The 288,358-nt window shown below is 42.0% G+C and overlaps 2 protein-coding genes and 1 long non-coding RNA gene across 7 annotated transcripts; all 3 read right to left on the bottom strand.

The window, feature by feature from the left end:
* Positions 1-23,833: 23,833 nt before the first annotated feature.
* On the bottom strand, positions 23,834-71,053 carry HS3ST3B1 (heparan sulfate-glucosamine 3-sulfotransferase 3B1). The gene is made up of 2 exons (XM_073310559.1): positions 70,150-71,053; positions 23,834-28,642 (listed from the first exon to the last, which is right to left on the bottom strand). The coding sequence occupies exons 1-2, from the start codon at positions 70,689-70,691 to the stop codon at positions 28,024-28,026; spliced, it is 1,161 nt and encodes a 386-aa protein (XP_073166660.1). The 5' UTR covers positions 70,692-71,053; the 3' UTR covers positions 23,834-28,023.
* A 22,406-nt stretch (positions 71,054-93,459) lies between these two features.
* On the bottom strand, positions 93,460-249,454 carry COX10 (cytochrome c oxidase assembly factor heme A:farnesyltransferase COX10). 5 transcript variants are annotated; one of them, XM_073312016.1, is made up of 9 exons: positions 249,328-249,409; positions 248,684-248,859; positions 247,447-247,529; positions 245,980-246,104; positions 243,933-244,257; positions 231,241-231,365; positions 145,758-145,828; positions 112,458-112,690; positions 93,460-95,911 (listed from the first exon to the last, which is right to left on the bottom strand). In XM_073312016.1, the coding sequence occupies exons 4-9, from the start codon at positions 246,061-246,063 to the stop codon at positions 95,505-95,507; spliced, it is 1,245 nt and encodes a 414-aa protein (XP_073168117.1). In that variant the 5' UTR covers positions 246,064-246,104; positions 247,447-247,529; positions 248,684-248,859; positions 249,328-249,409; the 3' UTR covers positions 93,460-95,504. The 5 variants fall into 5 exon arrangements, with proteins under 5 accessions (XP_073168117.1, XP_073168120.1, XP_073168116.1 ...); XM_073312019.1 differs by lacking the exon at positions 248,684-248,859 and having other exon boundaries at positions 249,328-249,414; XM_073312015.1 differs by lacking the exon at positions 247,447-247,529.
* Positions 132,043-145,747, bottom strand: LOC140898333 (uncharacterized). The gene is made up of 3 exons (XR_012154967.1): positions 136,928-145,747; positions 134,073-134,159; positions 132,043-132,129 (listed from the first exon to the last, which is right to left on the bottom strand). It is a non-coding gene; the product is annotated as an uncharacterized lncRNA (long non-coding RNA).
* Positions 249,455-288,358: the final 38,904 nt, after the last annotated feature.

Raw genomic sequence — 288,358 nt, 5'->3', positions numbered from 1 at the left:
ACTCATGGGCTGAGCCGGACACACAATCCTGCCTGCTTTTCCTTCACACATCATCTTTCAGGAGAGAGTCAGTGCTCAGAGGAAGTTCTCCACCCTGATTAACAGCCTTTCCAAGGAGGAATGACTCTCCTAGGAATCTCGACAGCTTTAGCATCTAGGGACGTCTTTCTGGGTCAGCGGCTCATGTGAAGCTCTAATTAATGCATTTTATAAGTCAAAAATCAACTCAGGCTGTCCCAGCTCAGTATGAACTCTGATATGAATAGGACTGTGTTGTTTATTGAGCTAAAAGAAAAGGAGGACTTGTGGCACCTTAGGGACTAACAAATTTATTTGAGCATAAGCTTTCGTGAGCTACAGCTCACTTCATCGGATGCAACCGATGAAGTGAGCTGTAGCTCACGAAAGCTTATGCTCAAATAAATTTGTTAGTCTCTAAGGTGCCACGAGTCCTCCTTTTCTTTTTGCAAATACAGACTAACACGGCTGCTACTCCGAAACCTTTATTAAACTAATCACACATGAGTGTGTGCTCTAAGGGAACCACAACTAAGCGACAGAGGGAAGGACACATCAGTTGCAATTCTTGTTGTCTGGCTGACCTGGTTTAGATTTTAAGCTCCTCCCAGGAAGGACCTTGACTTTGTAGGGGCCTGGGAAGCACCAGGCACACATATGGTGCTATAGAAATTGCAGGGTCCCAGTCACGTGGTTGGACCCCAGTACGTGTTTGGAGCCGGGAAAAATGACCCCTCATCAGCCTGATCAGTTTACTAGGAAGAAGAATTACTGTTTCCTGGTGAAGGAAATCCATTTGTCCACACAGTGAGAAGTTTGAGAATCCCCTGGCCTAACAGCTTCCTCCTGGGTGAAATTAAAACAGTGGCACGGCTAGAGAGAGGAGCTGATCTTTCCCCTCTATATATGAACAGGTGATATTCTGCCTCATTTACAGGTGTCTCAGTGAATTCACTAAGTTCTCTTCTTGCTTCCAGGCAGAATTAGGATATGCCTATACTGTGTTTTCAAACCCCAGGCAGAGCTCAGGTCTACAGACTCCAGCTCATGCTACGGTGCTAAAACTACCTATGTTGATGTTCAGGCTCGAGCTGGAGCTCTGGTTTGGAAGCGCACCCTCCTCCCTAGACTTCAGAGCCCAAGGCCAAATGTCTACTCTGCTGTTTTTAGCTCTGCAGTGTGAGCCGAAGTCTGTAGACCCAGGCTTAGACTCGCTGCCACAGGTTTTAAAACGCAGTGTAGGTGCATCCCTAGTGCCTCGTTCGTCCCCTCCATGTTTTGCAACTGACGGGATTAACAGAGTGCAAACTCTTCTCTTTTAGGTACAATTCTGTTGCAAGGAAGAAGGATGAGCGAACACACCTGCATCTCCATCCTCACTTGGTACACACAGTCTATGCATTTGCAGCCCCACGATTTGCTGCAAGAGGCTGAGCTGGGGGAGAGTCGCTCTCCATGGCATCCTCTCTCAGCAAATCAGCAGGAGTTTCCACAGAGGACAATACCAAGCTTGTTCGCTTTATTTTCTACCAACTCACTCCACCCTGCCAGTCCTCTCTCTCGAGAAGTGAGGGGAAAAGGGCTGGCCAAACAAGGCTACAGATCCCATGAGACTCACAATCATGAGAGAAAGGATGGTCCAGTGGTGCTAGTGGGGGACTCATGAGACCCGGGTTCAATTCCCTACTCTCCGATGGCCTTTTCTGGGCTCTTGGGCAAGTCCCTGAGTTCCCACATCTTTCAGACAGGTCTAATAGCACTGCCCCACCTCCTAGTGGTGCTGTGAGGATAAGTGCTTTAACAACTCAGAGGCATTCACCGGCTATGGAAACGGGAGGCATGTCATGACCTTAGATAGGAGGCTGGCAGAGTACTTTTGAGTACTTTGGGTAAACAGGCCACTACATGAATTCTGGGAGCTTTCTCCATGAATCTCAGGACATTGCCAGGGCACCAGAGCCATGCACACCCCTTTTCACTATTCAGAGAAGCCAATCCCCACACTTACAATCAAATGGTACAGTGGAAACTCCAGGATGTAGAGTTTCCCATTGAACTTTGGCGTTTCCATGGGCTTTTATCTGGACTTGGATGTCACGTCAGTGACTCTGATTGGTCTGTCCACATACCCTTCTCTCTCACCAGACTTCTAAGGAACCTACCAACTCAGTAGGTAAGATTGCTTCAGAGAAAGAGAAGCAGGGCAGCCACTGTTGCATATTGAACAAATGGAGCTTTCTGCAAGCATCTGCACCTTCGCTAGCATCACACTGTAAGCAAAACAAAAATAAAAGCACAAGCTTTCTCTTTTGCTTTTTTATTACCCTCCTCAAAAAAAAAAAAAAGCCATAGGATTAGGGTTTTTTTATGAGGCCATCCTGCCATGCTATTGCTCCATAAGGACTTTATTAATGCCATTTACTGCTGAAATAATAACTAAGCTGCATTGTTCGCCACAGGCTGGAGCTTTGGAAGAGTCATTACTTTGGTGATCACAGCAAAACCTAATTCCGACTGGCTACATTCTGGTAAGGCCAGAGTAGCAGTCACCCTACGTTCTGGCAATAAAATTAAATTAAATTAAAGATCCCACTTCACCAAAGGCCTAATACTAATTTGTGTAAAGTTTCCATTAAACAATGCTGTCTGCAGAAAACCTACACTAAAGCTCTCTGCTGGCAACTTAATGGGAAGAAAATTCCAATAGAAACATTATTAGATTTTCCTATTAATGCTGCTCAGATTACACACTCGCTTAACAGGCGTTAATGACATTAGTGGGACTGCATATCCAGTCCTGTTGGAATCTTGTAAGTCATTCACACACCATCAGTCAGAAATGGAATTTCTGGAGTAACAAAAGGCAAAAATTGAGACAGAAAACTAGATCAAAACCTGCATTTTTTACCAATATGTTTTTAGTAGACCCATGTTAGACACAAAAACACTTTTGCAGAATGTCAGGTATTCTGCTTTCACGTTTCTAGACAGACGTTTTTCCACCAGTTTCTCCGCAGCAAATATTTTGCCCAGCCATGGTCTTACTGGTGGAATGTACCTTTGACATACGGAGTAGCAAACAGGAAGAGCTGTTTTTTTTTAATTTGCTTTATTTGTGAAGCCAGCAAAAAAAATCCCATTTTCTCCACATTCAGCAAAGCACATGTTTAAGTTCCATTGACTCCACTGAGAAATCAGGGCCCATTTGCAAAAAGTATTTGGCAAACAATTTCAGACCACAAATAAATGTAAGACAAATGGCAGTCTGCATGCAGACTGTTTGCACCAGAAAGAGGGAAAACTCAAATATTTACTCTGTCCTACTATTTTGTATATACAATTTCTCTTCAATTATATTGTTTTACTCAGGCACAGGGTAAGCTTCCAACCCATGTTCTGGCCCTTCTTCACTACATAAAAGGACCAGAGCTGTGTAAAGAGGCTCTAAAAACTCTCTATCTGGCCAGGGGATGATTCCCATAGTGTAGGCGCTGCAGAAGACAGCCTTAAAGCTGCCTTCTAAGGATCACTCACAAAGAGCTTACAGTCTAAATATGCAAGGCAGACAAAGGGTGGGAGGGAGAGGAAGAGACCGGGGGAAGCAACTTGTCTAAAGTCACACATCAAATCAGTGGCAGGACTAGAACTCAGGTCTCCTAAACCACAGTCCAGCCCGTTTTATATGGGTGTGCATGTATCCGTTATATACTTGGAGCTGGTTCACAGTAGTCCTGCATCCTGTGTAGTCATTTGCACCAGCGCCAAGTGTAGAAAAAATGTTATCGGACCAGCATGGCAGCATTTCATACCCACTTTTGCAGTCGCTTGTAAGTGACCAGTGTAAATGACTGCAAAAGACTCGCAAGGCGAGGGAGGGTCAGGCCCATGAGCTTTGTGTTTATATGTGTGTGCTTGTGCATGTCGAGACGCACTTATATACATAATAGTCCCCAAAGAGTTAATTAGTGCTACTGTATATTAAACTAAGTAGCAAGCTGATGGCTCTGGGCCTTTATACAGCACGTCTGCTACATTAATCCTTTTAGCATTATAAACACGAAGCACCGTGTGTAGTTTAAAATATACCCTAATCCTTCTCCTTCATCTAAACCACCAGTAATTCTACCAGATGTGTTGGATTATTAATTAAGACAAATTTAAGAAAAGATTATGTCTTCAGACTAGTCTCGGGAAAGGGTAGGAGATTAAGTACAGAAGCGTACAAAGAAAAATAATAATCTGACCTTCCTTTATTCTCATCCTTGCTAAAGAATTCATTCTGTTTATTGTCTCTTTAAAATATGGCTGTACAGGTTGTCTACTCAATATCCCACGACTCCCACAGTCCAGCTGGAGGGGAGTGCTACTAGTGTCACCCTAAAGTAGCACAGTAGGTAATCATGCCCAAGATCTCTATTAGCAATAATCTTTACATTTCCCCCTAACTGGGTTCCTTAACACTTGTAGAACCGAGTTCAGGATCATGGCCCTATGTCCTAGGCCCCACTTATTGTTTTTAGACCCTCATGATTCTCTGAGTCTGGAGTCTGAATGGCTGGCACAGAGTGGGAGCTTAGAGCCCTTCCTGCCTCCGAACAGTTTGTGGAGTAAGTTCCGCATCGTCCAGAGGCACAAGCCACCACAGAAGCTCTCCAGCAGCCTGGGGCAGAGCCATTCATTCACCTCAAGAATGGAACTTAGTCTCCAAATGGCCACCCAACCCACCAACAGTGGGGACCCACTTCCTTCCCAACCAACCACCCCACTGCCGCTGGACAACTCACCTGCCAGCCCAGGCCAAGGAGCTACCTGTCTGCCAGCGCTGCTGCCAGGTAAGGGAGCCAGCTCTCAGAACCTCAATAAGGAGCAGGGGAGGGGAAGCAAGAGGTTTAAGGGACACTGGATGGTGGAAAAACTGATTTTGAGGATGGGGTAAGAGGACTTTACTAAGAAGGAAGATTTCTGGGAGAGCCCTTTGTGGAAACTGGGAGCTCACTTGTGCTTAATATCTACTGACCCATGCTGGATTTGAACCAGCAACAATAACCTAATGACGGAAGGCCCCATTTTCCAGTAACAAACCCCTCCAGGCAGGTACATTCTTGTATCTTTAAGAGCTTCCTAAATAGGAATGGCTATTTGCCTTCAGTACACTGGTGGGAAAGCAGCAAGAACCTGCTTGTCTGGAAATAAGATTCCTGTCAGCTTGTAAGCAAATGGACATGAACTGAAAACTCTCATTAGCAGCCTGTCTCCCCAGCAATCACTCAGACCCTGTCATTTTGGCTTCAGAGTCATTTAGACTAATTGGCCTTTCAAGGACTGGACTCCACCTTCTGAGTCCCCTCTCTTAACCAGCTCCTGACCCTCTCCACCAGCAAAGACGGCTGGGTTCAAATCAATCAACTAAACATTATGATAATGCCAACAAAGAGATGCCTGTCCCACTCGAGGGACGCGGGCAGCTTAGGGTATGCCTACACTGCACTTAAACACCTGTGACTGGCCCATGTCAGCTGACTCCGGCTTAGCTTGCCAGGCTATAAAACCGCCATGTAGACGTCTGGGCTCGGGCTGGAGCCTGTGCTCTGGGCCTTCCTGCCTTGCAGGGTCTCAGTTTTATAGCCCCTCAGTCCAAATCAGCTGTCACAGGCCAGCGGCAGGTGTTTAATTGCAGTGTAGACATACCCTTAGACACCTAAGGCGTTTCTTGCAGGACTGAGTTAGGTGCCTGGGTTTTATTCCAATTTAGGCCACAGGCTTGCTGTGTGTGCTTGGGTGAGTCACTTTCTCCCCAGCGGTAAAACGGGGATTGTAATTCATATCTGCTGGTGGAAAGCTTTGAGATCCTCAGATACAAAAGATGCCATGTATACTAACACATAGCTCTTTGCATCAGAAGGTCTCAAAAGGAGGTCAGTAACATTATCCCCATTGTACAGATGGAGAATCTGAGGCACAAAAAAAGGGACATGACTTGCCCAAGATCACCCAGCAAGACAGAGGCAGGAATAGAACCGAGCTTTCCTGAGTCCCAATCCAGTGCTCTCCCCTATATATTATTCTAGGAAGCCCTCTTATTACTATTATAAACAAACATGATACAAAATATGTAAAAGAAAACTCATTTTCATTAGTAATCCAGAGTGTAAAGCAGCATCCTTCAGATCCCTGCACCCACAGAAAGAGACAAGGTTTTCTATCAGACTAGATGTTTCTAATGACACTATCTGCACAGTATCTGGGCACCATATTCCAGGTAAGGTCACTTTCCCACACACAGCATTGTACTGTGTTCTTCTCTTTGCTCGCGGAGGTTTAAGAAGCCTCCTCCAAGACACCAGGAGGTGGCTCTGCCAATAGGCTGCCATTTATAACACCTAAGCAAGATCCAAGGCCAATTATTAAAAAGAAATTACTCAGCACAGGATCTCTGAGTGTCAGTAACTCCCAGGGACCAGCACTCTGGCCACAGCTAACGCTAAATAAATATCTAAACCGCCAGTGCCCACGGAGGAGCCTCATTCCATGCTTGATGTCGCTGCATAAGCCGTGCCCCACTGAGATACCAGGCAATGGCTTGGCTGGACAAGATAAATGCCATTCTCCAAGTGATGACCCCAAGGAGGTTTGACGTACTTAGCAATGCCAGGTGTTTATTCAGATCCCTCACAAATAAGCATTAGGTAGCAAACACGTGGCAGGCGAGTTACAATAATAGTAAGCCAAAGGACTAGGAAGGAGTGATAATAAGATCAGGAGGCAAGAGCAGAATGACAGTGGGCCCCTGTGCTAATCAGCCAGGCAATTTTTCCTGAGCAGCTTTAGATTGGGGAAAAAACTCTTCTCCTGCAGCCCTAACTGAGAGCATAGGGAAAAGATGGCTCTGGAAGTGGAGCGCACACGATCCTGCAAAAAGAAAGAACAGAAGGCCCTTTCAACAACAGCTACGAAGCAGAGGTGGGCCTGAATCAAGCTGCCAGATCCAGACACGCTTAACTTTGGAAAGATTTCGTTCTGGTTCCAACTTTGTCTCTTGGGCCCCACTCTGCTAGGAAGTTTACCTCAGGCATCCTGAAGTGGGAGGTGCAAACGTAAACACAAGGCATGACGTTCTAGTGGGTGAAGATTTTACTGTTTTTGGCAGGCGTACAGAACATCCTGAACTGCAGCGCAAAGCACCCCTCAGAGCTGAGCCTGAAAAGTTAGTTGGGGATTGGTCCTGCTTTGAGCAGGGGGTTGGACGAGAAGACTTCCTGAGGTCTCTTCCGACCCTGATCTTCCATGATTCTATGAAAGTTTTTCCATCCGCTCCCATTTGTGAGCAAAAGCAGGCAGTTTGGGATCCAGAGACCCCCCATCTCAATACCTAAAATGGGACAAGTGCACAACCAAGGGCACCCATACTTCTATGTGTGGGTGTCGAATCAGGGGCTGTGGCTGAAAATTTGCCTCTTTATACCACCGTGGACCTTTAAGTTTCACAGCTTATTAGCTGTGCCATTGTGAAGCTGGGCCAAGGAATCCAGATCTCCCAACAAAGTACCCTCTCCTTCAAGTTTCAGAGTAGCAGCCGTGTTAGTCTGTATCCACAAAAAGAAAAGGAGGACTTATGGAACCTTAAAGACGAACAAATTTATTTGAGCATAAGCTTTCAAGAGCTACAGCTCACTTCATCAAATGCATCCGATGAAGTGAGCTGTAGCTCGCGAAAGCTCATGCTCAAATAAATTTGTTCGTCTCTAAGGTGCCACAAGTCCTCCTTGTCTGACCCTGTGCTCTCTCACTCTCAGGCATGTGAAAAGCTGCAAGCATCGCCCTCGATCTATGCCCCAAACTATCACTGACATCAATTGTCCCTAAGTCCCTGTCTGAATCTTCCCTGTCATTGTGAAAATATTCCTCTGAGTTTATTTTTAGAACCCTTCCAAACACGGAGACACCTTTGCTCTTTCTTCAGGCTAGCACAGATCCGCGTTTGTTTGGGTGTTTATCCTGCTGTACTGCCAAGAAATGGCTCAAGCCCCTCTCTGCAATTCATCACCCCATAAAAGTGTTGAAGTGCGTCATCCAAACTTCCAGGAACATTATCAAGGCAGGAGCTGCTGCTACTAATCCATGTGCAGAGCACACGGTGATTTTTATCAACAGCATTCTAGGGTTTCAGCCAGAGATTAGCCTTTGTGATGTTCATGCCCTGCTTATCATTCCCTTTGTATTTGAATTGGACTGGTACCTTACAGACAGACACCCACACTCTGTGCCAGTGTCCAGCTCCTATCTATATCCATCCAAGAGAGGACCTCGTCTGACCCTGCTTAGCTTATGAGATCACAGTCTCTAGAGGTATGGCTGCAGGCCAGTAAGAAAACAGATGGTGGCTATAGACACCACTCATTGATACTTTATTCCCATTTATTATTTATCTAATACTCACTCTAGGTCAATTGGGGTTATGTTCCTGAGAAACCTTCATTAACGTTTTTATATTAAAGGCTGCCTAAAATAACCATGCAAGAAATTGAGCGGCATATTTGACAATGAAGGGAATAATTCTTTCTAGTATCTTGCACTTACAGGATGTTTCTTTGCTTTTTGATACAGAGTATAACATGGACTTTTCTTTGGAAGTGAAAGCAAAGGAGTGGAAGCCAGGAGATATGGGTTCTAGTCCTGACTCTCTTACAGATAGGTCAATATTTTCCAGATTGGCCATTGAGTTCGAGTCCTTTAGTTTTGGGATGTCCATGCCTCAGTGTGGAAGTACCCTACCAAGTTCACTGAGTTTTGGAAATGTAGATTTTACTGTGTGTCCTTAGCTGAGTCACTTCTGTTATGGTCACAACGCACTTTGTATATCTTAGAATCCAGAATGATACCACACTAATCAAAAACAGAGAGAGGCAAAGCAGGCTGCTCTCTACGGCAGAGCAAAAAACTTGTTCAAGGCTGGCTCTTTCCAGACTGCTGCTATGCCCAGATTTCATGGTTCCTTACAGAGCCCCTTAGCCTGAAAACTGCAGGAACCGGCCCCACCCTGATCCTCCCACACATACACTCCCGAAGTAACAGCCTGCAATTCCAATACAGTCCTCAATGTACCACAACTTCCCAACTCTGCTGTTGGTTCTGTGTGAACATGGACCAGTCCCAGAACTCTGTGTAAAATGGGAATAGTAATAGTTGTCTTTCTGAACACAGTATCATGAACCTTAATTTATATTTATAAAGCACTTTGAGATCTTCTGACAGAAGAAGCTACAGGAAAATGAGAAATCTGATTGGGCTAAATGTTAAGGTACTTGTCCAGTCTTTACCCAGCCTCCCCCAGTCAAAACTGCCTTTGACTTCAGTGAGAGTTTTGCATGAGTAGGGATTTCCGGATTAACAGAAGCTGATGAGTAGATTACCTGCCTCAGTCATTATCCTTCCTTGAACACATCATTTGATTAACCTCCCAGGGAACTGATCAGTGTTTAAGAACTGCTCCCTTTTACAGCAGGGCAACGACTCTTTGCTCATCCAGCTTTGTCACCTTTTAGGGGGAGGAGTCTGTATCATCTCCTTGGCTTTCTCTGCTACCACAACAATCATTATTCCATTTTTATGGTCCCATTAGCTCACAGAGGGAGAATCTAGAAATGTGCCATGTGACTATCGTATCTGGGAAGTGGGCGGGGAGGGGAGGGTGTTATTGTGGGGAAATCTTTTGTTCCCTTCACCTCAGTGGGTGTCAAGGGAAATCAGCACAGTTGAATCAGTGTAGGTTCTGCTGCATGGGAAAGCGCAAGGTGGGGCCTTACTTCCTAGTGTGATATGGAGCCCAATTCTGTCTCAACTCCTCGCTTGCAGCCATGGAGGTGATGATGGGCAGGGGGAGGCTTGGATCAGGGGCTGGGTAGGCAACACACAAGCAGTGTGAACAATGCAGCAAACATTATGTTAGGTACACAGTGGGTTTAGTTAGGAAGGGATCCGCTAAATGGAAAGAAATGGGAAGGGAGAGGGGGACAGGGCAGAGGAGAAGAGAGGAGGAGAGGCAGGTGTAAAGAGTGAAAAGACGGTGAAGGGCAGCAGGGTTGGAGCAAACAGCCAATCAGCAGGGGGCAGATAAAGTCCAGTCAAAACCGCACAAGTTCTCCAAGTGGCCAAAGGTCCCTGCTTAAGCTGCTTGTACCAGCTGGTGTCTCTGGCTAACTCCTGCCAGGCCACACTGGGGAAGGGGAGGCAGCACCTGGATCCTAGTGCCCCTAGAATAGGGGGAGTCTTCCCCACAGAGTTCTGGGGAAGGGATGTCCCCAGCTGGGCCCCCCTTTACCCACTCCCCCGCCCCAGTGCAGCTGTCCATCCTTCAGGCGTCTGAGTGCGGCCTGCAGCAACTGGTGACCTTCCACTGCAGCTACCTGCAGTCGCTGCCTTCCTGCCACAGCTGTCTCTGCAGAGCAGGTTGTCAGCTGCTGCAGGGGACAGCCAAGAGTCCTGCTGGGCATGTGGGTCCCCAGCATCCCTCAGGGAAATGCCCAGAGTCCCAAACTCAGGTTTTGTCCCACGAGTCTCAGCAGAATGTTTGAAAAGCCTCTCTGTACATGGGCGCCAGGTTTGTATCATTTTTGGTGGGGCCCAGAATGGGTCCAAGCAGAGCCGTCCCATCCATAGGATGGATTGGGTCAACTGCCCCGGGCCCCGTGCTTTGGGGGGCCCCGCGCTTCAGGGCAAAGTGGGGTCCAGTGCAGCCTGGAGGGTTAGTGGGGGACCTGGTGCCAGCAGCAGTGAACAACCCGCCCCCAGCCAGCCCCGTTCCACCCTGCCCTGCCAGCTCCCGGTATCACTCGGTGAGGGGGCGGAAGCCTGAAAGAAGTGGGGCGGGGGCGAGGGCTTGGAGGAAGGGGTGGAGTGTGGGCGGGATGGGGCGAAGCAAGGCTGGCTGCAGCCAGCTCATTCGCTGCTGCCGGTGCCAGGCCCCCCGCTAATCCCCCAGGCTGCCCTGGACTCCGTGTTCCCCTGAAGCGCAGGGCCTCCCAAAGCATGGGGGCTGGGGTGGTTGCCCAAGTCCATCCTATGGATGGGACAGCTCTGAAAATAGAACCCCAAACAGGCCCACGTTCCTGAATATTGGTGGAGCACAGGCACCATGGGCCCATTTCACTTGCCACCTATGTCTGTGTATGTTTCAATAATACCTTGTAGCTACAAATATATGCGGAGGGCCAAGTCCTGTATGGGTCCAGAGCAGCTGGGCTGTGCAGTAGAGCATCCCAGGGGTTCTGTGGGAAGAGCTCTCCACGGTTGCTTCTACCCTGAGGCTGCAGCTCTGTGGGGGTAACAGCTGGTCTATCTGTACAGCGACCAAGCCTCTGGCCTTGCTTTGCTACATCAGGGGCATCCCATGCAGGAAGGCGGCAATATTTACCCTTTAATGATCTGGGGCTTTTAAAAGCTTTATTGAAAGGTACCACAATTCACCTTCCAAAATGCAAAACGATGTCCCTGTCCAAGCAACGGCTCGGGTTATCAATCAGCTCCTACAAATAACTAACACCCCGCTGATGCCAAGGGACATGATCAATCATTACATATTATTATGACATGATGAAATTCTAATTATAGAAAGGAAACACAGCATTACATTTTCCAATCCATCATCCCAGTGCTTTGCGCTTAGATGGCACCTTTCAATCAAGGCTCGCCAAGTGCTTACCAAACTGTATTCCCCTCCCTTCCCTGCAGTGCAGGGTGGGCAAATATCGCCCCATCCCCAAGAGGGGGTGGGGGGAAACTGAGGCACTGACTGGGTAAGGGGAAATTAACCCAAAGTGAAGTTATCATAGGAGAAAGACACCCTTCCTTTGAAGTTTGTGTATGGCTGGCTCATCACTGTATTACCTACGCTACCACCCCGAGGGGGCAGTGGACACTCTTGACTCCCAAAGCAGTATGAAACCCCTATGTTTGTCATCTGTCACCAGATAGGAATCAGTGGAACATTTAGGAAGGGAAGAATATGCATTGGCTGATTTTTCCCAGACAACTAGGATCTATTTAGATTAGCAATTTGAGGCAGGGACCATCTGCTACTCTTCCTTTACCATGCCTTGCCCAATGGGGCCCCATTCTGAATTGGCCCTTAAGTACTACTGTAATAAACAAGATTAGTAATAAGTCTTGTGGTTCTAGCAGTGAGCGGAGCTGTGGGAGGCCTGCCTTTCATTCCTGGCTGTGCCACAGGCCTCCTGTGTGAACTGGGTAAATCACCTAAACTCTCTGTGCTTGTCAAAAGGGGACAAGAATATTTCCTTTGTCTCATCTCCTTAAATTGCTAGCTGACTGGGACAGAGACTGCCTCTTACAATGTGATTCTGCCCTTCCTAGCCCAGTGGGGCCTTGATCTTGGTTGGGACCACTAAGCACAGCTGTAATAATAGGAATCACAACCACCACCTCAGGTCAAGGCTGCATCATTTCTTCACCCCATTTTTCACCTTCAGGAATTCATTAATTTCCCCTGCATCCTGTATACAATCACTCGTGTTATGCAGTACATACTCTGCACATTAATAACCACACTGATTTCTTCTGCTGTCTGACAGGCCTACAGAGCCCACGCTCCGCTAACATCTGCCAAAAGGGTCCTCAAGCAAGGAGCTGCCTGTAATTGAGCTCTCCAAAGTACCTGCCCTGAGGCGAGATGCAGAGAAACTTTACAAACCAAGATAATAGATGTGTGTGTCACACACAACTACAGATGGCAAGCCGCAATCACTCACGCCATGAATTCAACTCCAGTAGGAGCTGAAACTGCTTAGTCCAGGGCTGAATTTGCTTCTCTGTGCACTGCTGTCTGATGGCTGTCCATTGCTGTCAGTGCCCATGAACTAGCCTGTGACTCACTTTACCTTTTGCAGTGACTTGAGTTGAGTTGAGTGGCTCATCTAGCTTGTCGAGCTGGTCGTCATGTTCTTTTGCAATAAATTCTCTAACAAATGCACCTCTCTTTTCTGTTCACAAACTGATCTCACTTTTCAGGAATGGATTCATTATTGGTAAGTATTGGTCTGGTAGCTCCTGGACATATAGGGCAAGATCTTCACCTAGGGTTACTTGATCTATCTCCAGTGAAGTCAATGGAACAATGCTGATTTTCTCTAGCTGAGGAAGTAGCCCATATTTTTTTAGCCCCTGGGGAGATGAACCTATTGGTTATTCATGGTGCAACTAAGTCACATGGAATTGTTTACTTTTTAAACAGTAGAATGATGGATGTTGAATAGCAAACACCACACATTTGTGTTTAAACAAGCACCAACCATAGTATCTGAATGTTTCACAAACATTAATGAACCCATATGAGGTAGGTAGGTACCTTTTATCTCCATTTAGAGATTAACATAGGAAGCCCGGGGCACAGTTCAGAATAGAACTCCAATCTCCAGAGTCCCTAGAATGTGTGTTAATCACAAGACCATCCCTCCTCTGATAAGGACGCAGAAGTGTTGACATTCCCCAGGAAAGACTTTTTTCATGCTCTAGCAGTCAGCCCAGAATCATATCCAGATATAGGAACCAAGGCCCAGGTCCTCAAAGGTATTTAGGGTGTCTAACGCCTTGGCTGGGTCATCTATAGGGGCTGAACCCTGGATTGCTGGCTCCATCCACAATCTACTACCACTTGAGCAAAAGGACTAATTCTGTTAGATGGTAGCTATCCACAGAGGATCAGCTACTGATGGGAACACAGACACACTTTGCCAGCATGTTACACACTTTCCACTCCAACCTGGGGAAACTCAACCCAAACTTCTAAGATCCCCAGCAATTCAACCCTATGGGTTTCTAGAGGCCCCAGGGGAGATTTCACCATCCTTTCTTTTCTTTCTTCCCATTTTCAGTCCTACTGCTCAGAACGTACTGAGATTATTGTTCGATGATGTCACATAAATACAGTATATTTTCCATCAGGATACTTAAACAGAGCTTTCAAGACTGCTCTAAAACAAAGCAGTATACAGCAAACATGTACTGTGTAAATGTAATGAGATCCCTGCACTGTTACCCCTCCAGGGCTAAATGTTATCCTGCCACATGGTGTGTGAATTTCCTGTGGCCTGACAGCCAGCTGGATGTCTTGTACAACTGTATCATTTTACACATCTGTAGCCATACCAGCATATATGTCATCTGCATCAAATCCTGACAGTGCTGTATGACTGCTAGGGATGGAGTGGTCGGGAAATAGCCAACCTGCCCTGGTATGCATTAGTATCCCCCCAAAACCTGCATCTAACCAGACATTTACACACAGTACAGATCATGGATCAGATGTTCAGCTGATGTAAATATAGCTCTAATTAAGTTACTTAGACATATCCAATGGAGATATGCTGATTTATATTAGCTGAGGATCTGGTCCCAATGTGTTGGTATTTGACGAAGTTTACCTAAAAAAAAACCCACTGCTTTGTCAGACTGTCTCTCTGTCCTGGAGTTCCCTGTCCCACAACATCCTCTGAATAAGTAACACACACCTCTGCGCATGGCTCATAACTAACCAAGTGCTGGTGCATCTGCTGACTTGAGAGTTAGATTTCGGAAAAGTTCTCAAAGTTTTCGTAACAAGTAAGACAATACAGATTCTTCCTTCCTGGGTGTTCCACTGAACCCAGTCTGATGACAGATTACAAATGTACATCTGAGGACAGATTACAGATCCATCCTTCCGTGGATGCAAATAAGAACTTTGTAGTAGATGACCTAGAGTATTCTGCCAACATGGCAGCAACTGTGGCATTTCAAATTCACTTTTCACCATTCTTTTCTGTAGCAGAAAGACAAATTCTGTATGAGCTGGGACATGTGCTTGAATTCCTGCTACTGATTGGCAGTTGGTATTCTGAGTACCTAGAACAGACAGGTGGTAAATATACCTTACACATCCACCTGTGTGCCTGATCCATGGAGGAAGTGGGCATTACAGCCACCAGCTGGAAAAGCTGGCTTGTTAAACTCATGTTGTAGAGACATGTGCATTCAAGACTGAGATTCCCAGGTTTAGTCCCAGCAAGTTACTTTCTCCCCGAAGCTGAGTCACAATTAGAGCTGGTCAAAAGTTTTCTAGCTAAATCATTTTTTCAATGGAAAGAAAACATTTTCCACAGAACATTTTGACTGTTGAAAAACTGAAATAGTTTTTGGTTTGTCAAAGAAAAGTTCAACTTGACTTTTCCACAGAAAACATAGATGAAAATGAGTTTTTCACTGTAATCTTCCACAGAAAACAAAGACTTTCTGACCAGCTTTACTCAGAATTCATCTACCCTTAACTGAATAAACTATCCAGTTGTCTAAAATGCCATGTTTATTGTATTCTCTACTTTATCAGCCATAAATCATTGATCGGCAAGTTTAAATATGCCAAGCAAGGAAAGCAAATCATGGTGGATGATACAGCCATCATTGTTTGATCTGAGTGCCTCTAGAACTCAGGACATTGGCTTAGGGAGGGAAGGAAAAGGCATACACCAAAGCAAGGCTGCATTTCCCACAGCAGGTTGCCTGCAGCATGGTCTCTTTCAATCTCTTTAGAACACAGGGCACTTGGCAGGGAAGAGCTGGCAGGCTGGACCATTGCTCAGCCCTTGCTTATTGGCCTGTAGCCCGCAAATCAGTATGCCCCCATGTTAATAACTCTGATAATGCAAATGTGACACATCCCTCAGCTTCATTCATGCCATGTTACCCTTCTGAGCAGAGCCCTGGGAAGCTGGCAAATGGCCTGTTTCCAGAACCATGTTTGAAAGAGGAGGAGGGGCATTTCTACACTGCTGCTGTAGAAACAACTTGAAATGGCAAAGTCAGTTTAACAGGGTGCTCTGCCCCTTTAATAGCCTGAGGCAGGAGGGAAAACAGGAAGCTGCTGACCCTGCCCTCAAGAGAAGCCCAGCAGGCGGCTGCTAGAAATCAGCTGATCTGTACTGCATGACCATGACTGGCTCACTTCTCAGCTGGACAATATAAAGGGGGACAACCAGGTGAGAGCTGTCTCTTGTAACCAGAGCAGGAGGCTGCAGGCCAGCTGACCTTTTGGAGACCCACCCCCACCGCAGGGTCAGAGAGGGCCATACCCAGTAGCTACCAGAGGCTGAGAACCCCAGTCTGAACCCCTAACCAGTCCATTTGTTACTTTTTGCACACTTTTCTTTCTTGTTTGTAAAAAACAATAAACAGAGCCCCGAACAAAGGGACAGAAAACTAACCTGGGAGAGGCTGATTGTCTATTCCCAGCTGATGACTAGGGCCACCAGTGTACAATTATTATAGTTTTCTTATTTCAAGCCAGCACAGGAGGACAGTTCACTCTTTCATGACTGCTCTGACAGTTCAGCCACATCTAATTTGAACTAGCCATTCACAGTCATTCTAGTGTTGCTTTGTTGTGTTTCAAAAACATTTTCACCCCGCACAGTGCCTCTAAGCAGGCCCAGTGTGAGGTAAAGCCTTGAGAAGAGGGTATTCTAAGAATCCCAAACTGTCCTGTCATATCTGTTTTCTGTATAAACCTGTGCTTCAGCCATCTGCCTCTTGTCCCTCGTTTTCTTTGCAGCCTTATTCTTCCAGATAAGGGAATAGATACTCAGCAGGTGTGAATCAGTATCGCTCATTGTCTTCAGTTTACACTCATGAAGGATCTATCTGCATGGTGTTTCCCTTCTAAATGGCATTTCCATACTGATGCCTCCAGGTGTGCATGCTTCCTTCTTCCCTCCAGGAGATGGTATTTTACACCAAGGGCCAGTGGCCTGCCGTTTCTTTTCTCGGTCATTTGCTAACAGGACCACCAAACCGCAGATTGCACTGGAGCTGCGCCCTGTGGCAACCCAGGGCTGGTTGGGCTGATGTTCAGCTTCTCTGGGTTTGAAGGGACGGGATCTGTTTTGTTGTTAGTGACGGAGGAAAGTTTCAGGGGCTTGACTGAATGGGCATAAACGTCCATTGGCTGGATGCTTCTCCATGTCAGAACTCCAGGCAGCCGGCTAAGGCAGGAACACACTCAGGATGGAGCAGAAGCAGGAGCAGGGCCCAGCTGGAACATGAGCAGTCTGTCAGAACTCTTACACAATCAGAGTGCTCCTGACCCAGTAGCAAGGCTGAGCAGACTGGAAAGATTGCTTCCCTTAGGCGCCTATATATCTGCCTTGGGATCACCTGGGTGGGTCTTCACCTATAGATTGGCTGAACCCTGGTTGAATGGTGTGAGGCCTATTGCATGACCTGCCTCTGATGACTCATCAGGCTTAAGCAGGTTTAGGCTCAGAGGTAACTCAGGGATGGCTCATCACCCTCTAGGCTGATTTTCTTTGGTCTGCAACAAAGGGACTGGAAACCTCGTGAGATAGGCTCCCTCTAGAGATTCCATGAGCTCTGGGTCCAGTCTTGAGCAGAGATGGGGACCAGATGCAGTAAGAGGGGGACATGGCAGAGTGAGCACCAAGGAGTGTGGACTGAGGAGGACATAGGCCTCTGAATAAAGGGCTCACCGCTCAGCTGCAGCCGAACTCTGCTTCACATAGCAGAAAAGAAAGATTTGCAGCTCTGTGGTCTTGAGGCTGGCTGGGGTCAGACAGGATATATGGCTAGATGAACCCCATGTCTGACAGAAATTCCTCTATTCCTAAGAGGCCAGTCCTCTGACTTGGAAGTGATCAGAGGTACCAGATAGGTGCTGAGGCCTAGAAAACCAGTTTTAAAGACCAAGTTAGGAACTAAAGCTGCAAAGTAGAAGGGCCAAGGTCTACAGTAACCCAAGCTTAACACTTGGAAGGGATCCAGGTGTAGTAGCTAGAGGAACCAAGGTCATCACTGCTGAAGACAAATGGTAGCCTCTGCAGTAGCCTTTTTGGAGTAGAGCAGTTAACCAATTATGAAATGGACAGGATAATATGCCCTCCAATGTATGCCATTTTTCACATAGCACATTTACCCCACTTTCCACCACAACCATGAATGGCAGATGCACTGTAGACTAAATAAAATCTGCAGACCCAGGGGAGATCACATAAGCAAAGCTTCTGTACCAATGGCAAAGGGAGGGCCAAGTCAACTCCAGCTTCAGGAAATTAAAACTAGGATCCAAACTCCATCATTCAGGTTTGCTACTGAATTACCAAGGGGTCATTTCTTTAAACAAGAATTGCATTTCTTTGCTTCAATGCCAGAAAGATATATAAAATATAATTCATGATCAGATTAATGAGAGAGAGAAAGTCATTAGAAATCAAAAATGAGATAATTCTGCTGTGGACATGAGTGATGGCAGTAAATAAATTATATATGGCTGACATTACTTAATTAGTTGGAAACATAGCACTTTTTAAATTTTGCTTAGGTTAAGTTTTTCAGCTTTTGACAAGTAAATTTCAAGATAAGTATACTAGATGCCAAGACACCCAGATATGTCTCATCACTCGTGTCATTTTTTGGCCATATAATTTTGAAATTTGATTTCATCATTTTAGAATTTTGGTTGCCGCCATAACACAGCATATTTTTAAATTGGAGTACAGTATTCAGATTATACAGTGTTCTTGAGATCAACTAGTCAGTGTCCTCTGATGCAGCTCTTAATACAATGGGCAAAAGATCAAGTCGGAGACAAATGGTGTTGTCTTAATTGTTGTAAATGCTTTGATAACCCATAACATTTTGCACTTCTACAGTGCTCCTCACCTGAGCAGCTCAAAGCACTTAACAGGCATGAATTAAGCCACACAAACTAGAGCTGGCAGGGTAATTTGGTTGCAAAGAATATTCTCTAGGCAAATTTTCATCAAACAATTATTCGCAAATGCGTGTTCCTATTATTCTGCTTGCAATCTCCTTCTGCGGTAGGAAAACATTATCCCCATTTCGTATAGACAGACATGCCGAGGCAGAGAGGTTTAGCTGGCTTCTCCAAATCATACAGGGCTTGATCCAGAGTGAGTGGTAAAGGGAGAATTAGAAACCAGTAGTCCTGGATCAAATCCCTTGCTATGTCCATTATTCCACGTAACCATTAACTCTTTTGCTAATGAGTCAGCATCCAGGATCCTCCATTGTTCTGCAACACTTACAGTCATTATAGCTCTAAATAATGGAGAATCCGAATTGGCTGACTGGCTTAGTAGCTTAGTTTTCCTCCAGGTGGAATATTCCATTGGAATGTTGTTTTTTGTTTTATCTTGTTTAAGAAACAGGCCATTTAAGCCTTGTGCAGAGTACTAATTCTACATAGGGATAGTTGATGGTTTTATAATGAATTAGTAAGAATCATTACCTCTTGGGATATGTGCATGAGAAAAAAAATAACTATGGAAGCCTTACCCAGCCAGACAAATTGGAGGATAATAGAGTTAGCTTTAAATAAAGTTACTGATGGACTCACCCCATGGCTAAGTGAGATTTTTCAGGAAAAATAACAAAATGCAGGGGAAAAGTCACATTAATTCAGATTGCTAATGTTTTTGCATTTAGCAATACTGCCAGCTAATGCAGTTACTGGGTTGCACTGACTGCGGGGAAGGAGGGTTAGCAGCACACTACCTCAGTCATTTATATACCGAAGATTTTGCATGGTATAAATCAGCCAAGGGGCAATGATGGTTGGAAAATGACAATAGACTTAATTCAAGACGGTTCAAAGCTGTGAAGTTCAGATCCAGATCCAAAATTTCTCCACCTTCTGGACTGTTTTAAATTCAAGGATTTGATCCTAATCCTAATAACTTTAGGGGCCATCTTCAAAGTTCACAGCTTGGTCCAAACACCAAAGTTTTGGGAGCATTAGAGACAGGCCCAACCCACAGCCCCAGAGTCAAATGTATATGGATATAATTAACCACTTAGGTCTGTGCATTTTGTGCTCTGTGGTGTATCATGGAACCTGTACTGGGACAGGAGAGTCCCTCAAGGAGAGCTGCAGATGAAACTTGTCATTCAGGCATTGGTATTCTTTTCTCTTTGAGTCAGTACTTACCTCACTGGCCCAGCGTAGCGTGGGGAGATGCTGCGCTCATGGCCTACCAGTTATGATAGTAAAGCTTTCATGGTGCTTTCCACGCGAGTATGGGTGATAGTTCTGGGTTCCTGTTTGGGTCATTACAGTCTGCCTCCTAAATCCTGCCAGCTGTTTCTGTTACTGTCCCTCTCGCACACATCCTTAACGTCCCCTCCACTCCCTGTCCCCTCCAAGTCACTGTGAGTAGTACACCTGCTCCTCTACCTTCCTCCTTAGCTAGCCCAAACCCAGATCTTATGTCTAGCTCACATCCTGTGGAACCCTGGCGTGAGCTGAAGAGTCCTGAACCCACTGAGTTCCAGGAAGTGGGCGGGCACAAGCCCACCCATGTATGAAGGCCCCTCCCCCAGCCTAAGAGGAGGAGTGACTAAATCCAAGGCCCACTTGCCTGGCTGCTGCTGCCATAATGAGCTCTGCCACGTTAGGTGTTATCAGGGGAGGAACAAATGAACAGGAAAATTGTGTGGCAATTGTACTGATTTACCAGCAGCATAGTGCTATGTCTTGAGCCCACAGCACTTAACCCGTTCCTGTCTGGTGCAGGGTTTGTACACCCCTCACAGAGCCAGAGGTCATCAGCTTTACCCTGATTTCCCTAATCAGCTTCCTATGCCAAGGTTCACCCATATAATAGCAACCACTACAGTCCTAGCCCCAAATGCTGCAGTATTGCTATGATAAACTACAGCAGTGATACTCAGACCTCAGTGGTTCAGGAGCCAAAATAGGGATCAACGTTACTCAAAAGAGCCTCAGTAGTGTGAATTCATTGTTTCATTTACTATATATATAGTCTTGGTATTCTGACCAAGTATTACTATTTTCTCAACTGCAATTGGTTAATAACATAGTAAAAGCATCCTGGTTGGTTAATAACTTTGATTGGTTAATAATTAAATCACACTGTTTTAATAGTATATGCTGCAAACAGCCACAGGAGCCACCTTGAAGAGCCACTTGTAGCTCCCGAGCCTCAGTCTGAGTATCACTGAACTACAGCGTCTCAGACAATCACTGTATCATACTCACGTACCTCTCCATCAGATCATTCACCTTCTTCAGTTTCAAATGATGTTTCTGAGTTGTGTCTCTTTTATCAGCAATCTCTGGCCACCCTATCTTTTGGAAAATCCCTTCAACCTGCTCCTCTTAAGAGCTTGCCTCTCTTTGCACTTAGCCTTTCCCTTGGTCTCCTTATTCCATTTAATGAAAGGATGCCATGCTAAGCTGCAAAACCTTGAGAGCCCTTTTCAAACAGGGAGAGAGACCTAGATCCTCAAGCTATTTAGGCACCTATTTCCCATTGACATCATTAGGAGAAAGACACTTAAATACCTTTGAGGATCTAGGCAGAGTCTACTTGATCCTTCCATATCAGCTTATTAACCAGCACCTGGCATCCCCGGTTGGTGGCAGGGTTATCGCTAAAGATCATCTGTGTTTAGAGTTGTCTTGTCTAAGTTTAGTTCTCCTTAGCGAGGTGGTTCTGTTTTGCCATCTTTTTCCCCCGGGAGAAAGGAAGACTCAACAAGAGAGCTAGGCTGGGATTGGAAATTGTACTACAGTGGCACCAATGTAACTACGCCGCTGTAGTATGTGTGGTGAAGACATTCTCTGCCGTCTGCATAATAAATAGCAAGAGGTGGGTGTTACATTGGCTGGAGAAGCTCTCCCGCCAACATAGCGCTGTCCACACTGGCATTTAGGCTGGTGTAATTTACGTCACTCAGGGGAGTGGCTTAATCATACACTAAATGACATAAGTTATACCGACATAACCTGTAATGTAGACAAGCCCTGGGGCTCTGTCCAGTTCCTAGCAGACAAGTGCCCATGTCACAAAACTGCTCTCACAACTTCCCTCTACAAAGATGTGAGGGACTAAATGGACATGGGCCCAGAGCCTTACCCCCATTACTTTCAATGGGAGTGAGGATCTGGGCCATGGGGCCTCAGCTGTTTTGTCGGTGCTGTTAGCAGTGGGGCCATGCAGCGGCAGCTTGCATTGACTGAGCCCTTGGTGTTCATGATCCTGGTTAAACAGAACAGTGGTTCCCAAACATTTTATTAAGGTGACCCATCAACTGCATTTTGTTTTTTGTTTTGCAATTCACCCAGAGTGCAGATTCATGGCAGGGGGGTCATAGGCCAGCATCCTTCTCTTCCTCACCCTGCTAGGAGGGCACCAACCTCCCACAGCAGCACCCCCCCCCCGCCCCCAACACTGCAACCCTAATCCTGGCCTGGTGTGAAGGGGAGGCCCTGGCAGGGGTGTTTGGAGAGTTAGCCTTCCCCACACTGACCCTACAGCAGCAGCACTTGTCGGATGGGGCTGGGCTCGGCTCTCTGCTCCAGGCATTGTGACCTAGCACACATGGTCACCGTGGACAGGTGGCCAAGCCAAACTTGAGTGGCACTGCAACCCTGTTGCAATGCCCAGAGTGGGGAGTCAGGCCCAGTCCCACCGGTGGGTCAAGACCCACCATTTGGGAAAACACAAATAGATGGCTTTACTTTCTACTTCCCTTAGAGCAGCAAGTCTACTAGCACTAAGGACTGGGTACTATTCCAGTGCAGTCAAGGGCAAAACTCCCATTAACACAGAACAGTCTCTAAGGAACATCAGCGATGTAACGAATACAGTAGAACCTCAGAATTACAAACACCTCGGGAATGGAGGTTGTTCATAACTGAAATGTTCAGAATGCTGAACAAAACATCATGGTTGTTCTTTCAAAAGTTTACAACTGAACGTTGACTTAAGACAGCTTTGAAACTTTAAAAAAAGAAAAGAAAGAAAAGCAGCATTTTCTTCTGCATAGTAAAGTAGTTTATATTTAACACAGTCCTGTACTGTATTTGGTTGGGGTTGTTTTGGTTGGTTTTTGGCTGTGTGGCTGCCTGATTGCGTATTTCCAGTTCCAAATGAGGTGTGTGGTTGACTGGTCAGTTGGTAACTCTGGTGTTCGTAACTCTGAGGTTCTACTGTGCAGTGAATTTCACATCTGATGCAACTACTATAATGGCAGTAGCATCAGATGCTAAATTCACTCTGTTAATTACATTGTTGATGTTCCTGAGATGCTGTCTCTGCATACTTACTGCGTATTACTGGCCAACGCCTCCTCTATCCCTAGTGAGAGAGAGAGAGAGAGAGAGAGAGAGAGAGTGTATTTCTGTAACTCAAGGTACTCAATCTACTGGTGAGAAGGACAAATTGTCCTCTGATGCTCTCCTGTCAGGTGCTGAGTACCCTCACCTCCCATTGAAGAGCTAAGAGCCCACAACTTCTCCAGGATCAGGCCCTCAATGCCCAATTCTGCATCACTGAAGTCAACACTCAATTGTCTCACTGGTTTCAATGGAAACTGGGTCAGCCCTTGTGGCTGTGATTCAACAAAGCACTTAAACACTTGCTTACCACATGGAAGCCCATCCCTGTTCAATAAGGCCTCCCAGTTCAAGAACGCAGTCCTGTTCAGGAAGGGCACTTAAGCACACACGTCAGTGGTTTGCTGAATTAAGGCCTATATGCACATATGCAGCCTCCACTGATGTTAATGGGAGTTGCTTACAAGTATCGGGTGGCAGAATGCGACCCCAAATGTTACCAAAATAAGCTTGGAACATGATGTCTTTTATTCACCTCCACAGGTTACAATGAAAACAAGCATGTCTATGATTTGGTAAAATATATTTTATTTGTTCATACAAAGAAATAGTATGAATTATCAGAATTTCATTTTCCTAGAAACATCTTTCTCTGTGTAAAATTAATTTGTGTTGTACATACCACAAAATACTTGATTTACAATTTTTTAATTTTTTTTTTTAAAAACAAATTGGCTATTCTATAGTACCATGTTACAGACGACACATCGCTAATATCTGTACTGCACTTCTGAATACAGGGCTGAATGAAACTCAGCCATAAATTAATGTTACAATGTGAAAAAAGAAAAACTAACCACACCTCTGAGTTTAACAGTTTATCATTCTTGAAGAAAACAAAACATGATGATAGCATCGAGTCCATTATTAGCAACCCAGATGCATACTACAGGGAATCCAGTCTTGGTTGCCATATTGCTTAGGTAAGGCCTTTTATATTAATTGGTCTTATATAAATTTTGTTACAAAGGCTGTTCAGCCAGGATTAGCAATTTGCTTAAGATATTCAGAGTATCAAACACCACATATTTCTATAATCCAACATGGTTGCCTCATGAAACCATTCAGTACCAAGGCTTGATTATACCAACTAAGCCAACAGCCTGGTGAATTTTGTACAGTTGAGAAAGGCATCGGGAGATCAAAAATTGTTACAAAGAAAGCAATATACAGAGAGATCAGGGCACCTAAATCCTCCAGTATATATCTATCTATATAAAAAACAACCTAAGGAAACAGAGGTGAAATGAAGAAATGACAAAGTGATAAGTACCTGAAGTTGGCCAAGTACTGGAAGAAATGGGATCACATGGTTGGACAATGTTGTCACTTCACCAGAAAGTGACCCTGGTTTCATGAACGCTGAGTGAACAGCTGGAGAGTTATTCCTTCCTGGCCATGCAGGGCCACCAGAGTACAAGGCTTAATTCAACACACTGCATAAGTTCTTCAGTAGGAAGACACAGGGATTCAAGTTCTGTAATAACTAGTGTCCTAGGATGCTGCTTTACAAGATCTAAAGCTTTTTTCTGCAATCATTCAAGGACCTCAAGCTAGCAGGCCCTTATGGTAAATTGAATATGCTAGTATATTTATCACTCGGTAGTAGAGGGGGGTCCACTCCAAAAGCCTGGACCCAAAACGCACACACATCCAAAACGCCCCTTGAGTCTTCATCTCAATTTTGGAACCCAGGGCTCCCTCTGCACTGCAGTAATGAGGATGCCACACTCTCTACTGTGGCTTTTCACAGTATTAGCTAATGTGTCATTCAGCTGATGGAACTGCCTATGGCAAAACAATACTGTTTCACGGGCGAGATTTTACCTTTCCTTGAAATGGGAAAGGCTCGGAGGAAAAACCAAATCAAAGGTTGCACCATGCTCCAAAACCAACCAAAATTAGACTGTCATTATAGAGCTTGATACCGCAAAGTGCTTAGCATCCCCCGGCCTCACCCTGCTGGGATTTGAGGGTGCTCTCATATACCTGTCTTTCTCCTCTCCCACCAACCTGGGTGTGGTCCCCTTCCCCCAGTGGCATTGATAAATAGGAGAGCTGGGACAGGGGAGCCTTTTGACTCTGTATCTACCTTTACTTGCCATGACATTACACTGCTCTCATAAACAAGTTAAAATTCCCAGTTAGTCATTAGGTTAAACTAAGCACTCCTTGGGTTTAGAATGGGAGCAGATCCATCCACATTTCAAGGGACAGCATTTTACTGCAAATCTCTTTGTTACAGAGACAGAGGGCTGGCTTCTGCTCTCAGGACCATTAGTGTAAGTGAGATCAGAGCTGGACCCAGACAGAGCAACATGGGCCTGTTAATTGAATAGTTCGGAAGGAAAGTTATTGCATCTGCATGTCCATCATTAAGCAGCTGTACTGGACAGCTGTATAGAACAAGCAAGAGTAAGGATGCTGTTAAAGTAAAAGCAACATCTGGGGAATGCTATATGACAAACACCACCACAGCTGGGTATTGTTTAGTAATCTGGTATTACAGTGGAGGGGGTGCTGACGGGGGTGGCCACTGGCATCTTCAGCCTTGTGCTAAGATATATTGGTGACACATATGTAACAAACATATCAACATAATGAAATCATGTATCCTTTACCCATTTGCTGTTGCTGTAGCATTATACATGCAGTTGTCTAACGTTTTATTACATTGCACATATATTATGCAAGTACTTGTTTACTTACACAGTAACATCATAAGGTTTATTTAGCAAATACCTTGCTGCTCCCATGACATAGTATTTATACACATTCCTGCACACTCTATGAGAGGTGCAATTAATAGCTTGTTTAATCTACACTCAAGGTTAAACTGGAGTCAAAAACAGCCACATGTACCCTGTAGTTGCCCTGGAACGATGGTATGGCCCTGCTTTAATTAAATTCAGTGGGAATTAGGATTGGGATTTTCTGCAGTTACCCTAGCCACTAAGAGGTCCATTAGAAATGGGTGAACCTCAGGCAGTGAGGATAGACACCCAAAGTTTGTGGAGATTATCCACACCACCTAAGCCTGCAAAATGTGGCCAGAATTCTTGTGAGAATCAGATTCATTCACTAACCCCTAGCTTCTGTCAGAACTGTAAATTCTGCAAGAATAGCCATTCTGAGGGTGGGTCAACATTTCTGGTTCCACTCCTGGCCTGACACCAGAAACACTCCTCTGAATAGCCCAGCTCCTCAAAAAGCATTTGGTTCAAACTACAAGCAAAATGTTCGGTTCTTATTTTAACTGGTTGTCCCATCCTCGCTTATGTATTTAAAATGATCAACGGTTACACCTCTGAGTAAAGAGCGGTCTTGACGAATATCAGGGCCCTGTGCGATACAGAACAGATGTTTGATTCAGGGTCTTATTTTCCAAATATTTGGGGTGAATGTACTGCATGTGAAATGAAGGACCATTGGCAGTAATTGCAAGCAAGTACAATGCAAGTGTCCCTAAGCAGTTCTATGGATTCGTCTGAATCCTGCCTGGTAACACCCCCTCCCAGTTCCAGATAGAGGCCTGTTCTGGACAGAGACTGTTGATGAAGTATTAGACTAAAACGTAGGGTGGACAAGACAACATCCAATGGAAATAAGGCTGAAGGTGCCCCGCCCCCCAACACATCCCCACACAATCACTGCACTGCTGACCTGCCTCAGATCCCCAGCTGTGGATGGAGTCACTGTGTCCCCTACCCACTCCTCGGGGAACACTAAATCAGTGATAGACTCATACCCTGGTTTGTGCTAATGGCTCCTGTGGTTCTTTTGATTTCTTTGGTGTGTCAAAGCAGATGCTCTGCCTGCATGCTTGACTCTAGTGCGTTTTAAAATGGGTTCCCTACAAGGTAAGTGCATATATGTAGGAGCTGAATTTCATTTACCTCGTCATAGTTCCACCCAGCACAAAGCATTTCACATCTTTAATAAGAATAAAGTTTTTCAAAAAATGCATAAAGTCCCCACCCAGGAAACCCTGTTTGGGCCAGTCGGGGGAGATTCTCCTTGTTAAAAAAAACCAACCAAACAAAAAAACAAAGCCAAGAAGGAAAAAAAGAACAGACTGATAAGACTGCTCCCCCCTTGCAGCAAAATGTCATGCTATTGGTACTCTTTTCCAAAGGAGCACCTTATGCACCAAGCAACACTTGGGGAAACAGAAGCAAGCAGAAGACTCCCAGCAGCAACACAGCTGGGCACTGGGGATCCTGATGGACTTTGCACATTAGAACGCCCCAGTGAAGCAGCTGCTGTGTTAGGCGTAAGTATCTGAGCTCCACAGAGCAGCACAGCCTCTCCCTCCCCTACTGTTATTCAGACGGCAGGAAGGAACGTGATGACGGGCCAACAGATCTCATGAAAAAGGTAGGGGGACAGATACTAGGGAGTGGGAAGATGACAAGTAAATGGTTATAAAGGCCTAATACCCGTAACGAAAATAAAATTGTGCTTTTTTCCCCCCCTTTCCTTTCCAATACTAATTTCCTCTAGGTAATGGAAGCACCGTCAATTACAAACCAAACAAAATAAAAAGACCAATATTAGAATTAAACACCATGGAATGTTAAAAAAAAAAAAAAAAAAGGTTATGGGCTAATATTCTAGACAGTGTGGTTAGGCAGCTTAGTGAATTAATTACTTAAAAATTAAAAATAAATTATTATAAAATAGATTTCTGTACATTTTACATACACACACACACACACACACACATCTTTAGAGAAGCAAGCTGCACCGTGGGGTAATTACAGGGAGACACTGTCGTGTCAGCCTCAGTCCCAGCCGAAGTCGTGCCCAGTCATCTGGTAGAACTTCATGTTGAAAGGCCTGTAGAACTCCCGCAGTCTCTGCACCACCTCTCGGTCTATATTGGGGTGGGTCCTGCCTTTCGTTTTCCCCAGGCAGTGGGGTTTGCTGCTCCCTTCAGCCTTCTTCAGGCAGGGGAAGCCCTTGGTTTTGTTGAAGTAGAAGTGTTTGTCCGTAATGATCCTCTTAAGGCCCAGAAAGTCCTGGACCCTGCCCAGCTCCCCGGCAGGGTCACTGATCAGCCTCTCCCCACTGACAAAGAGGATCTGCCCAATGGGGAAGTAGAGGAGCCAGTTCTCCAGGTGCTTGGCGTAGATGCCGATCTGGATGGCGCTCCATGAGGTGTCGATCAGGCCTGTAGTCCTGTTTTTGAAGGTCAGGCTCTCAAAGGTGGGGATATCGGGCTTCTTTGAGAGAGTCTGCGTGTAATCGGAGATGGCTCGGGTCACGGGGTCCCGCACCACCACGATGAGCTTGGTGCCCTTCGACATGGCGGAGATTCGAGCAGGTGCTTCCTTGGTGACGAAGTAGCTGGGGGTTTTCTCCATGGTGATCTGCCCATCCAGGGTTCTGGGCATCAGGTCTCTGCCAAGAAAACAAATGCACTGGTTAGGACAGCAGGATAACTCATTCCTTGCAATGTAATCTTTATGGGCCCTCCTACCAGCACACGTCCTATTAGCGTGACTTGCAAATACACGAAGTATTCACGCACGAGGTTAGACTCCTGGCAATTATACCACAGTAGTGATTCATGCTCTGTGTTCGGCTTGCTTTAAAGAGGCTAGTCCACCTCCGCAGGGTGTGAATTAGCTGCAGCCTTGAAACTACATCAGTTCAGCAAAATGGAATTGAAATACATTCATCAGAAAAAGCTGGAGCACAAAGAAACGGAATCATTCACCCTCAGGTGCCTATGCAGATTGCCCTGCACAAAGGAAAATCCTATTTCCCTATTACTTTGCTTTTGTAAAGGTTACTGGGCTAAATTTCTAATGGGACACCCATTGCTCTTCTCTTTTGTAACACTACGCTGGGAAGTTTTTCTAATGTGCATCACAAGAGAGACCATCTCCTGCTTGTGAAGCATAAAGCACGTACAAGTGTGTGCAATGCAACAAGTTGAACAAACAACTGCATGGTAACTTGTCAACAGCAGGCCCACCATGTGTACTCAGAGGAAGAGGCCTCTTAAATTCTCTCAATTGGCCTTTCCTCTAGCTCCCCTGAAAGCGCACAACTGTTTCCTAGAATACTTGTACAGCATCTAACACAACAGGATCCAGGTCCACAACTGGGGCTTCTAGGTGCTTCTGTAACACAAATAATAAAAAACAACAACTCCTGTTGAGTTCAATGGGAGCCATGATCATGAACCCAAGGGAAAAACTTGAGCCCTGTGTTTTAATATCATGTAATGTGAATGTATAACAGCAAGACAATCCTTAGTCTAGGACAATAGCTTTCGTGCGCTTTGGCTAGTAATTGTACAAATTTTACCTAATCCAATAATACTTAACTCCTTGATGCAATGTATCAAATCCACTGTAACTTGTATCATACTAATAGAGAATACAAGTGAAAAAAAAAAAAAAAAGATCTCTTCAAAAGGCAGTATCCCACATACCTCTTCTCAGGCATTCCACCCACTAAGCTCGAACATATTGAAACATCATAAGAAAGGAGCATTGGGGCTCCGTAATTTAACATGCCAAATGTTTTCACATCTATATGCTCCTCTTTCATTTCAGGAAAGATTTGCTCAGGCGCAGTCTAGAAAACCCATGCCCACAGTAGGTCTGTGCAAAGTGGCAAGAGGCAAAACCTCTGGGGGAGGGCAGCTAGTCTTTGCACCTACTGCGTGCTGTGGGAAAGATCTCCATGCCAGCTTTCCATAGGTCAGTGTGTAGAGCAATGGTGGGGCAGACCAGTGGAAATGCTGTCAGATCCATGTTTAAATGGATGTAGTGTCCTACCATGCAAGCAGCCAGAGGCAGTGGATTTCACCTCTCCCATGCTGTTGCATTTCACCCACAGTAAGGCCTAACTCCACACGCTTCACACAAATGCAGCGCTTTTTACCCATTGCATGCCATGCCTGAACACTGGTGTCAGATGGAATCTGCACTGCTCTATCAAATTCCCAGGGTGAGTGAGTCTCCAAAAAACACTTTGCCAAGTAAAAGAGTAATTTTCAGGAGAAGCTGCTCTCCAACTTGTGAATCCCATAAAAAGTCTATTTTCCAATCCAATCACAAAACACAGCAGGCCAATAATGGCACAGCAAACAACTACTGAATCTCACCAGAGCGGAGGCTGAATTTGACAGACCACTTGTTCACCAGTGTCTGTTTTTTTGAGGAAACTGAACCTGATCTCCATAGCCTGTGCTGGCTGTCTCCTGGCTTAAGATGTTGGTTTTGACTTAGGTAGCTCCCAAGCCAGCCAGGGCTTCATATCTAGGAGATGGTTCACCCCTGCGACCTACTGCAGCAGCTGTGGTTGGCGGAAGTGCCTATGTTGAAGCCCCTTTGGAAGTAGAAAGAGGAGTCTGTTAGTGTGCTGGACCTTGGGAACTGCCTTTCTCCCAAGGTTCGTGAAAGCCAGAGCTAATTAGCCTTTGAGGCATGGTGGAAGGCCTGCTTTTTTTCCCTGGAGGAGATAGGTAGTCTCCATCTCTTGCTTTCTTCAAGACCAGATGCTTTAGCCAAGCAAGTTATTGGGCTCAACACAGAGTAACTGGGTGAGATTATAAGAAGGTCAGCCTAGATGATCTAATGGTCCCTGCTGGCCTTAAACTCTGCAAATCTAGGAAAGGCTGGGCAGTGGTGGTGTGTAGAACTCTTGGATTGCATAGGAGGGGAAATCAGTAGGAATCAATTAATTTTTATTACATTTATAGTGTTGCTGGGTCAGTTGATCCAATTGGAGAGGAAGTGACAGGGGCGTTTATTTAGTTCGTTTTCTAAAAGAACATCCTGGGCACTAAGAACACTGGACAAATGCTCCATTATGCTTTGTAAAAATCCAAAAACTAATACATCGCCCCTGGCAGGTACAGCAATTAAATCCACAGGTCTTTGGGATGCTGGAAATGTGGGGTTCACTGGGAGAAGAATCGTAAATCTCATGATCTAGTGGCCTCCTACCTTTATAGATGTATATCCACCTCCCAGAACAAGGAGTAATGGTCTCAAGTTGCAGTGGGGGAGATTTAGGTTGGATATTAGGAAAAACTTTTTCACTAGGAGGGTGGTGAAACACTGGAATGTGTTACCTAGGGAGGTGGTGGAATCTCCTTCCTTAGAAGTTTTTAAGGTCAGGCTCGACAAAGCCCTGGCTGGGATGATTAAATTGGGGATTGGTCCTGCTTTGAGCAGGGGGTTGGACTAGATGACCTCCTGAGGTCCCTTCCAACCCTGATATTCTATGATTTTACAATTCTCCCAACAGATTTACAAAATAGCCACAACTGGCCAGAACCAGAATTCATGTGAAATGCTGCCGAGACACCATAACTCCTGTTGGCTTCAGAGTGAGCTGAGGGTGCTCCGTTCCTTACAGGATTAGCTCAAGAGAGTGTTTCAAAGCAAAGTTGCCTGGGCTCCCCCTACTGGATCTGCAGTGGCATTTTGCAGAAAGATGGTGTTTCTAGAGCTATGAACGTCCCTGTTGAAATGCTGGCACAGATACTACAACAGCAGCAGCCAAACAGACTCATATTGTGCCTTCCTCTGCATGTGAAAAACCCAGAGTCTGTTCTTTGCCAGAGAAGAAGAATAAAACTGATAGGGAGAGAAATGTGATCGTCAAGCTTTTCGGAAGGTATTCCAGGCAAAGGAGAGTAAGAATAAAAACCCTCTCAACATGCATTAGAGTTGTTGAAAGTGCCACTAAGATCTAGTTCCAAAGCAAAGCTTTCCCACTATGTGCTGACGCTCTGTAGTATATGGGTAGCGTCCCAAGACCACAATCCCACCAGCAGAAGCACAGAGATTGTCTCACAGGGTCTGCCTTGTTTTAAAAGGCAGTGTACAAAGCAAAAGGACAACAATTGCATTTGATGGACAACGAAGCCTGTTGATACTAAGATGGGTTTGAACATTGGATTAAAACAACCTCATGCTTTAGGAAAATTAAGATCTGTATCTAGGTCCAACTTTGATGTTCTGGCCCATCTCTAGCAGAGATCTGCATATGGGTCTTCCATGCTTTCCTAAACAGGAGAGTAGTTGGCTTGCTTGTGACTAAATAGAGGAAGCATCAAAGTCACAGGACTACAGGTTTACCAGATGGCCTGAGATTTACACAGGTGGAGAAGTAGCTAATGCTTGTTGATACCTACCTTCACTAAGAATAGATCATGATGATTCCTAGGTGAGCCACCATTTGATTCATGGGTGTATACAAAGGGCAAACTGGTCTCATCTTGGCACTAAGGGACCAATCCCTACACACACTGAAGTCCACAGTAAAACTCTTGTTAGCTTCGGTGCAAGAAGGAATAGGCCCAAGTCGTACAACCTAGTCGCTCTGAAAGGGACTGATCCCAGAGCTTCAGGAACAGCAAGAGCAAATTAAATCAGTGGAGACGCATTCATTGGAGAGAAGAAAATTAGAAGAAGAGACAGTGATCAGAAGAACTGCTGTAGTGGACACATTGTCAGGCTGTAACCCATCAGGCTCAAAGGAGGGGAATCTAACTTTGCCCCACTCTTGCTGATCTGCTGTGCATAAAGGCTAAAGAGGCTAATGTGCTACCTGGATGGCTCTGTAATGTATTCTACAACCACTCCTCATTTCTAATACACAGGTGCGGCTCATGGAGACTATAGGATCCAGCCTGCAAGTTTCATCCTGACCTGCGGAAGACCTACATCCAAGTTAAAGGTCTGGATAGCTTCAGTCTGCTCTGTGCAAATGGGTGTGGCTCCTGATAAACTCTTAACACAGGGTGAGACTATGAAAGAGGAGTTAGCCATTGGCAACCTTAATACCCTTTTACATCTCAGACAACCTCTCCCATACTCTTTGGCTGGGCAAGGTTTGGGTGCCTGAAGCTTTCAGAAAGCTAACAACAAACCCCTCTTGGCAGTTCCCAGCACCCCCTCATGCAGACACTGCACCACACTGGGCCAGACCCTCAGCTGGTGGAAGCTTGCATAGGTCCATTGACTTCAGTGGAGCTATGACAACTGACACCAGCTGAGATTTGGCCCTTAAAACTTCCGTGGAAAAGGGTCTCGGCAAAGCCATGAAGTGGCTGTGTGAGCAGAGAGATGCATTTTCCACAGGCAGAGAGCAGACCTCCTAACTTCAAGCTCTTAAGATGTCAGGGAAGACAGAATTAAAAAAGCTTTTCCTTTAATGAATATTTGTTCAGCAAAGCTTCACCCATCGTAGGCGAAGTGATAGGCTTACCCTAAAGATGGATTGGCCTACTTTACCTATTAACCACTTAGACTAATGTAAGAATGAATAAAGAGAGCCTAACCGCTCTAATCCCCAGGCCCTTTGCAGGCCCCAATCTTTATTAATAAAGCAAGTGAACATAAATGTTTAAAACGAAGAAAAAAAACCTGCCCTGAAACTGCAGCATTTTAATACAAACTCTTCCAATCTGAAAGACGGAGAGAGATAAATTTACAAAGTCGCAATGACAGGTGGCCACATGGTAATCCAATCCCCGATGCCTAATTCTCTTTGTGGCAGCTTTTTGTCCGCACAGAGGGACTCTGAACTAATCTGTTGACACGTCTCAATAAAGAATATCGAGAGAGGCTATTGTCAATGGGAAGGGGTGGGTGGATGAGGGAAGGTTTACAAACTGTTGAGCGGTTATTTGTTTGTATCAAGTCGGCAGGTACAACAGACCTACATTTGCGAGAGACAAAAGCTTTCCCCAAGGTGCATGTGACTGACTAGCTATACCGATGGAACAGAAGCATGTCAGGGCTGGTGTAGTGACCCTTCCTGGGAAAAAACCATAAATGCAAGAAAGGTGGGTGTGTTGGGGGAAGAGGAGGATGGGTGGAAAGATAAACCTGACTAGAAAAAACTAAGCGGCATGCAGAGCCCAATTTGCTAAACGTGTGGCATGGATTCTATCCAATACAATTATTGCCCAAGTGCTTCTTATTGTCAGGAATCTGATCTGGAGGCATATCAGCAACATCCACAGCATGGCATATTTTAGCTTTAGGAGTTTCTCCTCCTCTCCTGCATACATCCACAGAGATTGTATTCACCTCTGGCGAAGTCTGAGATGAGCCTTTCATTCTAGCTCGCTATTTCTGACTGATCACAACCTATGTAATATTTACACTACATAAATATTGTTTTCCTGCCTCTGTATTTTTCTATCCACAAAGCCACATTATGCACGAGGCAGGTTCTCTGCAGTATTTGGGAGGTGCTAGGAGAGTGGAAACTGAGTAAGCACCTTTCTGGGGTTGCCAATGGGGTGGAGCAGCCACAGCGGGCGCAGAACTAGAGATGCCTGCTCCTATGTCTCTCTCTCTGAAGCCTCTGGCACAGAGACATATTGGGGCATGTCGGAGAGGGGAAAAGGAGCAGACAAAGTGTGATGTGCTTCTGCAATTGCCAGAGGAGACCTTCCAACTGGAAAGCAGCATAAAACCCAACCCCAGACACTTCCTCTTGAGACAGCTTTGACCATGGGCTTGGGAGTGAAGAACTCCTGTATTCTAATTCTAGCTCGGTTCCAGGTGACCTTGGGTCAATCACCTCCCTGCTCTGTGCCTCAGTTTCCCAAAACTGTATAACAAGGATTATAATGCCTGTCTCATGGACGGAGAGGGATGAGATAAGGCACGGTTGTATTTTGAGTGGTTTGAAGATTAAGAGAACTATTTAAATATTATTTGGATAAGCATCAATGTCCCAGATCCTCAAAAGGAATTTAGGTGCCTAATTACCATTCATTACAATGGGAGTTAGGTGCCTAGCTACCTGTGAGGATCTGGGTCTAAATGCCTGGATGCCTATCTAAACCCCTTGAGCCTATAAAACTTGGCAGGAAATCATGCTGTCTTGTAAAATTTACAGCTCTCCCCTCTTCAGCTCAGGCCACAGACACAATGAGAATGACCTTTTTCTGCTGTATTTCCAGACTTCACCTCCAGCTGTTCCCTGGAAGGAAGAGACAGAGGCAAAAAGCGAAATTAAAAAAAAAAAAAAAAAAAGAGAGAAAGAGAGAGAGAGCGCGAATCAGGCAAATTATTTTGGGCTTCAACAACATTCAGTTCAGGTTCAGGCCTGTAATCCAGATTCATTTGCCTGTCTATACTGCAGGCCAGATTCAGAATACCCAGACTAGTTTTGCTTAACTTTTAGTGATGGAAGACATGACAAATGTTTAAAACAAGAAGAGAAGGGGGCCCTTTTGCAGACGCAATCCACGGTGGCCTGATATTCCCTATGGAAGGTGCTCAAGCACCCTGATGGACTGTTTAAAACCCCAACTAGATTAGATTGAAGGTTCGTGTGCTTAGCAAAAGCCCTTGCAACCACTTCCGATCAAAGGCTTCAGAAGACCAGGTGAGATGCACAAAACAGCTCTGAGCTACTGAACTTCAAATGTCATTTATGACAAGGGAAAGGCTGACCTTGAGGTGGCTAAAATCAGCCTGAACATAACACTTCCTAAAGCTCCAGTGTAAGTCTGTACAGCATCTGTAGCCTTAAATGGTGGGGGAGGGATGCAAAACTTTAGACACCTGACAAACCAAAGCACGCAAAGTTACAGGTTGCTTTTGAAAAGCTGGGCCCTAACCTCCCTATGTGGAGAATACTTCCCTAGCTCCTGGGACATGTTGCCAGGACAAACTGGTTACTGTTTGGTAAGTGCACAGATACTACAGAGATGAATGGAGAGCAGGAAACCCCATAAATCACAGAACTGGAAGGGATTTATGACATTTGTAAATCACGAGAGGTCATCTAGTCCAGACCACTGACTCAAGGCAGGACTAAGTATTATTGAGACCAGGGGTGGGCAAACTTTTTGAGCAGAGGGCCACATCTGGGTGGGGAAATTGTATGCAGGGCCGGGGCAGGGGGTTGAGGTGCAGGAGGGAGTGCGGGAGGGCATGTGGAGTGCGGGAACGGGCTCAGGGCAAAGGATTGGGGCAGAGGAGGGATGCGGGGTGTATGAAAGGGCTCAGGAAAGGGGGTTGGGGTGCGACAGGGACTCAGGGAAGGAGTTGGGGTGCAGACTGCGGGATGGAGCTCAGGGCAGAGGGTTGGGGTGCAGGGTGCAGCAGGGGGCTAAGGGCAGAAAGTTGGGTGCACGGGGGTGCGAGGTGCAGGCAGGGAGCTTAGGGCAGGGATGCAGGAGAGGTTCAGGATCCAGCCCAGCGCCACTTACCTAAAGCGGCTCCAGGGTGGCAGCAGCGCGCACCGGGGCCAGGCAGGCTCCCTGCATGCCTGCCCTGGCCCCACGCAGCGCCACTCCGGGAAGCAGCTGGCATCACAACCCTGCGCGGCCCTGGGGGGGCTCGGCGCGCTGCCCTTGCCACGCCTCCAGGTACCTCCCCCAAAGCTCCCATTGGCCACGGTTCCCTGTTCCTGGCCAATGGGAGCTGCGGGGGGCAGTGCCTGGAGGCAAGGGCAACACACCGAGCTCTCTGCCCCCCCCGCCCCCAGGGACGTGGTGCTGGCCGCTTCTGAGAGCGGGACGGGGCCTGCAGCACCACAGGGGGCAATCCCATGGGCTGGATCCAGCCTGTGGGCCGTAGTTTGCCCACCCTTGATCTAGACCATCCCTGACAGGCGTTTGTCCAACCTGCTCTTAAAAATCCCCAATGATGGAGATTCCACAACCTCCCTAGGCAATTTATTCCAGTGTTTAACCACCCTGACAGTTAGGAATTTTTTCCTAATGTCCAACCGGAACTGCCCTTGCTGCAGTTTAAGCCCATTGCTTCTCGTCCTATCCTCAGAGGTTAAGAAGAACAATTTTTCTCCCTCCTCCTTGTAACAACCTTTTATGCACTTGAAAACTGTGATCATGTCCCCCCTCAGTCTTCTCTGCTCCAGACTAAACAAACCCAGTTTTTTCATCTTCTCCCCATCCTCCTTTGCAGGGCTACAGTGGGGAAAGGTGAGAGTACCCCATGACTCTGTTAGGGATTTATAGAGCACTTTTATAGTCAGTATCATCCGTAGGTGATAACAACAGCAAGGAGGTGTGAGGCAAATAAAAATTGTCTCTGTTCTCAGCTTACTAGGATTTGGTCACTTGTATTTTTTTTTTTTTTTTTGCTTTATTCCTATAGTTTATGACACAATGAACCATCCCACAGGTGCAACAGAGGGGAAAACTCTACAAGGAAACAGAATTCAGCTTCAGGCTTTGAAAGGTTATCTCCAGCAGGGAAGTGAGGGAAAGATTTCAGATATTGACAGCATTCTTTCCTGTGCCTTACACTAATCTGAGGACCGGACCACCATCATCCTCCGCTTGGAAATGGTGGGCAAAGGGAGGGGTGAAACACTGCTGTAAAGCCTCTATCATCTTAATGGAGGCATATTATTTGGAAGCACAAATAAACCCCTTGGATGCTCCAGTTTCACATACCGAGCCATCTTTGCCCATTGGGAAATTAAATGAGCGCCACCCTACCTCCCTTCATTTGCATTATGAATATTTCCTTCGGTGAAAACACACTCTTTAAAGGCTCAGTGGTTTTAGAGGGCCATCAGGAATATAAATTTAGCTGAGAAGAGTATGTCCAACTGGGGGCCCAGGAAGGTTTGGAGACACTGTAGAGGGTGTGTGGGGGGGGGAAGGGAATATCCCCATTTCTGGCACCAAGCTGCTTTACATTTCATGCACTTTGCCAGGGCGATAACCAGTTGTTCCTAGGCTCCAAGATAGCAGGTTGCTGACAGGAAAGTGGGAGAAATTTACAATAGTTATCAACGGAGCCGAGAGCTAGATTAAAAAAAAAAAAAGCTATAATGGGGCCCGATAGACAAGAAAGCGCTGAATAAACCTGAGAAGCTGAAAATACCCAATGCGGCAAGGCAGCTTAATACCAGCCTTTGTCTTTAAAATGCAGTATCAGTCTCTTGTTTGCTGCACACTTTATTGCAAGTAGGTCCTTTGCCAGCTTCCGTGGAGAACTAACCCAGGACTATTCTCATTTAACCCTGGCTGCAGCTTGCAAGCAGAGACCCCCATCCTTCCAACTCACCCTGATTTAAATGACAGCAGACGATACCCAGCACCCTGCAGGAGCCAGACCCCCATCACTAGCTAATGTGGATGCTAAGCGAGAGGGCACAAGCACAAGAGCTTCGAGTCAGACTGAAACATACTCCTGGGTTTCTTTTAGCCCTACTCCACCCTCCTGGAGTTGTGGCTGGGCCTGATCCAGAATGGTGCTGATCTCAGCGGGAGCTGAAGGTGCTCAGCAGCTTGCAGAACTGGGCACAGCTTCACTGGGAAGTCCAGCGTTAGAGGGGGGGTTTTTGAAGGACTTCATGGGAAGAGGCAGGAGATGAATAGTAATGCTGCAATAAAGACTATTTACTGCCTGGTTTAAACTTCTGGCACATGGCTTGAATCATGTGATTGTTTCTGACATCACAAGTAAGTTTTGAAGGAGCTAAGCAGCTTCAAGAAAGACTCCAATGTCAGGGAAAGATGGACTGGTCTGAGCATGCCTTGGGGGGGAAATCAGAGGAGTTTGCAGAGGGAGTTTTGAAAATCCTATGAGAAATGTTACTCCCTCACACCACAAGCTGTGGAAAGGAAGCTACGTAAAATGTAAAGTTATTTCTCTGGCAGCTCCAAATGACGCTTGAAGTTTTAATGGCAGCTCTTTCCTCCGGCTCAATATGAAAATAATCGGATCCCAGAAATCTGGAAGAAATACAGTTCTAAAGCAAGACCCTGACAAGCCCAGTGTAAGAATGTTAAAGTAATAAAGCGTCTTAATTTCATCACGGAGGCTGCCATCCACACCGAGGTCAACTGGCTTTGAAATTACCGCTTGGCTTTTATTCAGCTTTCTCACAGCAGTTGACGGGGCAGGGGGAAGGATATTAATAAAACCCCATTTAAGAACCCGGTTCTCCTTTGGTTGGTTGGGGAGGAGGGGATTTTTTTAAAGAATATTTCATGTGAAAAATACATAAACTGTAGGTTTAAGGAACGCCCCCTCCCAACATTGCACCCAGGGCCCTGACGGTAGCTCTCTCCATCACCTCCGTCCCACAGCACATGCCGCAGGAGCTCCTTCATCTCAAGTGGGAACCTGTTGTTCAGGTTCGCAAATTACACAAGAAAACCCAGAGTGATTGCACCAACCTCAGCTGCTTTGGAAGGGGTGTAAGTCGCCGCCATGCTGTCAAATGCATGCCATGGAATTTACACAAAACAGATTATGGGAATTAATGAACTTCACAGGGTGTGTGGGGGGGAAATAAATAATTGGAGCTGAAACAGACTCACCAACTGCCTCCTGCACCTCTGCCACTTCTCCATCTGTCGGGGGGCTGGGGGGGGGGGAGGGGAGAGAGGAAGAGACAAGGGAAGATTCCTCCTACACAATCCCATTCAGGATTTTGGTACAGCCAAGGAAAAGACCATTCCTGGGTTTCCAAGGCCCTCCTGATTCTGCTATGTAGGTTCCATTATATGAATGGCGAAGTATTTCCAGTCCAATGTTTAGCCAAGGGTAAGGGCCTCACCCAACTCCCACTGAAGTTAGTGGGAGACTTTCCACTGACAGTTGGATCAGGCACTAATTTCTCTGCCAGTTTGTTTTTCTTCTGTAGACTCTTTGCGCTTCTATAGTGCTGTCCAAAAATACTCAAAAACTGTACTGCTTTCACTACCACTAAAGCAGAGCACTGCCTCTAGTGTGGATGCAGCCACATTAAGAATCCACCACAACCTGTGGCAAGTTGTTCCAGTGGTTAATTACCCTCACTGTTAAACATTTATACCTTATTTCCAGACCTTTTCAAAGTATTGAACCAACAAACATCGGGCTTTGCAAAGGCTTGTCTAGGGTTTGAACCCAGGCCTTCTCACACCCAAAGCAACTCACACCTCTAAACTAACAAGTCACTTTCCATTCCCAGCCACTGTGACTCAGCTGGGAGTAGAGCCCAGAAATCCAGTTTCCCAGTCATAGGAACACAGGACAGGAAGGGAGCTCCTGGGTCACTGAGTCCAGTCCCCTGCCATTGCTGATAGCCCATCATATAATCCCATTCAAAAATCCACCAAGCTTCCCTTAAGGGGAGTTGTGACACTGCACCCCATATTCTTCATAGTGATATGATAATGGCATAATTATGATGTATTTTATGCAAGACAGGTCATGTAAGGGGTCACTGGAAAAGTTATGATTTGCTGAATATGATTGTCCCATTTGTATGCATGTATCTTTTTTGTATCTGAAGTTATAAAAACTGACTCTCTCTCTCTCGCTATATATCTGTATTTCAAATGTAGTTACACCTGGGTAATGTCCACTAGACAAGATACTTTCAGTCTAGATAGCTGGTTGGGAAAGGCCTATTCAGGGCAATGAGCCATTAGGGAAAACCATAGGCCTTAGGAGAAGCTTATCTCCCACCTAGTGAGCCTTCCTGAGAACACTCCAGACAGCCTGTAAGTAATGGCTGCTGTGACTCTATAAGGACATGTGACCAGGCCACACGATTCTGGATTCCATCTTGGGACATCAGTATTTTTCCCACAAACCAGTCTGGGAACCAAGTTTTGAAACGAAGGGTTCCCACCCTATCCCAAAGCTATACAAGTCAGGGAGTGACATCATCTAGGGTTCTTCACTCCCCAAACAAGAAGACACCTGGAAACACCTGAGAAACAAAGACTGAACTGGGGAAAGTGCTAGACCCAGGCTAAAGGGATTTCTAGCCTGTGTATGAAACACCTGGGGATTCTAAGCTATAAAGCAAGTGCAGCTTGTCCCATAAGAATCTGCAGCCCACCTGCCTCATCAGCCAGGGTGAGAATTTGCTAGTTCATATCCTTTCTAATATCTTAGACTTAGTTTGTGTTTTGTTCATGTACTATGTAATCTGCTTTGATCTGTTTGCTATCACTTAAGATCTACCTTTTGTAGTTAAACTTATTTTATGTTTCAATCCAAACCAGTGAGCTGTGACTGGAATGCTTGGGGAAAATATCTGCTTGATTACCACACGTGTGCATTGTTCTCTTCATATTGGGGGAGAGGCGGACTGGGTATTAAACTCATATACTGGCCAGATTTGACCAGGACAGGACGGTACTGCTCTGGGGTTCTAGGCTGGGAAGCTGGTGGTTAGAGAACTATTTTTGTCAGGGGTGTGGCTGTTGACTGGAGTAGTTATACCAGTAAAGGCTTAGCGTGGATGCAGTTACATGGGTAGAACTCAGTCTCCTTCCCCTCCTGGAATACGTTATATTAGTATAAGCAAAACCACTTTTACACAAGTATAACTGCATCCACCCTCAAAGGGGAGTTGCCACTTTAATTACAGGAAAGCTAAAACTTTCAAACTCAGACAAGGCCTCAGAGTAGCTCCTGAAGAGCCTGGGTTCCCCCACCCCCACATCACCAACAGGAACTTTTATTTAAAATCCATCCCGGAGGGGTTGAGGGCCTGTTTCTAAAGCCACTGCGTAAATGTGCATCACTGACTTTCCCCAGGCTCTGGTCAGGGGTAGAAATTCAGCTAAAACAGAACCACCTTATCCCCTCCCCCACACCTTCACCTGTTAGCCATGGGCTTCTTTTGAGGTGCTGAGGTGTTTGGATAGCGTTTTGCTCTTCTCCTCCAGTTACCAGCCAAGAATCTGGAAGCACAATGTGCTGGGAACCTCTAGGAAGAAGCCTCTTCCTAGGGGATTTTCAGCCCAGTTTTACACAGTGGGGCGTGTTGGAGAAATACTCCAACACTCGAATGCTCACAGGAGCCCTCTCAAACCCAGTTTCCTGCCCTTCGATCAGTGTGCCATCTTAGGCCCCTGCTGCACAAAGCGTGGCCGTCACCTGTGAGCGCAGAGCAGTTCAGAGACTGCATGTGCCAGTGGAAGAGAAGCACGTCTGGGTGGCTGCAGGGGGGGAGATGTTTCTTGGGGGCCTGATTCTCCACTGCTTTACACCACCCTGTGATTAACAACTGGGCAAGGTGGGCCCAAATCACGACCACTCTGAGCAGGCAGCATTCACAGGGTGTAAGGCACTGAAGAATTAGGACTTCCTTTTGGGGAGGGAGAGACATGGGAGAGCTCCAATCCTTTTCTCCTTCATCCAAGCTGCTTCTTCACTGGAGCCGGCTGAGACATTCACCGGGCCCTGCAGGCTCATTAGATGGAGCCTCCTTTTTACGTAAGCACAGCAGCCGCTTTCTCGTACTGAAAAGCTCTGAACTTCCACTAAATAATTATCTTCCTTTCTTGGGGAGGAGGCAGGGACAGCACTTTGCACATCAAACACCTGCTTTGGAGGGGCTTACTATAATTTTAGATGAAGTGGTAAATATTCTGTTCGCTCCAGTTATAGTTATAATTCCATTAGTGAGGCCCCGAGAAAGCAATGGCATTATCATCTAGTGAGCATATTTGGGGGGGGGGTAGTAGTGAAGGGAGCACGCGGCAGAAGGCAAGTAAAAATAAGATGCATTTGCCCACTCCACCCCCCCCCCCACTCCTCTCCCCAAGAAAGATCTGATCTCCATTGTCCTGATGCTTCAATGGTGCTTTGCTCTGAAAGTAAAAAGCTTTCAAGTGCAGCAAGGGGCAGGGCTGAAATGAGCATCTTATTCCTTTTGGTCAGCTCCAGCTTCCTTTCATTCTTTGCAGGAGCCCCCCCATTCCCCTCCCCCAGGGTGGCAGATCCACCTAACAAAGAGCACCAGTTCCTGTTGGGGTTGGAAGGGGAACAGGGGGTAGCATTTAGATTAAAAACTAATTGCTGTCTATGGAGGAGTTCTTTAGAATATTTCTCACCATTATCAGACTTCACTGCCCACTGTCTGAATCAGACGAAATTAGAGTAATCTATTTCCTTAAAAAAAACTTCATGCTTCTTGCGCTGAAAATGGGGGGTGGGGGTTTTACTGGGAAACATAAGTTAAAGAAACCCTCTAAACCCAGCAGGAAACATAATGGAGCTAAATGGCAAACTAGGATCAGCTGAAAAAGGCTTTAGGTTTAGGGACAGCTGCCTGGATCATGTTGTGTATTTTTTTTTTTTTTTTAATTCTGTAAGTTGCCTGTTAATATATCTCGTTAAAAAAAAGTTTACCTGGTTTTTTGCCCCTTCCATCAATATTCTGTTTACCCCCGTGTACTCCTCCCTCTACAATGGGTACATCTACACAACAGCCAGGAGGTTGGCTTCCCAGCTTGGGTAGACATACACACTAGCTCTGTTTGAGCTGGCGCCTACATATAGGAGGATAGTTACACTGGTACAGCCAGGAGCTTGGGCTGGCGACTTGTGTATGGACCCAGAGCAGTTATGGGGGGGGGGGGGAGAAGAGAATTGGGCTCTCGCAGCTAACCCATTGCAGCCACCCTATTTTTAGCACACTACCTTGAGCTGAATTAGTACACGTACGTCTACCTGAGCTGGGAACTGTGGCTCCAGCTGCTGTGCAGATGTATACGTTACTTTGTTTTCCCTGGCTCCATGGACATTAATATTAATCCCTCTTGACCATCAACATCTTAGATTTCTTTGTACAATATTCCTGACTCCGCCCCCTCCAACAGCGTTTCAGCCGACCGCACAAAACAGGCCCAATTCTGATCGCTGACACTGATCTCAAATTATGTAAACCTACTCATTTCAGCTGATATAAATGGGTATTGTGGTGTATGTTTGGAGTGACTGTTAGGCTCTCACCCCATGTTATCAAAGAGAGTTCTTTATTCTAGTTGCCTCCTGGATTTCTGGTGCAAACACAGGAGTGAAATGTCTTAGTCACATAAAAACAACTGCCAGGCTCTGAATCTCTGTGGAGAAACAACTGTGGATTGTTGCAAAACACTTTTTTGTGTTTGTCTACAGAGATTTAGCATTTGGCCTTAAACATGGTCTCAAAGGGAGTCTTTATCAGGATTTTAATGTTAGGACAACAGCATATGAGCCAAAAGCCAGAAGAGCAAAAACTGCTAGTCAGTTTCCCCTTCCCTCAAAATCCATAACATTAAGTCCATGTTAACAATTTATTGAAGGACTTCGTAGTTCTGTGTCACCATCATTACATCAGTAGCTCTGTTCCTTGAGTTTTGAGGCCATCACAAACACAGATAACGGGAGCCAGTGGTTGGAAGTTTAAGTGGGACAAGTTCAGACTAGAAACGAGGCATTAGCCATTGGAACAACTTACCCTGGGTTGGGAAGATTCCACATCACTGGCAAGGTTTCTATCAACCTTGGATGTTTTTTGTAATCGATACTCTAGTTCAAACAGGAATTCATTGAGGGATGTACTATGGTAGGATTGGCTGAACTTACTGACCCTCCAAGCTGCATACAATAATCTTCAGAAGTTTGAGAGCTGCAAGACATACACAAACTGCCCCATGGAACACCACCTGCCAGGGTGTAGGGCTTCTTCCCCTCTACCCTACCACCCCTCCTCCCCCGCTGGGCTAAAGCCCCTAGTCCCCCTCCCTGCAGGGCAGAAACCCATAGTCCCACCACCCTGCTGCAGGGCAAAAGCCCTGAGTTCCTCCCTGCTCAGTCTTGTGGGTGGAGAATGGGGTGGGACTAGAAGGGCTCCAGAAGCCGCACTTTAACTGTAAAAGAGCCACATGCGGCTCACAAGCCACAGTTTGGCCATGCCTGTACTAGGGCCTGTGCTGTGCAGGGGTCAGACTATGATCACAATGGTCCTTTCTGGCTTTCAGCCAGTTTAACATCCCCTTATGATAGATTTTTTTTTTAAATGCATTGAAATAGCCTTCCTAGGATGAACCCCACTTTGCAGTGTGCATGGAGGGAAACCGGAACTAAAGCCAGCTGAACAAGGACAGATTCAGTTACAAGCAAGCCAACAAAACAAGGCAGGAGTCTGAATCAGTAAAATCTTTGAGTTCTCATCTAGCGGAGATGTGGTAATGAGAGAGATGTGAAAATAAACTCGGCTCTCACAGGCTTTAGCTAGCTCAGAGCAGGCTTAAGGAAGAGGCTTCACTTGGAAGCCATTTAAACAGTTGATTAAGAGGACATCTGAAAAAGTTTGTAGCTGCTGGAAAAAACTAAGACAGCCCCAGCTGCATAGGGGCTGAGAAAGGGCTGTAGAGATAACAGCACCCCTTTGGGACCAGCCCAATGCCGTGAAGTTAAGAGTTGTGCCCCTGGCTTCTATGGGGGTGGGACCAAGCAACTTCATCATAGCTGCACCATTAACAAAAAAACGACACTTTACAATTCTGCTATTGGCATCATTTCTCTCCTGGTTAATTCCTCATGATGAATTTGTTTTCATCCAGTCTTTGCACCAGACGGGGGAAGGGGCATTAGTAGCCTGATAGCGACAACTTTATCACAGGTTTCACAGAGGACTAAGCCAGGAGAGGGCCAGTGCCTCAGCCTGCAATGACAGCAGTTGGAACGGACTCACCTGTGTTGCACTCTGCTATGGCCTGGTCTAAAATAGCCCTTGTACAGGTACAAGTGGTGTAATTCCCAGATCGCTACAGTTCCTAGCGTGGCTGCATTTACCAGTATAAAGACGCCTTAAACTGGTGTAGCTACTCCTGTACAGGCAGGGGAATTAGCTATATGGATACAAAAACACCTTCACAGGACACAACTGCATCCACGCTAGGGGCAGCTGTGCAGATATAATTAAAGCAAGACAAATCTATAGTGCAGACAAGGCCAAAGTCTTTCATGTGACACTTCCCTTTCTGACAGGTTTCAGAGTAGCAGCCATCTTAGTCTGTATCCGCAAAAAGCAAAGGAGGACTTGTGGCACCTTAGAGACTAACAAATTTATTTGAGCATAAGCTTTCGTGAGCTACAGCTATGCATCCGATGAAGTGAGCTGTAGCTCATGAAAGCTTATGCTCAAATAAATTGGTTAGTCTAAGGTGCCACAAGTACTTCCCTTTTTGGAATTCCTTCCCCACATCCCTCTTCACTCCTCACCCCCAAATACTTCTTTACATAACTTGAACCAAGTGAAACTATCATTTGTGGATTTGCTTATATGAAACAATGGCACAGTCATTACAACTCATTTGCACCTCTCCTTGGAGTCTGCAGTGGGAAATGGCTGCAAATGCAGATTACTATCCAAGTTATCCAAAACTGCAGCAAATTCTGCAGGTTCTGGAGGCCCTGGGTTGTAAGTTTTGCATATTCTGCCAATGGTGGCATCTCAAACACCTCTGCAGGGAGTCTGATGAGAGCAGAGAGTGCCTGTCAGAATACATGTCAAAATTTCACAATAAGCATCTTAATGGGGGAAAACAAACTGAGCAAAGAGCCCTAGATCTGCCAAATTGCTCTCACTTGGACTAATTTGCTTCCCTCGAATCAAAGCACAGCACCATGCTGTCGGACAAGGAGTTAAAAACCAGTCACCAACCACTCATCTGTATGGTGTTTAAGTTATTGCCTTCCCATGGTCCCAAGAGAGTCTACTTGTAACAAAAGTATCAAATAGCTACAGGGTTAATAAAATACTTGCTTAGAAGCATTTCTACTTGTAGTCACACACAACAGATCCCCTTAAACATTAGGGATGGTATAATGGTGAGCCAAGTAATAAGTTCACGTTAACACTCTGGGATAACTGTATTGGATGGAGTCAGTTGTCCTAGAACCACTGAGGATCCGCTCTCAGGTCTCATACCACATGGAGTCCACTTGTGGATTTCCATTTGAAGTCAGTGTTTCAGGGAGCTGCATGGGTCCCTTTCTTGCTAAGAAAGCAAACATATTCCATGGAACCTCAGGTTCTCATCCAGCTCTTCACCCTTCTGAAGGGAACTAGTCTGAAAAATTCAATGAAAAACAAGACTGACAAAACACACTTGAAATTAAGGGTCACAAATTTCTTCCCCCTGGTTTTCTGAACAGCTCTAAGGGCTCAGTCACACTGGTACAATGTCACTCACTTTAGCCAAACCCACTGAGTGCCATACTGTTTACCATGTTTGTCCTTTTGGCTCAGATGTTATGGAGCTATGGCCTTGTGCCTCCCACAAGGGCATTAACAATTCGATGGATATTTTAGTTGTAAGTAAGTTTCCCCTCCAAGTATTGAGCAGCATGCTGTAGCTCATGAAAGTATACCTGCCTGTCAGCCTTCACCCCAGAGGTAGCAGTATTTCACTGGCCTTGTATACTGGTCCTTGAAGATAATACCTTGCATTTCTATAACACATTGTAATTGTGAGATGCCCAAGGGGATGACTCATGTAGGAGTCCAATCTGTCAAGCCTGGATGGGTGTTCCACGTGCATCGCGTGGGGAGCAGAATCTACATAGTTTGTAGTATCAAACATTCTGCTGGATTCTTACATTAGTATCTAACCCAGCAGAGTTCACGTCACATCAAAAGGTGAAGCATCCAGAAGAGAAAAGCAACATTTAACATGCCACGAGCAGCTGTATCACAAGCTGAACACTTCACAAAACTATTTAACAGAGGTGGCCTCTTTCAGAGTTAAGAGCGAACTGCTAACACCCTGCACTGGTAGGAAAATGAAAAATCTCTGGTTAAAAAAATGCAATGGTTGTTACTGCATCAACATAAGTAGCAAATATTTTTTCCTAACAACTAAACACAATCAGAGATGGGAAATGGCTCACCTGTTACTGGGGTAGCTTCGTTATAGTAAATTTGTGGTAGACAAGTACAAACAGCTCCAGAAAAGAAAAAAAAAGTTCTTTGAATTTCAGCAAGGGTGGAACTCTTGGAGTTATAAACTCTGGGAAGAGAAGGGGGAATAGAGCTTTGGCTTTAAGTACGAGTGATGTCCTTGCAAGGAAATACTGCATTATTCTTGTGGTCACACAGGTACTATTTGTGCTAAGGACATGGACACAAAACCACCATCTGAACAGGATAAAAGCACCACTGCAATAGGCTCTCATGGACACTGGAGTTGGCAGTCACAGCAGAGTGGCTAGAAGCTGAACGGGCCATGGAAAGTGAGCTCTCCTTTGCCCACATAGTGGTGGCCCCTTCCAAGGAAGAGCTGAGACACAGGGCATGTCCAGACTACGGAACTCATTCCAGTGGTTCACCCTTGAGTTACTACCCCCAAGTCAGCCTAGCACTGAGTGCATGCTGGAGGAGAGCAAAGCAGGAAGGTGTTTATTAACCCTGCCCCTGCTGGACCTGCACTACCTGCATTTAACACTCTACCCCTGAAAAAGAGCAATTCCTGATCACTTGGTTCCAGAGCTATAGCAGGGGGAGCACAGAACTGCCTGTTTCATCTTTCACCAGTGCCAATTTCAGTTTAGAAAGCTCCCTGGCTAGGCACCACACAGGTGAGCAAACACCACAAACAATAGGTTTTGCTCACTGTGTGTGTCTTCGTTTCAGCCTTGTATCCTAATTACCTACATTAATCAAGCCCAAGTCCCTTTGCGAGCCCTTTCTGTGTTTGCCACAAGCACATACATTAATGCACTAATCTGTGTTCCTAGCACTGAGACAATCGGACACCAAGTTGTACAGGTAATGTGGCCCTCTGTTATCCAACTATTAAAGCAGCTCAAAACATTTGCCAGGAAACTGCATTTCTCACCACCTTGCCAAGTTTCCTCTAAAAATGCCCAGTCTCCTGGTGCCTTGCCTTTATCAGGAAGTGCACTTTTAATCAATCCAGAGCTGACATCCGCCCCCAGCCCCCTTTTTCTGTGTATAAAGACATCCCACTTTCCACACTCATGGTTAGTGACTGATCCTGGCAAAGGCAACACTCAGTGGAACGTATTGTTTCCTCTGTCCTCAGGGTGGGTGGGTGTCTTTAAAACTGATGACCATTAGCCGGATCCTGTATTTGATTAGAACAAGTGTCAGACATCCTGATAAATGAAGCTGTACAAGCTCAGACCTGCCAGAGCCAGAAGATAATGGATTTCGTGCCATGCTCAGTGCCTCCTGCGACGTCTCTTGGGGTCCTCTTTCATTCAGTTAACTTCAGGCCTGGGGAAAAAGCAAATCTCCAAACAAGCAACATGCAAAAGGGGCAAGTTCCCCCCAAGGAACAGCGTGAACGGGCAGGAACAATGCTGCATGGTCTGCCATGTGTGGAGCAGCTTTCTGGAAACATGAGTATTTGACATGAAGTTCCTGTTGGGCTGAATTGCTTTTGTTCCCATCTTCAGCAGGAGATTCCTGCCTCCCCCAGGCCAGTTTTTCAATCCTTGTGGGCTGCGTTCAGTCACTGGACTAGCAAAGGCCAGGCCACCCTTAAGAGCCCCAACCCTTCCTCCCTCCACTGTTTCCTCCTCCTCCTCCCACAATTAGTCTCTGTAATTCCAAATGAAAACAATCCCTTCCTCTTCAGACCCCCTTCTCAAGCCTGGATAAAAGGAAGGGGGGGTTTTAACTACAGAAGTAGCCACACTGCTGAGAAGAGGCCACTTAAGGAATTGTGTGAGGTTAATACCCCTGAACGGGACTGGCTACAAGGTGGTAGCCATGTGACAGGCCTGCCACCGACTGGTTTCTTTATGGTGGCTAGGTGCTGAGAGAGGGAGGGTGAGCGTCCCCTCCCTCCCCCTAGCTGATCATACAGAAGAACCAGTTTTTGATTTTTATTTATCAAACAGCACTTCACTCTGCTGGGCTCAGCTGCCCTCCCTGCATCGAGTGCCCTCGGTACTGAACTCCTTCTATTCAGCTGTTGAATGCGAGCCAGTTTACTGATGAATGCTGGGTCTGATTGACTTCATCATGCAGCAATGAAGGGAAATCCATAAGGTTGGGGTGGGAGAGGCTCAATACCAAATTTAAAAGCCAGAGACATTGTCAAAGGTTTTCAAGAGCAACTAGTAATTTTCAGGTGCCCAACCAGATATCTTAAAAGGGCCCCGACTTTCAGAGGGCAAGTGCTCATTATCTTCTCCAAAGCAAATCCCTTGAAAGGAATCAAAGTTAAGCACCATGAATGAGTTGCAGTAAGTCACTTTGCCTTGCTGTGCCTCGTTTTCCCCACCTGTAAAGTAGAGATAATAGGAGCCAAACTTGACCAGATGAAGCTATTCAGTGAATATTGCATGTGGTGACAAATATTTTATTCACTGAATTAGTTGTCCAACAAAGATTTGGTCAGCTGGAGAGCTGGCTGCATAACAAAAATGAATTGCTGAACAACGTTTATGGAATACAATACCTGGTTAATATGCAACCAGCTGTGCTACTTGCCAACTTCCTACAAGTGCTGAAATGCTTACTGAGGTGTGTAGAGTGCTTTGAGATCCTTAGAAGAAAGACAGTAGAGAAGTGGAAATTCTTACTAATCTGGATCTCTCCAGAGCTTTAGCCCCAGATTGCTGGCCATAGGTGTCCTTACAGCAGAGGCTTGGCTGATCGGCTCTATTGCAGGTTTTTCATTATTCTAAAAACCTCAGCCAATAAAGCAGCTCAAGATATTTATACATTAGTGAACTAATTGGATAGGCCAACATGCAATAGTTTCTCCCCCTCCAGGAGGGCCAGATGTTCTGCTCCAAAGAAGGATAGGTCTGTGAGTTTTTTTTGTTTTTTTTTAAACTAGGAGGGTGGGGTTGAAGAGGTCACTGTTTAAATCTACTTTAAACTACAATATGACCTGGACAGCATGTACTTGCACCAGGATGAACTATATTTGCCACACTCTGGAATAAAAGATCTAGCAAATTAATACACTGTTGACCCTCTGTGCTGATCCCTAAAAGCATTTTAATACAAATGGGATTGCCTTCTCCAATCACTCACGATTGGATTTGCGATTACAGTCATAAAGGGAGTAGCCATTGCATTAAATTAGCGTGGCTGTAAACAAAAGAAACCATCAGGTCCAGGGCATGTTTGGAAAGAAGTCTAGTGCGGGATGATCACCTCTACAAAAATCTACTTACCAAGCCAGCCCCCACCTTGCCCCTCCATCCTCAACCCCCCAAAATAGAAAAAATGTAAAAAAAACATAAGTTTCAGAAAAAGAAAAGGAGTACTTGTGGCACCTTAGAGACTAACCAATTAATTGGTTATGCTCAAATAAATTGGTTAGTCTCTAAGGTGCCACAAGTACTCCTTTTCTTTTTGCGAATACAGACTAACACGGCTGTTCCTCTAAAAGTTTCAGAAAGTGTACTGGGACTGCTGCCCAGTACAGTTACAAAAAGTACAGCTTAATGAGACTACAAAGTCAGAAGCTTGCCATCCACAGACAAATCAAAGCTAAAATGTGCTAGATCAAATGAAAACAATTGGCCTATGGAGAGAGTGAAACTCCCAGAAAAGTAGGACAGGTACTAATTAGAAACATTAAGCAGGTGTGTCTGCTGAGCAACCCACATTAGTTACAGGGGTTCATTATCTTGGTGTAAAGAGTAGATCCAAAATAAATGATCAACTCACTACCAAGAGGTCTTTTAAGGAGGACTCAGCCATGAAGATGTCCTCTGCTGTATGTAGGTATGGCTTCTAATTACACTTTAATGAAAGACTTTGCATTTCCATACCAATGATCTGTCAGACTGAGTGAGTCTATTGGACTATCCACACATGCACATGCTCCTGTTCTTCTTGTCATTTACTTCTGGGCTACCCAGATCCTCTCTCTTTATAAGACTAGCTTCTCTTCCTATTCAGGAAGAGAAATCACATCCTGCTGTCTTCGCTGGACACCATCAAATACATGGTTAAGGACCGATGGAGCAAGTTGGATATTTTGAGTCTGTCCCATAACGCTAACACCCACCACATGCCTTCTCAGTTTTTTGCACCCAGAGGTACCTACATGGTGTCAGAACCTCATCCAATTAACAGCAGCTCAGCCACACTGTGGGATGGGTATGTGTGCAAACTCATACCTCTCTTTAATGTATCCTCACCCAGAGCTCGAATTGATTTTTTAAAAATTACGGTACTCATCTCAAAATTACTCCTAAACCCTTCAGCCACAATTTTGTTATTAAGAACCTAGTGGGTTTATATGCAAGAACTTAGTAAAGCCCAAGTTAAATGACTTTTCCCTAACACTGCTCAGTTTGAATGAGAGCCATTGTTATTCAGATTAAAGCAAGTGTCAGATTAACAAATCAATGGGCATATGAGATAAGCCTGGTTACCATTGAAGTCTTTCAAATACCCAAACATATGGATGAACCAAATCTGAATTGTAATTGACTCACCCCTCTTTGATCTCTGTACCCTATAGGCTCCCAAATGAGACAGTGCCATCAGCCTCCATACTAGGGCTGAGGAGTGAAAAGATTCCATTGTGAACTGGCCACATACAATGCCTATTCTCTCAGCTTCCGTCTGCTGGATGTAGATGTGCCGTGGCACTTATAATTGAGACAGATCAGCTCCAAAATCAAACAGTGAGTAACCGAGCAGAAGAGCTCAATTGGGGTCATGGTGTGTTATGCAGAAATCATTTACAAACCCATCTAGTACAGGGTATTTTCCAGAGATCCCACATACCATTTACAAGTGGTCCTTGTACCTGCCCCAGAACTCTAACGGCTTCATCATTTTAAGCTGCACAGAGGGGCATCGTGCAGGAGTTTTAAAGGAGGCTCCATGGCAAGCCAGTACAGGGGTTTGTGGTACTCATGGTGTCTGAAAAGGCTATAAAGCAGCCAGCCCTTGAGTTCATCTTACTGATTGCTCTCAGATTCAGAGGACCCAGTTGCATACAACCGAGCACAGAAACCAAGGACTGAACTTCTAGAGCCATTGTACTTTATCCATTGCTAGCACTGACAATCACCAGGCATTCACATCTCTGTGGCAGGCATAGGACAAGAATCTAGATAAAGCGATAAGCACTGCACTACAGAAACCTGAGTGTCAACCCAAACAAATGCAGGAATCACCCTTTAACCATGTTAAAATGCAGTCTCCTCCTGTCAAGTCCAATTCTGCCACCCTTACTCAAGTGGAAATCAATGGGGACTGTTCGCTGAGTAAGGTACTACTCTATGCAAGTAAGGTCAGCAGAATCAGGCTTGAACAAAACTGTTCACCACCTTACCCAGCAACATCCCATGCCTGGCCTTGCTTATACTTTAAGTACTGCAGTGGTTTTCTTTATTAGATGGAGTTTTGTGGGAATTGGGGGGGGAGGGGTTTGCAGCTGAATTCAGGAGCAACTAAAGCATGGTCCTTCAAGCCATGGAAAATACTTGGTTTTGAGTTTTGCTATGAACAAGATTTTCCTGGGTTTGGGTAGAGGCAGCCAAATAAAGGTTTGAATCATATATTTTCGTTATGTAAAAAAGTAGCAAGATTTCTCAAACAAGCCACATAACAAATATTTGCTAGGCTCAAGTTTCATCACCAACCCAATATTTGGGCTGGGTTTCCCAAAAGGTCTGCAGGAAACTTGCCAAATCCTTCAGCAATCTCCAAATCCTAGAGACATGAAAGGGAGAGGTCTAGGTTTTTTTTTTTTTTTTTTAAACCCTGAACCATCAAGTTTCAATCCCTAGGGTTTTGTGGCATACCCTTGGCTACCTAATAACCTTGGTAATTGGGTCACGTAAAGATCAGAAACGCCTTCTCTCAATTAGCAGTATTTGGCATATGATCCCAAGTTGAGCAGTTTTGATTCCATCCAGTAGAGGGCATACTATTCAGCTCCTTACAGGTATAAGCGTGGGGGGGAGGAGGAAATCACACTAAATAGGTGGTCACAAAACAAATCAAAACGAGCTAGAAAAGTTCACCAAAATTGACAGACTTCACAGAGCTCCATTTATTGTCCAATCATGCAGTCGGCTTAACGCCACCAATGAAGTCTGCTGATGAAATCTAAGAGTTCTCAGTGTGGCAATTATAGGAGCTGGCATACAAGAATTGGGGAAAGATAAGATACCTTTACTTTTTCAAATTAGAAAATTCACAGGCTCTTAATCTGCTTTAAGACCACCTGGGCCTACTGTTTATATACAGCCTAATTATTATGCTACCTTTATCTGTGTGACTTCAGCATGGTCTCTGGAGAGAGCTAACAGCTGTAATGTTAAAGATACAGTTTGCCAGAAGTTAGCAATGTACAACCTGGATATTTTGCACACACACACCCTGCAGAAGCATTAGCAGAAAGAGGGCTCCACCTTCCACAACACAGATCCAGGCAGTACAGCAGAAAAAGAACCTGTAATTAACAAGCTTAAGGACGGACAACTAGAGCTCCCACCCCATATCAGTTTGCAGTGAGACCTGGCTTGAAATGCTAACCCGCTATTCAGTTTTATCTGAGCCTGATCCATTGCACGTCTGACAACTTCCCCCTCCACCCCATTAACTGGATTCTCTCAGCCTTTCAGAAACACCAGACAGACCTGCTGCTCACTAGCTACAAGAGCAGCAATAAATGGAAACAAAATCTGCTATCAGAATTATGTGTGACAAATTCTAACAAACTGATTGCAGGGTGGTGGGGGGGGAGAGAGACATTACAATCCCCTTCCACCCACAGAAAGTGTAAAAGCCAAATCAAAAACTTTACAACACTAATGAGCTCAGCCTGCAATTCTGCCAGTCAGAGCACTTAGCATTCTGGTATAGAGATCTATTATATGAAACATTCTGTTTAAATGCATGGTGAACATAGGTTCACTTCCTATACTAGGATCCATCCATTAATTCCAACAAAGCCAATGAATTAAAATGGACCCCAAAGATATAGCTAGCTCAAGGGTATAATTTCTACAAGCTCCTCTGACTTAAGAGCCTAACTCCCATTTGCAAGAGCAACTTTAACCAGTTAATTGCTGACAGTTTAGTGGCTTGATGTAAAGTTTTCACTGGTGCCTCTATTGAGGAGTGCAAGTCATGAGAATTTGTGGAAAAAATCTTATCCCAAACCACTAAACTGTCAGAGACTAACTGATCTATGAAACCCCACCATCTAGCACATCGCAGTGCTATGGGATCGGTGTTATAAGATCTTTGGATTTATTAAGATAATATAAAAGGAGGGACGAACGGGAGACATTCACCAATGCTGGACTGAAATTTAGTTAGGCCATTCATTCCCATTTTTAGCGCTGACTCACCACTGTTACTCTGGAGTTACACCTGGTATAGCAGCTGCAGCCCCTGAGCACATAATACTGGATTGTGTGAGTAAGTCCAGGTTAAGGCCCATTTCCAGCAATGTTTGCATATCCCGGCAATGAGGCCAGTGTCAGAGTGAGACATTCAGACTCACTTCTGCCGAGAAGAATTTGGTTTCTGATTTTAACTAAGAACAGGAGTAGGCCCATTGTTTGTACAACATCACCAGCATCGTTTTAGAATTACAGTTTATTTGGCAACTAGTTTCCTGGGTATAAAACATAAAATACATTTTTACAAAGACAAATTATGTTGATGTTTAAAGGCTAGGATACTTGGTCTACTTACAGGAGTACCTCACAATTCTTAAATTATTGATTTGAAAATTCATTAGATAGTAAAATAAAAACCCCTCTATTTGGCCTTTGCACATTTCTAAACAAATATTTAATAGCCAAGTGTGGCATGGAAGTCTATTAATAAACACTTCATTTTTTGTTAGCCATTGGCCTACCCTGCACTAAAAACACTGTAATTTTAGTAATTACAGAATTACTGATGTTACTCCAGGTTTATGCCACTGTTACGGAGAGCAGAATTGGCACAAAGTTACAAGGTATTTTAGAAGGCTATGAAATACTCTGTTTAAAAATGGAATGACGCTTGTAAAAATAAGTGATTCCCAAAGATTCATACAATCTTTTTTGAAAGCTTTGTTAACCTAGTCACTAATTTGCATAATCCAGTAATCTACAATTGATCTCCTGGTCACCAGTGCAAATTACTGGTTCCACTGAAGCGCTATACATATACAATACGATTAAAACCATTATTCACCTCCCTGGAGACAGACTGCAGCTTTGCAAAATAGCGGACGTTATTTTTTTACATAATGCAACTGGCATTGAGGGGTTGGGGGTTTTTTTTGTTGGTTATTGCATAATGAGTGTAAAAACATTACAAAAGGCAAGGGTTGCATATCTTTATTGCAAAGTATATGTATATATTCATGCCCACAGAAATAGATGTGAAGGACCCAATCCTGCATTGCTTACTCTATCAAAACTCCCACTGTGACTGAGGACTTTAACCAAGTATTTTGCTATTACCATACATCAGATCCTGAGGTCTACAGCTCCAGTGTTGTCTTTTAAAAAGCGTATCCCCTCATTAGAGTTACATGTTAAAAGTATTTTTTGTAAGTAAAAGGATTTCAAGTGCTGATTCCAGTGATACTTGGCTCTGCTTGTCACAGGGCCAGTCATGCAGCAGTGCAGGATCAGGCCCAGCAGCAAGGATGATCAGAATTTAGTCATCCTCTCCCCTACCTTCACAAACATGCCATTCTCACCTAACTGATAGAACAAGCAAATTGAGTACTGACCAGCTAGGAATCCGCACTAGAGAAGGTAGAACATGCCAATTTAAACAAATAAAATGGAATTTTCCAAAGGGAATAGTGCGCCTAAAAATCATTTACATACTTTTTGAAATCCAACGCAGTGATGCTGAAGTGTTGCATTAGTAGACCAGCCAGATTAGAGCCCTGATCTTTTATGACTCATCCTTAATAGCATAAGACTTACTTATACAAACAGTCCCACTGATTTCATTGTGAGGACTACTTGGGCAAGGGTGACCCTTGCTTTGCAAGAGCCCCATTATACTTAGTTAAGCACAATACTAAGTTAGCCACTGGTCAGTTTGGATGGAAGATTAAATTTAGGGGGGTGAAGAAGGGGGAAATTTAGTACAGTCTGGACCTTGATCCTCAGCTGATGTAAACTGGCACAGCTCCACTGACTTCAACCTGCCAGTTAACACTAAGTGAAGAGCTGGCCCTTGATAGAGGGTCTCTTCCCCTACCACCATTTTTCCTACAAAGAAAAAAAATGGACCTTTAACTGGACGGGTTTGGGGGATTATTTTGGGCTCATGGTTTGATGAAGTTAACTTACAGCAAGACAATGTATATAACCATTTTGTTACAGTCAAAATGTTCATTAAGTAGTAAATTAGAATAGTTTCAGATTTTTTTTCTTAATAGAATTGAAGGCAGCTGGAAATAAGTTTATTTTAATTAAAGAGAGTCTGATCCCATTCAATAAGCTTGAATGGGCACAAGATTAGACCCTGAATTCCATGCCTTGAGATACACAGGGTGTTAAAGGGACAGCATCAAAAGACCACACATTTTTGCCTGAAGTTTCTTTTGCTGTTATTACTACAAGAAACATTTAAGCCCCCAATCCTGCAAATATGTATACTTGTGCTTAATGTTACCCTTGTAACTACTCCCACAGACTCCAACAGGGCTACTTGTGTGTAAAGTCAAGCATGTGCATATATGCTTGCAGGGATCAGGGCCCAAAATTCTTGGGCCTGAGAGACTCAAGAAATAATTACACTCCCCCCCCTCTCCTCCCCCCACTGGCGTTTACGTTGAGCATTTGACAGCACTAGGTAGGATCGGTTTCACTCTAGTCCATTTCCCTTCTTAGCATCGGTCTTTTCCACCAGTTGCAGAGGAGTGAAGAGCACATTTAAAAAGAAATAATTTGTAAAACCAGCAAGTGGCTGAGGAATCTGGGCCAAGTGCAGTACCCAACATGAGTTATTCGAACTGGACTAGAGTTCAGGGTGATTTATGGATAATCCAGGATACCATTGTGCACCAAAGGTTGTAGGAATTTTGTTTTCTCTTACAGCTTTTCCTTACTGTCCCTAGACAAAAAGAAAAGGAGGACTTGTGGCACCTTAGAGACTAACCAATTTATTTGAGCATGAGCTTTCGTGAGCTACAGCTCACTTCATAGCTCACGAAAGCTCATGCTCAAATAAACTGGTTAGTCTCTAAGGTGCCACAAGTACTCTTTCTTTTTGCGAATACAGACTAACACGGCTGTTACTCTGAAACCTGTCCCTAGACAGCCACCCTTGAGGCCTGGGGACAGGGTGTTCTTGGGGGCAGGATTCTGGTTTAGACATTGTTGCCTCCACTGGTCGATCAGAACCCAAGTTTACTGACTTCAGAGCAGGTGGCAAAATACATCATTTTGGGGCAGGCATTTGCCTGGGGAAATTCTTCTAGTGGTAGCACAAGGATCGACGAGGGCACTGTTTGATCAACTTTAATATGTTGCTTGTTTTTAATGTTCCATGTCACAGTAATGGGTGCCTGACAGTCAATAAAATATGGTCATTTACAACAAAAATTGAGATGGGAACCTGCTTAAACAAACATGTTTTGCCCAGCATAAAAGATTTCTTCCCTCCCCATTTATGCTGTGGCTAACAACCATGCTCTGTACAGCTGATCTGCATCAAGTCATGCATGTACTATGGATATAAAAGGAATTTTCATAAGATAGTCATTACTCCTATGCAGTGTGCCCCAGTCAAATCTTCTGCCTCGTGTTTAATATTTAGTTTATCAAGTGACCAATATTGCAGTCTATTGGAGTGCTGCTAGTCATGTGAATCAAATTGCATGATCAGAACCTTAGGAGGTGAAGTTAAAAAAAAAAAATCCCATTTAGATTGGAACACCCGGCTGGGGGGGGAGGGCAGGAGAGGCAAAAAAAAGCAGATTTTGCTATCACTAGTGTCTTGATATTCTTTGCAAGCTTTTTAAAAAAAAATGTGAAGTGTTACGTGTAACATTACAGCCCAATTTGGTTTCTTAGTGAGGTTGCAAGTTTAAATTAAATCATTACAAGTAAAGAGATGTGAAAAATTGTTGGGAGCACGAATGAGAGCAGATAAGTAAACTTCTCTGCACTTTAGATCTCTGGGACTATTTTGAATGTAACATTATTGTGCCTGAAAGTTTAATATACAATCACACAGGCATCACTCCAGTCACTCCTCAAACATCACATGGTGAAAACAGGTAGCAGCTGATCGCTTCCTGACCTTCTCATTAAACTGCTGAAATAACGTGACCTGGTATTTGTTGTCCTTGGAGCCCATATGTCCACTGTCCAACGCAGACCTGGTCTATTAATTATCCCCCAACCCACTGATTACTGGTATTCACACCAACACAAGAGAGGAGTGTTCACATTGAAAGAGGACTATACTTTGTTCTTACTACAAGGAGCCCAAGGTCTGTGCAGTTATTCCATCCTAAATCAATTAAACAATTGAAGCCTGCCTCTTCCTAAGTACTCAACATCCTCAATTTTGTTTTTTTGTCGATGATGGTACTCAACCCTTTGCAGGGCGGGAAAGAACAAACCAGTTTGGCAGTAGAACACATCCAGAAATAAAAAAGTTTGGCACCTACATTTTTCAAATGACAATCAAAGCCTTCTACCTCCCAGAAAGCAGCTGAAGATATTCAGCTGCATAAGTTAAAGAGTTCACCTTGTCCACTTTAATAAAAGATACTAAGCACCAGGGATTCTCTTCCAATTATTTTGATGCCAATTGCTAGCATAATGTTCCATGACATGCCACAGAGTATCGCACTAATCAGATTAGCCAGGCAGATCCACCACCCAAATAAGCCTCATACCCACCCCCCCAAATGCATGGTCAACTTTGAAAAAGTTCAACAACTCAACAGGTGAGGCTATGAAACCTGATCACAGCAGACAATGTAGCTCCTCTCAGCGTCGTGCTGGGAAGAACTCATCACATGCGTCATATCAGGCAATGTGCTTGAAACAGAGTAGCGCACTGAAAGCCCAGCAACACGAATAATCTTTGCCATCTGTTTGAACAACTCAACCCTCCTCAGATCTAAAGGAATGATCCCATGAAACACAAGGGCCTTGCTGACTGATCATAGCAGTCCACCCCTCCTTTCTGGGGCCATTTTCTTCATAACTCCACACAGTCACTAAGACAATGTCATTTGGGTCTGTCAGGATCTGATTGGAGGCAATAAGTGCCTTGGAGAGCATTTTTTTGTTTTTGTTTTTTTTTAAAAAAAAGACACAGAAGTAGTGATAGCCCCATTTAAAATCCTATTGGACTCTTGCCTGCAAATATTAATGAGTGGGTGGGAAAAAATCCCCGTCGACAAATGATTTGGGGGCGATTCATATGCATGAAGTTTTTTTTAATCAAAGGAATCCTGGTCCAGTCCAGGTCACTCTGAAGTTTATTGTAAGAGACCGCTTTGCATCCTTAAAAGCAAGATCTTTCAAGGTTTGAGTGCCCTTGGAAGATGCCGTCAGTGGTAGTGGAGGGCACTCAGCACCTGGCTGCATTGTATCCTTGTTGCTTTATCAATAGTTTGCACAGATCTGCTGCAAGAGGTGTTGGAACCACACACTTGTCACCACTGTAAAGCAGGTATTTATAGTGCTGCAGCGATCATGGGTGAAATCCCAGCCTCAGTGAAGTCAATGAAAGTTCACTGTTAACTTCATTGGGGCCAGGGTTTTACCCCATATCATTAATAAACCACTTGACTCTGAGACTAATTATCCCCCTACCCACTTTCTAGAGCTCTGACTAGATACCAGGGGGCACTATGGGACAATTTGCTCATTATGGCAATTGTGACGTTCCTATGGTAAGGAAGTTCACGGCTCACCAAGTCTCTGCAGAGTCACCATGAAGCAGCACCTAACACAATGGGGCCTGGATCCTGGAGATTCCTTAAGTGCCAAGTAATCTAAGAAGATTTTCATAAATGCAGTTATTACCATGCTTGAAATAGATAAACCACATGTAACCAGACATGCTCACAAGCCTGAATCTGCAGCCACAACTCTCACTAAAATCATAGATTAGGGACTCTGCACTTGCAGGAGGATCAAACCCTAAAATTTGGCTTTCCAAGGCAAGGATTCCATCAGTGTTTTGTTCAGAGCACTGTACATTATGGTGCTATTATTTAGATTACAGCACGAGGGCACTTTCCACACACAGACAAAGCCTACAATCTGGTAGTCTAAATAAACATTCAGTGGGGAACTGGGGATATTCAGCACATTGCAGGAAGTGCTTGGCACTGCAGCAAACCAGCCCTACAGCAGATGGAAAAGTTGTTAAAAATATATATATATATAATAATCCAGCAAGCAATATAGGGTCAGTTATACTTATTGTGAGACAGACTTAAGTTCTTAGTACTATTTAAGAGTATCATTATTGCTGCCCCAAATAAAAATACAGAGAAAATAGTTTCAAAATATCATAGAACTGATATTCTAGGCTTGCAAGAAGGAGTGATTTTTCTGGCAGTCCTGTAAGACAGCAATTGCATTATATACCAGTCCACAAGAGGCTATTCCCTTGCCTCTCCCCACCACAAATGCACAAGGTTGTTAATGCTGCACACTTCAATTTTCTGAGACAATTGCAAAGAGGAAGCTTAAATATCAAAAATTCCACACACTACTTATAATTAGTTTGCAGTAATGGCTGGATCTTATTTCTTTTCTGTCATGGTAAATACTCTCATTTGAAGCAGCTAACATGCTGCATTAATTACCAGAAAAAATGCAACATGCTTACAGAATTTGTTTCCGTTGGATCTCCAGCTATCTCGCTATTGAAAATCCATTCAATTTTTCCCCTCTTATCACTTTGCTGCTTCAGGGACTATATTTCCCCGAACAACATTATCTGATTTTGCTTTATTTTTGCAGCAGAAGAAAATCATGTTTTGTTTCACTTCAACAACCCCTTTACCTTGTAAACAATTAAGCAGAAGAAAAATAAAAACCACCATTTTGCTTCTCCTTCACAAGCCAACATCCTTTATACTTTATAAAGTAACAGTTCAGACAAAAATGATATATTGAACACTATTAGTCACAAATACAATTCCAGAAAGGAAACTTATCTAGATAAGCAAGTTCTATTGGAAGTTGTGCCTTGCAGGAGTCAACTTTTTAAAAAAAAAATATATATATATATTTTTTTAAAGTTGTCTCTCAACTAAAACTAAGTACCAACCCCTCAAAGATCTACCACCACCTCGGGGTTAAATATCCCCATTAACATATTGCTAGGGTGAAATATACCAAAAAAAGATCTAAAGTTTTAAAACTGGACAGTCTGATTTGTGCAACGAAGACTCAATCCTGCAAACACTTATGCATATGAGTAACTTTACGAATGCAAGAGGCCCCATTGACTTCAGTGGGAATACTTGTGAATAGTTTTGAAATGTTCGTAAAGTCAGAATCAGGGGCAGTATGCATATAACTGAACAGCGAGTAATTCATAGCAGTTTATATTTTCTGGTTATGTGAATGACAAAATAAGAAATTTTATTATTCAGCTACAGCTCTTTATCCTGTCTGACATCAATTTAAATTTAAAACATGAGGAGATTATGGAAATATGCAGGACCTTGAAACATGCTGAGGCTCTGTTAAGTCACTGGGAGTTTGGAGACAGAATCTTATTTCTAATTCATATGGTCAAACTCCTTTAGCTTATTTGGATCAGAGAGTTAGAAATTTGCAAAAAGTTATTTTAATGAAAAAGAGTGATGTGCTGTCAGATTTTTAGTTTGTGACATTTATAAACTGTGAAGCTGTTTGGCAATTGAAATGTTCATTTTCCAATTGCAATATTCGTTTTTAAGTGCTAAACTTAGGCCCCAATCCTGCAAACGCTTAGGCACATGAATAACTTTCAGGTATAATTTGCAAATGTGCCTAGTGATTTAGAAGCTTAAATCCCTTTTAAAAAAAGTGACTGTTAAATTCCCAATCTCAAGCCATTTTGGTGACAAAGTTTTACGCTTCATCACATGCTGTTGAAATCAATGGGTCCACTTGCAGAAGCAAAGTTACAAAAGTACATAAGTGTTTACAAGGTAACAGGCTAGAGCTCCAACCCAAACTATTACAAGAATTTCTATTCCAATGAATCGCTTCAGAATGAACATGAATAAATTGAATACTGGCATTTCCAAACGTAAAGCAAAAATATTTCTTTTAAATATTGACAGTCTCCCAACTCATTGCATCTGGGATAACATTTATGATTAAATTACTTTTAGTTATTTTCCCCCCTTCACTTGTAAAAGATTAATCAACCATTTTATGGTCTAATTTAGATGCCTAATTAAAAACAGAGTTCAACACCTTCAACACCATTTTTGCTAATAAATCTTGACAGCTCTTCTCCCTTGTAACATGCAGGTTCTCATTTCAGAATACCGCATTATAAATGCGGTTAGCTTTTTTATTTTACCTTAACTGCTGTAGGGTTGGCAGTACACTGTTGAAGTCCCAGAATTGGTAGTAAGCGATTTCAAAGAGACTTCCGTTTAGCTAGATTGTATTTACTCCTCTCAGTAACCAATGCAGCACACACTGTGACCTTATTTTATGTTTTGCTAACAGAAGTTGGAGGGCGGGAGTCGCGTCTCCCTCAAAATGCATTAAAATTAAAATTTGGAGAGCTTGAAATCTTCACAGCTGCTACCTAAACTCACAGGGTTTCAAATTTAATTCCATTTAGAGTTCTATTTTTAGTATTCCTTTACACTGAAAAAAAAGTTTGTGTTTCTTTAAATGTCAGTATTTTGTTAATCTTGATTTGACAATTTGAAATATTCATACCAATCTTCACCATGCTCCTACAGGCTGCTTATGCACATGCTTAATGCTATGCAACAGTAGTTCCATTGGCTCCAAAAGAGACTACTCACATGTGCAAAGTTAAGCAGGTGCTTGCAGAACTATGGTTTTTATAAAGCCTAGATTACTGCTCTCCAAGCCCCCAATCCTTTAAACCCTATGAGTAGTCCCATTGACTGCATGTGGGTAAACTATTTGTGTTTTTTCGGGATCAGGCCCTAGAACTGTAGATTTTAGAATTGAATAGCTCCTACCCCCAACCATGCAATTCCAACCCCACTGCCATTGAAGATAAGGAGTTCATAAATTTACTATTGCTCTGAAACGCCACCCACATAACACTGAACCTGGTATCTAACCAGTTTTAGCCCCATTAGTGCAACTCCAGTTTAATGAATTAATTATCTTCATTCTGCTTCCCAAAATGACCAATCTGAGCAATTTATCAGTGGTGAAACTGATCCTGTGTGTGAGAGAGAGATACACTATCCTAGTATGAACTACTAATGCAAAAAGTTACAAAATTAATTCTCTCCTAATTCATACAGATCTAACCACCACCACCACATAACAACAAAGAAGTTCCAGTCACAGGGTACACAGCACAGCCTGGAGTGATACCACTATATTTTTCGTATGGTCAAAAGAAAGATCTGGTTCTGCTAACATTTTCATGCTATGTGGTCTTGTTTCACTAGCAGAGGAGAATTTAATCCTAAATACGTCTAAGCAACACACAAAATCTTGAAAGTTAAGTGGAGGGAAAAAAAAGTAGTGTTCACAAACTGAACAGTATTTATGGTTTTGTATAAAATAGTTCAGTTTTAAGTTTACTATTAAAACCTCAGTTTATAATTGGCCTGTGGATAGAATTTTAGCTTGTTAACCTCAGTAGAGGAAAACAAGCTAAAATTATTTGCACGATAGATAACTAAATAAATATTTTCCCTTATTAAATTTGCTATTAGACAAAATATCTAGTGTTCAAACACTTTTTGGCATCGGAGTTTAAATAACTATTAAGTTGCAAACATGTTGTATACTGATTTGGGGGGGGGGGGGGAGGTGGACGGGGAAAGAAAGAATCATTAAAAACCAGAGCTTTTAATTAGTATTTCCACCTCATCTTCAAAAGCATGTAAACTCTGAGGAAGTGATCCGGGACAGTATGAGAGTGAATAAACTAAGTAAAATCTGAAGCACTCCAGTCCTAGTCTAAAGCAAACTTGATTATGGGGGCAGATGACTGTTTCATTTCTTTTCTCACAGCCGTCCTGAATCACAGCAAACAGAAGGGGGGAGGGATGGGAAGAAAAAAAAAACCATCACCCAATCAACATCTTTAATGAGCTTCATCACCCACAAATGTCTTTTGTTTAGGTTAATGGTGCCTTGTTATGCCAAGTGGAACTACTATTAAATTCTGATGCTTAATGCAAATGTCCTCCTCTGCTTTGCCACTGTAGCTCTTGGGATTATCAACCTATAAAATCATTACCTACTTAACCGGTTGTGAGCAGTGCAGTTTGTGCCGAAGAGACACTCTGCAGCATTACAGCCCCTCAAGTCTACCTTATACAAGTCAGGCAATAAGTTCTTTTTGACTATCCCAAACAGACAACATGGGCCATATGGTATATATAGTCTAAACCTTGATCTAGGGTAACAAATGCCTCTTCCATTCCCTCCCATTTTAATAATGTTATGAGCAGAGCACCACCACTGTTTGTGTGATGTATAAATACAAGTCATCCTTATTTATGGGGTAGGTTGTTACATTATTTTTTATAATCCCTGCAATAATTTAAATTACCACTGCTTTCAAGCAAGATGGGGATTCAGGAGTGCATTAATAATGAAGAGTTATAGAAAGACAAACAATCTTTTCATCTATTTTTTAATCCTATGGGGGGCTGGAGGGGGGAAATAGACCCTAGTTTAGAGTTTACAGTTCAAATACTGACACTGAAATTTAAATCAAATTAAAATAAATGTTAACTCCCAAGTTTGAGTAAAGTTTTGGATGAATTCGGTTGATAGGTTTAGATCACTGATCAGACCTTACACCCAGAGCAGATTGCAGGAGAAGCAGAGAAATGAAGGTGCAGGACAGAGCACAGGGGTGGGAGAGAACCCACCATTTTTATAGATAGGTGTTTACATTTTTCCAGGCAATCATCTTGCCCTGGTTGCAGTAGGATCCTAATGCTGCTCTTTCAGCAGAGATTAGTGTAGAAGTTAATGTTTCTTGTCACCCTGACAGTTTTGTTCATTAATTTTGTGTTTAGTTTGGGGAGAATATTAAAAAAACAAAAAACAAAAAACCCCAAACCTGTTTTGACTCCCTTAATGAATCTTCCTTGAAAGCAAGAATAGTGCTAAGATTACCAGTCTCCTCTGAGGCTCTGCTAATGAGCCTGTTTCTGAACTGCTGAATAAAAAAAACAAAAAAACTTGACACATTGGTGCTTTGAATTTTGTTGTTGGAAGATCTTGAAGAAAAAAAAAAAAAAAAAGGGATTCCACCTTTACCCCCCCCCCCCAAGAAAGAGTCCTAAACACATACCTGAAGTGACTAACAGACTTTGAATGGGCCAGATCCCATATAGTCTTAACACAGAACTCCCATTAACTTCAGCATCTGCTTATGAGTTTCAGGACTGAGTTAAAATAGATCTGACTTCTGTACCATGTCCCTGAACGAAAGAGGGAAAGATTGAACCGAAGAGTAATAGCTAGTTTGATTTCTGTTTTATTGCAACAAAATAAAGTATTTTCTTTTGCTGGACTCCACCACCTCTGAAATCAACAAGTACCCATTCACTTTAAAAATCAGCAAAGAATTAAATATACAGTACTAACAGGGTTTTGTAACTAACATCCCTAACGAACACTGTGGGTGCTACTGGATTTTTCACTTGGTTTACAGTTCATTTTTTTCCCCTTTCCCACCAAATGTTTTCCAGCTGACACAGATTATACCTTCACCTTTCTTTGGGGATTAAATTAATTACTCCAATTCAAATGGAAACATTCCTTTATTTAATAGAGTCTGTTCTGGAGTTAGAACATTATATGCCTGAATATGTTTTCAAAAACTAACCAGATTTAAAATAATCATCTTTCTTGAAGGAAAAAAAAAGAAAGTCAACCTACAGCTACAAAGCAGTCAAGTATACAATAAGTGTGACGTTCATGCTTTACATTATTTACTGCAAGACAATCAAATCTGACTATTGTAGAATTAGACAACTGATTTTGTTTAAAATGCACCCAGGCTACTTTATATATAAAAATCATAGGTGTATATATTTAATGACATGATTGTGTGACTGTCTATAGACACACGATATAGATCTACTAATTAGACTTGCACACTCATGCTTTATTATATGCATTTTAATCTATAGCTATTTATTGATCCCCTCCCATCAACTTGAAGTCGGGTCTAGTTCTCAATTCGTCAGATGCCGTTGTCTCCTAGGATTTAGTGTTACCTTAAAGGCTGACCAGATTTATTTGAGCATAAGCTCTCCTGGGTGAAAACCCCACTTCAGATGCATCAGAAGAAGTGGGTTTTTTACCCAGGAGAGCTTATGCTCAAAGCAATCTGTTAGTCTTTAAGGTGCCACCGAACTCCTTGTTGTTTTTGTGGATACAGACTAACACGGCTACCGCCGATACTAGGATTTAGTGGAAGTTATTCACTTTCCATTTGTCAAAAAGCACCACAAACTGGGCTTGCAGGAACTGTGCTCACAGCTTAGCGAAAAGGGACCCAGGCAGATGAAGGCTGCAGGTGAACAGCCTGCCCCTTCCCCCTGAAGTTGGGCTAACTTTTCTCCCCTGGATTTTCTGTACAGATCCGTCACCTGCCGCTCAGTCCTCACCAGCGCCTTGAGTTTACAGGGTTTTGCTGTTCTGTCCCCCTGCCCCAACACCCCTGTAATACAGCCGCAGGGTAAAGCAAGGCAGCTCGCAGCCTGGGACATGGTGCACTAGCTGCCTTTCATCATCCAGCAAACTTCTAGACTTTTGTAACTCTTCAGAATAAAGAAATAATTAGGGAAGGGGAAAAAAAAGGACAATCAAATCACTTCAGTCTCCCCAGAGCTGCATTTTCTCTCCGCAGTCCCTCCCTTACACACACACACAATTTTGTTCTTTTGGGGATTTTATTTTTTGCAGCCCGTATTTGTTCTGAAGACAGAACTTTTTACAACCCTGCTGCCAACACAGTTTTAAACAAAATTCAAACAAGCAAGAGACATCACGCTGGTAAGACAGACAGCCAAAGCAAACCTGTGTTTGGGCACCACAAGGCAAGCAGGGAGAAAGAAGAACAAAGCGTTAATACGAGACTGTTACTCTTCCATTGCTGTTCAGCTCGGCCGAGCCCAGACATGTTGGACCACAGAAGTTAAAGGGAACGCGGTGCAAAAAAAGAGACACGAAGTGGTAGCAATGTTTCAGGAACTCTATCGATGGGATTCTTTCTTTCCAAATCCCTCAAACGAATCCGGCTCAGATTATCCAACACTGCGGGGCAAATCTAGTTTAAACTAATAATTTACTGCAAACTGGAGTTTGCACCCCAGAGCCTCTAAACACCGGCTCACTATAACACAAAAAACTCATAACACTGGAGCAGCTGAGATTGAGCTGTCTCAATCCAGAGACATTTGACAGTTAACACTTTTCTGGCATTTAAAAGGACAGAAAGGATCCCGTGCATGTGAAGTATTTTCCCCTCTAAACTTTTCATGATCAAAATTTATTTTAAGGCAAAAAAAAGGGGGGGGGGGCGTTTTATTTTGTTTTATCGATAAAACCCAAACAACGGGTCTAGCGAACGCTCAAAGAAAATTGGTTCCGTTCGGTTCGCGTTCCTGCGGAACGGTACCGGAGTTCTGGATCGATTCCCTTTTGCAAAGAAGGAGCCGAGAAGGGTCTGATGCGCTGGAAGAGATGCTGCAGTGTCCCTTTCTTCCCAACAGAGATCACTACATCCCTGCTCCATGCTAAAGCTGCCTCCCTCGCAGCGATCAAACCCCGTCTGGCCAAAGCAAACGACGGGCGCCAAAAATACATGCGAGGAATTAAAGTCAAGGGCACGTTTATACGGATACTGGCAAATGCCGAACCTGAAAAAGCAGCTCCTGGTGAAATGGTACACGATGGGAAGGGGCACCTGCATTGCCCCATCGGTCACGAGAGTAAAGAACTGTTTCCATCTTCTAAATTGTGGGGACTTTCCCAGCGGCCTTATCTGGGCTTTTTAATCACTAGCTGAGCTGCATTCAGCAAACAGAACCGGGACACAGCGGCTGACTTTTTGTCAGCTAACAGCCTGACCGAGAACACCAGTCCTAACCATTCGGGGTAATCTTACAAATTATGGGCCGATCCTGGCTCAGTGGCCCAGATGGCTATTGCCGGACATAGCAGCAGAATCTAGGCGCCCGATCCTTCCATAAACCAGGTGCCCCCCGGATTTCTTCGCCGATTTGTCAGAAACAAGGAACGAATCTAACCAAAGGGCTTCCCCTTTGGGGCATTCCCCTCGTGTAGCTCGCCGCCTTATGAGGGGATAGTAGAAAGTAGCTGAATGGTTCTCCAGGATTCAAATTTAATTGGAGGGAGAAGCCACTATTTTTTGCAATTTCTATATCGCGCTGAGAGACAAACAATCCCACCCTCCGCCCCCTCCGATAGCGGAGCAGTACAACCACTGCGGAGCCAACTAGAGAAGAAAAATAAACTTTCTACATTTTTCCCCCTGGAGTCTCTGCGGTAATGGGAATCCCCAGCGGACATATCGATTTTTTTACATATATAAAGTAGAGCTCCCCATCTATTTCCACAGAGGGCAGTTTACAGGAAATCTTGTCCTGCTGCAGAAATTAGAAAGGGAAAAATACACACTGGGTGGGTCTAGGTGGGCCAGGGCAAAAGCCAATCCGGAGCTGCACCTCATTTAGACCTTTTCCTGCTGCAAAAAGCGAAGTTAGGGAAAGCTCCGGGAGCAGCATCTCTTGTATGTTCAGAGTGGGGGAGGAGGGAGGGAGCGATTCCTGCTGCTGATCTGAGGCTATAAATTATGGATCTGTATAAAAGGTGTAAGTGGAACCCCCCCCCCTCCCCTGGAGGGGGAAATGAAGCAGAAATGGCCTGGAGGGTGAGGAAGTTGATTTATGGGTTTGGTCCAAGTGACCCCGCAGGGGTTAAGTTTCAATCACGCACACGCATCAGGAGGCACATGGAGGGGAGGGGGCAGGGGGGTACCTGTACCAGGCGAAGCCCCGCTCGTAGTTGCGGTCGAAGAAGTGGGGCTCGGCCCCCACGGCCCGGATGTCGGGGTGCACCCTCAGGAACTCCAGCAGCGCCCGCGTGCCGCCCTTCTTCACCCCGATGATGATGGCCTGCGGCAGCTTCTTGGTGCCGGAGCCGTTGAAGAAGCTGGAGATGGGGCTGGTGGGGTCGGGGGCCGCGCTCTGCTCCTCCCGCAGCTCCGAGGGGGAAGCCGCGGCGGGACCCGCCAGCCCCTGGGCTCCCCCGGAAGGCGCCCGGCGCAGCAGCTTGGAAAGCACCTGGAGACCCTCTCCGCGCGCTCCAGCGGTGGCGGCAGCCTCCCCGGCCCCGGCAGCGGGCCTCCCCGCGAGGCCGGGCACGGAGGCGCAGGAGCCGGCGCAGGAGTAGAACATGTAGAGCCAGAGGAAGAGCATGATGCAGAGCAGCAGGAGTTTCCGTCTCACCGGGAGGAGCGGCGGCGGCGGCGGCTGCAGGGCGCTGGGCGCATCGAGGCAGCGGATCAGGCGCTGTCCCATATGCCCGCCTGCGCGCCGGGCAGCATGGCTCAGCGCACGGGCACCGCCGCGGGGGTTGCTCCCGGGCCCCGCCAGTCGAGCCCCAGCGCCGCGCGGGGGTGCCCCTCCGCCCAGCCGCTCAGGAGCCGCGCTGGGCAGCGCTCCCGGAGAGAGGCTAGCGCGGGGAGGCTCGGGGTGCCATGCCGCGCTCCCCGGGGCGCACGGCCAGTGCCCCAGGGCAAGTCACTCAGCAGGCTCCGCGCCGCGCGCCCAGCATCGCCGCCTCTGCCCCAGCGCCCCGCGGCTGCTCCCCGGGAGCCTGCCTGCGACCGGCCCCTGACAGAGCCTCCCCCGGACTGCCCGAGCGCCGGCCTCCAGCGGGCAGCCCCTCAGCCCGGCGAGGAGGGGTGGGAAGCGGCCGCCCGTGATAGGCAGCCCCGGTGGCCTATAAGAGCCGGGTTCCCTATGATAATTAGCCCCATTTGTTGATAGGAAGGCAGCCAACGGGAATGCAGGCTGCTCCGGCGGGGCGGGGCCCTGGGGGCGGCTGGAGGTGATTAGCGATTCTAATTGGCTAATGAGCCGTTCAAGGGGCAGGGGCGGCTGTGGAGTCAAGGCTCTTTGGGGGCGTGCGGGGGGGGGAGGGTGGATCAGCAACCTCCTGCCCCGAACTCATTCCTCCTCCGCGCTCAGCCACGCAGCCGGGGAGCCTGGGCTGCGCGCTGGAGACAGCCCCGTTACCCGCCCAGATGTGCAGCGAGACGCAGCCAGATGTGGCGAGCGCGCGCACACAAGGAGGTTATGGAGGGGGGGCGGCGGGGAGGGATACTGGCTCCGGAAGGCAGGGATCGTCCGGGGAAGGTCGTCAACCCCGTGATGAATTTAGTTGGCTGAAGGGACCCGGTTAGTGGATGAAGAGGAAAGGAGACGCCTAGGAGCGGACAGTGCTGCTTCCAGCGCCCACCCTCCAGCTGTGCATAGAGAGAGCCCTGCCACCAGCAATATGGATAGGGGGCCCCACTCCCAAAAGCGCATGGCACTGCTACCCGGCAATCTGCGCAGCTCCCAGACCCCCAGAAGTATATGGCACTGCTCCCCAGCAATATATAATGGTGATATAGGTAGATCCCCTGTCCCAAAAGTACTGTATATAGCCCTGCAATCAGCCATATAGCTAGCTATCTCTCTCTCCAGCAATATATAGGGCTCCCTCCCGCCCACTCCCATACTATACTGCGCTGCTCCCAGCCATGGAGACTTCCTTCTGCACCAGCCTGGCTCCCCGGTGCAGGGCTGGCAAGTTACAGCGCAAGACCTCAGAACTACCCCACGGGAGGCCATTGGTTTCTCCTCCTGGCGAATCGCTGCCCGGAGTTTCCATTTGGGGGCTTCGCTGTCGGAGCCGCTCTACCTTCCCTGGAAACATTTCGTTTTTCTTTCTGTCTCCCCCACTTTTGCCCTAGCCTGGTGCGGTTGCTTACAGGGGGGAGGCGAACTTTAAAGTGTTCTTTAGAGACAGAGACTTTTAACTGTAATAACCGCAGTCAGCAGGCAGACGAAGCCAGGGAGAGAGACAAACGGGTAGCTAATGACCTTAGTACTTAGTGGGGGGTGTTTTGTTTCTTAATGAAGTAACGCGCTTTAGATGCAGGAAGGAAAGGGGGAAATTCGCTGATAAATTCGATACAATTGTGCTTTTTATATTTATATTGAGGGCAGAAGAATGCATATTCCATGGACAAATGCTCCTAAGATTTAGAACGAAAAATATTGTCATGCCATGTTACTCTTTCTTTCTTTCTTTCTTTCTTTTTCTTTCTGCAAAACCCACAAGACCTCCCTACCTCGACTTGCAAAATAGATAAACCCTCTTGCTTTCGCCCCACACTTAACGATTTCATTTTCTTTTCCTGCGGGATGCCAGGTCGGTCTGTTTTAGGTTGTGTTGGTTCATGGCAAAGCAGGATGCCCCCAGCCATAGAGCAGAGAGCTGCTGTATTTATCAGAGCGGGCTGCCTCATTATTTTTGTCTTTCCCTAATAGCGGGATAATCGTTAAAGGCCCTTCAGGACTGCAGTGCAAGTGAGCTGAAGTTTACAGAGAGAAAGAGGCAGCGTGTTTGGGGGTAATAGCGGGGGTTATCTGCCCACCTCACTCTGTGGCTAGCCTGCAGAATGACTTGGAATCTTTCCCCGTGTAGAAAATGGTGCTACCCGGGGGAAAGAGCTGCTTTGTTGCCCCCTGCCTGGGGCAGCAGCTGGGCTGTCCCGCGGCAGTAATTACACGCGTGACCGGGATGGCCAAGGGACACAGGTTTCCCCAGCGATCCGTTTGAAAGTGGCAACATGCAGCCTTCAAATGGCCCTTTTCCCTTCCAGCCGGGCGGCGGGCGGATCGGCAGCCCCTGGAAACTCCGCCGGAGGAACTTTCTGAAACAAGCGGAGGTCCCTCGCCGCAGCCTAGAACAATGGGCAAGGTTGGCGGGCCAATGCGGATCACACCCACACCCAGGGAACAAGATGGTCAATGCTCAGTCCCGGGGGGAGAGACTTCGAGACAAACTAAACTTCGCGACAGGGGACCGGCACATAAGACTCTCATTTTAGATGTAGACGCATGGTTTCCGGACACACAAAATGCAACGCTTCTGGAGTTATTAAGGGGAATCAACATTTTCCTTCTTCCCTGGGGCTTTAAACCAGCCTGGATCGTTCAGTTACATATGTCTTCATTTGCTGTTGTCAAAATAAACAAGCGCTACAAGAAAACACAACACTGGGTTTCCATAGGAGTTAGTGGGGGTGAGAAGAGGGTGTCTGGAAGAAAGAGGGATAATACAAAGTTAACAACATTTCTTCCCAAGGAAAATACAGTTCTGCTTATGGATCATCACTGCTAGTCGCTTCCCTCTGAAGTGTGTAGAGAGATTCAATGGATTCAACAAGAGATGATCGGGCCCTTGAATGAAATAATATTTAAAAGAAAAGAAAAGGGCAATCCGATTTTTTTTTCTGTCGAGTTTAAGTACTTTTTTCTCGGTCTAAATCTGTTGAAGACGTTTCGCAGAATATGATCATGATTAACCCTTAGATCATTTTAAAAAAATAATTCTTACAGCGTACACAAATTCGACTGAAGGGTAGATCAGATTTGAATCCACCTGAATAGAATCTGCGTTATCACTTTTAAGGTTGATTTTTTTAAACCAACATTTCGTATTCTCGACGGGGTGGGGGGACCTCCTAGAGATTAATGTGCTGTTTCACAGATACCTGGTAATGATCCCTTGAAAGAGGAAAGGCCAGAGGAAAAAACAAACAAACACGTGTTTGTATTCCTACTCAAAGAACAAAAGAGAACTACAGATTGTAAACAAGCCGGACTCGGTTAAGATCGCCTTATAGTTGTAGAGACATGTCAATTTCGCAGTGAAAACAACCCAGTGTAAATATCTGTCTCTTTTGGCCATACCAGCTATGGAGCTACTAATCCCCCCCCCCCTTCTGTGGCAAAGACATTTGCAATTTGTTTGTCTTGATTTATAGACAGAGGATTGGTTGATAAGTCCCCAAAACTTGTCAAAGCGACACTCCCAAGTTTTATTGGTAGGAAACCGTGTGCGTAGTTTGTGTGTTTGGCCGATTTGCACGGGAAAAGCTCCGTGCAGCCCAGCTATCGAAAGCTACCTTGGGATCTTCCAGGGGTTTGTGCGGTTATGGTTGTCGCCTCTCGGAAACTGGTCATTGGGATGGAGCAAATGCCTAAGCAATTGCCTGGCCATCCCAAGAGAAGAAATGCAAAGGGAGCTCTTCGACGCCGCGCACAGCCCGGCTGGCTGGAGGAGGGAAGTTTAGTGCGTCCCTCGGCCAGGAAAGGAAGGCGATTGAGTTTCAGTTCGTTGCAAACCTGTCTCGGAAAAGCTTTGAGGCGAGCCGGCAGGTACGCTGAAGCCAGCAGGGGCGAGGGTCTCGAGTTCCCCGGATCAGGGCGCTCCTTATGAGAGCAGTCACCCTCAGCGCACGGCAGCAACACACATCCCCGCTTCCGCCGCCCAGAACATTGGGCCTTTCGCTCCGGGACGGCCCAAAGCGGGCAAGCCTCGTGGGTAGGAATCGGTGCAAATCTGCGCTGCCCCCCAGCCCCCAGCGAGAGCTGGCAAACCACACAACTCCTGTTCTTTTCGCGGCTACAGGCTAACACGGCTGCTACTCTGAAACCACACCGTGTGGTTGCCACTGTGATCAGGCGAGCTACCTCCCTCTAGACTAGTCCTTACCCATTTGAGCCCTCAGCGCTGGGGGGTTTCCGGCCCCCGGTTCTCCTAGCTGCAAGAGTGCAATAAATAAACGAATTAGATCAATCAAATCAAAGCAGCACCTTAACGGAGTCGAGTGCAATTCATTGCTCTCTGATCCGTTACGATGCAGTGACAGATCTTCCCCTATCCAGCTCGGCCCTTTTTGTCTCTTCCCAGGAGGACTGGCAAGCCGGGCAGAGAAAGCCACATGCCCAGCTAGCGAAGTTCACTGGCTGCTCACCAAGTCTGCTTTGATTTCTCTTTATAATCTTGGGGGGAAACCCAGCAACCTCCCGAACCAATTTCCCCACCAGGTCACTAGCAGGCGACTTCCCTTGTTCGCATACAGTCACCCCATGCTTTTCGCAGCTGTCCCGGGCTTTCAAAACTTCATTAACTCCTAGGCTGTGAATTATTTTTACAGCTAAGACAACTGTTTCTTGTACCTGTGGCTGCATCGCGCATAGCCAGCCTCAGTCCAAACCTTCTTAGCGCCTATGTCGCCTCCAGGTTTGTTCCCCTTCCAGATCTTCTTTGTGGGAAAGACAGAAGGTGGATGAGTTCCCCTTAAAAGAAGCGGAGTACCTGGCGGCATACATTTCGGCTGCTCTCCATAATTAAGCGTCCCATTGCTACCAAACTCTGCCGTGGAACCTGACCTCGGATCGAGGGAATCTTTACTGACAGAGAAGTAGTAGGAAAAGTCTCAAATTGCTCCCATGCCTTGACACATGCATGCAAAATAACTTCTAGAGGGTTTAAGAAAAGAGGATCCCTCAGGAGTGTTGTGTTGGCTCTGGGTGCACACACTGAACATTTGCACTGTAGCTGTGGTCTGTGAGGGGCATATTTCACGCCACTAATCCAGCTGGAGTGTGACACACTCAGCAATGCTTTACGCAAGCCTGAAAGGCGAAATTCTGTGGCCAAACACTTCTTTCTTCTCCTCCCAGTTATCTAGTTAGGAACCGAGCTGGGGAAGCTGCAGCGTGAGAGCTGTTTATTCTTCTTAGCATGCCAAAATAATCAAGGTTAACAGGGCTGGGGGGAGTTGAGGCAATAACCAGCGTAATGAACAGAGGGAACCTGGGACGACCGACACTGACTGGTGCCTGTTTTCTAAGGAATAGTCGCATTTCGTATTTATTTATCTAGCTTTTGATGGCTAATGCAAAATTCCAGGACATCGAAAAGAGACAGAGTAGGAATAATACCAAAATAAGGTAGAAAAGGGCCTGATCCTGCCGTATTTACACAGCTAGAACTCTCATTAAAGTCAATGGGGATTTTGCCTGCCCAGTTCCAAGGGGTAAAAGAGGGTTCAAAGATTACCTCTTGTGAGAGTAAGATGTTTTGTCTCAAGACCTGCTCCAAGGATACTACTTTTGTGACATGACTGCCTGGCTGTAGGAGAAGGGAATACACTACTGAGTCTGGAAATTTGCTTAATGCATCAGAAAAAATGTTTAAATATCTTTTTTTAAAAAGACCCTGGCATCAAGAAACATTTCACATTATATTTAACCACTCAGATCTTGTCTATTATTATTACAGAACCGCCCAAGCATAGGCATGTAAAAAATAAATAGCAACATAATGATAGGCATTTTACCATAATACAAAATGTGATGTACAGACTGTTTTGTTTCCACTCATTGTGAAAATATTAATAGATTCACAGATTTTAAGGCTAGAAATGACCACTATGATCATCTAGTCTGACCTCCTGCATAACCCAGGCCATAGAACAGCATCTAATAATTTCTGCATCAAGTCCATAACTTCTGAGTGATCTAGAGCATCTCTTCTGAAATATATAGCTAGTCTTTATTTAAAAAAGTCATGGATTGGAGAATCCACCACATCCCTAGATAAGTATTTCCAAAGGTTAATTGCCCACATTGTTAACATTTTGCACCTTCTTGCTAGTTAGAATTTGTCTAGCTTCAGCTTCCAACCACTGGATCTTGTCACGCCTTTTCCTGCTGGATTTAAGATCTGCCTGCTATCAGAAATCTCTTCCCCCCAAAAGGCCAATTTCCTAACTTTTCACAGAACTCTCATATTAAGAGAGTGAGCAAAGCGTGGGAAACATCCGATTATCATAGAATGAAAAAAGAACATCTCAGCTATGTTGTTTGTTCATGTGTCACACTGGGGTGACTGTGGCAGTGGTGGATTAACGCACAGGCCCACCAGCAGAAACAAAGAAAGCCCACAGCTCCAAACTGAGTGCATAGTAAAGCGCTCGAACCCCAAAGTCTGTCTTTCTTGGAAGGATGGCCCCGTGGCTAGAGTAGTAGCCTAAGCTGTGGGCAAGCTGAGTTCAGTCCCTGCTCCTCCAGAAGTAGCCTGTGTGGCTTGTAGTGTAGATGGGCCCAAAGTCTGACAATTATATTTTAACAGGATAGTATTAGGGAACATTCAGCTTAACAGGGGTGCATTTGGCTGGTGCCCAGAGGGTAAATGGTATTTAACTAGGTTTTAAATAGTGGTGAAATGTAGAGATATTGGGTCAAATTCTGGCCCTATGGAAGTCAATGGCAAAATTCCCATTGGCTTCAATGGGGTCAGACTTTCCCCTCTTTTCATTTCATGCAAATTGCCAAATAGAGATTCAGAGAAGAGGAATAAAGCTGAAGTGTGGTGATGATTATTTCTATTCAATACTATATTTATTTTCAGCATTTGTATTATTTATTTGATGGTAGGCCCCAGTCAGGACCCACACCCCATTATGTAGGCATGGTACCAATGCACAGATAGACACGGTCTCTGCCCCAAAGGGCTTATGTCTCCTCTGTTACTCAGAGCAGACAGGCTGTTGATAGAGATAATGCAGTTAAGAGGATTCTACAGTAGAGTTGGTCACCAAGTTTTCATCAAAACACTTTTCTGTCAGAAAAGGCCCTTTAGATGAACTGGTTACAAAATCATTTCGCCTTAGACACAAATTCATTGAGAAACAGAATCAGAACACAGCTCCGGTTTCAACATAACCAGTTCCAGTTTTTCACTTGCAATGACTTTTGACGTTGACATTTACTGTATGTGATATTTTTAAAAAAATGTAAAGAGGGTCGGACTAGAAAGAAATGATTTCAATTGACTTGGAACTTTGGGGGTGTTTTTTTTGGAATGTCATTTTACAGAACTGTTGAGTGTTGCATGTTTCGTGTTGTCCCAGTTTGGGACAAAATTGTTTTGTGGAACAGAAAATCCATTTTCCGCCCAGCTGCGTTCAGCCGGGCCAGCACCCAGCCATGTGCTTCCTGACAGGAGAGGACTGCATGGTTCTCCCCAGTGGTTTGAAGCCTGGACAGCTGCCTCAGATACTTATGGCAGTGAAGCAGGATGCTGGCCGGACTTTCCCATAAAGGGCCAGAACCTTTTAAGATCAGATATTCAGGGCATTTGTAACCCACAAGGGAGCACCTGGCTTGAGCAAGGCTGGCAGGGGAAGCAGGATATAAGAGTTCCTTGTGGGAGGTTTGGTGAGAGGAGCAGCTGGCTGGGCTTGCTTGACCCCAGGAAGGGAAGGATCCAGAGAAATGAGCCAGAATCTAGTGGGGAAGAACTGCTTGAGTCCCCTGTTCAAAGGGGAGAAGAAGAAGAAGGGCCACAGAGGCCCTGGGAAGGGAGCTGCCTCAGAGGATTAGGTCTGGGGAGGAAGGTCTGGGCTCAGCTATGACACTTGAGTTTTGAAGGACCACGAGCAGAGTCTGGAGAGTGGGCTGCGGAAGCCTGAGGGGTGAATGTGCAGAAACAATAGTATGGGAATAAACCGGGGTCTAAGAAGAGAGGCTCTTTGTTGGTAGCATAGTTCCCTCTCCCACCCCACGTACCTCAGACTTGGAGGGGAACCTGAGATAGGGTGGTCAGGTGTGTCCGCTTCTAACAGGGGTGTAAAAGATCTACACATTATGGCTCCTGCTGGTGACAACCCCATGCCAGGCCCATGCCATCCCTTCCACTCTAGCCTTACAGAGGTATGAACCACTACTGACATAACTGTGTTCTACCTTTCTATGTTATTGCACTGGCCAGTCCAGAAGCATCAATCTGAAAACCCTGCCAGCTTATCCTACCTGTTCTTGGTGTGCTGTGCATTCCCTGCAGCTCACATGGTGGCCTTGGGTGCTCTTGGAGAAAGTGGCACTGTTCAGCAGAGCGCTCATTTTTAGCATTTCTCTGGGACCGTGGTGGTGATAATCCCACAGGGGATTTATACCTGCAGAGATGGAAGCAGGCAAGATTTCCAGAACATCAGGACCAACCGATTGTGTCTGGCCAAGTGGTGTTACGATGAACTGGGGACTGAAGACCCTCACCTTTCAGCAACAAGAAACAGTAAAACTGAAAAGCCAGATTTCCTCTGCCAATAAAAATAAATTTCTTGGTTCAGGGTATCTAAACTGACCTGTTTCCAGTCTTTTTGGGAGGCCTAAATAGCATCCTATATTCTCTCTCCAGGACAATTTTGATCCAATACACTACACACTGAGAGGAGTAGTTTGAAAGAATAAATGGCTTGTTTTCTTGGTTTTCCAAGGAAGGTGAGGTGCTCCCAGCTCTCACAGCTGGGTCCCATGCTCTCCTCTCTAGATTGTTCCCATTCAGGCAAATGTAACATAGCATGAAGGCCAAGACTATAACAGGGTTCAAAAAAGAACTAGGTAAGTTCATGGAGGATAGGTCCATCAATCGCTATTAGCCAGGATGGGCAGGGATGGTGTCCCCAGCCTCTGTTTGCCAGAAGCTGGGAATGGGTGACAGGGGATGGATCACTTGACAATTACCTGTTGTCCATTCCCTCTGGGGCACCTGGGATTGGCCACTGTCGGCAGACTGCATACTGGGCTCGATGGACCATTGGTCTGACCCAGTATGGCCGTTCTTATGTTCTTATTTCTTTTTGTTCTTTTGTTGGAGAAAGAATATGGTGGATTTCACCTCAAAACCTACTGGGGATGGGCGGGAATCTTATAGCTCCTGAGAATCCTCTGCAGCTGGGATTTTCAAAGGAGCCCATGGGAGTTTGGTATCCGGCTCCCTTAGGCTCCTCGGAAAAATCTTATCCTACACTTTTAAGACAACGCTTCTCCAGAAGGCCCCCAAAGACCATGACAAACCATGGGCCAACTGCTGAAGACCTCCTTAACTGGGACAGAAACTCCTATTAGGTTCCAAGTGAGCATGAATTTATGCTTTAGCTTATTGTGAAAAACTGAGACAATCACACATAGCATCCTCGCCAAGAAAAAAATTCTAATAAATTCTAACAGCTCCAACTACCTAGGGCAAGTTGTCAATCACAAATTGTCTAAACCCTGTTGATTAGAAAGCTCTGTAGAGGATCCGTAGGCACCCAAGACAGCAGAGATTTTTAGACCATGTGGATCTCAAAGACATTTAGGAACCACATATAAAACTTATATACTATTGCAGTTCTGTGTTCAACAGCTGCCAGGTTTCATCCCAGAGGTGGCTGCATTTCAGTAATGGCTGAAACAGGATGCAGCTACCTCTGGGGTGGTAACCTGGCAGTTGTTTAACAGTGAACTGTAACATTATGTATCACTGTAAGTAAAGGAGAATCCTATATCTAGCTATCTCAAAGCTATAGGGAGGCACAACGTATCTGCTCAAAAATGGAAGACACATGAAGTATCACCTTGCTCCAGCAAAAAGTGCCTTGGGCTACAAGCACTCAGGACTTTGACAGCTCCTCCAGTAACACAGCACCAGCTAACACCGTGCTAGGGCACTGGACACTACTGTCTCCAAGGGAACCTCTTCAAACATTAGCGCTGCTCTGCACTGCTCCTGGGAGGCTGCTTAAGAAAACCCCTCAATTTACCAACCTGCCCTGGCCTCGCGTAGCTTAGCAGAACTGATAAGATCACAACCCTCACTGGCTGGAGCTACCAAAGCTAGTAGTAGGCCTCAATTTTGTATGGTGGTGAGGATGACGTATCCCAGACAACAAAGCACTTATGCACGTTGTGATTGGGTAGTCGTCCCCTTAAGGGCAGTGGTGCCTAGTGGTCAGCCCACCCCCAGTCATGTGGCATAGCCCTTTAAGATGTTGGAAGTTTTGGGGGTATGCAAAGACCTAGGACATTAGAGGTATTGGAGGAGAGGAAGCGGCCAATAAGTGTTTGGAAGAAAGTCAATTGCTATTTCTTTAAGGGCTTGGGACCAGGAACTTTGCAGAATGGAAGGCTACCTTCTCTCACCCAACCAATGGGGAGCAAGACGGGAGAAGGGGATTAGCATATATTCTGCCTGCTTCCACCTGAGTCAGAGCTGGGCAGGTAGCACTGGGAGAAGGCTATCTGCTGAACCCTCCAATTGGTGGACTAATTGGGAAAGGGTGCCCAGCTCAAGGGAAAGTTGGCTAAAGCCTGGTAGCTGGCCTAAAATCCCAACACCAACACTGAAGAGGAGAGCTTGGGGGGAACAGATATCTGCCACGAGGGGTGAGTGAACTGCCTAAACCACTAGCCCAGCTCTGTGCAGGAGAGTTGGGGCAACTCCTATTTGGAGATGGGTGACAGCCTGAAATCCAGCCCCAGAAACAGGACTGAGGGGGAGACTCCTGTTTGAAGGAGGGAGATACTGACTGCCTCCAGGGGAGAGCCAGAGGGACTGTTCAGAATAGAGCCCTGCTGCTGTGAGAGGGGCTGGGAGCAGCTTCCAGGAAGCACCTCCATGGCTGGCTAAGATGAATCCATGAGGAACCACAGACCCAAGATGGGGATAGCAGAGTCTGCAGAGCTGGTGAAGATGCTGGCCACAGGGCAAAGGTAGGAACAGCTCAGGGAAATGGGTGAGGGCCTGAAAGAACAGTCCTTATCTGCCTAAAACAAGACCCCTGGGCTGTAACCAGAGGAGAGGGTGGGCCTGGGTTTCTCTCCCTCAAATAAAGAGGGAAATTACAGGCATCCAAAGTGAAAGAGGCCAAGAACTCTGAGCCCCAAACAGAGGCAGGCTTAGAGGCTACTAGACTTTAGGTTTTCTTATTTGGGACTTTTCCATTAACCTCAGAAGGGGAATGGACTGGGAGGTGGCCCGGCTGGTGGAGTAGGCCACAGAAGCAACTGACTTGTGGAACCAGGGTGAGATGAGGGGACACTAGAGTGAAAGAACCCCTGCAATACTGCATCCTGCCATGAGGGGCTGCGCTGGCAGAGCTATCTCAGTAAGGAGTGTGGAAAAAATCACACCCTGGCCAACATAGCTAAGTCGACAAACTCCTCTAGTGCAGACTCAGTCATATTGGTAAAAAAGTCGTTTAGCTGGTTATAGCTTATTTTATTGAGGCATAAGCCATGGTGGCAAAAGGACAGTATAAGCAATGTCTCCCTAGGAGGGTTTGCTGGTGTAGCTATAATGGTAAATGCTTTCTAGTGTAGACAAGATGGATATAGGGTAGGAGGGGAAATGGAGGCACTGAGAGACAAAATGACTTGCCCAAGGTCATACAGCAAATCAGTGGCAGAGCCAGAAATGGAACTTAGGCTCCTGAGTCATAGATGAGGGGACCATGCTGCATGCTTCTCCTTTTTGGGGATCCCAGTCACTACACCCTACCTACTAAAGAACTCTTACCCTAGTGTTTACTGTTTCCGCCATTGTGCAAAAATTCAGAGACATTTCCTAAGTCTTTGCAGGCATTTTAGATCTGATTATGTTTCCAAAGCCAGTGATGGCATCAAACAAGCTCTAGTAAAATACAATCCCAGAAGAACAATATTTTCTCTCTTTCTAACATATGTAGCGAAGCTAGAGCTGCAGAGGACAGCTTGTAGCTAGCAGAGGGCTGTACTATATCAGCAGCTTGACTACAGTAATTGTGACAGCAGCTTCAGAGCAAATGAAATTAGATGGGAGACTCCCCACAGTCTGTTTATAAATCAATATTATAGGCAGCATTTGTTCAAGAGATAATGGAAACTGGCCTGTCCGTCTATGATTGTAGTGTATTTAGTTAGGTAACTATTATTCCTTTATTTTATGCACCGCACCTTTTCATTTGTAAAGATTCTGCTGTCTGCGGAGTCAGGCAGCCATTCTGCATTCAGGTCAATGCAGGAGAGACACACACACTGTGCTTTCTCATGGAAACTCAGGTTCTGTTCTTACTCCTAAAGGCCCTTCTGATTGCCAGGGTCTCGTTGCTCCTTGCACATGGCAAAACCTAACCAGGCTAAAATCAACAAAATGGCACAGAATGATGTTTCTGAGCCTATAAAGCATTTACTTATATCTTATAAATTGAGCTCAGCTTTTAAGACAAAATTTATCACCAAGATGCAGTTATAGAGAAATCTGTCTTAAGCAGCTTCTCCAGGGAATGATGAAAACTGGATGCTTTATGGAGATGACTTCCTTGCAAAGGTGCGACAGAATGATCTATTGTTTGCACTGTAGTAGTGCCTACAGGCTCACCTTCATTGTATTTATTATTAGTTAGCTGTATGACCATATTGCCTAGGAGCCCCAATGCTAGGCACTGTACAAACGGAACAAAAAGACAGGTTTGTAGACTGTAAGCTCTTCAGGGCAGGGACTAACAGTCCTTGCCTTGGACACCGTAACAATTGAACGTGGTCAGTTGGAGATACTTTGGGGGCACGCCTCTAATATCTAAGAAGGGTGGACTCTTGTATGGTTTTCACTGCATTTAATTATATTAGTAAATTCAAAGCTGGGGGCAGGGGGAGAGGATGACCCACTCGTCATTCCTTGCAGCTGACATGGCACTGAACTGTCCGCTTAATTCTAGCCAAATGCAGCCTGTACGTCAAATGCAGCCCACAGAGCTCTCCAGTATGGTCTGTAAGCTGTCCTCAGCTGTAGCTGGAAGTGAAGTCCTCTGGGGATTGCAATTCACATCATGGCATGCTCTGACCTGAGAGAGAGAGAGACAGAGCACAGCATCCTGGGACCTGTAGTCTTCATGGGGCTATATGAAAGAGGGCATCTCCAGTTTGCATCATGGTATTCAGGAAAACACTTAAGCACACACTTACTTCCCATTGAATTCAATGCAATTTAATTGCAGACTTAAAGTGAAGCATGTGCTTACGTGCTTTTCTGAGCAGCCCTTGAGCTCTTGCTACGATGCCAGTGTGGTACCCAACTGAGCACCATTTAGATGGAGATGGGCCAACAGTCTAAAAGTCACTGTTGCAACAGGAAAGACCATGGAGAATCCTGTCAACTCTCTGGATGAAATAACTAGAGAATTTCGGACAGAGGCAATGGAAAAGATCTGTCAGCCCCTTTAGGCCACCCCCCCCAGCGTCAGTGCCAGATTGTTCCCTACAGTATATTCTCCAATCCTGTGTGCAGTGTAGCTTTGAGTGATATGACTGCCATCACATCCCTGGAGAGACTATTTCACAATTTATGGTCCTTGCCACTCATTTAGTATTTAGCCTAAACGCACTTTTCCCTCCCTCAATTTCATCTTGCCACTCCTGGAGTTGTGCTACCGAGTAAGAAACTATTTATGGGATTTGGGAGCAGATGCCCCTTTTCTAGCCACAGAACATCTTCATTTCTAAACGATATATTTTTTTGCTGAAATTGTTCTTTGATGCTTGGAAGTGGAAATTGGAATCTCTTTATTATAGATGACAATTTCCTAACTCAAAGTGTTGCATCCAACTGGAAGTGGAACTAAAACATCAATGTAACTTAGGTACTAGTAATCATGACTTGATCACACATATAATGTGCAAACAGAATAAAGACCAGACCAGTGATTATATATATATAAATATAATACATACATACACACACACTTGTTGCTTTAAAAGGGCCAGTTTCACAAAGCTGAAAACAATTGACTCAGATCATGTGGGAGGAAGAATTTAATCAGAAAAATGTGATTGATTGATCCTTGGGAATGGTTTAAGAACACTTTCCTACATATCCCAAAAGCCACAATTGGGGAAGAAGGTCACATTGATTAAAAAACCCAATGTGGTTTCGAGGGTCAGTGAAGGCAGCTATAAAAAACAAACAAAAAACAAATGGAAGAAAGAGGAAGTTAATAGTGATGAATATAAATCATAAGCTAGGAACTGTAGAAAATTGATAAGGGAAGAAAAGGGACACAAGGAGAGGTATATGGCCAGCAGATTTAAGGACAAGAAGAGAGAATTTTGTAGGTATATAAGGAACAAAAAGAAACCTAACAATGGTATTGGTCCATTACTAGATGGACCTGGTAGACTTATCCGTAATAATGCAGAAAAGGCAGAAGTGTTCAATAAATATTTCTGTTCTGTATTTGGGAGAAAAAACAGATGCAGTCCTATCATAACACTCTTTCCATTCCACTAGTATCTCAAAAGGGTGTTAAACAGCAGCTACTAAAGTTAGAAATTTTAAAATCAGCAACTAGGCAGCTTCACAACTCTGTCTCCTCCCTTACAAATAACTTGCTTTGTAGCATGTCCCACGGGTCAGCAGACTGGGGCTAGTGTGAACCAGTGTGAGTGGAGTGGGGAAAAAGAGAGGCAAAGCAGAGGGGCCCTTGTGGAGAACTGCCTAGCAGTCTCCTTGTCTCTTATAGCAAGGGGATTCCAATTCAAGTACCCCGACAATTCCAAGTGCAGTCCCAGGGCCGTGAGAAGAGAGCTGTCTCTTAGGTAGGATATTCCTAGGATTTTGTGGCCCAAAATGAGCCTGTTAAAATTAACCCAGGAACCAGAAGGCATGCAAATGGCAGTTGTTCTGATGATGTAATGTGCCTCCCTTGTGCCTCATTGGTTCTCTCCGAAGCATAGTGGAGATGCCATCAGGCCCTAGGTGTTCTTTTCATCTCACTCAACAGAGTTGAAGTCACTGGGTTTTTTTCTAATTTGCCTATGGAGCTTTAATGCCTATTTCTTTAAATGGCACAGGCCAAATGCACCGCCAGCACAAGACCACCAGCTTAACTGGAGAAGGGTGTTTAAGCTGCTCTGAGGAGGAGGTATAAGTAGAAGTGATGTGACGGAACGGAGTAAAGGAAAAAACAGGCTGGCTGTCAAGAGTTTCTGAACAGTGAAATCTATGGACCATGGAAGCTTCCCATAGGCATGGGTAGAAACCAAATTGCTTGAGTCATTTAAAATGGAACTGGAGAATAGGAGAACAATCCAGGGCTGGCCAAAGGGAAAAGACTAGATGACAGAATACTGTTTTACCTTCTCTAATTTCTCTGGCCTCTATTGCTTTGTCCATGGGTTCATTTCCATGGAACTGATTTTGTTTTTTCTTGTCTTCAGTGCAGTGAGGTGGTTCTTGTTTCTTCTGGACACATTTCAATTCCTAAGCCAAATTCTGTGCTGGATTTCAGTGCCCACTGCAACCTCATTGGTCCCTCTCCCTGCCCCATTGTCTGCATTATCCTCCTTTTGGGTCGTCTCAGCTTCTTTACTGAGTTATTAAAGTTTCCTTCTCTGGTTCCATATTTACATAGCTGTACAAAATTAGTCAGCCTAATTTGGGAACAATTACCTGGCTCCGTCGGGGCTAAATCCATGAGCTCCAAACTCTTGAAGAGATAAGATGCATTTGTAACTCAATGGGGAAAAATAGTTATGAATGGAAATTACCAAGTCTTCCAAAGATTCCTCAGACCCATTCATATAGTGCCTCTGCAGGAATATTATAATGGTAATTAGCACATTATGAAACATGTTTCTCTGATTTTTATTCCCAATTACTATAGCATGCATGTATATAAAAATGTGGCTGTATACACACAAAACACATGTTAAAAGATAATGGCTTTTGCAATCTCTTGTGCATGGAACTTGCTAATTGTTGCTATTAACGATTTAACAATCTCTCATCATTTTCAGCTTTACCATGTTAAAAAGCTTTGCAGCTAACAACCTCCTACCTCGCACATTTCCCTGATAATTACAGATTAGAACAGACTAATTTTTATTTTTGTAAAGCTGTCAGAGATCTATGTTTGTTATTATTGTCTCCTAGGTTGCCAGTTGCATAAATACATGTGTAAACCCCTTTGATCTCTAAGTGTAATGACACAGATTTATCAAATGTTTGCCTTTTTCTGTCTCTTTGAAAAGGCTGATTTATTGAGTGCAGCCCCTGCCTCCCTTCCTCTCTTGAAATATGAAGTGTTTGTGAATAGCCAAGGTAATATTTAATATCCTGCCAAGAACCCTTTGCACTTCCTAACAAATGAACTACAACCTAACCAAATGGTTCACATCTGTTTAGCCTCTTCTCTTTTTAACTAAACAAATTAGCATCAGAATACCTGGGAGACATACAAAGTCCCTTTCTAGATGACAGAACACAGACAATTATTAGCAAGGGGAGTAACTGTACTGAAAGGATCAGGCATGGATCCAGCAGATGTTTTTACATCTCCTGTAGCGTCCATGAATGATCTGCACCGCAGTGGATGTGCTGCCGCAGCCGTTTGAAGTAGGCCGGGGAATCCATTCAGATTCCCCTTCTGAATGAAATAAAAGGCAGTGGCCTAATTTGGTTAAATGTTGCATTTAAGCCCCTTCCAGCAAAGACAGTTTTTCACTAAGTGGTTAAAACAAAGGACCAGCCACCACTTCTCCCCGCACCAGTTGAATATGATTATTCAAAACAAAATCCTCCAAGTTACAGTTCAGTGGGGGGAGTAACTGTGAGAATTTCACGCTCTTGGCGTTTCAAAAGGTCTCCTAAATCCCCATTGTGTGATCTATATCTTGGATCTCAGTGCACCGGGACAGTCTCTTCTACTCCTACTCCTCTGCAATGCATCTCAGAACAGCGTGTGCAAAGTGGTCACTGGGACAATGGATATTTCTTTGGAGATAAGCAGGTTGCTTCAGTTTTCCTACAGATAAGGGAAGGTAACTGCTTCCTGTGGGGTTTCATCTGCCCAACTACAGAGTACAATTACTCATGCTCTGACTGAGTGTGGCTCAGTGCTTGGAACAGGGAGTTCTGGGTCCTACTGCTAGTGCCTTATCTGAAATTGGTTAAATCACTTAATGTCACTGCACTTTAATTCCCCCCTCTGTAAAATGGAGTATAAAATGTTCCAGTTTCCCAGGAGTATTGTGAGTGTAATGAATCTTAGTGCACTGAGTCCACGACTGAAACATAGAAATGCATAACAATCTGTCCACAGGCAAGCCCTAACTTGGTCTCCATCTAACCCATCCAGATATCTATATTGCCCACACTGCTCTTGAATTTAAGTACCTTTCAGGCAATCATTTCAGGCAATCATTCAGACAGCTGTTGCTAACCTACCAGTTAGGGTACTGGAGAAGCATGGGATGATGCTGAGCTAGACTCCTTTGAGCTGAACTCCCATTTGACTTTAAAGGATGCAGCCCAGTGAAGTGTCATTTTTAGCAGGCCCAACACTTAGCTTTTGTTTTAAAAAAAAAAGTTTTTACAAAATTTAAGCCCAGTTGAAATGTTTCCCTTCATCTGTTTAAACAAAGCCCACCTGAAAATTCATTTGAGAAACAAGCCTTTCTCTGCAGCATTTCCAACCCAAGCTTTGCAGCTCTGGGCTAGTGCATGAGACCCAAGTGAAAACTGACTATAAACAAAGGTGAGTGGTCTATTTACTTCTTTAAAAAAATTCTGAGCTGATAGGTAACAGGTAAACAAGCAGAACTAATGCTACAAAGTGATTTAGATTGCTCCTGTTCTTTACTGTATTGAAGTAAGGGGCTGTTATTAAGAGATAACTAGGTTGATTTAAAAACATTGTGTTTCTTACCCCAACGCTTTCCCCTCAAACTGGGGCAAGGGGGGCAATTTCAGGGTAAACTAACTGAAGGAAACATAGGGTAGCTGATGCTGAACGTGGCTAACAGGCCTCAGCAGAGAGCATCTCTAATCCTCTTTCTCCTTAGCTCAAGGCCCTGTCTCCTTAATTTCCCCTATTGTGGGGAAGGCCAGGTGTGGCTACAGTAGATGCTACAGGTACAGTTCCCCAGTGAAGGAGCAAGAGGGGCTTCGGGGCAAGGAACAAAATGGCTTTTGTCAGACTGAACAGATACAATGTAGAAGCACATGGGGTTTGATCCAGGGAAGAGGCTCATTGACTTCAATGGGCACTGGCTCAGACCCACAGAGTGGCACATTGGCAAGGCACAGCATGGGGCTCCCCATCACTTGCCGAGTCCTGGGGCTATGGTACCTTTCAGGGTGATTTTCCCACAGCCATAGGGGAGGGGGCAGGGGGAGCCACAGCTGTGGGGCGGCCCTACTACTGCTCCTGCATCAGATTTATCAATGACCCATAATAGGTGGTCTTTATTCAACCTATTAGTCACCATTTAGCTACCAATCCTTCTGTTTTCCATCATCCAAAAGCAAGCAAAAGAAGGTAAGAAAACCAAATTGCACATTGATTCAGGATTAGAGCTGTGCCGACGGCACTGGCCTTGTGCAGATCCCCTGGGGTGGCTCTTCCATGAGGTAGGGGAGCAAACTCCATCCCCAGTGGGATGATGGGGGGTCGGGGGGATTCTCCACTGGGATTCTCCAGTGGCCATGTGGCTCTGTGAAGTGTGTGGGGGTCAATCTGGCCCATTGTTTCTCCAGTCTCACCATCTACTGCAGTTCCCTCTTGCAGCACTTCTCCAGACGGGGGCTCCTTACTTACCAAGGTGGGCTCTGAATTCTTGGGTCTGCAGAAGGCAGCATGGGCTACTACATCAGTTTTCAAACTGCGGGGCATGCCCTGCCTTCTCCCCATCCTCCCTTCCCTGGGTACTCCCTTCTCACTCTCCCCACTGCTGCCCTGCTCTGGCCCAGACACCCGGTAGATTGCAGCCCTGCATATTTTAAACCCTTCTGAATTGGTGGGTGCAAGAAGCTCTGGGAAGATGGAGGCAGGGCAAGGAGCCCTGGTCTGCTTTGCGCTGTGCTGCCATGGACTCCTTCAGGGAGGGAGTTAGCCAGGTCCTGCATCACCCCGAGCATGAGGTGCCTGCTGCCCTCAGTGTGCCACTATCTGCCCTGGATAGGCAGGAGTTTGGTGGGGGAAGGAGGTAGGTGGGGAGCTGTTATGTGACTTCCATAGAGAAGGGGGAAGCGGTAAATAAAAGATTGAGACTTTCTGGTCTGGTGGATGGGATGCAGCAGGACAAGGGGAGACCCGAGTTCTAGTCACGGCTCTGCCCCTGACCTGCTGTGTGACTCTGAGCAAGTCACTTCCCCTTGCAATGTCTGTTTCCCTCCCACCGTTTTGTCTATTTGGATTGTAAACTCATCAGGGCAAGGCTTGCCTGACAGCACCTAGCACAAGGAGGGCCTGATCTCGGCTGGGGGCTCTAGGCACTGTTGGAATACAGATATGACTAGGATCCTCCAAGTGTTAGTAAATTCGCAGCCTGTTCTTTGCTGTTTAACTAAATTGCACTCCCCTACCACCACCCCCACTTCAAAGAGGTACTGGACTGCATCCAAGGTGGGGAAAGTGTTAATTACCCTTTTTGTATCTCTGTTTCAAGACCTTCCTAGCTCTTCCCGATAATGCGGTATCTCTCACCAACAAAAAAGCCTTAAAAAGCTTTTGCTAACAGCACATGTCTTAAGCTCCCTGGATTCTCAAACACACGCCCCAAACCAAACATTTCTTTGGGCCTGAGCTTTGATTGCTGGGCTGTTTCAAATATTTACTCCCAAACTTAACGCATTTTTTTCAGTCCTTAATCCCTGACAGTCCGTTCCCATTAAGAACAACAGGAGGAAATTTGATGTTGGGTATAGAGACTGTGGTGTCCAGCTGCCCTTTCCCTTTCATTCACCCATGGTCTGTCATGCTCTAGGTTCATTCAGATCTGTAGGACAATGTGCAATTTGGCTTTCTTACCTTCTTTTGCTTGCTTTTGGATAATGGAAAACGGAAGGATTGGTAGCTAAATGGTGACTAATAGGTTGAATAAAGACCAGCTATTATGGGTCTCTTCTAGGTAACTCACAGGGCAGCTCCCTCCGCATTTCTTTGTTTTACTTTAACCTCTGCATTTCTCTTGGCCCAAGGGCCACTCCAGCTGCTTCTCCACCATCCTCCCATACAGAATACTAACCCTGAGCCTGGGGTCGGGCTCGGCGTGGCTGGCATGAAGGGCGATCTATGGGGCTGGGTCATGCTCAGTGCAGATGGAACGTTGAGAGATGGTAGCAGCATACTTCTAATGAGCTCTTGCAAAAGGCATCTGCAGAGGCCAGCGGGGCCTGGTCTGTGGCAGGTGCAATCACAGTACAAAGAAATAATAGATCTAACATGCAGCATAAATAAGTAACTTTGCCCTACAGCTAAGAGTGGCCCCATGGTCCGCTAAATGCTTGACAGGAGAGAGGGGTCTTATGTCTCCAGGGACCAATTGATCTGGGAGTTCTTGTGACGGTGTCTTCAGAGCGGGCCTGAGGTCCATCAGCTCAGGTGTCATATTTTACTCCAAATTAATCATTTGGCGTAGAGGGGGTGTATTTGAACCTGACTTCTCTATAATTTCTCCAAGATAAAATTACTTGTAGGTCTTTTTGATTATTAATATTATCATTAACATACATTAATTATTCCAGTAGCCTTCAAATCAGCTCAGGGCCAAGTTGTGCCTGGCACTGTACACATACAGAACAGAGGCAGGCAGTCTTCCAGTGTAAATAGCCAAGACAGACAAAGGCTAGGAGGGGAAACAGAGGTACAGAAGAAGTGGCTCACCCAAGGTTGCGCAGCAGGTCAGGAGCAGAGCTGGGACTAGAAGCCAGGTTTCATGACTCCTAAGCCAGTGTCTGAGCACCATGCTGCTTCTCAGACTGGCTCTTCGCAAATTTGCACAGTTGTTAAAATCCCATTGGAGACAGGCTGCAACAGCTATTGCTACCAAGAGCAGAACTGCCCCAGTACGAGAGCCTACAACTCAGGAGAACTGGATTATCCGCCACTACTTTGCTGGGCAAGTCACTTCCCTCCCTGTTCCTCAGTTTCCCTATTTGTAAAATGGGGATAGTGACACTGACACTGACCTCCTTTGTAAAGTGCTTTGAGGTCTATGAATGAGAAGCTCTTTATAAGAGCTAGGTGTTATTACTGTGAACATGGTATAAATCTCTAGCTGGATGGATGTAGTTAGGTAGAAAAGCTTTTTAGTGTCCGTTCTCATTTCCATAATGATGTCCTGAGTGTAAACTGGGCATCCTTAGAAGTACATACTCTAATATCTACGTGTAATTGAAACACAAGGTGTGGTAGTATTTTGATATTATAAAGTGCTTTCCAGGCATTTAACACATTAAACACATTACAGTAGATCATGTCTCCCGGCCCTGGAATACAGTTGCTTTTGGAGTGCAGCACAGCAATACCCATCTCTGGGGGTCAGTAAAGGATAGGTTTTAAAAGACACCTAATCTCTATGTCCAAGATCGACTTTCTACAAAATTATGCTAATCTCTTGTGGTTGAGCTAGGTTTTGATGCAGGCATCACTGGATGAAATTCTATGGCCTTTGTTATGCAGGTCAGACTAGATAATCAAAATGGTCCCTTCTGGCCTTAAAATTGATGAAGGCTACAGATATTTTTAGAACAGGCCATGAAGATAACGGCTCTCTCCAACTGGAACCACAAGGGGAGTTTTAGGAAGGCAAACCTCAGCCAGAATGCTAAGGGCACGTCTACACTTACCAGTAGATCGGCACTGCTGCAATCGATGCAGTGAGTGTCGATTTAGCGGGTCTGGTGAAGACACACTAAATCGATGGGAGAGCACTCTCCCATCGATTAGTGTACTCCACCTCCCCGAAAAGCGTCAGGGAAGTCGACGGGAGACGCTCTCCCGTTGACACAGCGCAGTGTAGCCACTGTGGTAAGTGGATATAACTACATCGACTTCAGTGACATTATTCATGTAATTGAAGTTGCATAACTTTGATCAATTTAGCATGATAGTGTAGACCAGCCCTAGGGCTAGCACCACTACTCTTGGGGGAAAAATACCACGGGAGCCTTAATAGCCCTGAAAGGAGCACAGTGCTCCTATGCCATGCTGGGGGGGCCTACTTCTCAACTGGCTCAGTGGGAATGAGGAAAGCCACCTCTTCTTCTTCCCAATCTGCCCTCTCAGCATGCCAGTTCCTCTGACCATGCCACAACTATTCTGAGGTCTGCCAAGCCCACCACCTGCTCTCCAAGTTCCTTGTGTTCTTCTGAGCAAGTGAACCGTTCACAGAATCTTATTTCATTTTGCAAAATGTTGCCAGCTTTCTCCACTCACCGCTGCATTTTCATGTTCAATGGAAGCATTTTGCAACATAAAAAACACACATTTCCCATCCGTTCCCAATTTATGTAAGGCGTGATCATATGACACAAATGTTACTGCTACTAGGGATGCTGCGAAACCAGCATAAGGTGGCTCTTGTATTAGGCTAAACAAAGTGAATCACGTACAAGAAATGATACCCCACACTCCATTGCTCTTGTACAGTATGTTTTACTGCAGAACGAATTCATATATTTTACAAACGGAGAAGTTGTACTGGGTTGTAGACTGCATAGGAATACCTGGAAATAGTGTTCCCACAGTAAACAACCTGAATACAATGGAGTCTGTTTCAGAAAAACAGTAACAGGGACTCAGCACTGTTATCTGCAATCAGTTGAGAGAGGCAAGCATCTTATGTTTGATTGTTTAAATGTCATTTAAAACACCTGATTCTGTTCCCAAAGAGCACTGTTGCCAACAGAGACTGAGGGCAATGGAGTCACTCCTGATTTACACCAGTGTAATTGAGACCAGAATCGTCCTGCAGCATTAAAGGATGCTGTCAAGTTTTTATATCCGGGTGAGAAGGACACTGGCAAACTTGTGAAATTCCTTGAAGGGCTTTCCTGGATATCAGGTTAGCTAAAATATTCCATTTCACCACTGGCAGACCTCGTCATCAGCAAAAGCCTTGGATCTGGTGCACAACAGTATTAGAATGGACCTTGTACACACTGGAAAAAGGTTGGGGATTGTTTACAGTGAGGAAAATCCACAAGTTATTATACTCGTTAACTAACACAATGTAAACTACTCCTTGTCTACACAGCATGCTGTTGCGTTTAACATCATGTTAGTGGGTCATGGCTAAACGTACAGTGCACCCTGGGTGAACCATGACCCACTAACATGACTACAAACAAGTCAATGCTTGTCTACACAGACTGTCTTACATCATGTTAATTAACATTATAACATGACACACTTTTCTTGTGTGGCCATGCCCTTATAGTAAACTTCAGCTATGCTGGTTGCAATTTGAACTTGCTGAACTAGTTTTTAAGTTGAGGCTGTAGCTGGATGAAAACTGGCTTTTCCTCAAGACCGAGAAAACGTGATTCCCGGCCAATAATGCACTTCATAGCGATCTTCTCTTGGAGCCGCAACTGTGCCATGATACATAATAGAGTTGTCGTATTTCTTAATGCGAGCTCAGAACTCAATTAATTACAGGAAATGCCTCACCAACAGACAGGCTCTTACACTGAATACGTTGGCACAATTCATGTTAGCATACAGAAAACCTCAAATAATTAGATTCTGAGGGCCTGATCCTCAGCTGGTATAAATCAGCAAAGCTCCAGTGAAGTTGACTTAGCTGTGTCAGTTTATACCAGTTGAGGATCTGGCCCTGAGCATTCAAGCCCTAAAGATTTCTCACAGAAAGAACTCTAGCCAGGGTGAGAAGTTCCTCTGTGATGGAACACAATAAAAATCGCCCTGAGCATGTGAAAGGTAGAGACTAGGAACTATCTCCATTCAGCCAGAGCCTGTTTAAGTGCTAATGTGCTCTCTGTGTTGTATGATCTTACAGAGTGCTGAAGACCTAATAGAAAATAATCTGGGCTCTCTGAAAATACATCAAAGTGAACTCAACCCTTGTGAAAGGTGCCAGATTGACAGGCCCAGAAATTGAAGCCCTCCATTTAGTCACAGAGCAGGGATGGCATGACTGTGGCAATGCAAGCTTCCCCCTCACTACCCTGCCAATGTGCCTCAAGCCGATTCTCGACAGAATACCTGCTTGCGGGAAGATAGAGTAAAGCTCAATATCCAATGAGTCTCCTTGGCTTCCTCACTAAGAATGTCAAAGATGAGGGCCAATTGTGGGGCTGGTGCTTCTGCAGTGTAGATACCTGCTCATTTCACTCATTCATCAAACTCATTTCATGTAGGCTTGCAGGAAGCCCAGGGAAACACGATTAATTTTTCACCTAGGCTGAATTTTAACTCATGACCTAAGAAGTGAAAGGGGCTTTGATCCCATTGACCAAGCCCATGAGCCATTTAAGTCCCCCAAGTTCCTCCCTTTAAAAAAAAATGAGAAAACAATTATGTAAAGTGGTCACCGAGCACAAGGGATTCTCTTTAAACACACTGCCATAGATTTTCCTGCCCATAATTAGCAAAAGACCCTCTGCTTGACAATAAAAATAGGTGTCATTTGAGCTCTAATTGACAATAAGACAACCCGATTTCAACTGAGAAGCTCACTTTTGTCTTCCTTCTCTAGCAGGGATTTCTTACATGTGAGCATGAGAAGTAGAAGCATTGGTAAATGCCACAGGCTGCAGAAGAAAAGTTTCCTGGAGCTGCTGCGATCTGCATCCCTGTAGAACCGAAAGCCGAGGTAGGAAATGTACAGGTTGATAGGGAGTGAAATGAGCGGAAAATTCCATGTGGTGACATTGAGGATGGGGGCCAATGCTGAGAGTCCAATTAGGGCCAAGCAGTGACGCAGAGCAACCCGCCGGCACATTGCAGGATGAGTGACGGACATCATGCAGTATCCTCCTCGTGAGTAATCCTCCCGGAGGCCCCAGCTCAGGGCATTGAAATGCGGAAACTGCCAGGAATAGAGAATTCCTCCCAACAGCAATGCGCCTGCAAAGGAAAGAAAAGGAAACGTGCATTAGAGTGCTCATCTTAGATCATTGCAAAGGAGCACTGCATACAACATTTCAACACCTTTATGAAGCTTACCCATACCACCAAGTGCTACCACTGCAGAGCTTATGACAACTGCCCCCCACTCCCATGGAACTAATCACTCATAAATAACCTATCACACTCAAATACTGTAAAGAAGTCAAGGGGATATTCTCTGTTTATCAGAAATTATGTGGTTCTCGGAGAATTTTTTTTTTAAACTTGGAAACGGTGTTTCTTCAAATAATTTATTTCTAATGCACCTGTCACCTCAATATCTAGGCACCAGTTCAGTTTCCACCTGGGGGTGATTTGTTGAAACTTAAGAGAAGTTTGGTAGAAGAAGTTTTTTTCACAGCCTCTAGGACACAAACTTATCTCTCCAAAATTCTCTCATGGGAGCACTCAGAGCAGGGAAAACACAGTAGAAGGAAGGAAGTGTGTGACAGGATAAGAAAAAGTTATTGACAAGATGAGTCCTACTCACTGAGATGCAGTGAGAAAAGGAGCCTACGCAGGAAACAGTCACATCCTGAAAACTGTGATACCAGTGATGACAAAATAATTTGGAGGCTCAGCTGGAGTTTCTCCTTCTTCATTTTGTGAAGACTGCAAATTGCTCACAGGTGTAGAGGCTTCTCAACTGCTTAATCATTATATCCTGGGGTGACAAAGTACAAACATGGCAGAGCAAAGCAGAAAGCAGCGGAGAACTGCTTACTTCCCAAGACCAACTCTGAATACCAGCTTTAAATACAAAAGCACTTAACTGATGTACTCTTCAGGGACTCCTAAACATATGTGGGACCTGATCCAAAGCATGTTGAAGTCAATGGGAGTCCAATTGACTCCAGTGGGCTTTGGAATGGGCCCTCAGACTGGGCTATATACATGTGAGTCCCTCATCTACACTAACATCACCTGTGAGAGTTCCCTGTAGACCATCCCTGTTGTTCCCTTCTCTTCTACCTCCCCTCCACTCCAGATGCGATATCCTATTTGCATCTTCTAATCTCCATGTGTTTGTCCTTTCTGGGAATGACCTCCCATGCTACCACCCCTTCCTGCTCATCTAATGGAAGCAGAATCAGGCTTTAACGTCAATGGCAAAATTTGGCTTCAGTCAGAGGAAGATCAGGTCCTTTACTCCTTCCTAAAAGCTCACCTCTTTCCAGAAGGAGTGAGTTCATAATAACTAACACAGACTAAGTCCCACCTCCACAAAGGCACTTGGGTACCTAAGCCCCACATTTAGTTGTCTAAGTCCCAGTTTCAGATGCTGATGTGATCCACAACATCACCAGGGCTCTCTAGGTACCTAAGTTTCTGCCTCCGAGCATGTGCACTGCCACTTTTCTCAAGCGTCCGGATGCTCATCTCCCACCTAAGCTTCAGCACAATCCATGAACTGGGGGAAGACAGGTGGAGGAGTGCCTGTTTTGCCAATAGGGCCTATCCAGTAGGTGTGCTCTGAGCACTCTGCAGAGATCAGACCCCATTCAAAACCCAGCAGGAGGAAAAGCAGCAGCTCACCTTTTAGCTCAGTGGTTAGAGCACACACCCAGGATGCGGGAGACCTAGGTTCAGTTCCCCACTCTGCTCAAGGAGGAGAAAGGATTCGAACAGAGGATTTCCCACCTCTCAGGAGAGCACTCTAACCACATCTATTCTGATGTGGGTCGCTCTAGATCTCTCCCATTTAATCTGTATAAATACAGTCATTAAGCCTGACAGAGAGAGTGAGTGTGAGAATGACTCTATAGCCTGAGTATTAGGTACCCACCTGGGAGGTGGCAGACCCAAGGTCCAGTTCCCCTGCTCCAATGATTCTTTAGTTATTGATCAAAGAGCAATAGATGTGCAGTGCCAAAGTCCCTTTGTGGATTGGGACCTATGTTATTTCCTCAGTGATTCAGGTTTTCTCTGGGTCTGTTTTGGTTGTGAACTCCTTGGGGTTGGGAATGTCGATCTTTCTGTCTTGTAACGCACAGTGTCATTGTTACCCTCCTCCAAATAATAATCCAGGCTGGTACCAAGGCCCATGGCTCATACCACCCCAACCAGCCAGAGGATGTCACTGCTGCATCATCAAAAATCTAAATATAAGGGCAGTTTGCTAGCTGCCTATAAGATGCTGTGAGAGACGAGGTGGATGGGAGAACATCTTTTTTTGGATTGGCGAGAGAAACAAGCTTTCGAGCTTACACAGCGTCCAGACCCGAAGAAGAGTTCTGTGTAAACTCAAAAGCTTGTCTCTAACCCACAGACAGAAGTTGGTCCAATAAAAGATATTACCTCACCCACCTTGTCTCTCTAATATCCTGGGACCAACACGGCTACAACAACATTACATATAAGATGCCTTGGCAGTCTGAGCATTTGTCTCACATCTTTTTAAAAATTATGAATACACTTTTGCTATTTTGTGAGTTCCAAGTCCCTGGAAGCTGCTTACATTAAGTACAGAGACAAGGAAAGGCTACCAGAATAGGAATTCAGATCCTTGGACGATGTAGTTAGCAGGAGAATTAAAGGCAAGCATGGGCTACGATTTTAAAATGTGATTAGTGATATTTGGGTATCCAACCCAAGACTCCTTGAAGGGGCCTGATTTTCAGAAAGACAATGTCCAACACTTTCTGAAAATCGGAACCTTTTAAGATGATGAGTTGGGCACCCAAATATCACTAGTAACTTCTGAAAATCTTGGCCATGGTGCACAAAACACCATTTTCAAAGTCTGGTGAGAATCAGAATTGATGCTTCTTCATTGAAATCAAAGCAAGTTTCTCCACTGACTTTGCAAGGCAGCAGGATTGAGCCTATAAACAGTACATCTCTGTAGTATTTGTTTCTTTAGGTTTTTCCTCTTCAACTGAAATACTTGCTCCCGAAGGCAGGATACCAGACTTGATGAACCAAAGACAGTAATACTCTGCACTTAACGCAGGATTTTTTATCTTCAAAGGGCTTTACAAACATTAGCTCATTATTTCTCACAACACCCAGGGAGATAAGTTACAATTATCCACCATATGGGGAAACTGAGGTAGGGACAGAATCAGAGCAAGAATTAATACATGCAAGTTCTTTCTGGTTCCCCTCTCTTTGATCTGGTATGACAAGCCCTATGTTCCTGTGCCTTTGGTCTGTAACAGAGAGTCTTCACTTATGAAGTTGTTCAATCTTTGGTGTGCAGACAACCCCCAAAAAGCATACAAAACCTCAAACACACTGAAAACTGTAGTAATTCCCCTCACTATAACACTACATTTTCAATTAAAAAAAATCATCTTGAGGCAACTTTTACACACAAACAAACCAGCCAGAACTACTTTGAGACTGAATTCCCATTTGCAAAGATCTGGCTTTAGTGTGAGCGCTTTTGGAGTTTTTAAACTACTTTTATTACATCACTACTTCAGAAATAACGGGTATTTTATAGAGAAGCTAAATAGTAAAACAATTTAACAGGCCATTATGGGGATTTTAATTGATCCAAACCTGGAGCTGCATTTCCCCCCTGATTTCACTGGTGATCCATTTGTTAGTTTTCCATATGCCTTGCTGACTTTGTTGGGTTTCCAAAGACTGCTAAGTGTCATGTACGTGCTGATTTAATTGGAAAACAGGAGAGGACGTACTCCAGTGTCAAATGAGCCCTGGCTAGGGATGTTACAAACTTCCAGTCAATGACAAGAATTAAAAACTCGAATTGCTTGACAAACATTAACTATGTCATAAGTATGTCAATGGTGTTTGTAAGCAATGTTATTACATGAAGGACTATAGCTGAAGAATGGGCCAGTTCACTATTCTAGAGACTGCACTGGTTTCCCTGTGGAGTTCTTGATAGCTGTGAATATAGGTATAACTAGCATAAATGATTTCTCTCTATGGAGTTTAATTATGGTGAGATCAGATTAGTTAGTTCACACCCATGATACATTCTGTTGGCATCTTCTCAGAGTTGGCACAGTATGATCCAAGGCCTAGCTGGTTCATAATTGTAAGAACTGCCTTTTTTTTTTTAAAAAAAAAGAGTTTGCTAAAGCCAGGAGTTTGGAAACACCAGTTTAATACCAGAAATACCCTGGCCTTCATAAGTTCCATTGGTTTCTCTGTGGCACTGGTAATAGCAGCGAATAGAGGTATACCGATTTGTAACCCTTATAAAATCTTTCAGCTTCTCCACAGGCTTTGTTAACTGGGAGCCCACAAATATCAAACTCTTTGGACTTCTTTGCAGTTTATAATAGTTGTGAGTTCAGGAACAGCCATGACCATCGCAAACTCCATCCACTTCTCCAGGGGGAGATAATTACAAATGCCGATGATTTGGCAGAGGAATTTCATTAGATTTCTGAAACTCCATTGCCCTCCCACCTTTGCAGCCATTTTCACCAGTGTAAAATGTGACCATTCTGACTGGGATCATTTCAATTCCCACTTTGCAATGGTTTAAATGATCACACAAGAAATAGGGTAACAGAAAACCAGGTCCAGTCTCCATAAACTTAAAGGCACAGACTGTGATGAACATTAAACTTTAGTGTCTAAGATTTAACTGTTAGCAGTTTTCTTACTGCTTTAATTTTAAATACATTCTAATGGCAATAATACATTTCTTGATAAATATAGCAAATTCAAAAGATGTTTCAGCTTTTTGTTTAATTGAGATGCAGCCAAAATGTTAACTATTAACCAAGTTCCCTCCCCCCGCACCTCCCATGAAGAAAAGGTTACTGTTGCTTGTTAAGGTTTTGAGGTTCCATAAAATGTTTCTTATATAGGGGAAAGTGCAAAATCCCAAAACATTTCACAAAACTTCATGGTAAGAAATTGTCAGGTGCCAGAAACGTCTATGGTCAAAATTTGAGAGTGATGAGTGATTCTGGGCTCCCAAATGGACACACCCCTAAAGGGTCTGATTTCCAGAAAGCACTGAGTGCTCGCCCTCTGAGAACTGGCTCTTTACGTTGTCAAATTGGTCACCCAAAAATCAAGCCAACCAAAATCACTAGTCACTTTTGAAAATCTCTACCTCTATTCTTATAGTGTCTATGGAATGTGTCACAATAACATCTCTGGATTATTAGTAGTTTTATTAATTATTTGTAATACCGCAGCTCCAAGGAGCCCTAGTCATAGACCAGGAGCCCACTGTACTAGGTGCTGTATAAACACAGAACAAAAAGATGGTAAATCCTCCACCACCAAACTTCCCCATCATTGTGCTTCAATGATTATTTGCTGAAGGGCCCAAATTTCGGGTCACTAGAGCAGTTCAGTCTCTGGGCCCACTCAGTCCTTGGACTCTCTGCCATTACAAGTAACAAGGTTTTTTATTATGTGAATACCTGTGGAGTAGGATCTGAACTTTGATAACTGATTCACTTCACACAGGGCACTGGACAACCCTCAGATGTCAACAATGTCTGGTCACTACAAACCTGGGCCTGCATTAGAATCAGTGATCATACATGAAAGGTTCTACTCTCCATTACTAATTCCCTGAACCACTCAGTAAGGATAACATAGTCTGTTCACATTAACTATGGGAATACTGAGTTGCGTGGCTAAGAGGAAAAGTCAGAAAGAGATCGCAACTGCAGCATTATTTTGAACAGACACTCCTTTTTTATAGGACAAAAAAAGAGAAGTCCAGACCCAGCTCCTCACCCACTTACTGCAAAGGATGGCATATTTCAGATATTTTTTGACATTAATATCTTGACGATATTACATCTGTTAAGCAGTCAGTTGAAATTCATAACCTGCATTTCACTGACTTACATACAAACTATACACCGTATAGTGACGATTTCATCCACCATCACAGGCAGCCACCTCTGGGATTAAAAGCAGCAGCTGTTAAACAATGCACATTAGTTTAGGACAGGGAGAGAAGTATACTCTTTGCAGTTATCTTCTCCCACCATGCTCCGAGGGAAATTTCTGAAGGCAGGCTGTTGCAGAGGAGAGATTTGGTCAGGACACCATTTTTAGCCCTCTTGGTCTTACAAAATGTGCATGGACTTTTTAGTGATCACAAGTGATCAGGACCCCCTGCTCTGTCTCATCTTAAAGACGATACCTTCAGCAACATGGTGACCCTGAGTATTGCTTAAATACTGACTCAAAAAAGGGGAGAGGGCCACCTACTGACAGGAAAACGCACTTGCATGAGGTGGTGTTGGTGTGAGAGGTGCCCCATCTAATTATTGACCTGGTCTGGCATCAGTAGTAGCGCTGCAAAACTTTTGATGAAATTGTTTCAAACAGCTTTGTCCTCATTTGGGTGTTTGCTTTATAAACCCCAAATATTTCTTCTAACAATGCCATATTTCTTGTACCGAGATTACACCGAAGAGATATAAGCTCACTAAACACAAATCAGCCTAGAAGGTTCATGTAACATGCAATAATGAACCACACTGACTAAAAGAGAAGGGATTGACATCTTCACTATAATGCATTGGCTCCACAGCAGCACAGGGAAACAAAGTTATTTTAGGAGTACAGAGACCAATACATGCATTACATTCCAGTAAATGCACTAAGAGCATGAATAGCTTATTCTCTACCCCTACCCCACTCACTGCTTTTTTGACTAAGCAGAGAGTCTTCTAGTCCACAAAAGCATGGTGGTTTGCAGAACACTGATTACATTTGTATGCCTAAGTTGGGGCAAACAGGTGTTGTATGTCATCAATACAACAAAAAAGGGGGAAAGTGTGATCTGGAGTTGCAGATCAGTATGGATTTGCTCCCTTTTCTGTCTCTTTTTTGGCCCCCCATATGAATGACTGGGAAGTGGCCAACTAGGCATGTAAAATAAACATAGAATGGTTAAAATATCAGCTCCAAAACAGATGTTGAAATCTTACTGCATTTCCCAAAGCTGGTGTTTACTGCCTTGGCAACCTAAGAATGCTGTTTTGCTTAAAGCACAATTTTAGTAATTCTTCTGCCTTGAATAATGTGAAGGAATTTTAAAATTATTTCCAGACTTTGGTAGCTGACTGACACACTAGGGGAAAGCACCGGCCTTTCGTCTCAAGGAAACTGGGTATGAGTTTGGCTCATGTCAGAAGTGAAAGGTTTGCAAGTCTAAGCTTAGCTTTTAATGGACTGTAGTCAGAAAACAACCACACATAGCTCCCTTTGATATGACACAACTGGCTCTCCTTAGTTAAAAGATGTTGAACAAATTACTCCTCTTTAATCCAGACAAGGAAGATTAGAACTGGGAGACTTGAATTAGTCCAGCTGTAGCCATCTGCCTATGGGTAAACTTGATTTTCCAGCTTTGTATTCCTCACCTTTCTTAATTAATCCTAAACTCTTTGCAGTAGTCCTGCATGATTTTTATAGAAAGTTACTCAACAGAAAAGACATTCGATGCTCCCTGAAAGACATCTTTTATCCCTTGCTTAATCTCAGTTTTGTGTTTGTTTACAGCCAAAATTTAACATGCCCAGGCACTTTCCGTTGAGAATCTGTAAGTGTGCAACCGTTGTAGACCTGGAGAAAGATTTTAGAGTTCAGTTACGGTATCTTGTCTTTCCCCATAACTTATCATTCAAGATTGAGATTCAGTGCAATACCAGCCCCAAAATGTACTCTTCTGAGGACTTGGGGATGAAGAACTATGATTCTTAGGTGGATGTGGAAGCTGATTCCTAAAGTGGCATTATTGTCAGTCTTCAAAGACATTGGCTGTTCTATCAACCTACACAGCCATAGCTAATACACACACACACACACGGGCTGTCAGGCAATTAAAAACATTAATCGTGATTAAGCGCATGCTTAAAAAAATTAATTGTGATTAATAGTGCGATTAATTGCACTGTTAAACAATAATAGAATACCATTTATTTAAATATTTTTGGATGTTTTCTACATTTTCAAATATATTGATTTCAGTTACAACACAGAATTCAAAATGTACAGTGCTCACTTTATATTTACTTTTGATTACAAATATTTGTGCCGTAAAAAACAAAAGAAATAGTATTTTTCAAGTCACCTCATACAAGTATTGGAATATAATCTCTATCATGAAAATTGAACTTACAAATATAGAATTATGTATAAAAATAACTTCGTTCAAAAATAAAACAATGTAAAACTTTAGAGCCTACAAGTCCACTCAGTCCTACTTCTTGTTCAGCCAGTCACTCAGACAAACAAGTTTGTTTACATTTGCAGGAGATAATGCTGCCTGCTTCTTGTTCACGATGTCACCTGAAAGTGAGAACACATGTTTGCATGGCACTGTTGTAGCTGGCATTGCAAGATATTTATGTGCCAGATGCGCTAAAGATTCATATGTCCCTTCATCTTCAACCACCATCCAGAGGACATGCATGAATGCTGAAGATGGGTTCTGCTTGATAACAATCCAAAGCAGTGCAGGCCAATGCACGTTCGCTTTCATCATGTGAGTAAGATGCCACCAGCAGATGGCTGATTTTCTTTTTTGATGGTTCGGGTTCTGCAGTTTGCGTATTGGAGTGTTGCTCTTTTAAGACTTCTGAAAGCATGCGCCAAACCTCGTCCCTCTTAGATTTTGGAAGGCACTTCAGATTCTTAAACCTTGGGTTGAGTGCTGTAGCTATCTTTACAAATATCACATTGGTACCTTCTTTGCGTTTTGTCAAATCTGCAGTGAAAGTGTTCTTAAAACAAACAACATGTGCTGGGTCATCATCCAAGACTGCTATAACATGAAAGATATGGCAGAATGCGGGTAATACAGAGCAGGAGACATACTATTCTCTCCCAAGGAGTTCAGTCAAAATTCACTTAACACATTATTCTGTTAACGAGCGTCATCAGCATGGAAGCATGTCCTCTCGAATGGTGGCCGAAGCATAAAGGGGCATATGAATATTTAGCATACCTGGTATGTAAATACCTTGCAATACTGGCTACAAAAGTGCCATGCGAACTTCTGTTCTCACTTTCAGGTGACATTGTAAATAAGAAGCCGGCAGCATTATCTCCCGTAAATGGAAACAAACTTGTTTATCTTAAAAAGAAAAGGAGTACTTGTGGCATCTTAGAGACTAACCAATTTATTTGAGCATAGTCTCTTAGTCTCTAAGGTGCCACAAGTACTCCTTTTCTTTTTGCGAATACAGACTAACACAGCTGTTACTCTGAAACTTGTTTATCATAGTGACTGGCTGAATAAGAAGTAGGATTGAGTGCACTTGTAGGCTCTAAAATTTTACAGTGTTTTGTTTTTGAATGCAGTTATGTAACAAAAAAAAATCTACATTTGTAAGTTGCACTTTCACAATAAAGAGATTGCATTATGGTACTTGTATGACGTGAATTGAAAAATACTATTTCTCTTGTTTATCATTTTTACATTGTAAATATTTGTAATCAAAATAATAATATAAAGTGAGCACTGTACACTTTGAATTCTGTGTTGTAATTTAAGTCAATATATTTGAAAATGTAGAAAAACATTCAAAAATAGTAAATTTTAATTGGTATTCTATTGCCTAACAGTGCAATTAAAACTGCGATTAATCGCAATTAATTTTTTTAATCGTGCTTAATTTTTTTGAGTTAATCACGTGAGCGTAGTACTGTACAGCAAACGTATCCATACATCTCTGGGCATGATTGTGTCATCTGCATCACAGCTGCACTGCCTTGAAACGCAGATATTTTTCTCCTTTAACCTGATGGCAGAATTTTCTTCTTGGGAGTGAGAGGTGGAGCTTGTGATCCTCTCCCCTCAATTAGTTTCAGGGACAGAAAATAGCTGTTTGGGGTGCGTGAGTTGGCCTGCGTCCTATTATCTATGTACAAAATGTTTCATAGGGATGTTTTTAAAATAACGTCATTTAGGAAAAAATGCAGGCTGCCATTTAACTGTCAATGTCCACTGTTCTTTTCGGGTGTGGGAGTGGGATTACCTCTGTACGATAGAAATCTTCATGTGTGACCATAGAACATTCTCAAGCATCAAGGCATCTCGGAGTTGTACATTCAGTAGTCTTAGCAAGACTAACTGGTGATAGAATTCCACTGTATTTCACAGCTCTAATATTTCTGCAGTGGTGGCATGGTAAGCCTTCAGCCGGCATTTTTTTCTACTACAAACAGAATATACTATTGATTGTGTCAGTTGACATGTGAGTGGCTGAGTAGCCTTGAGGAGAAAAAAAATGTATCCCTTCTAAAGCTTGTTGCATTTATATAAGGTCTCTACACTGCACACAATAGGACTGACTATCAATGTAGCCCTACATGGCTCTATGCTCCAGCCTCCACGTTCACTGATAATTGTGTGCTTTCAAGGTTATATGGTTATGTAAACTAAGGGCAAGGGGGAAAAAATCCCAAACCAAAAAAGCTTCATGGTCATGGGTTTCAATAGCCGTTTCTTTTGAAGGGTGGCACAAAGGACCTGTGGAACAGGACTGCTTCAGTGGAGCAATAGACTTCTGTGCCGGAGTACATAAAAGGAAGGGAATGTTGTATCCGTATATGAACTGCAAGCAGAACAAAAGGAGGATCTTAAATATTCACTGGAAATGGGAAATAAAAGTAGCAATGAGATTTCCATCTTGAGGCCTTCTTTGGGACAACCTCTAAAGGAAACAGTCCTATAGATTTCTTAGGTTGTGTTCGCCATGTGTATATAATATGTGTGTGCGCGTAGGTACACACACACAATTTTTTACATGATACTGTAGACCCACACACATGCTGCTGAAGGCCTCATAGTTGAAATATCTTTCAGTGTGAATGTAAGATGACCCGTTGCTCTTTGTGGAAGACCCAGATTAGAGAGGAAGACATGGGTAGTATGGAAGAGGCAGTTGACATATTGTTTGTGGATTCTCTGGCAGTCTGATTAAGGTGTTAGTCCAAGACTGCTTTTGAAGGACAACAATGACCCGCTCTTTTGATTAATCTTAACGAGCTTTAGTATCACGTCTATTGCCTCAAACGTGACTGTGTGACTGAAATGACTCAGGCGTTTACAGGTGCAAGTATGTTTAGAGAGTATCTGCAGAAGTGTCTCAAAGTAACATTTTCAGCCAAGTACTAAAAACTTCCATAGCCACAGATGGGGTTATACTCAAAGGCACTTCAGCCTTCCTTTGCAGCTACTAGGCTGGCTCATTGAAGTCAGAGTCTTTACTGAATCCTGCTGCTGTTTTGGTGCCCCCTACTGGCACAGACTGGGGCACCGCGACAGCTGCCCCACACAGTTCAATATTGTTCATCTGGAAGATGAAAGCACTGTGCTGGTAACAGCTGTGCATGATGCATAGAATTGGGATAACGGTGAATTTATTTGACTTTGATTTCATCTTTCAGACTGAGTCAGTCCCCCAAGGTGCCTCCATGGTGGAATCACCACTTCTTTTGTGTCTCACATGACGAAAAAAACCACAGAATAATTCACTGACTTTTGTCTTAAATTTAAAACAGCTGCCTACAAGCACTGCCCATCTGCCTCAGTTTTTACCCACACCGAGCACACTTCTGGGCCGCCAGCTTCCTATGCTCATATGTCAATGACATTAATCTCTCTACCTTCCCATGAAACAGAGTAAGAACTCCTTCGTCATCTTGTTTCTGAAGAGAAGTGAAGCCCTAAAAGACTTGATTTTGTTAGCAAAGACCCCAGGAACATTATAATCTAGTCTTGCTCTGGGCACCGAAAGCTCTCACAATAGACCTGCATCCACGTCAATAGGCTTTTAAAAATTCAAACTGTTTAGTCAAAAAGACAGTGTGAAAGAAAGAAAAACGCAAAGGGCTGTAATATTTATTTCAGCCACAATTATGTTTTTGCTTTACCTCTCTCTTCCTGGCAGACAAGGGCTATCCCGGGAAAGGTATCAGAAACGGTCCTTTGTCAGGTCATGAAACAGCCCCCTCTCTCTCCTTCTCTTCTCTTTTTTGTTACTAAAACCATCCATCTGCAAAATGTCACTTGCAGATAAGAACTGTCCATTTTTAAATCCCCATTTGTAAATAGATGTTGGCTGACATAATTAATGTCTACCACACAACACAATTTGAATTACAAAGTAAAGGCAATTTAAAAGTCAGCCTCCACATGATTACCAGTCTATAAATTCCATGGCCCCAGGAATTATTTAAATGTCTGAAAATGAATGAAAATCAGTACAAGATGTCTTTCAGGAAAGAGAGACCAGAAGTGGAGCATCTGAGATAAACTAAATAGTCTCTTGAGATAAACATTCCTGGGTGCAGTAATACCTATGGCTCCAGGCCACCATGGGGCTGCAATGTCTGCTAGGCTGTCAAGACGGTTATCTGCTATGCCACCGCCACCTACTCAGAACAAATCCCTTTAACTGATAAAGCACATTATGCTGAAGACCCCTGCTTGTCACATCTATTGTACTGGGTGGTTTATATGAATGCTGTGGCACTGAACTACTGGGTTCTAAAACCTGAGGAGGTTTCAGTTGGTTGGCATCAAGCCAACATACATCAGCGTATGGAGTTCACTGAAATGAAAAATCTGAAGGCAGCTTGTGGCCCTTTGGAGCTGGGAATATTCACTATAAATTCTATTTTGCTATATTTGCTAATTAGGAAAAAAAATAAGTCAAAACTGACAACGAATACTTCTAGCAACAGGCAAGCAGCAGCACGAGTGTAACTTAAAGCACATATGTGGCTGTTCTCTTTTGTGCTAAAATAAATAGCTCTATGTTATTTCCTACAGACATCTGTACTACTGAACAAACTATAAGTTCAACCGTATCATGGGCAGGAGGAGTGCTTAATGTGGGTCTCGGCCAGAAGGAGAATCTAAAACAAAGAGAGAAAAGCTGTACCGATGCTTTCCTCTGACCTTATCCTAACGCTTATGATTTAAAGCAAATTTGCTGTGATTCTCCCCTTCATCAAAGTGAAACAAGTCACTTCAGAACCTGGCTTTATTAATCAAACAAATAACCTTTTATTTAACTGGAAGGAAATAGCACCACAAAGGAACAGTAGGAGGGGCTTTCAAGGAAGCAAATGCGGCACTGCAAACCACTGTCTGGCAGCTAAGCTATACATAAATAGACCAGATATGTGATGGTGAGAAGCATGTGGTAAGTGGCATTTATCATACATCTTTGATTACCTCACCTGCCTTCTGCTCACCCTTAGGACTTATGTTCACATTCCAAATCTTCCAGCAGTTTCAAATAGACACCATTAAAAAATACCAACTTTCCATAGAAATGTTTCCTTCTTTCTCCTGAAATGTGTATTCTGTCTCAAATTACACTGGCCCAAGTTCCAGGTTAGACGATGTTCATTGACATCTTCAAGTGCTGATCTCTCAAGACCCGTCAGGGCTAGAAATGACAGCAACAGGCCACTGGACGCGTTTTGTAAAGCACTTTGAGATCTACTGATGAAAAGAGGCATATAAGAGTGAAAACAACGAGGAGTGCTTGTGGCACCTTGGAGACTAACAATTTTATCTGGGCATAAGAGCGAGGCATTGTTATTATTGGAAATAAGAGAATCCCAGACTTCCAATGGGAAATGCAACACCTACTTCTTATCTTGGAAGTTGCTGAGACACCGGACTTTAAAGTTGTGGTGTTTTAATGTGCATTTATTTTGGAAAATAAAAACAAATTCCTAAATGGACTTTGGAAATAGAAAAAAGGTTGGTCAAATCTGGGGCTTTTGGAACTAAACCTGACTTATTTTCTTTACCTCTGCTGAAGCCTAGATGTTATAAAGGCTGTTTCAAAACCTGCACCTTCAGCTCCAGAACCACAATCCAGGAAGTGTCTTAAATAACGGCAAAGGAACAACATGATCTTTCAGCAGTAAGCCCTTCCCGGACCCTGTCAGTAACATTTGCTGTCCTCTGATACATGCAAGTAGGGCAGTGATGGCTATACAAGTTTGCCCACCAAAGGGGGAAGTGAAAGAAGTTCTATCCTTAAAGACTACCTTTGCCATAACTAGAAACACGTACAATAATGTGATTGCTCTGAACACGGGTGCTTGAGCAGATTGCAAGGGGAGAAAATCCACAATAAAATGTAAACCCAAGAAATTCCAGTGAAATGGTGAGCGTTTTCCTTAGCGTTCTGACCGCCCTGCTACACATTCTTCATTGTTATTCAGCCGGATATTCAATCCTGTTTTTAACAAGGTGCAAAGGTATTTTCACACCTTTACCTAAAAACAGGTTAGGTCTGCTAGCTAATTACACTTCATTAACAGGTTCCATGACCTTGGTTATGCGGGTTTAAGAGAATGGGTGCATGTGCTCATGTGTGTGTGTGAACACACATACAAACCTCTTACAGAGGTCTAATCCTGCAAGTGCTGAGTTCAGGGTGTTCAACACTGGAGAACTGAGCTTACAGTGAAGTCGTTTTCCACTATTAGTCTATTTTCATTATAAAGACGAATGCACTTTTCATATTGCAATGTACTGAAGCAGTCAACTCTAAGTCACTATTATCCAAAGTTTGCTATACATGAATTCCACTATATAGATTCATATTGACCAGTACCATTTCTGCCGAGCAAGCAGCTCGGCCTCACCCAAACTAACTGTGAGACAAATTTAGGGAGTTCTACCTCCTGGAATTGAGAATGTGGAGTTACTTTAAACACTGTGCAATAGCATACTGATACATAGAAACATAGTGTAACGAAGTGAGGATTTTCCCTTGTTATGTTGTATGTGAGCCTATGAGAGTCTTACTGTTTTCCATGAATGCTGTGCATGCCTCAGTTTCCCTGTGTATTGCACCAATGTCTAGGTGGTGGGAATAAGGGTGTGTGACTTTTATGGAGGCTGCTCCAGCTGCCTGGCCCCTGCCCTGCTCGTTGCTCCTCTTCCGGCCTTTGTCTCGCTTCCCAGGCCAAGAGTCACCTAGTCGCATCCCCATCCTGGGTCACAGGTTATGAAGGGGTGGCTATAGCATCAGTGCAGGCAGCTGGAGCAGCTTCCGCAAAAGTCACACCCCCTTATTCCCACCACTTAGACACTGGTGCAATACACAGGGAAACTGAGGCACGCACATCATTCATGCAAAACAGTAAGACTCACATAGGCTCACATACAACATAACAAGGGAAAATCCTCACTTTGTCACACATAGGAATTGCCAGCCTGGATCAGATCCAAGGTCCATCTAGGCCAGTATCTTGTGTCTGACAGTGGCCAGAACTACATCTACTTTATTACTTTTTAAAATATACACAAATACTTATTTATTTAACATTTTAAAAATAATTCTCTTCTCTTCAGTAACACAGAGCTTCCTAAAAAGATCTCATAGGCATTCCACAACACAAGATTTCATTATCATGTCTCCTAAGAAAAGATGAAGTGAATTAAAACCAACATGCCAAGTAACATGCAGTTAAAAAAACTTTTAACACAGTTCTGAATTAGAGCGACATCAGAATAGATTACATACAGCGGCAATTCAGGCTTATTTCCAAAGGAAGTACTAACGTTTACCACAAAAAATGAATGGTTTGATAAGGACTTTGCATGGATTTTGAGTATTTCTGTTTAGAATTCTGGTTATTGCAGTACAAGAAAAGTCTTAAACATGCCAAGTAGTGAGTTGGGTGCATGCTAAACAATTCCATAATCTATATCATCCTGCTAAACTGGTTATATAAATGATTGTTATATTTCTCAATGGGCCTATTACGTGAACTACATGAGTTTCACTTGAATATAACAAATTAGTGATACTTTTAGGCTGTAAGTTCTTAGCTGGCAGGAAAAACAAGCTCCAATTGTCTCAGAGTTTAGCTTGTGAACAGATCAGTTTTATATGTGATGTAAAAATAATTCACAGTTACTTAAAGGAACCTCCACACCCTCAGGAGGGGAAAAAAAGGAACTTTTAAACTCTCAAAGGAGGCAATTAAGTACTCTACCAATAAATTAACATTCTAGGATAGTTTCTAGAATGTGGTGACATAGTGGTACACCTCACAGGACTTTTCCTGTGAACGCTTTGGCCCCCCCTCACTCCACAACTGAAGTCAGCCCAACTTGATCTGTTTCTATTCTGAATTTCTATAACATTTTGTTCTATTCACAGCCCACATGCTGTGTCAGTGCTCTTCATCCTGATTTTTGTTCCCAGACAGTCTTAACATATATTCTGTGCAACTCATCCTGCAACTGGTCCTTTGTCTCTAAAGGCAGAATGACAAGATCTCTGTTTATTTCTTCAGTCTTAATATGGTACAGTGCCATGCATGTTTGCCAACACAAACAAGTCTTTATTAACTAAATGGAATACAAACCAGTTTTTGTAGCATTGTGCTACAATATGTATTGAATCATCCTACGCTACTACCCGTGCTTAAGAGAAACCAATAGCTTTGTCTCCAGGGTGGTTATTTTCAGCTGTCTCAAATGCAGTAATGGCAACTGCCTGTATCTCCGCCTGTCTCTCCAAATATGAGACTTATATTTTATACTCACCAGCATCAAGGCTGCCGGTAGCTGCAGTCCAGCCCATGATAGGCGGAATGGCACCAACGACAGCTCCCACCCACGTGTTGACGATGCTCATTCTTTTCATCGGTGTGTAACAACACGTGTACAGGAAAATGTTGAAGGCTCCCAGCACCCCAGTGAGAGGATTTACTCCCAGGGTCAGCAGGGCGATTCCTGGAACTGCACAGGAGGCTGCAAAGGACACTGCAAGCAGAGGGCTGTAGGGAAAAAAACAAAAGCAGAGGACACACATGTTAGCAAAAGAGCCTGCGGTCACCTGCTATTCCATTCCCATCCCCATATCTCTTTAGAGCAAAAGCTAAGGTTAAGGTTGCAAAACATTTTCCAATTACACCATTGTTTCCAAGATGCTTGTAGCTTTTTTCAAAAATGTTCTTTTATGGCTGAAATTTCCACACTCAACCTCCGTCCTAAGGTGAGCCTTTCTAGAAAAGTGGAGCCAATTCCACTGAGTGGCTTTAGAGTTATAACTAGAGTTATAACTACAACTAGGACAAGTTCACTAGTTCTGATTCTAGTGACCAGTGCTGGTAACTCAAAAATGCCTGACCTCTGTCAGCTTATCGTACCTTTCATGTAAAATCTCCTCACTGAGAATTAGTATCTTAACAATTTGGTAGTGATCTTAGTAAGTTACAAGCATGTGGAGCGGGCACATCAGGAAAAATGCCTCAAGTTTGTGTGTTTAAAGCTACTGAAGAAATCAATGTTCAGTGTGGCAGAGAAAGTGAATTGTTGTGGCTTTGTCAGAATTTCAGTTGATGACAACTTTTGCAAGGTGCATTTTTTAGAAGGTTTGAGAAGAATCAATTCAATTTTGGAGTTTTCTGAGTAGAATTAAGCAGTTTTTTGGATTTACTAAAACATGGATTTACTAAAACTTTGATAGCTGCTTTCAACTACCTGAAAGAGGGTTCCAAAGAGGATGGCTCTAGACTGTTCTCAATGGTAGCAGATGACAGAACGAGGAGTAATGGTCTCAAGTTGCAGTGGGGGAGGTTTAGATTGGATATTAGGAAAAACTTTTTCACTAAGAGGGTGGTGAAACACTGGAATGCGTTACCTAGGGAGGTGGTAGAATCTCCTTCCTTAGAGGTTTTTAAGGTCAGGCTTGACAAAGCCCTGGCCAGGGTGATTTAGTTGGGGATTGGTCCTGCTTCGAGCAGGGGGTTGGACTAGATGACCTTCTGGGGTCCCTTCCAACCCTGATATTCTATGATTCTATGGCTGAAGTTTCCAAGTTCAAACTTGGCTGGTGTACAGTGCTCACCCGGGGAAATCTGACAAAAGAACTTTACAGTGACAAAATCAAATTAAGAGTTGTTATTTTCTGAGAGCAATAGCAACCAATTGGCTTCCATTAGAAACTCCTGTTTTCCAAGGGTCAAACTCAGAGAGAAGGAAATGGTAGTAATTCTACTCAAGTTCCACTCACAATCCCAGAGTAGCTGGAAATTTCTGGTACAATGATTAGAAAAAGTTAATGCTGACAATTTAAACTGCCATTATTAGGCTTCAGAATAAACACCCAATGAGATGAACAATACTTAGACCAATTATTTCAGTCAGCAAATCCACACTGTCTGGGGACTCAACCCTGGTGCCAGTATAAGAGGCCTGAAATTCTGCTCACCTGGATCAGTGTTATACCATTATCGCTCCTGACTTCAATAGACACGCACCTAGTTTACAATGGTGCAAATGAGAGGAAAATGTGGTGCAAGTGGAAAAGGCTTCCCTCTGCTTGAGTTAGTTGAAAGGGAAAACTGGAGAAAGAATGGGAGAAGCATGAAAGGGAGGAAGATAGTATTAAGTTAGCCACCTTTAATAACCTGTACGCTTTCCAGTACACATTTTACAATAAAATTAATACATTTAGCTAAACGTTTACCAGCGACAGGAATAGAAAATACACATTGACAATATAGCTGAGTTAATAACACTACGAGAACCTTAACTTTACAATTCTAGGCTCAATATTCTATGTGTTTTTAGCAGCATGCTTCTCCCCTCCCACGAAGTCTTTAACCCTGTCGTGTGTACTGTGGCCAGCGTTCCATGCGTAGCTGTGGAAGTCCGGCTAGCAGTGAAGATGAATTTTAATAAGCCATTCTTAATAAAAAAGATAAAGGTTTAGTTCTGATTTTTAAATCCCTGGTCAGGCCATTTGCATCCCAGCATTTTATAAATGCTACAATAGTCAGAACTGTTAAGATGGGCAAACTTCAAGTCAAAATGTTGGGACTAAATAAAAGTCTGTCTTCAATTTAAATTAAATTGACTAAACCAAGAGGTTGATGAAATGCAGGAAGATAATTCCGCCAGCTTTTCAAATCCAGCAACAGATTTTAGATTACACAGTGTGGAGGGAGTGTCATCATTTCCTTCAAGGATAGCAGTAAGCAGTCCCAGTGTTCTTGGTACATTACAAATATAGGCAAGGTACTGTGTTGTCATCCACCGACAATGAGATGTAGATTTGAGAATTCTGATAATGAGTAACACTATAAAAGGACCATACGGTGCCGTGTGTCCTTTAGTTTTACTGTTAGCTGTGTTTTTTTATGGGACTGCAGCAGAATAAGATATGCACAGTAAATTGCCTCAGTACTATGTCTTCATATGCTACAATTTCTCATCATTGCCTCTGCACAGCAAAAGCCTGACTTGGCAAAACAAATATAACTCATTTAGGTCCTGAGTAAGGTAGAGTTGGACTGTAAATTCGCAAATGACACGAGTGATAAAGAAAATGTGTATCTACTACCGTGAAGACAAAGGACCAGCTTCAGCCCTTGCATCCCATGTAACTCTTATTCACTTCAACAGGGTATTAATGAGGGCACAATTTGGCCCAGCATGGTGAACGCTGCTCTTGCTAATAAACAGCAGTGACTCCAGTCTGTCTCTTCATTCCAGACTAATGCTACACTGATCCAGTGGCACAAGAATAGCAGCAGATCCACGCACTTCACCATTCACCGTGTGCAAAGCAAATGGTAGAACTGCCTGCGAACAAGCCTGACACCAGAGGGAAGTCAATAAATCTGTTCCTTCTGCAGAGTTGACATGGATCAGAAACAGCCCTGTAATACCAATGCTGAGTATAATACCCAACCTATCAACCTCCTGATACTAGAGCTGTGAGCTGCTATCATGAGTGGCTATTTTTTGTGTTCTGTCATTGGGTGTGAGAAGGTAAGACCTTGCAGATCAAAATATGGTCACAACAGGTCACAGTTGAGTCTGGATAAGAGAGAAGCCTAATGGTTAGAGCACGAGACTGGAATTCAGGAGTCTTGGGTTCTATGCTGCATGACCTTCGATAAATAATGTAACCTGTAAAATAGTCGTCATGCTAAATGACCTCACAGGAGTGCTGTGAGGCTAATTAATTAATGTTGGCAAAGTGCTTTGAGATGCTCAAATGAGACACTAAGAAATACAAAATTTGTGTATGATCCTCTGGGTTATGAAATAATTTAAGAATTTAACCTTTTAAACTGGGACACAGGATTGACTAATATGCTTGCTGGTATTATACACTGGCACTAACAAATAAGGAGACTGGCTATATGAAGGGATGAGTTTGGTTGTGAGCTCATTCCCTAGCACCTGGACATGGTGGAGACTTGCAGTTCTGCACAGACCTACAATAGCTGGGGATGGCCATTTCATGCTCTCTAGGAACTCCTCTGCTTCACCCAACTCTCCTGGCCAATGCTTAGTTGGGGTGATATCTGGCTCTGGAGGGTAGATCCCCACAGTAGGGGATATTTTTTGTGGGACCGTGTTGTGGGTGGCATTGAAAAGACAGAGTGACAGGAGAAGGAGTTGGAGATTTCTTGGGAAAAATAATAGAAAGGTTTGGACCTCCATGTAGCAGAGTTTTTAAACATCTGCCCCACTTGTTGATGATCTTTTTGCTCAGTGATTCATTGGCACTTCAGTAGTTGCTTACAAAATAAAAAAATAAGTGAATCTGCGATAAATAATTCCCAACCCAACTTAACACCAGACTCAGCTGTTTCTGATCTTTCCACAAAACTAACAGCAAAAACAAGCCCAAAGTACTAATCATTACTATTCAAAAGAGCAATATGTGCTAAGTCATTATGCAAGTATGCATCCGATGAAGTGAGCTGTAGCTCACGAAAGCTTATGCTCAAATAAACTGGTTAGTCTCTAAGGTGCCACAAGTCCTCCTGTTCTTTATGTGCAAACTGCAGTTCCTTCAGGAAAAGGTAAATATTTTGCGTTTGTTATTACAATTTTCAAAAATGTTCACGACTGCCAATTGGTCAGAGTTTTGAGGATGTTACTTCCGAAGGGAAATATACATCTGCTCCGAGAAATTTCCACCAAGAAGCTGAGAGATAGGAGATGACTATTAGAACTGCTCAGGGAAATTTCCATCAGGATGTCCTGAGATCTCTGACCACTAGTACAAGCACTTCCCATAAATCACAAAGTAGTTTGTACTGGTGCTTAAAGGAAATGACCTTGACATAAAGTCTATGGCACCATTTTTTGCCCTGTACAAAACAACTTTTTTGTTTATTTTAAACCTTTCCAATAATGGCAGATAATATACATACCTGTGTTTGTGTGCATGTATATTATATTACATTCATACTTAAATGCACTCATTGTTACAACTAAAGGAATTAATATCCTTAGTCAGTTACTAGTTAACTAATCCCTGTGTAGAAAGTAAAACCCAAGAACAAATCCTCTTAAGGATCCAGTATGCAGGAAAGATACTTTTACATTAAAATAATTATTCAAAAATGCAGACAAAAACTACTCATTTGTGCTCTTGACTAAATACAAAAGTATTTCCCTAGAAAGAAAATGATCAGTTTGAAAAAGGATTTTAAATCTAAATTTAAACAGTATTTATTTGAATGGTATTTTCCAAATGTCAATAACATTCTGAGCAGCTATTGTATGTAAAACTATTGTTTGTGAGACAGTGTATAGATAAGACTTCTAACTTGTCTGTTTAGGCAAAAGAAAAACTGTATTTAATCCCCTCCCCATTGTGACGCTGCATTCTATATGATTTTATAAAAATATGCTAATAAGTGTGAATATAATGTAACTGGAATATGCTTCATGCAAAAGGTCTCTTGTAAGGTATCATTACAAAGCTTATAATCTACTGAGTGTGTTCATCCTATAAATGTATCAATCTTGTATCTGAAACTAGAAATATGAAATATAACTCTGAGGTCCTATTGTAGTTATGCAAAGTGTGGGCCATTAATGGTGGTTTGGAATCTTAATGGCTCCCATTAACCAGGACAATTACCTGTAGATGGCTCTGTTTTACTTGTAAGTTTTCCTGTATACTTGTGGGCTGGCAAGTGGGTAATGAAGTCAAAGTGACATGCGATCATGTCACCTAAACTGGAATCCATCTTTAACATGGTGCTTTTCCATTGAAAAGGAGGGGTGGGAACCCAGAGGGACAAAGGATTCCTGCCTCATGCAAAAGATATATAAGTGGGTGGAACAGAACAAAGGGTGTGGCCATCATGAGGAATCCCCTAGCTACCACCTGAGCTGGAACAAGAGCCGTATCGGGGAAAGGATTGGGCACAGACTAGGAAGGCTGCCAGTCTGTGAAAGAAACTTATTGAAACATCTCTGAGGGTGAGATTTTATCTCTATTCAGTTTTCTTACTGTACTAGACTTAGATTTGTGTGTTTTAGTTTATTTTGCTTGGTAATTCACTTTGTTCTGTCTGTTACTACCTGGAACCACTTAAATCCTACTTTCTGTATTTAGTAAAATCACTTTTTACTTATTAATTAACCCAAAGTATGTATTAATACCGGGGGGGGGGGGGGGAACAGCTGTGCATACCTCTCTATGTTATAGAGGGCGAACAATTTATGAGTTTACCCTGTATAAGCTTTATACAGTGTAAAATGGATTTATTTGGGGTTTGGACCCCATTGGGAGTTGGGCATCTGAGTGTTAAAGACAGGCACACTTCTTAAATTGCTTTCAGTCTGCAGCTTTGGGGCCCATGGTTCAGATCCTGGGTCTGTGCTGGAGCAGACTGGCGTGTCTGGCTCAGCAAGACAAGGTGCTGGAGTCTCAAGCTGGCAGGGAAAGCAGGGGCAGAAGTAGTCTTGGCACTTCTTGGTGCAACCCGTCACACCCATCGCCATATCTAACAACGTATCACAAACAGAACATTCTCTATAGATCACCCTTGACAGCATGTACACTAAATAATCCATCCATCCTCCAGGTATTTATTTCATGCTCATCATGGTGGTATCTGAGTGCCTTACCAAACTAAAGAACAGTGGACTATACAAGATTAGAATCCTCTCTTCTCTGTTTCTGAATTCAGGATAAATCAGTGTTGTCTGAAACTAAATATAACAGAGATCTTTAAATCCACTTGCCTATTCGCAAGCAGCTCCAAGTAGGGAGATTTCACTCACCATTCGCTGCTTGACTCTCAGGCTCCCTTGTTATAGGGTGACCAGATGTCCCGATAAAAACGGGACTGTCCCAATATTGAGCAGTTTGTCCCGCATCCCGACTGAAGTACGCTTGGGACGCCATTTGTCCCGATATTTTGTTTCGGGCGCATTTTTTTTTTCTTAGGCGGCGGCGACAGGCAGGGGGAGCGCTTTTTCAATTGTTACACTCACCTGGCATGCCCGGGTCTTCGGCGGCAGGTATTTCTTTCTTCGCCGGCAAGATTTATTTCCCGCCGCCGAACGTGCTGGGTGAGTGTAACAATTGAAAAGGCGCTCCCCCTACGGCAGTCCTGATATTTTGTATTTAGCATCTGGTCACCCTACCTTGGCTACAGGTGCTAGACAGCCCTATTCACTATAATGCTACCTTTTACCAGACAGCACTGCAGAAAGACACAATGTATGGTCAACGTGCAATGTATACGTGGCACTTGTTGCCCTCCTAATACTTGTGAGATCTGCCCATGCCACCCATGGACAAATCTGGTGCTCACACAGGCTAGTGGAAACTGCTGTACTCCTATCTATGTATTTATACTGTGACCATCCACATAATAAAGCACTGCATTCATATATAGAAATCTTTCACCATGATAGATGCAAGTAATAATGCACAAGTGTCTGCTGTCATACTGTATAGGAGCTTATCTTAGGAGCATAGTGATGGGCCTGAAAAATATCTTCAGGCAACATGGCTCTACCAGAGACTACAGCAATGACAATTCCGGGGTGGAAGGATGGTCTTATGTTGAAGTTACATGACAAAGCCAGGAAGATGTGGGGTCTGTTCCTGGCTTGGTCAAATCACTTAGAAGCTCTGTGCTTCAGTTCCTCATCTGTAAACTAGGGACTACAGTACCTACTTCAGAGGGGTATCATGAGGCTAAATGTATTAATATTTGTGAAGTGCTCTGACATTCACATATGGAAGGCAATATATTAGTAATGACTCTTACTTCTGTTCCCAGGTAGTTGAAATGTATGGATTTATCTGTAATAGAGTCCATCTGAGGCAGACCCTATCCAATCCCACACCATCCACAGGACCCAAGAGGTGGAGGAATAAAGGCTCAGTTTTCTGTTCAGACAATACAAAGCTGCCACTGGCATGATGGGATTCCAGACACCATCAATCAGGCTGGGGAGAATCACTCAGCGATAACTTGGGGAAGGTAGGGAGCAGACAGAAGGGAATCCCACAGGAGTAAAATTCAGGCTTCCATGCCTTACACAATTGCTAGGCATTCTCTTGGAACCCTACATATCATGTGTGGTGGATTGTGACTTCAGAAAATGTAGCAGCCTGCTGTCCCCTAATTCATGTGTGCCTGACAGGTCTTTGCGTGCATGCACACACGTTTAGGGGTCATGATTCCTGGGTTCAATTCTTTACTCTGCTACTGACTCACAGCTGACCTTGGACAAGTCACTTTAATTTCCTTGTGTTTCAGTTTGCCCATCTATACAATTAATATATTTACCTACCTCACAGTAGTGTTGGGAAGCTTAATTAATGTTTATAAAGTTCTTCTATATTCTCAGTTCTCATTTAATACCCATAGGAAATCTTAGGCCAACCACTTTGTGAATATAAGACATATACTGGATGTACAACCTTAGAATATGTTAAAACTTTATTACAATTTAAAAATCAACATTTGAAAATGACAAAAATTCAAAGCTTAAGAAAAATAGTGTTTGAAAATCAGGAAATTAGATTGTTGTTTTTCAAAGAACCTAAATATCGAGAAATAATTAAGGTTCCAACATCAAACGCCTTCTCCCCCTGGAACACCCTCCCCCCATACATACATATCTATAGATACATAGACATACAAACCTGATACAAAGAGCTTAATTTCTGACCTTGCGCTAATGGATAATTGTGCATGTAAAACATGTATTTGCATATAAGAATAAGCTTGAGTGTAAGTGCTCATTTGTGTCCTCTTGCATATTTTGTAGGTGAAACCAAGTGCCTATATTTGAAAATGGGATTCAAAGGAGACCACACAAGTAATAAACTAAAACCCCTTTCCTCCCTGCCTGCCAAAACCATCCCCAACAACCCCTATATGAAGAGCTTAATTTGTGACCTTGCAATAATGGATTACACAAAGACAAACAAAGGGTGGCCGAGGAAAGAGAAGCACGGAGAGGATAAGGGACTTACGCAAGGTCACCCAGCTGCTTAATGGCACAGCACCCCAGGTCTCCCAACGTTTATTCCAGTGCCCTATTCAATAGGCCCCACTACATCTCTATAGAACAGGTAGCTGTTTTTTGCCCTGTTTTTTCCGAGACACTATGGAGAACTGGAAGGATGTATCAGCGATGCCATGGGGGACATGATCATCTTATCCATACTGTTTTGCTTTTGCTACAACCTATTTAACTCAAATTCCTACACAAACAGCTGGGAGTTAAGCGATAGCTTTGTTAAAGATTCAATACCCTGCTTTGTCAATTACAGAAAAAGCTCTCACACCCGATAAGTCCTCCAGCACAGAGAACAACAAGCTTTATATTCCTGATATTTTCTAATGTAAACAAACCTAACATAGTCCCCAGCCCCCTCCCCCTCCTACTTTTATCTTTTTGTGTGTGTGAGTGAGATATACATATATATACACACACACACACTTATCTGTATTGTAACTCTTGTCCTTTGAGATGAGATGCAGACATGTATTCCATGCGGGTGTGCATGCACCCTGCACACCAAAGCTGAAGAACTTTGCCTAGCAGTACCCCTGGGGCGGCGCTCACACCCTTTGCCCCAGCCCCTCCCCTGATATGTAAGAGCGGCAGTGTCCCAACCTCCCAAGGTCCTTCACGCCGAACGTCATTAACACAGACTCCAATGCAGAAGGGAAGGAAGGTGTGTTGTGGAATACACATCTGCATCAGATCTCAAAGGCCAACAGTTACAATACAGGTAAATCACCACTTTTTCTTTTTTGAGTTGATGCAGCTGTTATTCCATGTAGGGGACTCAAAACGGTGCCTGCAAGAGGTGAGGTTCGGAGTCTATTTAGACAAGGACCACAGGATTGCCTCCCCAAAGTTTGCATCTGATCTGGATGCAGTAGCAATGCCATAGCGGTTTGTAAATATATGTACAGAGGACCAAGTGGTAGCGTGCAAATGTCCAATATAGGAACGTCACTGACAAATCTCATCAACATCGTCAGGACCCTCGTGGAATGAGCCTGCACCCTTTGAGGAGGTGCAGTCTGAGCTACTTTGTCTGCTGTCATGATACAAGAAGTTATTCACCTGGAAACTGTCTGTGTAGAGACTGCTCACCCCTTCATTTGGTTCGCATATGAAACAAACATATGAGATGAAGAATAGAAAGGATTAGTTTTATCCAGATGAAAAGCCAAACACTACCTAACATCCAACTTGCCAAAATGCTGCTCATCTGAGGTTCAATGCAGTTTAAAGAATATTGGTAGAAATATAATTTGGTTCCAATGAAACTGAGAAGCTACTTTGGATAAAACATTAGGGTGTAACTGCAAGGTTACTTTGTTTTTGGAAAATTGCATGTAAGGAGGCTCTTCCATCAAAGCCTGCAACTCACACATTCTTCTTGTAGATGTTATTGCCACAAGGAAAGCAGTTGTCTGACACAGATGGGAGAATGAGGAAGTTGACAGAGACTCGAACTGGAGGTCCCATAAGAGCTGCTAAGACAACATCAAGGCCCCACAAAGAAACTGGTACTTTTACAGGCAGGTGGAAATGAGTCATTCCTTTCAAGAAGCTCACTACCATGGAGTTTGAAAATACTGACTTCCCATGGATGGGTAGATGAAACACCGAAATCGCCACCAGGTGCACTCTCAATGAACTAAGTGCAAAACCAGAAGAGTGAAGGCGTAACAGGTACTGCAAGATGTCCTTCATACAAACCATCTTTGATTGAACTCCCGGGGCTAACAACCACAACAAGAACTGCTTCCATTTGGCCAAATATGCTGTGCTTGTGGAAGGCTTTCTACTGTTAAGCAAGATTTGCCACACCACCTACAAACATTATTCCTTCTCATCTAACCAAGCAGTACCCACGCTGTGCAATGCAGGGAGCTGAGTCCTGGATGAAAAATCTGACTGTGATGCTGAGCCAGGAGCCAGGGTGAAGAGGAAGGAATATGGGAGACTGAACCGATAAAGCGAGGAGGTCGAAGAACCAACACTGTCTTGGCTACACTGGAGCAATGCGAATGAGCTTGGCATGATCCAATTTCAGCTTGAGAATGACCTGAAGGATGATTGGAATTGGAGGAAGAGCACCCAAGAGTGCCAAATTCCCAGCTCAGGTGAAAAGGATTACTCAGAGAGCCCAGTCTGAGACCCCCTCAACAGCAAAACAGACAGCATTTCTTGTCTCTTGTGGAGATCAGGTCAACGGTCAGAATGCCCCAAACTGCAAAGACAGCACAGGATGCTGGGACCACATGTGATTCCGGGAGAAATTTCTGCTGAGGTGATCTGCCAGGTGATTCTGGATCCCAGGTAAGTGATCATCCATGGGGGAAATGTTTTCCCTGATGTAAAACTACCAGAGCCTGATCACTTCCTGATAACAGCATGTTGGAGTGTGCTTCCCCATCCCACCCCCGTGACCTGTTCCCATAATACATTGCATGGGTATTGTTGGTAAGGATGTGCACCAGTGAGTCCCTGATATGATCCTGCATGGCCTGACAGGCATTATGGCATGAAGCTCCAGGACACTGATATCCAGAGAAGCTTCCAGTTCTGACCACAGGACTTGAACTTTCAGTGACTCCAGATGAACTCCCCAACCTATTAAGGAGGCACTGTTGACAACAGTCCTGGACGGTGGGGACTGAGCAAAGGGAATGCCCAGGACACATTGCCCTGAACTGTCCACCACTGTATGCAGTTCAAGATTGGCAAAGGAAGTTGGACCAGACTGTCCAAAGTATGATGATTCGGATGATAAATCAACTTCAGCCACTGAAGAGGACTTGGGCTGTGGTTGAGGGTTGAGACTGCAGTTCCAGACATGGGAGGTGAATTGTGTGGAAACTGGTCAGTTGGCAGAAACACTCTGGAATTTGTACAGTCTATCAGGGCCTCAGTGAATTTGCTTCTTGGAGTTGGGACCAGTGTTGACTTTCTGCTGTTTAGGATAAGACCTAGACACAGTCAAGTAAGCATAGCGTGAACTGAACACAAAAGAGGACTTCTTCTCTGGATTTGTTCCTCAGTAACCAGTTGTCAAGATAAGGGAGGATATGGATTCCTGCTTTCATGATGTATGCTGTCACTACAACTATTCATTGGTAAAAAGCCAGGGAGAGGGAGAAAGATCAAAAGGGAGCATGGTGTAGTGATAGTGCCGATCCACTGTGACAAACTGAAGAAACCTGTGAGTTGGGAGAATTACTGTGTAGAAATAAGAAAAGGAGTACTTGTGGCACCTTAGAGACTAACCAATTTATTTGAGCATAAGCTTTCGTGAGCTACAGCTCACTTCATCAAGCTTATGCTCAAATAAATTGGTTAGTCTCTAAGGTGCCACAAGTACTCCTTTTCTTTTTGCGAAAACAGACTAACATGGCTGTTACTCTGAAACCTTTGCATCCGATGAAGTGAGCTGTAGCTCACGAAAGCTCATGCTCAAATAAATTGGTTAGTCTCTAAGGTGCCACAAGTACTCCTTTTCTTTTTACTTTGAAACCTGTGTAGAAATAAGCATCCTGAAGGTCTAGGGAGCAAACCAGTCATCGTGATTGAGCATGGGAAGGACAGTTGCTAGGATGACCATCCAGAATATCATGTGTCTGATGTATGTGTTGAGATGCAGAGGTCAAGGATAGGACTCAACCCTCTCTTAGGTTTAGGAACCAGGAAATACTGGGAGGACAATCCCTGTCCCCGATACTGCAGAGAGATCTCCTATACAGCCCCCAAGGCCAGTAGAGACTGAACCTGCTCGAGGAGAAGTATCTTGTGAGAGAGGTCCCTGAAGAGGGATGAGGGATGGAGAGGAGCGGTCTGGCATAAACTGATCAGACAGTGCTTGGGACCCAGCTTTCTGTAGTAACAGAGTCCCAAACTCAGTAAAAACAAGCCAGCCCACCCCTGGGGAACAAAAATGGAGACATCACTGATGCCCTGGACACGCAAATCAAAATGGATGCTGGCTAGATGCTGAGAGAACGAGCCAGCTGGCTGCATCCGGAATCAGAGGGCCTTCGCCTCTGGGATCTATGCCCCTTTCCTGGGGGGAGCCCTGCTGCCTTACAAGAAAGGAGGACGACACAAAGAATGCTGCAAGCGGTATTGCTGGTGTTGCGGCTCACGGCTACAGTGGTGTCTCTGTGCAGACAGAGTATAAACTGCCAAGGAACACAAAGTAGCTCGGAAATCCTTACTAGAGTGCAGGGTCTTGCCAATCTTTTCCGAAAACAAAACCCGACCATCTAAAGATAAGTCCTCAATGGTCTGCTGCAAATCAGGCACAATGTCTGAATTTTGCAGCCATGTGGCCCTCCTCATGGTCACAGCTGATGTCATAATTCTGCCCAAGCCATCTGTCACATCCAGAGTTGATTTTAGCTACCATACAGTGTTCTGCAATGAACGCCTTAAACTCTTCCGTAGAGGCTTCTGACAACTTGTCTTTGAACTTAGACATGGCCACCCAATTAACAAAGTCATATTTAGAGAGGAATGGCTGCTGGTTCATGATGCACATCTGCATGGAAGAGGTGGTATAAATCAGCTTCCCAGTCAAGTCCATCCTTTTGGACCCTTTGTCTGTAGGTGTGGATTTATTCCTTCCGTTATGCCCTGTCATGTGCTGCAGTTAGCACAAGAGAGTTAGAGGCTGGATGGGAGTAGAAACCCTCAAAACCCTGAATGGCAACAACATACTGCTTCTCTGCGTGCTTTGCCATGGGAGGCAACAAAACAGGAGTATTCCAGAAGGCCTTGGCAGGCTCCAAGAGGGCCTCATTTATCAAGAGGGCTACTCTCCCTGGAGCTGATGGTTGGAGAATATCCAACAGCTTATGCGTATTCTCCTGCAGAAATTCAGTCTGGATGCCTAAGATAGCGGCCATATGCTCTGTGACACAATCCAGAAGGTGCCAAGGGCACAATGGAGGGATGAAGCAGTAGAAAACATGGCACTGGAAAATTCTGAACTAGTGCAGAGTCAGGGACTGACAGGCAAGGAGCCTGAAGCTGCCTGATATGCCATCAGTATGCAGACAGTTGGCCCTGTTGCCGATGTCATCTGTACCGGATTCAACAGATGCCCCATGGCTTGAACTGGACTCAACTATATGGACTGTGGCTATTTTTGGAGTAGTACTTGCGAGTTAGATGGCCCCGCTCCATCCTGTGTGCTGGAAGGAGTAGAGAGCCGTTCAGCACTCCTCTTAGAACAGAGGTCCCCAAACTGTGGGACATGCTCCCCCTAGGGGGGCATGGAGGAACCTTGGGCCAGCCCCTGGAGGGGGGGCGTGTGTGGAGGGAGCGTCACCTAGTCCCTTACTGCCCCCAGCTCTGCTCTGGTTCTGCCCACAGCTGTGTCCCCGGCTCCCATCCCCAGCCTCAGCGCAGATCTGCTCCTGGGCCTGCCCCTGCCCCCAGCCTTGGCTGTTGGCCGTGGCTCTGATCCTGGCCTGGGGCCGAGGCTGGGGTGGGGCTGGGAGTGGAGCCACATCTGGCCACAGACCCACCTGCTGGCCCCCAACGCAGCCTGGCGGAGGCTCTGCTCCTGCCGCCACCCCAGCCTCGGTCCCTGGCCACAGCTCCTTCGTCGTCCCTGCTCTCAGCCCCAGCCATGGCCCTCTTTCCACTGTCCGCCCCTCCCCCCCAAAGAGCTGCAGCCCCACTCCTGGCTCCAGATAACTGTTATCTAGAGGAAAACAAAAAATTCCCAGAAATCTGACACTGAAAACATGAGGTGAAAACCCCACACCAAGCTCTGACTCTAGCCATGGGCGGTCAGAAAGAACAGAGGGGTTTGGGAAGGCACTGCTCCGATATATATATATATATATATATATATATATATATATATATATATATATATCTATATATATCTAGGGCAGGGGCATGGGCTAGGGCCACAGGACACAAGCGTCGCCCCTACAGGTACTGCTAGGCAAAGTTCTGCGGCTTCTGTGTGCTGGGCACATGCACACCTACATGAAACACATGGCTGTGTTTACTTGAAGAACCACCTATCAAGCCTTCTTCATATATCAAAAAGAAGCCAAAAAGTCAGACCTTCATTTTCCTCTGCACAAACCCTTTAATGATGCCAAATAGCCTCCCCACTACAAACCATACCTAATTCATAATGTTGCATGCTTTTTGCCAGACCAAAAAACATGGCTTAGTTTCATCTGAAGAGTTTTCTGCTTTATTCATTTGAGATACAGGCTCATCAACAATGACATATTTATTTCCCTCAGAGCTATAATTTGTTCACTGCTATCCACAGAAACAATGCTAAATTAGCATTGAGTTCATAGTGTTCTATACTGACAGGTAAAGGATATTGAGACAATAAAGGTGAGATTGAGGTCTTAGATTAATCTCAATATTGCTACTCTAGATGAGAATTTCATCTGCATATGAGACTGTCAAAACAATTTATTGTAATAAAAAGAGGCCCAGTCTAAAATCTTCCAACAACAAGCTGTCTGGAAATGGTGGAAGCCCTGAACAAGTTAGAGAAAGAAAAAGAACAGGAAGTGTGATCCTTAACACTACCAGTCATTTCCCCATTATATTCTTGTATTAATTTCTGAGACAGAAGTGCCAAGCATGAAGTCTACTTTAAAACTTCAATTAATTCAGATTTCATAAATAAACATCACCAGCCCATTTTCTTCTTTTATGCTGTCTGTATCAGAAAACACTAGGGCTGTCAAATGATTAAAAAAAGTATCACTATTAATCGCACTGTTAAACAATAATAGAATACCATTTATTTAAATATTTTTGGATGTTTTCTATAATTTCAATTATATTGATTTCAGTTACAACACAAAATACAAAGTGTACAGTGCTCACTTTATATTTATTTTTGATTACAAGTATTTGCACTGTAAAAAAACAAAAGAAATAGTATTTTTCAATTCACCTAGTACAAGTACTGTAGTGCAATCACTTTATAATGAAAGTTGAACTTACAAATGTAGAATTATGTACAAAAAATAACTGCATTCAAAAATAAAACAATGTGAAACTTTACAGCTTACAAGTCCACCCAGTCCTACCTCTTGTTCAGCCAGTCACTCAGACAAACAAGTTTGTTTACATTTGCAGGAGATAATGCTGCCCGCTTCTTGTTTACAATGCCACCTGAAAGTGAGAACAGGCGTTCTCATGGCACCATTGTAGCCGTTGTCGCAAGATATTTACGTGTCAGATGCGCTAAAGATTCGTATGTCCCTTCATGCTTCAACCACCATTCCAGGGGACATGTGTCCATGCTGATGACAGGTTCTGCTCAATAACAATCCAAAACACTGCGGACTGACAAGTTTATTTTAATTATCTGAGTAAGATGCCACCAGCAGATGGTTAATTTTCTTTTTTGATGGTTCGGGTTCTGCAGTTTGCGTATTGGAATGTTGCTCTTTTAAGACTTCTGAAAGGATGCTCCACTCTTCTGAAAGCCTGTCTCAATCAGAGTTTGGAAGGCACTTCAGAGTCTTAAACCTTGGGTCGAGTGCTGTAGCTATCTTTAGAAATCTTACATTGGTACCTTCTTTGCATTTTGTCAAATCTGCAGTGAAAGTGTTCTCAAAATGAACAACATGTGTTGGTCATCATCCGAGACTGCTATAACATGAACTATATGGCAGAATGCGGGTAAAACAGAGCAGGAGACATACTATTCTCTCCCAAGGAGTTCAGTCACAAATTTAATTCACGCATTTTTTTTTAAATGAGCTTTATCAGCATGGAAGCATGGCCTCTCGAATGGTGGCTGAAGCATGAAGGGGCATACGGATGTTTAGCATATCTGGCACATAGATACCTTGCAATGCCAGCTACAAAAGTGCCATGCAAATGCTTGTTTCTCACTTTCTGTTGACATTGTAAATAAGAAGAGAGCAGCATTATCTCTTGTAAATATAAACAAACTTGTTTATCTTAGCGGTTGGTTGAACAAGAAGTAGGACTGAGTGGACTTGTAGGCTCTGAAGTTTTACATTGTTTTGTTTTTGAGTGCAGTTATGTAACAAAAAAAACTACATTTGTAAGTTGCACTTTCACAATAAAGAAATTGCACTACAGCACTTGTATGAGGTAAATTGAAAAATACTATTTCTTTTATCATTTTTAGTGCAAATATTTGTAATAAAAATAATATACACGGATTTCAATTACAACACAGACTACAGTATATATGAAAATGTAGAAAAACATTCAAAATATTTAATAAATTTCAATTGGTATTCTGTTGTTTAATAGTGCAATTAAAACTGAGGTTAATCATGATTTATTTTTTTGAGTTAATCTCACGAGTTAACCGTGATTAATTGACAGCCCTAGAAAATACTGTTCAGAAGTGCATGGCTGGCCTCGGGTAGCCGCTCACCCATGTGCTATTACAGGGGTTCCCAAACTTGGTTCATGGCTTGTTCAGGGTAAGCCCCTAGCAGCTGCAAGATGCTTTGTCTAGCAAACAGGCCTGTTTTGGAGATCAGCTAAGTAAATGAAGGAAGGCCCTGAACTTTCAGAAAAGCTTCCCCTGGCCAATCCCACCCAAGCCAATGCTCTTAGCCTAAGGAGAGAAAAGCAGAAGTCTGAGGATCTTAGGGGCAAAGCAGTTGCAATAACATAGGTACAATAAGGAGAACTCTTCCTGCTTGGACAAGTTAGATAATGGGGAGGAAAATCCACCCACCTCCCTGATGCCCTGAAGTGTGTTGACATGGATCCGTGGCCCAGCTTTCCAACTGGAAAACTACCCTCAAGTGTCAGCTGGGTATTTCTCTGGGACAGCTGAATCCCTGGGTGGCATAAAGTCGGTGAAGCTGGTTGTAGAAGACTGCTCAGAACGCTGTAGAAAATAGGTCTTGCCGTAAGTTGCAGGCTTTTCCTTCTAAGCAGCACCATGTCACCTTGAAAGGGTTTTTATGGAAGGCCAAGAAAGCGCCTGTGTAACTTCTGAACTCAAAGTAACGAAGAGAGCATTCAAAACCAATCAGTAACCACCAAAGACAATTGAATTATGGCAATCCACCGATGCTGAAAGTACATTCAACTTTCTGCATAAATCCTTTCAAACTGTAGTATTTATAGCTTTAGTAATAAAAGCCATATCCATGAACATTGGCAAACTGGAAAAGTAATACAGCAATAATAATACTAAATAAGGGAAACAAACTGGAATAACATTCCCCGGACCAGTAGCTCTCTATCACTGATGGTTTTTTTTAAATTTCTAACTTTTGTTACGGACATGTATGTTCTGAAATATAAGAGCCTGACAGTTAGCTTATGACTGATGTAAAGCTATCCACACACAAATTTGATGTTTTAAATCAGTGGTTAAACAATTAAGCGTTATGCCTTTCATTTAGTACAGTTACACAGCATATCTTCCCTATAAAACACTTACATGCATAAAGAATGACAAAATGTTTTTACATTCAATTACAATTTTTAATCAGAGATTTGGTTAGTCTCTAACGAGAGATATTTCTTCCTAATTAAAAGGAAAAAATAGCTTTTAGCTTCAGAAGAATGGATTTATTGCTGGGAGAACACTTTTCTTCACTGATACTGTTGCTTATGTATATCTTATGCAATATCAATCACAAGCTCTACTAAACATGGAGAAGCTGCTCTCTCACTTTTAATGTCACCTTCCATAGCCAGAGTGCAATTTTATATTATGAAAGATGTGAAAAGCTGCTGATTGGGGTCTGATGTTGCAAAGAACCGGAATTTCATTAAACTAAACAGTATCTATCAATGAGCTAAAATGGCACTATTTTAAGGAAAAAGAAAAATGGTATAGAGTTGGGGAAAAAATCCTAATAGATATTCATTTATTCTCCCTCACTCAATCATGCAAAAAGGTTCTTGACTCATGATGAGGGCTGGAAGATGATTTATTTTAAAACTAAAATGTAAAACTAAATTACAGTTCTAATTGAGAACTCAACCCCCTTCACCCTCCCCCAGCCCTTTCACTTCCCCATCAACTCAGGGCATCAGAACATGCATTTTTCTGTCATTCACGCCTGAAGCTTTAGAGGAGGTCTTTTGGGAGGGGTTAAAATATAGCAGAGACGTGTCAATGCCTTCTATGAATTATTTAACTTCCACTTCAAATGTAAAAGAAGCAGTATCATCATGCCATCAATATCTCATCACTTAGATCTCCGTTACTCTCAATGTTTGCAAGCCACATGGATTTTGGTTTAGAATCTCATCACGAAGGATATGTTGGGAATGTTCTAGGCCCAATCTGAACAAGACCTGGTACAGTATCATCGTCCCCTTATCTAGCTGCAACACTACTGGAATCTGTAACGTAGATCGGGGTTTACCTGTGCTCCTTAACAAGGTTAAATGGACTTCTGCTTGGTATATTGTTGACTGGATTTTTGTGATCTTAGCTTTCAGATAACAGAACCCACTACATTTGAAGGGTTTGGTAATAATTTAAAACCTGTTTGTAAGCACTTCAAAAAGTAAAAATATTGATATGATGAAGATCTGAAAAATGATCTGTAATAAATAAATTAAGTTTGAAATGGGAGGAGGCGGGAGGAGGATCTATCTGCAAAAGGAGTATAAAAAACACTGTGGTACGAATGCCCTAATGAATTGAGTTAATGGTCCAGCGCTTAAAGACACTTAAATGAGGAATTTAGACCACCATTATAATATTGTCTCTCCTGACAAGGAGTTTACAGCCCCGATTGTCTCAAAAGAAGTTGCTTTGAAATGCAAGGATTTAGGAAGGGGTCCCTTTTGAGCCAGCATTACCTTCTTTTGCGTACAGAGTAAGCCCAGTCTCATCAGCACCAACCTGGAAGTGTTTTTGATTGACACCTAGACCGTCCCACCAGGAAAGGGGGAATCTGATATTGAGTGGCACCTGGAACAAAGGATTTAATATGTTGAGAGGATGGTGAACACAGAGTCTTGCAATGGTAAACATACAAGTCTGGGTGGAAACTGATATAGAGTTCAGAGTAACAGCCGTGTTAGTCTGTATTCGCAAAAAGAAAAGGAGTACTTGTGGCACCTTAGAGACGAACCAATTTATTTGAGCATGAGCTTTCGTGAGCAACAGCTCACTTCATCGGATGCATACCGTGGAAACTGCAGCAGACTTTATATACACACACAGAGATCATGAAACAATACCTCCTCCCACCCCACTGTCCTGCTGGTAATAGCTTATCTAAAGTGATCATCAAGTTGGCCCAACTTGATGATCACTTTAGATAAGCTATTACCAGCAGGACAGTGGGGTGGGAGGAGGTATTGTTTCATGATCTCTGTGTGTGTATATAAAGTCTGCTGCAGTTTCCACGGTATGCATCCGATGAAGTGAGCTGTAGCTCACGAATGCTCATGCTCAAATAAATTGGTTCGTCTCTAAGGTGCCACAAGTACTCCTTTTCTTTTTGATAAAGAGTTGCTTTCTTGAGTTGCGGCTCTCAGTTGGAAACTGCACTCTGACTTTGCTATGTATGTGTTCAAAAGTGTATTTATTGTAAATAAATATAGAGTAGGGTAAAATATGCTGTGTCTGTGTCAATTCATTTCTCTCCCAATGAGGAAATAACCCATGCATGGAATCCAAACCTTCCTGTCATGACAGTATATAGCTGTTGTTTAAAAGTTGTAATTGACACTGTATTTTAACCAAATTGGAGGCAATTAGCTTCTCCAGATCCTAAAGAATCTGAGCTGCAGATGTTCTGTCTCCCTTGCCAGAGCCAGTGACTTTAAAACTATCATAAACTAACAAGTCTAGGTTGAAAGAGACATTTCATTCTAAAAGGGACACATCTTTCTTTTTCATGCATGCATTACTCAAAATTGGCTTCATCGATTTTGCTGATTTCCACAAAGACGTTAGGTTTAGGATGAGACAAAGCAGAGGGATTTCAACAGAAAATAAAATTACGAGGGAGTGAAAATTGGAGTCCGGGGTGGACTGGCTCTTTTAATCTAAAGCTTTATACTATAGCTCTGATCCTGCTCTCCTTTTATATGGAGTTACACTGGTACAATGATGTCAGGATCTGGCCTTAGGAACAAGTATACTTTGTGTGTCATTTCTGAGCCAATGGGGTTCTGCATGGGTAGTGGATCAGCCTGCAGGGTTGGGATCATAGTGACCACAGGTTTGGAATGAAGTTACTACTGAGAAACTCTGAAGAGACTTGGTTTACTTATATTAACTTACAATTACTTGCACTTGTATCATACTAAGGCAGATAACACAACACAAGAACAAGGGGTCACCCAATGAAATTAAAAAGCAGCACACTTAAATAAAAAGAAGTAATTCTTCACACAATGCACAGTCCACCTGTGGAACTCATTGACATAAGATGTTCTGAAGGCCAAAAGTATAACTGGGTTCAAAAAAAGAGTTAGATGAGTTCATGGAGGATCGGCCCATCAATGGCTATTAGCCAAGATAGTCAGGGACACGACTCCATGCTTGGGGTGACCCTACACCTCCAAATGCCAGAAACTGGGAGTGTACAACAGGGGATTGCTCACTCGAAATTACCCTGTTCTGTTCATTCCCTCTGAAGCATATGGCACTGGCCACTGCCAAAAGACAGGATATTGGGTTAGATGGACCACTGATCTGACCCAGTATGGCTGTTCTTATATTCAGATAAATTAACTTCCTTATGCTAGCTGTCCTTTGTGATAAAACAGAAACTGCAAATGGCCTTGTCACTTTATTTAAAAGACAACATTAAAAATAAAAAAAGATCTATACTTATAAAATGTTTATGTTCTTATTACATTTGCTATACACACCATAATGCTAATCATAACAATTCTTACCAATTCTGCAGATGGTTAACATGCTCCTAGTTATATGTCTTTGATAGATAGAGAGGAGTGATAGGGTGAATAATATTTGCAGCTCCCCTGCAGTCAGAAAAATGTAAATTTTTTTTAAGTGCTTACAAATCAAACCTACAGTAAATTTGAAAAATGCCCCCCATAATATTTAAACTAAATCGTGGTTTATAATCTAACAAAACTGGCAACTAAATGATCCACTTATTTTACTTTAAAATCTCAATCCTCTATTCACTTAAAAACCAGTGCAAGATGACAAACACTGAAATGGGTAATATTTCTCCCAACATAGCAACCTTCCCCTCTCGAGTTGGTTCTTATCCTATAATCTCTTCAACACACACTTCCACAGAGGCCTCCACAGTGGATGCCCTTAGAAAGCAATGGATGAAGTTGCATTAGGCTGATCAGGATGGAGAATTTCGCAGTGCAAAATATTTATCAATTTTTTTTCTAAAAAATATCAGCAGAAAAGTTGGCCAGCCATTAGCAGATTTAATAGGAATAAGACCAGAAACTATAAATCCTTTCAAGAGACCAATAACAATGACGGAAAGGAATTATTCACTGTATCAGAGGATGGCAGGAGCAATAGTCCAAGGGAAAGCTAGACTCTAGACATTATTAGCCGTAAGAGCAAATGAACAGTCAAATTACAATGCAAGGAAGCTACATTTTGCCTACCTAAATCCCCACTTCAATTTCTAGTGGATACTCTTCATTTCTTATCTTACAGTATTGTGCAGTGTTATTAAATAGCTGCCATGCTCCCCCCTAGTGCTGATTCTCTTGGGATGAAAGGCATTATGTAAATAAATATAGATTAGGATAAAAGTTTATGTAAAAGTTATTACTAAAGGGAGATAGTCAAACCAGCATCCCCACAGATAATCAAGAGCAGGCTTAGATTAAAATATCATTCCTGGGAAAGATATTGGTAGGGATTAGTCAAGCAAAAGGCAGGTAGTGAGGATGAATAAAGTGAGTTCTATTTTTCTAGTCGTATCATGATAGGAGTTGTTTATATTATAAAATTATCACGTCTGAACATGTTAGATAACATGATGCTGACTATGATTTACTAATCAGAGTAGACCAGGACAAATCATGTTCAGCATGTTATGTCAGGTACCCCTATGGTATGCCAATACTGTGTTATCTAACACAGTTGTTCACAGTTGTGTTCCAAAATGATAATATACTGTAATGCAGACTTGCTTTGAGAGTATATGAAATTTAGAATACAGCCGCAGAAAAAAGAAAGAAAAGTCTTAAAGTCATCAAAAAATGGAAAGAGATATGGTTTAGAGGATTGAACACAGGATAAACTATTGATTTTTAAAGCTAACTATGGTACCGATTCTCTTTTTGTGGCCTTGATTAAGTTACTTTCGGTAGGACAGTATGCATTAGACACAATCCATGATAAGATGAGTGTGGAAATCGTCCCTGTTCCTTGGATATGGGGTGCAGAGAAATGAGATGATAAAGGAACCTGTTTTTCCTATATAGTAAAATAATCCATTTTGGTAGAGGGAGGTTTTTTTTTTAGCTTTTGAGACTCATTCATGGGTTTTGGGACAGTGAAAGACAGACTAGCAGCAGCTGATTGAGACAGAGAACTTTCTCCTGTGTATGGTACAATAGTCTTTGTATTTAAACCCACAGCCTATGCTTTCTGCATTGATTAACCTAGCTGTGTTTATAATCTGTGATGCTGTTTTGATTGTGATTTTCTCTACTTTTTACCTGTGTGAAACACACTTTGACTTAAGAACAGTGGAGCTGGGTGAACAGACAATTATCTTGGAGACACCACTACTGGGTGTCTATGAAAGAAGGAAAGGGGCTTCTGAGCATAAGCTAGACAGAAGCAGGAGTGACATGAGCTCACACACACACAAAATGGAAAAGGACCCTGAAACTGTTCCCTGCAAAAGTGCTTAGAACATTTGCTGCAATCAGTGTGGGGATGGACAAAGTCAAATGACTTGAGAGATGCCAGACTCGGTTCCAGCATCACAAAGCAAGAACCATTTCAACAGTTCTTTCAGTGCTAATATTAACAGATCTGAACTAACAGCTCCTCTTCTACAAACCCAAAATTAAACATGCAAGACTTCTGAGAAACAACAGCAAAAACTTCTCATCTCTGTAAGAAGTGACCAAACGTAGAGTGGGGGGCAAGTTACAAACATCCTCTAAAATGTGACCGCTAAGATACACACAAAACACCAGAGTACTGCACTATGAGCAGTGTACTGAGGCAATATTCCCAAATTTTACTTTGTTTTTTCAGGCTGTCACTCAAGGAATGAAGTGAGGGCTGGGGGGTAGTTATATTTATGACCAACCTTATGTATTATTTGGTATGTTTTAACCTTTCAGGTAGGTGTCCACAGCATAGGATTGGCATCTAGAGCTATATTTGACTAATTTGAAGAAATACAACAACAAAACAATGAACATCCAACACCACAGCACATGACTATATAATGTCCTATCGTCCTGCAGCTACCTCAGTGAGAATTACTGTGGATTGCATCTATTTACTCTTTGGTTTATAACAAAATATTCCATGTGATTCTATGTCCTTATCAAGTAGTTTCACATAAAATGTGAGACAGGCTCTTTGCATATCTTAACCTCAGGAATGCGGCCTCTCTAGTTATAAAGACTGAGAAGAACGGACTATGCCAGCAAAAGCTAATTAAAGTATAAGAAACCCCCCTGCTATCTGACTTGCCAAGTTGATAATGTGTAAGGTATACCTTGTTTAAAGACTGGATAAACTCTGTCCTTTATAGAAGAAATGAACTTTTAACATGACTTACTGTAAACAGAATTCAAAGTATAACAGCTTACGATCACAGGCAGCGCTGTAATGGACTTGTTGAGGAGTGACATTTCTTGGAACACTGGGTACATGTTGAATAATGGTGCTGTTGTGGTTAGACCAGATAAGGTTCAATACTATTAAAAGGGAATAAAGTGTTAGGGGTTTGATTGCGTTAAGCCAAAATTTACAAACATGGATCTGAAATGTTTGAGACACTCAGTAAAGGGGGGTCAGAAGGAAACATCTCTGGACAAGATGTGATATTGGGCTTTACAACATTTGCTTGTTTTTTTATGAGCCATAATGGATGGATTGTGAAAATCCATTTCAACAACTGTCTCTGAAGCAAAGTCAACTGTTTGCCACAAGTTAGTTTTTAAAAATTGAACAGCTCAGACCAGAGTGTTCCAAAAGGCCCGTTCATATCGAACACAAAATCAGAAGAATTAGTATACAATGGTTTGGCTCCTTCAAGTTAACTGTGTTCTACCCCCTGGTGTGGCACTGACATGGGAGGATAAAACAACTCCATTAGGAGTCCATATCGCTTCTCTGTAGTGTTCCTCACAAGCAGATGGAGCTGCTATTTAGCCAAATGCACCGTGACTTCTGGTTTATACATGAGCATCTGGGATGTTTCCTAACGTGATGCGATGTACAATGTACTCAAATTTATCAACTGTCCCACATGCAATTAAAGATTCTGATAAATAATTCGGTGGTAAAGGCCCCACAGCTGAACTGAAAAGCAGCAAGTCGTGAGGGGTCAAGTGTTTCCGCAGGATTTATATTTAACAAACAGAAAGCTGCCTACAAAGGAATGTCTCTATTGAGCTTTTGCAGAATTATTTTCAGACAGCAGGAGTGAGCTGAAGGAACAAGCTGAATAGCTAGTAACTTCTGCAGTCTTCATTTTAACCAAAATGAATGTGAATGTAATGCTGGTGTTAATAAAAAGTTTTAATTGCTCTGAGAAACAAAATATATATGGAGGTATTAATATACAATTTCTTGCTAATATACATTTTGATCTAAGGATAATGTGCAGAATCAACGTTTTTCTGTGAATGCTACAAAAGGACTCTAGTGCCTTAGAATCATTTAATCAACATCTTATGCACACAGTGAATAGATAATTAAAATATAAGTACTGTCATCCATAGTCCCTTTGGGAAAGTGACACAGCAAGCATTATATCATTCCATTAGTCCACCCTTTGATGTGGGTTTTATTCTCATTAAACTGTATTTTAGCCCTGAGGTTCTCCCCATCCCCCCCATGACATGGCTATGGAAAGAATTAAGGGGGGGGGGGGAAAGAGCCCCGCTGCTTAGAATGCATGGGCTACATTTTTACAAGTAATTGGACATGTCAAAAATATAAAGCTGCCTTTTTTATTCCTTATTTACCAAATGTAGCCAATGCCAACTTCCCCGTCTTCTGAAGAACATGGGAAAGAAAAGGAACCCAGCAGGGGAAAAATGCACTTACCTGTTTTCAAATAATAATAAAAAAGCTTGCATACAGGCAGGATAAAAGTTGCTTGAAAAGGTTGCCGTGGTGGTGTCTGCTTTGAATTGTGCTCTGTTTAAACAAGACAAAAAAACCTCCCACCGAAAAAAGTAACATTTTTATCACTTACAAAGATCTCAGGGCCGTCCCTTTAAAATCAAGTATTTTCTAAGCAAAACACTGGAATGTTTTCCAGAGGGAAATAAGCATCTGATCTCCTATAATGATTATTTCTGAAGAATTACAGATTTATGGAGGTTTTTGTTTTAACTTTTGTTTTAAATACAGTGAAACCTGCCTGAAATGACCACCCAAGGCACCAGAACAATCAGCCATTTAAGTAAAGGTTTAAGCTTTAAATGGGAACCAAAATTGTACTGAAACCTTGAGGAAACTTTAAAATGCTGGTTTAAGATAGTGGATTGCTAAATCCTTGGTGCAGGTTTCAGTGTAAACCAAGGTCATAAACTTCTCTCACATACACCAGTGTGATTCCATTGACTTCAACAGAGTTACTCCTGGTTTACACCGGAGTTAATGAGAAGAGAATCATTCTCATTACACATTAATTACAGGAGAGAGAGGTTTGTAACCCATATGACATTTCTTCAGCATGTTCTTGTTTTGCTAAGCTGTTAGTAGGCCTGCCACAGACAACCAAATCAGTGAAAAGCCATACATTGATGAATTGGGCTTGATGTGTTGCTGAGCTTTACCAATCCTGGATCTCAGCACAATCTTAAATAAATACAGAACATCTAACCCATTGGAGTGTTCCACCAGTCTATGCAATCCCCAGCCTATATATTTGCAAATGTATTGCAAATGTTTGTATTTGCAGCAGCTCAGAAATGGTAACGTTTGTTCTTGGATGATGTAACCCAAACAATTTACATTGACAGACTGGTAGGACACAGGGTCTTTTTCTGTTTGATTCTCCAAAGCTGTGGGCTTACGAGCTACACTGGTCAGAATTGACACTCAAGTCACACATGTCAAAAAGTGGAAAACTCTTTGCTTATCAAGAGTTAATTATGGCTGTAAGAACGAAAAAGGCAAAATACAGAAAGTAGCTGTTTGTGCACTGTAAAAGTGAGAGGGTAATAAAAGTCCCAGGAAATATATTTATCAAACTGAATTAATATTTAATTCATTTCTGCAAATATCTGAGGCATTATCAGGGTTGGTTAAGTAGTGTCTTCTGCCAAATTAAGTGCCAAGAATTTGAGTTTATTAAAACACACATGAAAAAGCCACGGTCAAGGCTGCAAATTTTCTTTGCAGAGAAGCTTCCAATTATATTTTAAGTAATTGTATTAAAGTAAGTTAATTATTACTTGTCTGATAGGTCAATTGTTCCCAACCTTTTGAGACAATTCTACAACTTCAGTTATACCATTCACCACTGGGTGCACACCGACCTACAGCAGAATCCAGCCTGCTCCAAACCCATGTTGTGAAGCAAGCATGTGCTGTGCTCTATGGCCTGGTGCAGAGCCATGTAATTAAAGGTGGAGCTGGTGGGAAGAGTAACACTCCAATCCCACAATGGAATCTGCACCCTTATCCTCAAACAGAACTCCAAGCCAAAGACACTCAGTGCAAGTGTAATGGTAGGTGCTGCAAAAACCTGAAGTACCAGCACTGTTAGGTGTACAAAGAACCAGGAACTACTGAAATAGTAAATTATTCAGAACAGAGGATTTAGTGATATTTAGAGATGAAAACCTACATTTGTTCTAGAGAAATGTGTTCCTGTATTAACTTTTTATGAGTGCTTAGCATAGCTAGTCTAACTGTACTGTAATGCATGAAAACAGCTGCTATTTAACAAAGTATATACACAAATGTGTGGTAGCAGGAAAGTCAAGATAGTCACCTTCAACTATAATGGATCAGGATGCTTGTCTTCCTAGAAGAGGGAAACTAGACTAGCACTAGTTGCTGGTGCTAGCGTAAGAGATTTATTTAAACTAATCTGCAAGAAAATCAAATCCATCGTCTTAAAAAGTATGGAATAAATCATACTGAACAGGAAACTAAAAAGAATGGCTGTTGCCATTTCATTGAAATCAAAGGTTTGTGTGTGTGTGTGTGGAAATTCTTCCCATCAATTACATAAACACAATTCACAGCAGGAAAAATAATAACTGTTTTTATAATGCGGAACATAAATACGCTCAATGAGTTTAACACTGCAACCAAGTATGAAGAAGATTTTAAGTAGTCCGTTTCCAAACAGGACTTGAGGGGTCAGAATAGGGAGGAGGACGACACGTGGACAGGCTAGGATGATGGATAGTGCTTTGAGACAAGCTGCATTCAGTTCTACTTTTGTTATTTTTGCAACAGGATGACCCAGCCTCAGCCTGAATGTCTACACTACAATTTTATAGCCCCACAGCCTGAGCCCCGCAAGCCCGAGTCAGCTAAAACAGGCCAGTTGCAGGTCATTTATAGCAACGTAGACATACCCTTGAGGGCAAATCCACCAACTAGTTCTTGCAGATGTCTCCTGGGAGCAGAATCAGTGTGGTTTTTCTATGCAAGGGGCTGGGGGACTGCGTTTGGGGCTTGTGAAAGATTATGCACGTGTGCCCTCTATGGCATAGGCTCCGACTCGGCAGGGGCTTCGTGCATCACCACATGTTCTGTTTGGATGGCTGCAGGGCCAGGCCAGTGATCTCACAGCACAGGCATCAATGAACCTCTGCAGGTGCTCCAGTGAGTATGAAGGAGGATTCTTCCTCCAAAACTCACTCTCCCAAGATCATACCTGCACAGCTCCCTCACCATTCAAGGAAGACTGTTCTACAGAACTATCTGGTCTATGATTTGTAACCTTCAGGATACCCCTCACCCCAAATTTACACTCTGATCAGTGTAATACAATTTTCAAATTTAGGGTAAAGAAAAACCCTATTCCCAGTCATGCATAGACTGAATAATGATGGAAAACTATCTGCACTCCATAAAACAACCTTGTTGTCAAGGGCCCTCTCTTGTGAAGTGCTGAGAATTCTCACTGAAACATATGGGAATTGCAAGCACTCAGAACTCGGTAGGAGGAGCTCAGGCGTAGGCCCTATGAAATCTTAGAAGCAAAGCTGACATACAAGTAAATGGGTATAAGGTAGTGAAGCTCAGGGGGTAAGATTACTTTAAACATGCAGAGAGGGAAGGTGGAAAATGTTAGAAACAGGTTCAATTAAAATCCTCCCCCAGTTTTTCTTAACCTGCTATGGCTAAAGGTGGGACGGAAACCCCAAATAGATCACAGTGAAAAATATGAGGGAGAATGAGACATTGAGGTAATAATTTCTCTAATATACTAAACAATTTTCTAAAAGTACTTTCATAAATTAGCTCATTTACAGTAAATACACAGCATACAAACGGCTTATTTGGGGACTGGATGGCTCAAGAGAACAGCATTTTCAGGCTTCGGTTTGATTCCTGCCCAAGTTGGCAGGAATTGAGGATTGTTTTCGGAGTTCTGTAGCCTCACTAAAGTAAGTTGGTAATCTCAGCATAGCTCCTCATGGGAAGATGTCCATGTCAAAGCTGCCATCCCAATTGGGAGCCACTTTTGAGAGCCTTTGCAGAGAGCCCAAGGATCACACGAGTCAGACCATGCAGATTTAACTACCTTCTCATCCCTAAAAGGGAATCCTCCAGATCAGAACTGAAGCACACTTTGGAAGATCACTGATCACTGCTGCCTAGCTTGTGTTAGTAGTTTGCACTCAGATGTCACAATGAGGGGTTAGTTAAAGTGACTGGAACAGAAGAGAATTAAAACATATGCCGAACGCTTCAGAGTAAAAGCAACCAAAGAAAGTCAAAACCAGACTAAAAATGATTTAAACACATTTTAAGCATATGGGCAAGAACTCAGTGCACAAACCCAAAACTTTTGGATCCATTCCCAGAGCCAAGACACCAGCCTTTTAAATACAATGTATCCATCTCTGTCTGACCTAGTCTGTTTTGACTAGTTTTTAGCATAACCACTTAAGAATTTTATTTTACCGGCATGGAAAGAACGAGGTTCAAAGAACACTAGGGAATATGTGGCAAAATATAACATGGTTGGATCGCTTCCACTGGATTATTCTACTCCGCTACACCACTGAAGAAACAATCTCATACAAGGGCTGCATGCTCAAAGTCTACAGGGAATTAGGTCAACATCATTCAAGGTAAGTGACACTTTAAATAACTTTAAATTAGCTGTTGACAGTCAGGTACATAGATTGATGAGTGATTACACGAGGTCCCCAACATTATCATTTTGTGGTGGAAGGGAATATTCAAGAAAAAAGAAGAAAGGTAAGAAAGTTTAAAGTATGATAAATATGGTTTTGCCAATCTGTGATGCCCTCAACCAACAGTGAAGTTTATTTAAGGATGCTGGAAACCTGTAAAACAAATTGCTCTCCCTAAATCACGAATTAAAAAAAAAAAAGTTTTCTAATTATGCTAACTTGGGTCCAGGAATATTACAGGCAATGCTAATACAGAGTGATATAAAACTCTCTACTGAGTATGACTGGGATGAAGAAAGGAAGCTTTCCTCTTTTTTTCAAGTTACTGGGCCAAATACAGACCTGATGTAAGTGAGCGGTGATGAACTAGTATATAGTGGGTGTGAAATTTGGCTCACTCTGTGCTTGACAGACATCTTAATCACAATATTCCGTAAAATGTGCTTTTAAATAAAATTAACTAAACTTACGAATCCGTAATTAGCACCATTTTACAGAACTAATCAGAACAAGTTTGTTGAAGCACTCCAACTATTTACAATGAGAGTGAATTTAGCCCTAGGGTTCACTTTACTATTTTGTCTCAATTTTCTTGTAATTTCATCCATCACTTTTTTCCAGTCCTCCAAAGGTGATGGATAAAACACAGAAATAAATAGGACCAACTGTTCATAGAACCCTAAGGGGAAACGCAATTTTGTTATAAATAATCCTTGGCACAAATCATGGAAATGCTATACTAAAATTGTTTGTTGAATCATTTATGAATGAGGGCTTCATTTTAAATTTGCAAATAAGGTGTAATGTTTTTTAAAAAGTTTGGAACCCAGTCCTCAAGAAACAGAACAGACATGCAAACAGAAATCAGGGTTGCTTTAAGTTTCTTTTCAAACGGGAGCCCCATGGGATGCTAGATTTTTATTTGTATTTATGGAAAGCAGAAGATAACATGTTATAAAATTCTTTTCTTAAAAAGTCACCATCTCAGTTTTATTCTGGCTTTATGATTTACCAAATGGAAAACAAAGCTGTACTCTATAAAGCAACCAAAGAATAATATGAGTTTTTATATGGGTAACTTTTAGCAGCTCCCCCTATGGGCATTCTACAAATTTGCAATGGGCTCCATTCACTTTTTCTCAAATGATAAAATGAATGCATATATGATGTACAAATGAGATCATTAAAATACTGCAAGAGGGAAAGGGGGACAAAGAGGAACTAATGAAAAGGAGAAATTCTAAATTTCTTTCAAAATTAAAAATCTGAGGGTTTATTGTTACAAATTAAGAGGTAAAGTTCAATTAGATGTAACCCTTCTGCAAAACTGTATGTTACATTTGGCGTGCTCTGGTTTCAGAAGAGGGAATTCTGTTCTCTCATGAAGAATACAAGGAACATAGGATGCAAAAGTCACACACAAGTTTTTTTTTAAAGGTAGCCATCTTTTGTCCATCACTATTCAACATCTGAATGTCAGATATTTGTACTGTTTCATAGCTTTTTGAGTGTCTGCTGTCTCCCCTTGTAATGTGCACACTACTAATGGGGTTGTGCTGTGCTGCATGGCAGTGTTCCTTGAAAGTGCCAGAGTCCCACTGCAATATCAGCACTTCCAAGGGTAACACACTTAGTACAGGGGCCATGGTAGGAATGGACTTTGCTCAGTGAATGAGGTCGGGTAAGCTGGTTAAAAGGTTGTTGGAATGTCTCACAATTTTGTTGTATGCTGCAGAGTGACTCCTGCTCAAGCTGCTTCCTTTCCAAAGTACAAGGTTAAGTAAAATTCAATAGAGATTTAATTAAGTATGCTAGTTTCTTTCCTCTCTTTCTGAGAACTTATTGCACAAAACATAACAAAGGCTACCATGTAAACTGATGACTTTCTACTTGATTTACATTATAGAGTTTGGTCTGATTGCAAGCCTGAATCCTGACCCTCTGGTAAGTGCTTTAGATTCAACATGATGAGTTTGGGGTAACTACAACATCCCTGTAACTTTTTTTTTTTAAACTTAAGTGACTGGTACATACTTTCAACCATAGCTCCATCTTAACATAGTTTTTCGTTTGTAATCAGGTACTTGTTTCAGTGGTACCTAGGGTATATCGGATGAGCAGCTCTGGAATACCATGCTTAGAGACAACACAATGAGGGTTCAGCAAACAGCAATGATAAACAATCCAGACATTACAAAATAAACATTTTCTCAACCATAGCTCCTTCTTAAGAGAAAGATGCTTATAAACTAAGGGCCAGATTTTCAGAAGTGCTCAGCACTCAACAGCTCCTACTGAGAACATAGAGAGCGCCCTTTAAATTTACCATGTACTTCTTAGTCTGAAACTAAAATGAGAGAGGTCAAAGCAATATGACTGGACAGCACCCTGGTAGGGACTCCAAGACCCTCCCCTCTTCTCAGCAGTAGGGTGTGAAGGTCGAACTCCTCATCAGGGCATTAGTCTCTGTACCTCACTGATGCCACCCTCTCCCGCCTTGCGCCTCCCCCCCCAATCTTCCATACTGATTACTAGCTAGTAGACTTAGTCCTTTGGCTAGTGATGGACTAGTAATTTTACAAAGCCCCATATTAAATCATCTCAACAGATTTAGATGGATTTCCTACTCCTTTAACAATAGATATTGGTGGAATCACAATTTTTATTTAGCATGTAAGGGAGCAACAATTAGGATCAGCTGCTTATTTCTAAATAAAGCTCACTAGTTTGCTTTTGTCAGAGAGATTGCATGGGCTCATCACAAAACACATGCAGATGGTAACTTTTGATTACCATATCTACAAAGGCCATTGTGCAATAACCACTATCTAATATTTAAAAAAAACAATTAATTATCCTGACTAACTCTTCATGGGACTATTACAAACTTTCAGAGTTATCAGAACACAAAGAGTGGCATCTCTTTCTTAGTCTTTTATCTGCACATTGAAATATTTGTTTATCTAAACAGACCAAGGGAGAAGACACATAAAAGGAACAATAGGTTCATTTCTCATTACAGGGAACAGGTGTGGGCAGCCTTACCTGATCTGTCCTCGCACCAGCGGTCTGTTTTTTGTCCTGTTCATATTTGAGTCAAAGGGAACCTCAAAGAACTGTATAAAAGAAAAGGAAGGATTGAAAGGATGCCGGAGACCATACCAAGCATAGAATGTACTGTCTGTTTTTATAGGTGCTTTAGTCTTGATTTTTGAAGGTTCAGAATAACAATTAAAATGGCAACCCCCCTTTTACATTAGTTTTGATAGCGTACAATAATACTTTTGGCTTCCCCTTAAAAAGAAAACTACCTGGAAGACAAAAATATTTTGAACGAGTCCATAAAATGTAATAATTTGAAGTAAAGCCCAATTTCAATTTCTGCTCTTGATAAGTTACATACACACACGAAACAGCCCCCTCCTCTGCCTCCAGTTGTACATTATGTAAACAGTCCTTGCAAATAAGGTGTTTCTGGTTTTGCAAGATGAATGCTATAAATGTTTTCAAGATCATCCAACTTCTGAGAACCCATGACCCGCTCAAAAATCAATCAACTCTGGTAAATGCTACTGCAACTACATGTAGCATCTAGTGATATGATAAATGGTAAATGAAGAAGCCATATGGAATTATTTAGTGTGACAACCCAACTTGACTTTAAACACTGCCTATGTGAAAAGTAGAGTGCTATCATGCTATGAACTCCAGTGGGGTTTTATTGGACAATGTTTTAAGAACTTATTATTCTTATTATTTCTTCTTCTTATTATTATTCTATTATTATAACAAATCCAGTTTTCCATATAGCAAGACCCCATAAAGCTATTTAGATTTCAATAAGCTAATGACATAAAACAACCAGGGTCATTTCTCAGTGGTTCACCAATACACCAGTGCTTACTGGACACCGACCTCTATTTGCGGAATGAACACTCGGGGCAAGATACCAGTTATATGGGACATAAATATATGGAAAAAGTAATGATGTAATGAAATGTATGATTCTGAACAAAGCCTGAATGACTGAATACTGTTGCCTGCAGATAGATGCTTGACTTATGATGGGCTGGACTGTGCTATTTTTCAGCCAGACAGTGTACCTGTTTACCCACCTTGAGTTAAAATGAACAAACATCTTAATTTTGACAATGCCACATTACTGGCCTGGCTACTTGCCAAAGGCAAGCTCCTACCCCCATTACAAAGACAAGAAACTCATGTGCGATCTGTGCAGAAGGCTAGTATATGTCAAAAATGGTTCGGGTACCACAATCCTCAAACCATTTTGTGACTTTAGTTTCTCACGTTTGCAAAAGTATTGATTATAATTCATAAAGTCACATCTATAGTGCTGTTAATTCACAAGGCATAATCATTTATGTCACAGTAGCGCCCTATGATGAGAGCCTTGTGCTAGGAGCTGTAAGAGACTATGTCTTCACTAGAAATGCCGCAGCTGAGTCCGCTGTAGCGCTTCAGTGTAGACACTCACTACAGCAACGGGAGGGATTCTCTGTTGCTGTAAAAACCACGAGGAGTCCTTGTGGCACCTTAGAGACTAACAAATGTATTTGGGCATAAGCTTTTGTGGGCTAAAACCCACTTCATCAGATGCATGGAGTGGAAAATACAGTAGAGAGGTATAAATACACAACACATGAAAAGATGGGAGTTGCCTTACCAATTGAGGGCGGGGGGTCAGTGCTAATGAGCCAATTCGATGCAGGTGGAAGTGGACTATTCTCAACAGTTGACAAGAAGGGGGTGTCCAGGGAGATTGTATTTATACCTCTCTACTGTATTTTCCACTCCATACATCTGATGAAGTGGATTTTAGCCCATGAAAGCTTATGCCCAAATAAATTTGTTAGTCTCTAAGGTGCCACAAAGACTCCTCATTGTTTTTGCTGATACAGACTAACATGGCTACCACTCTGAAATCTGTTGCTGTAGTTAATCTACTTCCCAGAGAGACAGTAGCTAGGTTGATGGAAGAATTCTTCTGTCGACCTAGTGCTGTCTACACTGGGAGTTAGATCTTCTTAAATATGTTTCTCAGGGGTTGGATTTTTCACACTCGAGTGACATAGTGGGTTTGACCTAACGTTTTAGTTTAAGCCTGTCCTAAGATACATGCCCTGTCCTAAATGGTTTACAAAGGATCTGGAACATGACAAATACAAGAGATGTTGAGAGGAAGGAAAAAGGAGCTTACTTGGAGAAAGATGTGAAGAACAATAAATATGCTTTGAGAGACAGACTGTTTCACGCAAAAGAAAGTAACACCGTCAAAGTCAAAAACGAAAGATGATGCTGAAGCAGGGAATGAAGTTAAAGGAAAGGGACAAGTACAGGAACCAAGAGGAGTACAGGGAGACATGGGAGCAGAGAGGTATGTAGGAGCAAAATTACATGGGACCTTATAGGTGAGAAGCAGAAGCAGCAGCTGCTGCTTGGATTTTATATGATAAGAGAGGGATTCAAGGAGGCACTGATATAGTTCATGTAGTGGAAGAAAAGATGATTTTGGCACTAGCATCTCGTAGACTGTAGGTGGAGAGGTAGAAGTCAGAAAGGAGAAGGGTACAGCAAGCGATGAGCAGATGCAAAGAAGGGTTTTGGCAGTGAAGGCAGTCTATATAATACAGATTCATTCACAAGAAATAAAAACAATTTGTACTTATCACTTGTAGGTCTTAATCTCATATTGTACGTTAAGTTCTTCACCACTGGGAGTTTTGAAAGATTCCCACCTCACTCATTACATTATAATATTATAATAGCACTGGCCAGTTCCATCACAGATCAAGTTAAAAGAGATTATTCCATTACAAATCCCAGTTTTATGTGGCCTCAATGCTGAAAAATTAAATTGGGAATGAAATGTAGCACAAGTGGTCTTTGACCCTGAATGAATCTTTTCCATCACATTTAAAAAAAACCCAACCCTGCAGCTGTAAAGTATTAGCATTATACGCAGAGCTGGTAGAGACACCTATAGCTGGTTAACACTTTCCATTATAAGACCCTGTTTCAAATTGCTTATAAATCTGGCAAACTTTAAACATTCAGGCTGAAATTTTCCATGCCGGCGTCTGCCTGAGGCTGAATTTTTCTAGAAAGCGGCAACCATTTCCAAAAATAAGGAAAAATAAGTTTGGGGGAATTTTTTTGGCTCATGTTAAAATGTTCTACAGATGCTCAACTGAAAAGCTCTACTGCCTCTATACTTTGAGCAAGAACTTGATATTTGGCAGAGGGGTCGGTCTCATGTCAGGGATGTGGCTGTGAAAATCTACTAATGGTTGGCCAAGTTACAAGCTTCTAAAAACTGCAGTTTGCACATGCCAAGGAGAAGTTTACCTGCCATTGCTCTTCCTGATGCAGCTGTGGCACCAGATACCAGAACTGAGAGCAGGAACACAGTTTTTCCCATGCTTTCTATGTTCGCCCTGCTGGTGCTGCCCGTGAGGAACAGGAGTCAAACTGACTTGAATGCAGGCGGGCTAGGAGCAGTGTTGGGAGAGCAGGAGATGGGAAGGAGGGATGAGAATCAGGCAGTGGAAGAAGACATGGACAGGAGCCAAGAGGAAGCGGGGATAGAAACAGAGGTGGACAGGGACTGAGGAGTCTATAACCAATAGATCCCACTACCCCTCAAGAAACTGGAATAGGAAGCAAGATTCTTGAGTCTCTACATTCCTCTGCTCTCAGCAAATAGCTACGAAATCCACTGGAAAAGTGGGTCTCTCATCTCATATGGCTGGTCCACACAGAAATTAACAGCCTACTACTATTACTATTAACTCAAGGAGTAGATCTAACCCTGCTGATGACCCAACTGAGAGTGAACATGGTTCTACAGGATGGATTTCTGGTTTTGTCAGTTTGCTTTTAAAAAATGTAACAAACTACATTACAAAACAAAACAACTATGTTGAAAGAATATTAAGATTGCAAAGTCAAACAAATGTTATACAGAATTAAGGTTGCCTGTAGAACCTTAATGTGGTCCCCTTGTGCATATGCATTATGATGTCGTCTTTAATTACATGATCACATCCTGTTTTTTCCACAGGACTCTCTACCTCCTTCAGTGCACAGGATGGACCTGGCCCTGGAAATGAATCAGAGTTGTGTCGTTAATGAGCGTTGTCTGTAGCACCTGTGCTTTGTTGATTGCAGAAGCTGGACGGTATGAAGTGAATGAGGCAGGTGATTGCAGGAAGAACAATGATGATCTTGTGGTTAAGTCAGTTGAATGCCACCCTGGAGAACTAGATTCTATCCCTGCCTTTGCTACACTTACACCAACCAGATGACCAGTAACTGAATGTCTCATTTTCTGGGACTCTGAGGTCTGATTTGCAGAAAACTGCTGACTGTTCACAAGTACAACTGAGGTCAATGGGAGCGGTGTTTTCAACATATAAAGTTCTATAAAAATACTGATAAGGAACTGATGTACAGTTTAATGTGCTAGGTGCTGTATAGACAAATAGGAAACAGACTATAAACACTCCACATATTTTAGGCAGTTTATTTTAAAACTATAGTTTGTGCTTTGAGAGTTATAGTTTTATCACTTAACTGCCCTCCCCCGCCCCCGCCAAAAAAACAAAAGGCAGCAAAGAATTACAAATGTTCAGAAAAGGAAAAATGCTCCGTTTGTATTTGAAACTAATGATTGCTTCTGACAGCTCAGCATTTTGCTAATGGTTTGTTTCACAGTTACATTTCAGACACAATTACATTTAATGAAGGAAAAATATCATTTGACATCAGAGTGGTAAAGCAGGAAGGCAAATTATATAATCTAAAGTATTTTTCTTGAAAACATCTTTGGCTGTGCTCAAATAGGCTTTTTCAAGAAACTTCTACAAAACTTTGCTTTATTTATAGTTGTAACTCTGATTTCAGTGCATTTACTCCTGATTTACATTGATGAACTGATCAGGAGAATCTGGCCTGTAAATTATTTAAAATTGGCTAAATGTATTCACTCTGCAATGGATGGAATAAAAATGGTAGTGAGGTTTTAACAGAACTGTGTCGGGAAAAACATAAAATGATTGTAAAACAAAGGGCAGCTAGACATTTGACATTTACTGTGTTAAAAGAAATGAAACACATTACACCTACTGTAATTATTATATGAAATATTTCCATATCTTTAATATAGTAGTTAAGCACCTGAATGTAATATCAGGTTTCAGAGTAACAGCCGTGTTAGTCTGTATTCGCAAAAAGAAAAGGAGTACTTGTGACACCTTAGCTGCATCCGATGAAGTGAGCTGTAGCTCACGAAAGCTTATGCGCAAATAAATTGGTTAGTCTCTAAGGTGCCACAAGTACTCCTTTTCTTTTTGTGAATGTAATATATATTTCAAACAGGGCATCTCCTTGCTCAGTTAAGTAACTAGTTAAGAACTATTATTGTAATGCAGACATGCAAGCTGACAGAATTAAGTTGCTGTGGGACTCTTAGCTCAGGACTGCCTCACTTTTTTCTTATTTAAATCACAATCTAGTATTTTATTAATGTCATTTTTGTGTGTGGATTACATATTTGATTGAAAGAAACTATATTTATTAGAAAAACCCTTTTATACATATCACACCAGATCTTTACTGAGCTAGCTGCAATTACATGTCAGTAAGATGCCATTTATCAAACTTTTCACATTATGTTCCCAGATGTTCAGCAAAATTCTCTTTCCACTTGAAATTATTTCCCTCTGATATGCAAGAAAAATGAAAAAAAATGTATCTGAAATATTGTTCCAGAGGCATGAAGGGGGAAATCAAACATAGATTATCTCATTACAGGCCTGCACAGTTCTGCCCATTTTAGCAAATAGTAAATTCAGTAAGATGAATCCTGGATAAATAAATATTTTAGCAGCTCTCAAGAGGCTTTTTCCTCAGGAAGTCGGAATGCATCACTTCATCTGGCCAAGGCAGAATATTATCTTCCCTGCATTTTTGGCAAGCAAACCATCACAAGGATAGCCACAGGGTTAAATCTACAGCAACTGAACACCCCAAGTGTCATAACTTGGCAATGGTTTTTGAGAGCCTAACCTAAATTTTAATCAGCACACACAAACATTTAAAACACTATGTTGAAAAAAAGTCACACTAACCAGAACATTGTGGTTTATTTCTGGATCAGAAAGATCCTTCTCTCTGTATAGTTCTCATCAAGTCAACATACAATAATTATATTCTGTGTTCCTAACTAGTGTTAGATCAACTGTCATGTTAGTGTGTACATATATTTACAACCATGTGTTTCTTATCAGGTTCCCCCATATTTTTTTTCATTTTTATGTTTGTAGAAATGTAATTTAAAGATTGTTTAAAATTTTCAACCTATACCTTGGAAGTACAAGCTTAGGTATAAGAACAGAATTTGCTTACATCACAAGTAACTCCTCCTCCAATAGTTACAGATACCTCCACTTGTTTCAGTTAACATCTTTATTATTCTTACAGTTTATGCATTTGGGATTGTGGCATCATGTCTTAGAACAATACTGTTGATACTGGGCTATACTCCTTCCAGAAGCAGCTAGCAAAACACCTAGTAACTGGGCAGGGAGGTGTAAGGGAAAAGATAGTATTGTCCCTCTTTGAAAACATTTTACCTCTACTTTAAAGATGAGTTTAGCCTGTACTAATCACTTTTCCCAATAAGATAGAATTGCAAAATAGCTTACAGCAATGTCCCTCTTCAGCAAAGCTATTACAGAAAAAGATTTATAATTTCTGTATGAAATTATTGCACTAACAATACAGGTGGGAAATGTTTGCATACTGGTTGGATACGGTCTCTGTAAAAGGAGCCAGGAATGTGGAACTGAACTCCTTCTGCTATATGTTTGCAATCAAGCTTTCTGTAGAGGCAATCTTGGGGCAAAAGGAAGTGAGAGGATGAAGGGTGATGTATCCCTGAAAATAAGTTTGCTGGGTACATTGAATGAACAGGTTAGATGATCATTAAAACTTATTGGGACACAGTTTTTTATGTAAACAATCTTATTCAATATCGCCCAAGGGTCCAGTGGCTCTGCATTCAGTACATTGTAAATTCACATGGTTTTGTACTGCGTTTTATCTTTAGGTTCCAACGATCAGGGGGTCTAACTGCAGTACCAGGAGCTCTCTCATTGCTGCTGAATCAACAGAGAACTTGAGTAAGCACAATCAGCAAAGGGGGTCCTGGTCCTGAATTTCTGGCTTCTTTAAAGCAGCAACCTCCTATCAAGTCGTAGATTAACAGAAAATGGCCCATCCAATCTATATTAGGAATCCAAAGTGACGGAAAGACAAGCTCTGCATAGGTGATCTACTTATACACTCTTGCCATTTCTGGTGGCAAAGGATTAAAATATAGAATTATGACAATATACTCCTATTATTCCTGTTTAAAACCAAATATAATACTCGTATTAAGAAGAATGTTGCAGACTATGAACAAAGGACCAGCCACACTTACACTATTGAACTTTTTCCATATATCTCAGTGGATCTAGAATATAACAAAGAAGGGCACCCTGAAAAATATCAATCCATACCCCTTCACAGAACATCCCTAATCTATGACATATGATGAAAGCAGCAGCAACAGCAGGCTGGAATGGGCAAACAATTTTCTGTGTATTGACATAACATTTTACTCTAATGCTATATATATATTTAAATCAGGGCTGATAATCCAGTTAGGCTAAAGACAGAATGTAACCCTTCTATTAAAAGAAAATATTAATTCAGTCAATTTAGTGGTCCCCTAATCCTTTATGGTAAAGGATAAGAAGACTCCTGTGTCTGCATAAAATTCAGACTACCCCCTTGCAGTACTGCCCCCCTTGCAAAGTGTATCTCGGATAGAAGGGACATCCCTGGATTAGCAATTTCTATTCATTCTCCTGCATTTCGTCTAAGCATAAGAACCCCAAAACGGCCATACTGGGTCAGATCAATGCTCCATCTAGCCCAGTAGGTGCCTGATGCTTCAGATAGAATGAACAGAACAGAGCAATTAGCGAGTGATCCAACACACGAGAAGTAATTCTTCCGCTCTACTCCATCCTAATTGGACCTCAACTGGAGTACTGTGTCCAGTTCTGGGTGCCACATTTCAGGAAAGATGTGGACAAATTGGAGAAAGTTCAGAGAAGAGCAACAAAAATGATTAAATGTCTAGAAAACATGACCTATGAGGGAAGATTGACAAAACTGGGTTTGTTTAATCTGGAAAAGAGAAGATTGAGAGGGGACATGATCACAGTTTTCAAGTACATAAAAGGTTGTTACAAGGAGGAGGGAGAAGAATTGTTCTTCTTAACCTCTGAGGATAAGACAAGAAGCAATGGGTTTAAATTGAAGCAAGGGAAGTTTAGGTTGGACATTAGGAAAAACTTCCTAACTGTCAGGGTGGTTAAGCATTGGAATAAATTGCCTAGGGAGGTTTTGGAATTGCCATCATTGGAGATTTTTAAGAGCAGGTTAGACAAACACCTGTCAGGAATGGTCTAGATAATACTTAGTCCTGCCATGAGTGCAGGGGACTGGACTGGATGACTTCTCGAGGTCCCTTCTAGTCCTATGATTCCAGTCATCCAGTCCCAGCCTCTGGCAGTCAGAGGTTTAGGGACACCCAGAGCTTGGGGCGTGTTCCTGACCATCTTGGCTAATAGCCATTGAGAGATAAATTTCTGGAGGATAGGTCCAATTCTTTTTTGAACCCTGTTATACTTTTGGCCTTCACAACATCCCCCACTAACAAGTTCCAGAGGCTGACTGTGTTTGTTTCTTATGTTTGTTTTAAACTCGCTGCCTATTAATTTCATTGGGTGATCCCTGCTTCTTGTGTTATGTGAAGGGGTCAATAACACTTCCCTATTCACTTTCTCTACACCAGTCATGATTTTATAGACCTCTATCATATTCCCCCTCAGTTGTCTCTTTTCTAAGCTGAACAGTCCCAGTCTTTTTAATCTTTTCTCATATGGAGGCTGTTCCATACCCCTAATTTTTGTTGCCATTTTCTGTACCTTTTCCTATTCTAATACATCTTTTCTGAGATGAGGTGACCAGAATTGCATGCAGTATTCAAGATGTGGGTGTACCATGGATATATATATATAGTGGCATTATGATATTTTCTGTCTTATTATCTAGCCCTTTCCTAATGGTTCCTAACATCGTAAGTTTTTTTTTGACTGCTGCTGCATACTGAGCAGATGTTTTCAGAGAACTAGCCACAATAACTCCACAATCTCTAGAGTGGTAATAGTTAATTTACACCCCATCATTTGGTATGTGTAGTTAGGATTATGTTTTCCAAAATGCATTACTTTGCCTTTATCAACACTGAATTACCTCTGCCATTTTGTTGCCCTCTCACCCAGTTTTGTGAGATTCCTTTGTAATTCTTCACATTCAGGTTTTGTCTTAACTATCTTGAGTAATTTTGTATCATCTGCAAACTTTGCCACCTCACAGTTTACCCCTTTTTCTAGATCATTTATGAATATGTTGAACAGCACTGGTTCCAGTACAGATCCTTGGGAGATCCCGTCATTTGCCTCTCTCCACTGTGAAAACCGGCCATTTATTCCCACCCTTTGTTTCCTATCTTTTAATCAGTTACTGATCCATGAAAGGACCTTCCCTGAGTCTTATTCCATGACAGCTTACTTCACTTAAGAGCCTTTGGGGAGGGACATTGCCAAAGGCTTTCAGAAAGCCCAAGTACACTATATCCTCTGGATCACCCATGTCCACGTTTGTTCACACACTCAAAGAATTCTAATAGATTGGTGAGACATGTTTTCCGTTTGCAAAAGCTGTGTTGACTCTTCCCCACCATATCATGTTCATCTATGTATCTGACAATTATGTTCTTTACTATAGTTTCAACCAATTTGCCTGGTACTGAAGTTAGCTTTATCAGCCTGTAACTACCAGCATCACCTCTGGAGCCATTTTAAAAATTAGTGTTATAGTAGCTATCCTCCAGTAATCTGGTAGAGTGGCTGATTTAAGTGACAAGTTACATACCACAGTTAGTAATTCTGCAGTTTCATAAATCTTGGGTCAATACCATGCGGTCCTGGTGACTTCTTACTGTTTAATTTATCAATTAGTTCCAAAACCTCCTCTATTGACACCTTAATCTGGGACAGTTCCTCAACTCTGTCTCCTAAAAGGAATGGCTCAGATGTGGGAATCTCCCTCACATCCTCTGCAGTGAAGACTGATGCAAAGAATTAATTTAACTTCTCCACAACAGGCTGGTCTACCCTGAGTATTCCTTTAGCACCTCGAACATCCAGTGGTCCCACTGATTGTTTAGCAGGCTTCCTGCTTCTGATGTGCTTAAAAAAAATAGCTGTTAGTTTTTGAGGTTCTTCCCCTAGTTGCTCTTCAAATTCTTTTTGGCCTGCCTAATTATACTTTTATACTTGGCTTGCCAGAGTTTATGTTCCCTTCTACTTTTTTCAGTAGGATCTAACTTCCAATTTTTAAAAGATGTCTTTTTGTCTCTAACCGCATCTTTTATTCTGTTGTTTAGCCATGGTGGCATTTTTTTGGTCCTCTTACTGTTTTTTTATTTGGAGTATACATTTAGTTTGAGCCTCAATTATGGTGTTTTTAATAAGTTTCCATGCAGCTTGCAGGAATTTCACTCTTGTTCCTTTCATTTCCATTTAACTAGCTCTCTCATATTTGTGTTGTTCCCCTTTTTGAAATTAAACGCTACTCCGGCAACTGGCCCCTTTTCCTTAATTAGCCTCCATGCTTCAGGGTGCTCAGCAGGCCAGCCTTTCCCTGCTAATATCTCCTGGTGTCTGCCCTGCTATGCATGAAGAAGCAGTATTTAAGGTGGCCCTCTTCTCCTAGCTCATCCCCAGCTGGCTGGGGGAAAAGGGCCCCACCCTCTCTGTAAACTCCCTGGCCTAGGGCCCTTAAAGAAACAGTAGCAGGATTGCATCCCAAATACTTCTTACTCTTGGGACTGCTTCCTCTCTCCCAGTGTCTCCCAGGTCCTTGTATAAATAATCAGACCATTTCAAAAGGACTGTGACAAAGTGAGCTATTAGGCACCACTACTTTAAGAGGTAGACTACCGTGTCACAGGTCACAAGCATGATTTTATAAAGGTATTTAAAAGTGCATTAATTGGGGAAGCAAAGCAAAACAAAACTGACCAGATAGCAAAGCATGGGTGTAGGTGGGCTTCAAATTAATTAATTTTGGCTAATTTTTAGCTATTACCTTTTTACTTTAAATTTCCTGATTTTGCCATGCATTCAAAAGAAAATTTGCATTTCTAGTTTTCTTTATTGCAGCAAACGACAGTGCCAATTTCTTGCTTGGATTGTTTTTTAAATTTTATTTCATTATTTTAAAAGATTTCTATTATTTTGTCTTTTTTAGTGATTTATACCCCACACTGTTATTAGGTATGATGATTGGAGTATCTTTTACAATAAATACATTATGCTTTCCCTTTACTATCATGATAAACAAGGTGAAAGCAAACATTATTAGTTCACCTGCTTGTTTCCTTTCAATCACTTTTCTATGAAATATCAATGAGCAATTAAAAAAATTACAAAGATATTTTTAGTCAAATATATACAGCTGTGACTAAAAACAGAAGTTAAGGATAGGATTTTTCAAAGCACTCAGGCACTTTGGGCCTAACTCTTCTCACTGAAGTCAGTGGCAATTTGATTTCAATGAGAGCAGAATTAGGGCAATGCGGAAGACTTTTGAAACTCCCTCCTTAAGAAAATCCCACCTTAATTGTACAAAGAAGGGAAGGCTTTTGAGATTGTTGGCTTGGAGATTTGGATATCAGAAAGGGAACTCTGCACCTGTTTGTCTTCAAGATATGAAAATAAAGCAAGGTAAATATTTTAAGGATTAGAAATTGCTTTTATAAAACTGTGGAAGTAGCTGAAAACCCTCTGGCCCTGCAGTTCCCCATGCTAGCTACAATCTGCTTTAATATTTTCCATTTCAAACAAGGGTCTAATTGAAAACAAGACCAATGCAAGCCTAAACAACGTTCCATTACTAACTCATAGGTAGGTAGGACTTCTGCATTTTATCTAAAAAGCAAAGCTATCACATCCTGGAAGAACTGGAGACAGATGTGTCAGGAAAATGAGCTGCCAGAATTTTTTTTTTTAAATTTTTATTTTTGTAAAGCCTCCACTCAAGCCATATCCCCTTGTTACATAGTGTTCAGGATACTCTTTTTTGTCTGTAGTGGAGAAAGGGAGGTAATTGCTAAGAAGGTGTTGGGATCTGTCACTTGAGAAGGAAATATTTTCAGTATAGAACACCTAAAAATCCAGATTTCAATTAAGACTTTATCTGTCCTGGAAGATTAATAGTATTCATTGAGGACTCAGCTTTTAAAAATTCAAGAAATGACAACTTGTTACTACTCTGCCAACAGTTTATAACATAAGAAACAATGTAGGTGTAACAATCCTTAAAAATCCACAGGCCAGATATCTGAAATGTTCTACAGAAAGTACCTTTGTTTCTTCCATTGTAACTAACATTTAAAGACAGCTAGGTGATATTATGGAACATGCCCATTTCCCAAAGGGAGAAGGGGGGGACACATTCTTTACTCTTGTAGCTAAACAGGGGCTTGCTGTTCTGCCCTCCACCTGGATTGTTACTTAGAAGGTATACTCTATGTACTTTGATTGCTTGGGTCAGTAAGCTCTGGAGAAAACGAAACCCCAAACACATTCAAATTACATTAAAAGGAGAAACACCAGGTACTCAAATAACCCAAACATTCCATTTTAATTGTTGCCTGGCTTTCTTTGAATAATACGGTTCACTTCACAAGACCATGTATGCGTACACCCTATATTTATATTTGTTTTCATTTGAACCAAAACTCTTCAGCAAGATTGACCAACAGGACAAGCATGATCACTAGACTCCTGAGGTTTGATCGCCTCTACAGCTACGCTTTTGCCAAGCAATACCCTTTCATGATATCACCACCACAGTACAAGGAGCTTGAAGAGTACATGATTATGTCAACACTTAGAAGTGTCAAAGTGACATAGCTTGAATTCAACAACGCCCTCATTACTAATGCGCTGTCTTCTGTTCTTGTCACAATGATAAATGCTTGACACTGACAGCAGAATAACAGATGCACCCTGAAACACAAAGCATATGACTGATGAAGCTCAGACCAAGCAGTTACTGTTACTGCAGGTGTGGATACGCTTGTGGCATTCACCTGGGCAAAGACAGTGAATGGGTAGTGAAAGGACTCTGTGTTAGAGTGAGATTGTGTGTATGGGAATAACCGAGGGATTAATTAAAACAGAAAAAACAGGGAAGGGTCAGACTCAGAAGCTATTTGCACATATAGGTCAAAGTAAGTGTGCACGTGCAGCAATTATACTGTTCCTACAAGTAACATTTACTTTCTTCTCTCTCTTGTACTTAACAACTGATATTTACTAGACACAAACATATGCCACAATGAAACTTTCCTCCTCTTGATACTTTCAAACCACAGTATGTCAGAGACCTGAACTGAAAGGCACTAAACCCCTTGCTTCTTTAGAAAATAGGAGAGAGCCTTCCACAGGCTCTGGGGAATGTTGAAAACCTAATCTTCAGGTCTAAATTTATATTCGATTAAATACAGATAATTTAAAATAAAATAAAAGTTAAAAATCAGATACTTCTTGTATAAACTGCTGAGATCTGAAAACCATTGAGGCGATCAACCATCTTTTCAGATCCGCATTGGAACTCCTATCTATTTTGATTTAAAAAAATAAAGACATATATACACAAGCAACCCCCATGCACCTCACTCTTCCCCAAACATTCATTCAAAAAGATGGCCATTGCACTGTGTAGTGAAAGTCAACTATTTGGGCTTCTAGGACAAATGGGAATGAATTCCAAAACCCTCACATTGATTGTCCTGCCAGCAGCTTTCTCCCTTCTGAATCAACAGACTTAGTGATATATGTGATATATGCCATCATGTGCCAGCAATGCCCCTCTGCCATGTACATTGGCCAAACTGGACAGTCTCTACATAAAAGAATAAATGGACATAAATCAGAGGTCAAGAATTATAACATTCAAAAACCAGTCGGAGAACACTTCAATCTCTTTGGTCACTCGATTACAGACTAAAAGTGGTAATTCTTCAACAAAAAAAACTTCAAAAACAGACTCCAACGAGAGACTGCTGAATTGGAATTAATTTGCAAACTGGATACAATCAACTTAGGCTTGAATAAAGACTGGGAGTGGATGCGTCATTACACAAAGTAAAACTATTTCCCCTTGTTTACTTCCCCCCTTACTGTTCCTCACACGTTCTTGTCAACTGCTGGAAATGGCCCACCTTGATTATCACTACAAAAGGTTCCCACCCCTCCCTCCTGCTGGTAATAGCTCACCTTAAGTGATCACTCTTGTTACAGTCTGTATGGTAACACCCATTGTTTCATGTTCTCTGTGAATATAAAATCTCCCCACTGTATTTTCCACTGTATGCATCTGATGAAGTGAGCTGTAGCTCACGAAAGCTTATGCTCAAATAAATTTGTTAGTCTCTAAGGTGCCACAAGTATTCCTTTTCTTTTTGCGGATACAGACTAACACGGCTGCTACTCTGAGACTTAGTTTGAGTGCTTCTGTCAGTTACAATGTTGGCTAGATGACACAGTGAGAGATAGAGTCTTTCAGGTAGGCAGGTCCCAGGCCATTTAGGGCCTTATAGGTTAACACAGAGGTTCTCAAACTATGGTCCGCGGACCACTGGTGGTCCGCGAGCTCCATGCAGGTGGTCCGCAGATAGTTCCTTTTAAGTGGAGCTGCGCATGCCTTCCCAGCCCGGTAGCTGCTGCGGTAGGGGAAAGACGCCCTCCCCCCTCCTACCCAGCAGCAGCTATGACGGGGAAGAGACATCACCCTTCCCAGCCTGACGGTTGCTGTGGTGGGGGAGAGACACCCACCTCCTTCCCAGCCGCAGCTATAGGGGGGGAGAGACACCCCCCCTTCTCAGCCTGGTGGAGAGATTTAGTGGTCTACGGTAGGAGTAGTTATTTAATTGAGCCTTTGGTGTTATTTTATTTTTATTCACATTTAATCCAAAAGCCAAATGCGTGTTTCTTAAATTGGTACCCTACGACACTACATACATAGTTTTAATTGGTTTCATTTTTCAGCTGCATATGCGTGGTTTGCATTGGATGCAATTCAGCTAACCTACCTATTGTATGCATTGGGCATCATTGTCATGTGGAAAGTACTGACTCTACCAGAATCCAGTGCTTTTTCAAAAATTGTAACAGTTGTCAGTTCAGTAAGTAGGATAGTAGTCAACCCCCAGACATGGATTTGTGGTTGAAAAGGGGATATTTGAAAAAGAAAACAATAATCAATCAAACCTGTGACAGTGAGATCAGTGAAAAGTTCAAAATCAAACACGAGAGTACAGCAAACGAACATACATCTGCAAGGGAAATTTTGAGTGCAGACCTGTGTTTACCAGGAACCAGTACGAGTACCGGTAATGGTAATACACTGAAACGCCGAAAACTGGTAAGACAATACCACTCAAGTTATATTAATGTAGACTTCACATGGACTGGTGAACAAGATGAACCAAGGCTGCAATGTGTGTTATGCTACGCAGTGCTGGCTACTGAAAGCTTGAAGCCTGCAAATCTCTGGTGTCATTTGGAAACAAATCACACTGCTTTCAAAGATAAACCTCCTGAATTTTTTCAGCTCAAACTGAATGAGTTGAAACAAGGGAAAGTAACAATGTTTGCTCATGCAACAGTAAATTTAAAAGAAGAACAGGAGTACTTGTGGCACCTTACAGACCAACAAATTTGTCTGAGCATAAGCTTTCGTGAGCTACAGCTCACTTCATAGCTCACGAAAGCTTATGCTCAAATAAATTTGTTAGTCTCTAAGGTGCCACAAGTCCTCCTTTTCTTTTTGCGAATACAGATTCACACGGCTGAAACCAGTAAATTTAAAGGCTCTGGAAGCTTCATTTGTACAAGCTTTAGAATCGCCAAAGCGAAGAAGCCTCACACTGCTGGGGAAGAAATTATCTGCCTGCAGCTACAGAACGTGCGTTTATAATGTGTGGAGAGAAGACGGCAAAGCAGTCACATTGTGTGCCTCTTTCAAATGACACTGTGTCACACAGAAGTCAAGATATGGCAGCTAATGTTAAAGACATTCTCGTGAAATGTGTGAACAACAGTAGGTATTTTGCATTGCAATTGGATGAGACGACTGATATTGCTGACATTGCAAATGTTCTTGCGTACATCGGGTATGGGTAGGAAGGGAAAGTATTTGGAAGATAATTTGTTTTGTCGTTGAGTGACAAGAACAACAACCACTGAACAACTTTTCCAGTTACTAGATGAATTTGCGAAGGAATGCAGTATTGATTGGCAATGTTGTGTTGGAGTATGTACTGACAGGAAGACACGGTGGGGTAATGGCTCGTATCCACGAAGTGGCACTGATGTCACATGGGTGCACTGTAGCATTCATCAAGAGGCACTAGCTGCCAAGAAAATGCCAGTGGAAATGAAGGGTGTTTGGGACTCTGCTGTGAAAACTGTTAATTTCATAAAAGCTAGACCTATGAATTCTCGAATTTTTAGTGTACTATACAATGAAATGGGTAGTGTTCATGTACAACTTCTTCTTCATACAGAAATACACTGGTGGTCAAGAGGCAAAGTACTTACTCATTTGTTTGAGCTACATTCAGAAATACAGCTATTTCTAACAGACCATCCATTCCAATTGAAAAGCTGTTTTGAAGATTAATCCTGGCTCTCATGATTGGGTTACCTCTCTGATATATTCACACGCCTAAATGAGCTGAATGCTGGGCTGCAGGGAGTTTCAGTGACTATATTGGATGTGCAAGACAAAATCAATACAATGATCAAGACACTTGACTTGTCTGCTGGTCACGTAAAAAAGGATGATTTCAGCTCATTCTCAACATTGGAACGTTTTCTGTCTGAAAATGAACTGGTTCTTGACAAAAAAATTAAAAATGACATCAAAGAACATCTTGTTGCTCTTAAGCAACAGTCTGAAGATAACTTTGCAGTAGAAGCAGAACCAAACAACTAGATATGTAATCCTTTCAGAATTGAAATCAGTGAGCTGTCCTCTGGTTTGTCCAATAAGGCACAAGAGTGCTTGTTGGAGCTTTCTTGTGATGAAACATTATGGTCAGTATTTAAAAGACATTCCCTAATTGAATTTTGGGTTCAAAGAACTGGAGAGTACCCAGACAAAGCAGTGCATTTGCAGACAAAGCAGTGCGTTTTCTGATGCCATTTGCTACTACGTAATTGAGCAAGACAGGATTTTCATCACTTACCACCCTCAAGTTCAAATACAGAAGCAAGATGAATGCTGAACCTCACCTAAGGCTAAAGCTGACAAACATCACACCCAACTTCCCTGAACTTTGCTCATAAAAACAGGCACATCCATCACATTAGAAAGGTAAAACTACTCATATTAAAATATGAGTTGTGTGCTTTTATTTGTAGAACAAAAAACAATTAAGGTTTTTTTTATATAGTGCTTTTATCCAAAGCGATTTACGATACTTAGCTAATGGTACAAACAACATTTGGAAAGATCATTAAGTGGTCCGCTGAGACCCTCAGCAATTTTCAAGTGGTTCACAAAAAAAAGGTTTGAGAACCACTGGGTTAATAGAAACACTTTAAACTCCACACATCAACAGGGAGCCACGGCAAATCACAGAGCCCTGGTATGTTTTCATTGTGAAATATTCTGCTCAATAACACAACAGCTGCATTCTGCACGAGCTTGTTTCCAAATGGTTTTAAGGTATAGCCGCATATGGGGCTCATTCCGGCAAGATGCTAAGCACCTTGGATCCTGCAAAGCATATAAGCACATGCTCAACTTTCTGCATGAGTAGTCCCATTGATGGCAATGGGGCTATTCAAATGCTTCAGTAAAGCACGTTTATGTGCTTTGCAGAATCGGGAACAGAGTGCTCAGAACCTTGCAGGATTCAGACCCTTGAGTGCATTGCAGCAATTTAAACTTGAGGCTGACAGAAGAGCGTGTAACCCACACACCTCCTAGGTGCAGTGTTCTGTCCCATGTAGTAGCAATAAGACCACTTACAGAGAGAGATTAATGAGTCTGCTCTACAGCTTTAGCTAAGAACCAGTTGGCTCTTAGCTCATGCGGTAGAGGCCTATGCACCAAGGGCCAGAGGACCCAGGTTTGGTCCCGCCTGCCGATGACCAGGGTCTGTCAGCATTACACATGCACCACAGTAGCAAGGTTCACACCCAAAAGGGAAAGATGCAACCTCCTGTGATTGTAGCTTTGACTCTGCCGCTTCCAGCACGCTGGATGAAGCAGCTATGCTGGTGCATCAGACCATGTATGTTGGGAACCAGAGCAGCCGGGCAAATGGGAAGGAGACTATGGGTGGGAATGCTTCACAGGCAACCCAACATGTTGCCCTTTACTTGGCAGATTTGTCATCTCACAATCTAGCCCTATAAAAACAAGGTAAAGCACAACAGAGCAGCGCACCTATCTCTACACACTGTGAAGTGTTCCTCTTGCATATCTAGAAAAATGGTGTGGTCCTTTTATGTTTTTAAAAAGACTTTTGCCCATAGCCACAAGAATTCAAACTCCTGGGTTTGGATCTGCCCGAAACCACGTACCTGCTTCCCTCCCATACCGTGTTTGTTTTGTTTGAAATGGGGGAAGTGAAGGAGGGGACTTGTACATATTTAGCAGGCTCATTTCTACATTCTTACAACTATTTATATTATACTGTTGGAACGGTATTATATTTTTTAGGGACAATTATCAAGAGTTCAATAAAATCGTATTTATGACTTACTATAATGCACTTTGAATGACTTTGCAAAGTCATTTATAACTTATAATTTAAAAACACAACCAAACACTCTAACAATTATCTGAATGCTGAAGATAAGGAATTGCACTTAGTCAATATCTAGCTTTAATTACTGTATGTGCCATAACAATATTTATTAGCCCAGATCCTCCAGGTGTGGCGCAGCAACCAGTAAAATCTGACCCTAAAGATGGCTTCCCTTACCCAGAAATCCTCTTGTGAAGAAAAGTCAACACTAGTGGAAGAGCCCCCACATTCCCTCACCTCCTTCTTGCTGCTGCCATAGCTAGGAAAGAGGTGCATAAGTGGGCAATACTGTGCTATGCTGATACTCAGCTATGTTTTCAGACTTTTGTGGCCACTGCAGCCTGATATAAATATATGCAGCCTTGAGGCTGCTCTTGCATGGCACAAGGAACCCCGTACAGAACAGCAATTGGAGCAGGAGGAGAGGAGTGCAAAGTTGGGCTTTAAGACATCTTTGCACATACCTCCTGACTTCCACTTGGTGCAGTTTATCTGCACAACAGGACCTAGCCCATTATTGTTACTCAGCTATCACCTGACGTTATTAAGAGCAGCAATCCATTACACTCCACTTCCTACCAGGCACTTTAATATGAACCAGCACAAGTCAATTATTCCCTTGCATGACATGCAAATGTGTTCTTACTACATCTACTCATGGTTGATACCTTTTGCTGTCTTATTATTTATTTGGTGCTAATTATTTGTTACAAGGAAAACAAATGTGGGGCTTTGTGCAGAATAGCAGGTATGCCTGCTTATGGATATTTAAAGATTATTTTAATTTCATATGCCTGATCATGCTAATGTAATACCTAATCTACACATTTGGACAAACACTTTTTGATGTTGCAAGTATGCTTAGCTGTCGTTATTGACAGCTGTACAAAATTGATTTGCTTCAGTGACTATTTGCTGTGCACACCGCTGAACAAAACAAAAAACCAAACAAACCCCCCCCCCCCTTTAGCCTCTTCACTACATCCATTTAATTTACCATACGCTACTGCAGTGCTTTATCTGCTGTGCAACAACATGCTAACTGTACAAAATCAGGTAATGAAAAACAAGGTGCCCCCTGAGAGAATACTGTAATTCAGCCAATAAAAAGCCAAATTATAGGCCAGGGTGTAACATGACACTGGCATTTATTAATATTTAATGTCTGAGAAAAGCATATAACAGAAAATGGTCCAACAGTCCTTGGGCTGCATGTATCAGACAAAGCAAACTTGATTTACAAGTGACACTACCCCTTAAAAATAATACTAAAAGCAGGTTGCAAGGACTCTTCCTTTAAAATAAACTAGTTTCATTATGAGAGTCATAAATCACAGCTTTAACATATGGCAAATTTGGGGAAACTAATCTACAAGAAGAGATTATTGACCCTGGACAGTAACTGTGGTTCTTCAAGATGTGTCTCCTTATGGGTTCTCCACTTCAGGTGCACATGTGCCTCCCCGATGGGAGATTTTCCATTAGCAGTCCCCCATTTTGCCCGCACATGAGTCCTACACGTCCTTGGGCCACGCACCCAGGCTATACTGGACAGAGTGGTGAACCACCCTCAGTTCCTTCTCTACCCAAACATCTCACAGAGAACACTCCAAAGCCATGGGGAAGAAGGGCAGGTAGTGGAGGGGGACACATCTCAAAGAACCACAGTTACTTCACAGCAGGATGAGCAACCTCTTCTTCTTAGTGTCCCTATGGGTGCTCCACTTCAAGTGACTCCTAAGCTGTAACCTTGTAGAGAGGGAAGAGCTTCAGAATTGAGTCCAGAAGTGAAAATAGAACAGCTCTACCAACTACCACATCAGATCTGGAGGCATGGATCAAGGGAAAGTGCTTAGAAAATGTATGTACTGAAGCCCATGTAGCAGCTTTACATATGTCAAATACTGGAACGTTTTTGAGTAATACCATGGGTGGTGTTTGTGACTTGGAAGAATTTGCTCCACTCTGTAGGGGGGGTTGAGCACTGGCTGCATTGTAATAAGCAACAATACGCTCAGAGATCCACCTTGACAGTCTCTGGGTGGACATTGTGGATCCCTTGGATCTGTCTGCGATGGAAACAAATCATCTAGGTGACCTCAGAAATTGCTTCGTCCTGTGTAGACAGAAGGTCAACACCCATCTGACATCTAAGGTATGTATGGAGCCTTCCTGCTGAGACTTCTGTTTTTTGTTGTTGTTGTTGTTTTTGGTTTTTTTGGGGGGGGGGAGGGGGGGAGATGAATGGACTGGTTAAGATGAAATTCCAATAATACCTTAGGTAAGAATATTGGGTGAAAGGCTGATACAGCATCCAAGTGAACTTTGACCGTGGTAGAGCAGATAGACTCTAGCCCTGCAAACCACTGAGGAGCCATGCCCTGAGGCAGAGGACTCCTAGGTTGGGATGAAGTAAAACTACCTGTTTCTTGGAAGATGAGATGAGGAATGATCAGAAGTTTGATTGCTGGGCAGATGGACAGGTGAAGCAGGTAAGGATACCAAGTTTGTCTTGGCCAAGTTTGAATTATAAGAATAACTCTGACTTTGTCCTGTCTGATCCTGTTTATTACTCTCAGTATTAAGAATATTGGGGGAAATGCATAGAATAGGCTTCATCTAACATGGGAGAAAGGCATCTCTCTTACTGTTCATAGAGGTGCCAATAAGGTCCACCTCTGGAAGTCCCCAATTTTTGAATATACCATGGAGGGTTTTTGAGAGTCCAATTCCCATTTGTAGTCCTGGGAGAAATGCCTCCTGAGAGCATTGGCTGTGGTGTTCTGAATGGCAGGGAGGTAGACAGCTGAAATATGAACATGATGGATTATACACCAGTTCCAAAATTTCATTGCTTCAGCGCACAAAGAGGGGGCTCTTGCCCCTCCTTGCTAACTGACAAAAAACATGCAAACCACATTGTCCATCATGATCCTGATTGATTTGCCTTTGAGGAGGAGAAGACGGGCATTCCTGGCTATCCTGACTTCCAACAGGTTGATGTGGAGACTGGTTTCTTAAGACAACCATCTGCCCAGGACTGTGAGATTATTGAGATAAGCTCCCCATCCCAAAAGAGATGCATCTGTCGTCACGGTGATCATTGGAGTTGGACGAAGGAAAGGAATGCCTATACCAACATTGTGCTGATCTTTCCACCAGTCTAGAGAATCTCTCATGTGATGGGGAACTGAGACTTGTTTGTCTAAGCTGTGCTTGTTCAGTAAATAGGTCATTCTGAGTCAGCCCTGGAAGTAACGAAGGCATAGCCTTGCATGATTGGTAACAAAGATGTAAGTTACCATGTGATCCAGGAGTTGTAGACAGTTCTTTACTGAGGTTCAAGGAATCTCTTGAATGGTCCTGACTAGATTTGATAACGTTATGAATCTGTTCATGGGAATGCAGGCCCTGGCTATCGGCGAATCCAAGGACACCCCTATGAACTTTATTTTCCGTACAGGGGTTAACGTAAATTTTTTTACATTGAGTTGAAGACCCAATTCCAGGAAAATAGAAAGGCCCTTCTGAGTGGATGACAGGACTGCTTTGTAAGATCAACCCTTGAGTAGCCAGTCATCGAGGTATGGGAACATTAAAATTGCCTCTTGACAAAGGTACATGGTCACCACCGCTCGGATGTTTGAAAACTCCTTTGGAGCCAAGGAAAGTCCGAAGGGAAATACCCAGTATTAATTAATCAGAACATCACACAATAAATAAATAATAAACTAAAATCATTGGCTACATCTTCCCCCTTTGAGGAGGTATTATTTCTCTATTAAGTGATAATATAAGAAGAGCCCTTTCACATACATATTACATGATAGTGTACAGCAATAATTAATACAGTAAAACACAGCAAACATAATTGATATAATATTTAAAATTTTATATGTAACAACTTTAAATGCACACCATTATTTTATACTTATTGTGGATTAGGAGTTTGGGGTTTTTCTTAGAGCTTATTTTAAGTGACAGGTTTCAGAGTAGCAGCCGTGTTAGTCTGTATTCGCAAAAAGAAAAGGCATACTTGTGGCACCTTAGAGACTAACAAATTTATTTGAGCATAAGCTTTCGTGAGCTACAGCTCACCTCATCGGATGCATTCCGTGCAAAATGCATTCAGTGGAAAATCCACTGAATGCATCCGATGAAGTGAGCTGTAGCTCACGAAAGCTTATGCTCAAATAAATTTGTTAGTCTCTAAGGTGCCACAAGTCCTCCTTTTCTTTTTATTTTAAGTGCTAGATTCTTCTTCTTCTTTTTTTTTTTTTTTGCATTGTGGTACATAATTATAATTATATAGAGTGTTTGGAACTTGATGTGGGCTTATATTATGCATGTTTTTATAATATTTACATTTTTATCTATTTTTCTATATTAGTTTAGCTGCTGCTGGTCATGACACAGGTACCAATGGTGGAGCTGTGCTTGATGGTACTGGCCTGGAGGGCTTATACTTGTCCTCTTTGTCCCATATAGATGGTTCAGAGGCTTGGTCAGAGCTGTGTTTGTCTTTAGATCAGCTCCAGGACTTTCCAGTCCCACCGCTGTCAAAGGAGTCTTTCGCTTCTACAGTACAGAGAGGAGAGACCGAGGCTTCTCAGAGCATTGATCTAGCGGGGAATCAAGGTCTTTTAGGAGCAGTCTACTTATGAAGGGAGCCAGAGCGCCTCTTCTTGAGACCCTTCACTGAGGTCTTTAGAGTCTTCCCTTTCCTGGGGGAGACCTAAGCCAAGCTGAAAAGGATGCTGTATCTGTCCAGAGACTGGTGTCTGGGGGGAGGGGGTCTCCTGACCACTGTCTAAAGCAGGGCAAAATGAATCTTCCACCACCAATAGCCTCAGCGTGATCTCCACCTTGTCCTAGATTTAAGGGCCAGGCAGAAGTTACACTCCTGGGAAACACGTGACTCTCCCAGGCAGCATGCACAGAGTGGCTGGCGCTAATCAGGATACCTTCCTGCAAAATGAGGCTGTGTTTGAACGGTGGAGAGGCCAGGATGCCCTTCCAAGGAAGGTAAGCCTCCTTTGAGAAAGGGAGGGAAACAAAACTAACCCTGTCATTACTAACAAAGCCTAAATCAACTAACTATAAACTATTTAACAACTAAACTAACAACTCTAATATAAAGAATTTTTGCCAAGGCACACTCAAGGTGGACATGCTAAGGCTCCGTCTCAGGCTGAGGCGGTTGAGAAGAAACTGAGGGAGGTTCACCTGCACAGTCCTACGTAGCCTCAGTGCGTGGCATGACAATGTATATGAAGCATGCATGGGCCAAACGGACACTGCTAACAGGAAATCTCTGATCCAAGGGCTTGAGAAGCGGATGCGCACCTGAAGTGGAGCTCCCATAGGGATGCTACTCAAAGAAGAATAGATAGTTTATGAATGACCTACTCATGATATCTTAATTTTAACAATTTTCCTTGATTACTCAGATGTCTACTAAATAGTGATATACATTTTTGTATGGGTTTTTCCCATTAGTGCTGTATTGCAAGTGAATATTTTTACATCACTTTACTCCAGCATTTGCTGCTCTAAGAGTCAAAGGGTGTTTAGTTTCTTATAATCTGAAAAGCTTTAAAGTTGAAATTGACACCATTATCAAAGGCACCCTGATACTTTTTTTGGTCTCTAAGGAGTAACCTAAGTGAATCGTCACATCTTCACTTGTATCAGACTGAAAGAAAGATCAGGGGTTTTTATATTTTGGTAATGGAGCATTTAAAGGATAACTAGCAACTTTTCCCCTACAGAAGAGTTATACTGAATTTAACAGAAAGACATAACTTTTCTATCATGCATTTTCTGTCTAATCTTTTTATAGACTATAATGGAAAGTTATCGCTGTACTATGGAATTTTATAAGACAGTTTAAAACAATTATTAAGTCTACAGTTGAGAGTCAATTCAGTCGAACCCTATAACATTTCTATCAAATCATATAGACTTAATTCCTATTAAATTGTTTTCCACAAGGTTCTCTCTCCATCCAGCTACATTTTTTATGCACAAGGTAAGTGTTTATCAAATGTAACGGACTTCAATATACTAAGAATAAATTGAATTAACAGAGATAGCAAAAATGTATTTAACCAAATAGCATGATATTTGAAGGGAAAGTCTAGAAGCCATCTTCTGTTTTCTTTTCTTAACTATTCCCTGCATATAGTGCCTGAACCAGCCATTAAACTGAATCAGCATAATATTATGCTCTCTTATTTAGTTAAAGGCTGGATGACAAAACTATATAGTCACAAGTCAAGTTACAAAGACACTTATATCCAATAAACAGGTCTCACCTTTTTCTCCCCTTTATCAAGAAGGAAAGCGGAATGACAGCCTCACAATGACTCATTAGAAAGCACAAACACGTGAACCTGTTGTAGGGGCATCAAGTCATCAGTCTTTCGAAAGCCGTCAAGAAGTGTTTGTCATTCCAATACTGCTCATATCTCCCAAACTCAAAGATAAAACTCCAAGATAATATCCCCATCAATCTCAGAAAGAGTTAAAAGAGGAGTCAAAAAATAAACAGTACCGAGTCATGTTACCAAGCAGGATTCCACATGCTATTAATTTCAACTTAGAAACCAGTTAAGACACCTAATCAGCCATTACCCTTCTGAAGGTTACAAATGCCCTATCCACTTGCTTAGAATAAATAAAAAGTGATATTTTCAAATATTTTAGAAAATGTTTAAGCAAACAAGGTGGGTTGGTTCTGGCATTCAGCAAGAGGACAATTTTCACCACAAGCAGTGGTACAATTATGGAGCATGTTTCTGATCTGAAAATATGGCGAAGGCTATCTCTTAGCATGATTTTTCATTGCGTTTAAATAGGTCATCTTCAATACAAAGGGGTGAAGTCAAAAGATACAGATGATACCTCTCATAGCCCCAGTATAATCAGCTACATAGAAGGATATGGAGAATTGTGTTTTGTCTTCATTAAACTCAATAGCTGCTAGCACAGAATGGCTTCTTGCTTTTAACAAGCTGTTGACCAAAACTGGACAAATCCAACATAAACAGAAAACATTTCCTGATTATGTCAATGTGCAGGAACTGTAATGAACTGGGCTAGCTAATAAATATTTTGCATTAACTTGCACTTAATAATAGTAAGCATACTATGATCAGGATTCTCGAAGTTCTTTGTGATTATGAAAGACTAACAGCCTCCCTTGTGCTATAGGTAAATATTACTTCTCTATTCCAAATGCATAAATTGAGGAGCAGAGAAGTTAAGTGTCTTGGTCAGGGTCATACAGCAAATCAGTAGCGGTGTTAGCAACGGATCCCTGAACTCTAGTGTCTAGTACCCTCTTCTAATTTACAAATCACACTTCCTCCCTATATGTTTCACAGTCTGTACCAACAGCCTTGGTCAGACACAATGGTCTGTTTCATTTTTCAAGAGACTTCTTCAAGGCCATAGACCATTCATTAATGCTTTTCAACAAACAATATTTTGAAAAGATGTGACTCACAGGGTGGGAAATGTGAGGGCAGTCCTAACAATTTATTTATTGTTTATAAAAGTCACTAGTCATTACAACGGCAGAATATGATACCCTCATATTTACTGGCTCTGTTGAGTCTCAGTATTGCCAAAATCAATGTTGTTGGATAACCATACTGTTAGGAAAGTGAAGGATGTGCAAATATTAGCCCACATTTTAAAAATTATTCAGCTTATACTGTAAAAATATGCAGTTTCATAATAAAGGCAAGAACTTTTAAAGATTCCCTGCGGTGGGGGGGGAGGAGCATTTTGTATCCTTAATAGTGCCCCCCCCAGCTTCTCTCACTTTAAATGTGTTTTATAATCTTCTGCTCTGTGCCACCACTATCATCAGCAACTTTCTAGATAAAAGGGGCCTGATGAGGCTTCCTTCTGAGTTGATAAACACTAGTTCTTAATCATCTGAAGGGAATGTGAAAAGCTTTGCACAATGCTCATATAAAAAACACTCAGTGCATAAACAAACTGATTCAAACTTTTCACCTGAAACCTGGAGTTCATACAATGGTGTGATCACAAAATAGTGGTGGGTTTTCAGATCTCCTGGATATTGACATGAAGATAATACCATTACAGATTCTTCTCACAGGCACTGCAATCCCTTGCCTTTTCAGTGCTCACCCTTATAAAGCTGGCTGAACAGCTACCAGATACTCAAATTTGCATCTCTATGGCAGATTCCCTCCAGTGATACAAGAGTTTGCTCAGCAGTTTGTATTTCAAATGCTTTCCTGACTGTATGGCTACTGGGGTCAGATTGCTTTGGCTGTGCTGGACTTACCCTTGAACCCTGAATTTTATGAAGGTCCAAGGAACATCTAAATCTTAGTTAAACAGGACGGTTGGATAATTGAGGTTTTACTCAATTACAATACATAAAATCATCCAAAGCAACAAAGGAATAGACTGAGGTATGCCAGGCAGAGAGGGATCAAGCCAGTTGCTAGAGCTGGTTGAAGGACGACAATTCTGTCTCACAGCAACTTCCAAAGTTTAGAAAATTGTTTTTGTTCTGCATTGCAGCAAAACGAAACATTTCAAACATTTTTGCAAAAATGGAATTGTATCAAAATGTCTGCTTGCACCTTGAAACCTGAGTTTTTAGATTTGGGGAGGTGTGGGTGTGTGATGTTTAAGTCCCTCTTCTACCTGAGTTGGAGCAGAGTGTTTCATCCCAGATCACTCTGAATCAGGGAGAGCAGAGACCTGAGCATGGGTCTCCCACATCAGTGCACTAACCACCAGACTAAAGAGCGTGAAGATTTCTCTCTGTCAAACCCCTCTCCCTCAACATTTCTAATGAAAATTTTGTTGAAACTGGCAGGTCTCTGAAAAGAGACAAGGTGGGTGAGGTAATACCTTTTATTGGATCAACTTCTGTTGGCGAGAGAGATAAGCTGGTCCAATAAAAGACATTACCTCACCCACTTTGTTTCTCTGATCTCCTGGGATGGACACAGCTACAACAACACTGCATATAGGCCTCTGGAAAACATTTTGCCTTTGACGAAACAGCACATTTTGATTAAATGAAAATGTTGAACACCGCAAGCAGCCAGCTCTATCAGTTTCCTCATGGCCTGACTCCTCTGCAGGGAAGGAGAAGGGAACGAGTCCCATGGAGCTCCAAGATGTTATCTTCTCCCAGGAGCTCCACAGCACCAAAGCTCTGCTCCTGCAGGTCTTACGAGCTCTATGGGAGCTGTGGCCTTCAATCAGTGTAACCCCAGGGAGCAGACTTGAGACTTGGGCCAGGTCTATGCTACTAAAGATTTACTGGTACAGCTACATTGGCAAAACCTGATCGTGCAGACACCATTTACACTGGTTAAAAAGGTTTCAGAGTAACAGCCGTGTTAGTCTGTATTCGCAAAAAGAAAAGGAGGACTTGTGGCACCTTAGAGACTAACCAATTTATTTGAGCATGAGCTTTCGTGAGCTACAGCTCACAGCTGTAGCTCACGAAAGCTCATGCTCAAATAAATTGGTTAGTCTCTAAGGTGCCACAAGTCCTCCTTTTCTTTTTACTGGTTAAAAAGTGCTTTTACTCATAGAGCTTATTCCGGTTCCCACAGTGAAATAAGCTAAACTGGCAAAAGCACTTTTTTGCTTATATAGTTGTATCTACAGTAGGGCTTTTGCTGGTATAAAATGTTGCAAGAGGTCATACCCCCAAGCAAGATTAATATACCATCAAAAATGTATTGTGTAGACCAGGCCTCAGTTAACTTGGCATATCAAATAACCAGAATTCAGTAAATTAAGGGTTGCACTGCATTATCTCTGAGAGCATGTCTACACAGACCATCAGGAAAGTTAATCCAAATTAATGCAAGGTGTGAATTTAAAGTGCATTAAGTCCCTGTGTGAACCACTCACATTCACCAGTAACGTGGCCACAGCTCTCTCTAGCTTAAATCACAGGTAAATTTAGCGTAACTTTCTGCGCAGACAAGTCCTGAGATACACTGATAGGATAACCCTTAAATGAAATGCAATGAAAGAGTATTACAACAGCCAGTAATACTATTTATTTACATGGTAAAATTCATATAGCAAGCACGAAATAAAACTGGAATGTACAGAAAAGCACATGGTTAAAAATATACCAGGGTTTGTATGTGCTATTGAAAAGCTTGTGCTATAGAGAAAGATAAATTAAAGGAATCATAGTGAGACTTCTGCCTTAGGAGCTGCCACTGACCCCAGATATTTATTTAATGTGACTGCATTTTTTCATTGTTTTAAGACTCCTAAACTACAAATTTTACAAGTCACTTAAACACTGCACACACTATGAAAATGATTTGCAAAACTACTGGGCTAGTCAATAAGTACAGGGTTTTTCTGGTAGTTGTCCACCGTTCTTACCATTTGAATAAATCCACAACCAAAGCTTTTATTGCAGAATTTAAGTAGAAGAACTGTTATATGTTCACAATTCAATTAACAGAAAAAATATTGCAAAAAGAGCCATCAGCATGTAGCTGTTGGAATGATACAAATGCAAATGTCTCATGTTGTGCTCTTAGCAACGTGAAAGGAAGGAACAAACAACTAATTAGCAAAATAGTCTTGGTGTTAAGCACCCAACCGCAACTGAAATGTAGATAGGCGCCTAACTCCCTTAGGCTCCTTTGAAAGTCCCAGACTAATGTGCATTTTGTATATTTTTAAAAGTTACAAATGATTAAGTACATCCCCTATATTAAAACACTCATAAATTAAAATAGGTTTAGAGGGCTGATTGTATAGCTCATAAATACTTCATTTACACAAGCATATAGATTTACTGCATAAATATTTATAGTTAGGAGGTTTATTTTCCAAATCTACACTGATTTTTTGTTGGCTTTAACCAGTGATTTTTTCCTGAATTTCCACAATTCCAGATGCTTTGCTCATACAGCCTTGATGGGGAACAGTTGTCCTTATTAGCAGACAAGCTGTTGACAACTCAGTCAAGCTTCTAAAAGCTGGCAGAGATCTAATCTGGCACCAAGATCTGATAACTTTAGAGAGGAGAAAAGGAGTACTTGTGGCACCATAGAGACTAACAAATTTATCTGAGCGTAAGCTTTCGTGAGCTACAGCTGTAGCTCACAAAAGCTTACGCTCAGATAAATTTGTTAGTCTCTAAGGTGCCACAAGTACTCCTTTTCTTTTTGTGAATACAGACTAACATGGCTGCTACTCTGAAACCTTTAGAGAGGAGAGTCATAGTGGCCTACAAACACACAAAGTCATAAGGAAATCTAGTCAAGCCCTGAATCTTTCCAAGATGCTCCACATCTCCTTCCAGAGAACTTAGCTCAATTACAATGAGAAAACTTGCCTCATGCAATCATTCAGGAGACCAGCATCATTCAGTTCCTTAACAGAGATGGTTGTTTTATAAAGGGGAAGGAGAAATGTACTCTGCCCCAAATAGGGTTGCCAATTTTCTAACCACACAAAACCGAACACCCTTGCCCTGCCCCTGCCCTGAGGCCCCATCCCTACCCCTCCCCTTCTCTGATGCCCTGCCCCCACTCACTCCACCGCCATTCCTCTGTTGCTCGCTCTCCCGCACCCTCACTCACTTTCACCAGGCTAGGGCATGGGATTGGGATGTGGGAAAGGGTGAGGGTTTTGGTGGGGGTGTGGGCTCTGGGGTGGGGTTGGGGATGAGGGGCTTGCGGTGCAGGAGGGGGCTCCGGGCTGGGGCTGAGGGATTCTGAGTGCGGGAAGGGGCTCAGGACTGGGGTGTGGGCTCAGGGCTGGGGTCAGGGATGAGGGGTTTGGGGTATGGGCTCTGGGGTGGGGCCGGGGGCTGTGGTGTATGAGGGGGTGAAAAGTGAGGGCTCTGGGAGGGAGTTAGGGTGTGGGAGGGGGTTCCGACATGGGGTAGGGGGTTGGTTGTGGACTTTAGGGAGGGGGCTCAGGGCTCAGATAGGGGGTGGGGTGTGGAATGGGGGTGAGGGCTCTGGGAGGGAGTTATCATGCAGGAGCGGGTTCTGACCTGGGATAGGGGGTTAAGGTGCAGGAGGGGACTTGGGGTGTGGGCTCTGGCTGAGTGGCGCTTATCTCAGGTGGCTCCCAGTCAGCAGCACAGCAGGGCTAAGGCAGGCTCCTTGCCTGCCCTGACTCTGTGTAGCTCCCGGAAGCAACCAACAAGTCCGTCTCCTAGGCGGAGGGGCCAGGGTGCTCTGCACGCTGCCCGCGCCTGCTGGCACCGCCCCCACAGCTTCTAATGGCCATGGTTCCCAACCAATGGTAGGTGCGGAGCCAGTGCTTGAGGCGGGGGCAGTGCACGGAGCCCGCATGGCTGCTCTTGCGCCTAGGAGCCAGACATACCGGCTGCTTCCAGAAACTGCGAGGAGCCAGGACAGCCAGGGAGCCTGTCGTACCCCCGCTGCACCGCCAACCGGACTTTTAGCGGTCTGCTCGGGGTGCTGACTGGAGCCGCCAGGGTCCCTTTTTGACCAGGCATTCTGGTAGAAAGCCAAACACCTGGCAACCCTAGCCCCAAAGTAACCCAAAACTTACGGTCACTTAAAGGTATCTGTAAAAGGATATTTTAAAAATCGGTTTTGATTCTTTAAATTAGATTTTCAGGATTCCTTCATACGTTAGGCCTGGTCTACATAACCATGGCACGTGAGAGCAGTAGCTATGCCAACCTAACTCCCTGTGCAGAGGGATAGGTTGATGGAAGAATTCTTGAGCCATCTTTGCTACTGGCACTCAGAGAGGTGGATCACAGAAAAACCCCTTTTGTTGCTACGGGAAGTGTCTACACTATGGCGCTACAGCACTACGATGGCATAGCTACAGCACTACAGCTGTGCCACGGTAATGCCCATGGTATGGGTCTTCCCTACTTTTGCTGGAAGAGATTTTTTTTTTTTTTAATTGGTGGACGGGGGGTGTCTCAGAGATGCTTCTTGTCAGCACTCACATCTTCACTGAAAGAAAGAGGGAGGAATCTTGATTTTTTAAGGAAGATATACTCTTTTCCAACTATTCATTGAGCACTGGAGCTAAATTGGTGTTAGCAAAACAAAAACCACCCACTCTCCAAGTTTAAGCCAGTCTGATTAGAAATCCCTAACCCTCTGAATTGATTAAATTTCAATCTCTTTTCTCCTGTGATGTCACAATTTTACTAGTTCTCTAGCCATTATACACTGAGGAAATTTTGCAAGAACTCCCACTGCTAATACTGGTTCGATATAGCCAACTGTAGAAATATTGGGAGCTCCTGCGTAATTTGACAGCCAGCAGAACTGTAAGCCCTATGCTATTTTACCCTGCTGATTGCAGGTCTTATTGAAGTGGTGCTTAACTTTTTGGTGGATCATCTACACTAAAGTTCCCAATGTTACTACCACTGGTCATTCTGGACCAATCAGTGATGGTGGGAAATTTCTGCAAAATTTCCCTTGTTTAGACAAGACAAGTCTTTCACCATAGACAATATCTGAATTTTTAATGTGAAAGATCAGGAAAAAAAATCCTTGCCTGAAAAAAAAAAGTTTCAGACTATCTTCATTTATCATAAAGCAACAACAAAAAAAAGTCATCTTTAAAACAAGAGGCTGCCTAATAAAGATAGTCTCTTGTATAGGTTTAAACTGTACTGTGATACAAGAGTGCTGAAAAAAATGAATATGCAGATAAGAAAGGGGGACAAATATTCATATGTTTTTTAAGTTTACTTAAAACAGTTTTACAGCCACAATTAATAATGAAGATTATTTCAGTTTAACAAAAAGAAAAACTAAGTAGTACAGAGAGGAAATATTAGAAGCTATTCTTCATTTTCGAAGGAACACTGGGGTATAGGGATCTCTATCTAATGGTGTTACTCATTAAGAAATGTTTACATATATCAGTAAAAGAGCTAATGGAAACTATTTTTAACCAGAGAATTATCAGCATTCAAAGATGTCTCCAGAATGCCACAGTTCAATAAAGTTATTTATTGAACTTTATTTATGCAATAAAGTATATAGAGGCTTATCATTTGTCCCTGAACATCAAGGTATTCAGAAATGGATTAAAACTTCCCATACGGTCAGTTTTATCCAAAATATGTTTTCAGGAACTAAATCAGCAAATAGGGCACATATCAGTTGTAAGAAGAATGTGCAAACCTAAGGATTTTTTTTTACTTATTTTTTCTAGTTAGTAGGGGTTTTCCCCTTCATAAAGGGTCCTGAAACTTTTATTCCAGAAGCTCTTAGATTATCACACTATAGCCAGACAACTACAAAGCATCCTTGATGTCTAGACCAAATGAAAAGATTAGCAGGTCTGCTGGAGTCCTGATTACACCAGACTCATACTATTTTTCCAGCCGACTTCTTTGTAATTAAGTTTCAAGTAATAGGAGGCTCTAACATTTATGTCATCCTCACCTATAAAAATAATAATAAAAAAGTCTTTGCATGGGAAATACAAAGTATTTGAAATCACTCCAAAGCTGTAACAGCAACCCATCAGTCTGTGAAGAGAAATATAGATTTCAGCAGGGAGCGGGACTCCTGGGAATATCTCAGTGGTACTATACACTGGCACAGCAGAATACCAATCATATTACGCTTCTAACTAATACAGATAAAGTGGAATGAGCAATAAAATCAACAAAAAAAACAACTTTCCCTCTGATTAGTGATAGCAGACTAATAGGTTTCAATTACAATTTTAAATTCAGTAGCACTATCAATCACTCCGATCTCTGTGGGTAGCTAAGGCTGGGACTGTTAAAAGAAATAGCATGGCTACCTTTAAAGAAGCCTTTCTACTCTTTGACATTTGCTGAAGTCCAAGGTTGTTAGAGCTAAGTAATTGTGTTAATTTAAAAGAAGTGAGCACTTCTTATAATGTGGGCCAGAGCTGAACAAGGAAGTGCCCTGAGGGCAGGGGCTCCAATCTCACAGATTTTTATAAAGTTAACAGACTTGTTCCAGACAGGTCTATCAACTCTTAGGGGGGAGGGTAGGGAAGGAGACAGATTTAAAACACTTTGAACAGCTCTGCGTCTACATAATGCAAATAAGCCACATTTCAAATTCACTCAGGGCTATTTGTGAAGATTTTCATCTGGGATGAGCATTTATTCAAAGGAGTGATGCTGTTTTATAATTCTACTCAACATCAGTCTCTTCTTGGCAGTGTGGTCCAGTGGTCAGAATACAGGAGTGCAAGTCATGACTCCAAGGTGTCTTTTACCCATTCTGCTGTGTGACCTTACTCAAGTTACTAACTTCCCCCTTGGAAGAAGCAGAGTGGTTTCTCTTGGGCAGGGCATTGTTTCTGTGGTGCATACAGATAAAAGAGATGATGGGGAACAGCATGGTTTAGTAGACAGGGTACTGAACTGGGAATCAGGATATCTGGATATTAATCTCAGCTCTGGCAAAAACCTGGTGATCTTGGGGAAGTCGTATAATTTTTCCATGCCTCTGTTTCCATTCCCAAGTTTTGTCTGTCTCAGCTCTTTAACTTGTAAGCTCTTCAGGCCAGGAACTGTCTCGTGTTTGTATGGTGTCTAGCAAGGGCCATGATCTTGGCCTCAGACTGCCCAGGTTGAAAACCCATATGGTAGACCAATCTTCCGATACTGGCAGGGTTTTATGCTAGTATTAGTAAATAAAATGATAGCTGTTAATGGCACATTAAGTTGTAGCTAAATATGTAGGCATTTCCAGCAATTTGCAAGTTTTCCATTCGATTTCTGCAAGTTACTGTAAATGTCCATTACTTGTGCAATCTTGGGAAAAATTTCAATGGGTGTAAAATTTACTGAAAATGAGAAGAAAAGCCAGATTCAGACGTACACAAATTCACCTAGGCATATCACAATGCATGAGGCAAGACATAAAAAGTTACCAGTAGGAATAGTGCTGGCTAGAATTACTCATAAAAAAAGAAAACTGTGAATAACCATATTTCCCTGGATATTTTCCTCAAGAGCCTTTATAAAATGCAGAATAGTGTTACAAATCCTAGCAAAGGAATATGTACAAGCAGCAAAGCTCAGAAAACTGAAACAAAACAAATCCTACAGGGTATACGTGGTAGGAGGCATCAGCTTCCAACCTTCCCATAGGGCAAGAAAAAAAATGAAAACCCCTACATATTAATACACCATCTATTTTGTCAGACACAAGGCTTGAGCTGGTTTAGCACTATCTCGATAGGCAGTTATATGTTTCCACTCACAAACAAGCAAACAATAACAGAACAACTTAGCCACAAAACTACCCAGCCAGTGACAACCCCAATTAAAAATCAACTGGTATAATATACACACATTTTTTATTTTAGAATTCTATTTGTACAAAAAATTCCTCCCTCAAACAATCAAACAAATTGAACGTATAAAATCTCAGAAAGGAAGAATGAGGTTTCTGATAGTCTGAAGGAAATGTTGGGTCAGGGTGGGCAGCAGACTACTCCAGTCTCATCTGCATTTTCATTGCCACAGACAGCACGGCAGAATACAAACCTCATCAAGGGAATTGACCCTGCCACCTCATACTAAGGAGCCCTGTAACTAGGTATAAGAGATTCAAATTGCAACTGTAAAGGAGCCCTCACCTCTTGAATGCTTCCGAGCAGCTGGGCACAGAACCACATTCCTTTTCTTGCCCCTGGTGCCCCCCTGAAGGCTTTCAGCTGACGTTGGTGGATCTTCAGTGGCATGGCCCTCTGACCAAGTCACAAAGTCTGAACAAATCTCTTCCGGGATATTAAAGAATCCAATGAATAAACAGTTTGGTTGCCTTCCCTTGGAGCGTCAGCCCTGACTCTGGGGCCCTGTCCCCTTCTTGGGGTTTATGACACTTTACCTGTGACTGGTAGGGGAGTGTGGGCCCATCCACTAATCTGGCTCCAGCCCAGGGACCCTAGACAGCAGCCACATACTGCTCAGTTCAATCCTTGACTGCTATTTCCCTGGGCCTCTTCCTACTGGGCCCTTCACCTCCAGCCCTATCTCAGGGCCAATGCCCTCAGATTCTTCTCCCTCTGCAATCCCAGCTGTGTAAATTCAAGCAGCCATGACGGTCTCTCTACTTCTCAGGCTCTTGTAGTCTGAGTGGAGCACTCTTCTTCGCTCCTCTGATCCCAGCAGGATCTGACCTTCTAAGGCCAGGCAGCTCCTCTTGGCTGGGCCAGCAGGGCTCTGATTGGCTGTTGCTAACCCCTCTAACCGTTGGAGGACCAGGTTTCTGTGGTTTCCAAAACGGGTGCTTGGGAGAGGCATTTCTAGGCAAGCTTGGAGGACCCACTTTCGCTGCTGTTTCCATCTCCGCTCGCTGCTTCTTGGGACAGGGTGTAATAGGACCAAGGGGCCCCCAGCAGGGAGCTGCAAAGGCCGAATACACTTTATCACAGAACATAAAAAGCAGCATTGAATGTGTGTGTTTAAAAAACTGACTTCTTTATTATCAGAACAAAAATATACCCTAGGTGATTCTCATATAAAGCTAAACTGCTTCCGCAATAACAGTCATATTCAAATAAAAAATATATCCAACTCCTATGTTCAGGAGGAACCAAAGAACTAATCTGGTTGACTATGAGGGGAGACTTCAGTAGCTTTTCACAGGCTTCCCCCTGTGCTAATGCCAGAAACTTTCTTTGTTGAATCTGACCCTAAAAAGCATAAGGGCAACCGTGCCTTTTAACTGGTAAGATAAAGCTTCTGAGGCCAGTAAAGATTTCTTGAAAATAGTTTAAGAAGAAACTCAAGTGTGGAAAACAAAATAGTACTGCAAATAGTGACACATGTTATCCTGGTCCTTTTTAGCTGTCACTATCACACATCATAGATTTTTATAACCTTGCAGTCAAAACAGAAACATTCTCAGTTAATGGTATGTGGGGAAACCTGCGCAGACGAAGGGCTGCTTAAAATAAGGGGCGCTTCAATAAAGAAAATAGTACTCCACCACCACCACACCAAGGCTTACTTTGCTTTACAATTATACTCTGTGTTCAGGCTCTTTGCATCAAGATATTTGCCTCTAATATTTGGTGAGAAATCAGATTATCCAATTCCCAACACTTGGCCTCTATGGTTTACCTTTTCCCAGCTATTTTTTAAGCCAATTGTTCAAACTCATCCCTGTCTGGTGAACAGGGTTTAAGGGTCTTCATGAGGAAAATAAAACTTGTGCTCTACTCCACACACTGCTATTTCCCAGGGAAACTAACAAAAAGATCAACCAGCCTATTTATGGTAAAAGTTTAATTAATATGCTGAAGGAGACAGATTCGTGGTTTGAGCATGACCTTTGAAATAACTAGTCTCATTGGAACCACAGGTTTGAATTCCAGCAGGGTCTACCTAACTCTTTTTTCCTTCCAAGGTAGATAAATTGAGTTTCTTGAGGTTTATTGTGTGTGGATCTTTTGGAAAAGATATTAAGAGGCTTCCTGCTCTGAATGGATATTAAAAGGCGATAGCCATAGCTTTCTGCTACACATACTGTTGTACAGTGTGTTCGCCTGCCTACCACAAGTGGTAGCTGAAGTGATGCGTTTTGGATTTTGTTAGTATGAAAGGCATTTGTGTGCATATAAAACACATGCATAGTTTTATACACACACACTATACATGCATATGCATTATACACACATTTAAATATTATTTTAGACAATATGAATGAATTCCAGTGTTTGTGTTTTGTGGCTTTTTTCAGCTCTAAAACACAGTTTGCAAGTTTCTCCTGCCTATGCTTTCAAGTCTTTGAGAACAAAAGGATTTTTCCACATTGAAATGGTGAAAAAACCCTTTCTTCATGAGCTCACTCTTGCAGGGACTGTCTCGTTATTTATGTGAGCTGCTATTTGAAAGTTGATCTTTGTCTTCTCTATAAGGAACCAAGATCTGTAAAATGTGAAAGTTACCAAATATGCCATCCTGAATATTAGTGATATTTTAAGGAGCTTAGATTTATATTAATGTGTAGGAGTTTTATATTTTATTCTTCAAAATGCATGATGAACCAAAGATCTGTAGTGGTTTATTATTAGAAATAACAGTGGACAGGTATATAGAACTTCATATTTTCTAAAACCAGGCATAAACATTATCAAATTAATTCCCAACATCCTAATGGGAAGGCATTATCACTATTTTACAGAGGAGGAAACTGAAACACAGAGATTAAGTGATTTGTTCCAAACAAGAGAGGGAGTCAGTTTCAGAGTTGAGATTAGAAATCAAGAATACCTGGGACCTAGCCCTATACTGAGTCCACTAGACCATGATACCACTCTGATCTGAATGTTTGATTATATAAACAGAAAGGGAACATACTGTACTATCCCAACTGCAGGAATTTCCACATATAAGAACTGTCATGGTACACAAAAAGGGCTGAAATACTGTTAAGTTTAGCTGGTGCCATAGCTCCATAAAATTATGCTACTCTGAGTGGTAGCATGTGGGTAGGACTGAGTAGCATCTCTGTATCGTGCCTCCTCTTGTCTCCAGCCTATCTGGGGATGGTATTTAGACATGTGCTTGACTTAAGCCTGTATTTAAGTCTGACTGAATTAGGTACATGCTTAAGTGTTTGCTTGAATCCAAGGAGGATTCAGTTTGTCTGACAAAGTCTGAGTACATTGCAAAAAAGAGGACCTTTATACTTTTTTCACTGTAGAAACAATGTATAAGAAGGGAGTCAAAAGTCTCTCTTATGTCACAATCCAGCCAATACATTTGATGATGATAAACTCACCCCAAAATCTTTCTCCTCTTTTAGCAAGGTGATAAAGGGCAGACTGCCACGTTACCTCCCTTCCTGTATTATGCTTCGGTAATGAAAGTATGGAGTATATCTTTTCTTCAATGTGCTTGGCCACAGAGGGTCAAAGCAATAAGAACAGAATGAATATGGATTTTTTTTTCTTTAATGGAAGGACAAAGAACAAAGGATCCATGTAGTATACAACAAACCTAGTTGACAAATATTTCTTTTGGGGCATCTTCCTTTAATATCTCTTTATAACCAAACCAAGAAGCTTGCCTAAGGTTGTTATTAGGACAGAAGTACTGTGTGGATCATTTCAGCACATCCTAAACTATTCTGAGACTATTTCAGTCTTGTCCACCAGAGCAGGATATTCTTATTTTAGGCCCCTATTTCAGGAGGACATTGCTACAGAGCAAGAAAAGCCTAAGAAATTATTTAGAAAAGAATAGTCATAAAGAAAACTTTACATGGAAAGTCAATCATAAAGCCATTCATTATTGACTCATTGTATTTAGAGTCTGGGCCCGAACCCAAACTGGTGTAAATTGATATGAGTTCAATGGAGCTACCCAGATTTAAAGAGGCTGAGGATCTGGTCCTGAATCCATCAGGAAAACAATCTTGGTCTCTCTAACCAAACTGTTTACAAATGCTGATCAGTATAAATACAAAATGAACTCAAATATTGCCCACATTCAACCTGAGGATATGCCTTTTGATATAGATATGTTATCTACTTGCCCAATAATGACCTTCAGAAACATTTAAGTTGCTCATTGCAAAGTACATATCTTTATAAATTGATGCAGTTCATCAGCACAAAACTTTTAAGGTAACTAATACTAGTGTGCTTTTATTCCAAACTGAAGAGTAACAGAATGCTATTTTTTCATATTATGATAAATTATTACTTCTAGTAAATGATATCTTAAACAATATTTTTTCATACTCAAGTAAAACATCTGAAGCTTTGTCTCCGTGAATCACTATAAAAGACTATATGTCAGAGTATAGAATGGCTAGAAAACCAATAATTAAAGCACAAGACTAAGAAAATAAAACCAGTATGTACTAAGGGATTTCTGAGTAAAAGAATTATATACTAGACAAAAATAAAAGGATATACCATATGTTGAGTAATAAAATTGGCAAACCTAGTAAGGTTCAAATACTGCTATTATACACATCTGGGCAAAACGGGAAAAAAAAAATCATTAAGCAATCTGAGAACCCCAAACAAAGAAACTGTAAAATTCTGAACTGTAAAGCAAAGGAAACACACTTAATCCCTTAGGAGTTTAAGTATGTATTTCAACTGGGTTATCCCATCCCTCATAAGGACATAGAAACACACAAAAACCTAGAGACACACAATATATCCACTGTGAGCTTGTAGGCAGAAAGCCAACTGGCTTCAGTACCCAACAGCCCTGGCACCTGTTGGTTTTATCATCAGCAAATGCATTACCTCTTTGTGGCACAGAGTGAAGGAAAACACTGTGCTAAAAGTGCCCATCTACCACCAAAAATGCACAAGATGTACACAGTGTATATATACTTTATCGAAGGGAGAGTAGGGTGTGAGTGTGTCTATACACACACATATTCCTATGCAGCACATATGTAGGTAAATACCACATACGTACAACACAGGTTATATCGCCCTATTTAATCTACACCCAGAGGCGTAACCCTCTGATAAAGGAGTCTAGGACTAACATTTCCCATCACTGTTGGGACAGGAGGCATAACTAAAGATATTTATTTAGGACCTAATTTTGCCACCGTTAGTCACACTGAGGAGTGCCTTATTTTGTGAGTAATCCCATAAAAGACAGGGACTACTCACAAAGTAAGTTACTCCTCAGTGTGAATAAGGGAGGCAGAGTGAAATAACTTGAAAAGAATCAAAGTTCTGGCAGGGAGACTCCTCTTTCCACAGTTGCTCTTAGTCTGTGTTCAGCATGCCAGGTTCAGAACACCTACTTCCACTATCTCCTCTTCACCCACCCGTTATAAATCCCCCAAATTTTCCATTAGGAAGTTTTTGAAATTTATCAATTTTTATTGATCTCTGAAACTGCCTCAATGAAAAATAGATGCAGTTGTATAATCCAAAGCAACACTGATTTTAACCTAAATATAATCTTGTTAACTATGATAACCTGAGCTGCATTATATATTTTTGATGAAATCACTTATTGGTTCATTGGTTGTTTTTTTTGTAGCATATATTAAAAGGTTCACTTATTAGTGTTCAGTGCCAGCCTGGTGCTCGGTACTATAGCAAAGGAGGAAATGGGGCTGTCCATTTCAAGAAGACATAAACCGTGCATGAGGGGATAGCGTGGACTGGAAGACGCAAACGAATTTTGCAGACCGTTTTCAAAAGGCTTCATGGAAAAAGTGTGTTGTGAGGAGGTATTTGAAGGAGCAGATGGAGGCTGTTTGGTATATGAAAGCAGGGTAGCTTCCTCAAACATAAGGAACATCGTGGGGAAAAGCACAAAGGCAAGAGAAAGATGTAAACAGGTAGATGGAGAGGGGATTGGGACAGATGGAGGGAACAAGGGGAGGAGCTAAAAGCAGAGATGTCTTTGAATGTTCAATACAGAGGAATGAAAATATGTGCGGCATTTTTTTCCATGAGAATAGTTGATTCTGTTCAGGGACTCTATCACAGCATGAGCAAAGTCTTGAAAAGGTCTCCAGCCATGGAGAAAGACCATTATGGAAGACCTTCATCTAGTGGGACAACCTGGCAAGCTTCTGACAGCTTTCAACAGCTGTGCTTTTGGTCTCCACTGCTAGCCTCTCATCTAACAGACTGCTGAGATTGCCCCAGCTCTCCCGCCTGTCATTCTCAGCTCATATCAAATAAAAAGGAGATAGGGCAGCCTTGGCGTTTAGCATGATAGACAGAGAGGAGTGGGACCACAAGAGAAGCTGCTGAAAGGTCTGAAAATTGCTGATGTGTCCCACCGCATGCAGGACACTTGCCATACATAATGGATAGGATACTGGGTATTTTCCTCGTATCCCAGTTGGCCTATATACCATTTGCTGCATGTAAGTTTAAAAAAAAAAAAAAAAAAAAGGCCAAGTGAAATCCTATGACATGTGATATAAGAATAGCTCCTGTATTTTGAAAAAGTAGTTTGCATATTACCAACTTGCAGAACAATCCAAAAATAATATGCTGGCCAGTCTAGGAAGGGAAAGCTTGTTGCCCATATGCAAAACATTTTCAGTCTTTCATGTTCAAAACAGATTGGCAAGAAGTGTTTAATTTTTCAAAATGAGTAGATAATGTTCTTAGCAGAAAGTTTATGAACCAACATGGGGGAAGAAAGGACAGGGAAGACATCACTGATGCTTTGAAATCAAACATATTTGCCCCCTTTAATAAATAAAAAGAAACACATTTATTTAATTAAACAATAGACATTGCAGCCACAAATAAAAAGACAATTTACTACTTGAAAATATTATTCAAAGCAGTTATAAAACCAAAAGCTTCCAAGACTTTTTACCTGCACTAACTATTTTGCTGAAAGCCTAGATGAATGGTATTTCCAATGAGAAAATCGGAACTTTTCCAGTGAAATTGACACTGATTCAAATTCAACGGTGGATTAAGGGAGAATTGAACAATCTGGGCCTTGATTTCTAATGTGGTCAAACTTTGTACCTCTCGTCCACCTTCCCATAAATATATGTGCAGGTTGCCTTGGGCCACATATTGCCTTAACCTGGTCACAGTCCAGATCAAAATGGACTAAGACAAGTAACCTTTTCTTTTCCCATCATTCCTAAGTAAAACTGGGGTAAAAAGTGACAAAAATATATATTGCTAGTTTTGAACACTAAAATTCCAGATTTTTCCTTACAATTAAGATTTCATGTGTCATTTGCGTGTTATTGGAAAAGCTATTTCAATAACTTCTATGTATATATTTTTTAGCATATCTGACTATATATTATGGGAAAGAAGGTAAAAAGGAACAGACAAAAGGCTCAGTTTGATAAACTAATGTCTAGTTTATACACCGCGGAAGCCAGGGCAAGGCTGCGGAAACTGCGAAAAATCAATTTGCTTCAGTTTCCGTAAATGTGGAATCCAGGATGTGTGTATATACATTTTTATATTTTTTACCAAATTAAGACCCCAAATGAAATTAAATCCACAAAAGCTATGAGGAAATTGAGTCTATACCAGATACTAATACTAAACAAATTCATGAATGGTGCACAAAGGAAAACCACAAGGAAAGAAACATCAAAACCTAAACTTGGGTCAAACAGAGAAATGTCGGTAGGATTTTCTAACAAATTGCCCTTTTTATTTTGCCTAGTTATAAAAAGCAATAATTATGAGCCCAATCTTGCAAACCTTTATTTGTGAGAGTTGTAACAGTGACTTCACTGGGACTACTGACCCAAGAAAGGGTTTCCAAGATGGACCTATCTTGGTTTCATGCAATTGAAAAGTAAAAGGAACAACAGATACTGGTTTTTCAAAAAGCAAGAAACAGCACATTTTTAATATATTAAAGAATGATAAAAAGACATAAAGAGGAATTTGTTATATTTTATAGTCTACCAAACCAGAAAATCAATACAACTGTGTCAAAATAATGTCATAAATGCATGAGATTTTGGATTGTAATAGTAATGTTTCTTCTATGATGTACGGGGGAAGTTAAGGATTGAGCAGAAGCCTTAACTGTGAATTTCCCAATGTATTTTTTATGATTAAAATCAGAAATCTAGTATCTTAAAATTTTGTTGTAAAAATATATTTAGTATATATTGATTATATAGGTTAGTGGGAAAAACATATCCTGTATTCCGAAACGCTATACAGTAATCGCAGTCCAAATGATGACATATTTTTGATCTGTTAAATTAATAAAAGCAATCTGACACTCTGGTTATTCAAAACAATTTTATTTGTACACAATTTGTTTTTTTTAAAGAGCATCTAAAATGCTAAAGACTGCACAATTTTATTGATCTTAGGCTTTTTTTAAACATGAAAGAAGGCTTTGAGATGACAGTGATATTTCCAGATACAATCCAAAACTGAACCACAGAGTTTATAAACCCTGTTTTTTTTTTCCTCTCTCTTTTTAGGGCTTTATAAAATCAAAACAGCATGTGATCCTTAACAAGTGTGGAGCTTATAGGTGCTTCTATCATATTTTACAATCATATCTAATACCTAAATAACGTAAGGGATTTTGTTGATATGACTGCTTTCTATAATTATAATTTAGAAGATATTAGCAGAACACCATATCAATAAAGCACTGTTATCTTGATCAAATACTTTATGTTATTTGATTGACACAGGATAGTATTTTGCCAATATATTGGTAAAGTCAGTAATAAAATACTGATATTTACATATCTCCTTATCAGATTCTCAACCTATATTTGCCTCTTTATGCGTAAGGAAAGGGGATGCAGGAGAAAATCTTATAAATGCCAAAAGTCATATGAGACTTTCCTTGTACATGTGATTTTTTACATTTATTTCTAGACAAATAATATTCTGGCATTCCACCAACTTTAGGGGGGTTGTCGTGAATCAGTCTAGTCTCCTTCATGCTGCGTGTGAAACGGTATGTCACAGGAAACAATCAAAGATTTTAGGATAAATATGGAGTGCAAGCCGTATACCACATCCCCTCCGGCATTCCCCCCAAAAAACAATCAGCATGTGAACACTGAAAGAAAAACTGGCCATTTAAAAAAAAACAACTGTAGTTGGAAGGCGTATTCTCAGGGTATCTGAGAACAAACAAAGAGTTATCTGATGGTTTCAGGAAAAGGAAAGTGTAGGAGGAGGAAATAATGTTAGTTACCCTAAATGTACTTTCACCAGTTGGAGGAGGAGAGACTGTGAAAGGAAATATTGCAGCACCATGAGCCCCAAAAGGATTGTAAATCTGCTGGCCCTTGGGAGCGGGTAAAAAAAAGGCATTTCAACTCATTAAATAATAAAGAACAGCGCTGAAGCTTTATTAGTAATAGAATGTGCAATAGGTGTTAGCCATACATCCTACTGAGACTGATTTGTTACAAACGTTTCAGCTGGTAAATAGGTTCCACTTTCTTAATAAATCTAGATTAATTTATTAACTTTAAAAATCAAGATCTAAATTTGGGTTAAACTCTCTAAAGCCGCAGTGTATGCCATTGTTTGGGATTTTGGGCCAAACCCCTACAGATTGCTTACTATTTTTAAAAGTCAGCAATAAAAATAGTGCAAAGTTTTTCATTTATATTATACACAATAACTAGATTATTTTAGCAATTATTCCAAAGTAAATTGCAATTTATATGCTTATCAGATCAATTTATTCCCTTTACACTGTGGGAACATCACATAAATAAAGAACAGATGATCCTTGTCAATGGGGACCACAAATATGTCTCAAACTGACACTGCGACTCAAGACTTTGGGAGCTGCAATATTAAGAAAAACTCTTCCAAGGCAAGATCATTTATTAAACTAAGCAGCAATTAAAGACTGCCAGTGGGACACATCATATGTGGTTTACAATATAGGAAGATTTTTTTTTTAAACTCTTGGTTCTCCATGGGCCTGATTCAAGCTCAATTGAAGTCAGCGGAAAGAAACTTCTATGGACTTCAGTGGGATTTAGATCAAGCCCCAGGATGTGAATAAAAAACCCCTAACAACACACTTTATTTCAGCTGTAAATCATGTTTTCCAATACCAGTGCAACCCAAAACCCTTGATACAATTAGCAGTTATAGAATGAAATAAAAATAATGCACAGAACACAAGAGTACATTTATAATAGAGTAAAAGAAGAAAAACATTAAGTGGCTGAAGCAAAGGGGGAGGAGGGAGATGGGTTTTCATCTGAGTTTTTTTTGGGGGGGAAAAAAGTTGATGAGGGGAAAAATATCAGAACTGAATTATCCTGTTAGCTAATGGAATAAACAGAGCCCTCAATAAATGGGAGACAATTTATGGAAAAATCTCCGGTGTCTTAAGTTGAAGCTTTAAAATTTGTTTTGCATAAGCATATACTTTAGTATATTGACCACTGAGTCTAATTAAATAATGCTAGTGAATTATTCACTATTCTTATGAAATTATATTGCAATCTGTATTTACAACAAAGCGATGAAACTATCATCTAGAGCTACATGTTATTAGCCAGTTTATTCCTAAAAGCAAACACTAGGGCCTGATCCAGCTGAGACTACACACCCCTCAATTCAGGACTAGGACCAGCAATTAATTTTGCTTTCAATTTTTCATGAGTGTTTGAAGAACAGAAAATTTGGCTGTGGCAATTTCTCTCATAAAAGGATTTTGCACTTAGCTTGCAAATGATTTTACTTGGTTCAAGATTATAGATTTTTTAAAACATTTTAAAAACACACTGCCCTAATCATGCCACTTGATGTTTTTTGTTCTAAGATATGTAATCTATAATTTTAAAAATATTTTCAGCATGAAATAACTCATTCAAAACATTTAATAATCAGATTTTGGAAGCTGGTTTACTTTAAATTATTTTTCACTTTCTTCCTCTTAATTCAGTCTTTAGATCTGGAAGCTGATAAAGTACTTTTTGTTTTATAGGTGTTCATAAAAGGTCATGCTAAATTAATGGCATAGAAACCTCATTTGGAAAAGGGGTCAGTGTTTCTTTAGGAGATACGTATCCAAGTGCTGCTTTGTGGGATTTTTCTTTTTTTTTTTAAATCATAGATTTGATTGTTTCTGTGACCATTCCTCATCTGGTTTTTATCATTATGTTAATTTGTCAAAGAGCGGGTAATCATTAAAAAAAGCAAGTCAAGCGACCATGCTAAATATCGTGTCCTATCACAATGCTACACACCTTGTTTGGCATACTACAGGTAGACATTAGCAGGATTTTTTTTTTAAATGGGCATTAAAAGAAAATATATCTACAGCAAAATGGATGAAATTTAACCGCTTAAAGAAACTAAATACCTGAAGGTGCAGTCCTGCAAACATTTTGTGCACAACTCAAGTTTACTTATGCAAGTAGTCTTATTTAGGTAACAGGATCACTCATGGTACTAAGCGCTTTGCCTAGTATTAAATATTTGCAGTACTAGGCCTTAAATTAGAAAGTACCTTCCAGTCCCCAGCCCCTCCTTCCCTCCATTAGAGCTTCTTTCACATTAATAAAGCTTACTTGCAAAATGGTAATGAAGTCTTTTTCAATACCTATTAGCACTTTTACAGGGGGGCGACCTCTCACCTTTGTATGCCATGAGTAAGGGCCACAATTTTTATAGATTTTTCTGTCAATCCACTTTCCCTCTAGCAAACACTTTATGCTATTTGCTCTACTTATTGCCAAAGGAATGCAACCTTGCCAAAGAATACTGACCGTTTCTACAATGTAAAACTGCCCTAGAATCCATTATTTCTATTCATTCAGTACTGAATTAATTTTATAAAACCAGCAACAATATATTTATAAAATTGGGCATTATGATAGGGAGCATCAGATTCGTTGACCAAAGATAAGCTTCTAACCACCTCTATCCACCCAAGTCATACTGTTTTCTCTCTCTAACAGATCATAATCAGTTAATGTTCATAAAGGATTTGAAGACGTAAACCACTTTTAAGTGCTCATTATTCTTATGCTCATGAAAAGGAGGAATTATTATTACGATTACATTGCTTAAAGCATGCTACACATTTAGGAAATAGTAAATGATGGCCCTTGCCCCAGAGAGCTTACAATTTCCCTTATTCCTTTTTTTCCCTTAATTGAAAACAGGCCACCTACCAGGATCCAAATATTTGAAGGTGCAGTTGGAAATACAGAGCTTTCACTTTTCCATGGTCCGTCACAGCTGAAATTGGCACAACAGCCATTAACATTGCTGCTATTCCCACTTTTGTCGGGGGGGGGGGGGGAAACTGAAGTCAAATCGGCAAACACAGATCAGTGTAACTACAACAACTTCTACTTTTTACCAATACAAGGTCAGTTTCCACCAGATGACGAGCAGGGATATTATCTGGAAGCAGAGTTGTTTGAACTCTTGAATTAATTTCAATTTATGTAGTAACACGCAACAGGATTTTTTTTGTTTTATTTTTGGGGTTTGGGGTTATTGTTCTCCCCCCACAGCCCAAACAACAAACATAAATATATATATACACAATAATATTTTTAATTGTATCTATATACATCTGTGTACGTCCACACAAAACAAACTTTTATTAAAAAATTGTGAACTTAAACGTAGTGATAACTGTAAAAATTGAACTAGTCAGACATACACAGGGAAAAGGTTTTTAAGAACAATGGAGAAAATACAGTGAAAAAAACCTTGACATACAGTTACTTACACTTACATTTAAAAAATTATAAATAAAAGGTAACGTCACAAAACGTACTTATTCTGGATTCATTCACTTCTCAGGTGGGTGAACACTCCCCTCTCCTTCAGCTTTTTTTCCCTCACGCTGCACCCAGAGCATAACACTATCTAGTCAGCCAGATGCTTTATTGTAAATTATCGCTAATCTACCTACAGTGATATAAATACATAATTAACTGGAAAAAAGGTAGCTTTCTCTTGAGTGCTAGATGAAGAATAAACACCAGATTCATTTTTATTTATATTTAAAACATTTTATTAGAGAACACAATATTTGTGTGTGTTTTCATTGGATATTTGTATTGGTCACTTTTTTGAACATGGAGGCAGAGGAGAGAATCTGCTCCATACATCAGATGTCAAGAAAAAACTGCAAAGGTCCATGATTTCAGAAACAAAGGAAATAAACCATAAGAACAATAAAACTATATTTACTTATATTCCGAAACGCTTCTCTCCTCCCACTTAAGCTGATACTCCAGTGAAAGCAACCAAAAAAGTAGGAGTAATACATGAGACTGCTGGGAAATCTCACAAAAATCACTTGTAGCATTACTAAAGTTCTGCAAATAAGGAATTAGAAACCTTGACATTTGATGGACAATCCATGAGGAGGTGCAAAAAACTAAAGTAAAATGCAGCATTACCAAAGATGAAAAAGGAAAACAATGTACTGGAAGAAGAAATTCCTGACAGCTCGGACACATGGGACCCATTCTCCCCTCGGTGCACACGGAGAGCTCCTAGCACCATAACATGAGATGTGCATACACTCAGGAGAGAAGAATACCCCAGGCAGAAATCTCATTTTGACCTGAAACTGAGACAAGTTGGCAGCACACCACGACCAGGTTTATTTAGACAATCAGATGCACACATCAGGAGAAATTAGATGGAAAAGTTTGGGTGAAACTAAACTCCCATGGTGTTAACTATAGTTAACTTCACAAACAACATCAAAAGGGAAGATGTCTGCATGGTTGGAAAGATGAACTTTGCTCAAGATTATTCAAAGGTCGATTTTAAAAAATGAAAAAAACAGGAATACCAGTACCGCTAGTATATTACCTTTCCCCAAATACTCTCAGGATGACATTTTCTGCCTCTTCCGCCAATACAAGGTTTTCCCCTTTTTTGAACATCCTCCCTTACCTTCAAATTAATATAAACACCAAACTAAACATCTTTAACTGTTTTATAGAAATGCCTAACTGGGAAACACGAAGACTATTTGACGACTTATTCCCAAGCCTTGTCTAAAATGCTGGGGAATATTTTAAACATACCACAATACTAATTCTACAAATTTCTACAAAAAAGCTACAGACTTAAAATGCAATGTCAGACAAGGAGTAAGCTGTATTGGTAACTTTTAAGGCAAACTGACATGTTTGCAAAGCTTTTACTTCTCTTCAAAGTAGAAGTATAGAAAGGCAAATGTTTATAACATCTCAGAGAATGCCTAATGTCTAAAATCAATCATTTGTCTACTCAGAAGATAACTCCGAGTTCCTAAAGTAATAGCTACATCAATCCAATAGAACACAATGATAAGAAGATTGATTGTAAAGGAAGAGATTTCAATGATTAAAATACTATTGTTGAAGAGCAAAATTACTCAAATACCTCCATTTAATGTCATCAATATATTACTTTTGGAATTGAGATAATAGAGAACTTGTTACTCCAGAACAATAATCTAAATTTCAGAGAAGAGTAATTGAAACACAATAGCAGACTAGCTGTGACTAACATATTTATATCTGAAATTGCATATGGTTTCAAGTACTAAAGTAAATCATTCTAGATATTAAGAATAAATTTGGCCAGTTCACCAGTGGGCTCTAACTTTGTAATTCAAATCTTTCCCTTTTATCCAGCTACCACAGATATAATGTAAAACCTTCAAAATTTCTGAGGGTAGATTTTGATGAATTTGCTTCTTTGGGTTCTAACCACTGTTTTTCTTATTTAACAATAGAAAAAATTGAGAAAAGTCTCTCGTTTGTGATGGATTAGAACATAAAGGTCCTTCAAAACAATAGGCAGTTTATAACAAAAGGGTTGTAAGAAATGACTTTCTACTAGCCACAGAATTGCCACTGAGAACAGCTTTCTACTGCTTAAGTTGTAGACTATTATTTTCAGTGCTGCTTTGCAGAACATTAAGTCCATTGGTTTTCAACATCTACCACAACAACATACTGCACAAACACATGTTGTACAAACCTGGTCTAATCTCCTTTTACATGTAACGGCGTCCCTTTTTGGAGGTGAAAACATCTGTGGCTCATATACAAACTAAAGTTAGACATCTTACAGAGCCACACTGTGCTCTGAAACTTTATCTGACAAAGGAATAAGCTTTTCACCTCCATTGTTTCAACGGCCATAAAATATATTTCCTAGACATCACTCATTTCTCAGAAAACTTTAACTTATGTTTTCTTAAATGTACATTCCTCAAATGTAAGATGCCTCTGTCTTTTAGATGAAGGACAATAAAATAGGCAGTTTTGCAAGTTTCCTTAAGTCCATCAGTTTTTTCATACAAAACTTTCAACTGGAATGCAAACTTGAATGTTAAAAAGATTCCTAGCCGGCAAGAATATCAAAGATTGCTACCCAACTTCAAACCAGCAAACTAAAACCTAAAATCAGATGAGATTCTTTTTAGTTGATCATTACATGGCTCTTTTAGTCTATAATGTGGAGAAACATGAGATGTGCAGTCTTTTCCCATATGAAGTCCATTACGTTACAAATGCTTTCAAAACAACAGGATATTGTAGGTAAAATCAGAACTCTTAATAGAGCTTTAAAATTATAGATTCAAGAGGAGGCCATATCCTGTTAGCCAACATCTACTGAATATTGCACACTATAAGTTTTGGGTTTGTTTAATATGGCTATGATTTATATAATCCATCTATTGTATTAGCTACAAATATAATAAAGTCTTCTTCCTCTTTAATGCACTAAGTTGTGTATAGACTCTTCTTGTATTAATTCCTAGAAATCTTTATAAAATCAAATAAATTGCTGTAAGCTATCCCTGAGAACAATTGCTTACCTGTAAAAAAGCCACTAAGAAAGGAACTACACAGTATGAGAATTAAAATGAGTAACCTATACGAAATTCCAATCATATTGGAGGAGTTTGAACTTTGTTTAAAAACATTACATAAATTTGAAACAAATACATTCTTAAGATAATTCTTATGAAGTGAGCTGTAGCTCACGAAAGCTCATGCTCAAATAAATTGGTTAGTCTCTAAGGTGCCACAAGTACTCCTTTTCTTTTTGCTAATACAGACTAACATGGCTGTTACTCTGAAACAAACAGTATTGATTAACTTGAATACATTACATGTACTTCATTTATCCAAATTCTTTGTTAAGATTTATTCTGTAATGTTATAGAAAGCTTCTTTAATAACACCCAACTGGGCTGTCCCACATAGGTCAACATGGAGAATAGAGTGAGGCAGGAGACAGATGAGAAGCCCAGAGTTCCATCTATGTACTAATCCTCAACAACCAGCTAACCCTTTTTCAAACGTGATTTCCCCTCACTACATTAGGTACAAAGCCATGTGTAAAAGAATTTTCATTAAAACACATGTTCAAACATGATTCCCCCCCACCCCCCAGTCCAGAAAAATCCCCTAGAAGCTGGAGTAGCTGATAGGAAGAAACATCCAGCACCCAACACCCTAGTCCTAGGTTTGGGAAGTGAAATCTATTTCCTAATATATGTGCACATTTCCCTCTTGACTGAACATGCATTCACTGTAAATGATATACATATTCTATATAATGTCCGTGTGTATAGATATGCATTTAAATTCACCTTTAAATAATTTTCAGAACTTCAGGGCTCTCCCCACCCCATTTTAAATAAAATGGCTACAACTTCTGAACCACTGAGTAAATTAAGGTTAACTAGGATTTTGGCAGAAAGGGCCTTCATACTGAACTGGGATATAAATTAGGTGGCCTCTCTTTCATCCTACATTGTTACTATTTGCAAGAAATGTGAATGGCTAAGCTTGTTCTCTTCCAGAATCTTATCTCAAAGCAAGTGCCATCTGAGTGACTAACTCAAATTTAACAACTGATCAATCAGTGCACAAGTGACTACACATCAGCACAGCCAGACTAATAGGAATCTACACAGCTAACTTCAAAAAGTGTCATTCCTAAAAGGTTTGCAAACAAGTACTATATTTTCAGCCTAAGGTGTTATCACCCTTTTTCCCCCCTCAATCAGAATGGACTTTATGAATGGGGTGGAGCACAGCAGAGTGATCTCTCTTCCAAAGCTGATATGTAATTACTTTTGTTAGATTTACACAACACACCTACTGGAATTCTCTAAATGCTTGCACAGAATGAATAAACATTTGTTAAATAATATTTACAAGATTCAAAATCCCCATTAAAAAAACAGCCTCTGACTCTTCAGCAAGTCTGTACCAGCAGCTGGCTCTAACGACCACTAAGACCAACACATAATATCCTGACAATATAAATGCAAAGAAGTCTAAGCTTAGGAAAAAGGAGAAACGATATCATACATGAAGATTAGTGTTTTTATAAATAAATAAAAAGTGTTCCTCATGGTACTTTTTATTGGATATAAAAAGTACATGTGAATAAGGATACAGCATTACACAGTAACACTAGTTACTTGAATAACTAGTAGACACCAGCCGTCAGCAGAGAAAATTACCCACAAATGCATGCATTACTCACGTTTCATCAATCTTCACTCAGAGAGAGATTTCTGAATTGAGAGTTCCCCCAGGTACAACAGACCACTTCACATGCTCACTCTGGCCCCAAAGCTCCCCGACCCAGCGGCAATTTTGCAAGGTGTTAGAAGCTGGTGTTACCCACTGTATGTGAACAGGCTTTAGGGTTACAACCACGTCAGCTCCGCGTTTCTCGGCTTCTATGGCTCACAAATGGATCTGAAATCAATGTGGAGATTCTGAAGCGTGCGGTAGTAGCTCTGCAGAACTCTCTCTTCAGCATTGGTGGAATCTGTGCATTTCCTTTTGTGTGTTATAAAGTGTGTGCATTATTACAGGTGATCAACGGAAGAGAGCTCAGATACTGAGGACAGCAACAGAGAAAAATGCAGCTGGGTTTATCTGCAAAGAAATTTGGCTCTGGGAAATTATTTTTCACAAATCAGCCACGATGACGATTAAAAAGTAAAATTATTCTTAATGAGACACTGCCTAGATGAAAATGTTATTTCCTTTAAACGTCCTTATATATATTACCAATAACACTTTATATTAACAGGGAACAATCCTCAAATCTGATTATTTTTCTCCTAAAATTTAATATTTCATATTATTTTCTGACGTATCCTTAACTTTTTTACATTTCACTCAGCTGGGAGTGAAACTACACCAACCATTTTTACACGCGCTAGCATAAGGCAGGTGGTTTTGCGCTTCCAGCAGTACGGGGCAATGTTTAAGTCAATAAAAAGAGTTTGTCACTGAAATAAAAATTATTGAAACATTTCTGTTCATATTGGGTTTTTAAAAAATTCTCTAATTTATTGTGTACATTTATTTATTGAAGACAGCATATAAGGACATTACAGCAATTCCTGATGCATCAGGTAGGAGGGCAATTTTACAGACATGGGCTCCACTCCTGCATGCACTTAAGTCTTTGTCTACATTAGGGATTTTTGCACTGGTGTAGCTAGCCAGAGTAAATCACACCAGTGCAAGCCCTATTTTACACCAGTGCAACACATCTTTACTGAAAGCTACAATAGTGAAAAAATCCATTATGTAGATAAGCCCTCAGACACAAGAGTGTCTATGAATAACAGAATCCATTGAACTCAGTGGGCCTATTCACTTGTGTAAGTACTTGCAGGATCAGGGCCAGAGGAAGTACAATTAAAGGAACATTTTTTCGTACTATTGTATCTTGCCAAGAAATTCCAAATGGTTTAAGAAGTCTTATTACTTCTCACTCTATGCAAACTCCACCACTTAAATTTTGATCCTAAACTGTTTTGACAGTGTCCTTTTAAAGTTTATCCACTGCAACAAAGGTAAAGTCAGTCAGAGTTACATCCAGGAGCTGCAGAAGTCTAGGCTATGGGCTTCTTGTCCTTGTGGTTTGCTGCTATAATTTAAAAACCACACAGAGCTGAAGACTGAGAGCACTATTAGAAATGTAACTTTTGAATAAATTAAAAACACTCTTGTGGAGGAGGAGGGAACTTTGATGTGCCTTCTTGTAGACAGTTTTGGCACTGTGGAAAAATAAGACGCTATACAGTAGCAGGTAGGCAATAAACCAACGTCTATATTGGGACCTATATGAATCATCCATATATTGAGTGGTATGTGCAGAGAACATATGCAGAATTAAGTCATGTTCCAGTTAAAATACTAGGAGATTTTCAGTAGTATATGTATATGTATATGTATATATATATATATATATATATATAGGCATGTGTATGTATTGCACACTAATGTGCAATATTATATAGCTGAGCTAAGAGAACAGCATCAGGAAAATGATTTTGTTCTGTATCTTTTGACTTAAGTTACGTTATTAATATTAGACCTTTGATTAAAGGAGATTGTTCATTTTATTGGGCTCTTTAACCACATAGGCATGGTGTGCATGCAGAAAGAGGGAGAATATACCTAAAGTAAAATGAAAAGGAGTACTTGTGGCACCTTAGAGACTAACAAATTTATCACGAAAGCTTATGCTCAAATAAATTTGTTAGTCTCTAAGGTGCCACAAGTACTCCTTTTCTTTTTGCGAACACAGACTAACACGGCTGCTACTCTGAAACCTAAAGTAAAATGACACTCCTGTACATTCAAAAAAAAATTGTGAGATATTAAGATTTGAGCAATTCAGCTTTATGTATATTTTTATTAATTAAAACAGACCTGGATAGTTTTTACTGAAGATACAGAATTACATATAAGACAAATTATCTAATATAATTAAAAATCAAGTGAAGCATTTTTTGTAGTTAGAAAGTGCTGTGTAATTTTTAGTGATGGTCTACCACTCAACCTAATGCAACCAGTTGATGGAAGTTACTGTGAAGCTCTTCTTCATGCTCTCTTTGGGCAACTAGAAAATAATGTTTGAACTAAATTAAAGGGACGACATCATTTGAAACTGATAAAACTTTAAGTCAGTTAAAAGTTATTTTAGGTGTTATAAACTTAAAATGAGTCTGCCTGCTAATTTCTGTGGTTTACTAATAATATTTTCTTATTTTAAAAATGTTTCACTCTCTCCTGCTGAGGTAGAAAACCCCCACACAAACAAATGGCTACTTGGAGGGAAACAAAGAAAGTGACTACACACAAAGTAGGTACAAAATTTTCAGACAGACATAGGATTTTTAAGTTTACTATGTCTTATTTACTTTAATTATAAAATCAAGGACATTTAGCTCTTGGCAGTGACATTAACATTAGGATGGACAAGATCATACACTTCCACTATGTGATGTTTTCTTTTGGGATTCATCGTCCTCCTTATCCATACTTTCCATTAGCAAAAAAAAAAAAAAAAAAAAAAAATTCCCAGAAGATTTGGCTCTAGGGATAAATCCTGGTCCCATTAAAGACAGTGGCAAAACTTCCACTGACGTCAGTGAGATCAGGATTTGACCCTGGAACGCATAAGGAGACAATAACTATAAATATAGAATAAACTCCACAAAACAGTAAAAACCATTTCCACAATTAGGCACATTTATGGCTCAACCATGGTTCTCAGTAAATTATTTTGTAAAGAAAAGAATCAGGTGATATTATCAAATTATTAATTAAATAGTTTAATGCTCTTTGAGTAAGTCTTTTCTGCTAATCAATGTAACTTTTTTGGGGGGGGGGGTTCTTTCTCCAAATTATAATTGACACAAAAATAATATATTTAGTCTCTAACAGAGAAATTGCTGTTGCAAACATTTAATGAGGTTAATACTGATGGTAATTTATTTTTTTAAATGTAAATTAACATTATTTCTAAATACTGCCGTCATATTTGTCGGCCAAAAAAAATCTAGAGTAGAATTAAAACATAACTGTGGTAAATACATGGAGGCAATTAGTTTAGATAACAGAGTTCAAAAAAGTGTGAAGAATCCCCAGAGATTACTGGTACAACATATAATTGCTACAGGCATGTTGTACAAACCTCATGTGATACACTCCCCCCTACAACCAAACACAGATGCAGGATTGAAAAGGCCAATAAAAGGCACATTAACCTTTAACCAAAAATATAACAGTAGTTTAAATGGGGGGGGGGGGCAGAATGTTATTTCAAACTCCTTTTCCTATGCAGGCTAACTTAAAATGTTACCCATTTGTTTTTGTTTTATGAGGGAAACACTACCTATAAAACTAACATCTTTGAGGTTAACACATGGCTAATGTGGAGAAACAATGTTTTGTCTAGGAATGTAGTTGCAGAAAACAGCACTTATCTCCTATACACATTTCGAAAGTTAAGATGACAAAATAGGTCTAAATTGGTTTTCACTTGTGACTGGATCAAATATATAAACGGAGATACACACACAATTTTACATGTTGCAGTGTGAAACTTATGTACTTTAATTTAGCACACATTTCTAATTTACATGCTACACACTTTACAGTATAGAGGAAAAACTTTATATTGGAGTAATTCAGAATCTAACCAAGATTTGCCTGAATACTGTAATTCAGTGGCTTATTTTTAACCTTTTAAATGTTAGACTGAAGGAATTTAATGATTTTCTTGCAGACAGAGTTCTAAATGAGTATCAATATAGAAGAAAACTTTGGGATAAACTTTAAAATAATGGTAAAATAGTAAAGTGCATCCAAGATAAACTCATTAAAAATAATAAACAGAAAGTGGTGAAAGACGTATACAGTACATAGAGCAGATACATCCCTCTTCCCCCCCCCCACTTCTGCCCCCGCAATGAATCAACAGAAGTGCCTCTTATTAACTGCAGCACCCTGTAACAGGCATTTTTCTAATTGACACTGAATTAGCATTTACTATCCCAGTGAGAGATTCTATGTGGCAAACACTTTAATGGAGGCCGCTTGATGGTTTTGGCTCATATTAGAGGTGTAACAAACAAGATTTAGTGAGTAGAGCTAGCTACGGTGTCACAAACTGCATAGCGCATTGGTTCTCTTCTCTTCACCCATATGGTGAGCTATGCATGAAGCTCTTGCCCTTGACCAATATATTAGCACCTCTAAAACAATGCATTAATTATGCATTCACCATGAGTTTAGAGACTGTGTTTAATATGATTAGTGCTGCTGTCTACCCTACTTAAGTGCTGACATGTATTTTAAAAGCTGAAAGTAGAGTGGATGTCTTCTGCTACCCAGAACATTAGATCTGAAGTCTTCTCAGAGGGGATATAATAAAGAAGGAATCTTTTCACAAGTGCTATAAAAGAAAAAGCCAATACACATACACCCCCCCATACGTCTAGAATACTTCTGGGGTTATGTTTCTTCTTTACCCTCACAGTTAACAAAAAAACTCCATTTCCCCATATGTTTACAAATTCACAAAATTGTCCAACTACATGAGAATGCTGGAATCTAGTTAGCTTCTGTATACTCCTAAGCATAGTTTCTCTGATTTGCCAATTTAGTCTTCCTGAAACTATTTTCTAGTATCACTCAAAATGTTCCCATTTGCTGAGGTCTTGCTGATCCTTACTGTAAGGATTTTTCTAATCCTTTACTGTAAGGACCTTACAGGATGTCTTATTCTGTTACATGCATTTTCTAGAAGTATTTCAATTAATCAAAAGATGAAATAGTACATACGTAATTCATCTTACAATTGATCATGATAATGTTTGGGAGTTTCATGATCCACTCACCCTCAGGCTCATTTTAAACATCTATTAATGTTATTTTTACTAACCACCCTAAAGGGTTTGAAAAATGAAATCTGTATTTTACGGCTCATTCCCCAAACAAAAAAAATCTGCCAGAATCTCATAAAACAATTTGTCACCTGATTTTTTGGGGTTATTTTCAACAGAATTCTCAGGCCAGAATAAGAGTGGGGGAAGGGAGTGGGAGAACGCCCAAAACCACAAAATTCAAAATTATTTTAATACAAAGAAAGAAAATTATATTTGCAACTTGTTACTCCATTTTTGAAACAATATGTAGTCAGGATTCTCAAAATTTTCAGACAGCACACCCCAATCAGTGTTATCTGATCAGATAAATCTGTAGTGCTGGGCTGTGTGTTGATAAGATATTCTCTGTGTGTTGATTATAGCTTCAGAAGGACCACCCAGCAAGGCAACCACATGCAACAACAATTTTTTCCCCTCTGTCAACTAATAAGAGCTTGTCATAAGCTAAACCTATTGGTTGAATACTGAAATACTCATCAGTAACTTAAGGCTAGAATCTGCCCTCTGTAGAAGGTGAAGAAAACAAATACCTACTGTTTGCCGTATTGGTGTTGGCTGAAGCTGTTATGTTCAGACTATTCCAACCAGCTCTGCAAGCCTTTTTTGTCCTAACTTGAGTGCACTCCTATCTCCTGTAAAACTATTTATTTCAGTACAAGAGATGCTGGTAACATATATGAATGAAATCATTTTCACACTCATGACAGGAGCAAAACTGCGTACTTGTTGGTAGAAATAATCGCTGTAGATTAGCTTCCGATGATTTTTGCATCAGCAAAAACAGAGAATGTACCGCAAATACTTCCATCTCCACATCATATTTATTCCTTGTTTCCATTGCATCTGTTTTATGGTATCGCAAAGGACTCCGTGTTGAAAGCGAACAACCATATCAACACGCTACTCCTTCAGAGTCTAAAACTCAAAGTCATGGAAGGAGAACAGCATGATTTCTAAATCTGATTCTGAATTATCCCTAGTGGCACTGGGATGCACTAGCCAAGCCATTTTATTTCTGCACTCTCCAAGGCATGGAAGGCAAACACACAGTTCACCAATCACACCAGCCACCACCTATGTAAAAGCGGAAAATGAAGAAACTAGCCATCATGCAACTACCTGCAGCTGTTACTTTAGAGCAGACAGATTAAAATTTCAGCAACTGGACATTCTCTGTCCCATGGTGGTTGAGTACTGCAGGAGACTGATCCATAGGCAGAGAGAATGTCTGATTGGGTAGCACTAGAAAAAGATCTTTCTAGTCATGGACCCATATGGTTTGACTTAATATTGACTGATTAAAGATATTTTGACTAGTTCTGTAGTTAAATTACATGCACCTGTTATATACATATTAGTAGCACCTACACCCTACTGCAAACATGGGTACACTGGCCTGTGGACATAAAACCCGAGCAGATTACATTTCAAACGCTTAGCCCTGGAACAGAGTAGATTTATTCATCAATTTCACAGTTTCCTTAGAATGAACCATTTACTTAAAATAATTCCACCTAATGCACCATAAAAATAATATTTAAATACTCTAATTTATACCTTTTAATATAAATTGTACAATTAATTTTATGATCTGCGTAATTATTTTTTTTAAATCAGCATCTAGTTTGCTTTATGTATTTTGGCTTTTTGGCCAAGCTATATGAGCCATGAGAGAAAATTCCTCTAGTTCTGTTAATAGCTTTGAGTTCTGTAATTAGCTGTCACAAATAAAACCATATTTCCATTTAAGATAAGACTTGCATCAAATTATTAATTTTGTCCTGACCAACTTTATTATGCTCTAAAACAGATTTGTTTCTTCCCAAAGAAAGGCTTGCCCAGTGGTTAGGGCTCTAGTCTGGGACTTGGGAAACCACGGTTTAATTCTGTGATCCACCACAATGACTTTGGACAAGTCATTCAGTCTCTCTGTGCCTCAGTTCCCCATCTGTAAAATGGGGGAAATATATCCTTACATACCTTAAAAGATTATGGATACATATATGAAAAGATTATGGGGCACTCTTATACTCCGATAATGGGGGTCATATAAGTACCCAAGAATGGTAGCTTTATTACTTGCTTTTAGGTCACTGTAGAAAACTGCTCCTTGTTTGTGGGGCTAAGGGTAAGGAGGATGCACCCTATCAAGAAATACATAATGGATGTGACAGACTCCTAGAACCTGATTAAAGAATACCTCCATTTTATCCCCCCAAAGCCTATACGAATGGATTGGGATTATTAAACTCTCCATAGCAGTAGGATAACAAAAAAATATATTGTATAGTAACTTGGGGACAAACTCTGACTTCAGAAGCATATGCGTTGTTCTCATGGACTTCAGTGGCAACAATCACATGCATACATCTGAGCAGAAAATTCAGTTAAATGGGAACAGCATGCCTTACCGCTCTACAGTCTTTGAAAATGCTGGCCATAACCCTGTGGGGCCTTATGCCATCCATTTTTCAATAGAACTTCCCACTGATTTCATTAGGGTGTTGTGTGTTACGTGATGATATGATATGGCTGCTTGATAAGGAACTTTGGTCAAAATTTTCAGACTTGGGAGTTTGAAGTTAAAAATCTACAATAAGTGGCCTGATTTCCAGCTGTCCTGGTCGATTAAGCAGAAATTGTGGGTGTCCAGAACCTCTGAAAATTAGATCCTTTATTTAGGTTCCTAAATATGGATTTAGTTGCCTAATTTAGGCAGCTAAGTCTGAACATTTTGCACTTAATACTTAAATTCATCATTCCAAAATTAATCATGAAAACTTGCTAGCCTGGGCACAAAATCTACTCAGACAAAAATCACTGGATGATCATAAAAATGTATATTTTACTTGCCTATCAAAAACTTACTCACCCCAGGTGAGTAGAATTTTACAAACTTGGATAAATACATAATTATTGTAATTTAATTTATACTGTAGGTCCTTGGGACTGGGACTACAACAACTAGTCTCTTGCATAGCACCCGTCACAGTAACGGCATTTAATCAACAACACAGTTGCTTTAATTGAACTTGTTTATTTGTTACAGCAGTTTACAAAACAAGTTCTTCAACAAAGGTGGCTTTGGGAAGGATGGGGGAATAGAAGAGGAGCAAAAAGTGCATTTGTAAATTTTAGCCTTTGGTAATGCAAGATACTGAAAGCAATTAATATAGCTGCAGTACAAACAAATACTGTGAAGCTCGTACATTGTACAGGCGCTACTTTATGACTTGATTCAAAATTGCTTCTCTTGTCTCAGGCGTCTTCTAAACAGATTGCCATTCATGTCAAGTTGTACAATGCATTTGTGATGAGGACTAATATTCCTTTAGGAATTAGAATGAAACACACACACTCATTACACTTGTGACGTAGCCAGATTTCACCGTGGATTTGGGACTCTAGTGACAAGCCAATGTATTAAATTAACTCAGTAGAGGGAAAAAAAAGATGAAAGAAAACAGAGCAAAACTGTGACTATTAGAAAAGGAAATATTTAAAAGGGAATTTTTTTTAAAAAAAAAAAAGCTTGCTTGTGACTTCATCCAAAGGGAAAAGAGTGCTTCTTTCTGAACAAATGAAAGAATCCTGTTTGATGAAGATACTGAACTGGGACTTGAGAGCTGAGTTAAATACTGGCTCTACCACATGCTTCTTACATAATTTTTTAGGTAGGTCACTCTGAGTGCCTCAGTTTCCGCATCTCTGAAATAGTGATGATACTACATCCCTACCACACAGGGATGTTTTCTGAGGGTACGTTAATGAATAATTGTGACAGGTGAAGCCATAAAAAGACAGACAGACAGACAAAGTTAATTCAGTCCCTCCACCGTCACAATCCATTTTGAACAATTAGGAAGCTAGTTATAACATATTGCACTTTGTCTAGATGTTAAGAGTAACACCACATTCTCCCATATGCACAGTACAGATATAGAAGATATCATAATTAAACCGCTTTTAATATTCAAGTGCAGACTCAAAAATCAAATAGATGATTGATTCTGAAGACTTTAAATGACATCTGGTGAAGTAAAAATATGGTTTAGTAAAGGATTGTAAAAAGATGACTACGTTATTACCAATAACTTTTACATCTGTCATTAATTTTCACTCGGTTTTATCTGCTCCCCTAGTCTGCATCCAATTTCACCTTGACTTGTGTTTTATTACAATCCCAATGCGGATCCCATCAACTGAAAAGACTAATACTTGCCTATGAAAATGCAGTAAATAGCAAGGATATTGTTTCCCTTTACCTAGCAAAAATCTTGTGCGTTTAAATGATCTGCACAAAATAATGTCAATGGGCTTTAAAAATATATGTCCTAACCTCTTTTACATTCCAGGAAGCCACCTTTATTAACCACAGTTTGTCACATACAGGCCTGGGAAGGGTTAATTAAGTTACAGTCCTTGAACGGGTTAGTGAATGATGCTGAAATGGCACAGAAATATTTTTTGGCACAGTGCATGCTAGACAAACTTCCCCCAGTGACCATAATTTAAGGCTATCTTTTAAAGATCCCTTTAAAGCTCAATGTTACAGAGAACTGTTGGTGCTTGTAATTGTATCTCTCTTGCCTCCCCCCCACTAAAAATATACTGAACTCAAAAGTATACATTTAACACCCAAGGGTCCTACCTGTCTTTAAGGAATTTTTATAAAGTAGATGGTAACCTCAGGCTATTTAAGTACTTTGTAGTAAGACATCAATGGCATGTACAGAGATATTCTTTGATCACTACAATACTTAAAAAATAATTCCTTAATTCTTCACTCACCCATGTAAACTTACACTTGGAACACAACTACATCAGAATGATAATACTACAAAACCACTAATAGGGTCCACTTTATTCTGCTAAGATGGCATCTTTTGTTATTTTAGCAATGGAAATTGAAGTCTTTCTTCGCTGCAGGGACGCTTTTAGTGCATACATTTCTTTTTCATTTGGATTTTTCATATGAACACAAGTAACAGCTGAAAATACCGAAGGGTGGAAAAATCAGTAAACAAGACAATTACTGTTTGTAATTAATCTGTAAACAAACATGAGTGTAATTATATGAGAATAACTATTGGAGAGGTTATTTTTTTTTCTTTTGTGATTTTAATAAATGAGAACCAAATTTCAAAATACTTAAAAAAATTCTTTATTTTTGCTTTTCAGTTAGAACTCAAATGATGTCAACTTAATTTGTTAAAGATTATAATTACAATTTGAAGTTGATTCAGATTTTCTGCTCAGTAGTTATGATATTGTCTTCCTACACTTGCATACTGTGGGGGGGGGCAGAGAGGGAGAGGAGGACTTAAAAAATAAATTGCCAAGTTTCATTCCTCTTAAAGAACCAGAGGGTGTGAACATCTGTGGAAAAATAAGTGTAGAAGGAAGACTGAGATATGAAGATTAATCATTAGTTATATTAAGATATGAAACAGGCACCCAAAGAATGGCATAAAATGTAAATGAACTTTGGGATCTGGTCTCTTAATTTGACAGCTGTTTGACAACTGCAAAATGGAAAACTGACCTCAGACAACTGTGTATAAATGAGACTACTAAGCAGAAGAATTTCACATGGAATGATACAATATACACTGCAGTAACTTCTCACATGGGAATAGATAAATGCAGACTGGAATTTTTATTGTCTTTGAAGGTGCTGATGTTAAATAGACTTAAATTTCACAAAAGAGCTGTTTGTTACATTATCACAATTAATGGCACTTTCTGAAATACAATGCTTGTCACATACAGAAGTACCAAATTAATTGTACATACATTTGTAACTTCTGAGTATTTTTAAAGCAATATTTTTGGCAACTGAACAACTCAAGGGACTGATAACAGAACACAAAAGTCTTTCACCTCCTGATCACCACTCTGAATCTAGCCAAGGTCTATAATGACCCAATAGAGTAACCATCTAAGAGCTTGGTGGCTTTTGTGAAAGGACTCGTGATCTCTGTTCAGTCCATTATAAACAGGTATCCACATCACAAAAGCACCACCACAAATGGCACTCTTGTTGATCTTCAGAGAAACCAAGGATTTAGTGGCTAAAGGAACTTAATTCTGCGCTCCTCAACTCTATAGGTGATACTTCTTGTTCTGAGTTCATACAGCACCTAACACAGTGAGGTCCTGGTCCATGACTAAGGCTCCGAGGTTCTACAGTAACAACAAACACAGTAAAAGCTGTATTATATGGCACTTTACCTACTAGAAAGGTCTAGAAACCAGCATTTCTGATATCCATTAAAAGTCCGGTTGGTGTGGGACTGGCATGGCTCCATGTGGCTCCCCGGAAGCGGTGACATGTCCCTGCTGCTCCTAGGTTGAGGAACAGCCACGGGGGCTCCGCAGCTCCCACTGGCTGGGAAAAGCGGCCAATGGGAGCAGTGCCTGCAGGTGGAGGCAGCATGCAGGGCCGCCTGGCCACACCTCCACCTAGGAGCAGCAGGGACATGTTGCTGCCTGCGGGGAGCTGCACAAGGTGAGCGCTGCCCGGATCCAGCACCCTGAAACCCCTCCTGCACCCCAACCCCTACCCATGAGCCCCCTCCCACAATCAAACTCCCTCCCTCCATTGATAAGTAGAACTCTTAGTTAACCGGAATTTTTGACTAACCGGCACCACCCATTCCCACAACATGCCAGATAACAAAGCTTTTACTGTAGTACAAAGATGAGACACATTGGTGGGGCAGTGAGGGGGAAGTTTCCACTGCCACTTTCTACTATGTACATGTTTTGTAGATAAACACAGGACTTCAGCCTCCAGGGACATGAGCAATACACCCACTTAAAAAATGTACAGAAAAAGAAAATCTCTTCTATGTTTACCTGTGCATTTACCTTTATAAGACCAGATCCTGTTTCCAATAAAATCAATGGCAAAACTTCCAACATCAGCTCCACAAAGTTCTCTTTATTCTCTCCTCTGGCATAAAACCAATTGGCAATACTGGAACCTCTCCTCTATATATGTGGTTTCAATCCAGAGCAATTAAATAACAGTACTATTCATTTTGTTTCTCTTCTCAAAGGGTATATCAGCAAAGAATTCCTATCTGTGTTTCATTTGCACCATAGGACAATCAAGTTCACACAGCTTGTCACAGAACAGGCGATAAAGGCATGGTGACTATAGCAAGGGCCGTATTTGACAGTAAAGGTCATACCCTTCCAGTCAAGAGGAGTGGGGAAAATAAGCAGTCTTGGCCACTGCTGCTACATGGGTATCTAGGAGCGACTGAAGATCTAGGGGGAGATTTTCAAAGGCATAAAGAACAATTAGGTGCCCAACTCCCATTGACATTCAATATGAGTTGGACACCTAGCTTCCCTTTATGATTTAAAAATCTCCTCACTAATGCCAAGTCTCATTCAGATGCTAAACTATAGCTGATGAGTCACAGAAGATGGAAATGCAGAACTGAGTGTCATCAGTATATTGAAGACACTTAAACTTTCCAGCAAGCTTATATGAACAACAGGAGGGATGACACAATGGAATCCCGCGGGACTCCACATGACAAAGCCCTTATGGCAGAAGAGCAGTTGCTCACCATATCAGCTCTCTCCAAAAAAAAGGAGCAGAGTCACGTCATAGACATGTTAGGGACTGAAAACAAATAACCAAAAACTTAGCATCCGTGCCCGCGCCCTGCGCGCTCCGCCGCCCTCCCTCCCAGTTTATTGAAGGCAGCTGACAGATGCAAAATAATAATACAACTAGTAATGTCCTATACAATGCCAGACCTTAAACCAGGCCCACTGACTCAAAGAAAACTGAGGACTCTAGATACTGCTAGAGTAACTGTGCCATAACCTCTTCAATTATCTTTCCTCCCCAAACGGAAGTTTAGAAATAGGTGGACAAGTGGCAAGAACATCCGTATCAAGAGATGGTTTCCTTGAGAAGAAGTCTAATACTTATTTTCGTAAGGGAGGCAGCCTCCTGCCCTTCCAAAGGGAGGCACTGATGGTCTGCACCAGGAGCAGCCCCAATATTCCACCCCAAGGGCTTTAACCAACCATGAAGAACATGGGTCCAACGCACAGGCTGCAGCTCAAAAGCTCCCCCATCACACCTCACTAAGCAAGAATGGTTGAAACTCTAGCAGAGGAAATATTGCATTTGTCCCTTCCAGACACTGCTCTGCTACCCAGGAGGATTTGAGTGATCTTATCCACAAAGTAACATGAAAATTCCTCACAGTGAGAAAAACTCAACTGTCACTGAGTGGAGACAGCCAGGATTAACCAGGCTGTTCACCACCCAGAAAACTTCCGCTGTCTGGGATTTCACAAAATCTATGATAGAAACACATTAGGAATCAAGCCATAACCATCACAAGCGGTAAGTTAAATATGGCAGATTCCTTAACTTCACCATCTAACTTTGCTCTCTATTACCAACTTAGTTGCCCTGCTGGCTAAGAACACTTCTCATAAACAGTTTTATAATGGAGGCTTTTCCAGGAAAATATTTTGTCTTTCTTGCAATTTAATAAACACAAGAGTTACTTATTCTAACTCCTAATGCATCTTGTAAAATATTATTATTTAAAAAAACATTTCATTTCAGAACATAAAAATGAGCTTGAAGCTAACTCCATTGTGTTTGCTTTCAAAGCCCATCACCTTTATGATACTCTCTGAAGTTCAAATGGATTGTCATGTCTCTGTTAGTAATATCAACATAAATCTGAACTGTAATAAGAAACAAGTCTTTAAAAAAGGATTACAGGAATAGAGATTTTCATCTGCTAGAAGTCTGTTTTACTTCAAGAATGCACATTATTTTATTTGTGTGTGTTGATACATATACACACATATATATAAATAACCACACAGACGGTTTTCAAAGGTTGTTAAACAGACTCTTTTTTAATCAAACCTTTATGGAACATGGGAATATCAAGCCCCAGAATAATCTGCAGATTTCTGCTGTTTGGTTTGAAGTCAATGTTTTATTTTTTCTCATAGTTGGTACATTTTTTTTAAAACTTTTCAGGCACCTCTGCCATTTTATTTCAGGTCTTCATTTAATGCTTCCAATACATATAGTGCATTTTTATCTGACTGATGCATCTAACCTGATACTGAAAATAAAAATTACCCTACTCCTTAAATTTCCTTATAAACATCAAAAAGCAAAAGTAATGGATTACTGCCCAGAGTTGTGGTTCAACCGTTCAATCATTCAAAAAGCCTATTTGCTTCTATGCTTAGAACCTCCTTAGAAAGTCATTTGTGGTAAATGGGTATTTTTGATAACTACACATTCAAAGTTATCTTACTCTTAGGATCAATACTATGGTCCTCCCACACATACTACTTATTCTGGGCTCGAACAAGAGGGGCATTTACCAGCAAACTCTGAAGCACCAGGGAGGAGGACATTCCTTGCAATTGCAGCTCTGGGCTGCTGAGGGCCAGGCTGTGCCAGCCACTGGAACTGAGAGGTAGGGAACTGCCTCTCCTGTGCTCCCAATGCCCCCCTTCTAGGACCAAGCAGTACAGATGAGAAAGCTACTTGATTTGGATGCAGAGCGAACAAGAGCTGGACCGGGCGGGGGGAAGAGGACAGAGTAGTCTGGGACAAGGAGCCTGGAGTAGGGAGAATGAACTGGAGGTAGGTGGGGATGCAGAAGGGGAGAAACTGAGACCGGACTTTGGGGGGCAAGAGCCTGGGCAAGGAGCCATGGAGGGGAACGGGGAGACAGACTGGATGGTGATCTGGGAGGGCACTGGGCCTGGCTGGAGAAGGAGATTGGGATTTGGGGGGGGGGAAGGGGAGACAAATCCAATGGGGAGCAAAGGTGCAAGGAAAGAACTGAGCCTGGCTAAGAAGAGAGATAGGGGCAAAGGATCTACGTGTGGGGGCATATGGATATTGGATGAGGACTGGTAGCCAAAGGGAGTGTGGAACATGGGCAGAGGGGGAGCAACTAAAGGACAGGAGAAAGGAGAGACAGACTGGATGTGGAGCTGGGAACTAGGACTGGCTGGGCAAGAAGAATGGGACTGGGAACAGAGTGAAGACTGGGACTGTGCTGGGGAGTCTAGAGTGGGCAACTAGGACTCACCGGACAAGGAAACCGGAACTGGGATGAGAAGCCTGATGAGCTGAAAATGGGACTGGCTAAGTGAGAAGTAAAGGACTGGGATGCAGAGCCTGGGTGAAGAGGAGACAGGATGGGGACAGGAACAGATTGGAGGGAATGACTAGAAGAGTCTGTGCTCACTAGAGAACGCTCCCCATTCCCAAGCGTGGAATGGATCAGTCTTACCATTCCTCTACTATAAGAAAATATCTGTTAACTGGCAAAGCGTCCCATTCCCCCTAGTGCTGGCCTCTCAGAGGATAACAACCTACTACTGCTATTAGTTACTCCATTAGCTCAAGTGTAGAGATCTGCGTGGTGATTCTAAAGGTCCCAACATTGCTAATGACCCATGGGGGAGCCAATGTGAAGCCACATGATGAAATTTATTTTTTTTATATTAGTAAATTACACACACATACAAACTATGATAAAAACATGATTGAGGTTGCAAAGTCAAGCACTCAAAAGATAGGAAATGTCAGAATTAAGTTTGCCCATCGAACCTCAATTTGACCTCCTTGTGTGTATGCATTATGCCAGTGTTTTCCCAGTGTTTACCTGCCACATCCACAGGTTCAGCCGATCGTGGCTCCCTCGGCCAGCGCCGCTTCCCGCAGCCCCCATTGGCCTGCAGCAGCGAACCGCAGCCAGTGGGAGCCACGATCGGCCGAACCTGCGGACGTGGCAGGTAAGCAAACCGGCCCGGTCCACCAGGGGCTTTCCCTGAACAAGCGGCATCCTAAGTTTGGGAAACATTGCATTATGAGATACTTTAAAATAATCTGGACAAACTGGAGAAATGGTTGAAATACATAGGATAAAATTCAATAAGGACAAATCCAAAGTATGACACTTAGGAAGGAATACTCAATTGCACAAATACAAAATTGTAAATGACTGCCTAGGAAGGAGTACTGCAGAAAATAATCTGGGGGTTATAGTGAATCACAAACTAAATATGAATCAACAATGCAATACTGTTGCAAAAAACCATCATTCTGGGATGTATTAGCAGGACAGTTGTAAGCAACACACAAGAAGTAAGTCTTCCACTCTACTCAGCTCTGATAAGGTCTCAACTGGAGTACTATGTCCAGTTCTGGGACATCATAGTTTGGGAAAAATGTGGACAAGTTGGAGAAAGTCCAGAGGAGAGCAACAAAAATGATTAAAAGTATAGAAAGCATGACCTGCATGGAAAGATTGAAAAAGCTGGGTTTGTTTAGTCTGGAGAAGAGAAGATTGAGGGGGGCCATAATAGTCTTCAAATACATAAAGTGTTGTTATAAAGAACAGAGTGATAAATTGTACTCCTTATCCACTGAGGACAGGACAAGAAGTAATGGGCTTAAATTGTAGTATGGAAGATTTAGGTTGGACATCAGGAAAAACTTCCCAATTGTAAGGATTGTTAAGCACTGGAACAAATTACCAAGGGAGGTTGTGGAATCTCCATCATTGGAGATTTTTAAGAGCAGGTTAGACAAACATGTCAGGGATGGTCTAGATAATACTTAGTCTTGCCTCAGGGAAGGCTTCCAGTCCTACATTTCTATGATTCTGTGGTTTATTTGTCAACAAAGAATGAAAACAACATTATTGCTGAGTTTCCCTCCACACTCCCCAGAGACCAAATATGGGAACTCAATAGTTTAAAAAGAGAAAGAAAATAAGCATAAGCATTTTAAAAAATATTCTGATTTCTTCAATCTTCCCCTCCCTTTTATGCTGCTTGTCTTCTCAGAACGCAACCTCTACAGGACAAGGTTATGTCTTCCTGTGTTGGAACAGCAATCCAAACTGGGGCCTCAGGATACTACTGCAATATTAATATTAAACAATGTTGTCACCAAGACTCTAGCAGGCAAAACCAACCCTGCATTCCAAATAGTCTGCAAATGCTGTTTCAAAGGAGACAGTTTTAAACTGCCTTCAGAAATCTAATTCTTAAACACCATAGTGTTAAGACAACTATGCACGACTGTCATCACATTTCATGGTAAGCTGTCAACAATGCAACCACCCACTGGTACATTACGTAGGTCAAAGAGAGCTTCATCACACTCTCAAAAAGAAGACTGGAGGGACTTGATAACAGTCTTCAAATATGTTAAGAGCTATTATAAGGAGGACAGTGATCAATTGTTCTCCATGTCCGCTGAAGGTAGGAAAAGAAGTAATGGGCTTACTCAGCAGCAAGGTAAATATTAAGATAAGCTTTCTAACTATAAACTCTGGAACAGGCTTCCAAAGGAGGCTGTGGAATCCCCATCACTGGAGGTTTTTAAGAATAAGTTGGACAAACACCTGTTCAGGATGGTCTAGATTTGTTGGTTCCTGCATCAGTGCAGAGGGCTGAACTTAATGACCTCTCAAGGTCCCTTCCAGTCCTTCATTTCTACGATTCTCTGACTCAATGACCTGCTATGCTATCTAGTCCTAGCTAATTTATACCCCATCATTTTATATGTATAGTTGGGATTATGTTTTCCAATGTGCATTACTTTGCATTTATCAACATAGAATTTCATCTGCCATTTTGTTGCCCAGTCACCCAGTTTTGTGAGATCCTTTTGTAGTTCTTCACAGTCTGCCTGGGACTTAACTATCTTAAGCCATGAAGTTTGAAGACAATCAAAAGAATAATGTCATTGTAGGGTGTAAGCCAGACTATTGGGCCAACTAAATTCTCTATTCATCTAAAAAGAAACTGATATTATTGTATCTTTTGCCACTAGTGTCAGCACAGATAACGCACGGCAACTCATCCAAATATACAATATAACAATATGAATGTATACTAGATCCCTACGGAAACTATTAAGTACAGTGGTACTGAGTAGAGCTGTGTGAACAACCAATTTTTTTGGCTTTCTGGCGGTTGCAAAAAACCCCAAACTACTTTTGGGTAAACCCAAAACTGAAATTGTTTGAAATTTTGAGCAAATCCAAGAGTCGAAACATTTTTGTTTTGGGTCAAACTAAATGTTTTGTTCAGATTTGGGGCATCTTTAAACCATTTTTAAATAAAAGCAAGGAACTGATTTACAAAGGGATTTAGGTGCCATTCAAAAAATTCTGGTGGTGGTGTTACTACACCTCCCTGCCATGCCTAACAGCCCAATAGTTAGGGATGTGGGAAACCCAGGCTTAAGTCCCTTCACTGGAGCAGGGATTTGAAGCCAGGTGAGTGCCCTAGCCACCAAGCTATTGGTTATTCTGAGTTGGGAATCTCTCCATCTTTCCTGCTGAAGCTGTTCCACTTTGTATAAATAATATTTATTGGGCTAGTGAATGAGAATGACTCTCTATTTATACATTCTCATTCACTAGCCCAATAAATATTATTTATACAAAGTGGAACATCTTCAACCGGAGAGATGAAGACCTATCCCAGAAAAGCCAATAGCCTGGTGGTTAAGGTACTCACTGGGGTTCAAGTCCCTGCTCCAGACTAGAGATTTGAACCAGAATCTCCCCCATCCAAAGTGAGTGACCTAAGCATTTGGCCACTAAGGGGGCACCAGCACCACCATCACCTCCTCTGTTTTGTAAAATGGTGCCTAAGTCCCCTTGTGCATCTAGCATGAAAAATCAAAATGTTTCATTTTTGAAAATGTCAAAATGAAGCATTCTGACACTTTTTTTCAACTGAAACAATTTGCCAAAATTAATAAGAATTTGAGAAACATTTTGGACAACCGAAATCTGTATTTTTCAGAAAAATAAATTGGCTGAAAAATGTCACCCAGCTCTAGTACGCAGCTTTTTGCCCCCTCCCACAAATATAGGTATAAAGTAGAGTTTCCTTGTGACAAAACAAGGTATCTCTTCAATGCAGCAGTTATGGAGGCCCTGCCACCTATGTGGGAGGGATCCACTCCACTTCTAGTGGGAAACAGCTTAGCAATTGGCTCTTCTTTATTCCATGCTGGGAGCAGCTGTGGCAAGATCCTCCTTACCCCTTTCCTCACAAGCTGCATGCAACTTTTCTTCTTCCCCTGCACTCAATTAGAGCAGAGAAGGAGAGGATTTCTTTGGAATGAACTTAATATTTACCTGGTAAGCAATGGATTACTGGTTTACAGGAAGATTAATCCAGTGGAACCCACACAGAGCTTTTCTTTTCTACAAACTTTTATTGTCTTCGAAAACTGAAGAGTAGTGTTAGCTAACTCAGTGCTGATCACAACTCTGCAGTCCAAGGACAATTCAGACACTGTATAATGCCCATGTTTGCCTTTGTCTACCTGTATAATGTCCATGTTTGCTTGTTAGCTCGCTGGAATCTTCACATTCATGTTCTAATACAAGACTGCATAGTGATGACAAAGCAGAGTGAAGCTTTATTATAGAAGTAGTGATAGTCAAATGAAATTAAATGGCTTGGAGTCTCTACTACCACAGATTTCACTGTATGTAAGTTCTACAGTAGTCATAATCCTATACAGACTTTGTATATTATTACAATTACATAATATTAAATAACAGTGAACATTTTCTGTGTTTTTTATTCTTTTGAAATAATTAAATTAATGCTCTGAAGTTGTGTTTCAACTATATATTCCCTAAAGAGACAATGCTGGATAGTTGGAGCCAGGGAAGAATTTTCCTTAACCCTTCTGAGTCATACCTCACTTCATGCTCATTATTTTCCCTAAGGCACACAGTGTACACAGCTAACCTGCCATTTTCAAGGCTGTAAGTAGTTTCACCAAAGGCAGTATACCGGATAGACATAAGACCATTCAGGTACACAAAGGATGAAATTTCACTAATTCTTTCATCCCCAAGGCTGTTTAGCTCATCAACTCATCTACAACTTAATACCTTCTTGCAGTACTAAAGAAATGCTTACCAATTTGCAAAATGTCAAACAGCTACTTAAATGAGTACAAAATAAAAACTATACATTTTCACTTTTTTTAAAAGTTCTGGGTGTTTTGGAAGGTAGTGCCAGTGCAGATCACAAGGGAAGATAAATCTTATTAACTACTATATTTCCCCTTTTGTCTGATGCTATCTCCACATTCCATCATTTCAATCCTTTGAAATTCCTTTGTTCTCCCTGAGATCACTACTTCCAGGGGAAATCTGGCATTGGATCTAAAGGGAACTCCACAACTAAAGTTTCCCTGAAGATCAAACATACAGGTAAATTATTTCTCCTCCCACCCACTTTCCATTGCCCACAATATTTAAAAAAAGAAATTTTCGTAAGTGCTAACAAGATTGCATTTCCTGTAGCATGAAAATGTGAGCTCTCGGATTCCATTATGCATGGAATTTAAAAATGGTTTCAGCATTTGACCATCTATAACATTTTGGCAAAAAGGAAGCATTTCAGAATAGAGATGGACATTTTCTTGATGTTTATATTTAGGAAGTGTATAGCTATCAGAGTGTACACATAAAAACGTATTTATTCCCCACCTAACATCCACTTGAGACTGTCCTTCACCTACCAATGAATGCAGAGTCCCTTGTAATTTAATTTATGTGTTTTCTAATTAACATATTGTACTTTTTTAAAATTTACGGACCATCATTCATTGTCAATCCAGGAATCCACAACCATATCAAAAAAGTAGAAAATTACCAGAAAAGAGGCACAATACTCTGATGTGGAAAATATAGATCGAACTGTCTTAATAAGCACATTAAAATAAGAACTTTGTACTTATTTACAGATTTTTACAAAATGTAACGTGAACAGAAAATGAATCCAGACAAAACCTTTTTCATTTAAACTTTCTCCGAGTTCTACAACTCTGTGCTAGCATACGAGAACCATAAAGGGAAACTAACTAGAAACAAGACTGAAACTAGCCAGTTTTACGTTCACTGTCCAAAGTGAATGTCATGGTTTGCTGAATCAGGTCTAAAAAGTGTCCCTTAATTCTAGGTTTGGTGCCAGAACTTGTCCATTTTCCTCTGTGGATTTCTAGTTCACAGCACTCACTGAAGGAGATGCTTATAATATGAGAAGTTCTCCCAACAATGGCATGTATTAATTTATAATATTTTCCCAAGATCCTTTATCAAGTTTCAGTTGTAGGTCAAATAATTTATGCTTCAGAAAGATAATCTCTGCATTTAAAATTTATTGTTCTTTCTGAGGTTGGTTCTCATTAGCGCTCATCATTTTCATTGCTCATGAAATACATCTTCACTGGCTGCACTATTCCTGCTCAATAGCAAGGATTTCTCCATGCTGACTCGATCTAGCAGAGTTACAATTATGAATCATCTGACTGAGACATAAGTTATGATCCTCAATGACCACTAATGAAGGTTTCCTAGCCGTTAAAATATCAAAGTAGTATATATTAGAACACTTCACCACATAAGATAGACTTCCAGTGTTGCACTTCTCATATATTTATTGTGTACTGTAAATTACATCATAGGCTGCCTCCAACACTGACAACCTTGTACCCCTGAGCTAAAACACCAGGTTTTAATAACCACTTCTGACAATCTTTTGATCACTGGGGGCAGATGAAAGGCAATGCCGTCTGCTGCAGGCAGTCTGTTCAGTCAAAACAAAGGAAATTTCAGAGTGAGACAGAGATGCATCAGGTGTTAATCTCAGACGAACAATGCAGAAGCCAAACTGATTGGCTGGCTGTCCTCATTTCAAGCTACAAAATGCTAAGTGATGGGAACTGGCCTCACCCAAAATGCATGCAGGAAAGAATAGCACTACAGTTCTCATTAAATACTTTGCTTTAGAAACATGTAACTTTGAAGATTTCTCTGAACTAAATCAGAACATTTATTCAACTATTTGGTTTCATACAGCAGATTCAGGGGGAAAAACCCAGTATTTATTTTCTTTTGTAAAATGATATTTCTACTGAAATACTGTTGTGAAATAGAAGAAGGAGTACTTGTGGCACCTTAGAGACTAATAAATGTATTTGAGCATAAGCTTTCGTGTGCTAAAACCCACTTCATCGGATGCATGCAGTGGAAAATACAGCAGGAAGATGTATATGTGTGTGTGTCACACACACACACAGAGAACATGAAAAAATGGGTGTTGCCATACCCACTATAACAAGAGTGATCAGTTAAGGTGAGCTATTATCAGCAGGAGAAAATAAACCTTTTGTAGTGATAATCAGGATGGCCCATTTCCAACAGTTGACAAGAAGGTGTGAGTAACAGTATGGGGGAAAAAATAAAATACTACAACAAAAAAACCTCCAAAAACAGACTCCGACGAGAAACTGCTGAATTGGAATTAATTTGCAAACTGTACACCACTAAATTAGGCTTGAATAAAGACTGGGAGTGGATGGGAAAGTAAAACAATTTCCCCATGCTTATTTTTCCCCCTGCTGTTACTCACACCTTCTTGTCAACTGTTGGAAATGGGCCATCCTGATCATCACTACAAAAGGTTTTTTTTTAATCCTGCTGATAATAGCTCACCCTAACTGATCACTCTCCTTATAGTGGATATGGCAATACCCACTTTTTCATGTTCTCTGTGTGCGTGTATATATATATATATATATAATCTTCCTACTGTATTTTCCACTGCATGCATCCGATGAAGTGGGTTTTAGCCCATGAAAGCTTATGCTCAAATACATTTGTTAGTCTCTAAGGTGCCACAAGTACTCCTTGTTCTTTTTGCTGACACAGACTAACACGGCTACCACTCTGAAACCTGTTGTGAAATATAGCCTCCCAAGAGAAGCATTGGAGTCATGGGGGTCCCAGGATATCAGAGAGACAAGGTGGGAGAGTAAACGATATTACCTCACCCACCTTGTCTCCCAAGAGAAGTGGCAGAAACCCATGACTTGAGACTTTTTAAAAGTATATTGGACAGAACTCTTGAAAAAATATACTGCAGGGAACAATTCTGCACTGACTGGTGAAGGACTGGATGGTGTAATAAGTATTTTGCTTCCCCATTAGAAAATGTTTGTAATTCTAATATGATGATTTATATTATTCTCATAGTGCTCCAAAATGCATACTAGGTATTTTCAGACATATAAGAAAACAGGTCCTTGCTATGAAAAAAGTTTTATCTAAATAGACAACATAAGTGAAGCGTGTCCGGGGTAAAAGCTACCACAAGTTTTCATTCCTGTTTTTCTCCACTTCTCTCTCTTTTTTATTTTTACACTATTTTTCCCATTTGGGGGCTGTTTTAGAGTTTTGCTATTTGTCTTTTTAGTTGTCCAACTTATGCAATCAAAGTGTTAATTTATTTGTAACCTATGACTTTTTATTTAACCCTTGTCTGTTTTCTTCGTGTATTTTAACTTTTACCTAGCTATTCACTGATTTGACCCCTTAAAAATTTTTTTTTCTTCTTTGTATAGTTGCTCAGAAGTTACTTCTAATAGACTAATGAATGCTATAAACTAAAGTTCCAGTCCTGTAAGTCATTCCTCACGGGCAGACCCTTGCACAAAGCAACTTGCAGGGTCAGGGCCTAAAGGCCTGACACAGCAAACCTTTATACATATGAGAAGAGTTCTTATTTATGTGAATAGTCTCACTCTGTTCTATGGAAATTCACATGAATAAGATTGTGAACATGAAAATAAAAAATAAAAAAATACCTACGTTGTAAATAAAAACCCTAACAAAATGCAAACCTGTCACATGCCACCCATTTCAAAGAAGCATTTGGGGGTCCTCTTTTTGCTAATGTTTCAAGCATCTCTTTCTGGGGATAAACAGTGTTTCAAATATTTAAAATATGAAGAAAGAAGAAGGAAGAGGAAGAAAACGACGACGACGACCTGTTACAATTTGACAGACCTGAAACAAAGTTTGGAGTTGTTAAACCAGAGATGCCATACACCTTCACTGTGGTGTGAGACATGCAGCCAACTGTCTGCCTCTTTCTGAACAGAACAGGTATCCAGTATAACTACAATTCCTGATGTTTCTTATTTCTACTATTTAAAAAATGAGTTACATTTTTGTAACTGGCTAATTAATCCAATGCTGTTATGCCTGATACATCTTTCAGAGTAACAGCCGTATTAGTCTGTATTTGCAAAAAGAAAAGGAGTACTTGTGGCACCTTAGAGACTAACCAATTTATCTGAGCATAAGCTTTCGTGAGCTACAGCTCACTTCATCAGATGCATACTGTGGAAAGTACAGGAGACGGTTTTACACACACAAACCATGAAAAAATGGGTGATCATCACTATAAAAGGTTTTCTCTCCCCCCACCCCACTCTCCTGCTGGTAATAGTTTACATAAGCTTATGCTCAAATAAATTGGTTAGTCTCTAAGGTGCCACAAGTACTCCTTTTCTTTTTGCTGATACATCTTGGAGACCAATGAATCACATTCTTTCTTTCATAGCATCTCTTTTAGCATTGAAATCACCTGTTGCTGCTTTCTGTTTGTTTCATGATTTTTACATCGTACTGAATCTTGTTACGAGGCCTTATGTGGCAAAACATGATGCAGAAATTTACAAAAATCAGTTTGCCATTGTTGAATATAAAAAACACAAATACAATTTTAGTTATAAGCTAGGGACGCATCAACTAGAAGTAACGGAGGAGGAAAAGGACCTTGGAGTATTGGTTGATCATAGGATGACTATGAGCTGCCAATGTGATATGGCTGTGAAAAAAGCTAATGTCGTCTTGGGATGCATCAGGAGAGGTATTTCCAGTAGGGATAAGGAGGTTTTAGTACCGTTATATAAGGCACTGGTGAGACCTCACCTGGAATACTGTGTGCAGTTCTGGTCTCCCATGTTTAAGAAGGATGAATTCAAACTGGAACAGGTACAGAGAAGGGCTACTAGGATGATCCGAGGAATGGAAAACTTGTCTTATGAAAGGAGACTCAGGGAGCTTGGCTTGTTTAGCCTAACTAAAAGAAGGTTGAGGGGAGATATGATTGCTCTCTATAAATATATCAGAGGGATAAATACCAGAGAGGGAGAGGAATTATTTAAACTCAGTACCAATGTGGACACAAGAACAAATGGATATAAACTGGCCACTAGGAAATTTAGATTAGAAATTAGACGAAGGTTTCTAACCATCAGAGGAGTGAAGTTTTGGAATAGCCTTCCGAGGGAAGTAGTGGGGGCAAAAGATCTATCTTGCTTTAAGATTAAACTCGATAAGTTTATGGAGGAGATGGTATGATGGGATAACATGGTTTTGGTAATTAAATATTCATGGTAAATAGGCCCAATGGCCTGTGATGGGTTTTTAGATGGGGTAAGATCCAAGTTACCCGGGAAAGAATTTTCTGTAGTATCTGGCTGATGAATCTTGCCCATATGCTCAGGGTTTAGCTGATCGCCATATTTGGGGTCGGGAAGGAATTTTCCTCCAGGGCAGATTGGAAGGCCCTGGAGGTTTTTCGCCTTCCTCTGTAGCATGGGGCACGGGTCACTTGCTGGAGGATTCTCTGCTCCTTGAGGTCTTCAAACTACAATCTGAGGACTTCAATAGCACAGATATAGGTGTGAGGTCTTTTTTAGGAGTGGTGGGTGAAATTCTGTGGCCTGCATTGTGCAGGAGGTCAGACTAGATGATCATAATGGTCCCTTCTGACCTAAATATCTATGAATCTATAATATCTATGAACATAGGCGCTGGTGCTGGGGGTGCGGCCGCAACCCCTGGCTTCAAGTGGTTTTCATCAGATCCAGGGTTTACAGTTTGGTTCAATGGTTCACAACACCCCCAACTATACAAATTGTTCCAGTGCCCCATACATAAATAGGATGAAGCCAGCTGATATTCTTTTACCATTTTAGTATTAACTATTTTGGAGGGTCTCCTTACCAGTCAGTCTCTATGATGAGCATTCCTGATTAATCAGTGAAATAGAAAAACAGTTGTAAAATGATGACTCTACCAGCTTTCTACAGTGAGAATTAGCACCTACTGCAGGAAATAGAAGCATGATGTGTACGAGAAACAGAGTAATATAAAACCTTACCATGCCTCAGTTTCCCCTTCTGTAAAAGGGGCATAATATTTTCCTGTTTCGAAGGGGATTTGTAAGGATTCATTAACATTTGTATAATGCTTTGAATGCTCTTCAAGACAAGGTATTCCAGAAGTACAAACTATTACACATCATGAAGACTTTGAATTCCTTCTGATGATGGAAAAAACAGTAAAGAACAAATTTACAGGGACAGTCTATCTAGGTTTCTACATGGCACTCATCACTGTAGTATCCAAACACCTAACACACATCTACGAACTTTTCCTCACAATACCCCTGTGAGCTAGGGCCATTTTACAGATGGGGAACTGAAATAGAGACAGATTATGTGACTTATACAAGGTCACACAAGGGCGTGTGTGAGCTGACAACTGAACCCAAATCCTGAGTCCCAAGCCACTACTTCAATCACAAGACTATCCTTCCTCTGCTTTAAGGCTAGGCTTTTAAGAGATCATTATTGTCAAGTGATGTTGATGTTATATTAAGAACAAAAATTAGCAAGTCTTTTATAGTAGCCAGCTGTCAAAAAACACAAACATTGCAGCTACTAAATACCAGTGCCCATCAGATCATAACCCTGAAGGGATAGCAATGCTAACTGCTCTTAGATTTGTTCTTTTCCCCTGCGTTAAAGAATTTGCTTTATTTCTAATTGCTTTATAACTTTAGCTGAGATATTCAATTCCACCTGTTTCCTTTTCAAGGTACTATCAGTAAAATCCACGCACAGCATTTTATCCTTCAGTTACTAAATTCAAACTGTTTTAAAACATCCTGCTTTCATCTTTACAACCCTCTTTCCTACTTTTAAACCATGCTACGGTTTTAGAAGAATGTACTTGACTTATAAAATGTGCATGTGATTCTTTTAACATTTTCATGCCTTGTATTGTGTTGTAAACATCTCTTCATGTTTTATCTGCTCCGCCATAAATCAGACTAACATCTCAGAAGCCTCACAAATGACAATTTTTCTACATAAAATAAATCTGAGAGACTCTAATACTAAAAATCTGGCTTTCAGCTTTCACAAGATCAGAGAAAAAGGCCTACAAAGCAAAAAGTGGGATATTCAGCTAAATTAAAAACAACAAAGAAAAAAAGTGACAGTGTGATAAAGTTAGTAAAATATGGGAACAAATAAATGAACATTTCAGTCCTGACTAGGCTGACAATACGCCAACATTCTGCTAATTCCCAGGCGCTCCTCCCCGCCTTTTGTTTTGTTCTGTTTGTTTCTATAGAATGATGTTTTGAGAAAACACCTTCGGTGTTCACATCAGCATGTAGAATTCTGTGGACACTTAACTGGACATTATGTAGCCTCAGGGAAGTCACTGCCTCCCTCAGTATTTCAGTTCCCCCAACTGTAACAGGCAGGAGAACATCTACGCACAGCACAAACATGGGTGAAGATTAATGTTTGATAAAGCATTCTGAATATGTAAAAGCATTATAGAAAGTGATATATTAGAAATCATTGTGTTTGTTTTATTTAAATTGAATATGCAGTGTTTAAGAGACCGATTTCTAAATACCACTTATTTTGTGTATTGTAACTGCAAGCAATAAGACTGGCTCATGCTGAGTTTTTCAGGCTTCCATGGTTGGCTTACATATCACAAGCTCTGTCTTTAAAACTAGAAATGAAATGTCACGCTCTGTTCCTGGGTAGTTAGGTTAAGATTTTTTTTCTATTATTATGATTAAAAACATTGCACAACATGGTGTTCTTTCATTCTGAAGTGATCCATGGAGAGCACCTGAAGACAAGAATTCTAAATTATTCCAGTACCGGAAAAGAGAGGGGGCACTCAAACAAACAGAGTGGAGGAAAGCAGTTTGAACAGGTGGGAGTGAAAAGCAGTGACATGTTGTAGTACACTACCAAAGGGGTGAAAGATATAGTGCAGTGTTGTATGATGTGGAAGAGAACGAGGACCACTGGGTTAGAATGCCACTAAGATGCTAGATTAGGTGAGACATACAACTCTGAAGTACTGTGATATTGAAAAGTGATGCAGAGACAGAACAACTGGTAAGGGACAAGAGAGACACTAAGTGTTCTGCACCTTTCTGCAGCAGTTTGCTATTTTATAGTCCATGGCACCATGCTCAGTTCTTCAGACCACTGCACATTCTACAGAACTATACAAATTTTCCCAGTATTTACCTGGACCAGCAACTCTCCTGATAACATTTTCCACAATTCTTTGATAGACTGTTTCTATAAAACTTGTGCCTAACAGAAAACATTCCAAAATATTTCTCTAGACATTTTATACAAATAAATCACACACTTTTTAGGATGACTTTCTAGATCACTCATTGCACATTTTCCCCAACGTTATCCCAACCTCAAAGATAATTTAGCGATATTTTCCAAAATATTTTGAACTCCATAACATTTTTAATACTATTTTTCCAGGACTGTGAAACATTTTATACTCTGCTTCTTCTATTGTACCTAAAAGGCACAATCAATTTAACAGAATTGTCATAGAAGACATTTGATTATTTTTACTTACACCAGAAAATTCAGTTACAGTTTACCCCTTGTGATGGAAAACTAATTTATAAGTACATACCTTTCTTCAGCTAGGTCTATAAATAATGGAAATTGCAGTGTTGACACCTCATGCAGTATTTGGTGTTTTTCTTAAAGCCCCAGCTACTCGAGTCAAGTGATTACTTGAGAATCTCAGTTTTCATTATTAAAAAAGGTTTCTAGCCCTCACATGGTTGCTGGGAAGTTTGAAAATGTGACCCCTAAAGGTTCAAATCAAGAAAGAAAATAAAAAACTCAAAATTTATTACTTTAAAAAAAAAAAACCTCATGATTTTTAAAGCCGGCCTTATTTACTGCACACTATTGAAAACCTCCTATGAAGATAGAATTATAAATTTCCAAATGGGCTCAGAGCTTCTGCAAATCAGATAGCACAGTCTCAAGTCAGGTACCCAGAAATGAGGAACATGATTAGTGACCTCCTCTGAAAAGTTTGGTTTAAGTGGCTTGCCCAGCATCATAAAAGAAATCTGGCAGAGGCAGGGATAAAATCCAGCTCTCCAAGGCAGTATTCAACTGCCTTAACCACAGTACTATCCTTCCTCTTCCTCCCCTGCCTCATTCACTATACACCTTCCAACTTCTGTTACAAATAAGTCTGAGGTCGTACAACCAACAGTCTCCACTATGTAACCCTGATTCATCCCCAGAGCAGGTCCATTCTCTGCACCAGGAATGACAGAAAATATACCCACCCCCACCCCAAAAAGAGAGGCCAGAAGCACCACGAGAAGAAAAAGAGAGACACTAAAGAACTGTCCCACTGCTCAGTGTCAGGTAATGCGACTGATGCATGGACAGGGTATTAATGACACAGAAACGGCACCTGGGATGGGACAGATTGTACAGAACTTCCAGATCTTACCACTGACATCAGGATCAAACAATATTCAAAATGTTAATCATAGATCTAAAATGAAAATAAGCTAAGATCAGAAATTTAACTGCAGCAACATCACTACAAGTCTTTAGTCAGAACATTCCCACTAGTAGATTCTCTCCCCAGTGAAATCTGGAAAACAAAGCAGAGCCATACAGTATTTAAAATCAGTTATCACAATCTAGAAGAAAATGGGGGCACAAAACACAGTTTGCTTCCTTTACATACTTTTTCAAGTATGTTTGTATGTGTATTTTCCAAAAAGAGCAACCTGAAGACACAGAAATTTCATCATGTGGAACCATATTGACTCCCCCATAGTCATCATCAGGGTCAGAACCTTTAGATCCACCACACAGACTTGTGCCACTTGAACAGAATAACCGATAACAGTCATAGGTTGTCATCCTCTATGTGAATCAGCATTAAAGAGGGATAAGACACTCACTTTGCCAGTGGATTTCACAGCTATTCACTGATACCAGACGAATGCTGAGACTCAGGAAACCTGGAGTCTGTTCCGAGTTCTCAGAGGAATGTGCCCTAGTGATTACATACCCCCGTGTCCTTGTCCGCACTCAAGCCTGACCCCCTTCTGCCCCTCCAGCCTGTCATTGACACTGTGCCTCTCCTGTTCACCTGCCTCCCCACAGTTCTTTGTCTCTACTGAGCATGTGTGATCTTAGCTTTTCAGAGGCTCATAGCGTTGCCAGATGTGGACAGATTTTCATAGGGATGGCAAAAGGCACATCCCAGATAGGCATCACCCCCTCCCCCACCAAATTTCAAGTCCCTGCTCCAAAGGATGGAGGCACCAGAGCTTCTCAATGAGTGCAACAATTCAACATGGACAAAACAACACATTTTCCCCAAACTTCATTATGAGAAACAGCTGGTTCATTTGAGCGGATACTAAAAAGTTAGCCTGAGGCAGATGCCCAGCATGAAAAATGTCAGACCAAATGGTTAAAGCCTGACAAAGTTACAAACAGTTTAAAAAGGATCTTATATTACAAAGTGTCAGGCAACCTTACCTATCGGCATCACTAGCTGCACCACCAATAATACAGTGAGGAAGCTGGAATGTAATGGAGACCACAATTTTTAGATGGCCTCAAGTATCATCATATTTGGCCCACTGTAAATTCTGCCCCAGAGAAACACCCGTCAGAACTTATGAACTTGCTGGCAGGCATCTAGAGGTGCCCTCTTTAGCCTCTCAATCACAGTAAAGTTTTATTACACATCTTGGTTCAGGCTTCCTTCTCAGAAGCCGCCACAGTCCTTCCTCTGACAAACTTGGTCTCAATGCTACCGTCTCCAGTCTCAACTCTCTCAACAGTCCTCGCCCATCTGCTGCAATCTGAACCAACAATCCATGATGCTAGCAGCCAAATGGGCCTTTACAGAACATAGATGTTAAATCTCAGTCTCATGCATAGGTTTGACTTCCTGCCATCCCATACACAGAATACCATTAGCTCGCCACATTACCAAATCTTCTCCACACAAACCTTCTGAGGTTCAACAAGAGGGGGGGAAAAACTATAGTAAAAAAAATGATCCACTGTTGTACAATGTCCTGAATTACAGCTATTTCCCTGACTTTGTAATAAACTTTATTCAGGAAAGCAAAGGAATAAAAAGTAGCTGCCCTCAGAGCTTTGGACTCCAAAGTATACTATGGCATTCTTACCATCCTCAGCTATTCCAAGTGTTTGCAAATACCTTCTAAAAAGGCTAGTTTTGAGAAAAAACATTAATAAGGAATGTCTATAAACTGAAAGCTGTGAAATCAACCCCTGGTGCATACAGAACCATTTTCTGAAACATTTACCGGAATCTTAAAAAAGGCAGATTAACAAACAGCCTTCAAACAAAATTTCAATTCTCTTTTTAGCCCTACAGCATTCAGTTCAAAATGGAAACTAAACCTGCTGTCAATCCATTTCAGCTGTTTCTGTTAGGGTACAAACTGAATTCTGAATATAGGCAAAGCTACAAAAGTATGGGATATAAAAGAAGAAGAAGAAGAAGAAAGGAAGGCTGGTGGGACATCTTCAAAACTGCATTGCATCAACACAGAGGAAGTTTCAGGCACTTAAGCTTGTTTAAGAGACAACTTTCCTATTCAGCTCTATACTTATTTTGTACAAGTTATGTACATTGTAAGAGAGAAAAGTACTTTGTATAAAAGTATGGTTTTAATAAGAGTTCTTATGTACTGTGTAAGAGCTTTCATCTGAAGATCTCAAAACAAACAGATTCCATAGGTTACCCAATCCTGAGTCCACTGAAAAAAATAGCAAAACTCCCACTGACTTCAGTAGAAGCAGGATTGGGGCTTAAATGATTTGATACAGCTCACACAGTAAGACAATGGCAGAATTAAGGATATAGCCCAGAAGTCCCAATTCCCATACTCCAACCACTATGCAATTCCACCGCACATCATTCAGTGGTACACTTTTTATACTACCAAAACTAACAATACTGCCTTGAGGTTTGGAAATGTTGTCAGCTCATTTTTGAGTATGCCAACTACTTTTGGGATCTACATTTTTGATTATTGGTACATAAACATATACACAGTTCTGTAGTGCAACTTCTAGGTGTTCATAACTCATACCGAATACACAGCTCCCCTCATAACACCATATTCACCTAAAGTCCATGGAAATACTTCTGGAGCTAAGACAACATCACTTTACAGTACAAGCTAAAAGATGATGGGCTCACCTGATTGATGGAGTTGGCTGCACAAGAAGCAAGTCCAGTTCCAATGGAGGTAAGCAGGAAACAAGTTAGATCAAAAGGGACCGGAGCCATAGCAAACCCAGCAGATGCGGTACTCGCAACCAGAGCTGCAACACAAACACACACAGTATGTTTTACTACCACGGCTCCAACAATAAGTCATTTCTCCTGTATGTACGTAACCATTACAGATCCATTTTACAGAACACTGTAAGAACTCCACAAGTCTACTTCTGACATTAATTATTTGCATCACAGTAATGCTTACAGGCTCCAAGTAGGGTGGACTTATTGAAGTCAAAGCAATTCAAATCACCAAGTTTAACCATGCTTTAAATCAGTAAGCCTTGATTTAAAATAATTCATTTTAACTGTGTTTTGCATTTGTATTTTATTTGTATAAAGAAAGGTTGAGTCTCATTGGTTGGCAACCAATATGACATGTTGATTTGCAACTAAATATAGCCTTTGCACTAAATGTGGTCATTCTTTTTGTTAACCAATAGGATACGCCATATCTATACACATTTAAGCATTAGATTGCTAAATTTACATTTATTCAGATTCTTAACTTTTATATTTTTTATGATGTTAGAAAATGACGAATGATGCAATAGATGCCCTGGCCCCCTATAAAATATTATTTAGTAGATTATTTTTTTATTTGTGAGTAGTGTCAAGCTCTGTTTGGATGGAAATTCAGATAAAACGCAGAAAAACAGTTGTATTAGTTATTGTTATTAAATAAAATTACCTTACATGTTCTGGAAACACAAGGAAAAAAGTTTATCAAAACAATTTTTTCATTTAAAACCAACTGATTTATTAAAGGACGTGTTAGCTGCAGTCAGGGAACTGCCCTGATTATTTCTGGTCACTATGCTTTTCAGAATTTTAGAACTAGTAGATCTCAAACTCTCCACGTGTAGGTTTTATTCAGAGATTAGAAAAGGAAAACAAGCTTTTCTACTTCTTCAGCTCACAACTTAACTTTGGATGAACAAGCCATTGAACTGAACTAACTGAACAAGCTGAAATGAAGATAATATTCTCTCTGCACCTACAGAAGAGGTTATTGCTGTCAAAAGCTGATTTAGCCCTTCAACAAACTCTGCTTCCAGATGCTTAGCCAGAGGCTTACATCAGTTCAGTGGTTTGACTTTCCTTGAAACTTGGCAGCAAATATGTTCTAAATATTTTTTGTATTTAATTTAAATGATTTTAACAGATTATAATATGTTAGGCCTCAGCATAGGTGGTCAATTTCAAATTCAATTTTATATAGGTCCAGTTTTAAAAAATTAATTTGTTTTTCAATATACTTTATTACTATATTTAAATACAAAATCTTTTTTTACATCATTTTTATTCACCCTGGCTCTAACCAAGAACATGGCCTCACTGTCCTACAAATAGATGCTGAGAAAATTCATGCTTCACAATCGAAATAGGCAAGAAAAAGGAAGGTGGAAAGAAAAACAGTCACAGAGAATTTAATTGATTAATCCAAGTTCATACAGCAGGTTAGTGGCAGCACTGGGAATAGAGCTCATGTCTCCTTACTCTCCGTCAAGTGCCTTAGTCACTAGACAAACCACCTCCCAAAGTATATGTATGGGCCGTAGGTTCCAGTAGCTCTCATGCCACTGAGTGAAGATTGTCACAACATGCAGAAAACATGGCTGGTAACCTCATAAACAATGAAAAGTAGAGCTCTGATATGATGCTATCACAAAAAATACTTCAAGGCAGAAGCCCTGAACCTCTCAAGGAAGCATAAGAAAATCCAGTGTGCCAAGACTGGTGAAGCTAGTCACTAAACTCTGTGTGCATCTTTGCTGTATGTTTGACACATCTTGTTAATTTATCTGATCTGCCCAATTTGGGGCAGGGGAAGGTGCAGTAATCAGCAGTTAAATCCAAAGGTTTAGAATGTGAGTGGATTTATGTGGCAAATAGATTCCAGATCAGGAATTTGAATTCCAGAAATGGAAACTTGTCAGAATATTGCATTCACTGCTCTACAGCTAAGAAACCCGTATCTAAGTATTAAAATCATCCAAAGAATGCATGACACAAACCTAGCTTTCTTTAAGAGAAAAGTAGTACTAAAGAGAAGACTCTCTCTTCTTGCAACAAATCAGCCAACACAATTATTGAACAGCTTGTTTATGGCCTTGAACCTTGTTATCTGAACTTAATAAATTTATAAGAGGGGAAGAAAAAATTATCATAAATTGTAGATCTTGTAAGAACTGTTATCTCGGCAGTTTTCTGACTACACAAATAATATGCTCTGTAGCGAAGTCAAACAGCACACTAAAAACCTACATTGACCACAAATATCTGGATTATCTACGAAGTAACGTTGCTCGCTATGAAGGGGAAATTCAATGCCAGGGAAGAGACTTGCTGGCAAAAGACACACTTGCAAAGGGTTCAGGAGTCACAGTAGAGAGCCAAAAGAACATGAACTCCCCCTGCCAGGCTGCTGCTAAAAGAGCTAAAGTGATTGTTGGATGCAAAAACAATGGAATGTCCAGTGGCAGCAGTGAGATATTACTTCAGAATAAAACAATTGTGAGACCACTGCTAGAATATTGTATCCAGATTAGGTATCCACATTTTTAAAAGAACATTGAAAAGTTAGAGGGTAAGGCTTTATGAAAGATTTAAGGTCTAGAGAACCTGCCATACAGTGAGCGACTTAAGAATTACAACATATCTAGTTTAGCAAAGAGAAGGTTAAGGATAGGTCTATACTGCAATGCAAGCCTGGGCTCAGACTCAAACTCTACCCCAAACCCCCATTTTGTCTACACACAAATCTGTCTTACTCAGGCCCGTAAGCTCTCGGGACCTGGGCCTTAGGGCTTGAGAGGGGGGTGGATTCGAACCCAAGTCCGAAAAACAGCCTCACTTTGCAACGTGGACACAGCTCAGGCCAGGGTCCCCAGAGTCATGTCCAAAGAGCCTGCCAATGCTATCCCACAACCCCATCGGACAGTGTTCCTTGGCTTTTCTGCCCCAAGTCAATCAGCTCCCAGGAAATGGAAGCAACCCGACCCCCACGGTTCAAGTACAGCTGCTCAGTGTTTAACCCTTCCCTTTTATTCTGACCACTGAACTGCAAACAGAGTGAACCATCTCCTGTGTTAGCTATGGCCAATGACAAGAAGGTGGTCTTTGCCAAGCACGCTGCTACCTGGTCATGGGAGCACAATCAGATTCTGGTAAATCTCTGGAGCAAGGCAAACAAGATGTTCGACATCACTAAGAGCACCAAAAATGACCACGTGTACTACGAAACAGCAGACAGGCTGGCAGCACTGGCGATTAAACAGACCAGTGACCAGTGCAGAGAGCAGATTACGCATCTCAGGGGTGACTACCGGAAAGCCAGGGATGAGACCTGCAAGCCTGGGAACTCCCCATCATCCCACCTCCTCTATGAGAGACTTCAAACAGGTGCTTGAAACTGCACCAAGCACTGAGCCAACAATTAACTTAGCCAGATCAGACTAGCAAAGCAATTCTGGTGCTCATGCATGTCCCCAAGGAGGCTTTGCTGCCAGAAAAGCTGAAACATGTCCTGGGCCCATTCTCGAGGAACTGTTTGATGACATCCCCTCAGAGGAGCAGCCTGCCGTGGAACTGGCAACGGAAACAGAAGAGGCAGAAGTAGTCCTGGAACCTGGTAAGTTTTAGCTCCATGTCTGATATTGATACACAATTTCTGGTTTATGACCCAGTGCAACTTTTATTACAAGTCACAGATAGCAGCATGTATCCGATAATAGGGGCGTGCACACCAGCACCTTGCCTGAAAGGACTGAGAAACCATAAATCAGGAAGCTATGGCACCCCCCACCCCACAATGCTAAAATGGCATTCAATTTTTAAACATATAGCATTTGTAAATTTCACCTTACCATTGTGAGTGTAGGCTTCACATTCTGCTTAACTCTCAGTTCTGTCCACAGAGCATCTGGGAACTTAAGCCTGGCTCTGAGAATATTTGGAAGCTGAGTTTGACAAAGTATCATTTTCTGGCCTTGAGATTTCAAAGGCACTTTCTTCTGATGATAAAACTGAAACTTTTCAAAGTACTGAGACAATAATGTTCAGTTTGACATCTGTTTTCAGGCCCTTACACCTCTGTAGTCCAGCCACAGTAAAGCAGGAGCCTGGGATTTCAAACTGAGCAGTGAAAAAGGAAGCATGTCCATGACAGAGCCAACAAGCAATTACAGAAGCAAAGGGAAAAGGATGCACAACAAGTGGAAAGGCACAGCCAGAATGGAGTACACAAGGAGAAAACTGCAGCTAAGTCTCTGGAGCTGGAACTTCACTTGAGGGAGGAAGAAAGAGAACACAGCAGAAAGACCTCTTTGAGAAGCTGCTTGAGCTAATGCCCACAACTTTCAGGCTCCTGCTCCACCCACACCACACCCTAAGTCCTCACCACGGTACCTTATCCTACTGACCAGGAATGCACTGGACAATACCATGATTGGGTGGTTCACGTAACCAGGCCTGAACTGTAGTGCGACAGGGCAAATATACCCCCTGCAATCAGCACTGCTGCACGGGAGTGGAGAAGTGCATCCTAAACATAATACAAAGGGAAAGGAGAACAGGAGACCATGGGACACACTGTAGTAGGAGAGTTATTTGTTTGCAATGGTTTCACTGTTTTGAGGCGTTCAATGTTTGTGTTATACACTTTATTTTATTACCGATTTTGATGTTTTATTGGTAGCTAGCCTCTTTGTCAATGTTTTTTTTTTTTTTTTGTAATACAGCCATGTTAACAAATAAAGGCTTTTATTTCATTAAGTTTATTACCAATCACTGCTTATAATATGGATATTTCAAAGAATAAAGACACTGCCAAGGGAGATTGTGGAAGCTCCTTCACTGGAGGTTTTCAAAAGGAGGATGGATTGATTCAGAAACCTCTGCTACCACAGCCTCCACAGTTGATTTGCCAACACCAAAGTGGTTAGCAACGGACCTGACATAGTTAGGAGTGGCCAGCTTCAAGATGGTAATAGCAATGCACTTGCGGACGGCCGTGGCCAACCTCATACACGTGTTAGGACACTGGAGGATTGGGGAAAGGTGCTCACTGAGTGTCAGAAACATTGCTTTCTTCATGGGAAAGTTCTGGAGCCACTGTTGGCCATCCCAAGTCCGCATGACAATATGGTCCCTCCCTGTCTGTTGTTCATGGCCTTGCTCTAGAAACACCAGTCTACATACGGGGCATCAGCTGCTATACAGAGAGTCACGAGCAGTATCAGCCAGGTTGAGTCTTCCAAGACTGTGGTGTCCTTCTCCAACAAGTGTCTTTAGTAGGTCAGAAAATGCCACCAAAATGTTCACCAGCATCTCATGGATGGTCTTGCTCTTTCTTGACACGAGAGTGAAAGTGGAAGCCGGACAAGTTCTTCCAATGGTTACTCTTCCATATTGCTGGGTCCAGTTGCCAGGAGCGTGCAGACCCAAAAGGCAGGATGTATTGGCAGGCTGAGACTAAAGTGCTGCAGGATGGACAGTCCAGTTTTCCCCACAGTGCACCATGAACAAAGGACTAAAGCAGCTATAGATGGGGAAGGTGTTAAGACGCATGAGATAGGCTGGTTTGACTCAGGTCAGCATAGTGTAGTATGGACATATGAGCACAGGTGTGAGATCTGGGTCCAGAACTTCTACACTTAGGTTCAATATTCCATCATGGATGCTCAAGTGCAAGCTTAGAAACACCAACCCTTAGGCTTACGTTGGAGCGTAGACAAACCCTAAGAGGCAACTTGATCATGGCCTGTAAGTATCTACACAGAGAGAAGATAGAAGTTTGGAAACCACAGCCCTGAAGTATCCTGAGTACTATGGCTCTCTTACAAGTATTTTAAAAGTTGATAGCTCCCCATGACCAAATACATTCCTCCCCCCATAAACTTCTTCTTCTTTTTTTTTTTAAAAAACACCAGCTCAGGACATTGGATTAAGAGTTCAGGACACGAGAGTCTGGACTATTTTGTGACTTCATTCAACTACATACAGTTTGTTTAATTATACATTCTGACGTAATCCAGGTTTTTAAAACTGTAATTTAAAAATATGGATTTTTGCCATGTTTGGAAAAACCCTAAGATTTTAGTGACATGAGTGGGCCTGTTAAAAGTTCTTCAAACTATTGTGCCTGCTTTGACAAAACACAAAAGCTGAACTATGTTGGGTATGTCTGGATTCATCAAGCTGCAATGCAAAATACTGCCTCCTTTTAACTTGGATGTTTTCTGCAAGGTCATAATTGAGTTGACAGATGATATTAATTAACAAAGGAATGGTTTTCAGTGCCATGACTGCTTGTTCCCCTGTTGTAATTCTACACATCTATTTCTGCTAGAAGTAGAAGACTCTCATCAACCTGTGCTTGTTTGCATTTTGCAATTCACATGGCTATTGCATTAGATGCTTCTTGAGGTACAGTTGCTTCTTCAGGCTTTTTTTGGGGCGGGGGGGCGCTACTGCTGCTTTAATTCTTCTGGTCTCTGAAGGAATAAAAACACTGCTCTTGTTTACGAATTCCAGGTGTTTGGGTTCTAAATGTCTCTGTAGTTACCCTAGCCTCATATTTTCATTTACCAACACTTGAACACAAATACACATCGTGGCTGTGGACTTTCTGCAGCAATCCTAAAACATGAAAATTCAAAACAGCCAAATGTTTGCTACATGTAGGCTGAGCACTCAGCAAAATCATTCCATTATCAAAATAAGATGGACTTCTCTCCCTCGGCCGCTTCCCCTATCTGCTGGTGCTGCTGGCACTGGGAGCTTCTCTTTGGCCTTCAGGGGACTTTCAGCCTAGAGAGTGCCTGATGAATGCTTCCCCCAATAGGAAGACTCTGGGCTGAAAGTCCCCTGCTGGAAGAGAGGGCAGAGAGCAGCCCCAACAGCATAAGATGCAGACCCATAGATAAGATGCAGGTGATTTTTAAGCCTAGTTTAAACAGTCTCTGAATTAGATAAAAAACCAAAAGACATATCCATTACAATTTTCCCAAACACTGATGGCTCGCCTAGGAACCCTCTGTGGCTCCCCAAGCTGAATTTGGCCCAGAAACGTTAAGCAGTTTACATAAAGTTACACAGCAAAGAAGAGGCAGAGCCAGGAGCAGAACCCAGGAGCCCTTCCTTCCAGGTCTCAACTATGGTCTACCAGAGCCTCTGAACTTGAGGCTCATATGGTGAAGAGAATGAATGCCTACAGACAGAGCTACAAAAAGGGGCAACAATGCTGGCCATTACACTAGAAGTCACTACAATCTTTGAGAAGAGAAGCCCATAGCCACTAGCAGGAAAAGATAAGCCTGTATATAGTACCAGGAAATATGAATCTCAATGAAATTCATTGTTTTTCAATTGTTTATTAACTTAATCAGTCAGAAAGGGATGGTGAAACAGTGGCGTTTGCATTTCTAAGAGTGATTACATTATTTTTTTGGTATTATAAATCACACTTTCACTTCCAGACAAGAATTTAATTAAAACTTATCACAGAGAACACTTTACATTCATTTATTATAGCACAACACCAACTCATTTACAGAAGGAGAAAGGTGGAGCAGATTGGCAAACAGTCTATGTAACATTGCCATTACACTGACCTCAAAGAAATTCTAATACAGTACAGCCAGAGTGCTAATTAAAGTCTCCATTGATTTCTCCAGATTAATTTCAGTCAGTCATTTCACTGTGACTTATCAGGATCTCATTAAAAAAGGCTATAGTACATTCCCTCATTTATCCAGCTGAAATGGATATTTTTAGATGTTTGTCCAGTATTCTGAACTCACAAAGAAGAGTTCTTGCTGTCTGCCCCATGAACAGAGTTTCAAATGCAGCATGTTACAGCAAATAGTGTTATCTTCCCATCAGAGTGGGAAGTTTATTTTCCTTTTGTTATGAAGGCAAAAATGAATTTTATAATCTCCTCTTCATTTTCCTCCTTGAAAAGATGTACATTTCATAGAGATCACTTCAGGCAAGGCCATGAGGTCATTGACTCTATATGTTTGTTTTTTGACCCCTGTTAGCTTAGTGCTCTAGGGGCAAAATTAACTACACTTCACTACATAATGGGTGAAACTGATCCTTTCAAGATTTATTGGTTAGACTTGGCAAGAGTCTTTCAAGAGTAATTCTCAATTGAAACTTACAATAGGATATCAAAGTAGACATGTTTTTATGTCTTACAAATATACCTAGCTTTACTAGAAATCGGAAGAGTGCATTTGTTTACAGACAATTTCAGATTAAATAAGAAACAAACTGTGCACTCATAGGAAATGAAAGATAAGAAGGAGACCTATTATGGTGTTTCAGACATAAGAATATACTCAAGGGAACTCTAATCCTATATTATTTTTACATTGTTCTTCAATTTCATTTTAATGTGATCTCTCTCTATAAACCTTGATATCTGTATTTATAGTGCTACATTCTTAGTGCCACTTTATGCTCACCTTCCACCAAAAAATAGTTGAAACAATATTATATATATATATATATATAATAAAAATAAAAGGTCCAAAACAATTCAGCTAACCAATCAATTTTCTATTTTTGTTTTGGTCACCAAATAATATGGAATTTTGTAAACATATAGACTTGCAGATTTAGCACCAGACGCCATTGGGGGGGAAGAGGAGAGGAGGAGAAAAGGTAAAAAGAATGGATTTCTACTTTAATTTGGGGAACAATCTGCTTGTCTTACTACAAATATTAATATAGCCCTAAGGAAAACTAGTTTTCTTTACAGCTTATCTATCAGAAGAAATTCCCCCCCCCCTAAATTCTCACACTTCATTCATTGGAATGCTAAAGGTAACAGTAACATTAATGCTGCAGGACTGACCAGTGTGTTTTCTTTGTAATCCTAGATTTATTTGGAGTAGGCATAAGTAGGTTTTATTGCAAATTACAACTTGCACATTAAAAGAAAAAACATGCCTTAGGAGCTTGGCTATTTTAGAACAGTAATTTGAACCAAATGTTATCATTTAATGCAGAAATTAAAATACAATATTACGAACTAGAGCAGATTAGGTTAATACTACATTTTATAACTGAACATTTGTAAAACACTTGCGGGGGAGGGGGGATAAACTAAAGTAGCAGTTTATTTGTTTCTCTTCCTTGTAGCAGAAAAATAATTTGCTAAAAAGATACGGTTATTATGCTGTGTGTCTTTGATAAGACAATGGTAAGTGTTTTAAGAATCACAGAGATGAGAACTATTTTCTGACAGACATTACACAAAATATATGTAGGATCAACAAAATCTAAACATTGCCAACTGATTTATCTTTGATAAAGCTCTTAAATTCTTGCCTTAATGCAGTTAAGACCAAATTCTGCTCTCAGATACAACTGGAACTTCATAAAAACAAACTCCATTGAAGCAAATGGACTTTTCCATTAGTGTACTTGTGAGCAAAATTTTAGCCTACTTACAGAGCCAGGGACAGAACCAAGGTCTCCCAATTCCCAGTCCAATGCCCAACATGCAAAGGACCAACCCAGTGCAACAAAGTTCTGAAGTGCCAAATAAGTTTTACAAAATTCTATTTCAGACATTCGTTTAAGAAAGAGACAGGGTGAGCAAGATGGACATCAGAGTAGGTGCATTTTGCAGACTAGACTAGATTAAGTCTTTAAGACATGACAGATAACTTTCTACAGTGCCTAGAACGCATTTTGAAAGCTACCTCAATAATCAGCTCAGTGTGTGACTCTGCCCAGGAGAGTACTTCTCAGACATATGCACTGATATGTTTGTAAAGAGACCGATGAAAATTTTAGCTGCAGATCAGACCTATACTAGGTTTAAAGCATATGAGGAAGGCAAATTAGTTTGAAGTATGTGGGTATTGACGTGCCTCTCTTTAAGACTCTAAAGGAGACTGTATTATGTGTATTGTGGTAGCTCCATGAAGGACCTGTCAAGAATCAAGGCCTCATTCTGCTAGGCATAGTACAGATCTGCAGTCAAGAACACAGTCTAAGCCCCAAGCATCTTACAATCTAGATTGGAGAATTACTGGTGAATTTCACATATCACTGTTATTTACATATCCATTTTGCAGGTATTTGTTAAATTTCATTATAAACATTTGGCCTGTCTTCCCCACCAAAAGAACAATGAGTTTAGGCATCCTTTTGCCAGTACCCCAGCCACTTTCACAATTAGAACTTGTTCCCGTGTAACACAATAGTGAGCTAATAGTGCATCTCACACTGTACCTTTAATTGGGGTGGCGGAGAAGGGGAGGGAACACCACTAAAAACGAAAATTAAAAATTGAATGTTTGTTCATGTTCTTGCCCAATATGTTTGTAACTACTATGCATGTTAATTTCCATCTGTAATCACGGAGTTACTATTCATTAAATATAACCTTGAGGTAAAATTTAAAAAGATGAGATTCAGCTTAAAACGTAGTGCTGCGCTTGTGTTACACATTATATGGGTTTTCTCTTATTACCCCGCCTTCATGTCTTTTTCTCCTTTCAGTTACTTATGAATTGGGGGACAAAACTAAAAACAATGCCATCTGCAACTTTCTTTTGTAGCTCAGAAAAAGCAGGAGATGGATGCATTAGCTTTGCAGAGTGCCAGGATGGTAAAATGCAGCTGTTCAGACATCAGCCAACAGAGAATGAGCAACAAAAGGAAAGAGGAAATCTAAATCAAAAAAGTGGATTACACTACAAATAATTAAAAGCTCCCTCCCCGATCATTTTTCATGGCAAAAACTATATATAGAAATATGAATCTTTTACCATTGTGAAGGCATAGTTCCTAATGACAGTGGCATCAAGGCTAAAGTTCACATGAAACAGGAGGGTAGAGTAATAGCTAAACTCATTTCCTTTCAAAGGTGATTTGCAGTTCTTAATACAAACACTCTTTACTTCAGCAGTAGGGAAAATCAGGCATGGGGAAGGTCCCTTTTAGTATAATGCAAAATTTGTTTGTTATTTTATACTCCAAAAAGTAGAAATAGAAACTTTGCAAAAAAAGTATGCAAGATATTAAACTAATCAGAACTTCATAGATTAGTTCCACAGAGGCACTATGTCATCTGTAACATGAAAACAGACCTGGAATAATTTACATTCTCAAGAATCAAAGAACAGCCTGATCAACAGCCTTGACCCAGCTCTCTTCAGTTTAGAAAATACATGAAAGCACCAGTCACAATAGGTCTCTGCATAGATCATAACACTCTACTTCACCCCTTTATTTATTTATTTTTATATGATGTCATTTAGTCTTGCCATTTTAATATCCTGATATTTGTTTCTGGATCTATTTCAGAGTTTTAACTGCCTTCAATTTCAATTACTAGTGTAGGGCCCCAAGCTTCTCAAGAGATGCCACTTAAAATAATCTCACTGAAGAGATAGCAGGAAACTTAGCTATCCTTACAGAGTTTAAAGATCCATGCACAGAAGGCATTATAGAAGCTCAAACTATTACTACTAATGAGCAGCAAGAAAATAAAGCAACCACTGTAGTGAAAGGGGCAGCATAACCGAGGGCTACAAATAGGCTGTGTAGTCATTTAATATTTGTAAAGAACTCTTAGATCCTTGTGAGGCATTAGCCAAATCGCTTCACTCTGAACATTTGTTTCCTCCTGTATAAAACAGGGGATAAAGCACTTTGATCTACGTTTGAAAAGTGTTTTATAAATGCTATACATTACTATTAGAATAATAAAATATTGCTACTCAAATGTGTCCAAGATAACAAAAATGATACATAACGATAACAGATATTTAACAAGCTGTTTCCTTTGCTGGTTTGGAGAACGAAGAGTAGAGTTTCACTGACTTTTGAAATAACATTTTATTTTAGGAAACTAAGTTGATGTCACTTAAAAACTTTTGCCAGATAAGTTATGGAATGTATCCACATTACTACCTCAATGCTTTTAACATGAGATTGACGAGAACCACTGCTAAACTTAAAAGACAAGGAGACCAGATAGCATAACACTGATAAGACGTGAAGAGATAGGGCTTTCTTTTAAATATTTAATACAACCATTATAAAATTCCACCATAGCCTAACAAGTGTTTCCCCTAAAATACAGAATGGTTCATATCAGTATGAGATAAAAAAACTGAAATAGCTCATACAGAAAATATTGATTACAAAAAGATACCATCACTATAATTTATTTTGCCTTCTTCTGGTGATAGATTTAAGTTTAAGTGAAACTTGCTGTCCATAGACCACAAGCAAGTGCTCAATGGACTACTAGCAGTTTGTAGACCGCAGTTTGAGAATTTCTGTTCCAACTGTATCTCAAGCTGTGGTCTGAGAACTGCTAGTAGTCCACAGAACATTTGCTTGTGGTCTATGGACAGCTAGTTCATCACATGGTGCTGGCTCCTTATTTCAAGCAGCAAAATTTGATTAAAAAGGAACTAAAAATGACATAGGTACATTGCAGTGATCTGTGGGATAACGATTGGGAAGGAAGGTGTCTATGAGACCAACCTCTGTTTAAAATGTGGACCACACTATTAACAAGATTGAGAACCCTGAATCAGAGAACCTGCATGATACTAAAAAGTTACCAATAGTACCTGTAAGTTTGATTTTGGACAAACGTGCCAAAATTCCTGGTAAATCATCCAGTTGTAGCTTCATTTCTTTCCATTGTTTTTCTTCTTTGGATTCTGCTCCTACAGCTGTTGCCAAGTCTTCTACAACTGCAGCTGAATTCACTTCTTTGAACTCATTTCTGTTCGAAGTCTCAGACAAAGGTGGGTGGAGAGGTGAAACTGGTCTGATCTCACGTATAACTGTTTTTTCTTGACCCAAATGTTTTTTCTGAAGGAAAGGAGGTGCAACTGGATCTGACTTTGGTTTTGCTTGCTGACTGAGGTCTTTGTTGTACTGTGTTACATACTAAATAGAAAAATATAGACTAATCTGAGATATTTTTAACAGGAGAGTTAAAAAGCTTTTCCTATCAATAGTTTGCTATTGACAATAGAAATAAATAGTACTATTACATTTTACTGCTATATTTCTTTTATGATTAAAGAAGAGAATTTCATGGTGCTGATATTGCTCAGTTAGCCTGCAGTTCAAGTGCTCACTTCATTCACAGAAGGGTGTCTGCAATTGCACAATATACAACAAAAGCAGCTTCCAATTCATTGCTGCACAAACAACATTAGTTTAAATTCAGGGAATTACTTCAGGCCTAAATAAATTTTCCCTTGCAGTTTCAACTGGAAATATTCTTTACTACTTCTTGTTCTAATCTGTTGGGTACTGTTTGTTCTACAAACATTTGCTCCACTTTAAAGCACGTTGAGGACACGTATCATATGGACACGTGTATATATAATCTGATGTGCAATTAATCTCCAATTATTAGAAGTGGTAGGTGTCCTATGGTCTTTGTAAGATACAGTCAACTGGTTCAATAGTCAGAGAAAGATCTCTAAAAGATAATCCCTTACCCACTAGAAATTATCTCCCTCAATTTAGTTTTCCATCATCAATTCCTAATTTCAGTTTAGTTTACTTAAACCTGCCAATTTTAGAGAATATTTGAAAGGAAAAGTATAGAAAGACAAAGACTAGAAGGGTGTTATTGCACATGATGCTTCATTTTTCCAACTGACAACAAAGAGGCTGAGCTGCAATTAAGTTTTCTATTGTGTTTTTTGCTGTATTTACAGCTCCTCTAGAAAGTGTCACGTAAACAAAAAAAACACTTAGTTTTTCCAACCCCCCAACTTTCTTGTCTAAAATGTTCTATTTCAAATATACCAAGCCAAATATACAAACAAGGTGTAGGTTTCAACAATCTGTGGTGCAATACTTGTACAACTGAGTAATAGAGATGACTAAAGGGGCTTTCTGGGGTTGGTAGGGAGCTTTTCACCTCTGAATGACTAACCTGAATGCAAGCCAAGTCACTAGCAATAAAAAGTCTGACAGTTTGGTGACCCACATGTGGAATGAGTTATGATCTCACTCTGGTCCCTATTCGACAGATGTCCAAAAATACCACCAACATTGGAAGTATCTGGTCCTTTCATGGCAATCACAGCAGACACACCACATAATAGACATAAAAACTGAACTATCATCCAAGCACTAGAGATGGTCCTTGCAAGTCAGGGTTGCAGCACATGAAAAGGGACAGTGAGGAGAATTTTGCACCACTACTATCCATTATGCATCTGTTCTGTGAAGAGGAGAGGGATTTCCTTGAGCTGTCAGTGACAGTTATAGCTTTGTGATATGAACAGCTAATGCAGTGCCTATTTACATACTACAGAAAAAAATAACCTATTACTTTAATCTATTCAAGACTTCTCTCAATGAATTAGGACATAAATTAAAAATTCTGCTTTTCCTTTTGCACATTCACTCTATTCCAAATATAAACATTTAAGAAACAAGCCTGACTTTATACTTTGCCCTCAAAAACTTTGGCAGAATTAAATCAATACGTTGAAGTTTCAGAATAAATCTTTTAAAAAGAAACACACTACTCCAGAAAACAAGTGCCATATACCACTTGTAATTGGTAAACATTTTAATTTCCTACGTAGCATAAGGCAAAACAGAAAAATAGTCAACGTGGAATAAGACACTCTCTTGACTTACCATTCGTTTGAGGAAGTTAAGGTGTTGAAATGTAATCCATCTTTTATTGGCTACTCCACAACAATGCATAAACTTGCATGGCATTTGCCGTACTGCTGGTTTCGGAAGGTGCCAGACAAATAATCCTACACAGAAAACAGAGAATGTTTGGATATCGTTTCTTCACAGTAAGGATTAGAAACAAACCCATTTGCAATGCTTACTGTCCTCAGCACCACACAGCATTCTTTAGGAGGGCTACGCACAGGTCCTACTGAGCTTGTAGAAATGGTAGATAGATAGATAGAGGAGCTGAGTATTTTACTTTCCAGCCCCTCACCGAGTTAGTCTTATAACTTTTTCCCCTATTCCCACCTCCATATGCTATAAATGTATTTACCGAGACACACATAAGCAACAAGCTGGAACATTTGCTTAGAGCAAGTACTTCACATAAAAATAGCACTAGAGTTAAACAGTCACATTAACAGGAATTTTATGCCAGCCCTAGTGCATATCTTTACAACTGATCTTAAAAACCTGAGCTAGTCAAGTGTGTCATCTAAAACCACCATAAAAGGGAGAATTCAGTTTTAACAATGTTTATGAATCTGGTGTGTGTGTTTTACATATCCAAAACTACACACAACAAGTCTATGGACCAATTACTAGAATTGTAGGTTCTGGGGAATATACCACCTCATGATTTCGTTAACAGGAATTCATCATATTGTTGTGCAAGTTACTGAGAAAAGAACTACATAATCATTTTTATTATTTCCCATTGACTTTCTATACATAATGAGGATGCTTTCTTAAAGGAACACTCAAGTAAGTAGTTTCTAGGTTTTCATGGCAAAAAAAAAAAAAATAAGTGTTATTCAAAAATGTCAGAAATAGCTTGTTTGTTCTTCTGGCCAGGGAGAAAGACTGATAGTTGGAGGATTTAAATACATATTTGCAATTTTTAAGCCAAATACCACAACAGCATGTCACTGCATGAGAGCAAGAAAGAGAAAGGGATGGAGATAGGTGTACTTTATTTGAATTTTCATCAAGAATGTTCTGTTGCACCACTACTTTAACCACTGCACATGGCAATTCAGTTGACAAAGCCTTGTTTGTTTTAACTAAATTCACACCTTTTCCAGACTATGCCTCATTAGTGAATATCTTTGCCATATCAATAATTTCTGAGTGAAGGAATCAACATCAAGGCCATAATCCATAATAAGAGTACAACTACTTGCTAAATAATGTTTCTGTATAATGTGTTGCTAAAACTGTCCATTGTACCCCCACTAATATTGGCAAGAATTTTTTTTTCCTTTTGCCTCAGACTATGTCTACACTACCACGGTAAGTCGACCTAAGCTACGCTACTCCAGCTATGTGAATAATGTAGCTGGAGTCGACGTAGCTTAGGTCGACTTACCATGGGGTCCACACTACACTGGGTCGATGGGAGACACTCTCCTGTCGACTTACCTTACTCTTCTCGTTTGGGGTAGAGTAGCGGTGTCGACTGGAGAGCGATCTGCAGTCGATTTGGCAGGCTTTCACTAGACCCGCTAAATTAACCCCGGTGCATCAATCCCCAGAACGCCGAGAGGCGGGGGGAGAGGGGTTGGGCGGGGGGAGAGAGAGAGAGAGAGAAGAGTGTAGACATAGCCTCAGAATCTTTTTAATAAAACTACATGTATATCACTAAATAAGCTATAGTTATTTTAGGAGATTGAGGTGGTAGAGTTAATCTATAGCAGCAGTTCTCAAACTGGGTCAGGACCCCAAAGTGGGTTGGGACCCCATTTTAGTGGGGTCACCAGGGCTGTCTTAGACTTGCTGGGGCCCAGGGCCAGAGCAGAAGCTCAAGCCCCACCGCCCAGGGCCGAAACTGAAACCTGAGGGCTTCAGCCCTGGGCAGCAAGGCTCAGGTTAAAGGCTCCCTGCCTGGGACTGAAGCCCTTGGCCTTCAGCTTTGGCCTCCTCGCCCAGGATGGTGGGGCTCAGGCTTTAGCTTTGGACCCCCACCTGGGGCAGTTGAGCTTGGGCAGGCTCAGACTTTGGTCCCCTCTCCTGGGGTCATGTAGTAACTTTTGTTGTCAGAAGGTCATTGCAGTGCAATAAAGTTTGAGAACCCTGATCTACAGCGCAATCTATAGGCAAACACTGTTCTCAGAGAAAGAAGTCTCTGTTTATGTATTCGCTATTATTTGTACTGTAGTAATACTCAAAATCCTCAGTCAGGACTGACATCCCAGTGTACTTGTCCTATATAGACAGAATCCCAGTCCCAAAATATTTATAATCCAAAACCCTGATCCTGCAAACACTTACTTAACTGAATAACTTTACACAGGTGAGCAGTCTCAATGGGACTCACCTGCATAAAATTAAACACATATGTATTTGCAGGATCAAGATGTAAAAGACAAAATGATAAACAGAAGGGGAAAAGGATAAAACATACAAGTAGTTACTGTGTAATAAGCATATGATGTTATTCAGGGTTTCATTATTGTTTTGGTTTTTTAAAAACACACAAATCAGCTTTGCCCAACTGTCCTCAATCAGCCCAATATTTCCTGTAAATGTAAAAGCAGATCTCGAGGAAGGATTTAGAAAAAGAGAACACAATGTCTTTTCAGGTCAATATGAAAGTGACAGGATTCTTGACAATCCTGCTGTTGCTTACAGATTTGCTAATAGCAGCAGTGAAACTTACTAATGTCAGGCTGCAGCTAAAGGTAGCAATGGGATCAGAGGAGGAGTTGTCTGTCTGCAGACTCAGCCAAAGGAATCCATCTCCGATCACATCTAGAAGATTTTCTCTGCCACTCTGAGAATTGTATTTATTTAGCGAAAGATCAGACTCTACAGGAATTCATGGCCCAGACCCCCCTGTTCAACGGGGACAGACGTTCATTAAGGGTGGGAAGTTCCGAGTCCTGCTGTAGGAGAACCCAGTACAGACAGCACCAACACACACACACCCGGCTCCAGGCCCCACCCCTCCCAGAAGCTGCTCTAATCCACTGCCCTCAAGCTACTTCCCTGGCCGGGGCATCCTCCCGTCCCAGGGCTCCCAAACGCAGCCCCAGGGACATGCACCGTAGGGGGAAAAGGGAGACGCTTGAGGGGTGATGGGTCCCTCGGACCCCGGCAATGGGGGTGGGGGAGTTGTCTCCTCAGACGGGGGCAGCCGTCGCCCCCCTGACAAAAGGTCGGGCAGCTGCGAGCCCCCCGTGGGCGCAGGGCTCCGGCGACCCTTCCACACCCCCCGCAAACCTCTCCCGGCTCGCTCCCGGGCCCGCCCTGGGTGAAGAGTGCGGAACGGCGCAGGGTAGCGGTGCTGCCCCCGGTCGGTACCTGTGAGAGCCCGGGGTGGGCCGCAGCGCCAGGCCGCGCTCATAGCCCGCCGCGGCTCCTCCCGCTTCCTTCTCCCTTCACCGCCTGGGCGCCGCCATCTTGACCGGTTCGACCGCCAAACTGCTTCCGGGTCAGCGCTTCCGGGGCGGGGGATATGGGTCACTAGGTGAGGGGACGGCTGCAGGCCGGTGTGGAGCGGCTGGGCCGCAGGTAGCCTAACCCGTGTGGGATGGCGGGGCGCCCCGGCACGGACAGGGATGGGCACTTGGTACCCAAGGTCGGGAAATGGGGATGCTGGCCGAGTGGGCGCTGGCATCCTGTCCGTCAGGGCAGGGGCACTCTGGCGTGGGCGATTACGTCCAGACACATAATGCACATGAGAAATTCGCTCCGCTTTAATTTGAACCTGTTTTTAAATCAGTTTAGTTCAAACAAATCCCCTTCAGTTGAAGAGTATCTTTTTCAGTTTAGTTAATACCAATTCCTCACTAACGCTGAAATAAGCTTGGTTTAAAACCAAGTAAGTGTGTTCACACAGCCTTTTTACAGCAGTTTAAATAAGAGTTTAAAGATATGCCTTTAGTTAAACCGGCGCAATGTTCTCATGTAGACTAGAGAGTTCTCTTCCTCATCTGCCAGTGGGGGGAGAATAGAAAAAGATTCGTGTCTTAGTTACATTTGAAGTTGGTCGTAAAATAGGAGACCTGTCTAAATGGCAGTGAATATAGTGAAATCATACAAAAAGGGAACGACAGCGATGAGAAGCATGTGGGGCAGATAAAAGGAGACTCAACTTGGGAAAATGCAAGGATGTGGAGAAAAGTTATCCAAAACATAGGGACTGCCTACTACTCTGTGTTTGTACAGTGCTTAGCACAGTGGGGTCCAGTTTTTGGTGGGTCCCTAGGCACTTCCGCAATAATGATGGTTAATAAAATCTTCATGGGGAAAGGGAGACTTGGAAAGCAGTATAGCTGAAAGGCCGAAGGCAACGGAAAATTAAATATAGTAATTATTATAAACATGGGTATGGTAACAAATAAAATATGTTTTATAAGAGACACACATACACGTGTGTAACATAATAAAAACCCAACAAAATATCCAGGATTGCTGCTACTATGTTCAGTTTTGACCTGATGTCTATAAGTGAAATGGATGTAACTGCTGAACACTAGCATATTTGTTAAGAGAATAGATGGGATGATAACACATCATTTTATATAACATTAATGATAAATGCATTTCATTCTTGCCTTCCTGCACTTGCTGAGTTCCTTTGAACAGCCAGCGCAGATGTTCCCAGCTCCCCTGCTCCTGAAAAAGAGACAACTGATGAACAGATACCATACACAACTAAAGTGCAGATCTCTATATCCTTGGCTGCATTCCATACTGTGCATCCTAGCAAAAGTCAAGCGGCTCCATACCCCAGTGTTTTTCAGGGGATCCATTATACATAGAATATAGGACTCCATTTTGTACACATTGGTTCAATATATATATCTATTTTATGAGAGAATTGTCTAACAGTTCATACAAAATGAGTACCAGGTCACCTTTCCAGCAAGCTTTGGCTTTGTATCCACCTATCACTGCTGAAGGCAAGAATTACTTTAGTGCATTATATAGTTTGCTGGGGTGGTGGTTTGTGTGATGGGTTCCCTCCCTGGGGTGCCACCTGAAACTGGGGTACCACCGAGCCCCCTGACCCAGCAGCCTGGGCTTTCTCTCACACTGTACTGCTGTGACAAGTTGCAAAGCCCACCAGCCTGCAGTTTCACCACCATTCACACTGGTAGGAACACACCCAGCTGCAGTTACATGCAGGTTCTCTAATCACCAGCTTCCCAGCCTGGGACCCCAGAGCAGTACTGTCTGCCCTGGTCAAATCTGGCCAGTATATGGGTTTGATACCCAGACTGCGTCTCCCTCAATGTGAAGAGAACAATGCACACTTGTGCTAACCAAGCAGAGATTTTCCCCAAGCACTCCAGTCAAAGATTACTGGTTTAGATTAAAACAAAAACTATTAAAATCTATTATTTATAGTTAATAAGTGACTATGAATGATAGCAAACAGATCAAAGCAGATTACGTAGCAAATAAACAAAATATACTAGATAGATTGGATATGAATAGCAGATTCTAACCCTAAGAGATGATACAAACTGGCTGCACTTGCTTTTCCATTTGGAATCCCCAGGTGTTTCATACACAGGCTGCACTTGCTTTACACTTGCTTTACAGGTTGGAGTCCCCAGGTGTTTCATACACAGGCTATAATTCCCTTTAGCCTGGGTCCAGCACTTCCCCCAGTTCAGTCTTTGTTCCTCAGGTGTTTCTAGGAGTCTTCTTGTATGGGGAGTAAAGAACCACAGATGATGTCACTCCCTGCCTTATATAGCTTTTGCATATGGCAGGAGCCCTTTGTTCCCAAAGCTTGGTTCCCAGACCAGTCTGTGGAAAAATACTGACATCCCAGGATGGAGTCCAGCAGCATGTGGCCTCCTCACATGTCCTTATAGAGTCATAGCAGCCATCACTCTAAGGAATGCTCACCAGGTGAGAGATAAGCTTCTAAGGCCTATTGTTCTTTCTAATGGCCCATTACCCTACATAGGCCCTTTACAACCAGCTATTTAGACTGAAAGCATCTTGTCTAGTGGGCATTACCCAGGTGTAACTACATTTGAAGTACAGATACATAGTATTTATAACTTCAGCTACAAAATGATTCATGCATATAAATAGGATAATCATATTCAGCAAATCATAACCTTTTCAATGACATCTCACATGACCCATCTTGCATAAAATGCATCATAATTATGCTAACTATATAATATTACTATGAAGAATATCGTGTGCAGTGTCACAGTGTGATTAGTAGTTGCATCACAAAGTTCGTTGGTGTAAAAGCTGCATTACAAACAGCCCACAAGGTGCTGGGCTGTTCGTAATGAGTAAGAGTTCTGGGCGGGATCTCAAGCTTATTTCTCATGAAGAGGCCTCTAAAGTCATACAACCTTCCCTGCTCACAGCATTACCAGTGAACTGCTTGCCTCCTTTATCACTATATTTTCCTTGGCCATATCCCTAGAGTCATCATCAGTAAATACTGCAGGTTTACGCTCCGTCTATAGTCATGAGGTAAGAGAGTGCCCTGGAATTTGAAGAGGTGACCACATTGTGTTCCCTAAAGCAATTGAGCAATGCATGTTCAAAAGCATCTTTTGCTTGGGGGGATCCAACCGATGAGAGTTTAGTCAGGGAGTTGTGAGACCGGTGGGAGCTTCTACATTTACACTGGCTCAAGAGTTTAGAATTGGATACTAAGCTGGTAGTGCTCTGACTTCCTGGTGGAGGACAAAAAGGAAGAAGCTGGGAACTCTGAATAACCTTTTTTCCAGCCTGGAGTCTGTTGGTTATTCTCACATTCCTGAAATCATAGAAGAGACTGAAGTGTTGAAATGAGTCTCTGTTGAGAGGCAGTAGGAAAGACTTTTTACAGTCATAGGATAGATAAGGAAGAGTAATAATTTTTCAGACTAATGAAAGTTCTTTAGTATAATTCTCCTATGTATATATAAAGTATTTTTTCTTATGTTTGATTGTGCATATACATTAAAACTTTGGTTGGTAAATCCGTTATCTGTAGATAATTAACCCTTTGTTTTTGTTAGCCTGATGAATGATCTTCTTTTTAATCATATTTTCTTTCACTTTGTGTTGTATAATAATCTAAGATAATAGTTCTCAAACAATTTCATATCTGAAAGCCATGGGTAAAATTTTCAAAATCAAAGTGATTTAGGAGCCTATGTACCTTTCCCAAAATTACTTAGACACTGAGGACCCTGAGACTTATTGAAAGTCAGTGGGACTTACATGCCTAATCATTTATGAAAATAAGACAGGCTCTTAAATCACTTAGGCACCTTTGACAATTTTACCTCCAGGAACCTATGTTCATGGGATTTAGCCTCCTAAATGCCTAAGTAACTTTTAAAAATAGAACTTGGGTGCCTAAGTCACTTGGGTGATTTTTAAAATGTTACTCAGCATCTTAAGATACAGCTCTTCCTATGGACCATTTCCTTCCTATTGCTGGCCTATACTATTGTTCTTGGTTACACAAAAAAGTCATGTTAGGACATTATTCAGGAGATAAGATGGAAACAAACTCACTTTAATGCAGTGAATATACCCCCAGTTTGTAACATTTATTTCCATACTGTTTAATTTCTCTCTCTTACAGGTAGGACTTTATAATTTTTAGGAATGAATCTTCTTACCATGTGACCCCACTGTTCTACTTACTCCATGTCACTTTGCAGTTTGGGTCTGTCCCTCTGTGTGTTTGCAACTCTCTGTTCTTCGAGTCTTCCACAAATTTATCACAGTTACATTTTCATAAAAGAAACACCCAGAAAAGAAATACATGAAACAGCCAAACAGGGTGTAGAGAGATGGTTGGTTTTAGTTCAGTTGATCAAAAAAATAAAAATAAAAAAAAAGTCTGGTCTGGGATATGGAGGATAAGGCAGACTTTGAGGTAGTCAGATCTCAGTCCATTAAGTGCCTTGTAGATCAGGTCCAAGATTTAGGACCTGATTTTCCACTGCCCTGTACCTTGTGTAGTAAGTTATACCATGGCAAAGTGGGTGTAAAGTGCTAGTATTCTAATTAAGAAGCATTGTACACCCAGGTACATGGAAACAGGGGGAACAAAGAATAATTTCTCTTGATGAAATTCTGAGGATAGTTTTAGGTAGGCAGAACATAATACCCAAACATGGAACTTAACCAACCGACCTACTTTGCAAAAACGCCCTAGGATTTTTAATGGGCATGATCATCAAGCCCACAGTGTTACATCTAATCTGAAAGACACTGCTGCTGAATACTGCGCAGATTACATGGCTGGCTACTTTGGGTCTGGTCCTACAAGGTGCTGAATGCTTCTAAGAGGTGATGAGTACTCTCATTCCCATTATTAAAATGGAGGCTACTCAGCATTTGTAGGCAGTGCTCACCACCTTGCAGGCTCAGATCCTTAGAGCCACATTGTAAAAACAAAGATATAAATGCATCTGTCACATGTTTTTCAGTGTACCACTTGGAGTGGATTAAAGTAGAATCCTGTACTGCTGCTAGAGTTCAAGGTCAGACATCATTTCAGGGATAGGCTCTGATTTTTGAGGCATCTGTAATTTTCCTAACTAATTGCTAAGATGGGCAATTGGTTTTGCATGTATTTTTGTCTCTCTGCAGTTATAAAATAAACAATACACCCTGAGGTACTTTTCCAGGGTGATGCCAGGGGGAGGATTTAACCACGCGACTCCCATTAACGTTAATTATAGAGCACATATTAACAGCGTTATACAATCCTTTTTCCTATTAACACAATCATAAATTTGACTGGTGGTGCTTAATTAGATCTCAGCAGCAGAATGCAATTGCTTGATACAATAAAGGGCACATTCATGGAGATGATCCATTATTATTTTCCATTAATCTCCGAATCTCTCCCACTCTTGCTCCTGAGATATCATACCAACAAGAATCCTTGCAAGATTGATTTGTTGTCAGAAAATGATTTAAAGACCTACTATAAAAATATTATATTTTGCTTGCTTCATGGAATATGTCATTGATGTTGTAACTCCACAGAGACTTGATGTACTTTCAGATAGGGAACTTTTAAGACCTAGTGTACTATAAATAGGATGGCATCCCTCTGTTATTCTGGTAACCTTTATAGATCATTTCAGAACTATAACTATCATGTAATTTAGTTAAGTAATATAATGTGGTAAGCTGTGCTGTAGTTTTGCACAGTTCAAGAACCTATCTGTGTGGGACCCCACTGCTGCACACCAGTGTGGGATTCAGTCCCAAAATGAAGGTCACAAGGCATATTAGAAACACAGAAGCAGAAGATGAGAAAAACCAAGATACCACTAAAGCCCAAAGGTCCAGCTCCTCAAAGATGTTTAAGCTCCAGTTAGGAGTCTAAAAACCTTTGAAAGCGGGTTTGGCTCAGAGCCTCAATCACTGGAAATTGATTGTGTACTGTATGCCACCTGATCTGAACAGATGATCCAGCTGAATACTCCAGAGGGAGGTGAAACAGTGCCAAGTCCCAGCCAAGCTGCCTGTAGGGAAAATACTTCCCCAGTTAGGCCCTGATCCAGCTCCTACTGAAGTCACTGTGAAGACTCCAACTGATGATAATGGGCATTGAATAGTTACTTGGGTTACTTAAAATGATGTTTATTTTTCCCTGAGCATAAATGCAATTTCCCAACGTTTCTATCTCATGAGTCAGCATTCCTGATGTAAATGATGTTTAACTGCACCATCTTAAAACATAGCCCGGAACCAGCTCTTATTGAAATCAATTGAAAAACTCCCTTTGACCTAAGTGGAAGTTGGATCAGGCCCCCGTATGAGGTTCCCTCATCCTTTATTAACTGTCCACCAAATGACTAAGGTGGGGAGAGGTCATTCCCCAACCATTTCAGCGCAAAGCACAGTTGAAGATCTATCTGAGGAAAGGTTTCAGAGTAGTAGCCATGTTAGTCTGTATCCATAAAAAGAAAAGGAGTACTTGTGGCACCTTAGAGACTAATCATAGAATCATAGAATATCAGGGTTGGAAGGGACCTCAGGAGGTCATCTAGTCCAACCCCCTGCTCAAAGCAGGACCGATCCCCAATTAAATCATCCCAGCCAGGGCTTTGTCAAGCCTGACCTTAAAAACCTCTAGGGAAGGAGATTCCACCACCTCCCTAGGTAACGCATTCCAGTGTCTCGCCACCCTCCTAGTGAAAAAGTTTTTCCTAATATCCAACCTAAATCTCCCCCACTGCAACTTGAGACCATTGCTTCTTGTTCTGTCATCTGCTACCACTGAGAACAGTCTAGAGCCATCCTCTTTGGAACCCCCTTTCAGGTAGTTGAAAGCAGCTACCAAATCCCCCCTCATTCTTCTCTTCTGAAGACTAAACATCCCCAGTTCCCTCAGCCTCTCCTCATAACTCATGTGTTCCAGTCCTCTAATCATTTTTGTTGCCCTCCGCTGGACTCTTTCCAATTTTTCCACATCCTTCTTGTTGTGTGGGGCCCAAAACTGGACACAGTACTCCAGATGAGGCCTCACCAATGTCGAATAGAGGGGAACAATCACTGACTCACGATCACTAATATTATGCTCTAATAAATTTGTTAGTCTCTAAGGTGCCACAATTACTCCTTTTTATGGATACAGACTAACACGGCTGCTACTCTGAATGCTCTAATAAATTTGTTAGTCTCTAAGGTGCCACAAGTACTCCTTTTCTTTTTATCTGAGGAAAGACTTCACTGGAGGCTTTAAAGAGCCAGATCTGGTTTACATGCGAAACATGCACCCTCCCGAATGGTGAGATTGAGGGATTTTCAGCACAGCTACCATCACTCCAGTACTACAATTTATTTGTCTCACAGACGATGATTTTCCAACAATTTTCCCATTGTGCATTTTTGTTACTTTTTCTTTATTTCATTTTTTGGAGCCCTTGTACAAGAAGCACCACAACTTGCGTAATACCAGCTTGTTTGGACAGTTGTTCTGCCCCAGAATGTGTTGAATTCAGCAAAAATGCCTTATGCTGTCATGATAGCGGCACCAAACACTATATAAGTGCAAATGACTGACTTGCAAGGGTAACAGCACTCCTGAGCCTTGTTATTATGCATACTGATGCTATTATATAATTGATCGAGGGATTTCATAAATTATTCTTTTAATAGTTCTGAGAACACCTAAGGTCAGATTAGGAAAAGCTTTAATGCTTACTTAGTCTGCTGAAGTGACATTGTTTCAAATAGAGACCTGGTAGGGCTGGGAAGCAGACTTGCAGTTACACAAAACTTAGCTGTGTGATACATACTCAGCCCATAGTACCTGGGTAGCAATATTTGTTCTATCTAAGCACGTTTATTTTTAAGTACAGTGAGAGCAGTTCTTGTAAATAATGTATTTCTTTGCGACATTTTCTTTTCTTTTTAAAAGTGAAGGGCCAATGGCTCCAGTGCGGGGCAGGCTTGCCTTGTACAAGCGTCATCCACACAGCTCCACTAATACATTTATTGCCTTGACCTGCATTGGAGGGCGCACAGCCAATCTAGCCATACTGCCTGGGGCTGTGGTCTTCCCACATCTCACACCCATCTAAGCAGGATTAGGACTTGGATTCATCCCTAAGGAAGAGCCAACATGCTGCAAAAAGTCATGCTGGTGATTCAGTGGTTGGCACTCTTCCTTTTGAGTCAGTGCAACATAGTTTTAGGGGGCACTGTGCAGCAGGCTGCATTGCCCCCATTCAGATGAAAAGTATAATTGAGGTCTTGACCACTCAAACTGTTTTATCTTACACCTTCTCACACCCTCCTGCTAGTTGTTTTTCCTTCTGTGCCCTGCCTCCTCATCAGGTAAGTGTCACTTTCTTTCTCCAATTTACATCACCTTTGAAAGTGGCCCTTTTATTTAATACACTGGAGTGTTTTCCAACATGCTAAGCTCATCTCTAGCAATGTCTCTTTTAGAAAAGGAGTGAGAACCTTCAAACCTTCAGTATTCCTGGTCACCGTGAAAAGTGGAATGTTTATATCCTTCTCATTTTGTGCAGGGGCTGATTTAGCTTCTGGGAATGAAGTGGTGTAAGAGAAACATACCAGAGACCCCAGTGGGTAATCAAGCAGGATACTCTCTTAACTCAGTCACAGGAACTCAAACTCACAGGATAGACTGTGCCTTTAGACTCACCCTTAGCGCAGAGTAGGCTGCATGAGTCCCCAAGGAGCTCTTGGAGGCACAGTGTCTCAGAGATGCTCTTTGTTCTGAGGAGATAGTAATTTGTTGCTGTAATTTGCTACAACACTAGCAAATTACAATACCCCCTGCATTGGCTTAGCTGCACTAGCTGGTGTGGAGAGTACACTAACTCCACTCACTGCCTGTCCCTGCTCATCTTTGCCCCACTGCCTGCCCACTTGTTCAAGCGTCGGGGGTAACCAGGCATGCAGCATCTGCTTACTTCTGAGCACCTGACTCTAAGGCCTTGTCTACACTACAGAATTGTTGACTTAAGTCAATGCAGTAATTAAAAAGGTGGTTGATGTCCATGCTTGCTCCTGTCAGTGGTGCGGGTCCTCACCAGGACCACTTCCACCAACTGAAGTGGGGCACTGTGACACTGACGGAGCCAAGCAGCCCTGGGGCTGACAGCTTCAGCTGTAGGCATGGGCTCACAGCTGGTCTGTCCCCCACACTCCAGTCCCTGCACTGATAGCCCAAGTTCTCAGCTGGGTATGGGCTCACAGCTTTAAGCCCCTACCTCACCCCAGGCTGACAGCCCAAACCCTCAGCTGGCACCAGGCTCAATTTAACAGTAGGGAGCCTACCAGCAGTGAAATTGACATTCTTGTCAGTTTCTTTTTATTTGAGCTCCAGCTGGGGGAGCTGACAGCTGGAGACCTTGAGCTCCCTGGCTGACAGCCAGAGCCAGAGGGGAAAAGTGAAGTAATAGCATCAATGAAACTGACAAGAATGTCAATTTCCCTACTGGTAGGTTCCCTCCAGTGACATTGAGCCTGGTGTGGGCTCACAGCTCAGGCTGTCAGCCCTGGGGTGGGAGGGGAGAGCTCTCGCTGTGAGCCCACTGCCGCCTCCCAGTGAGGGATTCAGGCGTGGGTGAGAAGCTCCGCTGCCTCACAGTGAGGGATGGCAGGGAGCGTCCAAGTGGCAGCCAGGTTAGTGCTATCCTTCCACAGGAGGCGGCAGCGAGGTTTCAGGCTGTCTGCACTGGGGCAGGGTGGGGGCTCACAGATGTCCGTCCAGCTTGGGGCTGACAGCCAATGTAAGTAACATTGTGTCTATAGAGACACTGTGTCACCCTAACTACATTGACATAAGCACTACGACTCTCATGGAGGTGGAGTTGTTATGTTGGCGTAGTGGGCCCCTTACTTCAGTGGAAGCAGCACTAGCGAATAGACGCTGACATAATTAAGTCAACATATGCTGCCTTACGTCGACTAACTCTGTAGTGTAGACCAAGCCTAAGATTTGGGTAGCCTGGGCAAGAAGGTAGAGTGAGTTCTTACTCCCCCATCCCAGAGTGTAATCCAAGTCACCATGGTCACTCCCACCCCTGCCACTCCCTTCCCATTCATTTCTGAAGTCTCTGGTTCTATTGATAAAGTGTCCTTGCTCCTTCTTCTAGCAGCCTAAAGTAATTTCTTGCACCTACAAGGTGGCATTTCTGCATTAGCAAACCATTGACCAATCCTTCAAAACTCAGAGTATCAGGCAATCATGAAGCCATGCAAACAAATACCTGCCTTGCTAGAATCAGTCTGACAGGAATTCAAACAGGAAGAGATTTGTTTTTCCTTGTTACTTTCTATATATTCAAGTTCGTTTTCTTAATAATAAATGCAGGGTATTCTCCTTCTATATATACACACATGCAGACATGTAAACAAGCTAAACTCTGATGTTCTTCATCTAAGAACTATTGAGATGCGAAAATTGCTCAGGAAACATTGGCATACTGAATAGTCACTCCCCAAATGGGATTCTGCCAGGAAATGCAGTGTGTGTATATTCCCTGACTGACTTGATTGTAGGGGTGCCATTACTTGAAGTTTCAATGGGCAGTTTTATCCCTGCAGCACCTGTCTCCTCAATCCCCATTTTACATATGGGAAACTGAGGCAAAGAGAGGCTAAGTGACTTGCCCGGGGTCATGCAGGCAGTCTGTGGCAGAGAAGAGAACTGATCCTGGTCTCCCATTTCCCTGACCTGTGTCTCATCCACTGGGCCATTCTTCCTTCCCTGGAAATATACTACCAGAAAGCGGAGGTATATATTTTGTTTCAGGGAGAGTGAGATAAGCAGCCTATAGAAAAACCCTGATGAGATTCACAACAGGTGAGACTTTTTTTTTTAAAGACAAGTTTAAGACACCACTAAATTATCCCTTCTGCACCCGTAGAGACAAAGTAGGATTCTTCAGATGCAGGGCCTGATTCTCATTTACACAAAGGGGCCCCTTTACATCAATCTGGCACTGTAAAAGAGCCTTAAAGTGGTTGTAAGTTTACTCTGAACCCGCTTTACGGTTCATTTACACTGCAATGTAAAGGGGCCTGAGTATAAATGAGAATCAGGCTCTTGATGTTATCTGAACTCCCACAGCATATTTTAAATGCGCTGACTCCTCTTGATAGTTCCATATTCAAAGAGTTAAGTTTTGCAAACATGCTTAGCTGGTAATGTACAGCATGTGCATCCCTAGGGCGGTTTTCGTAGTCCATCAGGCACTTGTTAACACACTAACCCATTCATTTTTTTTTTTTTCATAAATTTGTGGTGTGTTGGCCACAGGCCAGAAGCTGAGCTGGGAACAATATTTATTTATAGCTACACACAATAATTCATGTCTGCCCAAATCTTGGACTTTCCACTAATCCACGCAGTATTTCAAAACATTTGCAGTTCTCTCAACCGATTAGCTTTGGCTTTGCTTGGCTCTAGGTAGTGGAAAGAAACACTAGACACTGAATGCTACTGAATACTTTGATTCACTGATAAAGGGTGAAGTTTCTTTGCTGGCTGTTCTATCAGGCCATAATTTTAAGATTCTTCAGAGGTGTAAAGAGCTCTCTTTTGTGCCTTTGTGAGTAATACTCTATGGCTAGTGCTTTTTTTGCAAGAGGAGGCTTTTCTTCCTGAGGCTTTCCAAATTTTGTGCTGCACAAGGAATGACAGTTTTGTGTGCCACTGAAACAAACCAGCAGGCTGTGAATACTACTTCTTTGGGAGTCTGATACTCTCAATAGCAACTACCATTTGGAGAAGAAGATATGCTCTAGCTTTGTGGACACTAAGGAATCAATAAAATCAGCTTGAGGGACCAAGAAGAACTTTCAGAGTAGTAGTCTCCAGTCATCGTGTTATGCTAGGCAGGACATAATATTTGGTGCTTGGGCTGGAAAGAACTGTACAGCAGTGTGTGAAGCCACGGAAGGGAGATTTAAAAGTGCACTCCGTTCTCCAATTTTCAGGGAGGGAGGGAGGAATAAATGAACAGGAAAGGGGCCAAGAAAAAATAGAATCGTGCAATGATGGGAATTTAGGGCCAAATTCAGTCTGGGTGCCAACAGGTGCAATTTCCCCTGAAGTTAATGCTTGCACCAGAACTGAATTTGGTCACAGTCTTCATAAGACTCTTGGACCAGTGGGAGATAGGTTAATAATAGACTTAGGAGACTGGTGATGGTTTAATAATAAGAACAGTGACCTCATATGTAGCACTGAGCACTTTTCATCCATAGATCTCAAAATGCTTTACAAAGGAAGTCACTGTCATCACCTCCATTTTACAGGTGGGAAATTGAAGCACAGAAAGGGGAAGTGACTTGACTGAGGTCACCAGCAGAGCCAGGAAAAGAACTCAGACCTCCTGAATCCTAGCACCGTGCGCTGACTGCTGAGCCATTTATAGACCTTTGCAATTGGATTGGACAAAGTACTAGTAAGTATCGTGCAATTCTGCACTGGAAGGGGGAGGTTTAGGAAATGACCTAGTCTGGCTTTTCCATCTGTGATTCACAGACAGCCATATTCCTTCCAGCAATGAGCCAGCTGCTAGAGAAGGTACCTGTCACTACTTGATGTTACGATACAAAGTAAAACATTGAGTGCTGGCTTCTGAGGAGCATGAGCCAATAGCACCAGGTCGGCCTCTATATGCCTTTCTGGTATGGCAGTAGGCAGGTCTAGTACACTTTTAGAGAGAGAGAGGCGCTGCGAATGGATTACTTGATTTCTTTATTCTAAAAAGTCTTCCAGTCAAGGGCTAGATCGGCAAATGGGGATGTTTTTGTAGAGTAGAGACTTTACCAAAGCAGTTGCCTTTTACATTAGTTACAACAGGCTTGGGGATTGGAATCCTTCTGCCAAAGTTCTTCCCCCAGCATATGGTGCTTCCCCCAGCCAGACATACGTGACCCAAGCACCTCTTAATGCCAACTGACATGGAGTTGCAGAGGGGTTACAGGTATCTCCTGATTCTGGTATGTACATTCCGGTTCACCAAGGAATGTCATACGAGATCTCAAATGAAAGTCGGTGTCATACTGGTCATCAGTATAACTGTGCAATGTATGTATGGGTGCTATGTAAGGAGTTGTGTGTGTATATACTGAAAATATATTCTTAAAGACTGTATCAGAGTATTAGGCAGATCTACACTAGACTTTTGCTGACGCAAGTTACATCGGCATAAAGCCACCTCAGTTGATATATCGCTTGTGCGCATGCATGCTTGGCTCCTTGAATCAGCGCACATATTCACCAGGAGTGCTTGTTTCGGTGCTCAGTGCAGTGCACAATGGATAGGTATCCCAGTTTGCAACTTGCCACTGTCCAGCACACTGTCTTTTGGGAAGTTTTGGCAATACCTGATGGATTAGAAATGAGCCATGAAGGGGTTACTGAGCCTGCGGGGTCAGGTTCCCAGCCTGCAACTTTCTCCACCCCGTAATGCCATTTCTAGCCCATAATTTTGACACCCATTTTGAAAATCCCACAACCCCATGCAGGACTTATCACTGTCCACCATCTCTGACAGAAGCATGGAGGCCTGTACAGCTCTGCAGTATTGCCAAGAGCATTGCAAGCACACCACGCATAATCCTCTGGTATTTGCAGAGCCGCAAGAAGAGCTGCAGGGAACATGACAATTTCCTGGAGGGCAGATTGCTGGGTGACGCTGCGAGAACCAATTCAAGATCGGTGGCGGTGTTCATGGAGCAGCTGTAAATGGGGGAGCGCCTCTTCTGGGCCCGAGAAATGAGCCCAGAAGTGAGAAACGGTGGGATCGCATCATAATGCAGGCTTGGGATGACGAGCAGTGGCTGCAGAACTTTCAGCTGGGCAAGGCTCCATTCCTACATCTGTGTGCTGAGCTCACCCCAGCCCTCTAGTGCAGGGACACCACAAAGAGGGCTGCACTGACTGCTGAGAAGCTAGTGGCGATCACATCGTGGAAGTCATTGGGAAGTCATGTTGCTATCGGTCATTGGGAAGTCATGTTGGAGTTGGAAAATCCACCATAGGGGCCATTGTCATGCAAGAGTGCAGGGCTATTAATCATCTTCTACTATTCAGGACTATGACTCTTGGCAATGTGCAGGACATAATCGATGGATCTGCACCATGGGGTTCCCAAACTGCAGTAGAGCAATAGGTCGCACATATATCCCTATTTTGGCACCAGACTACCTTACCCAGAGTACCTCAACAGAAAAGGCTACTTTTCTATGGTTATATAAGCACTGATGGATCACTGGGGATGCTTCACTGACATCAGTGTTGGCTGGTCAGGGAAGGTGCATGAGGCTCACATCTTTAAGAACAGAGGACTGCTCAGAAAGCTACAAGGAGGGACTCTCTTTCCCAACTGGCAGATTATCATTGGGAATGTTGAAATGCCAGTAGTGATGCCCAGCCTATCCCTTGCTACACAGGCGGTCCCAAAAGCACCAAGGAAAGAGTCAAGTACTGGCTTAGCAGGTGCAAAATGGCAGTTGAATGTGCTTTTAGTAGTCTGAAAGGATGCTAGTGTTGTTTGATCACTAGACTGGATCTCAGTGTGAAAAATATCCCAATGGTTATAGCTGCCTGAGGGGTCCTGCCAAATATCAGCGAAGCAAAGGAGGAAAAGTTGCCACCGAGGTGGAGGGCTGTCTGCCAAGTTTGAAGAGCCAGCCACAAGGGCTATCAGAAGAGTTCAGTGCAGAGCTATGTGGTTCAGGGAGGCTTTGAAAGAGCACTTCAATAAAGAGAGCACAGTATACCAGAATGCATAACTGGGGCTATCTGCCCCTACAGTTTGGGGGCCTTTTAGGAATTGTGTGGTTCTTGGTACTCATCTATGAGTAGAACACTGACAATTCACCTATTTTTGTGGTGCTTGCTGTACATTTGTGATTATTACACTGTCACAGATCCTGTGAAGTGTGTCACAGTGTACAACAACAAAGTAGGTGCTTTTGCTACTGCCAAGTATTCTGCAGCATATGGTGGGAACTAATAAAGATTATTTTCTAAACAGTATAGAATTCTATTGAGTAACAAGCACTTCAAAAATTATGTGCAAGTTAAAAGCAAACACACTAAAACCTTAATAAATTTATGGAATAGAGCTTAAAGAAGGGGAAGGAACATTTTATGTTCATTTTAGCTATACATGTATCAACTGTGGCTCTCACAGATCAGCATATGTGAAGCTGAGACTGTCCTTAATATCTCCTGGGGTGGAGTGGTAGGGGAAGGGTTGCGGCCCCTGATACCATGTGGGATGTTGAGTATAAGGTGGTGCTATATGGTCAGGAATGGTCTAGATAATACTTAGTCCTGCCATGAGTGCAGGGGACTGGACTAGATGACCTCTCGAGGTCCCTTCCAGTCTATGATTCTATGATACCTGGTGAGTTACTGCACACAAGCTTGCTGCTCAGTACCTTGCCTTGTGGAGACTGCAACAGTGCAGTGAAAGTGCAGGTTAACAAGTTACTGCATGACAAGTTGGTATACTCTAGATTCACACCCTGGCTTGCCATACAATAACTCATTGTGTAGACAAGATAGGTCCTCTATTCCCCTCATAGCACTTCTCTGCACCTGCTCACCAGCACAACACTTTGCCTTCTTTTGGCTTGTTTCTTACAGCAGATGGTCAATATCTTTTATTCACCCGTCCTATGTACACTTACGAACCTGCTAATTTTTTTTTTCCAAAACAGGCCAAGATTACTTATTCATGTGTTAGTCTAGGTCTTTATAGCCACATTTTCATTTCCAGCAGACCTTTAACAATTTTCCCTGCAGTTCATGTTCACACATTGAAAACCAAACTTTAATATTTTAAGGCCAATTTTTTTCAGTCTTGCAGATGAGACCAAAGTTTAAGACAAAGTTAATTTATGTGCAGAAGTTTTGAAGGAGTTGCATCATTAATGGCAACTTTATCTGAGCTGAATTTCACTAGTGCATGGTTTACATCTCTCAGGAGACCTATAGTACTTTAAGATTAAGGAAGTTTTCTGAGTTTTTTTAAAATCCTCATAAATGTTCTTTTCAGAATTGTGCTGCAAACAAATCCTTTGTTTATCATAAACTTTCCCCCTGTCTTATTTCACTGTATTTTGTGCTATTATTTTAAAAATATAATTTAATACTTGTGCAAAGTATGGGAAACCAAAGTCTTATGAGGTTGGGAAGGAATTTTCCCTCGATAGAATTTTAACTAGGAATCTTTTTAATGTTATTATTTGCATCTAGATACCTCAACTAAGATCAGGACTATACTGTGCTAGGTCCTGTACAAACACATAAGATATAGATGCTGCCCTGAAGAATTTACACTCTAAAGAGACAAGACTGGGTGGAAATAAGGAAGCATTATTATCCCCATCTTACAGATGGGGTACTGAGGCACAGAGAGATTAAGGCCCATATCTGCAAAGAGGCTTATGCATTTCAATACTCAGTGTTACAACACCTGACTTTTAGGCAATTAGAAAATCACAGTAACAATGTTGTGTTCTACAAGGCGGAGTTGGGCACCTAGACTCCCTGTACAATGAATGGGCAGATTTAGGTGTCTTAGCACATGATCCACAAAAAGCCAGCATACTAGCGAGCCCATTGGAGATGCCAACAAGAGCGGTATGTGCTAAGCCCGCCCCTCTCTCAGAGATAGGCATCTAAGGCCAGGCTGCAGGGGGACACCTAACTCTGCTTAACAGTCCCCAAATGGGAACCAATTGCTTGGAGTTAGGAGGTTTAGATGCCTAGGTAGTTTCTTAATGGGTTAGGCCCCTACCACATGCTACACACAAACAGGATGAAGAGGAGCCCACCTTATAACTTTTCTCCCAGTGGTTGGAGCACTCACCTGGGATGCAGGACCAATTCTCCTCTCTGCCTGAAGAGGAGACAGGATTTGCATAGGGCAGGGCTTCCCACCTCATAGAAGAGTGCTCTATCTGCTGAGCAGTTCTGATATGGGGCTCCTTCAGTCCCTCCTGCTGAAGCTGTTTCATTGTGGATAAACAACAGACTCATTGGAGCAAGGGGACTGGATCCTAGGTCTCCCACTTCCCAGGTGGGTGTCCACACCTCCAGGCTACAGCATCAGTCACTCTGGCCCAATGACTGTTCCATTACGTATAAATACATGAATGGGATCCAGTCTGGCAGGCAGCCTCTGAGGAGACTACTGGACTTGGCCCCGCATGTGAAATAGGTGACTGAACACCTGCCTTCTCCCGGTTCATGGATAACCCTGGTCCTGAGATGGGAGATAGGCATCCTAATGCCTACAAGGAGGCAGCTGTGCTCATGCTCAAAGGCAGAATCCTAGACACTGAGGGAACTTTTACCCTGAAAACTTAGGTGCTGAATGAGTTTAGACACCTACATGGTTCGGCAGGAGTTCTGTGGATCACAGTGGAGCCTAAGACTGGGATTTAGACACCTAAACTTGAGACTGAGGTGCCCAAGTCCCTTTGTGGATCAAGGCCTAAGCGACTTTCCCAAAGTCAGACAGCAGGTCTGTGGCAGAAGTAGGAATAGAATGCAAATCTCCTGAGTTTCAGAATGGGGCCTTAACCCTTTCCTCTCCAAATACTCTCTCCTTCAACCGCGGCCCTGAGCAGGTTTCATCATGATTTCCTATAAATGCAGTGGGCATTGGTGGTTTTTCAATACCATCTGTCCTCATGGCAAGAGAGCACAGCCAGCAGGTTCTTCACAGACAATTTTCAGCTACCTGGAGAATTCCAGTGCATAGGGTATAGACAGTTGGTATTAACATTAAATGATGATACACAAAAAGTTATTCCCTATCTACATATTGGCCACAGAAGCCTGCCCCTCCACCTCCTCCCCAAATAATCCAGAGGTCTAAGCTCACTCAGCTATAACCTTTCTTAGGGGCATATTCTTCCATCAATCTATGTTCTAAACTCCCATTGATTCCAAGCCCTATGGCCAATGTTATATATTGCATTCTTATCTCAGACAGTGATTTAGCTACCTGGGCATCAGGATGGGCATTATGTGACATGTGCATTCTCTTCTTCAATACAGGCATCAGCCAGTGGTGCTCGATGGCTGCAGAATGGATAGAACTTCCTGACCTATCCATCTGGGTCTCTGGTTTGTAGCTTGTCATCCCAGATGTCACACAACTCTCCATGGTAATGTTCAATAGCTCTGTGTTTCGTTCGGTATTACACAGAGATTATCCAAGCCATCTGCCAAGAGCAGAGATGGGGCCATGGCATTCTCAGTTCGTGCACCCATTCTGTCTGAGCTGTACCTGCGTACATAAGGAACGAGGGCAAAGCAGCTTAGCTCACAGAGTTCCGAGGAAGGAACGTCTTATTAATTGTCCATACAGTGCCTCTTTCCCTGATTTCTTGTTAATGACTGATTTTTAAAAAATGAGTTCAGCAGCTCAGCCATTTTACAGTCACCATTAATTTAATCTTCCTCCTTATTTATTAATAGAGCTACTTTCTCTCTAGTTTTTCTTTTCCCCTTGATATATTTCTAAGAGCTCTTCTTAATACATCTGGGAGCATTAACTCATTCTACTGTCCTTGTTTTATCCCTGAGAGCGTTAGCTGGTTGTGAATATTCTTGTTGGGTTCCCTATCCTCGTCTTCCTTTCTAGCATAAATCTTTTTTCTGTCTTAGATTTTTGAGCAACTCCTCTTGGATACAGATTTGCTGCTTCTCATATTTTCCTGTTTCTTTTACAAGAGGAAGGGGAATTGGTTGCATCAGTTATAGGGGAACATGTCCCCAGCTGGTGTACACTGGTATAGCTCCTTTGACTTCAGTGGAGCTAAGCTGATTTACACCACCTCAAGATCTCTCCCCATGACTCTTGACATTTTTCTTATTCTGTCATTATCATGGCTTTCTTCTCACTGCACCATGTTCAACAAATTCTGAAATTCCCACAAAGGTCCTTGCTTAAAATCCAACACCCTAGTGTATTCCTATGTTACAGTATTATAATGCCCCAGTTAATTAACAACAGTAGTGCTTAAAGGCCCAGTCGTGGCCCCATTGTGCTAGATGCTGTAAGATACACAGTAAGAGAGAGTTCCTGCCCCGAAGAGTTTGCAACCTAAATAGGCAAGACAGAAAGGAAATAATCTTATCCCCATTTTACAGATGGGAAATCTAAGCACAGAGGGATTAAGGACAAGATTTCCAAAAGTACCTAAAAGGATCAGGCATCCAACTCCCATTTAAAGTCAATGTGAATTGAGCAACTAACTCCAAGGCACTTTTGAAAATCTTCCTTAAGTGACTTGTCCAAGGTCACACAAGGACTTTGTGGCAAAGCCAGGAATTGGACCCAGGTCTGCTGAGTCCCAACCCAGTGCATTAAATACAATGCAACCCATCCTCACTTATGTCCTCAACTGGTTCTATGTCCTATAGTTGCATTTGCTATGCTTAATTCAAGTACCATTGCGGTCACTGGTACTAGACTTTCATGTTAGTCGGCGGCAATCCCTTGAGGTTGAGGATGATCTCTTTCACAGGTTTTATTTTTTTATGGGTCCCGTGGTGACTGAGGAGTCTGATCAGCTCATTGGCAGATGTTGCAGGTAGTGTTGGAAGTCAGGGTTGGGCCAAGATTGCTGAGTGACAGTCGTCTGTCCTTTCTTTTCTGGCATTTTTCTGGGACCAAGGCAAGGCGATTTCCCTTGTCTGACAAGTCTTCACCAGTTATCCCTATCCTGGGCTACTGTCTCCCAGTGTGTGGTATCAATGCCACATCTCTTCGTGTTTATCCTGAAGATGTCTTTAAAGCGTTTCTTTTGGACTTCCTGTTTCCTTTCTCCTTTGGTGAGTTGAGTGTACAGCAGTTGTTTCAGTAAGTGTACATCAGGCATGCGCACACAGTGCTGACTCCACCTCAGCTAGCACTGGATAATCAGGGCCTCCACACAAGATGTTGGCCTCTGTGAGGACACTGACATTAGTGCAATTTCCATATTACTCTCGCATTCACAATAAATTCCTACCCACTGGTAAGAAATGGCTTCTGTTCTGATTGGGTCTTTTACTTACTGGATTATGAAGTTGTCTCATGGACAGCCAAGGACACTTTCTGAGGGTGATGACCCATATGTAAAAAGAAAAGGAGGACTTGTGGCACCTTAGAGACTAACAAATTTTATTAGAGCATAAGCTTTCGTGAGCTACAGCTCACTTCATCGGATGCATACTGTGGAAAATATAGTGGGGAGATTTTATATACACAGAGAACATGAAACAATGAGTGTTACCATACAGACTGTAACAAGAGTGATCAGGAAAGGTGAGCGATTACCAGGGATGGGGACCTTTTGTAGTGATAATCAAGGTGGGCCATTTCCAGCACTTTACAAGAACAGTAGGTGGTGAAATAACAAGGGGAAATAGTTTTACTTTGTGTAATGACACATCCACTCCCAGTCTTTATTCAAGCCTAAGTTAATTGTATCCAGTTTGCAAATTAATTCCAATTCAGCAGTCTCTCATTGCAGTCTGTTTCTGAAGTTTTTTTTGTTGAAGAATTGCCACTTTTACATCTGTAATCGAGTGACCAAAGAGATTGAAGTGTTCTCTGACTGGTTTTTGAATGTTATAATTCTTGATGTCTGATTTGTGTCCATTTATTCTTTTACGTAGAGACTGTCCAGTTTGGCCAATGTACATGGCAGAGGGGCATTGCTGGCACATGATGGCATATATCACATTGGTAGATGTGCAAGTGAACGAGCCTCTGATAGTGTGGCTGATGTGATTAGGCCCTAGGATGGTGTCCCCGAATAGATATGTGGACACAGTTGGCAACGGGCTTTGTTGCAAGGATAGGTTCCTGGGTTAGTGTTTTTGTTGTGTTGTTGCTGGTGAGTATTTGCTTCAGGTTGGGGGGCTGTCTGTAAGCAAGGACTGGCCTGTCTCCCAAGTGAGAGTGATGGGTCATCCTTCAGGATAGATTGTAGATCCCTGATGATGCGTTGGAGAGGTCTTAGTTGGGGGCTGAAGGTGATGGCTATTCTGTAGCTCTCCTCAGCACCCCCTCCCCACCACTGCTTCCTTCCTCTTTCCCCCCAGACATAGAGAGAGTGCCATAAATATTAACACTCCCGTTCCAGTTTTGATTACAACCACTCTCTCTCCTGTTAGTATCATTGCTCATTTTACTAATTTTTCATACTCTTTGCCTCTGTGCAGAGACAAGCACAGTACAGTCATACTCTCATTCAGTCTCCTCCTCTGACGCCAGCTGGCATAACGAAGAGATGGTGAGTCAGGGGAGTGGTGCAGACAAGCTCCACTTTGCTACATTCTCCATTGCAGTTAACAGTGACCAAAACTGGAGAGCGCCCCTTGCTGCTTTAACTTCCACCAGAGCGGGCAACCAGGCATCACCACCTCCCTGATTTCCAGCTTGGACAAATTGTGCTCCAACATAGTTGGAACTAGGACTGCAGGGTCCAAATTTGAGAAGTTCAGGTTCAGTTGGTAGCACTCGTTTGGGTCTGTAGGGGACTTAGGGGGTTGAAATGCCACTGTAATGCACAAGTGAGTGTGGGTCTATCTAGTGCCCACCACAAGCATCTGAGCACCCCATAATCTTTAAAGTATTTATCCTCAACACCGCTGGGAGGTAGAGCAGTGCTGTTCTTACTGTTTTGCAGATGGGGAAACTGAGGCAACAAGAAGCTAAGGCCCAGATCCTGAAAGATGTGTAGGCACTGAACATCCATTGAAATCCATGGGGCGGTAGGCACCTAATACCTTTAAGGATTTGGTCCTAAGTGACTTGTCTAATGTCACACACAAAGTCTGTAGCTGAGCAGGGAATTGAATCTGGGTCTCACAAGTCCTGGACCAATGCTGGAACCACTGGGCCATCCTTCCTCTGTTCCTGAATCTCAGAGTATGTGTGAGAGCTTTAGTTCGAGCTGTAACAGCTCCTGCTTTTAGCTCTGGAGGAACAGGGTTCAGTCCCCAGTGTGTCTGTCAGGACAGAGGTTGTCACGCTACCAGTTGTGATGGTTGCACTGAACAGTAGGCACATTTTTGCTTTTAAAACGAGAGAACGGTCTGAGGCCAAGCTGCAAACCAGGCCTACAGTACGTTGAAACCAGGGATGGGTCCTTCAGGCTGGCTGCAGACTCAGGCGGACAATTCTACATTTAGCAACATCGCTCATCTATTTGGAAGGTTATCATTCTAGCTCTCAGGGCTAGAGGCTTACACACAGAGCCTCGGGTGCACTGCAGCTGCTCTAAGACTCTGGTCAGAGCCGGCATATGCAGTCGCTGGAAGATTATCCTGATCCAAAGGGAAACCTCCAGGAGCACAGATCTGACGTAGAGAGTTCAATCCTTTTCTTTTCCCTGCTGCCAGCACAGAGGCCACAACTGAAGGAAACGGATGGGACCTGTACATGGTTCCAGGGCCCAGCTGCCGATTCTATGTGTAGGGACTGCCAGCAGCAAGCATATGTTAGAGCAGCCTGAGAACTGTTCTAACTTACACAGGGGGACTGGCCCGGTAAAAGCAGCCCAGCATCACTCCACCTTTGCACCGCCAACTTGACCAACTTGCACCGTATGCTCCTTCACTTTAGCTGAGGATCTGGCCCTGGATTTCTTTTTAGATAGAAGTTTAGGTTCTGGAATACACAATGACAGCCTCAAGTACTGGCTCACTGATCACCTCACCTGCAAATCACCCCACCTTGACCCCAGCTGCAGAGACATGTGCATGTACGCACACACACACAAAAGCAGTACATTACTTTACCAAGCATTTCAGAACCACAAGAAAGGCTCAGGTTTTGCTTGAGCTTTAGATCACTTCTCATTTTATCTGAGACAGTTTGTCTGTTTCTACCCAAAACTTCTTTCTGCAGAACAGCCTTCAGTTAGGCCACGTCCTGAACATCACACAAAATCCCCAGTAGCAACTTGAGAGCTGCTGAATTCTTTCTGGGCTGCAAGAAGATAAGCTGTAGGCTGGTGCTTGAGAATATTAAGACCAACACCAAAAGGAAGAGACGCTTGTTTCTTTGAAGAATAAAAAGGATTCAAACACGTGTGTCTGACCAGATGGGGTGGGAGTGCTAGGAGCACATACTTATCAGAGAGACTCAAATATTTTCCTTAAGGTGCAGCAACTGTTCATTGCAAAAATAACTCCAATGGCGTTTCGTGTATAAACAGGAACAAAGAATGATAAATAATGCTCAGAAGCCTCCTATCTGGTAGAAGAAGCACACTGGAAATGTTCATGCTCTTGGAGTTCATTCATGTCCCTTAGGGGGAAATGGATCTTTGGGGGAGTCAGTGTTGCGAGTGCGGAGGCATTCCATTCACTTATCAGAGGAGGCAGGCCATTGCTTTTGACACTAGTGGAACTGGTTGGAACATTTTGGGCTAAATGAAATTTCATCAAAAGATACAGTTTCATTGACGCTGAAATGTTTTATGGAGCCGTATCAGTTTTGACAAAGTTTTGGACAGGAAAGTGGGGTGGTTTATTTCCCCACCCACCCCACTCAGGCCAGTGCCTTAGCCACCATGACACACCCCTCTTCCCAAATCGAAAAGCTCAGGTTTCAACAACAAAAACAAACAAACAAACAAACCCCATTGACACGACTGTTTCCACAAAATCATTCAAAGGTTTTGTTTGATTTCATTGCAAAACAAAAACAAATGTTGAAAGTAGCCATCAAACAGAATCGCCATCCTTCCGTCAGTGCTAGTCACTAGCAGCTTTTCTAGAGGGAAGTGTTGTCTTGTAAGGTGCTCATGCAGAGGAAGACACAAGTTCCACTTAGAGAAATGTGGCACAGTAGCATAGATAGACGCCAGGTAATGTGGGGTCAGTTGTGATCTCAGTGGTGTAAATCAGGAATAACTCCACTGATGTTGTCAATAATGTTTCACTGGTGTAGAGACAGCTGAATCAAGCCTGCAGAGTGCATCTATGGGGATGAAGATAGAGTATGTAGAAAACTACACTAGAGAACAAGGGCTTGATTCTCCATTGCTCTATATCTTGTGTAGCCATTTACACCTGTATAAGTTAGGTGCAAGATGGGTGTACAAAGCTATTAAATCCAAGTAGCAGCCTTCTACATACATTTGGCATAGGTGTGAATGACTACACAAGGTGAGGTACAGTGGAGAACCAGGCCACATCACTCTGTAGATGCAGCTACACTGTACAAATTTTAGGGCGGCAGAGTACATACTTAGCATGCTCCCCTAGCACTGTATAATAGCAGTGTAGATCGTGAGGCACTTCGTAGGTGAGTAAAGACATGCCTAAACCCTGGGGGCATGTACCCTATATGGCTCTCGACATGCCCAAGCTGTGCCTCCCCTATCTATAGCACTTTCTTTAGCAGTGTAGGGTCCTGCTGCTCTCCTGCAACTGGAGCCTTTCCCCACCGCCTCCCAGCTGGAGCCTTTCAATGATGCATGTAGCTACACAGCACAGCGTGAATGCAGCTTGTTTTTTTACTGCAGTGTGTTGTTACACATACCCTACACGTTGCTCCCAGTGATGTGCAGTGTAGACGCAGCCTATGATCGAGCTATGCATTGATTGTTTGCTGCATTGTCAAGACAGATCTGGCCACGTCTACACTCACAAGCTTACAGCGGCACAGCTGTACTGATGCTGCTGTAAGATTGCTCATGCAGCCATGTTATGCCATTGGGAGAGAGCTCTCCCCTCGACATAACAAAACCAGCTCAGCAAGCAGCAGTAGCTATGTCGGCGGGAGAGCATTTCCTGCCGACGTAGCGCTGTGCACACAAGCGCTTATGCCGGACAAACTTATGTCGCTCATGGTTTGGGGTTGTTGCGTTTTTTTAAATCTCTCTTACCCCTGAGCAATAGAAGTTTTGCCGACATAAGTGCCAGTGTAGACGTGGCCTGAGGCCAAGGCTTTCAGAACTGAGAGTTCAACATTAGGAGCCTAAGTTCATATTTAGGCACCTAAAATAAGTGGCCTGATATTCAAAATTGTTGAGCTCCCAGCAGCTCCCATTGATTCCAGTGCATGCTGTTGAGTGCTCAGCACTTGCAAATCAGGCCTCTTATTTAGGTGCCTGACTTTAGGCCCCCCCACATGTTTGAAAATCTTGGCCTGAGTTTCCAGCGGGGGGCGAAGGGGGAGATTTTATTCTCTCCCCTGGAAAATGGCCATTCAGAAACAATTTACTCTCAAATTCCTCACTCACAGTGATGAAAATAAAATACATAAAATGCACCCAGAAAAAATGAATCAATGCTCTTTTAAAAGACTTTTCACAACTAATTCCTAATGAGGCATGGCCAATGCTGTTGACATGCAATTGGAACAGCTTCAACTTGCGGGTCGGACTGTTTGATGAATGGACAAATTCCCAGGCTGTAGACAAGCATTCCCTGCCTCCTCCCCCAGCTCCAATCCCCTTCTAGCTTCTCACACAGACCGGTTAAACTCTCCCATCAGAACTGAAGCCATTCCATGTTAGTAGCACACTGTTTAATTAAAAGTTTCCATATGCAGGCTGTGTTTGCCTTCACTGGCCTCTGGATGGGGAAATTAAATGCACGCAACAGTGAAGGGCTTTCAGCTGGTTTTATGGGGGAAGGCTGCTAACGGGCCCCACTGCTGCCTGCAGAACACTGACTGTACTATGACCAGCCTGAAAACATGGGGGGCCAACATAGAGGCTTTGCTCACATAAAGCAGCTCTCTCTGAGCCCAGATGGAAATCTCTCTCTCAAGCTGCTGTTACAAACTACAGAATCTGATCTGACATTACTAGCAGGAGCCGTTGCTTTTATTGAAGCAGTTGCTCATGTTGCAGATCAGGAGACGTAGAAGGTGTTTATTCAGGTCTGGGCCCAAGCACCAGCGCATTCACATCAGTTTGTGAAGGGAGACTTTTCTTCCTTTTAACACCAGCACAGAGAGCTCTGCATATCCTTACAGGTTATAGCAAACAGCAGGATGTACACTGCTAGGAGTGCTTCAAAATCCCGTTCCACTTTCCACCAGGCCTCCATATGGAACCTGCTGATCAGGGTGTTTTCCTCTGGGCTGAGTTCACAGAAGACATGAGTCTGTTACAGCGGTCAGCCAGGAACCTGGCTCTTTAGTTCAAACCATGGAGAAACATGCTTTCAGCCCTGGAGGGCCTTGGTACATTGCCCAAGGTGGCAGCCACCACATAGGCGGGGGCTTAGCTGGGATTTGAATTCTGTGGGTCTGTTACAGTTCCCAGCTTGAGAACTGCTCCAAGTGTGACAAGACTGAGCCTAAAGAGCTCTCTGATTCTGCCTTTGGCTCACTGTGCTCTCTTGGGCAAGAGGTCACTTAGGACTCGTCTACACGAGGAAACTGCATGGTTTTATCTAAGGAAATGGTGACAAAGGCTATTGTCATTTTCTCATTTCCATTTACACCAGGTTTAGTTTAAATCAAACAGAAGTTGGCTTAAGCTAAAACGAAACAAGCCACTCTTAAATGGAAATAAGTGTCCACATAGGGGGTTCCACTGGTTTAACTAACTCAGTTAACAACAGATTTAAGTTAAACTGGAGCAACTTTCCCAGGAAAAGGTGGCTTTAGACCTCGCTGCTTCAGTTCCCCCATTTATAATATGGGCCTAGTGATGCATTAATTACCTGCTTCCACACAGTACCCTGTGAAGCAGATAAGTAGTTAATGACTGATGACAAAAAGCACAGTTTGTTCATATGAGAGTTACAATGGGTGTATTTTCATCATCAGAGAGTTCAAACTGGCAAACCAAAACATGGTGATTCACACTGAATGGTTCCTTGCCTATCAGTTATTTTATAATCATGATGATGTGCATGAGCCATCAAGATCTGATTCCAAACAGTCCCTCAAGTTCAGGGGTCATTTGGACCGGGGTATTGGTTTGATCCATTAGAGACAGGGTGCACCTGGTAGAACTAATATATAATCATGAGGATAAAGCCTGCAGTTTTGACTCAGGCAGAAGTCAGTTGGAAGCACTGTAGCATACTGAAAATAGTCCTACTTGGAATTCTACAGCCCAGTGAACTGAGAGCTAAATACCCTGAATCAGACTGCAGTAGGAAGTTACTGTCTAGGGACTGCAGGAGAAGGCTGACTATGGGTGGGCCTTTATGCCCAAAGCAAAAAGAGAACCATGCCATTCTGCTTCTTAGAAAAAACAAGCTGAGGGGAGATAGGATTGCTCTCTATAAATACATCAGAGAGATAAATACCAGGGAGGGAGAGGAGTTATTTAAGTTAAGTGCCAATGTGGACACAAGAACAAATGGATATAAACTGGCCATCAACAAGTTTAGGCCTGAAATTAGACAAAGGTTTTTAATCATCAGAGGAGTGAAGTTTTGGAACAGCCTTCCAAGGGGAGCAGCGGGGGCAAAAAGCCTAACTGGCTTTCAAGGCTGAGCTTGATAAGTTTATGGAGGGGATGGTATGATGGGACTGTCTACAATGGCATGTGGCCCAATCAGTGATAGCCAGTAGCAACAACCCAACAGGTGGAGATGGGACACTAGATGGGATGGGCTCTGCGTAACTACAAAGAATTTTTCCCCCAGGTATTTACCTGGTGGGTCTTGCCCACAAACTCAGGGTCTAACTGATTGCCATATTTGCTGTTGGGAAAGAATTTTCCCTGGGTCAGATTGTCAGTGGCCGTGGGGGGGTTTCGCCTTCCTCTGCAGCATGAGGCATGGGTCACTTACAGGTTTAAACTAGTGTAAATGGTGGATTCTCTGTAACTTGAAGTCTGTAAACCATGATTTGAGGACTTCAGTAACTCAGCCAGAGGTTAGGGGTCCACTACAGGAGTGGGTGGGTGATGTTCTGTGGCCTGTGGTGTGCAGGTCAGACTAGATGATCACAATGGTCCCATCTGACCTTCAAGTCTATGAGCTGCACACAATATTGCTTGAGGGGTTTATTTCTACTTTCCCCTTCTCCTTGGAGGCTAGCATGCTTTTCTCCCTTTGTTGTCCTCCTCACTCACTTTTTCCCAGGTTCTTTAGAATTTGGAAGCTAGAACTTTTAAAAGGACCTAGGAGAATGTTGTGCCCTTTGAAAGGGACAGTGGGATAGCTTTGTCTTCCCCTTTAAACCAGTTTAATTATCAAATGGGGGTAAATGGCTAGATGACTCAGAGCCCCGATAATGGGATTTTGGTCCTGATATGAAAACCAGTGATCTCAATAAATGGACTCCCATTCAGGTCAGGCCCACAGAGTCTGTGAGGTCACCAGCTCCAGTCTGACTCAGGTCAGTCGTAGCTGATGGTCATTACCCGATAGTTGTTCCCTAGCCCACATGAAACATGCTGGTGCACTCGGTCCATCTCCTAGTGGGCACAGGTACAAAGTAGAATCATGGCAAACTCAGCGGAGGCCAAATATTGATGTCAGTGGGGATCCCTGGCTGCTCAGCACTTTTGAAATCCAGGCTGCTTCTTTAGACCCTTCAGTGAGGATTTGGGAAGCTACAGTTGGGCACCTGCTTTTGAAAATCTTGGGCTTAGCTGTCAACCAACACCTTTCAGTAGCACACTTTGCATTTTAAAAGGTCATCTGTGTGGAGGGGAAAGTATATATAAACCTGACACATAAATAGTGGCATATTACAGATCTGAACCAGATTGAATTAAAGCCCACTGCCGAGTTGAAAGAATATCCGTAAAAGACAAGAGTTTTGCTAGTTCAGTTGAATCCTTTAGTGATCTGGGATTTAAAATGCTTCTGTAGAAACACAGATAATCTATTCTCTACTGTACACAAGATTCACTCTGCAGCAGCAAAAGTACAGAGATCATTAAGTTCCTCCGTATTGCTGGGAAATGCAGCCGCCAAATGCTCCCTTTATTAAAATTATAACATGTAGGATAACACAGAGAAGCTATCCCTTTGCCACAGAACTCAGATGGATTAGAATTTAGTAAATCATTTCAAAGAGAAAATGCTGGATTCTCAGTATCTCAAGATTAGAAATTAAAACTAAACCAGTTGCAGAATGAACTGCAGACCACAAACAACTATCAGCTAAATTTGCACACGTCACTAGTGAGAGCTGGGGAGAAACTTCTCCAAGGGGCAGGTTATCCTGAAAATGCCTGTTGTGGGGTTATCTGGTACTGCCCAGTGTCAGAGACAGGACACTGGGCTAGATGGACCATAGGTCCGATCCAATTTGGCAATTCCTATGGTTTCTGGAAACGATGATCCAAAGACACCAGGCCAAATGGAGCAACACCAAGGATGGGTTTGGCCCAGTGGATTTACATTAGGAACAGCTCTGACCCATAATCTGGTGAAAAAAAATCCAGGCTGTCCCCCCAAGAGCAGTGAGAGAAGAGATAAATTAGAGGCATAGACAAGGGAGACCTGTTCTAAGATGAAATCTGAAGAGGGTTTCTGAAGTGAAGATAGGGAAAGGCGAGGCAACAGGAGCTCTGCAAGAGAAGGTTGTCTTGCCAACATTAGCCACCTTGTGAGACGTGTCAGAGAGTAGAGATAACTCAGGTTAAACAACAGTGAAGACTTGGCAACTCGACTTTTAACTCAGGTTAGTAACTTCAGCTGAAGCCTATAAGGGAACCTAGGGTTGAACTCAAGTGGCTCACTCAAGTTAAAAGCAGAGGTTCTGTGTTTAAAGCTGAGATAGCTAATGTGAACTAAACACTCTTTTTTTGCATACTCAGAGATGACACTGGTCCTACAAACTAATGCAGCAGGGCGGGGAGGAGAAAGAGAGACAAGGTCTTTGAGGTCTGGCTGGAAGAAGTCTATGGGGAGATTTGAAACCCAAGAGGTCAGATTTGAAGTGGATCTTGAAAGGAGCAGGAAGCTAATGGAGATGCCTGACCTTTGATGCAGTGCCTACAGAATTGCAATTAACACCTTGTGGTTATGTCAGATGTTCTGCAGTCTGGGTCATTTTCACTCACTTGTGTGCAGTAATTCTTTTGAATGATTATCCTATGTCTTGCTTACCAATTAATGTACACTCTGTTTTCTATTTTAAGATACTTTGTAGGAAAGGTGCTGTATGAATTAAATGCTTGACAGACAATAAAGTAGATGGAAGAAAACAATTCAGAGAGGAAGCGGAAACTCAACAGCAAAGACTCTACAAGGGACATAAACAACTTCCTTATGCTTACAGTGATAATTCATCCTCCAGCAACAAGAGTGAGACTGAAATCAGACACGCTGCACAGAAAGGAAGGAGAGTCTTGCTGTTAAGAACTGATATTCAGGAGATCTGGTTCTGTTGCTGTCTCTGCCACTGACATCTTGTGTAAGTAGTTTTCCTGTGCCTCAGGCTTCCCAGTCTGTAAAATGAGGACAACAATCCTGCCTTATCTCCCAAGGGCCTTAATTTACTCATACGCAAGGTCTTCGGACAGAGGGTGGTACAGAATTGTACTTCATTAATTATTACAGTTGTGTGACAGTAGCTCCTAGAAGCCTCCACCCAGGTGAGGGCCCCATTGCACTAGACGCAGGGCCAACATCCTAGGAGACGTTCGCTGCTCCATAGAGCTTGCGATCTCAATAGACAAGTCAAAGGAAGTGAATATATTAACACACATGGGGGCCTGAGGCATAGAGAGGAAGGATGGTCTTGTGGTTGGGTGCTAGCCTGTGACTTTGGGTATGCCTATATTGCAATTAGACTTCCGCAGCTGGACCGTGCCAGCTGACTCAAGCTGATGGGGCTCGGGCTAAGGGGCTGTTTAATTGTGGTGTAGATGCTCAGTCTGGAGCCTGGGTTCTTGGACCCTGTAAGATGAGAGGGTTCTAGAGCCCAGGCTCCAGCCTGAGCCTGAAGATCTACACCCCTTAGCCTGAGCCCCTTGAGCCCAATTCAGTTGGCCCAGGCCAGCTGCAGGTTTTTAATTGCTGTGTAGACGTACCTTTAGTCTCTCTGCGCCTCAGTTCTCCATCTGTGACATGATGCTAGGAGCGCTGCCCTACCTCACAGTAGGGCATGGAGATTATGAGGTGCTCAGGTACTTGGGTAATGGGTCCATATAAGTATATAGAAAATGAAAGAGATTATGTGACCTAGCCAAGGTCACACGTGTGTATGTTAGAGTCAACAAATGAATGCAGATCTGAGTCTCAGTCTAATGCCTTTACCAGGAGACCATCCTTCCCAAAGTATTACCGTGCTGCCCACCCATATTACAAGCCATCTGGGGAGGAGATAAGTATTTCATAGAAAAAAAATGAAAGGGGTGCAGAGATGCAGCACTGAGACAAAGTTAAACATGCCAGTCTGTAGCAAGCCCCGGAGAATAAGCGAAAGATCACAGAGGACACCAGAAGCTGCTTCATCAACATGATCCAGGGATGCCAGAGCTATGGGAAGACAGAACATCTGTTGCCTTCTCACCAACTATCACAAGGACAATGGTGTAAGAAAAAAAAAAGAGTAATTACAGGCGGGGAAGGCATCCTTGTGATTGCACGTGTGTGTTTTAAACATTGGATCTGAAATATTTTGGCATGAGATCCTCTACTCAATTTCCTCTCCATGCATGTTTTACTACCCAGCCCATTTGCTGTTTGCAAGCTGCAGTTAATGGTCGCTCTGTTACTATGGGGCTAGATGTGTTAGTCCAGATACACATTAATTAGGGGAACACACAGAAAAGATAGAACAAACCAAAAAGTACACCTGTAATGTAAAATATGCAAATGCGGAGGGCCCAAACAAAGGCCAGAAGATGGGCAGAAACTGTAAGTGAATAAGCTGTAGCAGATACACAGATAGAGAGTGTGGAAACACCAGCCTCAGTTACTGGCAAGAGCAGCAGCATTCTGGATTACAACTGATTCACTGTACAAGAGAAGGAACTGTGCCAAGAGATAACTGCTACTCAGTAAGGCAGTAGCATAGGACTTCTACAGCAGGGATCAGAATAGAAAGTTACAACATCTTATTTTTACTAGGTTTGTTTGTCAGGCTATCAAATGAATATTTTATGCTGCCCTGAAGTGAATGGTATTGGCACTTAGCCACCAATTCACTAGCAACCTTGAACTCTACTTTCCATTCCATTTCAGGTGAAACAGATTTACTCGCAGCTTGCCTGCGGACCTGTAGCTCAGTATTTATTTGTAGGATGCCTGGTTTCTTGGGCAGATACATTAGGAGTGTCGGAGGTTTGTTTTGGATCCCGTATATGTTGCAGAGGAAGGGTTTGTTCCATTAGGTCCCTTCTGGGTGCATTTGCTGCATGGCATACATAAGAACAGTCTCTGTTTGAAGTAAATGAAAATTCCATTGGAAGGGTTGCATTAACATAGCTAAGAGCTGTGTTAATAAAGTCCACATAGTAAAAAAAGGAGCATTTTTTTAGCTAAAATGCTGGAGCCAGAACCAGGTCCAAAGCTATGTGAAAAATGCATTTGGTTAATGAAACATTATAAAAGCCCCATTCATTTCAGTAATCACATTGAAAACCAAGCTCCCTCCTACCATTGCTGACAAATTATTTGCCCTCTCATCTTTTTAGGTTGTATCTTACAAGTCCCAGCATCCAATGGTCACTTTCATACAGTGGCCAACTGGAGATGCTGGAGAATGATGATTTCTAGTCCCTGTTCTCTACAGAGACCAGAATAATAAACTCTGTTCAACCAACTAATAATGTACAAACCATACCTTGGTGACTGTGAGACTTAAACACATGTTAGGGAAGCACTCAGGTCCCCAGGTGAAAGGCACTCTATACACAAGCATGTCCGAACAGGTAGATTTCTCCCACCTACACCCCCATTAACAACTAGATTGTAATTCCAAAATGTTACAAGACGACAGTTGACTGATTCAGTATGAAAATTCCCATGCTTCTAGTACAGGAGAACTAGAGCAAGAAGTGGCCTGCTTAGGACATCAGGACTGCTCAGGGCACCTGTGTCCCCTGGGACTCCCAGGCATATCTGTCAGTTATAATTCCCCTACCAGTAAGGAGTCAGGTGGGCTGGCTTTAGGTGGCACATCTCTGCTCTAGTGAGTTTTATTCAGCTCTAATAACGGTCATCCTATGGATATGCTGGGGGAATCACTCATGTCCTGATGAGTATAGATTCTCAGCTCTTCATTTTTTTTCTGGTGCACTCATGTGTTCCAAGATAGCACACTCCACTACCTTCCGGGCAGGCAAATTTCACTGCATGGCCTATTCCTATTAGATCATCAATCTGGTTGTCATCAAACTGCATATTCTCATTCTGACAATATAATCCCATCCATTGGACTTTAAGGCAAGATGATGTTATCTTTAACATCAAATTATACCCACTTTCTGTTGCCAAGGGTTGGGGGTAGGTGAGATGAGAAAAGGCCAATTGGTTTAAACAGATATTTGGATTTGGGAAAGAAGCTTTGTCAGCCTACTTAACCCAGATAACCCACACAAGGTCTGGTGGTTCAGTTCAATGCCTCACCACTGCCCAAATTTAGATGCTATTTATCCACATTTTGTGGCCCCAAGTTCATGTTACGGAGCAAAGACCAACTGAGTGTTACACAGTCATCTCCAAATAGCACCCAAATTTTGGGGTTCCCAGGTCATGTCTGGGGTCAAAAACCCACAGGGAGTGAATGCAGTGACCTCCCCTGGAGGATTAGCTTTAATGGCATGATCTGACCTTATTGGCTTGCAGACATGGGAAGGCGAGCAGAGGAGTTATTCAGTGGGCATATTTAACTTCCATATGCCGGCCAGATGCTTTTAGTCAGTGCTGCTGGGATCTGTTAATTCTTTTGACACCATGGGAGTTGAAGAACACCAGTGAACACTTGGCCCTTTTGAAGTGTGTGTTTTAGTTAAATGACCCCAGGAAGGATCAGAGTCACTTTCATTGCTTATAGATCTGCTGGCCTCACTGTGAGGTGGTCATGGCCAGTGCTACAGAAGACAGTCTCGTATTTAGTTAGCTCTTTTATGAACTAGACAGAGAATGGGAGTGCCCGTCCCAAGCAATGATACTAAGTCAGGAAACCACTCCAGCAGATGTCCTAACGAGGACAGCACTTGAGCTCATGTTTATCTTTAAGCACATGCTTAAATCCCATTGAATTGCATGGGGGTTAAGCCCATGCTTAAGGTTAAGCACAGGCTTAAGTGTTTGTCTGAATAGGGTGCTTTCCAAAATCAGGGCTTGAGTACCTCTTACAAAAGTGAGAATGTAATCAGCTGCACTCACCCCTTATCAGCTGAGCATCTCTTTGCAGGAATTCTCACCCACATGCCCCCTGCGGTCTTTGTGCATGATTCAGCCCTCCAGCTGAGAAGCATCTTGTTCAGGTCCCTTCCAGGGTAACCAAGCATTCAAATGACATCCAAAGCATCTCCACAAATCAACCCTTCCTCGGGGCTCTGTCTCCATCCCCAGTCTGGGCTGTGGCATCTTCTCCCACCTCTGGTATTGAGCATTGACCCCCCCAGACCAAGTCATCCTGGGGTGTAAGCATTCCCCTGCAGACTCTACCTCAGGCTCCTTCACAGAAGTGTGGTAGGCATACTCTCTGCAGTTCCTTCCTCACACTGAACTCCCACTGCCTTTTATGAGGCTCAGGCATTCATTAAGTTATCACCTGACTCTACTTAGTCCTGCCCCCTTTTGCTAAGAAGCAACAAATTAATTACAACACAGGTTTAGTACCTGTGACTCACCGGCTTTGAGCCCCTGCTGGTGCTTTGCCCCATCAAAGAGAATAACCAACATGTCACATCAAATTACATCTATATCCTCTGTCTTTGTAATTACAACAGAATCCTGCCAGAAACCTCAGTCCCACTGAACTCCTCTATAAAACCCCTTCCAAGCATCCCCTGGTGCCCCATGCATACTCCTCAGCGAACCGCTGAGTGCTGCCATGGAGTAGCAGAAGAGCCATTAGTTCTCTACTAGCACCACTGTGGGCTCGGGGAAAAAGAAGCATGTCAGTTCTTGGAAAGAATCAGTGCTTCAATCTCATCCATTAAAAATTAGCTGGGGTCAGCTTCTTCCACATCTGAATCTGTGCTGGCATCTGGGATGATCTGTCCCAGAAATGAGACCCAATAGCTTGCCCTTGCTTTCTTCCCTCATAGTTTTACATCAACGGACAAATTATTTACTTTGACAATTAAACTAGCATAAATACAATGCACAGTCAGTGGGAGGTAGGGTGACCAGATGTCCCAATTTTATAGGGACAATCCCAATTTTGGGGTCTTTTTCTTATATAGGCTCCTACTAGCCCCCACCCCCATCTTGATTTTTCACATTTGCTGTCTGATCACCCTAGGGGGAGGAAGGTTTTTTTTGGGGGGAGGGTTGGAGAAGCATGGCTCAGTGTGCTCTAGGAGCCTTGGGGAGTTAATACCCTCTACTAGCAAGAAGAGCTGCTGATCAAGGACATTTACAGTTTAGACTGTGATTTGAAAAAAAAAAATTAACCTTTTTAGAAATGTTGCATCAATTAATCTTTTCCCATCTACAGCTAAGTTTTTGACAGCTGGTGGGCCACTTGTTGTTGGAATCATGCTACTTCTTACACCAATGACATATTGTAATTACCCTGTGGAACAGCTTGCCACAAGGTATCATTGAGGCCTGGAGCTTAGCAGGATTCAAAAAAGGATTGGATGTTGATGTTAATAATGAAAAACATCCACAGGTACAATAGTAAGGATTGGAAAAAAATTCCTAGAATTTGAAAGTGATATAAACTCTCATGCATCAGGACATATGCCAACCTCTAACTGATGGGGCTCAGGAACAAACTTTCCCTATAGGCAAGTTATTCCTTAACTGCCTACTGCAGGGTTTCTTATACCAACATCTGGAACTGGCTGCTTTTACAGATGGGATCCCATACTAGATGAGTCCATGGTCTAATGCAGTCTGACATCTCCTGCGTTCCAGTGACATTTAACTGTGATTTTGCAATGCAAGAGACAATCTTCCTCCTTCTTCTCTTACTTGCCTCCTTTAGCACAGCTTGGGGCAAATGTATTAGTGGGGATTCAGGATGGGGCTGGCCCTCAGGTGACCTGGGTTCTAATCCTGTCCCAGCCACCAATTTATTGATTGACCTGACTGGAAAAAGGGTTAAACAGTGAGGTGGAAAAATTTGCCCATGATACAAAACTACTCAAAATAGTTAAGTCAAAAGCAGACTGTGAAGAGCTAGAAAAAGATCTCTCAAAACTGGGTGACTGGCCAAAAAAATGGCAGATTAAATTCAATGCTGATAAATGCAAAGTAATGCACATTGGAACACATAATCCTAATATAAATATATATATATAAAATGATGGGGTATAAATTAGCTGTTGCCACTCAAGAAAGAGATCTTGGCGTCATTGTGGATAGTTCTCTGAAAACATCCATTCAATGTGCAGTGGCAGTCAGCATAGCTAACCAAAAGTTGGGAATCATTCAGAAGGGGATAGATAATAAGACAGAAAATATCATATTGCCTCTATATAAATCCATGGTACGTCCACATCTTGAATACTGCGTGCAGATATGGTTGCCCCATTTCAAAAAAGATATATTGGAATTGGAAAAGCTTCAGAAAGGGGCAACAAAAATGATTAGGGGTATGGAACAGCTTCCGTATGAGGAGTGATTAATAAGACTGGGACTTTTCAGCTTGGAAAAGAGACGACTAAGAGGGGATATGATGGAGGTCTATAAAATCATGACTGGTGTGGAGAAAGTAAATAAGGAAGTGTTATTTACTCTTTCTCATACCACAAGAGCTAGGGGTCACCAAATGAAATTAATAGGCTGCAGGTTTAAAACAAACAAAAGGAAGTATTTCTTCATACAACACACAGTCAACCGGTGGAACTCTTTGCCAGAGGATGTTGTGAAGGCCAACACTATAACAGGGTTCAAAAAAGAACTAGATACATTCAGGGAGGATAGGTCCATCAATGGCTATTCATCCAGGATGGTCAGGGATGATGTCTCTAGCCTCTCTTTGGCTGAAGCTGGGAATGGGCAATAGGGAGTGGATCACTTGATGATTACCTGTTCTGTTCATTCCCTCTGGGGCACCACGGATTGGCCACTGTTGGAAGACAGGATACTGGGCTAGATGGATCTTTGGTCTGACCCAGTATGATTGTTCTTATGTTTGACTTGCTAGCTAGTCAGTCACACAGCCTTTCCTCACATGACTTCCATAGGATTATTCAGGTGTGAGAAAGGATTGCAGGCTCAGCCCTTTGGCCTTATGTACCCCATCTGTCAAATGGGGAGATAATAATGCTTCCCCACCTTCATAAAGTACTTTGAGAGCTGCAGAGGAAAGCCACATGGAAGTGCTAAGTATTATCCATATGTCATGTTCATAACTGATCTCCTCATCTGGATTGAAGTTGAAGCTAGATATATTTAGATTAGACATAAGATACAATTTTATTTTATTTTTTTTTAACAGCAAGGGCAATTAACCATTGGGACAACTTGCCAAAGGTCACGGTGGATTCTCCATCACTTTCAATTTTAAAAGCAAGACTGAATGTTTTTCTAAAAAGATACACTCTAGTTCAAACAGGAATTACTTCAGGGAAGTCCTATGGTCTGTGTTATGCAGGAGGTCAGACTAGATGATCAAAAAAACTTTATAATCTATGTAGCCACATTATTATTGATACTGAAGAAGGGTCTCACAGTTTGGACCAGAGTCATCCCAGGTTTGACTTCACTGGCTTCAGTTTGTTGAAGGACCTGGCAGACCACTGCTGGTGATACTGGATGGAGCTTTTATTGATGTGCGTGGGGCTTTCATCCCATGCTTTGTGTTAATTTTTTAAAGAGCTCTCACTGTGTTTTGTTCACAATTTAAAAAGAGGGCAAAGCATTTTCTTCAGATTCATGCCTGCCTCCTTCCCCAGCTACACACATTGCTCAGCAGGGACTGACCGGCATGGAACCTTTTGCTCTCTGGTCCTGTCGCAACTCATTGAAGCTTGACTTAACTCCTTGGATGGGGAGAGGTCAGCCTGCACAGATGCTGGAGAGGATGACTCAAAGGCTGGCTTGCCAGTCATTTCAGTAAACACGTTTAGACCTAGCCCTGTCAACTTCACGAGCTGCTGTGGTTTTTCTTGGCTTGATGGAAGGTAACGCTCAATGAAAGAACCTCAGTAGTTCAGGAAGGGTTCTCAGGTCCTCATGCTGGAAGGTCAGATTAAATGAAAGAGCCTACATTGTTCACGAAGGATCCCCAGTAGCTCCTGTACAGGGAGGGCAGCATAGTGTACGTGAATGAGGCCACTTAGTTCTAGCAGCTGACTTCCAAGTGAACCGCCCCTACCTTTTTACTCCCTGGCTAAGACCTACAGCACCCTCTTTTCTTAAAGACACCTTGACGTTGTGACCAGCTCCTGCTTTGTACAAAAGAAAAGTTACTTTTGGAAGAGCACTTCAGTGAAAGAGGAGAGACTGTTCTACACCGAGGAATAACTTTTCATAAATCTGCCCCAGCGTATTCATTTGTCTTGCGAGTCTGCCTCAAGCCCTTGCTACCTGTGCTTACCAAGGTCACATCTGTTTAAACATGCAGCCTGCCATTGGGAAAACATTGATTTGTGATCCTGTGCTGCAACAGCATGAGCAATTAATATGATCAAAACATCCAATTCTGTGTGGCTTTTATAGACCTTGGGCTATTTATTCTCTTTACTTATCATTTTAAAAAGGGGGTGGGGAAGGTGCCAGAACCCACACTTAATTTCTGAGCACAGGGACAGCTCAGGCATTAAGGGCACTTCAGAGACTGCCCATCAATGACTGCTGGAA

Source organism: Lepidochelys kempii, chromosome 14 (genome assembly GCF_965140265.1).
Source record: "Lepidochelys kempii isolate rLepKem1 chromosome 14, rLepKem1.hap2, whole genome shotgun sequence".
Classification (NCBI taxonomy): Eukaryota; Metazoa; Chordata; order Testudines; family Cheloniidae; genus Lepidochelys; species Lepidochelys kempii.
Note: the sequence above shows the minus strand (reverse complement) of the source record. Positions and strands in the feature narration are given on the sequence as shown.

What these genes read in the sequence shown, in the direction of transcription:
- HS3ST3B1 (XM_073310559.1), bottom strand. Translation starts at nt 70,691, where the DNA reads ATGGGACAGCGCCTGATCCGCTGCCTCGATGCGCCCAGCGCCCTGCAG. An exon ending in CGGGGCTTCGCCTGGTACAG is followed by an intron (nt 28,643 to 70,149) that starts GTACCCCCCTGC and finishes TTTTCTTGGCAG; the next exon opens with AGACCTGATGCCCAGAACCC.
- COX10 (XM_073312014.1), bottom strand. Translation starts at nt 249,370, where the DNA reads ATGAGCGCGGCCTGGCGCTGCGGCCCACCCCGGGCTCTCACAG. An exon ending in GTCCAAAATCAAACTTACAG is followed by an intron (nt 231,366 to 243,932) that starts GTACTATTGGTA and finishes TTTGTGTTGCAG; the next exon opens with CTCTGGTTGCGAGTACCGCA. An exon ending in TACCGGCAGCCTTGATGCTG is followed by an intron (nt 95,912 to 112,457) that starts GTGAGTATAAAA and finishes TTTCCTTTGCAG; the next exon opens with GCGCATTGCTGTTGGGAGGA.